Source organism: Pipistrellus kuhlii, unplaced genomic scaffold (genome assembly GCF_014108245.1).
Source record: "Pipistrellus kuhlii isolate mPipKuh1 unplaced genomic scaffold, mPipKuh1.p scaffold_m20_p_16, whole genome shotgun sequence".
NCBI classification, from domain to species: Eukaryota; Metazoa; Chordata; class Mammalia; order Chiroptera; family Vespertilionidae; genus Pipistrellus; species Pipistrellus kuhlii.
In genome coordinates, this window is record NW_023425471.1 from 1616756 (window position 1) to 1871744 (window position 254989).

The 254989-nt window shown below is 41.5% G+C and overlaps 4 protein-coding genes and 1 non-coding gene across 21 annotated transcripts; 2 read left to right on the plus strand and 3 right to left on the minus strand.

The window, feature by feature from the left end:
- The first annotated feature begins 16044 nt into the window (after window positions 1-16044).
- On the plus strand, window positions 16045-40115 carry RAB9A (RAB9A, member RAS oncogene family). 12 transcript variants are annotated; one of them, XM_045582280.1, is made up of 7 exons: window positions 16045-16202; window positions 28006-28106; window positions 34482-34576; window positions 35161-35191; window positions 37181-37385; window positions 38960-39619; window positions 39690-40115. In XM_045582280.1, the coding sequence occupies exon 6, from the start codon at window positions 38991-38993 to the stop codon at window positions 39594-39596; it is 606 nt and encodes a 201-aa protein (XP_045438236.1). In that variant the 5' UTR covers window positions 16045-16202; window positions 28006-28106; window positions 34482-34576; window positions 35161-35191; window positions 37181-37385; window positions 38960-38990; the 3' UTR covers window positions 39597-39619; window positions 39690-40115. The 12 variants fall into 12 exon arrangements, with proteins under 12 accessions (XP_045438236.1, XP_036295415.1, XP_045438238.1 ...); XM_036439522.2 differs by lacking the exon at window positions 37181-37385; XM_045582282.1 differs by lacking the exons at window positions 35161-35191; window positions 37181-37385.
- A 3788-nt stretch (window positions 40116-43903) lies between these two features.
- TRAPPC2 (trafficking protein particle complex subunit 2) lies at window positions 43904-55195 on the minus strand. The gene is made up of 5 exons (XM_036439528.2): window positions 55057-55195; window positions 48099-48210; window positions 47299-47443; window positions 46865-46950; window positions 43904-44982 (listed from the first exon to the last, which is right to left on the minus strand). The coding sequence occupies exons 2-5, from the start codon at window positions 48189-48191 to the stop codon at window positions 44884-44886; spliced, it is 423 nt and encodes a 140-aa protein (XP_036295421.1). The 5' UTR covers window positions 48192-48210; window positions 55057-55195; the 3' UTR covers window positions 43904-44883.
- A 93-nt stretch (window positions 55196-55288) lies between these two features.
- Window positions 55289-88596, plus strand: OFD1 (OFD1 centriole and centriolar satellite protein). 2 transcript variants are annotated; one of them, XM_045582274.1, is made up of 24 exons: window positions 55556-55574; window positions 56805-56903; window positions 60543-60743; window positions 62770-62838; window positions 62926-62956; window positions 64029-64136; window positions 65661-65797; window positions 66117-66290; window positions 68372-68478; window positions 70437-70491; window positions 70659-70780; window positions 72716-72789; window positions 74531-74622; window positions 75594-75783; window positions 76795-76925; window positions 77452-77563; window positions 79059-79628; window positions 80964-81090; window positions 82732-82844; window positions 83760-83873; window positions 85716-85867; window positions 86939-87094; window positions 88117-88184; window positions 88464-88596. In XM_045582274.1, exons 2-24 carry the CDS (start codon window positions 56811-56813, stop codon window positions 88504-88506), a joined length of 3039 nt encoding a protein of 1012 aa, XP_045438230.1. In that variant the 5' UTR covers window positions 55556-55574; window positions 56805-56810; the 3' UTR covers window positions 88507-88596. The 2 variants fall into 2 exon arrangements, with proteins under 2 accessions (XP_045438231.1, XP_045438230.1); XM_045582275.1 differs by lacking the exons at window positions 55556-55574; window positions 70437-70491 and adding an exon at window positions 55289-55396 and having other exon boundaries at window positions 70661-70780; window positions 82732-82832; window positions 83754-83873.
- A 2036-nt stretch (window positions 88597-90632) lies between these two features.
- On the minus strand, window positions 90633-90736 carry LOC118720301. The gene has a single exon (XR_004988396.1). It is a non-coding gene; the product is annotated as a U6 spliceosomal RNA (small nuclear RNA).
- A 4194-nt stretch (window positions 90737-94930) lies between these two features.
- GPM6B (glycoprotein M6B) lies at window positions 94931-231726 on the minus strand. 5 transcript variants are annotated; one of them, XM_036439694.2, is made up of 8 exons: window positions 132673-133100; window positions 123948-124067; window positions 107917-108103; window positions 106095-106251; window positions 103785-103956; window positions 101296-101369; window positions 100450-100515; window positions 94931-96947 (listed from the first exon to the last, which is right to left on the minus strand). In XM_036439694.2, exons 1-8 carry the CDS (start codon window positions 132731-132733, stop codon window positions 96798-96800), a joined length of 987 nt encoding a protein of 328 aa, XP_036295587.1. In that variant the 5' UTR covers window positions 132734-133100; the 3' UTR covers window positions 94931-96797. The 5 variants fall into 5 exon arrangements, with proteins under 5 accessions (XP_036295587.1, XP_045438241.1, XP_036295590.1 ...); XM_036439695.2 differs by lacking the exon at window positions 94931-96947 and adding an exon at window positions 97224-98687 and having other exon boundaries at window positions 132673-133097; XM_045582285.1 differs by lacking the exons at window positions 123948-124067; window positions 132673-133100 and adding an exon at window positions 231599-231726.
- Window positions 231727-254989: the final 23263 nt, after the last annotated feature.

Consider the following 254989-nt stretch of genomic DNA (forward strand, 5'->3'; position numbering starts at 1 on the left):
GGTTTAGTACTGACCCCATGAACCAGGAGGTCACGGTTTGATTCCTGGTCAGGGCATGTGTCCAGGTTGCAGGCTCGACCCCCCAGTGTGGGGCGTGCAGGAGGCAGCCGGTCTATGATTCTCATCACTAATGTTTCTCTTTCCCTCTCCCTTCCTCTCTCTCTGAAATCAATAAAACATACTTTATTTTTAAAATATACTTTATTGATTTTTTTTACAGAGAGGGAGGGAGAGGGATAGAGAGTTAGAAACATCGATGAGAAACATTGATCAGCTGCCAATTGCACACCCAAGATGCATGCCCTTGACCAGAATAGAACCTGGGACCTTTCATTTAAAAAAAAAAAAAAATATATATATATATATATATATATATATATATATATATATATATATATATATATATTTATTATTGGCTTTTTACAGAGAGGAAGAGAGAGAGATAGACAGAAACATCAATGAGAGAGAATCAATGATCAGCTGCCTCTTGCACACCCCCTACTGGGGATGTGCCCGCAACCATGGTACATGCCCTTGACCGGAATCGAACCCGGAACCTTTCAGTCCACAGGTCGACGCTCTATCCACTGAGCCAAACCAGTTACGGCAATAAAACATGCTTTAAAATAAATATACATAGAATGTTAATTGTAATAGCTTTCAACAAGTTTACTTCTGAAAAATAAAAGAGTACAAGTTTACTGCTGAGTTATCTGCCAACCAGATGACCTACACATTTTCTTAAGTTCTTTTTTCCTAACTTGTTTAGCTTGCTCTCCCAGACCCTGAAGGCCGCAGCCCACGTACAGTTTACCTGCCTCACAGAATTCCCCCAAAGGTGCTCAGCACTAAAATACCTTTGTGTTTCAAATGGTTTTGAAGAAATCGCTTGAAACCATCGAGTGTGAATTCTGTTTTGGTCCCTTTTTTCCCTGTGACTTCCCAGAATTGCTTATTGTGATGTGGCATATTAGGCTTTTAAAGAGAAACTTGCAAAGTCACCTCAAACTTCAAGTTTCACAAAGCGTGGTTTCATGTGACTTGGAATGGTCTTAAAGATTATTCAGTGGTATGAAAGAGCACAGGACGTGAAACCCAAGTGTGATTAGTTCGTGGCGCTCTGCTTTTTGGTTGGGGTTTGTTTTTAGTGTGTGTGTTTTGGGGGTTTGGGGATTTTTTTGTGGGTAGTTTTTATTTATACTGGAATTTTGCAACCTCAATTTGCAGACAAAAACACCTGAAATGGAAATTCCTTTACTCTCCAAGACATAAAAATCTGGCTAGTCTTCCCCATTTTGTATTAACTGTGTTAGTGACTTTTGCAACTAGAGTAGGGAAAATAGTAATCTGGGTTTTTGCTTTAAATAGCATTATGTTTTCTAAGCATAGGTTAGCATTTTTTCACATCCTATATCTTATTCCCTAAAAATAGAGGGTTTTTTTTTAATTTGTTTGTTTGTTTTGTTGATCCTCACCAGAGGCTATTTTCCCATTGATTTTTAGGGAGATTGGAAGAGAAAGAGAAAGAGAGAAGCATAGATGTAAGAAAAACATGTCAATTGGTTGCCTCCTGCATGAGTCCCGACCAGGATCAGAACTGGGGAGGAGCCTACAACCAAGGTATGTGCCCTTGACTGGAACCGAACCTGGGACCCTTTGGTCTGCAGGCTGACACTCTATCCACTGAGCCAAACTGGCCAGGGCAAAGGTGTTTTTTGTTTCTTTAAACAGCTTGTGGGGTAAAGGATCATTTATTTAAAGTCATTTTTATTGGAAAAGGACCTAAGACTGGAAGGTGCCTGTCAAAGATGAGGCACAGCAAGGGTCCACAGGCTGAGGCGTTGTCACAGGGAGAGGGGGAAAGGTACAGTTAAGGGCCATCGAATTCATGATAAGGACTCGGTCATGATAAGGACTTTGGGGGTTTTCCAAGCTTGAGGGGAAGCCATGGAAGCTAAGGAGTTGGTGGTGATAAGATGTGAATGACCTTTTGGAAGGATCCCTGTGGCTTCTGTGCTAAGTTAAATGGGGAGGAAAGCAAGGGTGGATGCAGGCACACCAGTTAAGTGGCCATACCAGTGGTCCACATTTCATATACCTGGCTTCAAACACAAGGACACAAAGACAGCTCTCCCTATATCCTTATGGTTGACAAAGTCCTTGATAATGGGGCTCAGGACATGCTAGCCCAAAATATTTTAAGCTGAAGGAATTTGAGAAATGGCTGGTGCAGGAAGGACTCTCTGATCTCCCCATTCTCCCCGGAGGCAGGTCATAGGACCCACAATTGAGAGGTGCCCACCCCACACCCAAGGAAAAGACCATCCTTATGTCTACAGATGGAAACATGATGAGACGAACCAGAATGAACAGGCCGCACTAGTTTCCCTCAGATTACTACCATTGACTCATAACCCTTGTTCTATCACATTTTCTCATGACTTTCCACTCTTCATCAAACCAAGTAGAAAAACACTCGTGTTGAACCGTTTATTTGAGTATTTATTTCCTTATAAAAGCTCCTGTGTCACGTAAAACTTATGCTCCATAAATGTGTATTCTTTCCTCTTGTTAATTTGTCTTTTGTTGTAGAGTCTCAACCAGGAATCTGGACGGGTAGAAGAAAAATGATTTTTTTCCTCCCATACATTGGCAATATTGCAAATGGATGCTTCATAAAATACAACCAACCCCAACTTCCCTACTTATGGCCCATAATAAGAAATAACAAACAGCCAAAACTGGTTTGGCTCAGTGGTAGAGCGTCAGTCTGCGGACTGAAAGGTCCCAGGTTCGATTCCGGTCAGGGGCATGTACATTGGTTGCGGGCACATCCCTGGTGGAGGGTGTGCAGGAGGCAGCTGGTCGATGTTTTTCATCGACGTTTCTAGCTCTCTATCTCTCTCCCTTCCTCTCTGTAAAATATCAATAAAATATATATTTTTTTAAAAAGAAGAAATAACAAACAGCACAGAAACTCTGCCCCGTGCAAGGATAGCCTGGGTCCTGGTTGCCATGGTTATGAGGAGTAGCTCTGCACTCGGCACAAACAGCGGTTGTTATACCTGAATGCAGAAAGGCTCTCTTCATGGATTTTCCCACATCACTCTCCTTTTGTCCATGTCACTTCTTTCAAATCAAAACGTGGTACAATGGCAGCTCTGTCTCTTCCCCAGCCCTTCCTGGGATCAGAGGCTCCTTTCATTCCCCATTTCCATTTCCAAGGACCAGCCAGGAAGCCCGCGGCTGGCAGCGCTCCACTGCCTCTGCCAGGCCCGGCCCTTCATCTCTCAGGTCAGATCGCTTTGTTATTTATAACTTACCAGTAAATGCAAAATATTTGACTCAAATATTTTTCTGTCTCTCAGAGCTGTTTACTGTAAGGGCCTCGATTATAGAAGGCACCTTCTTGCTTTCAGAAGAGCCCACAGCCTGAAGGGAGAACCCATGACCACTTTATATAATCTCATTTGCAATGTTGTTTAAAATTAGGTTTCCAGAGATGTCACTGTGTGTTACCGGAAAGGCTGTACAAAAACCATGGCACATTGTTTTACACCTCACCAGGTGCTGGGTGCAAGGAGATGACAAGACACCGTCCCAGGCCTCAGGACCCACGGATGCAGGTAGAGCGCCAATGCCATGCAGCTAGTAGTCATTTTCCATTTTAAGAGGCCAAAGAGGCAGGGGTACAGGCATCTAGGGCAGTGGTCGGCAAACTCATTAGTCAACAGAGCCAAATATCAACAGTACTACCATTGACATTTCTTTTGAGAGCCAGAAACCAACTTCTGCACATGGGCCACGAAGTTTCAATCTCACTGGCCTCTTGAATGTGGCTCTTCCACAAAATACCATGGCCTGGGAGAGTCTATGTTGAAGAAGTGGCGTTAGAAGAAGTTTAAGTTTAAAAAATTGGGCTCTCAAAAGAAATTTCAATTGTTGTACTGTTGATATTTGGCTCTGGTGACTAATGAGTTTGCCGACCACTGGTCTAGGGGAATCGAGGAGGGCTTCACAGAGGCTGTGACCCTTCAGGCAAATCTTGAGGTTAGCCATCCACTCAGAGGAAGCGCAAAGGATGTTCTATCACCATATGCACTAGATTCCTGGCACTTTACATATTGTACAGCATCTCATTTAATCTTCACCACCACCCTGCCAGCATTTTATTTTTAAAATATATATTTATTGATTTCAGAGAGGAAAGGAGAGAGAGAGAGAGAGAGAGAGAGAGAGAGAGAGAGAGAGAGAGAGAGAGACATCAATGATGAGAGAGAATCATTGATCGACTGCCTCCTGCACACTTCCTACTGGGGATTGAGCCAGCAACCTCGGCCTGCGTGCTGACGGGGGAATTGAACTGTGTCCTCCTGGTTCATAGGTTGATGCTCAACCTATGAACTGGCCTGGCATTTAAGTGGATTTTGATATTTAAAAATGAGACAGAGGCTAGAGGGTGTGGAGGTTTCTTTGGGGGTATGAAAATGTTCAGAAATTGATTGTGATAATGGTTGCACAACTCTGTGAATAAACACCACTGAATTGATTGCTTTGAGTGGGTGAATTGTATGGTCTGTAAAGCTATTATGAAAAAAATCAGCCTGGCCGGCATGGCTCAGTGGTTGAGCATCGACCTATGAACCAGGAGGTCACGGTTCCATTCGGTTCCATTCCCGGTCAGGGCACATGCCCAGGTTGCAGGCTTGATCCCCAGTGGGGCCGTATAAGAGGCAGCCGATTGTTCAATGATTCTCATCACTGATGTTTCTATCTCTCCCTCTTCTCCCCTTTCAATAAAAATATATGAAAAAAATCAAGTGAACTGAGAGAATTGGAGACAGAATCTCTATTGGATATTTATCTAGTGAGTCATTCTGAACCTTTCTGTACAATTCAGTGTCCAGCTTCCCTCATACCTATAACCGAGCACGACAGCAGCCTTCCTCAGAGGGGCTTCCAGCAGGTGCCCGCCAGATCCACTGACGGATGAAGAAGAGCCACTGGCGGCCAGGCAGCGTTCTGGGCTCTGGCCTTGGCGTTGCTGTGTAGAAAGCCCTTCCTCATTCAGTCACACATTCAACAGGGCCAAAGCTTCCATCCGCAATCATTGCTCCCCATTTCTCAAGCCACAGATTTGAGCTGTGCTGACAATGACATCAAGCCCCTGGAATGAAAAGCTTCTAGAATCAACCCAGAGCGGTTGCGACCTATGCCCCTGGTTAGATCTGTGCTCAGAAAGGAAACTGCAGCCGAAACCGGTTTGGCTCAGTGGTAGAGCGTCGGTCTGCGGACTGAAAGGTCCCGGGTTCGATTCCGGTCAAGGGCATGTACATTGGTTGCGGGCACATCCCTGGTGGGGGGTGTGCAGGAGGCAGCTGGTCGATGTTTCTCTCTCATCGACATTTCTAACTCTCTATCCCTCTCTCCTCCTCTCTGTAAAAAATCAATAAAAATATATTTAAAAAAAGAAAGGAAACTGCAGATCAAACCAGCCCTGCACTCTCACTATTCGCAGTGAGGCCCTGGGGAATCCGCAGTATCAGCATGACCAGGGAGCAAATACAGAAATACAGAAACCAGGGCCTCATCCCCAACTATTGACTCTGAATCGCCCTTGTCATGAAGCCCTCTGTGAGTCCTACCCATGTCCCGGTTTGCAAAATGCTGTCCTGTCCACAGCAGTTGGACCTGCGAACTCTGCCTCCCACTTACCCTGTAGATGCAATCCCGAATTCCCAGCCAGCGCATCTCTCTGCACTGGTTTGGGTCACAACCATCTCCGTCTTCCATGTTGCTAAATCCGTGGGAGACTTCCCAGCCCTGAAACCTATCAGCAGCATTTATACCCTTGCTTTCTTCTTGAAAACCTGTTTTCATGTGGCTTGCAGCAGGTCACTGGCCTCCTTGCTGGTCATTGACTGTGCCAGGCACACACCTGCCACAGGACCTTTGCACTGGCTGTTGCTTCTGCCTTGAATGCTCTTATCCCAGATTCCCAATGACTTCATTTAGCTCTTTCAAGCCCTAGCTCAGATGTCACCTTGGGCAGTGATGCCTTCCCTAAGTACCCTTTCTGATTTAAAAATATATATATTTTATTGATTTTTTACAGAGAGGAAGAGAGAGGGATAGAGAGTTAGAAACATCGATGAGAGAGAATCATCAATCAGCTGCCTCGTGCACCCCCCACACTGGGGATGGGCCCGCAACCAAGATACATGCCCTTGACTGGAATGGAACCTGGGACCTTTCAGTCTGCAGGCCAGCACTTTATTCATTGAGCCAAACCAGTTTTCGGCTGATTTTTTTTTTTTTTTATAGAGCTTATTCAGTATTTGGATACAATGCTTTACTTATTTTGTTACTTGTCCGTTTCCCACCCCCTCCCTTCACTAAATTGTAAACTCCATAGGGTTAGGGATTCTTGTCTTCTTAGTTCACAGCTTATCCCCAGCCCCTAGCACAGTTCCTGTCACATGGAAAGCCTTCAACAAATATTTGCTGAATGATGCACTTAAGAAAACCAGAATAGCCAGAAAGATGACATATCAATACAAACGCACATTTCTGTAAGAATTAAAAAGCAGTTTAGAGGGAGTCATCGTAGTTCACAACAGGCAAAACCATTTGAGAGTGGAAAGAATGGAGACTTGGAACAGAGAAAACATGTTTTCCCCAGAATATTTTCGAGCTTTTCTTTCCCATGTAGTCTCTAAGTGAGCATCAGATACAGAATCTCAGGCCACAAATGCTCAAATGCTAGGGTATAGACAAGCATCCTGTTGTCTTAGGGCAGTGGTCGGCAAACTCATTAGTCACCAGAGCCAAATATCAACAGTACACGATTGACATTTCTTTTGAGAGCCCAATTTTTTAAACTTAAACTTCTTCTACCACCACTTCTTCAACATAGACTCTCCCAGGCCGTGGTATTTTGTGGAAGAGCCACACTCAAGGGGCCAAAGAGCCGCATGTGGCTCTCGAGCAGCAGTTTGCCGACCACGGTCTTAGGACGTTTCCCTTTCTTTGCATGGTTTTTCACTTCAGTATTCCACACCATTTTCCCCAGAGACAAATAAGGAAAAGGAGTTCAGAATGAAATTCTATTTGCTCATTGTTTTATTTGCTGGAAGAGGCTGCAAGTATTTAATAAGGAACATAGCTGGAAGAATTGCCTGGTGATTTCTTTGTTGTTGTTCACTTACTTACCTGTGTATTACAGACTGTCCTAGAGTGTATGTTGGTGGTTCAAATACGCCTCTCTGAATTCGTTTCAATACAGGGTGTTTTAAGCTCATGTGCATTTATTTAGTTTTGTTACAATTCAGCAGTTTCTTTTTTAAGTGTAAATTCTACAATTCAGCAGTTTTCAGTGTAGTCACACCGTTGTGTAACCATCACCCTTATCTAATTTCAGAACACTTTCACCAGCCCCAGAAAGAAACCTGGTCCCCATTAGCATTCACTTCCCGTCCCTCGCTCCCCCCAGCCGCTGTCTCTATGGATTTGCCAGCTCCAGACATTTCATATACATTGAATCATACCATATGTGCTCTTTTGTGTCTGGCTTCTTTCACATGAGTTTTTTTTTTTTTTTTTTTTTTTTTTTTTTTTTTTTTTTTTTTTTTTTTTTAAGCTCAAGAAATAAACCTTGTTTTACTAACCAAAGGAACTGTGCTAACCTTTATTGAAAGTGCAGCTTTAACTGAATTTACGCAAATAACATTTATACCTGTTATAATCACACTTCTTCAAGCTTTTGTGTGAATGATTATTTTTGGTTAACCACATGCAAAACTTGACATATTGAATGCAGAAAAACTCAACTCTTATCTACAAGATAAAGGTCATGTGATTTTTTTTTCCTTAAGAAAAAGGAAATACGGATATTTCCCCTTGTTTCTTAATTTAGTTGGCAAAGATGAGTTTAATCGAATTTCATCACTCAGGACTTTGAGTGATTGTGCTTGGTGAGCACTCAAGTTCATAATTTTTAGCAACATGTGGGGTTCAGTTTTTCATCCCCTGCCTATCTCCTTCCACACACACACCCTCTGGCATAAAATTATTGTGCTTTTGAATTGTTTAGCTTGTTGTAAAGTAGTCTCTTCCTTACATAATTCCATTACATCATTAGGCTGAAGGATTTCACACTTAGCTCATCCGACGAATTTTCTGTATTTTCTCTCCCCTGTGGTATCAGTGTTTTACGTTACTTGTGGACATGTTTGTTTTTTTCCCCTCAAAGCCCCAAGGTTAACTGCTTGATGCAATTTTGTAAAGCTGATGTTTATTCAAGTGGGAGTGGGATTTCAATATGAGTTCATCCATGTTTCTGTTCTGCATATTTCACCCCACACTCTGGAAGCACTGCATAACAAACTGGATCAAGTGCTACTATTACGAATGTTTCAAACTCAAAATAATGCATTCCAAATAATTTTTTTATGTTTTTATTGATTTCAGAGAGGAAGGCAGAGGGAGAGAGAGCTAGAAACATCAATGATTGAAGAGAAACATGGATCAGCTGCTTCCTGCACGCCCCTAGGAATAGGGCCGGTAACCTGGGCATGCGCCCTTGACCGGAATTGAACCTAGGACCCTTCAGTCCACAGGCCGACACTCTATCCACTGAGCCAAACAGATGGGACCATTCCAAATAAATTTAATTCATGTTATGGGATTTGAAACTTACCAAATTAATAAAGCAAAGCCCTGAGTCATAAGAGCTGTGTTAGATGGTTTTATTGATCAAGTAGTTTAATGACCCTTCCAGTAGGGCAATTGTAGACCACCGCAGCATTCAGCTCAGCTTGCCCCTCCCTTTAGAAGGCTTGTACATCAAAATGTAGAACTTGCTTTGACCAATGACATATGGATGGACACTCTAAGAGCCAACAGGGATATTATTTTGGTCGGTTTCTCTCAGCCCATGAGATCTGCAATATGTCAGACAGGGTTTGTTCCATTCGGTTAAGTTCATCAGTCTGGGTCCAGTGGGAAGATGACATGGAATCGGAACAACAGCTGACCCATATGGACATTAAGGTGAGAAATAAATCTTGTGTTTGTTTTTTTTTTTAAACTACTGAGATTTGGGGGTTGGGTTTTTTGTTTGTTTTGTTTTGTTTTGTTTTGTTTTTTACCACAGCATGGCTTAGCCTAAGCTGACTGATATGAAGTGATAAGGGAGGTATAATGCCATTTGCCTGCATTTACATTATGAATCACAGTAAGCTTGCACTAGATCAGTGGTTGGCAAACTGCAGCTTTCCAGCCACATGCAGCTCTTTGGCCCCTTGAGTGTGGCTCTTCCACAAAATATTTACGGCCTGAGCAGGTCTATTCTGAAGAAGTGGTGTTAGAAGAAGTTTAAGTTTAAAAAATATGGCTCTCAAAAGAAATTTCAATCATTGTACTGTTGATATTTGGCTCTGTTGACTAATAAGTTTGCCAACCACTGCACTAGATAATCTATGAGCCATTTGAACTTCATACCATTCAGAGTCTGTAGTTTCAAATCAAAACAGCAACTCCTTATGACATTGAAAAGGGATTTCTTGGGGGAGATTATGGGTAGTTCTTAGAGGCAAGGCTGGTGAATTGAGTTGTTCAGTGGCGGGAACCACAGGAACCCAGAACATGCCTGGCCGTATTAAAATGCTGTCACTGCCGAAACTGGTTTGGCTCAATGGATAGAGCGTCGGCTTGGGGACTGAACGGTCCCAGGTTCGATTCCGGTCAAGGGCATGTACCTTGGTTGTGGGCATATCCCCAGTAGGGGGTGTGCAGGAGGCAGCTGATCGATGACTCTCTCATCAATGTTTCTAACTCTCTATCTCTCTCCCTTCCTCTCTGTACAAAATCAATAAAATATATTTATAAATAAATAAATAAATAAATAAATAAATAAATAAATAAAATGCTGTCACTGCTAGGTACTAATGTTGCCACTGGCATCATCACCACTGGTGCCATCCGTGGTCACCAGATACCAGAGGCCACCACTACCCATGCCAGAATGAACTCTAAGCTGTTCCAGCATCTCTTTGTTGCTTGCCCAAGACTTGGCTCTTCAAAGAGAATATCTGATTGGCCAACTGTAGGTTCCTTGCCTTACTGTCAGGGTTATGGAAGAGCAAATATCAAAATAATCTGGACTTTGGGGCTTTTATAATGAAAAGACTCACAAAATAGTTGGTTCTGTGTTAGAGGTGCCTTCAGATGCTAATCAAGACCCTCAAGCCCCCCAAAAGACAACCCCCAAAACTCTTAGAAGTTAAGAAAACTTTATGCCCTAGCTCTTTTGGCTCAGTGGATAAAGCATCGGCCTGTGGACTGAAAGGTCCCAGGTTCGATTCTGGTCAAGGCCACATGCCCAGGTTGTGGGCTTGATCTCCAGTAGGGGGTGTGCAGGAGGCAGCTGATCAATGATTCTCTCTCATCATTGATATTTCTAGCTCTCTCTCCCTCTCCCTTCCTCTCTGAAATCAATAAAAAATATTTTAAAAAGGAAAGAAAACTTTACAACTCCTAATTTGTATTTTTTACTAAGTCATGTAAGAAATACAAATTTATGGGGGTAGAACATAAGCCATGTTAAATGATCACATTCTAATTGAAAATTTATGAGATGGAGGGACATATTCTAGTCCAGTGCTGTCCAATAGGATTTTCTGTGATGGTGGAAATAATCTATATCTACCATCCAGTGGGGTAGCCACATATGGCTACTGAGTGCTGGAAATTGGGCTAATACAATTAAGGAACTGAATCCTGAATGCTGCTTAATTTTAATTGATTTATATTTCAATTGCAGTAAGCACATGTAGTTAGCAGCTACATTAGACAGCTCAGTCCTGGTCCTTTTAGTCACTACACTTAATTTCCCCCACAAAAGTCTTCACATTTTTTGTGTTGGGTTTGTTCCTAAATATTTTATAATTTTGTTATTGAAATTGGTATCTTTTTATTTATATTCCCCATGCTCATTGGTTGCCATTTATTTTTGTCAACCATTTTTTAATCTATCCACTGCTTAGTCTATTCTGGCTGCTGTAACAAAATACCATACACTGGGAGGCTTACAAACAAACAAGCACACAACTTATTTCTCACTGTTCAGGATGCTGGAAGTACAAGATCAAGGCGTCAGCAGATGCAGTGTCTGGTGAGGGCACACTTCCAGGCTTTTCGCTGTGTCCTCAGGTGATGGAAGGCGGGGAGTGGGGGGAGAGGGGGAGGAAGGAGGGGAGGAGAAGAGGGGAGTGAAGGAGCTCTGTGAGGTCTCTTTCATAAGGGCACTAACTCCAACATGAAGGCTCCACCCTCATGACTAATCAGCCGCAAAGGTTCCCACCCCCTGACACCATCACATTGTGGGTTAGGGTTTCAACATTATAATTTGGTGGGGACACAATCAGTCTACACAGCAAGCCACCTTGTTAAACAAGAAATATGTTTCCTATAGAGTCCTTTGACTTTTCCAAGCACAGTGTCTGTGTTTAATAGTCTTATTTCTCCCTTTGCAATCCTCATACTTGTTTTCTTCTTTTACTTCTGTGTGGTAGAACCTCCAATGTTGAAAAAGAGTGATCACAGCAGGCATTTTTTTTTCTTGTTTGAAAATGCATACTTATAGATTTTAACTATTAAGAATGATGTTTGGTAGATATTTGTAGTAGCTTAAAAAAAAGTTCAATTTTAAAATATATTTCTCTACTGATTTTAGAGAGGAAGGGAGAGCAAGAGAGAGAGAGAAACATCAGTGATGAGACAGAATCATTGATCGGCTGCCTCCTGCACGCCCCCTATTGGGGATCAAGCCCACAACCCAGGCATGTGCCCTGAGTGGAATCAAACCATGACCTCCTGGTTCATAGGTTGATGCTCACCCACTGAGCCACAGTGACAGGGCCTGCTTGGATTATTTATGCCTACATGGGTGGTGGTGTGGGAGGAGAGGACAGGATGAGAAATTGATTATGTGGGCACCATGGTTATGGGCACTGAGTGTTCAGACACATGGCAATCAGGAGGTGAGATGAGCAGTGCTTGAGCATTCCTGTCCTAAGTTCTAGCCCAGTGGTCGGCAAACTCATTAGTCACTAGAGCCAAATATCAACAGTACAATGATTGACATTTCTTTGGAGAGCCGAATTTTTTAAACTTGAACTTCTTCTAACACCACTGCTTCAAAATAGACTCGCCCAGGCCCTGGTATTTTGTGGAAGAGCCACACTCAAGGGGCCAAAGAGCCGCATGTGGCTGGAGAGCCGCAGTTAGCCAACCACGGTTCTAGGAGCAGCAGGAAATTTGGGATGAATCTGTGTGGGTTCAGGAGGGCTTCGTCTGCAGGAGAGAGTTGCTAAGATAAATGGATTTTAGTCTTGCCTTAACCTTTGCAGCTAAAGGCAAGGCTAACTACGTTTGGATGTCATGTAACATATTTCTAAAGATTGCTTAAAACTGCTTCATGACTGGGCACTTGAGATCTTGCTCCCCGGTATATGTTGTCAGTTTGACTCAAATAAATTAATAATTATCTAAACAAGTTGCTTCATTGAAAATCGCCACTTGTTGCCAGATGGGTATACTAGAAATAGCAATCTGGCTGGTGGAGGGTCTTACCTTCAATTTGTAAAACACGTGATATTTGTGAAGAGCAATAATGGGAAGCTCAATAAAATGAGGTACGCCTGTAATCATTTCAATTATAGGCATTTATCATACCTGAATCTGGGGCCTGATTGTAGCTCTGCATCAGAGATACCAGAGGTGATTTCTTTCAGACTCCAGCTGGAAATGGGTATTAACTCCCAGCGCTCATATACTAATGAGTAGGTGTCATTTAAGGAAGGGAATCATTAATGCCTAACAACCTTGATCTTTTTCCTCCTTGAGTGATGCATTAGATGTTTACAGGATATAAAGATGGAAAACACTACTTAGATGGAGTCAAACAAGGTCAGTTCTTAAGTGCTTTCCTTCAGTAAACAAGCTCATGGAGTGGGAGAGATAAAGACCATCTACTTACTTTATGTCTGCCGGCCAACCATACAAATTCCAGCACAAAAATCCCGCAAAGTTGTCCTCCAGGGAAAAGTCTTTGACCCGCCCTCTACTCTTGCATGGTTAGATCAATTAGCTCAAGAAATGAGTGGGTCCTGGCTGGTTTGGCTCAGTGGATAGAGCGTCGGCCTGCAGACTGGAGGGTCCTGGGTTCCATTGCAGTCAAGAGCACATGCCCGGGTTGCAGGCTCAGTGCCCAGCAAGGGGCGTGCAGGAGGCATCCTGTCAATGATTCTCATCATTGGTGTTTCTATCTCTCCCTCTACCTTTCTCCCTGAAATCAATTAAAAAAAAAAAAACACCTAAAAATGTTTAAAGAATTCCATTTTATTTTTCATGATAAATGATGCTACTGAAAACTTTACTTGGTAGACTTTTAGCTACTTTGATGATCTTCGCAATCTTACAAACAGGCAACACACATGTAACATATAAAATAATAGCTGAAACTGGTTTGGCTCAGTGGATAGAGCGTCAGCCTGCAGACTGAAAGGTCCCAGGTTCCATTCCCATCAACGGCATGTACCTTGATTACGGGCACATCCCCAGTAAGGGGTGTGCAAGAGGCAGCTGATGGATGATTCTCTCTCATCCATGTTTCTAACTCTCTGTCCCTCTTCCTTCATCTCCGTAAAAAATCAATAAAATATATTTGAAAAAAAATAATCTTGCATTGGAGGCCAGGCAGGTGCATTTCATTAAACCCAAGCTGAACAGAGTTGAATTTAGTTTAACACAGAGAAAGCAAGGCATGCTCTGGCTGTGTCGTACTTTGTATTTCCTGAGGCATCAGCAAAAAGCTCAAAGAGCTTCTTATTATTCTTGATTTTTTAAAATTTCTGGAGGATAACACTGAGCTTTCCTAGTGTTCGAAGATCAAGGTTAGGGGTTCGAAGCAGCACTGAGCAAATACAAAAATGTGTTGCTCCAGGCTTCCAGGAAAGGCTGCAAGGATTTAGATTCCACTGTCATCTGAAGCAGACTATCCATGACATTGGCTAAGAGTCCTTTACTGGATATTCTTAGATGATTTAATAGAACTGCCCCCCCACGGGGGGGAGGGCAGCGCAGGGCTCAGCCGAGGCCCCCTCAGAGTTGCTCTCCACCCGGGCTCTTGCCTCGCCCTTGGGCTCAGGGGTCTCGAGGCTGCCCCACTCCAGCCTGAGGTCCATAGTAGGTCTCCTCCTCACAGCCCTCCCCAGCAGAATTCAAATGACAGGGGGCAAGGGGAATCCCCCACACCAGATTTCTGATTCCCAACCCATCAAGAGGGCCATGGACGGTCAAGATGGTCAACCCAGCCTGGCTCCGGCCCTCCTCCACTGCCTGGTGTGAGCAAGAAGGCAAAGTCAGAAGCCAGGTGTCCCAAGCCAGGGGCCTAGTAAAAAATTAGTTTATATATATATATATATATATATATATATATATATATATATATATATATAGTTTATTTTATTGATTTTTTACAGAGAGGAAGAGAGAGGGATAGAGAGATAGAAACATTAATGAGAGAGAATCATCGATCAGCTGCCTCTTGAACACCCCCTACTGGGGATGTGCCCGCAACCAAGGTACATGCCCTTGACCAGAATAGAACCTGGGACCTTTCAGTCTGCAGGCCGATGCTCTATCCACTGAGCCAAACCGGTTTCGGCTATTTTAAATATATTTTTATTGTTTTCAGAGAGTAAGGGAGGAGAGAGAGAGAGACATCAATGATGAAAGAGAATCATTGATCAGCTGCCTCCTGCATGTCCCACACTGGGGACTGAGCATAAAACCCAGGCATGTGCCAGGGAATTGAACTATGACCATCTGGTTCATAGATCAAAGTTCAACCACTGAGCCATGCCAGCAGGGCAAATAAACAAACAAAAAATCCCCCCATAAAACAAAGCACCAAGTAATATTAAGTGTCAGTTGTCTAGTGTCCAAGTAATAGTTATTCCAGAAAAAGCAACTTTCCTTATTCTTTCTTCAGGTGCTAACTATAAATTACACTCAGATAATGTTGCATGCTTGACTTATTTTTGGAAAAGCCTAAAAATCACTTGTAGAACCTACTTAGGACCATTTTTTGAAAACTCTTGGGTATCTCAAGACGTACTTTAAGCCAAGATACAATAATTCTGTAAGAACACTTGTTAATAGCTGGTTGGTTTTAGCAACTGCAGAGCTAAACTCCTAATGCCATCTATGCCATCACTCCTTGGTTCTGTTTCTGACATACGACTTTCAGGTACCATTTCCCTAATGACCCTGTGCATTGCTTGCTGCAATTTAGTCCAAAGAACATGACATCTTTGTTTCTTTTGACAAAGGAACTGCAATGTTCTTTTCTGTTTTATTGTGTAGTTTTAATTATTATGTGCTTTAACATAAGGCAATATATCACCTGGCTGGCGACCAACTGCACCCCAACGGGCCCCTACTGGGGATCAAATCGCAATCTAGGCATGTGCCCTGACCAGAAATGGAACCCGCAACCTTTTGGTGTCCCGCCAACGCGCCCATCAACTGGGCGCAGCTGTTTTCATTTTTCATCTCCCCCGTTTGTACTTGGCCCATTCGCTTTCTCAACGAATTCACATCCTGTGGCGGGGATCTGTTTATTCCCACATGACGTAAACTTTCCGAGGAAACTGCGAGGTCGTGCCCTGTCCCGCCGGGACACAGCAGGGGGACGAGAGGAGCAGCGATCGGGAGAAGAAAAACCTTGATTTAACTGACAGCCCCAGAGTGGACGACGGGCGCAGCGGGGCGAAACGAGACTCAGAGGCCTTGGTTTTCAGGCCCCGCCCCTACTCCCCGAGGCGTGGCCCCGCCCTCATGGCTCCGCCCCTACTCCTGAGGCGTTCCCCGCCCTCCCCGGCCCCGCCCCTATTCCCCCAGGCGCGACTCAGAGGCCTTGGTTTTCAGGCCCCGCCCCTACTCCCGGGGCGTAGCCCCGCCCTCCCCTGGCCCCGCCCCCTGCCCGTCGCCATGTTGTTCCCTCGGCGCTGGGCGGGAGCAGCCTGAGGGAGTCGGGCTCGGGTAGCATCTCCGCGGCTGCGGCGGACTGTCTGGCTTTCCTCTGTGCCCCGGCCAGGCCCGGTCGGAGTTCCCCGCGTCCTGGGTGTGGCGGCGAGGTGAGCGAGGCGCGGACTCCCTCGGGGCTGGCGGGGGTCAGGGGCCGGGACCGGCTTTCGGTCAGGGTGGGAGCCCGCGGGCCGCCGGCCGTCTGGGTGTCCGGCGGCGGGAGTGGGCGCTCTGGGCCTGCGCGGGTCGCAGGCGCCTGGGGTGGGGGCCTGCGGGTCGCCCCTGCTTCCTCCGGACTGACACAGCAGGGGAGACGGGTTCCCCTTCCCACACCCCCGGGCGGGAGGGAGGCACACACACAGCCCGAGGGACACCCGCTCACCCCAGCCTTTCCCCCAACCCCTGGGGGCGCACCCCGCACCCCCAGCCCACCCAGTCCAGACCGTCCCCCCCCCCCCCCCCCCCATGGCTCGCGTGGAGAAAAGCCCCGGCGATCGCACGATCTGATGTTGGCGACGTGTGACGCGCTCCCTGGGCGAGAAATTGGGAATGTGAAGCCAGGGCCGGGGCTGGAGGCGGTTTGGGGTGTTATCTGATTCGGGCTGGCTACGGTTTCAGAGTGGGGCTCCTTATTTCTTCCAGCTCAGTAGGTAAAGAGGCAAGGTGAGAATGGTGGGTGCTGCCCGGACCGCGGTGGACGGAGTGGCTTTGTCGTTTGTAGTGATGACACATCCCGTGACCTAGGTTCTTTTGAGGAATGACTTTTTTTTTGTTGTTGTTGCTGGTTTCCACATTGTCACGTGGCCAGGCCTTTTACGGGCTTTCGGAACCCCGATGAAACCAATAGACAGAACTTGATTGCTTTTTGGAAATTAAACAAAACGTGTAACTTGTCCGTCCTTCAGTTTCGGCCACGGTGGAAATGGAAAATTCCTAAATTGCCTGTAATCTCAAAAAACCGGTTCTTGGGGCTAAACTTGTAGACGTGAAGGTAAACCCACAACCCCTCAATTTGGGACTTTGAAGAAGCCTGTTCTCTCAGGTCCTTGTCTAGAACTCTCAGCACCTTATTTATATTTGCAAATCTGAGCCAGTGGTGTGGCCATCCGGTGCCTGCAGTATGTCTGTGCGGAGATTTTAGGAAATTCCTCCTGCTTATACCAGAATGCTTCTGGCTTGGCGATTTATTATTTTCCAGAGTTTTGTGGTGTGGGGATATTTTTGGCTTAGCATTTGTGAGGTTCAAGTGGACCAATGGAACTCAGTGGAATAGAACATTTTTTGGCCTTGATTCCAAGCTGGGTTCTTGGAGATGAGGAAAATACTTGAGTGCGGCTCCCTCTTTTCCAACCTCTTTTTTGTCTTTCCATTTCTTTCCATTTCAGCAGCTTCTTCCATCCAGAACACACTACTCTGGAGGCCTGAGGATAAGTTCCTTTGGTTCTAGAAGTTACATTTTAACCTCCCCTCATTTCTTGGGCAGCGCTCTGGCCTTGGCTGTGTGTGTGTAAATCCTGTACATACATGATTTCATTTAATTTTCACAGCATTTCTGTGTTATGAGCTCCGTTTTACAGATGAGGAACGTGCTGGCTTATTGGGGGGTTAGCAAGCAGGCCCGTGCGAGTTCAGAGGGTAGTTCCAGGGGGGGTTTGATGATGTCTCCTGGCATTTTGGAGTCACTCCTGAGGAGGAGAGCTGCTGGCTGCTGGTGGGCAGAGGCCAGGGATGCTGCCCAGTTCTCTCCAGCGCCCAGGGTAGGCCCCGCAGCGGAGTTGTCTGGCCCAAAAATGTCCCTCGTGCAGGGGCCGAGAGGCCCCTTTGCAGCAGTCTGTGTTCGCTCGGAGCTCAGGTTTCAGCACGTCTGTAGTTTTTCAACTGCAATGGCCTTTTCCTATTTAGGAAAGCGCCTCATGGTTTTAGGCAGCGGGGAAATTTGAGAACTTGAAGAGATTTCCCTTGACGAGGAGGCATGTACACTGAGTGGCCAGATGATTATGATCACTGAATGCAGAAAAATCTGGCATCTGGCCACTCTGTGTGTGTGTGTGTGTGTGTGTGTGTGTGTGTGACACACACACACACACACACACACACTAGAGGCCCGGTGCATGAATTTGTGCATGGGTGGGGTCCGGCCAGCCTGGCCAGGGGGAGGGGACATGGGCAGTTGGCCCACCTGCCTGTTGGTCGAACTCCTGGTCGAGGGGACAATTTACATATTAGTCTTTTATTATATAGGATATACACTGAGTGGCCAGATTATTATGTATACAGAGACCATCATAATCTAGCCACTCAGTGTACATTCATTTGAAAGATGAAGGAGTGAATAATTTCTGATAATAGAATCCAATTTTTAAGGCAGAAGTGACAAAAGGAACTCGAGAGCCATTCAGCTCCATGGAAGTAGACTTGGGGAGTTTGGTTGCTGTATTATTCCAGTTGTCAACAAGTATTTTCTGAGTCGCCTGCCATGCACTGATAGGTGCTGCTGATATGAAGGGGAGCATACAGTCTAATCATAGTCATAAGATCAAGTTCTGATTTGTCCTAGAACCAAATTTATTCTGTGGGCTGCTCAAAGTCGGGGGCCAGATGTCATTAAAAACAAAGCAAAACACAAAGACACACACACACACACACCTCCCCTAGCCCGGCTAGGAGTGGCTCAGTGATTGAACACTGACCTATGAACCAGGAGGTCATCTTTTGATTCCTAGTCAGGGTACATGCCAGGGTTGTGGGCTGGATCCCTGGTGTGGGGTGTGCAGGAGGCTGCCAATCAATGATTTTGTCTCATCATTGATCTCTCTCCCTCCCTCTCTCCCTCTCTCCCTCTCCCTCTCCCTCTCTCCCTCTCCCTCCCTCCCTCCCTCCCTCCCTCCCTCCCTCCCTCCCTCCCTCCCTCTCCCTTTCCCTCTCCCTCTCCCTCTCCCTCTCCCTGTCCCTCTTCCTCTCCCTCTCCCTGTCCCTCTTCCTCTCCCTCTCCTTCTCCCTCTCCCTTTCTCTCTGAAATCTATAAAAATATATTAAAAACACACACACTCTAGCTGGGTGGCTCAACTGATAGGAGAGTCATCCTGTACAACCAAAAAAGTTGCTGGTTTGGTTCCTGGTCAGGGCGCATACCTAGGTTGCAGGTTCGATCCCCAGTTGGGGCATGTACTAGAGGCAACCAATTGATGTTTCTCTCTCTCAAAAAAAAAAAAAAAAATCAGTGAAAACATATCCTCTGGTGAGGATTTCAAAAAACATCAATGGGTGCATACCCACACATAAGTACCTGTATCATAGTATTTACCGTGCGAAGACTTAGGTGAAATGAGGAAAAGTAGATAGACTTTTGGTAGCTTTGTAGGTTGACCACATGTGAATATTGACAAGAAACAAATTGAGCGGCCATTGTAGTTGAGCATAAAACTTCTTAAATTTAGCCTCAGTAGACAATAGTCGTGCATGCATTTTATCATGGAAATCAAGAAATAAACGATGAACCTATTTTTAAATGACCTTTGCATCATTTTCTTGTGCATCTTCCAGCTGGTTCATCATGCCTGCCTAAGACGAGGCCCTTCAGTGTAGGTACCGCTTCATTCTGGCGGCAGGTGTCACTTTTAGGTGAACTCGGGGAGGGATTGATTGAGGAATCACTAAGGGCCGGCTCTTGCTTTAGGCATCTGTGGAAATGTTCCTCCTGCAGTGAACATGGCATCTTTGGTGGGTAGCTTTGCTCTTTGACTCATGCTCATGGACAGCGTGTTCTTTGTTAATGAGGAGATTTCTCATCAGGAATTGTCAGCTGTGGGGACGCTAAATTATACACCTGAAGTGATTGCTGTCTCCTGGGTCTGACAGAGGAGTGTGCGTTCTGTTCCTTCTGGAGGGGTTTTATTCTGGGAAGGGGAATTGGTGCAGGAAGAACCTCCTTTGGCCTCTGAGGAGTCTTGCTTGATCTGTAGTTGGCTCGTTGCTCTGGCCAAATTAGGTCACCACATTTTTTAAAATAAGTTTTCTTTCTTTTTTCTTTTTATTTCTTTTTAACATATTTTATTGATTTTTTACGGAGAGGAAGGGAGAGGGATAGAGAGTTAGAAACATCGATGAGAGAGAAACATCCATCAGCTGCCTCCTGCACACCCCCAACTGGGGATGTGCCCGCAATCAAGGTACATGCCCTTGATCAGAATCGAACCTGGGACCTTTCAGTCTGCAGGCTGATGCTCTATCCATTGAGCCAAACCAGTCAGGGCTAAAATAAGTTTTCATTGATTCTGAGAGAGGAAGGGAGAGGGAGAGAGAGAGAGAGAGAGAAACATGCACGTGAGAGAGAAACATCAGTGGGCTGCCTTCTACACACCCCCTCCTGGGGATGAAGCCTGAAACCTGGGCACAGAAACCCAGGCATGTGCTGACCGGGCATTGAACCTGCAGCTCCCTGGTGCACGGGACCATGCTCAATCACCTGAGCCACGCTGGAGGGCCTCATTTCTGTTTATGAGGTTACGTGACTCAGAAGAGACATCAGATGATTGGTTTCCAAGCAGTTCTTCCCCAGGCAATTTGTTGGTTAAATCAGCAGGAGGAAATGAGCCAAGTGGAATTGTGTGTGTGTGTGTGTGTGTGTGTGTGTGTGTGTGAGTGTGAGTGTGTGTTGGGGGGGGGGAGAAAAGGAGGGAGAAAGAGATTGATTGAAATGCGTCTCACTTGGAAGCTAGCTAGGTAATAAATTTGTCAAAACCAAGGACAAGAAATAGGGCTTGTGTTGAAGTAGGTCATCCACAGAGACTATTTATTAAGGGTTTTGAGGGGTGAGCGGTGAACTCACACAATGCCTCCCGGAGTGTGGAAAGCTGTGATGCAGAGGAAAGGCCAGAATACCTGCGGGAGGAGTCACGGGAGACTCAGGTGTGGCGGAGGAGGGAGCTGGCTGCCTTCCACTGGCTGCCTTCCACCGGCTGCCTTCCACTTTCTTCCACTATTCAGCAGGGAGCCTGGGCTGCCGGGCCCCCTCCACACCCGGGAGGAGAAATCTGTTTTCCCAAGTGCATCTTGACATTTTCCCTGTCAAGTTGAGCTCCGTGTACTTCCACGTTCTGGATTTCCCCATTACCTTTTTGTTTCTTTCTGGCCATGACGGGGCCAGGGTTTGAATGCCGCTGTTTATCATGAACGTGGAGAGGCTGTTCGTTGTCAATGAGTGTAAGTGAGGTGACAGATCGGCACGCTCTGGAGAGAGCCAGCTGTACGTTTTGGAAGCAATGTGAGAGTGAAGCAAACAGTGGAGGCTTCTCTGACCCTGGCTCATCTCATTGGGGGGAGTCTGGACACAGACTTCACTCTTGTCCCAGGCCTGACGCCTTCCAAATGTATAGGTTATTGTTTGGCAAGGGCTGGTGGGACAGTAGGGCACAACTCGGTTCATTCATTCCACGGCCACATTCATCATCCAGGTGTGAAGGGTGGCAGAGCAGTGTAAACTAAGAAATAGCTGCTCAGTATAAATTGAACTAACAGTTTAAGTTCCAAATTCTTATGCAATGTATTAGGCCAGCGGTCAGAAAACTCATTAGTCACCAGAGCCAAATACCAACAGGACAACGATTGACATTTCTTTTGAGAGCCAAGTTTTTTAAACTTAAACTTCTTCTAATGCCACTTCTTCAACATAGACTCGCTTAGGCCCTGGTATTTTGTGGAAGAGCCACACTCAAGGGGCCAAAGAGCCGCATGCGGCTCGCAAGCCGCAGTTTGCCGACCACGGTATTAGGCCTTTGGGTCCAGAGGCTAAGGTAGTTTTTAGAAGGTTAGTTTTCACAAGAGTGGTTGTGTTATCAGTGTGAGAGAAGCATGAAAATAACTTTAGCGAGTTCTGTTTCTAGAACTTTCTATGTGAAACTAATAGAAGAATGTGTAAATGATATAACAGGTGACTGCGCTAGTCTTTGCAGTTCGGGCTTGTGTCATCAGAGCAGAGATTAGATGAATATGCCTAAAAATACATGCATTGTTTAGATCCAAGTCAGAACAGAAGAACTGTTTGAGATCCACACGTTAGTAAATGCAAAGCATTCTCGAATGAGTTCCAGTCTTCTTAAATAAAGTTTCATAAATAGTTGTTTTGGAGCAAGCAGCTGCCACCCTCATATCCTGTTTCACATGCATGTGAGCAGTGCTTGAGTTTTGATCACACCACCCTGGCAGACCAGATTTGCCAAGATATGATGTCATCAAAAGGAATGTGCTATGATGTAATGCTGAAACTGGGAACTCCCTTGGGTGCCAGTTTGCATGGTGTCCTGCAGCTGTCCAGGCCCCCTGTGGTCCCCTCAGAGATGGAAAGCAGCCCGCCCTGCCCGTTTCCTATGAAGACTGCCCCTTGATCTGCTCTCCCTCATTGTCCGTGGTGTTCCAGTCCCATTTTCCGCTGCTCACACGTCTCTAGGAAATAGACCTTCTGGTGGAGAAAGGGGCCTCTGGTGCAGAGGGTGCTCAAGGGGTCTCCTGCTTTTCAGAGAATTCCTCGTGCCTCCGCCGGCCTGTCTGAAGAAGTGTCAACAAGTGGTTAGGTTTCCTCATCTCTCTCTTTCTCTCTTTTACAATATAATTTTGTTGATTTCAGAGAGGAAGGCAGAAGAGAGAAAGAGAAACATCAATGATGTGGCCTCCTGGGGATCGAGCACACAACCTGGGCATGTGCCCCTGACTGGAATTGGACCCAGGACCCCTCAGTCCCCAGGCCGACGCTCTGTCCACCGAGCCAAACCAGCCAGGGCTCATCTCTCTCTCTTTAAAAAATATATTATTGGTTTCAGAGAGGAAGGGAGAGGGAGAGAGAGATAGAAACATCAATGATGAGAGAGAATCATTATCAGCTGCCTCCTGCATGGCCCCCACTGGGGATTGAGCCTGCAACCCAGACATGTGGCCTGATCGGGAGTCGAACCTTGTCCTCCTGGTTCATAGGTCACCGCTCACTCACTGAGCCACACCGGCGGCTCCTCTTCTCTTTAGTTTGTCCCTGGTGAACCATCTGTTTTCCATCTTTTCAGTTTTGTTGCTGTCTCTCACCTGTGGTTCCCTCTTGTTATCCTTTGGGGTTTTGTACATTTTCAGTCCTTTCTGCAGTGGGTGGGAGTGAAGGTAACACACGCTTGACCTGCCTGTTTGATTAGGCTGGGGGAAGTTGTTTACTCTTCGTGAACTTGCACCTATTGAACTATAAAACCCGGGAGATAGTGTCCAACTTGCAGGTGATGTGAAGGTGCTATATGCCTGCCAGATACAGTGCAACCTCAGTTCTCAAACTAAATTTGTTTTGGAAGGCTGTTCAAGAGGCAATTTGTTTGAAAACCAAATCATTTTTTCCCCACTGGAAAGAATGCAAATGGAATTAATTCGTTCCAGATCCCCAAATAACCTTTCTTATATACAGTACATGTCTAATGTACTGCTTAATCTATAAACACACTTTCTTTTCTTAAACTTATTGAACCACCCCCCTACTGGCCTTAACCAAGTCACTTTTAGCACCAGCTCCAGAGGTATCTTCCAGGAGGTCAGTACACAGCATCTTCACTTTTTCACATGCTGCTGCCTCCAGAATGCTGTCCCCAGCTAACTGCTTTTCATTTATCTAAATCAGCAGCCGTTTCCTCCCTCTTCAGTTGCCTGTGATATTGTTTCTTTTATACCCTTAGCAACATTAGCACCCTTTATTTACAGTTATTTATTTATTTGTTCGTTTATTTATTTATTAAATGTATTGGGGTGACATTGGTGAACATGAACATGTAGGTTTCAGGTGTCAGTTTCTGTGTTAAAAGATCTGTATGTTGCACTGTGTGCCCACCACCCAAAGTCAAATCTCCTGCTGCCTTATATTGGGACCCTCATGTTTCCCCACCCCCTTCCCTCTGGCCACCATCACACTGCTGTTTGTGTTCAGTTTTATGTCCCACATACGAGTGAAATCATACGGTTCTTAGCTGTTTCTGAATTATTTCGCTTAGCGTAATGTTCTCAAGGTCCATCCATGTTGTTGCAAATGGCAGTATTTCATCCTTTCTTATGGCTGAGAGTGTTGCATTGTGTGTATGGACCACATCTTCTTTATCCAGGCCTCTATTGTGGGACTCTTGGGTTGCTTCCATGTCTTGGTCACTGTGAATAATGGGACATTAGCACTCTTTTTTTTAAAATATATTTTAATTGATTTTTTATAGTGAGGAAGGGAGAGAGATAGAGAGCTAGAAACGTCGATGAGAGAGAAACACCGACCAGCTGCCTCTTGCACCCCCCCCCCCCTACCGGGGATGTGCCTGCAACCAACGTACATGCCCCTGACCGGAATCGAACCTGGGACCTTTCAGTCCGCAGACCGATGCCCTACCACTGAGCCAAACCGGTTTTGGCCATTAGCACTCTTGATGGCCTCTTTAAGTTTTAAAATTATGCTAATCATCCATTTTGCCAACAAAAGCAAACACACACACACACACACACACACACACACACACGAAAATAGTCACCGCTCGATTTCCTGAGATGTTAACAAGGTAAACTGACTCATACTGGGACATTCTTTCCTTTGCTTGTGGCCTTTGTTTTGTCCTGCTGGTGTATCAGCATGAAAGAGTTGTCAGGTCCACAACCCAGACACTTTTTTCCATGAAAAACTTAGTAGAGAACCGAAATGTTGGTGATGGGGGACATTGGGGACCGAGGTTTGACTGTATTTGGTAAACAGTGGCAGCTAATGTTCCAGTCATAGCATTTGTTATTTGAGCAAACGACAATAGCAATAGGTAGAGAAGTGGACATGTTTCTTGTGTTGGGGAATGAAGTGGGTAAGACAGAGATTTTGGAAATGGGGTAAATAATTAGCTTGGTTTTAGTTACATTGAATTTGAACTGCCAGCAGGGTACTAGATGAATCTTCTTACCTAATAATAGACAAAGATGCTAATTGACCATACCTTTGTAAAACCTACAGCCAATCAGGAGTGAGTATGCAAATTAACCCAACATAGATGGCGGTTATTTTGCATTCACAGCCGCCAAGTGGCTGGGCGCAGGGGCAGGACGCAGGTGTCGGGCCTCACTGCGTGCAGCTCTGGGCCTCTGAGCAGTCTAGAAAGGTGGAGAGAGAAAGCAGTGCCCACAACCAGGGAAAGGAAGGCCCATTCTGGCCGGACTCTTTGTACATCGGGATTCTAGTATATTATAAAAGGGGTTGGAATTCTTGTCTGGCCCTAAAGGGGTGGGAGGGTGGAAGTGGACTTTAGTTTAGAAATCACTGGGTTTTATATCCCGGAAAGAGGTAAGGGCTTCAACCTTGCCATACACCAATGTTAAGAGCTTGTTAGAAAAGGGAGCCATCTAGGTTGCTGAAAGCTAAGGAAGTGGTGAAAGCCATAGAAGGTGGAAACTCTTGTCAAGAGTAGTTTTATGGACCATTAAGTAGGAAGCATTTTCAAGGTCATTGCAAGGCTGTGGCTGAGTCCTGGCTAAGACTGGAAGGCCTTCCTTCCGTCTCCAGCTAGAGATGTGCTACTTTGCAAGATTCTTTCCCAATTGAGCTTCCATTGCCTTATTTGTTTAAAAAATGCTTACTTGGGGGTTTAGGATGTGGTTGTTGGCAGTGCATTTTATGGTGGGGTCTTGAATTCAATGATAAAAGTTAAATTAAAACAAGCCAAAAATGATAGATTTCTCCCCCTCCCCACCCCCACTAAACAGGCAAATTGAAATACATGGTACAAAATAAGGTAAGATTATTGTAAAATGAAATGGACAGACTTAAGTATTCGATTTAATTTTCCATCTGTGATAATTCACAATAAAAACCAAAGTTTACTTTGTAAAAAACAAACAAGAAATGCCTGCGTACCCTTTCAAGATTTTATGTCATGTACATCCAGACACACGGCTACCTCTGAGAGAATTCACTGCTAGGTGGCCTCAGCTGGGGACACTGGTTAGCCATGAGGGTCTTTTCTATTATAGAAGCATACACTTTGAAGCCCTAAGAGAAGCACTTTTCCTTTTATTCGCTTTAGGAGTGCGTATGCAGTAGGCTGTTTAGATGAAGACCAGGGAAAAGCCTTTGGACTGGGAGTTGTCTGGCGACTTCTGCAACTCTGGAGTCGGGGATGAAGTTGGGAGCCTGTGTGTAGTGAGCAGAGTGGAGGGTTGATCAGGCATAATGGTGAAATGGGTAGTGATGGCACGGTAAGGTTAGGCGTGGAAAGGTTTTTGTAAGTAAAGTCAGCTTCATTACCTTGGTGAGGACAAGCAGGCATCATTGATGGAGCAGTAGGATGAAGTGAACTTTCTGGAAAGCTCCCTGCAGCACTCTTACATTCTTCTCATTTTCTTTTTTAAAAAAATATGTATTTTTATTGTTTTCAGAGAGGAAGGGAGAGGGAAAGAGAGATAGAAACATCAGTGATGAGAGAGAATCACTGATCGGCTGCCTCCCGCATGCCCCGCACCGGGGATCAGGCCCACAACCTGGGCATGTGTTCCAACCGGGAATGGAATGGTGACCTCCTGGTTCATAGGTCAGCGCTCAACCACTGAGCCAGCCTTCTCAGTTTGACCTGGTGACAACCTCACTGCAGACTGGGGCCTTTAGTCTAGCAGAGTCCTATGTGCCAGGCATAAAGCTGTCCTCTTGAAATACATCTGCTTGGGAAATTTCCACTTCCCTTACTTAATTTCTCTAACAGCCAAGAAGTTCCACTTTGTGGCTTCCTTCCTCGTGGACAGTGTTTGTATGTGAACTCTTCCCTTAGAACAGTAGTCAGCACTCATTAGTCAACAGTGCCAAATAGCAACAGTACAAAGATTGAAATTTCTTTAGAGAGCCAAGTTTTTTAAAATTAAATGTCTTCTAACACCACTTCTTCAAAACAGACTCGCCCAGGTCGTGGTATTTTGTAGAAGAGCCACACTCAAGGGGCCAAAGAGCCGCACGTGGCTCGAGAGCCACAGTTTGCCAAGCACAGCCTTAGTAGATTTGGAAGTCCTCCAGCCCTGACACTTTTCTGCTTCAAATTAAAGACATCTGGTTTCTTATCTAATTTGAGAGGAGTCAGAACCAACACTTCCTTAAGCTACAGCAGATGATTGCAAATCATGCTTAATTTGTGTTTAGCTGCTCTCCTGTATTGTTCTAAAATGCATATTCAAATTTATTTATTATACTGCATTCTTCCTGAAATAGCCAGTCTAATTCCCAGTGCTGTGTCTCTGTCTTTTGATCTGTATCTGTTCCTTTGCATTTTAATTCTGTCTCCCCAAATGAAACCTTAAACTCTTCCGCTCTTTCCTTTTTGTCAAGCACTGTAAGTGCCTTTTCCTGTAAGTGTCTTAATGCTGGGAGATATATTGGTGCTTGTTTTTCTTAAGAACTCATTAAGCACAACAAACATTATCTTCACTTCCAGGATTAGCAGTTTCCTGTAAGTCTGTTCACTGAGCCATCACAGTTCATGGTCATTAATAACATCTCATGAGTGAGGGAGAGAAGAATAGGAAATAGTGATGCCAAGTAAAGGCGAAAGTGAGTGTCATGAGCTACACAAATGGGTCACACATAATATATGAATGATGCAGACACGTATGGATCATTTCTTGAGGTCCAGAATCCTTTAAGAATCTGATGAGCCCTAGCTGGTTTGACTCAGTGGATAGAGCGTTGGCCTGTGGATTGAAGGGTCTTGGGTTCGATTCTGGTCAGGAGCACATGTTGAGATTGTGGGCTCGAACTTCAGCAGGGGGCATGCAAGAGGTAGCCAATCAATGATTCATTCTCATCATTGATGTTTCTCTCCCTCTCCCTTCTGAAATCAATAAATATATATTTAAAAAAAAGAATCTGATGAATCCTTTTTTGACTCTTTCCAGAGAAAAGCTCCAGCTCACATGCTTCCATCCCTGCCCTCATCCTTATTTCACATGTGATTCTAGGTGCATGTCCCCCCTGCAGCTCCGTCATGGACTCCCAGGTAAGCACACACTCTATGCAGACTGTCCAATGCAGTATTCATGTAGCAATTGAAATGTAAACCAAAATGAAAATGAAATTAAAAATTTAAGCCCTGCTGCTGTGAATCAGTGGTTGAGCATCGACCCATGAACCAGGAAGTCACGGTTTGATTCCCGGTCAGGGCAAATGCCTGGATTTTGGGCTCCATCCCCAGTGGGTAGTATGTACCATGTTTCCCCGAAAATAAGACATCCTCTGAAAATAAGACCTAGCGCATGGAAAGATAAGACATCCCCTGAAAATAAGACCTAGCGCAACTTTGGGAGAAAAAATTAATATAAGACACTATCTTATTTTCGGGGAAACAGCGTAGTAGGCAGCCATTTGATGATTCTCTCTCATCATCGATGTTTCTCTCCCTCCCTCCCTCCCCCTTCCTCTCTGAAATCAGTAAAAACATTTTTAAAAATTCAGTTCCTCAGCTGGATCAGCTACATTTCAAGTGCTCAGTAGCCATGCATGGTTAGTAACTACCGTATCGGACAGCGCAGATATACTAGAATGTTTCCACATTGCAGAAAAAGTTCTGTCAAATACTGCTGCCCTACACTTTCAGGATGGTTTAAGAAGATTTAGTTCCTTAACCAAATCTCTCCTTTCCTCTTCCCCTTTGCCACTCTCTCCACAATTGGTAATGATTAGTATACCAGCAGCCCTGCCTTGGTTTAAGCAAAAGTGTGGGTATGTATTTCCTAAAAGTTTAATTAGATGACTCATCTTCAGAAAAGAGACTTATTGAAATGAGTTCTTTAGACAGGTTGAGCTGCTCTGATGTGATAGTGTGGTTTGACTTCAGTGTTTTTCCTCTCTAGCTGTCTGGGAGGTAATGCTCAGTGATCCACTAGGATCATCTATTTCACCCGGCAAGTTGTGCCTCCATGTTGGTCTGTTCCTCTGGTATTTTTGCCTAATTCTTCCTTTTTTTTCTCCTGGCCGACCTCTTGCAGTAGAGATAGACTTAATTACTTCGTTGACTTGCTTCTTGCTTATACATTTCAACAAGGCAACCAGACCAGAAACAAAAAGTGGAATGGCTGGCACACACCTATATTAAGATACTATAAGGAAACAAAGACGGCTCCAGTAAAAATTGAAATAATTTAGAGATTATCCATGCCTTTATTTCCTTGGTTAGTTTCCTTGAGCCTCAATTTCTTAAGCTATGAAATGAAATAAGTGGTATGCCTCTAACTAGGACATTTAGGGTGAATGCAAAAGGTATGTGTGTTTTTTTTTTGGGAAAAATTGTTTCTAAATTTAAACCAAGAGTGATAAATTCAACTTGTGTTTTTTTAAAAAAAAATATATTTTATTGATTTTTTACAGAGAGGAAGGGAGAGAGATACAGAGTAGAGAGTTAGAAACATCGATGAGAGTCATTGATCAGCCGCCTCCTGCACGCCCCCCATTGGGGATGTGCCCGCAACCAAGGTACATGCTCCCGACCGGAATCGAACCCGGGACCCTTCAGTCCGCAGGCCGACACTCTATCCACTGAGCCAAACCAGTTTCGGTTCAAGTTGTGTTTGGAAATGAGAACTCAAGGGGTCACAGAGTATGTGTTTCAAACTCTGAAATGTGGAGAAAAGCAGTGTGCAGACCCGGCCTACTCTCCCTTTGTCTGCTTGTTAGAGGAATGCTGTTTTGTTGCAACCTTGTACTTTTTGCAGTCAGTAATACTAATTTTAAAGTGGTTTTCTCATTAGACTTGCAAGTAGAATCAATTTTTTTGTCCTTACCCATGCCTTTTAATAGACCTCAAGAGTAAAATGGGGGAAGAACTGATTGACTGGAGAAACAACTGTAAGTACAGAAAGTACAAATACAAAAAGAAGAATAGCCCTAGCCAGTTTGGGTCAGTGGATAGAGCGTCAGGCAGTGGACTACAGGGTTCTGGGTTCGATTCCAGTCAAAAGCGCATACTTTGGTTGCAGGCTCGTCCTGGTTGGGGCTTGTGTGAGAGGCAACCAATTGATGTGTCTTTCACATTGATGTTTCTCCGTCTCTCTTCTCCCTTCCACACTCTCTCAAAATCAGTGGGAAAATATCTGCTGGTGAGGATTAATAAAACGAAAGAAAAACAAGGATAGAATACTAACAAGAATAAAGGAGGAAGTAATTTACTTTGGTCTCAGTTTAAACCCTCTTTGGTACCTCACCATATGTCAAGTTTTGTATATGATGCTGCAGAAGAAAAAAAGGGCAAACGAATGATGGCATCAGGTGTTTTGTGTCCCTCCCAGGGAGTTGGACAGACTCAGATACAACAGACTGTGTAGAGCACATGTGTCAAACACAAGGCCCGCGGGCCAAATCCGTCCCACCAGGCCTTGCAATGTGGCCTGCACCGCGCTGTCATCACTGCACTCCTCTGCGTTTCCATCACAATGACAGTTTATGACTGTTCAGTAAACCATTCGGCCCGCGATTTAGGCTGGATTTTAGATTTTGGCCTCTTCTCTGATTGAGTTCGACACCCCTAGTGTAGAGCATACATGAGTGAGAGCTGTGCTGGAGGTGGGAAGGATTAGAGGGAAGAGAAGGACTAGGCAGGGGAGGCATAGAAGGCTTCTTGGATGAAGGATGTGAACTAGGCCATTGGATGACGGATATTCATAGCCATTCAGGTATAGGGAGGGGCCTCCCCGGCCAAGATAAGCATCTGAGCAAAGGCTGGACAGTAAATACCGGTGATAGGTTTGCGGATGGTGACTTGTAGGTTATAATAGGGACAGGCTTGTAAGCGAGGTTGGATAGCTCTTTGGATGCCATGTTCAAAATTCTGTATAATAAAAATAATAAGTGGGTTTAGTTTGGAGACAATTAGATCCACGAACAATAAAAATGTCCACCTTTAATTAAAATTCCTGTTAAGAGATTTAGATTCTCCAGGCCTGGGTCTGAAGCCCTCTTGGTCTATTGTGGTCTCTGGGTTGGAGGCCAGAGAAAAGGCTACTACTGATGAACTATCCATAGCAAGTGATGGTGCGAGATAAAAGTCCACAGTGGCAGCGTTGGAAAAATAGTATTATGAAAAGGAAATACAGTGCTGTCTTTTTATCTTTAGTTTTGAGGTATCTGCTTCCCATTGAGATCAGTGTGCCGTATACGTGTGTTGGGGCTGGCACATGGTATTATAATCCTAAAATAGTATCGATTGTGCTTATAACTGGTTTATTTAAAAGGACACTGCTGCAGGGATAAGGAGATTGTGGCTCTGTAAATCTAATTTTAGTGTCTTGTTGCTTGTGGGGCGTGGCTACAGAGTTTGCACAGGTTCAGTCGGACTGATGAGAGGGCACAGTCCTCTCATGGCCACGTGCAAGTCCCAGCTTGGAGGGCAGAGCCTCCCCCGGCACCATTATAGCCAACAGCTGTGGTTGTGAGCTTGAACCTGTGGTCTGAACACGGCCCCACGTGCCTGAGTGCTATAGGCTGCAAGTAAACAGAGCTTGATCAGGTGCATGTAATTGAGGAGGATCGAAGCCCACGAGAAGGTTGTTAACATGTGACCACGCCCTTCCTTTGCCTCCTGGCATCGGCTACAAAATAAAGGCATGGCTTGTAGTCCATGGTGCTCTCTCTCAGGGAAGCAGCTTTTGATTCATTTTTATATACTTTTGATATTTAAAAAAAAGTATGACTTTGCAACCAAATCACTACTTTCAAGATTGAACTCAGCATTGATTATTCTAGGTTTTCTTGCAGACTTCAATATAAATCTGTAAGCCTTTTCAGAGTGTGATCACCGTGTGCCTAGTATTTGGGTTTATCACTCGGCAGTATACTTCTACAGTTCTGTGTCTGCAGTTAGGCATTTAGGTCATTTCCAGAAATCTCTCCTTGGCAGCTAAGGCCCTGACTGCTCTGGGCCTCTCCCCCCAGTCCCATCCGCATAGAACTCTGCTCTCTCTGGGCTCCAGGTGCTCAGCCCTACCTTGGACTCGCCCAGTATATGCCAGTCTGTTGGCAGGATCTCGGCCTGGGCTGGTCCCTCTCCCTCATTCCCAACTCGCTCCTCTCTCCGTTTTCTCCTGCTGAGCTTAGCTTGTGGTCAAACCCACTTCCCCTGGGTCAAGTCCGCCTGCAGTGGAAGCTGATCTTGGGGAGGCTGTGTGCTCAGAGCAGTGCGGCTGGAGTGATCCCTGAGACATTGCTTTGGGACAGCCCACACCGGACACGGCGTACGGTCTGCCACTGGCACTGCTGGCACAGCCAGCTTTCCTCTGGTGCTGGGAGTTGCCACTTTTTCTTGAACGGAGTGGCAGGTGCAATAGCTGGCCGTGTTACAGAGTCACCGTGTCTGACATGGACATCCCCCTGACGGCTGGAATCACCCCCAGCTCCAAGCTGCTCCTGAGATGCTCACACAGGGGCCTGGGTCTGCCTGAGGGAGCCGCGGTTCACACATGGCATCTCTCACCAGGGCAGATGCTGCCCTGTCTGCTTCCTTGGTTTCCGGTTGAGTGCAGATAGTTGTATTCTCTACCAGGTGCAGACTCTCGTTTGCAGGACTTTCCACGGTTGGATTTGTGTGGATTGTCGCCTTCCCCAGCCTCCAGCTCCATGAGACTGGGTGTCGCCTCCATCCTCAGCATCAGACACACAGCAGGCAATCATTGTGTGCTTGGTGAAAAACTACTTGCCCACCCACGCCACCAAATTCTAGGCTTCTGGGGCGGTGCTTCAGTTCTGCAACACTTGCTTGACATTTCATGTAAGACCCGTTTAAGCTCCTGAAACTGATAAAACGCCGGCACACTCAGATGTGCGTTATACTACGTGGCAACGGCTTGCTACTGCTGGTTCTGTCAAGTGAACTTGGTTTTGAGCAGATCTTGAAAGAAAGCGAGCAGTTGAAAGACTCTTACCATTGCAACTGCGATTTTCCATCATGCCCACGGGAGCAACAGGAAAATCCGCAGACATAAATGCAAGGCAGCTGAGCCTCCCGGGATACGTGCTGGGGTTTAGAGCAGCCTGCCACATTCTTAGCTCATTTCTACCTTTTGCTAGCTGTGTGACCTTGACCAAGGTCTGGAAGCTCTCTGAGTCAGTGTCCTCATTGCAGACTAGGGATGAAGACTTGTGAGGAGTGAATGCAGTGAATGCAGAATCAGGGCTAATAGTGTTGGTATTGTTGTTGCTATTAGTCATACCCCACTCTATTGCACTTTGAAGATACTGCAGTTTTTTTGCAAATTGAAGGTTTGTGGCAATCACTAGTAAAAAGATTATGACTCACAGAAGGTTCAGAAAATAGTTAGCAATAAAGTATTTTTAAAAAATATTTTTAATTGATTTTTTACAGAGAGAGGAAGGGAGAGGGATAGAGAGTTAGAAACATTGATGAGAGATAAACATCGATCAGCTGCCTCCTGCACACCCCCTACTGGGCATGTGCCTACAACCGAGGTACATGCCCTTGACCGGAATCGAACCTGGGACCTTTCAGTCTGCAGGCCGATGCTCTATCCACTAAGCCAAACTGGTTTCGGCAGCAATAAAGTATTTTTAACTTAAGGTATAGACATTGTTTTTTATTTTATTTTATTTTTTAAATATTTTGATTGACTTCAGAGAGGAAGGGAGAGGGAGAGAGAAACATCAGTGATGAGAGGGAATCATTGATTGGCTGCCTCCTGCATGCCCCTATGGGGGATCAAGCCTGCAACCCAGTCAGGTATGCTTGACTGCAATTGAACCTGGGACCTTTCAGTCCGCAGGCTGATGCTCTATCCACTGAGCCAAACCAGTTAGGGCTGTGCATTGTTGTTGGTTTTTTTTTTTTTTTTTAAAGACAATGCTATTGCATGCTTAATAGACTATAGTATAGTGTAAACCTAACATATGTGCTGGGAAAACAAAAGAATTAATGTGGCTTGATTTATTGTGATATTTGCTTTATTGCTTGGTCTGGGACCAAACCCCCAGTATCTCTGAGGTATGCCTGTATTATACTATTGCATCCTTAACTCTGAAATGTCAAGGTTTTGAAGAGTCACTTTTTCATCGATTGAATTTATAAGTTGAGGACTACTATATGTAAGTCCCACAAAAATCCCTTCGCTTTAAGGGGGGTAGGGGGTTTGAAACGATTGGTTTAGGCAGAGAATGGCTAGTACCTTAGCACAGCTCCGCATTCGTCACTGATAAACCTTCACGTTGAATTTGATCCTTAGGGCTAGGATCCTCTGGCTTCCTACTGTGTCTGCCTGTGTAATTCTCTCACTCTTCCGCCCATAACTCTTACTGAAAGCGCACTGGAGAAATGGCCACCACGGAAGCCTTTCTGTGACACTGCCAGTAAAGACTTCTTGTGTTCATTCCGCAGACACTTCCTGCGTTCCCATGAGGAGCCTGCTGCAGTGGTGACTCGCTCTTCTCCTGTTGTCCTCGTCTGAGTGAATTTTCCCAAGAGTCTGCGAGGTAGGTACTGCTGTCACATTGTCCGGTGAGCTTCAGGGTGTCAAATAGCTTGTCAGTTGGTCTGAGTTGGCCTTTGACACTAGGAACCAGTTCTCCTTCGAGGTTTTCACCTTGGCCTTGGCTGCGCAGAAAGAAGCTTCACAGCACTCCTTGCTGCCTTAGACTGGCACTTCCTGTGTCCCATTGGGGCTTCTTCCTCGAGTGGCCCTTACTTTCTTGTTCTCTGGAATATGGTTATTCTAAGCTACTCTAAATTTGAGCAACTGTTGAAAAATGAATGGTATATTTTACATTTATTTCATTTTAACAGCATTTTATAGCTGCCCGGGTGTGTGAAACTTGAGAGAAGTGCGGTTGGCAGGTGAAGGACTTAAATGCTTAAGGTGTAGCATTTGATGCTAGAACTTTTTTAGGCTGAGGAAGGTCCTGGGCAGCTTTCAGGTGTGATTTTCCTTTTCAATTAAGAATTCAGCTGCCACTAGACGTCAGCTATTTCTTTCACATTTTAATTCTTGTGTTTACTCTTAAAATTATGAAAACAACTGTACATTCCTAAGCTGAGCTTTCTAATGTTTTCTTTGCAGATAATGGTGATGCATGAACTGAACAACTAAGGTGAGATTTAGGATCTAGGTAGTATGCTTTTCTTATGCAGATTTCCTTATAGAATTTAGCTGAATGGCTAACCTTTTCTTTTAACCTTGGTGAAGATTGTTGCCTTTGGGCAGTCATTCCAAACTGTGGATTATGAAAGACTTGATATTGCATTTTAAGGTAAATTCTGACAATAACGTGGCAGGATACCGTATTCATTCAGCTTAAACTAAAGAGGTTTAAAAGGATTTTACTGTTTATTTAGAAAAGGAAACATTTTTAATATCTGGTTATGTTAATGTATAGATTCCTTGAAGCTGCTTTTTGTTAGATGTCATTAGGAAATGAGATGGTTTATACAATTACCTGTATCACCATGTATGTTTATGTACAATGCTACAGTTAGAATTAGAGAGATGTGTATGTAATATTTGCTTTAGCAAATGCCAACATACTCCCAAATAGGATGTCTAGGAGGCCCCAAATTACGGATGGGAAGTATAAACATTGTACCCTCTTGCCTGGCTTGTGGGCCTCGCATTGCCCACATTTGTTTCATCAGAATAAGGGCACAATCTAGGATATCCCACAGTACTACGAAAAAAGAAAAGAACTGTCAACGTGTCTTGATAAAACTATAAATGACAAGTCCCAAGGAACTTCTAAGACTTAATTTGGTACATGTATACAGCCAGCCATCTGAGTGAGGTTGTTAGGTTGCATAATCTGGGTTATAATTTGATGTAGAGATTCTAACCATCAGTGCTGAACAATAAACCTTGGTGTCTGGGAAGGCAGGGAGAGACCTATTCAAATCCTGGGGTAAATGGTAGACTACAATGACGCCCATCTGTCCCACCCTCCAACACAACAGGCAACTTTGGTGTTCACATGGCTTACGCGTGTGAAAGGAGCAACCTCAGGATGGGAGCCGCTGGGGAAGGGCTTCAACGTTGATGACCATGCCAAGTGGTTCTGAGGGCCCAGCGGTTGGCCAGCAGTGGGGTGGGATCTCCATCAGAAGGAACAGTGTGTGCCAACCTGGGCGAGTGGCATTGAATTTCAGTTCCATCTGACTGCTCTTCCGAGGGACCGAAGCCGAGAGGGAACCGGGAGCAAGGCCAAGTATCTCGCCTTGAAGTTGGACCCAGACTTGACTCTGTGGAGCACTGCCGAAGAATGTTAAGGAGGGGCATTGGACAGATACTTGCCCTCAATCAGAATATTTGGTGTGCCTTTGAGGTTTTGTTTCTTCTTTTTCTGGAAGTTGAAGTTGTTTAAACAAGACTGCAAAGATTTAAACAAAGGAACCGATTTAGCCCATTTTTACATATGCCAGGAAATGAAGAGGCTTGAGAATGTTTGAATTTCCTCTTTAACATTCATTTAATCTGGGCAGTGGGCAGAGTGATCACTTGGCAGTCAAAAGTCTCCCAGAGGGCCCAGCTGGCATGGCTCAGTGGTTGAATGCTGACCTATGAACCAGGAGGTCACAGTTCAATTCCTAGTTGGGGCACATGTCTGGGTTGTAGGCTCTATCCCAAGTGTGGGGCATGCAGGAGGCAGCTGATCCATGATTCACTCTCATCATTGATGTGTCTTATCTCTCTTCCTCTCCCTTCCTCTCTGAAACCAATAAAAAAAGTTTCCAAGAGGTCTGTACTTTATTGCCTCAGACTTTTGTTGGCCAATTTAGATTGTATTAATTATAGAGGTAATTACTATAGGAGTAATTTAAAAGAGCCAGTTGGAATTAGAGAAGTTGCTTCAGCTTTTACCAGAATAGTATGTAGCTGGATATACAGAATTCTTGCACGTTATAGGAAGTGTTCAGTTACATTACCCTGGGTAACATTTGCATATAAATAGGAGTTAGCCAGATAACGTTTACTGCAGTGATTTTGCAAAATCATCCTAGTAATTTCGCAATTATTGTTTCTGTTTTAATTATCTTCCCACTGAGGGATTCACAATATCTCCTCTCATACTACATATCCATTTTTATTCTAGAGCTGTGCTGTCCATTATAGCTGTTGGCTCTCTAAATATGGTTATTCAAATTAGTTCAAAATAAATACAGTTTAAAATTCAGTTCCTCCCCCAACCATATGCTAAGTGCTCCGTAGCTTTCCTGGGGCAAGTAGCTGCCATATGGGACGCCACAGATGGAGACATCTCCACCGTTGGAGAAGGTTCTCTTACTGCCACTCTAAAGGTTGTCTTCTTTTACACATTTTAATATACTAACAGCCACGTAATAAAATACAGATGAGGTAGTATAGTGTGGTTCAAAGTAACTGGGGCGAAGGGAGAATGGGGAGTTACAGAGGAAGTAGGATTTCCCCTAAGTTGATAATTGGTGAAGCTAGGTTTTTAGGGTCCATGAGGTATCATTTTATTATTCTCACTTAGAAATTTTGTCTGTGTTTGAAATTTTCCATAATAAAGAATTAAAACAACCGAAACCGGTTTGGCTCAGTGGATAGAGTGTCGGCCTGCGGACTGAAAGGTCCCAGGTTTGATTCCGGTCAAGGGCACGTACTTTGGTTGCGGGCCCATCCCCAGTGGGGAGTGTGCAAGAGGCAGCTGATCCATGATTCTCATCGATGTTTCTAACTCTCTATCCCTCTCTCTTCCTCTCTGTAAAAAAATCAATAAAATATATATTTAAAAAAATAATTAAAACAGAAGCTTAAACAGGCACAGCACTTAGAAGCAGCCATCTATAAATAAGCACCTGAAATCCCACCCTACAAGCTGATGCCTTTGGTGTAGGGAGGTTTTTAATCCTGCCCCAGGGTTTCCCCTAAGGCAGGGGTCGGCAAACTCAGTCACCAGAGCCAAATACCAACAGGACAATGATTGAAATTTCTTTTGAGAGCCACATTTTTTAAACAAACTTCTTCTAATGCCACTTCTTCAAAATAGACTTGCCCAGGCCGTGGTGGTATTTTGTGGAAGAGCCACACTCAAGGGGCCAAAGAGCCGCAAGTGGCTCTCGAGCCGCAGTTTGCTGACCACAGCCCTAAGGAGGTACACATGGCACCTTGTTTTTATTTAAGGGTTACTTCATTCCCCCTCAAAACATGTGAGTAGCTGCACTAGTGGGCAGAATGAGTTCTGTGGGTAGAATGTGCTAGATTACATGATGTTTAAGATTCCGTTGCTGCTGATGTTAATCTTGGCAGACTCCAAGTGGTGTTCCCTGTGAAGAGAACAGAGTTCATTTACTCAGCGGTTGGCTTGTTTTTGTTCCCTGCCAGATCAGTGAGCTTCTGTGTCTGGTTTCCTGGTTACCAGCTCCTGTGGTGGTAGCACTGGAAGAAGTGGGTTGTCATGGAGAAAAGCCCTGGCAGGAGAGCAAAGCCGTTGGTGAACAGTGTCTGTCACGGTGTCACCAAAGGCTGTTTGAGGTTGTCACCCAGACGTGCCTACTCCAGTCTCTTTCTACATCTCTAACAAATGGTGGCCGGGCTTATTGTGAGTAGAGAGAAAAGGTCGAGAGCAAGGTGTCTGGGGTCAGACTTGACCTTGAGTGCCAGCTTCAGTCAGCTGAGACCCAAGGAAGGGCGAGACTGGCCCTGGCCAGCTGTCGCAGGGAGTACTGGCAGGGTAGTGCCTGGCGCATGGTTGAGTGCTTTGCAAATGACAGCTCTTCCTGTTCGGTATTCTCTGTGCAGAAAGCAACTGGGCCTCTGCGTTTATTTCCCTTAAATGCTGATGTTTCTAGAATCGCGTAGAGCAGGGCACAGGTCTGAAGGAATGTAATGGTACCTTCTTATTTTACAGGGTTCTGAAGTCAGAGATCTTGAGACTAATAATGGCAGGAAAGTCATCACTCTTTAAAGTCATCCTCCTGGGAGATGGCGGAGTTGGGAAGAGCTCTCTGATGAACAGATATGTGACTAATAAGTTCGATACCCAGCTCTTCCATACCATCGGTGTGGAGTTTCTAAATAAAGAGCTGGAGGTAGATGGACACTATGTGACCATGCAGATCTGGGACACGGCTGGCCAGGAGAGATTCCGAAGCCTGCGGACACCCTTTTACAGGGGTTCTGACTGTTGCCTGCTCACGTTCAGTGTCGATGATTCTCAAAGCTTCCAGAACTTGAATAACTGGAAGAAAGAATTCATATATTACGCCGATGTTAAAGAGCCCGAAAGCTTTCCTTTTGTCATCCTGGGTAACAAGATCGACATAAACGATCGGCAGGTGTCTGCGGAAGAAGCCCAAGCCTGGTGCAGGGACAACGGCGACTACCCTTACTTCGAGACAAGCGCGAAAGATGCCACCAACGTGGCAGCGGCCTTTGAGGAAGCGGTTCGGAGAGTGCTTGCCACCGAGGATAGGTCGGATCACCTGATTCAGACCGACACCGTCAGTCTGCACCGCAAGCCCAAAACCAGCTCCTCTTGCTGTTGATCCCGATGAGAGAGGTTTAATCATCTCTCTCTCTCTCTCTCTCTCTCTCTCTCTCTCTCTCTCTCTCTCTCTCTCTCTCTCTCACACACACACACACACACACACACACGAATAAACATGGGGAGAGGAGAACTAGCATTTGCAGCAATAGATCATATACTCCTAAAATGAAACTAACCATATTGCTGCTCCATATGTGGGTGGGAGAAGGGACACATTCATTCACTCGGAAGAATCTTATTTACTCAGCAATGGCATCTTACATTTACAAGTTGTAACGGTTGTCTAATAACATTTAATTTAAACATGTAAGTTACCGCGCTAATAAATGCGATGACCAAGACTCTGACTTTGTGATTAAAACAAAACACTTGAATATCCTAGAAATTGTTCTTTTCCTGGGAAAATGGAGAACAACTTTTTATATATGTATATTTTTATGTAATTAGCATCTATTCCTGGTTCGGGGGGGAAGTTTCCTACAGTAATGTTAGTTATTAAAAGTTAAAATTGAGTGCATCTGTGCCGCAGTGATTTATTTCTACATTCTCTTTCAAATTATCGAAGTGTTCACCTTTTCATTCTACATAATGGAATTGATCTCTTGGTCTCCCCAGTAACTGCTCGTCATTTGTGTGTCACATGTTCGCTGCCCCCTCACCCCCAGAAGCCAACCTGATCACTATTCTTAGAGAAAATGTGAAGGATTGTACCTTGTTTGAGGGTAAGGGAAGACATCTTTATTTGGCCGTGTATTTAGTGCCTTCTCCTTCACTGAACATTGTCTAGTGATTTGCTCTAGATTTCTCATCTTGCCGCAATGACCAGACTTCCTGATAAAACAAACTGTGGCCTTTTGTGGGTAAAGCTCATATGCTGCAGCTTCATGCAGATTCCATCCTCCAGAGACAAACCAGTGCCCAGACCCTATGTAAATGAAGATGGAACCCTGGCCGTGGACCAGCGGGTTATCAAAGGACATGCTTGGGGCAGGGGTATGTTTTGAGAAACTGAATGGCTATATTTCTTTCCCTGCCTCTACTCCTTCGAAACCACTGAAAATGAGTACCATTACAGCAAGCTAAGCTTTTGAAAGTCTTATTTCCTAACATAACAATTTGGCTGTAAGGAAAATGTTGTAACATTTTTAATTTGGGAAAATTAAATCTCTTCATATTCCCAGGTTGGCAGAAATTCTAGTTTTTATTATTTATAATCACTCCCCATTTCCTCCCGGAAAAAAAACACCACCACCAATCCTCCATCCAAAAAACATTTTTTTTTACTGGTTTCAGAGAGGAAAAGAGAGATCAAGAGAGGTAGAAACATCAATGATGAGAATCATGGATCAGCTGCCTCCTGCACGCCCCACACTGAGGATCGACCTTGCAACCTGGGCATGTGTCCTGACCAGGAATCAAACCCTGACCTCCAGGTTCATAGGTTGATGTTCAATCACTAAGCCACACCAGCTGGGCTTGCTTTTGTTTTTTAAAAGTGTACCCATTGTTTTGTGACTTGCCCTTTTTCTCTTAATGTCTGGGCATATTTACATTATAGTAGACCCCTCTCATTTATTTGCCATATGGATATCTAATACCTATTCAAATCCTTCTCTCTTGATAGATATGGAGCAGTAGTGCATGAAAGTGCTAGTTTCGCACACCTTGGTCAATTTTTCTGCATACATGAATCTCCCACACTTTGGTCAATTTCTCTGCATACTTGAAAAGTGGGGGCAACAGTGAAGCATTCTAGGAATCACACGGCTAAGATCCTAGGGACAAGGGACATATCTACCTTTCCACCTATTTCCTGTCCCTGGTGGCAGCCACATGTGTTTTTTGGTGTGTGTCCATCTAGATCAGGGATGGGGAACCTATTTTCTGTCAAGGGCCACTTAAATATTTATAGCATTATTCATGGGCCACACACAGCTATCAACTTAAAAATTAGCCCGCTGTATTTGGTCAAATATTTCATTAACTCACCCCTAATTCCTTAGTAAGGCCAGACCAAATGATTTTGCTATGGCCCACGGGCCAAGAGTTCCCCACTCCTGACCTAGACATTTAGTGCATAAGGAAAGCATATTGTATTAGTTTGCTAGGCTGTCATCATAAAATGCGGATTGTATGGCTTCCACAATGGGAATTTCTTTTCTCAGTGCTGGAGGCTAGAGTCCCAGGTCAGGGTGTGGGGAGGTTTAGTTCCTCCTGAGGTCTCCCCATGGCTTGCCAATGACCTTTCCCCATGTTGTCACCACCCCCCTTCCATCTCTATCCAAACTTCCTCTTCTAAGGACACCAGATTGGATCAGGCCCACCCAAACAGGCTCATTTTAACTTAAATCACCTCTCTGAAGGCCCCATCTCCAAATACAGCCACATTCTGAGGGGGTGTGTGGGGCCTAGGACTTTGACATGAATTTGGGGGGAAGGGGAACAATTTGGCCCATTTACAAAATGTGTAATTTTGATACTTGTACAGATTTAATACCCTAGTGTATTTTTAAGCTTTTAAGCATCTTTTCAAATACTGCATTTTCAGATAAATATTTAAGGATAAAATTAGTTGGCATTCTAGAGGTCTAGTGTTGAGCTAAAATGATCAAAGGAACAGGTCTTCATGTGAACAGGAGAGGAATCCTTCACACCACGACTTAAAGGGAATCTGGGGAACAAGGCTAATATGCCAAACATGGTACTGGAGTGTGATTAAGAACAAAACCTGACTACATAGCTTTGTCCTTCAGTTAACTACATACAGCTAACTGATGGAAAAGCTCTTGAACCAGCGGCAAAAGGTCGCTGAAATGAAAATCTGATTCTTTTGAAGAAGAAAAAAAGACGCTTTAATGGACTGGCCTTACCTATACAAAGATGAAAAATATGGGAAAAACAAGAATTGGGGATCAAAGCAGGTGATAAGGGAGTGGTGGCAATAGCTGCGGGCCCCCAAAGCGAGCAGAACTGGTTCGGGGAGGGGCCTGTTACAGCTCTGTGTTTGCCACTCAGCGTTCGGGCCATCTGAGACCGTTTCCACGCTGTGAACTGTGAACGTATAGACCAAGTTCAGTGTTAAAGACCAGCTAGTGACCTCAGAGAATGGACAAATGTACTTTTGACCAACGAGAACCATTTCAGGAAGCTGGAAAGGTACCTCATCAATGGGCTATAATTCCTCCAGTTTTATCACCTTCTTCACTCTGGTGAAAAATTCCCTAGTTGAAGTTAAAGAAAACCCTGCTTTGTGTTTCTATAACTGTCCTATGACCCTGACGCCAGTTCTCACACACCAGTGGCTTGTGGAACAGAGCTGTGTGAAGTAGGAAAATGGACCCGTGGGTTCTGATGTTTCTCCAGTCACAATGGCGAGGTCCTGTTGTGACTGGAGAAAAAGAACATGGGTGTATCGGGCAGAGCACGGATCAGTGGTCTCTGCATTCGTGGCCAGTGGGGCAACTGTGCAGCCTTTCAGGAAACAAAAGACAAAACCAGATTGGTGCATTTTATTTGGATCTCTTTGGAAGTAATGATTACACATTTAACACCAGTGCTCAGTGGAGCCTGACGCCCGTGGGGAAGCATGAGCCCTGGCAAATGCCCAGGGTGCTACTGATGTCCCTCCACTGCTCTGGTATTCCAGAACCTTCAGTAACATCACCTACTACCAGGTCTATGCTTGACCAACTCGCCAGTCCTGGTTCTGTCCGATCCCCGTGCCCAGGGCTGCTCCCCCCCCCCACACACATGTGTGCGCAGCATGCTTTCCTATGCAGCCCACCCACCAGCTCCTGTGCTCAGCACTGGACTCGCCTTAGAGCGCCTTCAAAGATGCAGGCCTACATGAAACTTGGTACTTAATCACAGTAAGGTACTCATGCAGGGCTCTTGCTACATATTCCTGTCCCTCCCTCCAGGACCAGAGAAAAGGGCCGCTGACTGCAGGGAACTGCTGTGGTGTGGCCCGGCCAGGACCCGCTGGTCTCTACCCTAGAACTCCCTGCTGCTGCTCCGGCCCCTGGTGTCACAGCCCTCTGTGCTACCTGGTCATCGAGGGCAGAGCAAACTACGTAAAACAATACGTGTTTGGGTCTCTCCGATGAGCATGGCTGAAATGCCTCCTAGATTTCTAGCCGAGTATCTTTTTCTGCTCCCAAAGCTCTGGCCCCTAACTTGAGACCATCCCGGTTCTGTAAAATGGGTTAGTAGATAAACTAGTTTGCAGACTTTCAAAATAAAACGAAAATGGTATTGGTGGCAGGGTGAGCAGCACTTAGAAAATTCAATATGAAATTCCCACAATCTTGGACAAACATCTTTATTTAGTAACTCAAATAAATAGGGTAAAAAATCATAGTAGCAACTTTACACACACATAAAAGATCACACTTCAAATTACTTGCTCAAGTTATTCAGAACGGAACAAAAGTCTTCAAGTGCGCCCAAGAAGCACGGAACAAGTGTCTTTATATTACTTGCTTTTCGATTGACATCTCGTTACAGTAAGGACTCCACCCCTTACAGTAAAACAGCCCCCTCCTGCCCCCTCCGGTGCACAGCCTCAAAGGCCAGGAGGGCACACGTTAACGTAATACAGGTTTTTCTGGGTTTACAACCCTAAAATCGTCTTCCAGCTTTTTATTAACAAGGCTATCAACAGGTTCATTCAATCTTAGTGTACTAAGGGAAAGGGAATAAAAGAACTAACACAACCTGGCACTTTGGGCCCCACTCCCCATTTTGCAGACATGGATCTGGATTTCGGAATGAATGACAGTAGGATCACCGGCCCGGATCGGACAGTGGGCAGGTACGTGGCACTGGGCACTGCAAACGCTGCCCACTTCAGCTTCTTGCGTCGGGCTATGCACAGTGCCTATACATTCGTATAGCATCTCTAGATGTATGGGGAAGCCCATGTATGTCCTACCAACTCCATTCCTCACTGCAGATGCTTTAGGTTTAAATCTGACTACCAAATCTTGACAATGACATTTGGTTATATGAACGAGGAAAGCCAAAAGCCTATTCTGAGATTTCCAAAGATATTTCAAGGCTATCGATACAGAAATCCTTATAAATAACTGTTCAGAAGCAAATATTAATCTATTGATAATTCTAAGAAACTGAATGCACTATTTGTAACTATAAGGAATTTTACTAAGTTTAGATAAATGGATACAAAAACTTTTCCAGGCTATTTAATCAAGTAACTTACAACGCCCACATTCCTGAGTATAATCCATTGCAGAGACACTGTTTATTTCCAAAGTTTTCTGTGTTTAGCTTAAGAGGTGTTTCTTCCCGAGAAACTGAACTTTCCTGTCAAATGCACTGGATCGAATAGGAGAATTGGGTTCGTAAAACGGATTCATTGCAAACTAGGAAAGAAGAAAACATTAGTGAGTTTGCCAGAGTAAAAAGGCTGACAGATCATGGGTCTCTAAATTATTTTGAGTTTTAAATTAAATCATCAAAGAGCCGAAACCGGTTTGGCTCAGCAGTAGAGCATCGGTCTGCGGACTGAAAGGTCCCGGGTTCGATTCCGGTCAAGGGCATGTACATTGGTTGTGGGCACATCCCTGGTGGGGGGTGTGCAAGAGGCAGCTGGTCAATGTTTCTCTCTCATCGACGTTTCTAGCTATCTCTCTCCCTTCCTCTATGTAAAAAATCAATAAAATATATTTAAAAAAATAAAATAAAAATAAATCATCAAAGACATTCAAAACAAGAGTCAGAAGATCACATTTTTAAGTTTCCATAAAAATGCTCTATGGTTAAATAGTAACTTCCCCGTAAGGACATTTCTTGGTGCTTTGGTTTTGAGCAGGACCTGTGGTGAAACTGATGGCAGTATGATAAGTGTTGCCTATGAAGCATCATTAACTCAGGAGTCACCGTGTGTGAATTACTAATCTCCTTACATTCCTTGTGAACATATGGATTAATCTGTAAGACTTACATAAAATATAAATGAAAAATGGGCCATATCATGGGTCTCTAAGTTAAGAAAAAGTTATACCACACTGACTAAAAATTATTCTTGTGTGGCAATTTTTAAATAATCAGATTTTAATACTCTCCTTTAACACAAGGCTAAGTGACCAGTTTCTCAGATAGTGCAACAAATGTATTATAACAGGTCAGAAAATATTATTTTTTAAATATATTTTATTGACTTTTTACAGAGAGGAAAGAGAGGGACAGAGTCAGAAACATCAATGAGAAACATTGATCAGCCGCCTCCTGCACATCCCCTACTGCAACCAAGGCACATGCCCTTGACTGGAATCGAACCTGGGACCTCCCCTCCCCCTCCAATCTGCAGGCCAACGCTCCATCCACTGAGCCAAAAAGGGCGTCAGAGAAAATTATTAATGACAAATGGAACCACTAATGAGTAGAGGAATTAGCAATTTTTACACCTTAATTACTTTGTCTACCTTTATAAAAGGACTAGATATTCTTGCTAGTGCTGACTAGGAATATTGTTTGCTGTGGCAATATGCAAAAATCTGTTCATTACAGAATATTTAAATTAGTAAGAAATACTGTTTTCAGTACTGCAGTTTAACTACCGATGTCCTATTTTATTTTTTCCAATTATGTGTCAGGAAATGCGGGTGGCACCAAGCTCCCTGGGTTAGTTGATGATATATGAATCACTTCCTGCTGGTTTATGATCGGTATTCACTGCACTGTAACTTATTTCTACAGTAGATGGAAAGCATTTTAGACTGAAATTATAAAGCAGTTTCTCTTATGGAGAATACTTCCTTCCCTCTCTTTAGGGTTCCCTAGTAAAATCAACTATATGCACCAAAGGGAGGAGAATGAAGATTTTAAAATAACCAAAAGCTCTGGCCGGTGTTTCTCAGAGCATCAGCCTATGGACTGAAGGGTCATGGGTTCGATTCCGGTCAAGGGTATGTGACTGAATTGCAGGCTCTATTCCCAGCCCTGGTGGGACTTGTGTGGGAGGCAACCAATTGATGTGTCTCTGTCTCTCCCCTCCCTTCCACTCTCTCTAAAAAAGAAAATCAATGGGAAAATATCTTTGGATTAGGATTAACAACAACAACAAAATAACCATGAGTTCTTTTCCTAAATAGTTAACCTGGTGAAGAGTTGCCTGATGAGGGACTGCCAGGGAGAGTCTGACTGAGGGAGAGCTGCTCTGAGACGAAAACTACTACAAGGACAGTTCCCTGCTAGGGTTTGGATCCCGTTTATCAGATTTAAGAAGTTCTAGAACATACATACCTTGATGTATAGTTCATAGACATCAGTAAAGAAGTTCTTTATCCCATCTTCTTGTCTTACGTCATGAAGCATAATAAATCTCATATGTGAAATAATTAAGGTGTAATCTTTCTTAGAAATGTAAAGCAGTCAGTTAAAAGTTAGCTTAGTTTTTATCTTAAAGAGAACATAATCTTTTAAAGTTAAAAAATAAAGTCAAACCACCCTTGACCCAGATAAACCTAAGTTTTATATACAAGACTTGGTTTTAAAATGATGCTAAACAAAATGTACTTCTTCCCTGAAAAAAAAAAAAAAATAGAAGTAGCTACATAAATGGCAATTTTCACCTGACCTTTAAAGTGCATCGACTTATCCGGCCATCTGTGTGTCCTCAGTTCTAGTTTGTGACCCCAAGCTTTAGTTAGGTGTCTTTATTAAGAAGGTAAGGATATGACCCGCAGTAACAAATGCTGAGACGAACCACTCATTGAACTTGTCCACAGTTTTCAAGTACATGTTGTTTGACAGCCACATATTCTCATCCACCAGGTCAAGGGCAGCATGAGCTATGAACTGGTTTAGATGACGATGGTCGTCCTAGATGACAGTGTGAGCACCAGGTTAACATTTCCATACAGCGTCAAGAAAGCCAACATTTCTCTCTATAATCCTACACATAGTTCTTCTTGAGGGGGGACACTTTCTTTTTCTAAAAAAATATATTTGTATTGATTTCAGAGAGAAAAGGAAAGAGAGAGAGAGAGAGAGAGAGATCAATGATGAGAATCATTGATTGGCTGCCACCGGGCATGTGCCCTGACCAGGAATCAAACCGTGACCTCATAGTTCATAGGTTGACGCTCAACCACTGAGCCATGCCAACTGAGATACTTTTAAATTTGGTATCTAAAACTCAATAAGTAGAAATAGCCGATTATAATATATTAATTATAATATATTAAAATGTGTTCAAGAAACTAAAATGATTTTGATTTTGCAAGCAGCAAGTTACCAATTTCTGTAACCTTTTAAGCACATGGGAAAAATACTGTTGGAAAACAAATAGATCCTCCTTTCAAGAAGCATGCATCCTTTTAGAGGAAGCCAGGAAAAAATACCGAAGAGGTTGTGGATCAAGGACAGCAACATAGGTAAGCTGGCGCTAAGGTGGCGGTGAGGGAGAGCTACATTGACTATTATCATTACAACAGCATGACAGTTCTCATGGGGTCTGTTAGGGTTCCATACGCACTTTGGATTCTGCTTTTCCGGGTGGCAGAAACTCCATTTCAAACACTGGGTTGTCATGGTGGCCGACAATCACGAAGTAGAAGCTTCCAGACATTGTCTCCAATATATGGCTCCTAATGGAATGAAAAGAAGACGCATTTTTAGTCCTCAATACTGACAACCCAAAATGGGTACCTGGGAGTGTACAGGCCTGGGGAGAGTACTACCGAGGTGTGCCAGAGCCCGGGATACGTCAAGCCTTACAGGGACTCCTGCTGATTCACTCAGAACATGCAGCCAAAACCGGTGTGGCTCAGTGGATAGAGCATCAGCCTGCGGACTGAAGGGTCCCGGGTTCAATTCTGGTCAAGGGCCATGTACCTTGGTTGCGGGCACATCTCCGGTGGGGAGTGTGCAGGAGGCGGCTGATTGATATTTCTCTCTCATCGATGTTTCTAACTTTCTCTTCCTCTTCCTTCCTCTCTGTAAACAATAAGATATATTTAAAAAACAAAAACAAAACATGCAACAAAAGCCAAAGAAATCCACAATGTATTTCCTAACAAATGCAATGCTTTTTGTAAAGGAAACCAGGCTACAGCTGGCACATGTACTCTTGGAACTGGAAGGCCATGTGTGGAAGAAAGTGCAGACAGGAGACTCGTGGCATGGTGAAGTAAGTCGGATTTAAAATATTATTCGGGGCAGGGGTTGTTCCACTACAGCCCACAGGCCAAATCTGGCCTCATCCGTCTCACTCTGCTCAAAGGCCGCTTCTGCCCGACATGGCAGAGTTCAGCAGTTGTGACAGAGGTCACCTGTGCTTTACAGAAAAAAAAGGTCCCTGTATTAGGGGAAATGAGGAGGAGGCCTAAATAGTAAAACTGAGCAGGAATGATATAAAAGCTGTGCAAAATAGGATTGGCCAGAATTCTCAAGAGAAAGGGAGGCGGAGAGGGATGGCAGCTTGAAATTTTAACCAAGTCCACAATGGCATTCTTCATTTTTGCTGGAGCAGGTTTCCTAGCTGGAGTTTGCCAAGGGAAGGGCTTACTGTCTTCAGCACAAATATTTAAGCAGCAGAGAGAGCAAAGGAGACAGACACCTCCCCCAATGCACATGTAAGCAGCAGCAGCAGAAGACAATCCTATACAGTAAAGAGGTAATATGCAAATGGTCATTACACCATGATGCTGATGCATAAAGACCAAACAGCAGGAGGGTGGGGCAGCAAGGCAGCAGGCTACCAGGGCAGGGCGGGGCAGTGGGTGGAGAGCTACAGGAGGGCGGGACAGTGGGTGGAGCTACAGGAGCATAGGGCAGTGAGCTGTGGGTGTCAGAGAGCTATGAGCTGCTGTGGGCCCTGAGGCTCCCTGAGGCACACAGCAAGCTACTCGTGCACAATTCGTGCGCAGGGCTACTAGTATACGTAGAATGGAAGATAACCACCTGCAGAATCCTTCCCCCCCATATGGATACCCATGACTGGGAGAGGAGCAGAGTGCTAAGTACCGAGTGAGGATAAACAAAAAGGAAACGGAAGGAAATACCGCAGAAAGGCTGTCTCACAAACTGCACAGCTGAGCAGAACTTGGGCTGCGGAGAATTCCATTTTACCAACACCTGGGAAGGGGAGTAACTGTCCAGTCCCGACAAGGAAAAACTGAACGGTGCGTGAATGGGAAGGAAAGAAGCCATACAACCACAGCCTCAGGAAGGGAATATCTACAGTCATTTACTATCAGAGGCCTTGCTGTGCTGGGGGAGTGGGCAAAGGGGAGACTCTAGAACTCTGTGCTGTCCTATATAGGGAACTTTCTGGAGAATGGACATGTTCTGTGCCTGTGCTGTGTGATGCAGTAGCCACTGGAGACTAAGGAGCATTTGAAATGTGGTTCGTGTCTGCAGAACTGAATTTGAAATTTTATTTAATTTTAATTGATTAAACAGTGACATGTGGTTCATGGCTACTGTATTGGATCAGTGTAGCTCTAGACCCACGGTCGGCAAACTGCGGCTGGCAAGCCACATGCGGCTCTTGGGCCCCTTGAATGTGGCTCTTCCACAAAATACCACGGCCTGGGCGAGTCTATTCTGAAGAAGAGGCGTTAGAAGAAGTTTAAGTTTAAAAAATGTGGCTCTCCAAAGAAATTTCAGTCGTTGTCCTGTTGATCTTTGGCTCTTGACTGATGAGTTTGCCGACCACTGCTCTAGATTAATGATTGCAAACTTTTTTTTTTTTTTTAAATTCCAGGATCTCTTCCACCTTCCCTGCACCCATGAAGTATGACTTAAACTCCAATGTGGAACACAAACAATACAAAGAAAGCAACAGCCGTGTCTGTGTGCGTTGTGTGTGCCTGCTCAGCTTTGCCACCACCTGAAATAGTGGCCCTTCGAGCTTGTGCCAGGGAGCCTAGGCCTCGGGCAGTGGGGGCGGGAGCTACACAGAACTTGGCAATGGACTCAGTGGGAGAACTGAGGCTGTCTCCAAAGGTTTGGCTGAGGCGAACAAGCAGAGGATCAGGATGGGATGCTATTCACCGAGAAAAAGGAGGGAAGGAAGACGGATGAAAACATGTCAATTCTGAGCATGGAGTGGTAGCCAGAATAGCCCTCCAACACTCCCTCCCATATGGCCACAACCTAATTTTGGGAACCGGTGAATGAATGCTCATTTACAGGGACAGGGGAAATAAGGCTCCAGATGGAACTGGGTTGCTCAGCAGGTGACCTTAAGCTAGGAGAGGATCCTGACTGCCCAGGTGGGCCCACTGCGGGCACAAGGGGCTATAAAAGGGAGGAGGCACGAGAGGAAGGTAGGGGGACACGTGACTACAGGCCTGGCTTTAGACGGAGGAAGAGGTCGCCAGTCACAGAATAGGGTGGCATCCAGAAGCTGGGAAGGGCAGAGGGACAGTCTCCCCAAGAGCCTCCGGAAGGAAATGCAGTATCTTGACACCTGGATTGCAGCCCAGCGAGACCCCTGTCCGTCTTCTATGCTGAGAGCTGTGATGTAATGTGTTTGTGTTGTTTCCAGCCACTGGATCTGTGGGAGTTTGTTTGTTAGGGCAGCAGTGGGAAACTAACACACATGTCAAAGAAAAAAGGAAATATTCAAGGAAGCGTCAGCGAAACGGTAAAAGTGCATTCTGTAAAGAGAGCTGGGACAGAGGGAGTTCATTTACCACGGCACCTGGGTAGCAAAGCATTGTTGGAAAGGTTCGTCTGGGGCCGTGGTCGGCAAACTGCGGCTCACGAGCCACATGCGGCTCTTGGGCCCCTTGAGTGTGGCTCTTTCACAAAATACCGCGGCCTGGGCGAGTCTGTTTTGAAGAAGTGGCGTTAGAAGAAGTTTAAGTTTAAAAAATGTGGCTCTCCAAAGAAATTTCAACCATTGTGCTGCTGATATTTGGCTCTGTGGACGAATGAGTTTGCCGACCATGGGTCTGGGGCAATGGTGCGTCAAGATGGAGCTACTTAGGGCACTATGGGGAGAGAGCGTGGAAAAGAACAGGGACTGTGTTTTTCCAGCCTGAATCCCAGACACCGAGCCTAGTATATGATAAGCACTCACTGTTTGCAGGATGGAGCTGCGAGGCAAGGGCGGGGGGCTACAGTTTACGGTGTGAGATGACCCTAAGAATAGGGGAGCGGGTGTGCTGGAGTGGGGGGCAGGGTGGTGTTAACTAGCCCAGCTGAGGCCTGTGGGGTGGGGAGGAAGGGGAGCCTCAGAGGCCTGAGAGTGGGAGCCTGAGTTCAGGCCATTAATTAACAGCACCTTTGTGAGAAGCTGTGCAGATCCTTCCCTAAAGCAATCCTCATGACAAGGGGCAGGGCCTGTGCCTGAAGGTAGGGGAGGCAGGACTGCGCTGTGGGGAGGACAGCAGCAGCCTGTGGTTGCTAGGGTGACGAGCTGCTTTTGGGAGACAGCTGTGGAAATCAAGGTGGTGCTCCTTACCTTATGTACACTCAAAAGGGGCGTGTACATAAGAAGTGGGCACTAACTACCGTGTTTCCCCGAAAATAAGACATCCTCCGAAAATAAGACCTACTTTCAGGTTTCCTTCTGAGTGAAATATAAGGCATCCCCCCCGAAAATAAGGCCCCCCTAGGCTAAACATGAGAGATTTGGTCCACTGATTCTGAAAGAAATGAGTCACAAGAAATTCACCAAGAAATTCAGGAATTGGATTGTTATAATGTTCCAGAAGATGATGACATGATTGTCATTGAATAAATGAGTAAATTCTTGACACTGTAGGATTCTCAGTTTGTCTGGTTTGTGTTGACTACTACCGTACTACTGTACCATATACAGGTAATAAATTTCCTTTATTTTCATTTAACAATAAATGTGTACCGTATTCTTCTTCATGGAAAAATAAGACATCCCCTGAAAATAAGACCTAGCGCATCTTTGGGAGCAAAAATTTATAGAAGACACTGTCTTATTTTCGGGGAAACAGGGTAGTAATGAACGCAGAAATGGGACCCGCGACCAGAAACCTTGAGGCTGGCATCAGAAAGGCAAAAGCCCACATGAGCAGAAATGTGTGGACTGCATTAAGAAAAACAAAGCCTTTTTAGGCTACAACCGGGGGAAAAAGCAGGGGAGAGAGGTCACCTGCTTCAAGCAACTGGCATACAAAGAGGATGCAGATCTGCTGAACTTCAATTTTCTCAAAAAGAATGGTTTTCAAACAGCAAGTGTGGGAGAATCAAGGTTAGGCACGCTATGAACCTCCAGATGGGAATATTAAACACTCTAGACATTTCAATAAATACAAGTATCCTGTTCTCCCATCTAACTACTAACCAGGCCCGACCCTGCTTAGCTTCCGAGATCAGATGAGATCGGGCGCGTTCAGGTTGGTATGGCCGTAGACAAGTATCCAGTTCTCAGCAAACTACATATCTTGGAATAACAAATGTGATTATATATCTAGTGATCAGGGACATTTGAGAAGTCACAGGAATAGGAAAGAGCCATACCATCAGACATAGGTAAGTGTTATTCCTATTTTCAAAAACAAAAAGGCTTATCTCCTAATCTATAAGTGGGTATTTTCAAAGTAGAAATATGTATTAAATGGCTGCCTTTGGTCAGACACTATACTAGATTTTATTGTACATTAGTTAATGTGGATCCCAACACAGAAAGAGTAGGCTATTATTCATTCATGTACTCCTGGTCATACTGAGAACAAGTCATGCCAAGCTTAAATTTTATGTTTTGGAAGGGAAATCAGGAGGCAGTAAATCATTTTGGGAAATAGTTTGGCATACACCTAAAAACAACTAGGCCTGTAGCTTGGATGATAACACGGTCTGGTCATAGTTTGGTATACACCTAAAAACAACTGTTTTAGCTCTATCCCCAGAGCTATAACAGTGCCGGGGCCCAGAAAACACTCCTTATATGTTGACTAAGGGTCACAACTCATAGCTGACTAGAATGTTAAAGTGCTCCCAGTCAGTACACAGCAAGGGGTCTCCGGCAGACCTTTGAAGTTGGCCTTAACCTCGTCCAGCTCAACATTCGAACAATAATTGTGAGATGAAGCCACCTTATCACATTCAAAGATGACATGTTAAGGGCAACGAACGTATTAGAAGGCCAAAGTCCAAATTCAAAAATATCTCCACAGCTAAGAGAACTAGGTGTGAAATAAACAAAGCAGAATTTAATAGGATGCAACATAAAGTCCTGTACTCGGGCTTGAAAAAATGAACTGTACAACAGGCTGAGGAAACCTAGCTTAAGAGCAGTGCATCTAGAAGAAGCCATTTTCATTTATCGCAAACTCAATAAGAGGCAGCAGTCTGAAACAGGGGTCACAAAAAGCTAATGCAATTCCAAGCTGCACTGAGAGAAGACAATGTCTTCATAAATAATATCATCTCTGGGGAAGTACTCAGTTCTGGGAATTGCATTTTAAGAGTCTCATGCTCTACCGACTGAGCTAGCCGGGCACTCACTGGGAATTGCATTTTAAATGAATCAATAACTGTGTGTAGGGGGGGTAGGGGGGATCTAGGCTAGGGAATGCTGGGGACAAAAGCTACTGAAGGAACTGAGGATGTTTAAACTGAGGAAGGGAAAATACTATTTTTTTTGGGGGGTGGGGGGGGAAGCAGTGTCCAAGCACGATCTCATCTGTAGAGAGGATGTGCTGTCAAATGGAAAAGGGAGCTGACTAGGATTGGCAACTGGCTTTCCTTTCCTGAGCCAGCTCCAATCACTGGTAGTGCCTGCCAGGAACTGGTCAGCGGGAAAGACTGCTGTGATTAATTATCCGCTGTCATGGGTGGTGGTAGGGGGAGGGCAGTTGTCTATGCGAGTGCCAAGTAGTTATTCTTTTTGCCACCATACAAATCATACCCATCAAAGCCCAGGTGAAGTCACATTTTTTGCACAGAGATGTCTCTGGGGCTTCCATCTTCCACTCTTTTTTTTTCTTTCCCTAAACTCTACTTAAGTCTATAGCACATCTTAGTCCACCTTCCTTTCTCACAGCATGCAAAATCAAAATTTAGCTCATTGATTTTCAACCAGTGACTTTGGCCTCCCCAAGGCCATCTGGCAATGCCTGAGACCTTCAGGATGGTCAGAACTGATGCGGAGGAGCTGCCCTTGTGGGCAGAGAGGCCAGGGATGTTGCTAACCACCCCGCGGTGCACAAGACAGCACCCTTACAAATACTTTTCGGGCTCCAAAGGGCAACCGTGCCGCGGTGACGAAGCCCTGGATTACTGAGTGACCTAGTAGAAGGCAAAGCCCCGAGCTGGCGGAGCTCGCCGGGTGCAAAGCCTGGGCTGCGACGGGACCAGCCGGCCGGGGGTAACCGGGTTGGGTCCGGCGCCCCAGGCCGCAACTAGACGGAGAGACAGGGTTAACAGCCAGATCGCGCGGGGCCCGGATGTCCCCCGGAGCGGCCGCCCCCGCCCCCGCCCCCGATCCTCGCTTTATCCCCTACCTGCGTCTAGACGCGGACTTCGTAAGAAAGTATCCACTGAGCTCCCGCCGGAGACCCGCGCTCCGAAGCTTCAGTAAGGAAGCCGGGCAGTCCTCGCGCGACTCGGAGGCTACGCTCTCGCGATAAGTGGGCGGGGCGTCTGGCGGTTGAGGCGCGGGCTCGCTGGCGCAGACGCAGTAACGCTCCTGAAGCTCCGGGACTCAGGTTGCTCGACCTGGCGGGGCTCCGGGAGAGGGCGGGACGCGCCCTGAGCGGCGCGGAGGATTCACGTGGTGCCCCGGCTTCCAGGGACGCGGCTTCCCCAGGCTCCTCGTCCGATGTCGCTACTCGTGGGCCACCGGTGAGTGTCGCGCTCGCGTTCCCCACCCTCCCATGGCAACCCGAGGGGGAGGAAGTGCCTTTATCCGCCGGGTTCTTAGTTCGGGAAGGGCGGGATGCGTTTATCCCCGGGGGTTCTTAGTTCGGAGAGGGCGGGAGAGCTTTGAGAGGTTGCCCCGCGCAGCGGCTGGGCTCCGAAGGTAGGGATCCCCTCGTCGCCACCCGGAGGCGGGACGGGCGGACCGGCTTGGTGGGAAGCGACGCCGGAGGCGGACCGGGCGCGCGTGTAAGGAGATTAAGCATCTTGTTTGTTTTTGGTTAAAGAGCTGATGGGTGCGTGTGTGAGTTGAAGCATCCCGTTTGTTTCCGTTAAAGCGCGCTTCGTGTTTGTTTCCGTTAAAGCGCCTACCGGGTGCGCACGAGGGGATGAAGCTTCGTGTTTGTTTTCGTTAAAGGTGCGGGTGAGGGGGCAAGGCTTCGGTTTGGTTAAAGCACAGACCGGGTGCGCGCGAGAGGACGAAGCTTCGTTTTTGTTTCCGTTAAAGTGCCACCCAACCCACCGACCGGTGCACTAAGGGGACGAGGCCTCGTGTTTCGTTAAAGCGACAACCGGGTGCGCTGATGGGATGAGGCCTCGTGTTTATTTTATTTTTATTTTTAATTTTATTTTTTATTATGTTTTTTATTAAATTATTATTTTTGTACATATACCCTTGCGCCCCCTCACTCCCGTACTTGTTTCTTTAAAGCGCCAACCGGGTGCGTGCGATGGGACGAGGCCTCGTATTTGTTTCTTTAAAATGCCAAATGGGTGCGCTGAGGGGACGAGGCTTCGTGCTTGTTTCGTTAAAGCGCCGATTGTTGCGCACTTGAGGGGACAAAACATGGTGTTTGTCTCTTTAAAGCGCCAACTGCGTGCGCACGTGAGGGGCCTACGCATCCTGTTTTAATTCAAACGCTAACCGCCAACCCCGCTAACCGCCAACCCCGTGTGCACGTGGGGGGATGACGCTTCCTGTCTGTCTGCATTCACGCGCCATCCGGGTCACGTGCATGGATGGCGCGACTTCGAAGCTTCCTGTCTGTTTCTTTAAAGCGCCAACCAGGTGCGCCGGTGCTTCCGGTTTGTTTTCATTTGAGCGCCAAGCGGCTGAGCACGTGATGGGACGGCGCTTCCATTTTCATTTTGGCGCCAACCTGGTGTGCACGTGAGGAGCTGGCGCTTCCGGTTCGCTTTCATTCGTGCTGGCGCTTCCGGTTCGCTTTCATTCGTGCTAACCGGGTGTGCTGGCGAGAGGACGAAGCTTCCTGTTTGTTTGCGTGAAAGCGCCATCCCCGCCGGGCTTTGGCGCTTTTCCGAAGGATAGCCCTGGTTCCATCGTCACCAATCCCTCTGCCTGCCCGGTAACCCCGAGCCTCTTCTCTTCCAGCCTACAATGCCCCCCAAATACGACGTGCTGACTCAAGACGAACTGCGCAGAAAGCTGTACCAGACCTTCAAGGAGCGAGGGATCCTGGACGCGCTCAAGGTACCGCTTTAGGCACATCTGTTCTACAACTTGCATGCGTGGCAGCTGTAACAGGCAGTCAACATTTAACCCCCGGGTCTAGGTTTTAAAATAAGGTGACCAGACATCCCGCTTTTCAATGTGTCCCGCATCCCGTGGCGTTTTAAAAAAGTCCTGATTTTTAAAATCGGGACTTTTTTAAAAGCCGCGGGACAAATTTGTTAAAATTCGGGACTGTCCCGCCAGAAGCGGGACGTCTGGTCACCTTATTTTAAAAAGAAGGTGATATGAAGACGGTATTGGTGGGTGCTATCTTTAAGGTTTGTGGTTACCCTGGGACAGGCGTCCCAAACGGCTTAGCGTTTGCCTGGTCCTCATGTTCAAATAGACAGATTGGCTGACATTCAGATAGGAGCGAGCAGCTTTATAAAGTGAACACATTTTAGTAAGGTTATACTCATTTTATGAAGCTGTTTGTAGGTTCCTGGATTAATAAGTGGTTTTGTAAGAGTCATGTTTGAATGAATGAACGACATTGACACCATATAGAAGATGTTAAGTGTGCTGCTTACCATAGCATAGTTTGGAGAATGAGAACTTTAAAAAAAATGCATTGAAAAGGTCTGAATATTTAATTTGGGCAGCAAATACTTATTAGTATGAATTAACAGCAAGAAGTAGGATTAATAGCAATGAATAGGATTACCTCAAACGTGTTTTCATTACTACATACATTTCTGAAGTCTTTTTACACTGAAAATGTGGCATTTAGGAAATGTGAGTTTGTTTTTCTTTCTCCCTTCTCCATTGTTTTTGTAACTCAAAAACACCACAGCGTCACTTCAGATTCACGTGAAAAACACAGGAAAACAAGGAGGAAAGTCATCTCTGATGATTCAGCCACTTATTGGCATAATGGTGTGTGTATGTGTGTATTCTTAGTTCAATATTATATGGTGAGCATTTTCCTGTGTCCTTAAACGTTCATTGAAATCCTCATTTTCATGGCACCAGGCCCATGTTTGGATATATGTTTAATCTATGTAGCAGTCCCCTGATTAATATTTAGCTTGAGCAGCAAATATTTATCAATACACTTTATATATAAATTAACAGCAAGGAGTAGGAATAGTTCTTTCATTACTATACATATTTCAGAAGTATATTTTACACTTAAAATGTTGAATTTTAACCTAGATCTATACATCTTTCAATTGCATTTTTCATTGTTGCCTAATTAAGTGGCTTTACTAATGTTCTTGTATGGCTCTTTATCCTGGAAAATCAAATTAAGGGCATGAGCATTTTTTTTAAGGCTTTTAGCTTCTTGTTCTAGAAAGATTGTAATAGTATGACACCAGCAGTTTGAGAATGCTTATCTCACTCCAATATTATTATTATTATTATTATTATTATTACATTTTAAAAGCCAATTTAAGATTGAAAAGCAGCTTTCATTTTAGTATTTATCTCTGTTAATGAGGTTGCACATAGTTTCCAGCCATTTGTCTGTTTTCCACCTATTGGCAGTTTGACTCATACTCATTTTTTTAGGATGTTAGTGTTTTCTTATTGTGTAAGAATTCTTTTAATAGAAACTATTAATCTTTTTTGTCATTTTTGTGGTGTTCAATTTTAAATTGGCTCTAAAATATTGATGTTATATTTCTATATGGTCAAATCTACTGATTTTTTTCCTGATTATTCTCAATAACTTTTTCTCTATGAATAGCATGAATATTCACTTTTTAAAGTTTTTAAAAAGGCTTCAGTTTTTATAGTTAGCACTTTAAGCCACCTGGAATTAGTTGTAGTGTATAATGCATTACTACACCTTCTAATGTAGGATGGTTATTGCATTCCTGAATGAGGAATTTTTTCCCCTGTTTTTCTGAATTAGATTTGGTCCTGTTTGGCTTCCTATCTGTAGTAAAAATTGACTAATCATGTCTTCGCTATTCTTTGGCTTTGGTATCAGGATTATGCTAATCTTGTTCACTCTATAGCGGCTGTATATCCTTGGGAGAAATGTTTCCTGTTTGCAGCTGGCTGCTGTTTCTGGAATTCCAGCTTGATCGATGTTAGGGCAAAGTTTTACTATCGCAGTCCGAGCTAATTTTTATTTTCTCAGTTCAAGGACTGTGGTTGGGGTGAGTTCACTTATTTAAATTTCTAGTGACCTAACTATTTGGATGTTTGAAAAGAATTTGTATCTATGACTAAGTATAAAGTCACAGATATCTATTAATGTTTATTAAGGCCTTTTCATATTTTGAATACTCAGTCTGAATTTCTGAGAGAGATGTGCAGAGGATTCCCAAGTTTCTTCTTTCCCACTTCCCCTCCCCCCACAATAATTGTATTTATTGTTACCTTCGGGACTATGCAAGGTTTAATTATGAATGGATATTTCTCTGCATTAGCTGCTGGAAAGCCCCAGCCAGTCTTGCCATTTCTTCTAGCAAGTGCTAGATGGCATGCTTTTTGTATTTATCAATATGGGAATTCATTTATAATGTCATTTCATTTTATTCTCTTATTTTTCTCTCAACCTGCTTATGTCACTCATTTAAATTTTATCCAGTATCAGTACTTGTTTGTAGGACACCTTGAATCACTTATCCATTAAGCTGGATCTAAACATAGTACTACTTTAGCCTGTTACAAATCTCATTAAACCATCTCTAAATTTTACTGATGTAGAATGCTGTAGTTTCTCTTTTATTATTTGCTGTTACTGAATGACATTAGATGAGGCAGAGCATGCATATTCTGCTCAATGTAAATATCTTTTGTACTATAGGATTTTTGATGTATGAGTCTTGTTCCATACTGGTAGTTATATACTTCTCTCTAGCTAAAGTATGGGAGATAGAGGTAGAGCAACTCCATTAGTTTTTTGCTGGTATTCTATTAATATGAATATATTAGATATTACTTAGTGTTGAACCCCATGGATTTAGGCAGCATACTCTTAAGCTCAGCCCAATTATATTTCCAGTTTATATGCACAATAGATTAGAAAAATATCCAGTAGTTCAGTTAATTTAGAGATTTTCTTAAAAAGAAAAACCCAAAGGAATAATAACACTAGTTATATAACCTTGAAAAAATTCACACATCTTGAACCTAAATTTCCTTATTTATGAAATGTGTTGAGATATAAATACTATATATGAAAGTGCATGTTAATAAGTCATCTTTAGGTTTACTGATTTCTCTCTTGAATATCTTACTTCCTCTTGGGGAATTTTATTTTTATCAATATGCTCAATAAACTGGTTTCACCCAATATTGTTTTCATAACCTCCAACAATCCACAGAATTTTGTTGAGGAAGCAGCAGAATTTTCTCTGATGATTGCTGTCTTGACCAAAGGCTGCTGAAATGGGCTCATAGGAAAGACAAGTAAGAGTCTACATGTGTTCTGACCACTAGGTCAGTTGGAAAGCTTTCACTGATGAAAGCAGACTTCTTTGGCCAGAACCCATGGCCTAAGTGTGCAACAAAGAAGTTGTAACTTTTGTCCATGGATCTAGAACCACTGTGGAAATAAAAGGTTTCTAAATCGTGTGGCAAATCTGTGTATCTTCAGTGCAGTAGTCCTGCTAAAAGTGTTTTCCCTCTTGTCTCTTTTCTCTTTTTTTGTTGTTTGACTAGACACAACTGAGAAAGCAGCTCATTCAAGAATTGATGCACCCTGTATTGAGCGGAGAAATGAGGCCCTCGTCCATTTCAGTGGAAGGGAGCGCCCTTCTAATAGGCGCTTCTAATTCCTTAGTGGCAGATCATTTACAGAAATGTGGCTATGAGTATTCACTTTCAGTTTTCTTCCCAGAAAGTGGCTTGGCAGAAGAAAAGGTAAAGTTTTTCCTCACTTACCAGATTTTCTATTAACAGCCTTTCCATCCCAGGTGATAATAAAGTGCTGCACAGTAGCCGAGTGCTCCTTGGCTGGCTTGGTCCATTTCTCAGTCATCTTTTATATAATGCACCAAAGAGAAGTACTCAATTTGATATATCAGTTCCTTGGAATCTTTGTTAATCTTCTGTTAAATTGTGATGTGTAGAATCACGAAATGTTTTGGAGTTAGAATTGATCTTATGTCCCATGTAGTTGATTCAGACTCAGAACTGCCATTTATGTTGACTGTTGTGAGCTTGGCACTGGGCTAGTCACACTGCAGGTGTACCTGTGACCCAGCTGATGAGGAACCAGTCTGGAGAGGTGAGTGATTTGCTCAAGGTCACAGGATTTTGAGGTGGTAACCTAAGGCAGTAAATCTAGATCTCTAAAATGTGCCCTTTATGATGCCACAGTCTCTGTTTCTAGATATTTCTCTTCATGATTATATAACAGAAGTAAGAAATAGATGAACTTTTTAAAAATATGTAGTCTCAAATATTAAAACACATTTTATCACTTTCCTAATTAACTTTTTCTCCACCATTACCATTGAACATACTAGTCACTTTATTAGTATTTTAAAGGCAGACATAGCAAACTTTCTGTATGTTTTTTAACTAGACTTAACTTTTTAGAGCAGTTTAGGTTCACTGCAAAATTGAGCAGAAAGGAAGAGTTCCCTTATGCCCTCTCCCCTCTTACATGCACAGTCTCCCTCATTATCAACATTTTTACAATGAGCCTACATTGTGGCATCATTATCACCTGAAATCCATAGTTGACATTAGGGTGTACTCTGTGTTGTCCCTGTGTTTTATCTTTATCTGAATCTGTAATTTGACCAAAAGTTTTATATTCAGAAGTTTTAAGAAATCATGAACAGCTCTAATATTTGAAAAACTTAAAATTTACATATGCTGCATTTATTCATTAGCAACCAAATTTTACTTATCAACATTAGGAATTCTTTTTTGGTCCATCAGTATCTTAAGTTTGTCATTACATTTCATAATTTTATTTTTGCATGAGCAATAATAGTCAATTATATAGTGATTGGAGCAGTAATTCATGTACCTCACATGCTTGAAGTTTTTTACTACTATAAAATGCTGTGCAGAATATTTTCTTTAAAGGAAAACCAATAGGAAATAAGTCATGACAACATTCTCAGCACTGGGAATATACACAGAGTGGCCAGATTATGATCTCTTGAGTGCATAATAATCTGTCCACTCAGTGTATATCCTATATAATGGACTAATATGCAAATTGTCCTCTCGGCCAGGAGTTTGACCAGCAGGCAGTTCAGAACTGCCCATGTCTCTTTCCCCTGGCCAGGCTGGCTGGACCCCACCCATGCACGAATTCATGCACCGGCACCACCCCTCACATGTGTGTGCGCGCGTGTACACACACACACACACACACACACACACACACACACACACTGAGTGGTCTGATTATTATGTGTTCAGAAATCAATAATCTGGGCACTTAGTGTATATTAAAAATAGCTACCCAGAATATTTGTTTAAAACTATTTGCAGTATACTTTAGTCATTCATAGTTGTAAAGATAGTAAAAATTTGGTTTCTTTACATTTTGAAGCAGTATTTTAAAAAAATTCATTGCAGTTGAAAGACCCTGGAATTCACTCATGACTCATATTCATTGGTTCATCAAATATTTGAGTTTATCATCTGTAAGGCACTAATCATTTCTGTCATTTGTTAGGCATATCATCTTCATTGTGAAATATTTGGAGAGTAATTACATGATCAAGAAATATTTTATCCATATGATCTCAATATGTTTATTGTAATTTATTTAGTAGTATAAGAAACAGCTTCAATTTTATATTAGCAGTTATAATTGTTATTTAATCTGAAGAAGATTTCTAGTCATATTCAGAAACACCTTAATTCATCTTTTAGACATTAATGTAAAAATGTCTATCTAATTAATATTTTTTCCCTTAAGGTATTTACTATGCAAGATCTGTTACAACTCATTAAAATCAAGCCTGAATCCAGTCTCTACAAATCACTGGTAGGATTATTTAGTTTTTATAACCTGCTTTGTTTTGTTAATTATATCTGAATAGTTGAATAAAAGTGAAATGTTTTATTTTAATAGGTCTCAGGATTTGATAAAGAAAACAAAAAAGGTAGGAACTTTCATCTTTACAGAGATTTAATACCATCTTTATCATGCACTTTTCCTATAAAAGTATGAAACATAATTTTTAGAGGGAAGAATAGGGAATCAAATTAGAATTAAATTATGGATTTTTTTTTGCTGACAATTCCTGACCTTTTTAATAAACAGTAGAATCCATCTATTGTTTTGACAGATGTAGATCATTTCCTCTAAACTTCAATTTTTTAAATAGCTCTTAGATACTGAAATAAGATACACTTTGAATAATTATAGAGGTAGTGTTTGTACTTCAACTGGGTTTTCAAACTTCCAGTAGCATTTTAGGATGAATTTCCTTTCTTCAAAGCTTAGTCTGGCTGAAAAGAAACATCAATTGAGCTTCCCAGCTTCTTCTAGCATCCTAGTAAAATTTCTGAAACTCAAAAACTATAAATAGCAGACATGTCAGGAATCCTAGTGGCAAAGATTATATAGAACTCTGAGCTAACTGTAAAATAGCCAGTGTTAAGACTAGGTTAAAGGGCATGTTCATTTTGAATACACAGATATTGACAAATTTCCCTCCTGAGTGATTGAGCCTGCCAGTTTCCTCACTCTTGTGAGCACTTCATATATGATCAGAATTTTAATCTTATCAGTCTTATTTGGAAAATAAGATTTCTCTGTTGTAGTATTTGCATTTGTTTATGGTTTTATTTATTTAACATTAATTTTTTCCCTCTAAACTCTTTGTCCATGCCCTTTTAAGAATTTTCTTACTGATTTGTAAGAGCTCTTTGATATATGAAAATTAGTGTTCTGTCTCCAAAATATAGTAACTATTTTTCCAGCTACCATTTGTCTTTTGACTTTATTATTTCATGCCACATATAAGTTCTTAATTTTTATATTGTCAAATATTTCTCTTTATCACTTCTAGATTTTTGTGTCATGCTTGGGAAGGACTTTCCTCAAAGTATTCTTTAAAAATATATAATGTAAAACAGGATAATGTGATAAACCCAAAATTTGTAAACTGACTGAGCAATGGTTGAATGAAAGTTGTAAGACCAAACTTAAATGTACATTGTGTTTTTTAGGTTTTCTTGTGGAGTTTCTAAATCAAATGGCACAATCTCTTCAGGCTAAAGATACTTGTGACGTGGATACTCAGACAAGTCCGATGTTGCCTAGCAAAGACACTCTTGGTAATTGCAGGATTCTTTCATAATTTCAGGGTTGTTTTTGTATTTTTTTTAATATATTTTATTGATTTTTCACAGAGAGGAAGAGAGAGGGATAGAGAGCTAGAAACGTCGATGAGAGAGAATCATCGACCAGCTGCCTCCTGCACACCCCCTACTGGGGATGTGCCCGTAACCAAGGTACATGCCCTTGACCGGAATCGAACCAGGGACCTTTCGGTCCGCAGGCCGACGCTCTATCCACTGAGCCAAACCAGTGCCAGCTGTTTTGTTTTGTTTTTTTTGAATGAAGGAAATGACCTCCTTTCCCATGTTGTCTGTGTTCCTAGACTGGGAGGGATGTAAACTGCGGGGGGCGGAGGGGATGCTTATTTCCTCTTGTGTCATTGCTGGAAGGGACCAGTTCTATCTTCAGTGCTGCCCCTCCCTCCATGATCACCAGGGGCATGCAGAGGCCCACATTCTTGTTTGTTGGGTTGAACCTCTCAACTGGGAGGCTCTTCCCTGTGTTTTGTCTAACTTTATTTATAGTCACTAATGTGAGAAGACCTAGATTATTTATATTGCAGAGAACTAGAGAAGTCAGTGGCCCATCACTTCATTTTATAGTTGAGGAAATCGAGGTCGCCAGACGAGGGAAAAACAACTTGGAAACACCCAGTTTGGGTCAGAACTGAAACTAGAGTCCCAAGTTTTCTGGTCCATGATCCAGATCCTTTTCCATGGTATAGCCTTTCTACATACAGTACCATCATGCCTTTAGTTGTATGCTCAGAAGGGAAACAGCTGGCTAAAATGCTGTGATTAATCCTGGCTCCTCCTTACTCACAAGGAGCAATAACTTGTTAGACAGTAAGATCAAATATCTTAATCTGCTTCTGCCAGCCTTTTTTTTCCTGTGCATACTTTTTGGTGGGCACTGGTGTTCACATAGTTGAGATTGCACTCTTGGTGTGGGTTTGCACTCTTGTTAACGTTTGATTCCGATCCACATTTGGTGTGAGGGCTGTGGGTATGCTGGGGAGAGCACTGGAATGAGAGAATCAGTAGACCTGGCTTTCGTCCCAGTTATGCCATTGTATAGTTGCTTAGCCCTCGATGAGAGTCACCTACACTGTATGGGCACCTGTGTCCTCTGTAAAATGGAAGATTGGAAATTCATGATCTTTGATTCATTTTAAGGTCAGTGTTTTGAACATGTGACTCGACTTTTACCGATAAAAGAACTCTCTGCTTTGGCACTTAGAGACTGGAAAGAGATGCCAGTGTTTTCTGACTTAAACTTTGCTTTCTTTTTCACTGACAGTGTATGAGAAAATTTTCAAACATTTAAAAAGTTGAATAGTTTTACAGTTCACCATTAAATTTGTGTTATACTTGCTTGATCACTTTCTGTCCATTCAGTAATCTATCTTAATTTTTTGAACAGACTCCCTGCTCACATCCCATGTATTCTTTGCTTTTGAACAGACTTCTTGCTCCCCTGGCCTCATTCCTCTATTCTAATTGCCTGTGTTTTTTTAATAGCTGAGAAGCTTCAGCATATTGACGATCAGTTTGCAGGTGCTTACTCTCAGCATCCAAAATTAGACTCTTTAGAACAGAAGTTAAGTGAATATAAGAGAGAAATAGAGCAACAGCTTCAGGCAGAAATGCATGAAAAGGTAAGTTTATCTTGTTGCTATTAACAAAAGTGATATTTTTGCTTGTTTTTTTCATTCTTAGGTATGTAGGAAAATATCTAGAATCTTTATTAATGAATGTGGTATTATACTGTTGTGCATGGTATTTTTCTTTCCACTTGATGCCATTTTTTTTTTGCCTTTTGAATGAATCCTGATAAGGTACAGTGAATGAGATGAAAGTAAAGGTGAATTAAACTAAGTATATTTAGAGTGTGAATGTTAAACCTAACCATGGAGAATTTGTTACTATTTTTAAGTACTTTACTGGTATTTACAATTATTTGTGATCAATTGACAGTTGCAGCATTTCAAAAACACTGAAATAATAAAAATTAAAATGGAAGAGAAAAGAAAGTCTGAACAGGAAATAGCAAAGTTCTGGAGTGAGGTTGAGAGAACTTGTCAAGCAAAATCCGAAGCCCTCCTTAATCGGGAAAAGATATCCCTGGAGAGAATTCAGAAACACCAGGAGGTAATATTTTAAAATTGTTTAATGGTTGGCTCTTTCTGCAGCTGTTAGATTGGCTCGAAGTTCAGGAGCGAGATGGGACATTTAATTGAACAATTGATGGCTCAGGCCCTAGAGGACCAGTAAGGACTGTGGTCAAGAGTGGACGTGGAAGAATCAGCCTTGAAAAGGAGATATAGACTTCTTTTTCTGAGACTGCTGGAAGGAAAAGTGGAAGTGAATGTTCATGTCAGAAGTGTGAGATACTCGCAGGAAATTAGCAGCAGACAGATGTGAGGATTAGGTAGTGACCTTGAGGAGAGGACTAGAGGTGTGGAATGGCTACTGGAGTGGGGGGGGGAGGAGCAGAGCAGCTCTCTGATGGGACTGCTTGAGCTGTTTTGGGGTTCCTGCTGAGGTGGGCAACCTGGACTAGAAGTAGAACTAACTAGGTACTTGTAGGTGATTGTTCTGTTGTTGCTCTTGGGAAGATTTGGAAGCTCAGTGAGAGCAGAAAGATGGTTGGGAGTGGAGCTTTATGGAGCTGAATTTATTTGATTTGAGAAAGAACCTGTTTAATTGAAGACATTGAGATTCAGCATGATGGTGAATGGAGCCAGAGCAGAGGGTGGATAGCTACTAACATGGGGGAGAAGGGAGAGCTACATGGCCATCTCAGACATCAAGGAGTAGGTCTGGGGAGACTGGCAGGTGGAAGCATAATGGTGGACCAAAGAGGACAAGAGTTACAATTGAGCTTCTAGGTGCAGTTGGAAACCAGATGCACTGTGCTTCCATCCAAGCAAAGGTGAAGGTTCCTGGATTAGAGGGGTCTGGGGCATCATTCATGTAGTCTTAGCACCCAGGAAAGGGACTGGACAGATTGTGGAGAGATTGAGGAGTGGTGGGAAGTGCATGTCAGCAGCAGATCCACTCCTTTAGGGAAAACTGTTCCTTTCCCAAGGGGGTCAGACATGATTAGATTGGGGGAATGGTTTCCTATGTGCAGCCAGAACTTAACTGATGCCAGGAGATGGTCGAGTAAAAGGCTTCGTCCAGGCATCAATCCTTACTTTGAGCTTCTCAGTAAGACCTAGTTATTAATGGTGATTGTACCCCCTCTATGATTTTGGGTAGCATTTCTGGGAATTGCACTCATTTTAGCTATAAAAATAAATGGAAGCACTGGTTTTCGAGATGATGGGTTGTGTTCAGACTAACACTTTCATCTTCAAGGTAATTGACTAGATTAAATCAACCAGTTAGTTGTTAGCCACTGTCTCCATTTAGTCACAGATTTCCCTGAAGGCTCTGCTCTGGAGAAGGTTGCCATTCTCAAAGACACTTTGCCTTTACTCTGCCACCCGAATGTCTGTCCCCTTCTCTCCCTGATAAAACTGTCATGTCCTTCAAACTCCAGCTTAAATGTTGCCTCCTGGTACACTTTCCTTGATTCCCATTGATGGACTCATTTAGGTGTCATTCCTGCTGTGGAGACTGGACTCTGGTTGTGAAATCATCACATTGTAGTATGATGGTTTCTCCCTTAGTAAATCGGGAATTTTGTAAAAGTTGAGGACTGTATTCCTCTTTTCATATTCAGCTCCCAGTGTGCTTTCTGACATAATATTTAGTAAATCCTTGCTCAGTGAACACGCAAATGGAAGTGTGGCCTGTTTTTTGGGGCTTCATACCAGCTTGCTCATGCTGACCAAGGCAGAACCTCCTGTGAATTGAAATGTTCAGGCAACAATTGCAGAACCATGGGGATTCTGCTTTGTTAAGTTTTATTGTTGAATGTATGTTTCATTTCTTTTTTTTAATTGAATTTATCAAAATTTTAAGTAACATGTTAATTAAATAGAATAATTACACAAGGGATGCTAGGAATACTAGGGTAATGTAGCTTAACAGTAATGGAAAGTAGTAAATTCTTGTGTAACTAGATCAGGCAAAATGCATACCTTGAGGTGGAACCTCTTAAAAGTGAAATTGTTCCTCTAAATGTCTACTTTGTTCTCTGGAATGTAAGAAGCAGTCCATTAGCTCAAATCTATTTTATTTCCTTCAGCTTGCTTGCTAAAAATTAATGCTTTACTTGACAGATGGAGACAAAAGAAATTTATGCTCAAAGGCAGCTTCTACTAAAAGATATTGATTTGCTAAGAGGCAGAGAAGCAGAGCTGAATCAAAGAATTGAAGCTTTTGACTTGTAAGTAATGTTTTCATGTTTAATACTCAGAGTTTGTGAGTTTAAAAAGAACTAAATACATATAATTATTCTAATGCTAATTGCCAAGTAGAGTTCTTGGTTATAAAGGTGCCATCACCTGGTTTTAAAAGGCACAAGTTGAGAGAAACAAAGACTAGGATTTTGCTTTTGAAATATTAGACATTGGGATGACTAGCAGAGTGAGACACCATCATTAGGCTACAATAAAACCAGACCAGTATGTGGAAGGAGCTAACAATTCTAAAAAATCATGTTGCACACTTACATTCAGTCATTCAGACCTAAGGTTGCATATGCATAAAGTAATTGAATTGCAAACATATTGAACTGCTTTGCTGTCAGAGGAAATGCGGTAGCTCTGACTTGACTTGTTCTGGGTGAAACTGTGATGTGTGTGTACTTTTTTAAAGTACTCACCAATATTTAATTATTCACATCTTACCTGTCATTAATGGCATGCTCATCAGTCTCATTTATGCAATAAGCTTTCTTTCCCATTAGGTTCTGCTATTAGTTGACACTCACAGATACTCTTATTTCATTAGAGGATTTGACCCTAGTCTTTATTAATGTTCTCTCATTTAATTTTTTTTTTATTGATTTCAGAGAGGAAGGGAGAGGGAGAGAGAGATAGAAGCATCAATGATAAGAATCATTGATTGGCTGCCTCCTACACGCCTCTCACTGGGGAATGAACCTGCAACCCAGGCCTGTGTCACTGACCGGAATGGAACCTAGGACCCTTCAGTCCGCAGGCCAACGCCCTATCCAGTGAGCCAGACCAGCTAGGGCACATGTGTCAAACACAAGGCCCGCGGGCCAAATCCGTCCCGCCAGGCCTTGCAATGTGGCCCGCACTGCGCTGTCATCACTGCACTCCGCTGCGTTTCCATCACAATGACAGTTTATGACTGTTCAGTAAACCATTCGGCCCACGATTTAGGCTGGATTTTAGATTTTGGCCCCTTCTCTGATTGAGTTCGACACCCCTAAGCTAGGGCATGTTCTCTCATTTATGTAGGCTTAATTCATTTGATTTCTCCTCTCTGCCTAACTTACTGTTTTTTGCAGTAGTGATAAATTGATCATGAGATCAAAGAAAAAGTGACAAAATTTGGATGGAGATGGCTCAAGATTACATCATCACTTTATCTTCACTTTCCCTAACACCCGTGGTCAGCAAACTGCGGCTTGTGAGCCACATGCAGCTCTTTGGCCCTTTGAGTGTGGCTCTTCCACAAAATATCACGGCCTGGGAGAGTCTGTTTTGAAGTGGCGTTAGAAGAAGCTTAAGTTTAAAAAATGTGGTTCTCAAAAGAAATTTCAATTGTTGTACTGTTGATAATTGGCTCTGTTGACTAATGAGTTTGCCGACCACTGCCCTAACCTTTCCTGGCTTCTAAGCATGCTGTATAAGTCAGTAAATGTAGTTTACTGCTCCATTGCTTTACAGATTAGCCAGCAGAGGGAGCTAACACAAAGAGTTTTTTTTTTTTTCTTGAAATGGTCAGCTTTCCCTAACACTTCCCATGGCTTGATCTGAGTACCTTATGAACCTGATTACCTGGATCTGGGATTGGTTTGTGGTTGATTTAAGGTCTCACTTGAAGGTCATTCCATTCTTCAGTATTTGGAAGTTCTCATTGATCCATCTACATTTTCTCTCGTTTGGCGCACTTTTCAATATTCAATCACTAGATTATTAAATTCCAAAAACAAATCTTTTATATGGGCTAATCAGTTAAATCTCACATAAACAATCTTATAGAAGAACAAGTACTAAAGTACACTGAAGTTTGGTATGTAGCTTTAATGTAATAGCATTGTTTTCACCTGGATTGATTTCGGCCATTTATCATCTGTAACTTTTTTAAGTTTGGGTTGTCTTTTGTGAAAAAGCACTTTGGTCTGGATGGACACTTGCCCACTCCCTGCAGCCTGGTGCCACCATGCTGCTCCGTCTGCTATTTCAGATCTGATATAACTTGGCCAGTTTATAGTATAGATGGAGGATTCTGGCTATTTTCATTTATTTCCTAGAAGTGACAGTCACATAACAGTTTTAGTCCATGGAGCTAAAAATCACGTTATTTTTTCTCTTAAAGTCTTTTTTTCAGATATTACAGCTTTTTATCTGCTTTTTTGTTTTTGCTAATTTCAGGGCCCAGAAGCTACAACAAGAAAAACATAAAACTGTGGCTGATGCACTTAAGAGACGGGAGCTGAATATAATGAGTATGGAAGAGAACTTTGACCAGAAGCTCAAGAATGAAGTTCTAAAGTAATGGTTTGGCATTCTTAAATAAGTAATATGTTTGAATTAACTTGATGGCAACACTAGTGAAGCAGATAAGACTAACATTTTTCTGGTGAAAGTTCATGTTTTCATTGATAGGCAAGCCTTTCCCATGAGTATTTAGCATAGTTTTACAGAGTTACAGTACAAGAGAATAACATCTCTGCTCGTTCTTACTTGTAGCTTCTCTAACATGTATTGAAGGCCTGTAATTTGCTTTTATCGTTAGGGCACCTTGTGACTTTTCTTAGCTCACACTGCTGATGAGCTGTAAAAGTGGAATTATAATCACCTTTAGTTCTGTTTTTCCATACTCCACTTGTACTGCCACTAAGATGGCGGTATCTAACACTTTATATATTATTCTACCTAGTGGTTATAGTGTTTGTCATGGGACATGTACCTTGTATTCCTTCAAGATTCTGCAAAGCCAGAATCAAAAGAAATAAACTTGCCGAAACCGGTTTGGCTCAGTGGATAGAGCATCGGCCTGCAGACTGAAAGGTCCCAGGTTCCATTCCGGTCAAGGGCATGTACCTTCGTTGCGGGCACATCCCCAGTTGGGGGTGTGCAAGAGGCAGCTGATCGATGATTCTCTCTCATCGATGTTTCTAACTCTCTATCCCTCTCTCTTTCTCTCTGTAAAAAATCAATAAAATATATATTTTTTAAAAAGAAACAAATTAATTATATGAAGGAAAAAAGTATACAGGGAAAGGAAAATATGGATAACTGGTTACTATGCTTTCCTATAGTCTGTGTTTTATTGTATTATAGTGACTATAATACCTTAATGCAAAGATGTTAAATCCATATGGTAACTTTTCTCACCAGTGCTCAGTATAATATCTAACACATAGTAAGTGTTTAGTTAATATTCGTTGAGTAAGTTCTTGTTGAAGAGATGACTCAACTGAGCTGCTCTGGTATTTCTTAATCATTGCCCCCTTTTTTTACTGCCTTGCCCATAATTTGTCATTAATATTCCATTACAGAGTACTTGCAAATATTTCTTTAGCTTATTCTTTTTGTAATCTTTATTATTGAAAGTATTGCGTATGTCCTTCCCCCTCCCCTATTTAATCCCTTCTAGCCTGCTACCACTCCTCCCCCCAAGGCCTTCACTATCTTGAAGCTTATTCTTTCAAAGAAGTCTGATAAAAAATATAGTACCTTTCCATATATTGAGTTTGAAATGATGGATGTTATCGTTATATACTTTTATGTGAGCTCCTTGAGTATAGTAGCAAACACTGACATACCTGTAGTTGTTAAACTTTAGGATTAAATGAGTAAGTGTGTATATTAACTTACATTGCTTTGGGTATCCTCTGTGACTTTAGCAAGGGTTGGAGTTCGCAGGATACTCAGCACAGGACTGCTTCCCCTGCCTCCTCCCATCTCTGAGCCAAAAAGTCTGCTAGTAGCAGTTGGTGGAGATAAGTAAAACTGCTTGAAAGTGTGCCTTTTAGTATTGCTAACCCAGATATGAAGGCGGTGGCAGTTGGCTCAGAACACTGTGCCTGGCCCCTGAGGCTAAAGTTTTTCTGGTGGGAGGCGGGGCAAGGCAGATGGATTGGATGTGACTGATTTCTTATCTTTTGGGATTTAGTCAGTTGTGTCAGTGTAAATTTAACTTAATTTACTTTTTCGTGTCAGTCCAGACCTTTGGAATAATTGTTCTCAGTAACCTCACAATAACATGAGTTCTTGGGACCCAGTTTATAGAATTGCAGCAGGCTCTTACTGGACCTTGTATATTCAGAATTTGGATCTCTGGCCTTAGTACTGAGAGACCTTGAAGTTATATATGGTCATGTTCATGCCTTTAAGCACCCGGGTGCCCCAGAAGCTCAACACATTGATAGGAATCTGTCCACAAAGTGACAAGAAACTCATTTTAGTCATTCTGATTCTCAGGTATCAACTTGAGCTAAAGGATGACTACATTGCCAAAACTAACAAACTTGTTGAAGAAGACAGAAAGAATAAAGGTGATGCATTATTACTACAAAATTACACATTTTTTTGCCCTTTCAATTTTTACAAAATTTAAAAAATAATCATTGTCTTTCACTTTGTTTTTGCAAACCTTCCTGTTTAACCTTTTGTATATTCACAGAGATCAGTTATTTACTGGCAGGATTTTAACCAACTTTATATACATATTACATTTTAAAAAATAGGTTTTTGATTTTAGAGAGGAAAGGAGGGGGTTAGAGAGAAACATCTATAAGAGAAACATTGATCCACTGACAATTAACTGAGCAACACAGTCAGGACAAAATATAAAATATATTTTTTAAATAAGAAAAGTATATAAAAAAATGACACTTAACCTGAGAGAAAGTAGGGTTTTCAGGATTTTTTTTAATCCCATCTCCCTCCCTCCCTTTTGGCAGTCATCAGCTTGTTAATTATATTTATGGGTCTGTTTTTGTTTTGTTAATTTTTTTTAGATTCCACATATAAGTTAAATCATAAGGTATTTGTTTTTCTCTGACAGAATTATTTCACTTACCATAATACCCTCTAGGTCCATCCATGTTGTTGCAAATGGCAAGATTACATTATTTTCTGTGGCTGAGTAATATTCCATTGTGTATATAAGCCACATATTCTTTATCCATTCATCTATCAGTGGTCGTCTAGGTTGCTTCCATATCTTGGCTGTTACTAGTAATGATGCAGTGAACATAGAGGTGCATACATATATCTTTCCAAATGAGTGGTTTTGGGGGATATATGCCAAGAAGTGGAATTGCTGGATCATATGACAGTTCTATTTTTAATTTTCTGAGGACCCTCCATACTGTTTTTCATTGTGGCTGCACCAATCTGCATCCCAACAACAGTGTATGAGGGTTTCCTTTTTCCACATCCCTGCCAGCACGCGTTGTTTGTTCATTTATTGGTGATAGCCATTCTGATAGGTTCAGAGTGATATCTCATTGTGGTTTTTACCATGAGAGACTCCATTTTTTTTACTTACGGGAAATTTTATTTTAACATCTCTGTCTCCTGTGACCCAGTTTCTTTAACTTACGTTTTTAGGCCTCATGTTATTTCCACTAGACTAAACCCCCCTGAACTGTTATATAATTAGCCCAGCACTATGAAGGAAAGTTGAATAATTTTTCAATCTCTAGGTATTTTACCTTTCAGTATATTTCTAGGAACTTGCCTGTGACAAGAAGTTGAACTTCAGTGGAAATTTCAAAGGACTTCTTGGAGTAAACCAGGGCTGGGTACTTGATGGAGACCTGCAAGGACACCCAGCGTGTGGCTGCTCCTCTGTGACTATCTTGTGGAGACTAATACTTCTTTAGGAATTAGTACCGTTATGTAGTCAGCTAATTATTTTTTGATGATAATACCTGCATAGACTTGTATTAGATGAAGTGAAAATGACAAAATAGTGACTAACATCGTAAGACAAATCTTCGTGTTTAAGGAAATTCAGATCTCTGGGCAGGAGGGCTCTAAGCACCTGGTGTAACTCTGGTTGGTGTGTGTAATAGGAAGCTCACCACATAGGGACCGTTAGGACTAACTTCCCATCACCAATTGGGAAAAAGGGCTTATTTCTTACTTGCCCTACTGATTTTGGACTCTGACACCTGCTATTTTAGATGATGAAATAACGATCATTAGTTCTGACATTGGCCACAAATTCTTAAATGAGTTCTGTATCCACTAAAAAAGTATGTTTAATTGGTTGGCTCTCTCTTTCAGAAAAAGCTATACAATTGCAAGAGCAGCTGTTGGCTCTTAATTCAAAGAAGGAAGAACTCTATCATTGTGCAACTCGTGTGAAAGAACTTGAGGTAATTGCTAAGCCTATTGTTTTTTTGAAATCGATGTTAGGCAGTATATGGAATTTTGATGTCAGTCATACATAATTTAGCTTGTTACTGTCTTAATGTATTTGGACTATTATATGACTAAGATGGTGATGGCCCAACTTAAATGAATTCAGTAGTTCTTCCTTTCAGTCTTAGTCTCCCAGGCAAGCACAGGAAGTACATCCTTTGGGGTCTGGAGTTCTGCTTAAATCCTGTGTCTCTCCCTTCCTGCTTGTGTACTCAGACAAGTTCCTTAAGCATTGGGGTGCTGCCCACATTCCTTGGTGGTTGAGGTTCCTTAGTGAGCTGACTTATGTGCCTAACCCATAGCAGGTGTCCTGCGCATTTTAGTTTCTGCCTCAGCCTCTTCCCTTCCCATCAGCAGAAGGTGAACATTACTGTCATTACATAGTATCTTACAGGTTAAAACAGAATGAAATGTGTTTTTCACATGCCACTTTATTTTCCTTCTGTTCATCACATGTTCTATCTGAAGGACGAGCTAGAACTTGACATAACGTGAATATATCCTGCACATAAAATGTATTTTTGCAGCTATAATGACTTATTTATTTGAAAACTTTGTAAGCGTTTATATGCAAACATGAAATGTACAAAGAAAAGGAAAGCACCCACAGCGTGTTTGTGACAGTTCACTTTTCATATTTAAAAACATTGCTACAGTCTGATTGCTATTGGAACCTTAGTTGCATCTGGAAAACAGGTGATAAACTTAAGCAGAAGCACTTGCTTTGTAGGCCAGGATTCTGCATAAGTATGAGGTTGGATGAACTTCCCCCGAAGTCAGGCTTTTCTTACTGCAGAGAATAAGACTTCTGTCCGGTGACCTTAATTGCATTGTGATGCCCAGCTTAAAGCAGCCTGCCAGCTTTTGAGTAAGCAGTACTTCAGTCACTGTTCATTGAAAAATGCAAATTTTTTTTCATTTCCAGCTTGAGCTTGAGTCTCTCAAGTCCCAGTCCTTGGCAATAACCAAGCAAAACCACCTGCTGAATGAAAAGATGAAAGAGATGAGTGACTATTCACGTCTAAAAGAAGAGAAACTAGAGTGTCAGGCTCAAAATAAATTACTTATGCAACAACTGGAAGAGAGCAGAAATGAAAAAGTGCATCTCTTAAACTGTATGTCTTTTTCCTGATATGCATGTCTTTGTAATTCATATTAGCTTAGTATTATGAAACTGCGTTGTACTACCTATAAAAGGATGCTTCAATCAGAAAAATTTTATGCACTTAAGACTCTGGATTTGAAGTTACTGCCTTTTTTGCTTGCTGTTGTATTAGTAGTGTGACTAAGAAGAAATGTTTTTAAACTGTACAAATCTGCCTCTCTGGATTGCACCAATTTCCCTTCGCCCTCTGCTGTTCAGGTTTGGCCAGTGGGGTCACCCTCTTTGCTGGGAAGGAGGGATGAGAATGAGGTGAGGTGGTGGTTATCCCCTCCCTGCCATTCTCCCCTCCCCCAGCTGAGTACATTGGCTGTGGGCTGGCCCTGTGCCTCTCAGCCAGGCAAGATCCCATTGCTTGTGGGATGGCCTCTCACAAGTGCCTGTGCCTATGCCAGCTTATTCTCTCTACCTCTGGGAATTCTTCCTTCCCTGACCCTTTAGGCCAAGGAGTGTTAACAGCATGGCCCCATTGGTAGCCCAGGGAACCACACCATCTTTTGTGGCTATCCTACATGAGTTACCCTTTATTAGAGGGTTCTTCAGTGACTGAAATGGGCGGACTCCATCTGCTGTCTGCCTGGACCCCAAGTGTTGCTGATAGATGCACAGATCAGATTGGACCCAGGGTAGTCATCACCAGATTCTGATGGAGGGCTCCTTCCGTGCCTTCTGTGTGTGGTAGAGGAAAGAGGTGGGCTTTCAAGTTAACTTGAGGATTTGAAAGAATTTTTTTTTTACTTGAAATGGGAGTAGGAAAAGTAGTGAAGTTTGCATTTATTTGCATGCATTAAATTCTGAAATTTGAGAGTCAGGATTGCTCTAAGTCCATTCCAAAGAATTAAGATACTATTAGCTACGTGTGTACAAAAAAAAAAAAAAAAAATTAAAATCTCCTTAGTTGCTTTTGCTAAGTGAAATGAGAAAACTTGCTGTTGATAATCACTAGGCTTTTTTACCTTCTTAGGCATAGCTCAGCCATCTCCTGAGCTGGTAAATTTGCAGAAACAGTTAAAGAAAGCAGAAGCTACTATCCTGTTAGGGCATAAGGAGTTTGAAAACCACAAGGAAGTTATGCACAGACAGCTGCAAAGTGAAGTGAGTACTATTCTTTGGTTGGCCAGGTGTTAGGCCAGTCCACTGTGTACACATGTAAACTTGGCATATGTCATGCCATTGTAAATCAGATTGATTTTAACATCAGAAATTACTCCCCCGCTATAATAAGGTATCCTTTCATCTGAGAAAATGCTCGAGTGATGATATGACTATGTTCATAACAGTAATAAAATCCCGAGGAAAGCAAGCTCGTATAAATACAAAATTGTCCAAGTCCCAATGGTGCCCACTGGTGTGTCTCTTGGTTCTTGCTCTGTGACTTAGAACTATTGACACTCTGGTGTCTGCCTCATGCTCTGTAGATCTGCTCTTTGAGATGAGTGAAAATGGAGGCGGGAAACTTGTGTGCTCTGCTGCTGTTTTCTAGGGACCTGTGGGATACAGGCATAAAGCTGCTCAGAATGGGCAAAGGGGAAAAGAAAAGCTGGATAAAAGACTTGTTCCTTTTGAAGTGAACTGGGATTTATTTTACATTGATTTCTTTCCCTTCTCTAAATCTTTTCAGATTGAGCATTCTGCAAAGCTGAAGGCCCAGATATTAGATTATGATGCCTCTGTAAACAATTTAAATATGCAAGTGGCTGACTTAAAATTGCAACTGAAACAAACTCAGACAGGTTAGAGACATTTTTAACCTATAAATGTGTATGTGTGTGTGTGTAAAACTTCTGATTTTTTTGGAAATATAATGATTATTACTTAAATTTTAGTAATTAGTAGGGGAAAAGACATAGAAATATGCCATCTTAGATGTAAAACTCCCTGTCTATTTCAGGGATACCAACTGGTTATCAGCTAATGTGACTTGCTTTTATAGGTGCCCTATGCCCTGGGAGAGCCACATATCCCAAACAAGAAAGGTGTGGTGGTGACGTACCTCAAATTTATTGTGGACCTAGGCTTTCCTTTTATACTTGTTACCCTGATAAGATCAGTCTGACTCTTTAGTGGTTTTACATGTTTCTTGAGAGATGAGTAAGCCAGTATGGGAGAAGCGGGTGGCTTTTGTCACATTGGCATACATAATACTGATTATATGTAATGTTTTTGTTTTTGCACCCTGATTTTGAGGTTAGTTGATTGACCTTGGGCACATTTAACTGGGACACATCAGACTCTTGGAAGGGTTACTGCTATCATGTTACTATTGTATGTTTTCCGTGAGGTTGCATGCTATCTGCCCCTTCCTACTTCATAACTGAAGCTGAGATACCTTTTGCTGCTTTGAAGCTCAAAAGAAGTTTCTGTGTGATTAGTAGTTGAACTAGTTTCCACACTTCCTGGTCCTGAGCCTTCCTCAGTTCCTGTTGGCACTCTTTCCTCCTCAGTTCTTATTCTCTTCTCCCACACTAGTTTTGTTTTTATCTCTACTCATTTCTACTCCTTCCTGTTAACTTATTTTCTCTCAATTTGTCAAACTGCCCATAGCTGAACTCACAGTGATCTCAAAGGATGAAAAATAGTTTGAGGATGGAACCTTTTCAAACACATGCATTACTCTGGAAGCATTGCTGGAGAGTAGCGGCCACAAGACTGGCTTGCATGTACTGGCTTTGCTTAGGGAGTCACTCACTGCCTGTGTGACCCAGCCTAAGCCCCCCACCTGTAATGTGGGAGGAGGAGAGTTGTTAGACTTATGGTTGCAGGTCCTCACACCCTTATCTGAAACTTGGGCCCTACAGTGGTTTGGCACAGCCCTGGGAGTTCCTGTAGTAAACCATGCTTGCAGTCAAATGTATGACTGTTCATGCTGGGTAGAATAAATAAAGAGTATGAATGGTTTATCAACCAGGTGAGTTCAGGTCCGCTTAGGCTTTGCAACCAAATAAATTATGAATAAGTTTTCAGTTCTCAGAGCTTTTTGGATATTAAGATTGTGTATTATGGATCATGAAATAATAATCATGTATTAAGAAAGAAGGCCTATGAAGCTGGTACATAAAAAAGCTCCCAATGAATGTTAATAAATAATTAGTATTACCATGGCTTCAGAAATTGTTCAGTATGCATGTTTGTTCTTATTACTACCTCCTTTCATTTTTCGAAAAATAACTCTCAAACATGTTTGAACTTTCTGTGCTCATTGGTCACGTATCTCTGTGTAACCTGCAGCCCTAGAGAATGAAGTGTACCGCAATCCAAAGACATCTTTGTTTCCTTGTGCTGTCAGCGGATTCATGGGGCCTCCTAAGGATGAAAGACACAGGACTATCTTGAAAAATCTTCTCGAACAGGAAAAGCTGAAGGCAGACACAATTGCTTCAAGGGTCTTAAGTTATACACATGCAAGCACGGATGGTAGCTCCCCAGATTCTGACATTGAGTTTGTAGCGAGCACCAAGGCAAGAATGAAAGAGCTAGAGCGTGAAGCTGAAAGCTTAGAAAAAGCTTTCCTAAATTACCGTGGTAGAGTTGATAGTGGTCAGTGCTCTGCCGCTAGAAGCCCAGGATCATCCAAGAGTCTGCCACCTTTGCACTTGCAAGAAACTCTCAAGAACATCATTTCAGGTTCCTCAGAAAGAAGTATTTTTGCGGAGGAAGCAGCTGTGCCCCCAAATCCTGCAGGCAACATGGCACAAGCGTTGGGCAATGCAGTCTCATGGCTCTGCAGAGGCCCCGACAGACGCCTTTCCTCCACTCCTCTTGCTAACCGAAGCCTAGATAGTGAAATGTATCTGGAAGGTAAGCTTTTGCAGAAAGGGTTGCAGGACTTGGATGATCCTCAGTAGACCCTTTATCTGAGTAAGAGAGAGCCCTAGATAGCAGGAAGGAGGGGAAAGTTCATGCTTAGTTGGGCCTGGGAAAGTCCTGGGCCTTAGAAATCTCTAGTTGTGTCCTCACTGCACCCGTGGTTGCCTATGTACCAGCGGCTTCTCGCCTATGGCACAACATTGGTGTGGGAGGCAATGGGATAGAGTGGCAAGTACCAGCATTTTGCTTGGCATGCAGGTGTGTTCAGAGAATGACAATGGCTTTTCACCTATTACTGATTAGTTTTATATATTTTACTAGAGGCCTGGTGCAAAAAATGCATGCACGGGCTGATGTCCCTCAGCCCAGCCTGCACCCTCTCCAACCTGGGACATCTCTCTCTCAGTCCAGGACTACTGGTTCCCAACTGCTTGCCTGCCTGCCTCCCTGATTGATGCCTAACTGCTCCCCTGCCAGCCTGTTTGCCACTAACTGCCCTTCCCTGCAGGCCCAGTCGCCCCCAACTTCCCTTCTCTGCTGGCTTAGTCACTCCTAACTGCCCTCCCCTGCAGGCTTGATCACTCCCAACTGCCCTCCCTTGCAGGTCTGGTCCCTCCCAACTGCCCTCCCCTACTGACCATCTTGTGGTGGTCATCTTATGTCCACATGGGGGAAGGATCTTTGACCACATGGGGGCAGCCATATTGTGTGAGAGTGATGGTCAATCTGCATATTACTCTTTTATTAGATTGGTTAGAGGTCTGGTGCACAGGTGGGGGCTGGCTGGTTTGCCCTGAAGGGTGTCCCGGATCAGGGTGGTGGTTCCCTTGGGGAATGGGGTGACCTGGGCGAGGAGCCTGTGGTGGTTTGCAGGATGGCCATCCCCCCCCCTCCCCCCCCCCCGTGACCCAAGCAGAGGCCCTGGTATCTGGAATTTACTTAAACTTTGTAGCCTTAAGCAGAGGCTAGGGCCGGCAAGGGCAGGAAGAAAGCTTGGCTTCCTCCATCGCTGGGGAAACCCAAGCCTCCTTCCTGCTTCTGATTGGCTGATGGGCATGGCTGGTTGGCATGTTTTGTTGGTGTAGCGGAGGTACAGTCAATTTGCATATTACTCTTATTCGATAGAATACTAGATAGGATAGATTAGTATTGTAATCACTGCAGTTTCATTTAGGTGCTTGAATTGTTAATGCTGTGGATCATTTATACATCATACTCAACTATTTGCAAGAATAACAATTTCATTTCAAACTAATAGAACTTAGAAACCACATTGCTTTTTCCTCCATGTAATTTATTCTTGCCCTGATATCTTCTGCCCCTTAGGTTTGTGCCAGTCCCAAGTTGCTTTTCCCAGTTCTTGTCCAGAAAGAATGCTCCAGCCTACATCAACTGAGTCTAGGCACAGCTATTCCTTCTATTCGTTCTTCAACCCTCTGGAGCAGAAAGCCGAGTAAGTCCTATGTTATGATTGGCCCAGCCAAGTTGGGTTAGCTGCATGTGGTCTCAGCCCTGACTTGTGTGGTGGTTTTATTTATTTAAAAAAACTGTATTTTTAGTGATTTCAGAGAGGAAGGGAGGAGAGGAGAGGAGAGAGAGAGGGGGGGGGGAGATTGAGAGAGAGGGGGTGGGAGAGATAGAGAGAGAGAAACATCAATGATGAGAGAGAATCATTGACCGGCTGCCTCCTGCATGCCCCCTACTGGGGATCGAGCCTGTAACCTGGGCATGTGCCCTTGACCAGAATCAAACATGGGACCCTTCAGTCAGCAGGCCAATGCTCTATCCACTGAGCCATACCAGCTAGGGCTTGTGTGGTGTGTTTTAAAGTGATGCTCAGGACCACGTGGAGTGTAGAATTTGCAGTTAGATTGCAAGATGGTGTGTGATCTTTAAGAATCATCTGAATTACCTGGGGAAAATTCCTTTTAGTAAATTTTTCTTTGTTTGTTAAACCTGATGTGTGCACTATGCACTATGGTAGCAATAAGCATCTTCATAGTTACACGAATAGACTCAGTGTATAGAGATAAATAAGCAATATAAAAAATCTGCAAAAGCAAATTTCAGTTTATTTTTAAACTTGAAGTAGTTTCACACATCATTAAAAAGTCATTTAAAAAACATTTTGGGCCTGGCTGGTGTGGCTTGAGCATTTACCCATGAACCAGGAGGTCACGGTTCCATTCCTGGTCAGAGCACATGCCTGGGTTGCGGGCTCGATCCCCAGTAGGGGTTGTGCAGGAAGCGCTGATCATTGATTCTCATCATTGATGTTTCTGTCCTCCTCTCCCTCTCCTTGCCTCTCTGAAGTCAATAAGAACATATTTTAAAAAACATTTTGGTACTTAAGTCCAAACAAACAAAATTCTAATCTGTCTATTGAGATAAATTCTGAATTGGTAGTGGGTTGTAAGGTCTGATTGTTGAAGCAGAATGGAGTAGACGTATGTAGAAGCTAGGCTGTGGGTCACCACACGTTGGGATTGTTGAGTCATATGTGGGACTCCTGTCTGTGCATGATCCTTATGGAGGGAGACTCTGGCTGCTTAGTTCTGGTCTCCAGGGTGAGCATCTATCTGCTATTGATTCAGTTTCAGTGTACAGTGTTGAAAACTGGCACATGTACCCATCATGATCCTAATGCATGTAATGTATATGTATTTATATTGCTCTCATAAAGCCAAGAGGAGAGACAGGACACATCCACTTGGGAGTTAGGGCTCATGGGGCTTGCAGTATTGCATCTTCAGCTGACTCATCCTGATTCTGTATAGAATTTGCTCTTTACAGGTAATGTTTTGTGGTTCTCGGAGAAATAAACAGCATTGAGAGTGCAGCATTATTCCTTGTCAACAATGTGTCTGCCTCACAGTGTAAGGTGGTTCGGCGGAGTGCCAGAGCTAATGTCTTGATTGCTTGGAATGATGCCTGGTGCATGGAGTGCGCCCAGTGCAGAGCAGCTCTCATTCTCACTGAGCACAGTTCATTCTCTAGAGCCTTTTCTTGAGTCACAAAGACTTTTCATAGTCCTGTGCTCTTGGTTTTACCCTATTATTGCTTCACACTCATGAATTTTATTTTTCCAACCTAGTCTTTATCCGAGACAAACTGAAGTTCAAGACAGAAATGAATCTTCAAAGGTGGATGAACTATCTTTTAAGGATAATGAGGAACTTGAATTATCTTTTGAATGTAAGTTCAAATATAAGTTTAAAATGTAGAAAGCTAAGTTTGGGTGAAACATCCATTGTTATAAAAATCAAAGTAGTTACAAATTACATTTGTATTTTTTGATAAAAACATAAAGATAGATTGCTTTGTTTTTGTATCACAAAGATGTTAAGAGGTACATTTGAGTTCCATTTTTTAAAAATATCAGGATAACCAATCATATCAAAGTTAGAGCTAAGACCATAAGTGAACCCTTCACTTAATTTGCCGAGTTTGGGATTACCTCAGATTTAAAATAAGCGATTTTAAAATTTATTTTATTCCTTTTTATGGGATATAAAGATGCCAAGTTAGTTCCTTTAAGTTATACAGATTCTGTCAACTGCCTCAGATGTAGAAAACTCATTCTTCATGAGAGAATGGAGGTGAAAGTATATTAGCTTCCATGTCTGGAAACTGGAGTCCTGGCTCTGGCCCTGCCTTAAAGTGTCCTCTAGGAAATCTTTATATTTGTATATAACCTATCATTTCGCCATTGAGCTTCATCACCCAGTTTGAAAGTATATTTTGAACAATTAAATGAAAGGCCTTAGTAAAACTTGCAAATTCTTTGCAGCTAACCTTAGCAATTGTGTTAATGCCTTGCTATTTAAATGAGTTCAAATAATTGTCGGCAAGCCAGGTGAATTCTCCTGTCACTTTCCTGTTGGGTTATGAACCTAGTTTTGAAAAAAAATTCTTTTTTAAGTGTAAGAACACTTAGAGAAGCGAATACGTTGGCAGGTGGTTATGCTGAAATGTCTTAAGATTAATTCTGTAGAGAAAGTTCTGGCATGGTCGCTTTGATTGAGACGAGCGTTCAGCGATCAGTTATCCCATGCTGCACCGCCTTCTCTTGCTGTTATTAAGGACTCATGGGACACTCCTTTGTACCTTTCATAGATGCAGCGGACATGTCAATGCAGTTTGAAGTGAGTGGCCTCCATCCAGCTGGTGACATGTCTCCCTTGGGCGCGGCTGCAGCCGCTCTTCCTGAGGAATCTCTCTCCTCTCATTATTCAAGTAAGTTTTCCTTGGTGGTAACTACAGGTAGTATGATGGCTACTGAACGCCAGTCTGTGAGTCTGTAAGTTATTTCATGTATTGTGGGAGTGTACTTATTGTAAGCTTAAGTTATTCAAAGTCTTAAGGTTGGGGTGTTAGCAATGTTAATGACATTTCTGAAGTAATTCCCAATCTGAACATATAAAGAGGAGAAAACTGTGACAGAAAGTCGTCTTATTTATTCTTCCCGGACCAATGACTTTTAATATGTTTTGCTTGTCCCAAGTCTGACAGAGCAGTTACCTTTCTGCTTAAGACATTTTCGCAAAAACCATTCCGTCTTGAGAAATTATAGTGTAACAATGAAATAAATGGTGGTTAATACCCATATACGTCTTCAGTGTGTTGCCTCTGTCCTGTTAGTAAAACTAACATTTCCTGCCAGGGACTTGGAACGGGGCAGAGCAAAAATCTTTGAAGTCCTCTGGTGAACCTGTGAGTTTGTCTCTTAGCATTGCCGGGGGGAAAGTTTAGCCAGAAGAGAAAGGCAAGCAATACGCTCTGTGGGGTTGACATTGAGTTAAACCAGTGACACGTGGGGACTTGTGCTTTGAGTACAGGGGTTGGACAAATAGTTAAAGCCCAGAACAATAGATGTAAGACAAATACACATGGTTGTGACAAGGCAGGTACAAAATACTGTGTGAATGTGGTGGTGGAGAGGTAACTGTCACTTTAGGAATAGGGAGGACCTCATTGAGGTGGAGGCACTTAAGTGTGGGCTTCCTCAGGGATACAGTTTTATGGGAGAGGTGGGAGGAAGGGAGTGTCAGTTTAGGGAGAGAGCGAAAGCAAAGCACAGAGCAAGGGAGGTGCATTTGGATTCAGCCAGCAGTGAGTCCGCTGCTTAAGGTGCATTGTTCCCAGTGCAGAAGTAGGGTGCTATAGCAAGTCAGGCCAGAAAGAAAAGGTAGATTTTCCTGAAAGATCCACCGGAGCACATACAGCAACAGAAATCCAGGTCTTCTCTTCAGGAAGTGACAGGCACTGATGAAGGTGGGTTGCTTGAAGGCAGAGACTGATGTTAGGGAGAGCACACTGACTAGGTTATTTTAGCCGCATCTGTCTAGGTAAATGGTGAGAGGGACTCTAATTGCAGCAAGGTGGGGAGTTAGAGCCTGTAAGCCCTGGTGGCTGAGTGAATGTAGTATAGAGAGGCATGATTAAAAGAACAGGAATGGTAACTTCAGGTATGAAGTTGATGCTGTGGGATTTCCAAGTGTTGATGGTAGGGAACTAGCTACAAACATGGATGAGGCTGGGGGGAGAGACTAGAGAAAGAGCCATAGGAAATTAGGGCAGAGCCGAAAGCTGAAACCCCAGGAAAGGATCAGCCCAGGGGAAGTGGGGAATGATGGCGAGCTGATAGGGGGTGAAGAGGTAGGGTGCTGGTTTTGTACTGGGTGGGAGAGGCTTGAATGCCCTTGTGGGAGTTGGGAAGAGTTATAAATTAGGGACTAATGGTTAATTCAGAATCCTAAATAGCGTTACAGAGATTACAACCCATTGTGGAGGTAGAAATGCAGGGCGGAGGAAGGAGAAGGGGTGAGGAGGATAAAGAAATGTGATATGGAGAGGAGGACAGTTGAAGTTCGTGATAAGGATGACTTGTATTCATCTCAGTAAAGCAAAAGGCGGGTGCCATGCCAGGAGTGGGGTTGGAGGCTGCCAAACCATGAAGTTGGATCAGCGGGCCAATGCAGTCAACAGAACCGAGCAGGTGCACCTGCACATCATTCCTGCATTTGTTGGAAAAACGGATGCTGGAAGCTACGTGTTCTTTATTTTCTGTCCCTGTAGGCGCAGATGAGAAAGAAGTTGGAAAACAGAGTGAAGAAGAAAGAATATGGAACCTGCTGAAAGAAGAAAAGCTGAAAGAAGAAAAAAGGCAGAGAGAACAGAAAGCTTTGGAAAAGGAACGAAGAGAACTAGAAAAACTGGAACAAGGAAGGGTAATAACTAGAGTTCAGTTCTCCATGTTAGTTTTTGCATGGTACATCTTAGTGTGAGTCCTTAGTGTCCCCTAAAGACATAGCAGTAGGTAACTTTCAAAAAGCCTGCTGCAGGCATCCTGATCCTCTTCTGTGCTTAAGCGCACTGAGAAGGGGAGCTTTGCAAGCCTGTGTGCATGCATATTCTCAACTGGTCCTGAAAACACCTGGACAGGGGGTGGACTCTGCTTTGCTGTAGGTCTTTCCTTGTAAGGGGGTTTCCAGGTCAGCTGGCTGGGACCAGAGGAAACTTGGAAGGTGGCTTCTTCAGGCTGCCTGCCCTCCTCCCTCCTGATTGTCTTTGCTCTTCTGTGTCCGGATTCTGTCCCTACTCTGCCACTTCGCACGCCTGCTGGACCTTACATGGATTAATCTCCCGTATCATGTTCCTTCAACTCCTGGTTCATTAGGTCTAGAGCACATGTGTCAAACACAAGGCCCGCGGGCCAAATCCGTCCCGCCAGGCCTTGCAATGTGGCCCGCACCGCGCTGTCATCACTGCACTCCGCTGCGTTTCCATCACAATGACAGTTTATGACTGTTCAGTAAACCATTCGGCCCACAATTTAGGCTGGATTTTAGATTTTGGCCCCTTCTCTGATTGAGTTCGACACCCCTAGTCTAGAGCCATGGTTGGCAAACTGCGGCTCTTTGGCCTCTTGAGTGTGGCTCTTCCACAAAATACCACAGCATGGGCGAGCCTATTTTGAAGAAGCAGCGTTACAAGAAGTTTAAGTTTAAAAAATTTGGCTCTCAAAAGAAATTTCAATCATCGTACTGATGATGTTTGGCTCTGTTGACTAATGAGTTTGCCTACCACTGGTCTAGAGCACAAGACCCTTTAGGCAAAGTAATCCCATCCTTCATTATATGATTTCCTGTCCCCCTTTGATGCTAACAATGATTTCAATGAAAAAAAAATGGAAATGGTTTTCTGGCGTGTACATTTTATGTAAAAGATCAGAGTTATAGTATTAAGTGTTTTTAAAATGTTTGAGTGTATTTCCTATTTTGTTGCCCAAAATTTGACAGAAGCTAATTGAAGAGTCTTTGATGGCTGAAATGGATAAAGAATTAGAAGAGAGTGAAGAAGAAATAAAAGACAAATCTGCTTGTGGTGAAAACGCTTTAGAGAAATACATGAAAATCATCCAGGAGGACCAAGACCCGAAGAAGGTGGATAATAAGGTACTGATGCTGTAAACCGGAGGTCTGTGGGTGGGGGCGCGAGGGCTTCTGTGGTTTGTTAGAAAACTTTGGGATTAGAGACTGCCTTCTCTATCCCATTGTACGCCCATAAGCGTCTGTAGACATAAGCGGTGAACCTTCCCCACATGCCATGCACATCTGTAAAAGATAAATGTTTTCCCTAAGTGATAGACAGCTTGGCCAACTTTAAAATCATTGTTTTGTGAGAATTTTCAGCTGAAAATATTCAAGAACACCTGAATTATAATATATTTATTTTATAGTATTCATTGCAAATTTACTTCTTAAATTCAAAATGTCATGGTGTTTGGGGATGATTTCCGTTTTGGACGTGTGGCAGTTAACTGGCTATTGGAGAGAAAAAGGCATAAGGCAGCCGAAACTGGTTTGGCTCAGCGGTAGAGCTTCGGTCTGCTGACTGAAAGGTCCCAGGTTCGATTCCGGTCAAGGGCATGTATGTTGGTTGCGGCCACATCCCCGGTAGGGGGTGTGCAAGAGGCAGCTGGTCGATGTTTCTCATCGACGTTTCTAGCTCTCTATCTCCCTCTCTGTAAAAAAATTAAATAATATATATATATTTTTTTAAAAAGGCATAAGGCAGAGAAAATCCAAAGTTCAAAAGTAGCCTCGAGTCTCTTATGGGCATTTTATTCTGGACAAAATTTTATCGCTTTTGCTTGGGTAAAAGATTGAACAGATCTTGGTTTGTCCAGCTTTGTAAAGGTTGAGATGTCTCATTATTTTCAGAACAAGAATGAAATTAATGAAACTGCTATCAGTGAATAACGAATACATTGGTACTAAGATAAGTCTGGAATACTATGGCTATTGAGAATGTAAATGGGATAGTTTGAGCTTGCTAAATTTTATGTCTAAAAGTCACCTTTTGAACCCTTAAATTATATTTCAGAAAGTTCTTACAGAGATATCAGAAGTGTTTAATAAAATTAATACATTAATACATACCTAATTTCAAAATTATTCTTCCCCCTCTTTATCAGAGCTCAACAAAGAGTGTTGGAGAAAGTTCACCAGTGGACATGCTGCCCTCTAGTGACAAAGATGAAAGGTATGCTTTCCTTACCATAGTGTTCTTACCCAAACCATTATCAGCCAGATTCTGGCTTTGTCAGCCAAGGGCACCATTCAGATGTAGTCTGCCTCTTAGAAATTATTGAGCTAATCAAATTACTAACTTCAGAACAAAACTGTTGTATTTTGAAGTTGTGATATTGCTAATGATACAAACTAAGTGAGGGCAGAAACCCCACAGGGAAGGAATAGGAACATTAGAAAGGTCCCCGAATGAACTGACAATTTAACAAATTTTTGTCTTTCCCTAATTTAGTTTCCCAGGCCTGTCTCACGAAGAACCAGATGACTTTTGGTAAACACATGTGTTGCCCAGCTTCTTTCTCATGTAACACAATAAAAGGCCTATGTTCTCTGTAATAAACAGAATTCTCAATAAAAATTGTTTGCATAATCCAGCGTGGTGGTTTTTTTTTCTTCTTTTTTTCCCCTTCATTTTATTTGGTACTCTAGTGTATAAACCAAAAATAATCTAGTCAGGAAATTCCTTTTCAGAATTTCTAATTCTTAGGCCTTTCATTACACTAGAATGAGCTGTTAAGGGGTTTTTCCCTGTTTTTGTGTTAGATTTTATTTCTTTGAAAACTTATTGGTCAAATTCTAATCTTGCATTTTGGAAGTTTCTTCTGTCTTTCCTGCTCTCCAGAGTTGGGTTACTACCTGTCAAACTAGAGGCCTTCCTCCCCAGCACTATCCTTTTGCTTTGTACCTGAAAATAAAGACACAGGTTTTCCATTCTAGCTCCAGAAATCGTATTGTGCACTGGGCTTTGCTCTGACATCTTTGTCTTGAGAATGAACCCAAACCCTGAGATGGTAAGAAGAGAAGATAACATTTACTGGCATTACTGTGTGCCAGGTACGCTGTAAACCTGTACCTATGTTAACTCAATGCTCATATCAGCCATATGAAGTGTCCACATTTTACAGATTAGGGAACGTGGTGCACAGAGGTTAGAGACTTTGACCAAGGTCTTGTGACCGTCCAGTTGTGTAGCCATGACCCAGGTGTTGAGACCGGCACTGCCTCTATTCTGGGCTGTGCTGGAGCTGCTCTCATAGAAGACATCCCAGGACCTAGGATGGCTCGGCCACTAGCTGCTCCTCTGCAGGATATCCTTTAGAAACTTCACCCAAATCAAGGTAAGTGCACTCAAACGCAGCACCAGCATAGCTTCCACACAGGTAAGAGGAGACCCATTTGCTGCTGCCCCTGTTTCTTCATCTTCGTACTCCTGCAGCTCTCAGTCCAGCAGCTTGCTGTGGGAGCGTCTGGAAAGTTCTTTAATGACACTGCCATTATCGTCACCTAAAGCGCATCCAGGAGTGCTCTGAGGATGAAAAACCATCCCAGCTTGCCTGGTTGAAAAGTCAGTAAGGAGGGTTCTCTGAAAGGTTGGAGGCCTCTAGGGGATTCTTGCCAAAGGCAGCAGACCCTGCCTTGACTTTCCAAATAAGTCCAAGCCCCTGGGTGTTTTATTGAAATCTTTATGCTTCAAAACATCCTTGTTTTATTTTTTTTTACTAAGGTATTACATGTGTACATTCCTTACCAATCCCCACCCCACCCCCACTCCCAAACATGCCCTCCCTCCCCATAGTTTTTCCTCCGTTGGTTATGCTCATATGCATGCATACAGGTCCTTCGGTTGATCTCTTATCTCCCCAATATCTCGCTACCCTCCCTGCAATAATTTGACAGTCTGTTTCTTTTACTGTCTCTGTATCTATCTTTTTGTTCATCAGTTTATAATGTTCCTTATTATCCATAAATGAGTGAGATCATGTGGTGTTTTTCTTTCATTGACTAGCTTATTTCACTCAGCATAATCTCCAATTCCATCCAGGTCGCTGCAAATGATAAGAATTCCTTTTTTATGGCAGCATAGTGTTCCATTGTGTAGATGTACCATAGTTTTTTGATACAATCATCTGCTGAGGGGCACGTAGGCTGTTTCCAAATCCTAGCTATTGTAGATTGTGCTGCTATGAACATAGGGGTGCATATATCCTTTCTGATTGATATTTCTAGTTTCTTAGGATATATTCCTAGGAGTGGGATTACGGGGTCAAATGGGAGTTCCATTTTCAGTTTTTTGAGGAAACTCCATACTGTTCTCCACAGTGGTTGCACCAGTCTGCATTCCCACCAGCAGTGCACAAGGGTTCCTTTTTCTCCGCATCCTCGCCAGCACTTGTCGTTTGCTGATTTGATGATAGCCATTCTGACAGGTGTGAGATGGTACCGCATTGTTGTTTTGATTTGCATCTCTTGGATAATTAGTGACTTTGAGCATGTTTTCATGTGCCTCTTGGCCTGCCTGCTGTCGTCTTTTTAAAATATTCTATTTAGGTCTATTGCCCATTTTTTAATTGGATCATTTATCTTCCTTTTATTAAGTTGTATAAGCTGTCTGTAAATGTTGAAAAATATGGAACGCTTCACGAATTTGGGTGTCATCCTTGCGCAGGGGCCATGCTAATCTCTATTGTTCCAATTTTAGTGTATGCGCTACCCCAATTTTAGTGTATGTGCTACCGAAGCGAGCACAAAACATCCTTGTTTTATTAAAGACACTACAAATACATATATTTTCTCAAAAATACCCTACTAACATCTAAGATTAATTTTAATTCAAACTATTGCTACAATAAAAGCCTAAGGAGGCAGGCGAACGAGGCTATCTGATTCCCTTAGCCCCCTCTTTCACAAAAACATGTCAAGAAATAATCATTTCTTTGTCACTCAGGATCTGCTGGTCAGTCCCGACAGGGCATTTCCCGGGACATGAGACTCAGTGCTAACTGCTGACCACCCAACTCTTAATACAGGAAGGATTCATCTGGTCAATTCTTCCAGGAAAATCCTAGAGCCGAACATTTTCCTTTACGAATACAAGCTGGGCTGAATTGTTAGTGCCAGTGATACTTGTCTGGCCCTTAAGTTCTATAAGATAGTGGTTGCCTTTCAAACTTTTGCAGTTGTCCATGCCTTCTTTGTTCCTGGTGCTGCCCAGTAGTTGAGGTTGTGTCTAGACTGTTGGTGCTCCAATGGGGACGATCAGTCAGCACCTAGGTACGGTCTGATTGGAAGCCAGACTGACAGTGCCTGGGAAGGTGTACAGTAGTTCCCTTTATCCAGTGTGTCCCTTTCGGCAGATTGTTACCCATGGTTTGAAAACAGTAAGATGGGAAATTCTAGAAATAATTCGTAAGTTTTAAATTGCACTTTGTTCTGATTAGTGTGTTGAAATCTCACACCATTCTACCTGGGATGTGATTCCTCCCTTTGTCCAGTGTCACCTTGCTGCATGTGCTACCTGCCCATCAGTCACTTAGTAGCCATCTCAGTTATTAAAAAGACCGCCCAGGTAGCACTGTGCATGTGTTTAAGTCACCCTTATTTTACTTAATGCCCTGAAGACATTTACATAACTTTTGTTACAGTATAGTGTTATAATTGTTCTACTTTATTATTAATCATTGTTAATCTCTTATTGTGCCTAATTTGTAGATAAAACCTTATCCTTGATATGTATAGAAAAAAAACATATAATGTTTGGTACTATCTGTGGTTTCAGGCATTCACCGAGGTTCTTGGAATGTATCACCTGCACAGAAGGTTGGACTTCTGTAGAACTCCTGGGACAAACTGGGAGATACATATTTTTGCCTGCTCCCTCTGCATTTGGCCTGGTTGTATAGCTGTGGGTGTGTGGTTTTACGCCTGGTAACTGCTTTGTTTGCTACAGTCTCATGGGACTTGTGAGTGTAATCCCTCTTGGCTGTCAGGCAGGCAGTCTGGGGACCTGACCCTTGAGTGGCTGCTGCTAACACTGGGCAGAGGTGTGTATATATAAGCTTTTTTTCTGGAAGATCCTGGTGATTTGGAGCTGGTGGGGGGGCATCTTGGCTTCTCTAGTCTCTAGGGAGGATGGCACTTGGACCCTAGATGTGAACTAAATTAGAAAGAAGCGGACTCTCGGGCAGCAACTTTTACTATCTTCAACTAGACCCGTTTCAAGGAAAGCAGGACTTGGTGAGTCCAGAGCTGGTTTGGAACTGTTTTCTTCATATGTTATATTGTGGGTTTTATGGCCATAAGCCCAGTTGGTCTTAAGAGTGAGGTGTTTGGGAGCCCATCTCAGGTGGGTCTTAAAAGCTGGGGCACTAGATATGGGGTGCAGATCCTTTGCTCTTCAGGAGAACCACGGGGTCAGGGGTCCCCTCCTGATTGTATGCTGGTGTGCTGGGGATGGGGTGTATGGTGAGACCATATCTCACAGTCCTGCCTATTTTCTTCACTGCATGTATAAGAGTTCAGCTATGTTTTTGGATTTCTTTGAGAAAAAAAAAACTTATGTGTATAGTGGTACATTCTGTGTATCCATGGGAGAGTGCATTTCAGGAATGTGCTTGTCACCATATTGGACCAGAACCTCCAGACAACTTCTTAATACTTTATATTATTCAGTTTTCTCCCTGTCTTATGTTTTCAAAGCCCTTATTTAAATAGCTCATTGTATACTTTGCTTTCTAGCTTGGGGGTTGATACCTTCATTTTTTCAGTCAATTTAAATTCTAAGCATTTTTAATACTCTATCTCAAGGCAGATTTAATTTAAAGAAAAGTAAGTCATTTCTCATGTAGCATTTCAGATGGCACATTACCTAGAAAGCCTAAGAATATAAAGTAGATTTCAAGATGCAAGACCCCCTGCAACTGCCCCTGCTGCCGCCTCCACTGCTTCTGCCTCCCCAGGACCCTGAGTCTCTGTTTAAATCTTCCCCAGGTGGGTACAATGATGTTTATTATATATACATATATATTTCATACATATTTAACATCCATGTGAGAGTGAAACCAGTCAACTGCCTCCTGCATGAATCCTGTCCAGGGGATCGTACCTGAGATCTTTTCGTGTATGGGACGATGCTCCAGTCAACAGCCTTATCAATCAGGGCGCAATAGTTTAAATATCAAAACAGTGAGGAAGATTAGTGGGGCAGTTTAGAAAAAGAAAGTTCTTTGTCAAACCTGACTTTCATTTGCATTTTTTAAAAAATATTTTTTTTTTATTGGTTTTGTATAGAGAGGAAGGGGGAGAGAGAGCTAGAAACATCGATGAGACAGTCATTGATCAGCTGCCTCTTGCACACCTCCTACTGGGGATGTGCCCGCAACCAAGGTACATGCCCTTGACCGGAATCGAACCCGGGTCCCTTCAGTCCCCAAGCTAACGCTCTATCCATTGAGCCAAACCAGTTTCGGCTCATTTGCATTTTTATTTCCTCAAAACTTTCTGTAGTTTTATTTATTCTAAATATTTATTTTGAAAAGTTATATCTTTAATTTGTATCTGGGAACAAATTAGCCTGTTTGTAAAAATATCTTTTTACAAGCATCTGGGAACAAATTAGCCTTGCGCTAGCTAGAGAAAGATGCCATTGTTTAGGAAAAGATATAGCCAAGTGGATTGTCTCTTAAATTTTCTAATATTGTGGCTAGCATAGCATTAAGTCCTAAAAGGAGGGTTTTTTCCCCAAAATTTTTATTGTGGGATTTTTCATCCTCATTTTTTAGTAGACAAAGTATTTTTGCTTGCTGACTTTTCTTTTTCATGATTCTTTTTTTTTTTTTTTTTAATCCACATCCAAAAATATTTTTTCCATTGCTTTTGTTTTAGAAGAGAGTGAGAAGAGTGGAGGGGGAGAAAGAAAAAGAAAACATTGATGTGAGAGAGATACATGGATTGGTTGCCTCCTGAACACACCCTGATCAGGACTGGGGATTGAACCTACAACCCAGGTACATACCCTTAACCAGGAATCAAACCTGCGACCCTCTGATGCACAGGCTGACACACTAACCATTGAGCCCTCTGGGAAGGCACTTGTTGGGTTTTTAAATGAGTGGGCCCCTCCCCTAAAATTTTGACTTCTTAAAAGTTATTTCACAAGCTATTGCTAGAGAAATGGAAACATCTCCGCTCCATCTGCTAAAGGTTTTCACATTTGTGGCAAGTAACAGTTTTAGCTCTGCTGCTTTAGAAAATACTGTTAGCTCTAGCCCTGGCTGGTGATTCTCTGTGGTTAGAGCATTGCCCTCGGACTGAAGGTTCACTGGTTCCATTCATGGCCAAGGGCACATACCTGGGTTGCATGCTCGATCCCTGGCCCCAGTCCGGGCAACCGATGTACCTGTTTCACATCAATGTTTCTCCTTCTCCCTCCCTCCCGTTCTTTGTAAAAATTAAAGGAAAAAATATCCTCAGGTGAGGATTAACAAAAAAAGAAAAAACACTAGATCTTTTGAAATATTCCCCAATAAATCTTTCAGTAGATTTTTATATTCCAGGTTTGTAAAATAGCCAATGACATATGGAATCTTATGCAGATGGTTCTTATACTTGCCCCTAACTTAAGTATTGTATTCATCCTATAGGTATATTGCTTTCATTTATTGAAGCCAGTCAGAAAATGTCTGTATTTCTCACAATGAACTGTAAAATGTTAATGGTACTTTATGTAAAATATACCCTAGTGGATGAGGTCATTTTCTCAAATTGATCCCCCCTTAAAAGAGATTTGTCAGAAATGAAACATAGCACTCTCTTATAAGCTGGATTTCATACGTATGTAAAATCTTGATCATGCATACTATTTAAAAATGACACCATACTGAAGACGGAGAAAGAGAATACTTAGGTATGTCAAAAGGCAACTGAATGAAGCTATAATTTTATTTCATTTCTCTTAGTACATCCACAACTATTTCCACCTAAATAGATCTTTAAAATAAGCATACACAAGTATTGACTATTATCTACAAATATTTATTATAACACTGGAATAGAACTACAGGAAGCCCTTGGCACTGATAGAAAATATTGATTCACTGTTAGGTTACAAAAATTTATACATAGCAAAATTTAATGCTCTTTACATAAAAAATATTAGACCACTTAAACAAAACTCTCAAACATTCTTGGTAGTAGTCACCAGAATTAGAAGAGTCAAATTAGGCTTTAGACACCGCTTCTATAGAACACTGGACTCTAATGGCACCTGCACTGCCGGAGGAAACATCGAAGTCTGCCATGCAACAGAAAGCACATCACCAAGCTAGTCCGGAACAACCGTTACACGGGGGAGAGCTGCTCCCACTGAAAAAATAGTCAAGGTCCAAATAGGCATATGTAGGCATTAACAACCACAACTGAAAGAATCCAAATGAAATATACTTGATGTTCAATTTTAATAGCATATTGATAAAGTTATGCTTCCTTTCATTGCAATACAGTTCTGCACATGTATATGCTTTAAAATCCAGGAAAACAGCCAAACCACAAGTTAATTCTTAACATGAATATACATAGTTAACCCTATATTATGCAGTCCCCTTTAAAAAGCACGGATGCACCCAACAGTTATATGTATCATTTAATAAAGAACAACACAAAGTTTACCATCACTAATATCCAATACCTATAGTCACTTAATGTTCTGGTACACAATGATTTAGAAGGCAAGTTTCTTCTGAAAATGGCTTAAACTCAAGCAGTTGATTTTTTGCTGAACATGGAACTTTGATTATTCCAGGAAACTAAGATTTAGATAAGAAAAAGTGAAATAAATACCTACCCTAAATTACGTACGTATTCAAGTCTATAAAAGTAGGAGGTCTGTGGTCTATTAGTAATTAGGTTTTAGATAGTTGGTATGAAACTGTAAACTCACTTTTCAGACCACATAGAAATGGTTTGGAATGGTGGTCATTTTAATAAGGTAACACTTCTTAATTAAGAAAAATGTTTGTGGAAAAAAATTCAGTGAAGGATTTTGGATCTCCCGTTGTGATGCAAGTTCTTAGAAATTTACAGCAAATACTCATTAAGGCTGAGCTGAAATTTACTTCCCAAGAAGAATGATGATAAATGGGTCATTTTATTAAAATGAAGTCTTTTATAAAATTGATTCTGGAAAGCTTGTCAAGAATTCAGTTTCTGTAATGGTAGCTCTAGCAGAATTATAGTAGCACATTTGAGCATTATTGAAAAAAGATTTCTGATTGGATCATAAAGTTAAGGTATCCTAATCAGTTGTAAGAATCATATTATCTTTGATGAAGCCACTGTTTAATAAATGTTGGCTTACAGAAATGGAACTTCATACCAATTCCATTTTATTCTCTATTAGGTACATCTGACATACGTGAATTTATGGTCCCATCCCTTGATGTTGGCACATCATGGGCTCCTATCAAGGTGTGTGCCATATTCTCAATTCCTATCTTGGTAGGATTGCTCTAGCAATAAATGTGAACATGCCACGAATTTCAAAAAGATGAACAATCATTTTGTCAGTGTTGCCTTTTAAAATGGCTAACCATGAAACCTCCTGTATCTGTTCTAAAGGAAAAGGTTTACCTATTACAGGGTTTTCCTAGAGATACATCCCAGCAGCTTGAGATAGTGAAGTGTTTGTAGTTCTACGTGAGTTTGTTTGGTGGGAAACATCTGTACTGCGGAGCAGCTGTCTGATGATTTGTCACAGCTGTCAATGTATCGGCGGAAGCACTCTGGCAAACGTTTATGTATAAGAATTGAGTTGTTCTTTTGAGCGGGACTGGATATCTTGCAGTTCCTGTTCTTCCTTTGCTTTGATATCCTGGTAAGCCTGCATTTTGCTGGCATCCTTTAAGTAAGCCCAGTTAGAAGACAGTATCATGAGGAAGTGGATCTGGAAAAGAAGGGTGAGCATGATGGCTAATGAGCATGTCAGAGGCAAAGCAAGCTGCTAGGCAGATTAGACGGACTTGACTGTAAGAAAGGGGGTGGGGGGAGGGTTATTCCATATTAATACTCATTCTGCAATCAGAGGCATCAGATACTGAGAGCATGTTCTATTAGAGTCAATATTAAAAGGCAGAAGAAAAGTTAGTATCCAGACATAATGCACTTAAAAAAATAGTCAAAGTTATTAAGAAAAGGCAAAAATAAAACACATAGAGGGTGCTTTTTACCATTTTGAGAGTAATTTTAAAAATTGATACAGAAGTTCAGAAATGTTATTTTCAAGTAAGTGTGGTGCAAAGATCTTTGCTATCGGACAAAAAAATCAATTACCCCAAAGGCCTAAAATTCTGAACAATGTTTATTTTTAGTAAGTAATAAAAAGCTACATATTTAACAGAAAAATTAAGTGAATATCAAAACCAGACTTAAGAACTATAAGCAAAGCATGCAGTCTCTGTTAACAAATTTTTAGTAGTAAAACTACATTTTTCATTTTATAACTGCCATTATTTCACTTCAAAAATGTAAAAATCCATATTGGCATTCTTGATAGTTGATGTGGTCAACACTCCCCCCACACACACTTATTTTCCTCACCTTTCCTGCAAAATCTACATCTCAAGTTCCTTATATTTCCTTCTCAACATACTTGAGACCTTCAGATCCAGGAACAGTTTCTCTTCCCATTAAAATCTTAGGTGTGCCTGGCTGGTGTGGCTCAATGGTTAAGTACTGACCCACGAACCAGGAGGTCACATTCCCTGCTTACGTGCTTGATCCCCAGTACAGGGGTTATGCAGGAAGCAACCAATAGATGATTCTCTCTCATCATTGATGTTTCTATTTCTTCCTTCCTTCCTCTCTAAAATTAAAAAAAAAAAAAAATCTTACGTGCAGTTTGAGAACTGGCTTTGAGGAATCAGTTACTACTTACCAAACAACAACTTAAGGTTATCAATTTTGTGGGCTTTGAAAAGAAGGATATTGTTATGTTAAAAAAAAAAAAAACCAAACACAAAAAACTCACATAAATCCTTTTTTCAGAGAAAACAAATGGGTGGCATTTATTTTACTTTAAATTTGCACCTGACTTATTTGAGGAGCATTTATTTGATAGTGAACCATGCAATCATAAAAAATTTAAATCAAATTTAAAATATATTTTTCAGAAGGTGTCTGACTAAACAAAATCCAGACTAAGTTTTCTTCCATTTCATCTTCGGCACTGTGTTCATTTTTGCCATTGAACTTGGTTACCAAGCCAGTAAAAATAATGGAAAATGCAGGTATTTTAGGGTTTTAATACTTTACTTAGCAATATTGTTTAAAGTTTTAGTTCAAGAAAATTAATTTTTAATGGGTGCTGAGCAATGTCAGTAAATAACTGAATCCTTTTCAAAATGTGGAAATAGATCTCATAATTTTGTAATTCACGTACAGTAAGTCATCTTATTAACCTCCCATGCAGAATGAGTCGACTAAAACTATTTACAAATTACTGGTGCGAAACTGCAGAAGCCTAGATTCTGCTTTAGTCTGGGTGTCAGTGATGTTCCTGCTACATCGTACAGCTCTCTAACGCTCCTTATGGGCCTCATGCAACTTAGAATTTAGTGCAGCAATCTTCCCGACTCTTAAACTTCAAAACCGCATAGTTATATGTAGTAGCCATCATGTAGATCAGCTGGTGGAAGAGAACAAAACAGGACAGTAAGATATAGGCAGTGAGGGCCAGTGCCACGACACTTCTAAACTTGGGCGGGGAGGGGTGCCAACTCAGCCCACGGTGTTTTCCCATTTATAATCTCCACAGGCGATTCTCACGTCTAGTGCACACAAACCTTTTCTCATTTCACTTACACCACATCAGTCTTCAGCTTGGCGCTCGGTACGTTTATTAAAAAGACTAGGGCGTGTTTAAAGAATGACAAGATACAGTTCTGGGTCAATAGCATCCGATGAAGCTTAATGCTCTGTTTCCCGTCATCTTTCTAAAAAAACACTACTCAGGAGCAATTGGTCCTTTCCTGTCTGTTAAGCTGAGAGAGCTGGCAGCAGCCCAGAAGATGGGTCACACTGTGACACACTGTGAGTTAACAGGCACTTTCTTTTCATGGGCTGTCATGGGAAGGGATGACTGTCATGGAAAACCTGGGAATGCTCATTTCTGAGCTGATGAGATGTCCCCCTTGCTTCACCAATCTTAGATTTCTTGAAATCACAAACCAAGCCCTCTCAAAGTACATATCAGTGTGCACATACATACACATACACCTGCTTGTGTTTATGCAGTTAATCATTATTCACAGATGCCCTATTTTCGAATTTGCCTACATACTAAAATGTCCTTGTAACCCTCACATCAGCACTCCTAGCACCTCCACCGTATTTGTGGACATGTGCAGAGGTGAAAAAGTCTCGCCTCCTAGTGGAGGTCAACCGAGGTGACACTGCCTTCTTTGTTCCAGCTCTGTCTGAGCACAAGTGTCCTTTTTGCAATGTTTAGTGCCATGTTTTTTGCATTCTGTGACTTCATTCTTTAAATGTTCCCTGATCCAGGTGCTGTGTAGTGTTTTTAAGTGAAGGAAGTTTGTGAGATGCCTTCTGAAGATGTATGTACTGAATGAGTTTCATTTGGGTATGAGGCATAGTGCTGTTGGCCTGGAGTTCAATGTTAATAAATCATGTCTTTGCCCTAACTGGTTTGGCTCAGTGGATAGAGCGTTGGCCTGTGGACCAAAGTGTCCCAGGTTCGATTCTGGTCAAGGGCATGTACCTTGGCTGTGGGCACATCCCTAGTTGGGGGTGTGTAGGAGGCAGCTGATCGATGTTTCTCTCTCATCGATGTTTCCAACTCTATCCTTCACCCTTCCTCTCTGTAAAAAAAATCAATAAAATATATATATTTTAAAATCATGTCTTAGAACAGAATCATACAAAGCAGGCTTCTGTATTAGATTGGTCTGACAAAAACTGTTGTGACCAGAGGCTGGCAGAAACCTAATCCTATATTCCCCCAAGGAGCAATGGCTCTGTGTTTGTTAATTGGGTGTTGAGAATACTTTATTAAGCATACCTTCTGTGCACAAAATCAAAGGTGCAAGTGTATATGTATATATGCACATTTCCTCATGTGACCATTTACCCATCCTTGAAGTCATGAAAGTAAGAGCTGAATAAACCACATTGCAGTGTTCCCATCCTAGTTAACAGGTGTTCCAGGATCAGTACCCTCTCTTCTTTCCACAAAATGCAATTTACATTACCTACAATTGGTGCCAGGATAGCCAACTAGTACACCCTGTGATCTAGACACGGGGTAGGTTTACACAGGTGATGTTTAACCCACCTTGAGTCTAGGAGTGTTTCCTGGAAGGGAAACCTGTTGTTACAGACACTGCTGGGAGGGGGAGCTAGACCAGGCCAGTCCTTGGGCCCTTACTCACCAGGGCAATGACGGTGGCACCAGCTCCGGCACAGGCCACAATGAACAGGTGATAAGACATGTAGAACTAGGAAAGAAGAGGGCACCAACATGAGCATTTTGTGTGTAACTTCCGTTCCGACATGCTGCATCCTCTGTTTTCCCAAGGCTGGAGATAAGTGTGCACTCGTGTCCAGCCCAGTTGGAATCACCTGGTGGATTTTTAAACTTTCTGATGCACACATGGGTAGTGGTTCTCAACCTTCCTAATGCTGCAACCCTTTAATACAGTTCCTCGTGTTGTGGTGACCCCCAACCATAAAATTATTTTTGTCGCTACTTCATAACTAATTTTGCTAGTTATGAATTGTAATGTAAATATCTGTTTTCTGATGGTCTTAGGTGACCCTGCTAGCAGCTCTCAACCTGTGGGCTGTGATCACTCTGGAAATGTAAATGACTAACTTGATTTACAAACTTTTGACTTACATACAAATACAGGGACACTTCCCCATGAACATTAATTTATACCTGTTCTGTGACAAACGTTCTAATTTGAAAAACTATCTGAAGATGAAAGAGAACGTATAGTTTCAGATTTGTAAGATTGGGGTCACTTCCAAATTGTTACAGAAAGAGAAAGCTTTCTGATTGCTATGATCCTCACTGAAAAGGTGAACCGAGTGGAAGAGCCATCTTTTAGGTCAAAAGTAGTTGGGTACTGATTACCCACAGTTCACTCCTTAAAAGTCTGCAAAAAGGTCTTTCTTGACAGCATTTGAGCCATCCCTCCTGCTTTTGCTCCCCAGGAGAATGGACTCTGTTTTGCTGTGATCATCTGTGAGCCTCTGACAGGAGAGCAGTTTACCTCGTTGGTGTTGCAGATGTTCTCGAGGGCAGAGCCGCATATTTTTCCTGGGAAAGCGTTCCAAGGAATGATACCTGTGAAGTGAGGCCCAATAGAGAGGGAGGCGTTAGGGCAGACTACGGTGCTTCCTGCTCCCCATCCTTACCGCTTTGGGAGCCAATCACAGTACAGTTGTAGGTCATATTCTTCATCAATAACGAGCACACCTGCCCTCTGCAAAACAGGCTTGTGGAATCATTAAGTCCCAATTGCACTATAGGGCATGAGTAAAGTCAACTAGTGTAAGAGACTTAACCTGATACTATTTTTCTACAATTATGCTTTGTTTAGTTGAGCTGATATCTGTAAAAGCTGATTTTCAAAGTGAAGTTTTCCCTCCTATGTATCTGAATTATAGTTGAGCAGCTCCAGGAGGACACCCACCCCCTAAATGTTCCCTTGGTCTGTGATCTTGTTACTCAGGCTCTTTGTCACTGGTTTGCCATGAGATACGTTCTGACATTGAGAGTCTGTGCTCAGAAAGTTTCATGGAAGTTTGACAGTAATTTGTTTTTGTTAAGTAATTTGGACTTGTATCTTCTATGTCTTTGCTTTTAAATTCATTTTATGTTTTTAAAAAATGTTTGTATTTCAGAGGGAGGATGGGAGAGGGAGAGAGAAACATAAATGATAAGAGAGAATCACTGATTGGCTGCCTCCTGTACACCCCCTAGTGGAGATCAAGCCTGCAACCCCAGGCATGTGCCCTGACCTGAAATGGATCAGGGACCTCCTGCTTTCATGAGTTGATTCTCAAGCACTGAACCATACTGTAGGCTGGGCCATTTTTATTGTGTTTTACAAATGTTTTGGAAATACTTTGGGATTGAAAACACTGACCTTTATTGCAGAGAGTGTGGCCAGGGCAGTCCGTGGTCTTTCTCACTAACCCAGACTCCTTCCCGCAGCGACACTGTGCACTGAGGCTGCTGCTCTTTTTTGCCATTAATAAGCAGGTGCCTGCTTAAATATTGAACTCAGCTCAATTTACACCTCCCCAGGAGGTAAGGAAGGAGGGTTTTAAAGCATTTCTTATTTCCTCCATCCTTGCTGTGGGCCAAGAATAAGCCTTCATGCTTCAGAAGAATGGTAAATGACAAGTCCCTAAATTGTCGGTGGAACCGGTGATTTCAGGTATAGACTAAAAAGATGATTACCAACGACCAAAAGTGTGTAGTGAAAATATTTAAGAATAAGGAAATGAGATCTACATTGAGACATTCATTTACAAATACTTTAAAAATCAACTTTAGGCTCTTTTTTTTTTAAAGCTCTGTTTTCAGCCCATCAAAAAGAACTGTGGTTGAGCCTTGGTCTTTATGAGAAGAGATTAGTAGGCTGACGGGCAATTTAAGACAAATTTCCTATTATATCATAAGGTAAGAGGCTGAGGATAAGTCACACGGGAAAAAACAAGCAACAAAAATGAAATGCTAGTCATCTCTCTCAAAGCTCTTGAAAGAACAGTTACTTCCTCTTCGGTGCTAATGAAAAGCTGTTTTCCCCTAGTTGTTTCTGCCAAGAACAGGATTTCTGCCATCCTGGCTAGAAACACTAATTAAACTCCATACATAGGGGATGTTGCCTTCTCTCACTCAGCAGGGAAATCAAGTCTCAAACTAATTGGCAGGCACAGCAATGGCCCCTTCTGTGGCGTGTCAAAATGAACCAACCGTGGCTGCTTATGGGATAATCCCATTCATTTGAAAACATGTTTGAACTTGCCGGCTGTTACAGAATATGTTCTCATGGCTTTAAAATACATTTGGATTTTATGTTGTGTTTTTCAGTATAGATGAAGTTTAAGCAATTGGTCATTTAAAAAAGACCTGCTCTGAAGAATCGGACATACAGATTAACTGCATTATATAGGGCATGCAATGTTTTGGATGGAAAGTAAGATGATAACAAAACTGAAAAATTGGAAAAAAAATATGTCAACTTTTTATAGTGGACAATATTTTTTGATTCAATTGCATTATGAAGTAGCTTCTTTTGAAAACATAACAAAATATTAAATTGCAGCCTAAGCCGGTTTGGCTCAGTGGTAGAGCGTCGGTCTGCGGACTGAAAGGTCGCAGGTTCGATTCCGGTCAAGGGCATGTACATTGGTTGCGGGCACATCCCCGGTGGGGGGTGTGCAAGAGGCAGCTGGCCGATGCTTCTCTCTCATTGACGTTTCTAGCTCTCTATCTCTCCCTTCCTCCTCTCTGTGAAATATCAATAAAATATATTTAAAAAAATAATAAAATAAATTGCACCCTTTATCAACTAAGACACTAATGATCTTTCCATTCAGAAAATGGGGCATAATGAGGGAAAAAGTATATATACCATTCCTAAGAAAAGATATGAAAGAGATCATGATGATTAAAAAGATGCCCATGCAATAAAAGGTGCAGACTTATGCATGAGAGCATAAACATTAACTGGGGATTCAAAGGAAGTACCGTATTGTCGGATATCCACGCAGATCTGCTCCACACCGGCTGTCCCGTTGGTCTGAGGTGACTTGATGACTTCACAAGTTGACCATATGTTGTAGAACATAAACACAGGCACCGCAGAGAAGCCAAACACACCGAGCCAGGCCACTCCCAGCACATAGGTGAGGAAGACAAACTAAGCCGAAAAAGGACAAAGAATCGTCAGTGAGCCGGCCAAGGCGTATTCCTTGGGAGGAATGATACTGCATTTCTGACTTGATACGGAACCTGTGCGATGCATTTAAGTTAGGACACTGGTCACAGTAGCAACAAGGCAAAGTGACAAGGGCAAGGAGAACCAAGGGCTGGCAGCTGGGGCAGGGTGGCCACGCCCTCCAGAGACAGAGTATGGAAAGTGTTTATTATCGAAGCCCAGTTAGCTAAAAATTTTAACTGACGAGGGCCTGCGATGATCTCCTTTGTCTAAGATCACAGAGCTAAGGAGTGACAGGGCCTCCATGTGGCATTCTTTGGAAACATCAGTTCTGTACTCACCATGGGACTGTCTGGGTGGTTTCACAGGCCACTTGAATTATAACTTGATATTAATTTTCCCCAAAGTAATGTCTTTTACATAATGGATGGAATAATAGTTATATAAGACATCCTTTCTCAAAAGGAACCTCACTAGTTTCATGATCCTGTGAAATTACTAAAAGCATTAGATCTTGAACCTGTATTAAAAGTTTAAAATAGCCTTGAACACAAATTGCACAGTGAATCTGATCAAATTCCCATTTCCCCTGAGTTGTTTTCATCTTTAAGATTTACAGCGCCTCTGCAAGCAAAGCCCTGGCTTAGGACAAAATTAGGGTGTTCACCCCCACATTGCCACACAGAATATCACGTCGCTGTAGTTACTTCCTAACCTACCTTGACTACCAATTTTCAGAGAACTTTGAAAGGCTGTTTCAAACACATTGGGGTATTTTTATTTTCCGAAGGTGCACCCACGGAGTGTGTGGGTGAAGGTTCGGAATCCTAGTTTGGCTTTTTAGTTTCTCAGGCTGCTGCTGAAGAGGTGAAGTTTCCGCCTAACTTGCCACACTGCTGGAAATACCTGGGTCGTGCCAGGCCGGCCTGGGGTCGGCTCAGACAGGTCACCTCCTGTCGGTCATCCCAGGAAACTGCAGGGACAAGGCGTTTTATCTCAAGGACATTTCCACTTGGGGAAGCATTTGCATTTCTAAAAGTATTCACAGCAGCAGAGTTCAGCAGTTTCACAGGCTCCCTCCCTAGTGCTTAGGGGTGGGCCACTCCAGACTAGGCTTTCTTTTCTTGCCCTGAAAAAGGAAACTTTCTAACACACCACAAAGACTTGAAAAGGGCTGGCGATTCTTTGCTTGGTGAGCCTAGCTTTCCCACAGCGTTCAAGGCTCTCAGGTTAACCGGTGCCCAGTGGAGAGGGCCTGTGGGGACATTCCTGTTTTGGTGGCCTCTAGCATTCAGAGTTCTGTCCTTAATGACAGATTGTGAGTCGCACACAGAGCCTGAAATGATCGCATTCTGGCCCTGGGCAGACGTGGTTTGTTGACATCTTATCTAGAGGAGAACAGAGCTTAGAAAGAGCTCATTAAAAGGCTGGGTTATAGGGCTGGTGTGGCTCAGTGGTTGAGCATCGACCCATAAGCCAGGGGTTCAGGGTTCTATTCCTGGTCAGCACATCTGCCCTGGTTGTAGGCTCGATCCCCAGTGGGGAGGTGTGCAGGAGGCAGCTGATAAGTGATATTTTTAAAAAGACTAGGTTATAAAGAGCTGTAACCCAGAGGGAAATTCTAAGGGGGTTGAGTGGCTAGTACATGTAAGGCTTCAGGATCATAATCCACATTCAAGACATGAAGAGAGCATTGATAAAATGTGCAAGTCCTCTCATTGTGGGAACTTCATATTTGAAAAATCTTCAATACCCTCATTACCTACCTTGGTAGAGAAATGTACGTAATACTACCCCTCATACATTTTAACTTATTATCAATAATATGTTGAAGGTATTTTCAAATTCCGAACTCTAAGAACACTACAGGCATACCTCGGCTTTATTGCACTTCAGAGATGTGTGTTTTACAAACTGAAAGCAAAGACCCTCCAGCAGCAGAAAGATTATGACTCGCTTCGTCATGATGGTCGGGAACCAAGCTTACTGTATCTCCGAGGTGTGCCTGTATGTGTGTCACGGGCTCTCGCTGCATCCTCAGCTCATAGCTTTTCTCAGCTGCACAGTACAGAGAGGTGTGGCTTTGGCTGTGCGCCAGACAATCTGAGATCCATACTCACCATTCCACTGATGCATCGGCCACAGGCGGTGGTTTTAAACTCCCCGTGAAGTTCTTTCACTGCGCTCGTGGTGTAAAAGCCTTCTGCCAGCAGGATGATCCCATACAGGAAGAAAAAGGATGCAATTCCGTAGATGACATACTGCATCAGTTGGATTCTGCAGAAAGGAAGAGGAAAGCCTGAGGATTTAAGTCCACTGCCTGGGAAACAGCGTTTTCAACCTCTGGAGGGGGGACATGGGGATGGTGTTCTGTGGCATCTCCTGCCACTTTCATGGTTGCAGTGGGCTTATGGGCATTTCGGACTGGCATCCCTGCCCACCCCACTGCCTCCTGGGCCTTTTCCCCAAGATGGGACCGCTGTTGAGGTGTACGGCCTTCCCAGACAGGGAGACTTTTCATTCAATCAAGGGCAGAGGCCCAGGTAATATCCAAGTCCTGTGCCGTGGGGGGTTAGAATCCTCATTTTGCAAATAAGTGAAGAAAGGCATTGAACATGTTCTTTCTGCCACATCAAATGCCTCCTAACCAGGCCTACTGGTTAATGTTATTCTGATAAGGAAGCCCGCCTTAAGAAATAACTTGGGCAGATTTTTTTTGTGTGTGTTGAGATTCTCGCTACACAAGAGATAATGTGTCAAGAGGTTTAAGATACAAAAATTAATTTACAACTAATTCTGTCCTGTGAAAGCTGACAGGGATCCAGATGACTGTTCCTCAACCTTTGGCTGCCCTTTGGAACTACCGGGGAGCTTTAGGAAATATGGGTACCTGGGCACTATCCCCAGAGATGATGACTTAATTGGTCTGGGGCAAATCATGGGCATGGGGAATTTTTAAGGATTCCTGGACATTTGAGAGCCACTCATCAAGTTCACTAGCTAATTAAAGCAGCACACGTTTCCCAGGGTCCGTTGCGGTACATATTCTTGGTCTTCTTTGCACACAGTTGTATTCATTAAGTCCTGTTTGATCTTCCTTATAAACTCCCCTACCCTTGGTCATTACTTTGGATGCCATTCATGAATAGATAAAAAAGAACATTCCCTAAGGACTCTTCCAACATGACTTCATTATTGAACCATAAAAATTCATTCGTGCATTTTTCAGTCTGGTGGAGAACTTTTTGTTTTTTTAATAGTCACAAGACACCTAAATACTGTGAGACTTTGGAAGTCAAGGAAGGAAAAAGAAAATACTGGAGGCAATAGGGAAAATATCAATATATGAAGTACATGAATGCACTGCTTTGGGGCTTGCACAGTGAGGAGAATTGGTGAGGCAGTTGTTGAAACTCCACTGAAAATGGTTTTAAAATGGGGAGGCAGAGATTTTGGGCTCAAACCCCACCCCAAATTTTCCCTTTTCTGCATTGGAAGGTGTTCTGGGATTTGTTCTGAATTAATGTCAAAAGTCCTGCTCCTGTAAAATTAGAGGGTAGTCCTCAACAGGGTTCCTATTATTCCAGGGATGGTCATTTCCTGTTAGACCACTGGAGGGCGCCTCTTACTTGGGAACCATGATAACTGGCGTGATGATCCACACGCATCACCTTGCCATGCCCCCCATGTTCAAGGCTACAGTGTGAGGAATGTCCTGTGTGTGCAGCTTGCCATTCCCAGGTGAGATCCCAAATGCCACTGCCTTCTTGGTTTGTTCTTTTTTCCTTCTCTGACTGAATGCAGATAAACTTTTTTCTATCTGCATACAGCGAGCTTTCATGAAAAGCATCAGCTTTCTGCCAGGAGAGCACACTAGTCTTGCTGAAAACATCATGGGGTTGTTGCGCTTTTAAACATTTTTAAAGGGTAGCAGGTACTTACACCTCACTCAGCACAGCATGGTCCCTGGTGTTGGTGGAGAAGTGTTGCTCAAGAATCGCCACAGTGCCTGCAAGAGCCACATGTCCACAGCCACAGAACAAAGCCACCCCGGAGAAGCAGAGGATGGTGGCCACCAGAGAGGCATAGGGGACTCCTCCCAGACACTTGATGCAGCATTCGAAGCAACCTGGACCCAAAGGAGAGAAAATGCATCTGTTATGGGCAAGGTGCTCTGGTCTTCATGAACACCACACATTAGCAAAGAAGGTTCTCTTTTCCATCTTCCTTCTCAGACTCTATGGCTAACAGTGCAACATCCCAAAGTAGTTGTCATGATCTCATTTTCTGTGGGTAAAGACTCTAGGGCTCCAAGAGGGAACGTAGCTTTATTTGCTCAGGGTGAGTGACAGAGCAGCTACTGATAATTGTGTACTAAGTCACAATTCTAGAATTTCTTTACTGACCCGGGTTGGTGGGGGGACATGCTTAAGTGACGATGTGGAGCAATCACTCCCCTAACAGTCAAAAGAGAGGACAGCAGGGAAGCCGCAGTTCTACAAAGAAAAGCCACCATCAAGTTCCCCTCAACCTCAACCTTCTGGGGTTCCAAGTACTTCTGTTTCTGTAGCAGCCGATGGCTTTGCCAAGCCCTTATGTCCTGGGAACCAGAAGAACAAATACAGTAATCGTACTGTTGCTGCATTCAGAAAAATATGAATGTGATCATTTTGGAAAGGTGATGAGTATTTTGGTCCCTAGAAGTACAGTCACCAAGGCACAGTTGAGTGGATCCCCTCAAGTTTCATTCTTGTCAATATCAGAAATTATCTTAACTTTGTAATAAAAATGTCCCCCAGCCCAGCAGCACAAGCAGTTTATTCATAGTCCTCCTCCTCCCCGGCTTCCATCTGTCCCCTTCCTCAACACACATGTTCAGAATAAGAACCCAGAACTGGTGGATGACATTTAAGTACTTGAAGAAGGAAAAGGAACAGAAGTGGGGGGGGGGGAGACAAAATGAGCATCCATGAAGTGAAATGAAGGAGAATGAGCCACAATTCACTCTTCATCTTGAGAAGTCTTCTATTCATTTTAAAAATAAACCTTTACTTGAGGTGGCCATGGAGACCCCCACAAGGGGCAAAGCCAGCTGCCATTTTCAGTTTGGAGACATTTATGTTTCAGTAGAGCAGTGCTGGCCTCAGGATAATGTCACTACCTCCCTGACCTCCTGTCCCTGTTTATATTATCCAGACCCCTAAGTAAATGGCTTGTCAGGGAAATCGAACTCTGAGTGCATTATGAGGTCTAACAGCAGTCAGGAGCAGTTCATTACTCCAAGGCAGCTCATGAAGCCAGCTACATTTCTTTTCCCCAAGTAGTCTTTACAGTAGACAGGAAGGGGATACCCAACCTAAAACACTGGAGACAGGCTTTTCCATTTCGATGAACATCCCATTTTAAACCAGCATTTGCTTAACCCCACCACATTACCAGATTTCTCCAGCCTCGATGTGTTCTAGTGCATAAAATAATAGACCTGTGTGTGTTGTATCACTCACAGTCTCCCCACTCCTAGTCTCTATTATACAGTATAAGTAATAGCATGCATGCCTGCTTCCCTGGCTAACAATGTCATATCTGGTCCATATTGCATAGAGGAGTGTGGCCTGGAGGCTGTTCTGTCTAACATGGTAGCCACTAGTTCATGTGGCTATTTAAAATAAAATAATAAATTCAGTTTCACTGGCCACATTTCACATGCTCAGTAGCCACACATGCTAGTAGCTGCCCTATTGGATAGAGCAGATAGAGAACATTCTGTCATTGCAGAACACTGCTTTGGAAGATACAGTTTCACCTGTCACATACTTGATTTTCTATAACATGACCTGGGTTCTAACTGAGTTTTACTTTGGGTTTCATTAATTCAATCTTTTTTTAAGACCTACTGGGTGCTAAGCACCGTGTTTGGCACTGGGGAAACAACTATGAAATCGGATGTCTTTTATGCCTTCAAGGAGATAGTCTACTAATGCTGAAGGCAGACATATAACGTTATAGTACAGCATGGTAAGATACAGACTACTGGAGAGCCAGTGGATGGCGGGTGGAAAAGGGGAGAGAGAAGGACAGGAAGGAATATAATTCATACTGGAGAGGGATTAGGAAAGGCTTTCTACAGAAAGACCTTGTATGCAGAATACAGTTGACATGGTGACATTGACTTATAATCTGATAAAAGGCTTATTCATTCCTGAATGTTTTTATTTTATATATGTATACTATATATTTAAATAAACCACATCCTTTCTCATCATTCGGAGTTAAGTTAGGTGTTATGGCATAGTACACTTGCTCTTTAACAATATAACTCATCCTTCACAATCCAGCTGCCACTTCAAAGGTCTTTCATCCAAAGGGTCATAGCATTCTGCTTCTTTCAGAGGAAATATCACAGCTGCTCCCTGACTCAGAAAGACAAGCGGGGTTAGAAGAATGATGCTGTTCAGTCCCAAATTCAACATTACATCAAGGTTAAAGTTTCCCTCCAATTTATATCTCTCAAGGACTCCATATACCCCATGCTGTGGGTCTAGTTTTATAACAGCAGGAAAAATCAGGGACTCAAGGATTTGGAGGATCACATAAATGAATCAGTCTCTCTGCAGATGGTTTTATTTGCAGCTATAGGAGCTGTTGCTCCTATAGAACAGAAGTCACCATATTGGTCATCATTCCATATTCACAGATAAAACTCTTACGGATCTTCTGGCCAATGTGAGTAGAAGCTTATGGTACGCAACATGGGAAAATTTATAGGAAATAATACAGCTGGATGCATAGCAGGTTCATCTAAAGGCACAGTTCAGCCCTCACTCAAGAGAAACTCTTCCCATAACCTTGCTGTTATCATCACTTTGGGTATTGTAGTATCTCCAAGGTCTTGTTTAATTGAAGCTGTCAGTTAAGCAGAGTAACAGATATGGGTGCAGATGACAGCATTAAAGAAGAGGGAGCAGCTGTCTACTCATTCTATTTCATTCAATTAATGACCATTCAGTGCTCACCAAATGTCTTCAATGTCCCAAGCATTTTTCTGGACACTGGGGACTCAATGGTAAACTAAGATCGGTGTGGTCTACACTCTAATGGAGCTTATAGTCTATAGGGAAATGAACATTAACCATATGGTTTTAAACTTAGAAGTCCTAGGAGAGCAAACTATGGGGACTCACTTAGGTTTCAGAGGGATGGCCATAGATGGCTTCCAGAGTTTAAATATGAAGGATGAATTTTAGTTACTTAGGCAACAGGAGAGCAGAATGGGTTAGGGAGGATGTTTCAGGAACAGAAGGAACAAAAACTCTGTGTTAGAAAAGAACAGGGTGCTTTCCTGGGCATGAAAAAAGCCAGAACACAGAGTGCACAGAGGGTGGGGCAAAGAAGTTAGGAGGGGTCTATTTCTGACAGACCACTTAGGGTCCCAGGCACCTTAAGGATTCTGGACTTATCCTCAGAATCATTTGAAGCCATTGAGCACTTGTAACCACAGAGAACAGACTGGGGTTGCAAAAGATCACTGAGGCTGATGTGATGGGAACAAAGTAGAAGTGGAGATGAGTTGGAACCCTGTATAAAAGTTCACACAAAAAGGTGACAGGAGCTTGGGCCAGGGCAAATGTGGTGGCAGTGGAGGAAATTAAGGGCTCTGAGAGATGATCAAGATGTCAAATGGGCACAACTTGGTGTGGATTTGATCATGGGGTTGGGAATGGGTTGGTGAGCACCAAAGATGACTCTTAAATGTCTGGCATGTATAACCAGATGGATATTGTATTGTACTCCTAGCTAGGTTGGCCAGAAGAGGACTAGGCTTTTAGGACAAAGATGTTGAGTTGCCTTTTAGGCATGTTGAGTGTTAGGTGACTGGAAGTCATCTTAAGGGAGGATTTCTCGTAGGTCTATGGCTCAGAAGAACTAAGGATGGATGCCATCATCTTCTACTGGACAGCAAAGAAAACTTTCAGATATCAACAAATCATAGGAGTGGACCATTTATCAGTTGAAAGCGCTTTACTAGTAGACCCTTGGTTTTGCAAAGTGTGGTCCTTGGACCAGCGGTATAAGCTTCAGCAGGGAGCTTGGGAGAAATGCAGAATCTTGGGCCCCACTCCAGACCTGCTGAATCAGAACCTTCATTTTAACCAGCCTCTGCATCAGGTGACTTGTGTGCACAATAAAGTTTTGAGAAGCCCATTTCTAGTCAACGGTCCCATCTTCCCAGTCTCAGGGGTGGTGTCCTGAGCACGTTTGAAGTGCCTGCGTTGTGTTCAACCATGCTTGGTGTTTTTCCCTTAAGAGTTGGCCTACTGAACTTGGCAAAACTCTAGAAAATCAAATGACAAGTTCCAGGGACTTCAATGAAGAAAACAAAATGTTTCAAGTTGTTCAGCTGTCTTGAAAAGAGTGCAACTAGAGTGGTTTTTTTCTGAGCCAAGTAAGTCCTCTTACCCTCAGAATTTCTGACAAAGATGCTTTAGAGCCACACCATAGATGAGGTCTGAGAAAACAGATTCATTCCCTCACCCTACCCCGCCATGGGGCTGAGAGTGCCCATAGAGACAAAGGAACTGGATTTGTGATTCAGGCTGTCCCCACTGTGAGAAGTCACAGGCAAGACTGGTGTTTTGAAATATGGAGGGGGTGCCAAGCATCAGCAGAGCACCGCACTGTTCAAGTTCATGCTAGCTAAGGAAGGTCAATGCTTTTCTTGGATACTCCATAAATCCACACTCCAGTTTTCCCAAGCTTCAAACCAGTAAGGACAACATTGGTTACCTTGAACCAAAAAAGGCAAGGAAAGCATTTTTTGTCATGACTATGATCAACTCAAGTAAAAATAAAAATTAACGCCAGGCCTTCAAGCACATTTTGCTACTAATTCTCAATGTCTGTCACCAAAGCCCCAGAATCTCTTAGGTTACTAATGCTGCAAGCCTTCACTTAGTCGGTCTCGGCGGCTAAAGAGAATTTTGAATTTTCGGTTTTGATTTACACAAAAAGTCCAGTGTGTGTTAGCCTAAGAGTTTAAATATAAACCACATAGTAGGGAGAAAGAAATCCACATCAATGCCTCTAACTCTCAATGGCCAGCTTGTCTCCGGTATCTCTAGAACCTTTTGTCCTCGGGCTTGTGGATGGCCGTTGCCATGGCTGTGGGTTCATGACAGCCCAGTGATTTGCCCCGAGTTGCCTGCAATCCTGGCTGCAGATTTCATTCTGGCTCAGAAGGAGGGCCAGCGGGAACAGGGCTCACATTCTTCCCCAGGGAATGAATGTCACACTCACACTCACACACACACCATGCTCTAAGCGCGGCCTCCCTTGCTCCTTTACTGATTCCTAATGAGCCACATTAAAAAGAAAAGGAGAAGGAGCCAAGGTTTGCAACTTTCAAACAAACAGCATCGGGAAAATGGAAGCGGTGAGAATCCTACTTAATACCATGTTTCCCCGAAAATAAGGCATCCTCCGAAAATAAGACCTACTTACAGGTTTCCTTCTGAGTGAAATATAAGGCATCCCTCTGAAAATAAGGCCCCCCTAGGCTAAACATGAGAGATTTGGTCCACTGATTCTGCAAGAAATGGAGTCACAAGAAATTCACCAGGAAATTCAGGAATTGGATTGTTATGATGGTGTTCCAGAAGATGATGACATGATTGTCATTGAATAAATGAGTAAATTCTTGATACTGTAGGATTCACAGTTTGTCTGGTTTGTGTTGACAACTACCGTACTACCGTACCGTATACAAGTAATAAATTTCCTTTATTTTCATTTAACAATAAATGTGTACCATATTCTTCTTCATGGAAAAATAAGACATCCCCTGAAAATAAAACCTAGCGCATCTTTGGGAGCAAAAATTAATATAAGACACTGTCTTATTTTTGGGGAAACAGGGTAGAAGCAAAAGTCAGCAGCGGTTCTCAACAGGGTGTGACTGTGCCCCCAGGGGACATGCTATAAAGTCTGGAGATATTTTGGGTCCCCACAATTGGGGAGAGGGGTGCTACTCGTTCCAGTGACTAAAGGCCTGGGATGCTACGCAGGACAGCTCCCCAAGTACCTGATCCCAAATGTCATTAGTGCTGAGTTGGGGAAATCCCTGAGACAGCATGAACAAAAATCTATACGAGTTTAGATCTGTGGTTTTCACCTGGGGATGGTTTTGGCTCCCCAGGACATTGGGCAGTGTGTAGGAAGACATTTGCGGTCATAACAACTATGAGAGCACTGCTGGCATCTAGTGGGTAGAGGCCAGGGATGCTGCTAAACATCCTACAGTGCATAGGATAGTCCCTCCCCCCCCAACAAAGAATGATGGGATGCAAAACGTTAGTAGTGCCACAGGTGAGAAACCCCGCTCTAAGGTTATAACGCGCAAACTTGGTCTGAGATACCTACAATTTTTTTAAGGAAGAGCCTAAATCCTGGCTAGTATGGCTCAATTGGCTGGCACATCCTCTCATGCACCAAAAGGTTGTGGGTTTGATCCCAGTTGGGATGCTTGTGGGAGGCAAATGACGGATGTTTTCACTCACATCATTGTTTCTCTCTCCCCTTCCCTTCCTGCTTCCCTCCATTAAAAAAAAAAAAATCAATGAATGTCCTCAGGTGAGGATAAAAAAAAATAATGACAAAAAATTTAAAAGAGCTTAATAAACTTTACTCGGCTTAAAAAATATCATAGGGCAGAAGCTTTCAAGTTTTGCTACATAGAATTATCTGGAGACCATTTGAAAGGCTTGATACGTTACCCCAGACCAAATAAATCAGAATTTCAGAGGGTGGGACTCAGATATGAGATGTTTTGTGATTTTAAAAACAAAGCTCCCCATGTGATTTTTAATGAGCACCTAGGTTGGAGAACAAGTGTTATAGAGCCATTCAATTTTGGAGATCTTGCACCTGCCATCGGGAAAGTACCAGATTCCCAATACTTACAAGGCTTCTTGATGAAACTGGTGGTAATATTAACAAATGTGGCTTTTTGATACAGTGAAAGATCTACACAGCTCAGAGAACCAATATTTTTCAAATGACCAATGTGTGATATGAAATCATTCTTGAAAACAGAGCTAAGGTAGCACAGCAGATTTTAATGGAACACAATATAAAAAGTGGGGATTTGCAAAAATGTAAAACAGTACTTACTATTCTTCTCAATGAAGTGTTATTTAGTTTTAGAAAATAGTTACTTTTCCTAAATTTTATTTAACATGTAATGGATTTATTATTGGTTTATTATTACAATAAGTTCATTATTTCACAGTTAATTTTTCATTTATAATTTCTAATACAGAAAATATTTATAGATATAACCCACATGAGCAAAAGTTTTTACTTTTAAGTGTGTAAAGGGAACTGCTTTTCAGCAGATCCTTTTATTTTTTTAAAAACTTTAAAAAAATATATTTTATTGATTTTTAACAGAGAGGAATGGAGTGGGATAGCTAGAAACATTGATGAGAGAGAAACATTGATCAGCTGCCTCCTGCTGGGGATGTGCCCACAACCAAGGTACATGCCCTTGATCGGAATCGAACTTGGGACCTTCAGTCTGTAAGCTGACAGTCTATCCACTGAGCCAAACAAGTTTCGGCCAGCAGATCCTTTTAAAAAGCTTGTCCTAAAAGCTACTAAATATATTAAAATCTTAAAATAGATTTACTTCTAACTTTTGCAATATGTCATGAGCAGTAGATGACAAGCAATTACATTAAAGCAAAGTTATATTCACATGGTGAGAATGAACAAATTCAAGAAACAGACACTTCCTGGCCTCTTCCTTTGCCTTTGTGGGAACTGGCCTTGGCTTTCCTAAATACTGTGTGTGTGTCTCAGCCTAGTAAAGTGTGGGAGCAAAAAATCAGGGAAACTAACGATGAGTAGGAGAAGCTAGCTAAAAGTCCAGTTATCACAGATTTTAAGAAAGATCTGTAGGGTATTCAAGAAATATGAGAACTGTCTGCATCATGTAGCTTTGGTAGCACTCAACCTCCTTGACCGTCTGGGAGACAGCACCTATGTTTTTCTGGATTCCAGTGAATCCAATCAATGTCGGCAGTGGTGCTATATGCCAGGCACTGTTTTGCTCTCTCAGCATCAACACTGGAGTGGGATGAGGGACAGAAACACAAAAGAAATCATTAAAGCAGAATAAAGGGAGAGATGACTCAGGGACATGGGTGGTGAGGTAGGGACAGATTTCCGTCTAGTATGAGAGCTAAGGAAAGGGTGTATGGTGGCAGCAGTGTGGACAGGCCTTGAAGAACAGAAAGTTAGGACAGATGGAAAGGAAAAGACAGGGGAAGGAGAGCAGGGCCGACCTAGTGATGGATGCATGGAGGGAATCCAGGGTGTGGCCAAGTTTATTAACCTGTTAACCGGGGAGTTCCCTTTTTAATGACGCAACCTGTAATGGGCCCATACTCTTTCACTAGGACTTGTCAGTACGTCACGCCTGGAGGACGTAATTTCATATTATTTTTTTAAATTTATACTTAATGAAAATAAATGAAATATATATATATATATATATATAGTTTATTTATATATATAAAGCACAAAGGAAAATACAAAATTACAAAAAAATAGAAAAGAATTCTGACAAAAAAAATGGACACGTCGAATTAAAAAGTTATAAATTTTACAAACAATGATAAAGATTACAAAAAATAGCCGAAACTGGTTTGGCTCAGTGGTACAGTATTGGCCTTCGGACCTAAAGGTCCTGGGTTCGATTCCGGTCAAGGGCATGTACCTTGGTTGCCGGCACATCCCCAGTGGGGGGTGTGCAAGAGGCAGCTGATCGATGTTTCTCTCTCATCTCATCGATATTTCTAACTCTCTATCCCTCCCCTTTCCTTCCTCTCTGTAAAAAATCAATAAAATATTTTTTAAAAAAGATTACAAAAAATATATACCATCCCTCTTGGGGCACAACATATATTTCAAGGACGTATTCATACGTCCTACCCGTTCCCGATAGTGCTTACGTTTGACATATTTATAGGTCCCGCTCGGTTAACGGGATGCCAGTATCAGGGTAGGAACCAGAAAGGCAGGTGGGGTTCTCCTGTGGCGGGGGCCTCCAAGCCAGCTTGCACCCTTGTGGGCTTCATTTTGCCAGCAGTGAGGAGAGAGAGCAGTTTTGTGAGCAGGAGCGTTGACAGGATCCAAGGTATGCTTTTAAGAGGTTAATCTGGGACTGGGGTGTAGGCTGGATTAGAGTGGGTGCAAACGAAACTCTTCCACTGTAGGTGGTAGCAGAATGGGCCTTTTTGGTCTTTTCCCCAAAGCGTTCAGGGTGTGTTCAATGGAGGCAGGAAGGATGAAAATCAGACAAAACTCGGAGCTACTAAGCACTCAACATCACACAACATTTTATGGGAATGGTTTGGCAAGAATCAGTTAGAGAACTTATATGAACAAGTCTTCATAAGGGTCATTCCAGAAAACAAACTAACCCAGAGAGACAGAAAGCAAATCAATGGCCGGCACCGGTTTGGCTCAGTGGTAGAACGTCGGTCTGGGGACTGAAAGGTCCGGGGTTCGAATCTGGTCAAGGGCATGTACCTTGGTTGCGGGCACATCCCCAGTAGGGGGTGTGCAAGAGGCAGCTGGTCGATGATTCTCTCTCATCGATGTTTCTAACTCTCTATCCCTCTCTCTTCCTCTCTGTGAAAAATCAATAAAATATATTTTTTTAAAAAGAAAAAAAAAAGAAAAAAAGCAAATCAATGGCTGCTTGGGGAGGGTAGGTGAGAGGAGGGCTTACAGAGGGAATCGAGGAAACTTTGGGATTCCTGAACACATCACCATCTTGCTTGGCACATACATATGTCAAAACTTATCAAGTAGGCCATTTAAAATATATGCAGTGTCAATCATACCTCAAAAAAGTTAGAAAAAAGCTACTTTTTAAGTTTCCTTTTTACAAAAGACACTAGTAATTTTAAAAGCTGTGAATCCCTTTTGGAAACTAAGGATTGGCTGCAGAAGGTAGGATCCACATTAACCTGGGTGGGATGGGGTGACATGGATCTGGATTCTGTAGCACCCCACTCAGTGACAGCTAAGAGAAGGGGCTATTGTCACTGAGGAGAGAAGACAGTGTCTACGGCACAAAGGATGCATTTCCAAGCACTGTTCTGAGACATCCCCAATGATCCCGCTTCCTGAGATTCACACCTTGATGTCATTCCTGGAGTCGGGGCTGGACCTAGTGACTTGCTTCTAGCATTCTCTTTCTGGTTGGCATACTCTCTTACCCACTCACCTGATCTCTGATGAAGCCAGTTGCCATGCCATGAGGGAGCTGTGGGAAAGCTCACATGGCAAAATATCAAGGGAGGGCTTGGGCCAGGAGCTAATGAGGAACTGAGACCTCAGTACAACGGACTGTGAGGAAATGAGCGCTGCCAACAACCGCAGGAGTGAGCTGGGAAGTGGGTGAGTCCCTGGTTGGGTTCTCAGATGAGACCGAGACATATAAGCTGAGCCCCGATTCCAACCTACAGAAACTTAGACAATATGTTGCTGTTACCAGTCACCAGGTTTAAGATTAATTTGTTAAATGACAATGGATTACTAAGACACTGGTGTTTGCCTACAGCTCTACAATACAACAGTTTTGCATTCTTTTTAGATACACAAAGATGCAATGATCATATAAAAACATTAAGAAGAATTTCCTTCAGATTCAATAGCACCAACCGTAGCTGGCATGGTTCAGTGGTTGAGCATCCACCTATGAACCAGGAGGTCACGGTTCAATTGTCAACCAGGGCACATACCTGGGTTGAGGGCTTGATCCCCAGGAGGGGTCGTGCAGGAGGCAGCTGATCAATGATTCTTTCTCATCACTGATATTTTTTCTCTCTCTCTCCCTTCTTCTCTGAAATCAATAAAAATATATTTTTAAAAAATCCAACAGCACCATCTGCTAAGGCTGTGGTGATTTGGCTTTGGACATCTTGAGAGTAACTATGTATACAAGTTGCCTGTGAATTTCAAGTTTCTGTTCTTCAGAAAATATTTTGAACTGAACCAAGGTTATGATCCTCTTCTTGGTGGCCAGATATTAGTGTGCATCTGAATTGCCCTGGGAACTTATTAAAAAGCAATTCCTGGGGCCCACCTCAAAGATGGTGGGTGGGGCCTGGGAATCTGAATGTTTAACCAGCATCCTTGGGTGATTCTGATTCAGAGTATTAGAAGCCCACATTTTGAAAAATCATTTAACAAAATGACCTCCAATATTACAGTTAATAAAATATAAATCATCCTTTACATATCACAGAAAATAAAACTTGCTAAAGTACACTGAATTGAGCAATAGATGAAAACAGCTCCATGACATCCATTGATTATGCACATCATAGGATTACATTAAAAAACATGATGAGGGACATTTACGAATGTCTCCCAAGGTCCCATCCACTATTTTCTCCTCACCCTCTCTTTGCCATAAGGAAACAAACCATTCCCACTTTCACCGCTCTTCCCCACTCTCCTTCACCAAAATTTTAAACAAAGGAATAAGAGGAGGCATAATTTCAGACAAGTAGACAAGAGAATCACTATCTTTCAAATTAACCAGGACTCAGTGCATTAATGACGGCGATCCTTACGCGTACCTCTCCACAAGCAGAGAGGGAAAGCAGAATGAATATCTTAAGCCAGTGTTCGGCAAACTCATTCATCCACAGAGCCAAATATCAACAGTACAATGATTGAAATTTCTTTTCAGAGTCACATTTTTTAAACTTAAACTTCTTCTAACGCCACTTCTTCAACATAGACTCGCCCAGGCCGTGGAAGAGCCACACTCAAGGGGCCAAAGAGCCGCAGTTTGCTGACCACTGCCTAGAACGATTCTGTCTTTTCCAATGCTAAAGAGAGGTCTAGATCTCGAGGGTAAGTTCACTTCAATTCATTCCTGGCTTCTCTCTTCTTGCTGTGGACCTTCCTCTAAATTAGTGCATCTCAAACTGAAATGTTCATAGGAACCATCTGGAAATCCTGCTAAAATGCAGATTCTGATTCTGCAGGATTGGGGCAGGGCCTGAGACTCTGCCTTTGTAGTAAGATTCCAGGTGATGCCAGTTCTGCTGGCCCAGAGACCACACTTGGAACAGAGGATTTAAATTCTCTGATGTTATACTCTGAAGCCTGTGTAACACAATCTACAGTAGCTTGACGTATTCCCCACAGGTGTGCATTAACATTCCTTTTTATTTTTATTTTTTTACCAATGCTACCATCTCAGATGGCCATCTCAGGCCTGGGCCCCTAAGGCAGCATCACACAGCAATGCCTATGTGGCCATCCATCCTTTGATTCCCGTAGGCCTAGAGAAGATGTATTACCTGGGTAACGAAGTAAAAAAAATGAAAAAATAAGAAAAAGGCAACAGATGGTGAAGGATTAACTATCCAAGTCCTAAAAATATAATTTTACTGGGAAGTGACACCAACCCCCCCCCCAAAAAAAAAACCACACAACAAAAAACAAAAAAAAAACAAGACAAAAACCCACACACATGAAAAGATCAAGGCAAAGGAAACTGGAGCTACTGGTCTTTTCCAATGGGGAATAAGGAAGTTGGGGGTTTGGGGGTAGGCGGTCTTGACTATAATAACCGCACAGGTGGGAGAGGCATTTTCCTTTGGCAAAGATCTGGTCAGCTGGTATCAAAACCTCTTCTTCCCCTCCCCCACTAGAAAGAAAGTGAGAACTCAAAAAACAAATAAACAAACAAACAAAAAAAACACACACAAGAGCCATATGGAATTCTCTCTATTTTTTCTCTCTCACACCATCTGGTTTGGAATCTAAGTACAGAATGGCAACTGCATTGATTTAGAAGCCAACAAAATCTCCAAGCAACTGGGAAGGCAAAGACATGGCTGGGTTCAGTGCCCTCACTCCGGAGCCTGCATTGTATTCTTTTGAAATTTTTGTTGTTGTTGTTAATCCTCCTCACCCAAGGGAATTTTCCCATTGATTTTAAGGGAAAGTGGAAGAGAGAGGGAAAGACAGAGAGAAACATTGATGTGAGAGAAACACATTAGTTGCCTCCTGCACAAGCCCCATCCAGGGCATGGGTGGGGGAAGAGCCTGCAACTAAGCTACATGCCCTGGATTGGAATCAACCTGGGACCCTTTGGTCTGCAGGCCAACGCTCTATCCACTGAGCCAAACCGGTTAGGGCTGCACTGTATTCTTTATACTCTCTCTCTCCTACATGCAAGGTCTCTGAGGCTGGCTTTAGACAAAAAATGATCCTGATTTCAGTCACTGTACAGAAAAAGTTAAAACTATGTGTGGGTAGAGATCGTTTCAGGATCTCAGAAGATGATTCTATAAATCAAGTTCAGTGATCTTATTTCTCCCCTTCAGACAAGAACCTGCTTGCTCTTGTAACTCTCACATGTAATGTCACCACCAACCTGATACTGAGTTTCTCAGCATACCATTCCAGAAGTCTAAAAACTCTAAAACCAAGGATTATTTCTTTCTATATTGGTATAGTTCAGCTGGCAACAAAAGCTGTTCTGATCTAAACTTATTTGAAGGCAAAACCCAATGTGACTGGACCAGGCACTGTTTACAAAGTTCTTCTATGCGACGTAAGCTCTTTACAAAGATTAATGTATTCAATTTGTGGGAGCACCCAAATCTCGCTGGTGATGTCATGGAGCACGTGATGTATGTGCTGTGTTACTTATCAAAAACCCAAACTCTTCTGAATTCTGGAATAAGTCTGAGCCCAAAGGTTTCAGAAAAGAAATCAGAGCCTTTTGTTTTTCTCCTCAGTGGCCACTGCTGCTTAGAATGTCCATGTTCTGGTGTTTGATTGTAGGATTGAAAGCATGTACTTTTCCAATGTTCTTACAGGAAACTGTTCAACCAGTGGACAAAACTTGTCAAGAGCAATCGCTAGAGGGCTTTCCTCTAATAAGATATTGATGTTTGCTTTTTACCACACAATCCAAGGAATATTTTTTTATTTTTATTTTTCTTGATTTCCAACTAGCCTGGTGTCTTCCAACACATTCTAAATATGAAGAACGTTCTGATAACTTAGGGAGATAACTTTTTTGTCATGTTAACTAATACCCTTCTCTCTTACTCTATGCTATTGAACTGTGCACATTTAATGGTGCTTTAGGGGAGGGTGGTTAAAACAGCTTTAATGAAATATAGCTTACATAAAAAATTCACCTGTTCTACATGTACAATTCAATGGTTTTGAGTAAATTTAAAGTTATGTAACCATCACCACAATCTAATTTTAAAGCATTTCCATCACTCTAAAAAGTACCCCTTGTACCCCTTAGTATTCACTCCCCATCACGCTTCCCTCAGCCTGTGGCAAACACTTTCTGTCTCTATAGTTTTGTCAATTCTAGAAATTTCATATAAATGGAATCATACAATATTTGGTTTCTTGAGACTGACTTTTTAAAATTAATTTCTTTATTGATTAAGGTATCACATATTTGTCCTCATCCCCCTATTCCATACCCCCACCCCCCACACCCATGCCCCCACCCCTCTATTGTCCTTGACCACTGGTTAGGCTCATATGTGTGCACATAAGTCCTTTGGTTGATCTCTCCCTTTTATCCCCACCCTCCCTATGAGGTGCAACAGTCTGACCCATAGCTCCTTGACTTCTTTTACTCAGCAAAATGATTTTTGAGATTCATCCATGTTGCAGTATGTGTTAGTAATTCATTTCTTTTAATTGCTGAAGAGTATTCTTTAATAGCATGGACATATCATGTATAATGGCAATTTAAAAAAAAATTAAGTCGATTCTTTAAAGAGAACAAATGTGTGATATTCCTTCTTGCTCACCTTTTCTAACCAGCACTGCTCAGGTACACAGAGAGCTGGCATCTAACAGCCCCATGTCAAATGAAGGAATCCTAGCCCCAAATATAGGGCTACCAGTAAATCCCAAGTCAGATTTCATGTTAATTAACCTGAAGCTACAATTTAGGTTTTAAAATAAAAAGTTTTATTAAAATAATTGCAGGTGTTGTGACTTTGTAATTCAATAGGTGTGTCACGTTGTATCTCAGGTACTTCTGAGGTATTCCTGAAAAAGTGATTCTGTGGGTTTATGCAAAATTATAGCAAAACTTCAAACCTATTGTGTTTATTTGACCCACCATCATCCCTTTATAGTCACATTTTAAGTAACTTGAAATCATTGAATTTTAGCTAACTAGGCTGAGTATTAAGACACGAGTAAACTTTGGGAATGTGGTGGGTGGATGTTCATATTACTCAGCATTTTCACCCTTTTTAGTCCCCCACACATTTCAGATTTTATCCAGGCCTGGTGCCTAGCGGTTCTGAGGGACCAGTGTTCCTCATGAGCAAGGAAACCAGAAACTGGACCTACCTGATGGGATCGGGTACAGCTATCCCATCCCCATTCCATGAGCTTTGACTTTCCCATCTCAAAGGCAATGGCTAATGTTAAATCAAAGTGGTACACAGCAGTGGGGGCAGGAATAAATTTGTGGATACTCACAGTACTCTTGGAGCCAAGGCTCATTGAGTGTCCTGGCCTAGTGTTTGGTCCTAAGATGGACATGGGTGACACCTCCCTCCCCCCCAATAATCAGTTCAGACATTTGAAATTTTGTGGTTAGCCCTAAGGTGTAGCTCATTGTATACTACTCCCTTTGAGAAGAAGAGGTGAGTGTGAGGAAAGGGGGATGAGGGAGAAGAAAGAGGTGAAAGATGGAGTGGAATGGAGAGAAGAGAAAAAGAAAGATGGTCAAAAATTTTAAAGGGTCAATTCCACCCATGCCCCTGTGAACAAATGAATGCATCAAGCAAAACATAAAATATCACCAATTTGAAAGAACCATTACAAATAATATTAACGATAACAGTTGACTTGCTATTAGAATTCACCCCAAGGCTGTATTTACCTGGACTGCTCAAGGGGCTAGCCCTGTCCCCCAGGGTTGGCACGGGACGGTACTGGTGGTTCTTTGAGCCTGGGTACATCCAGTGGTACCTGCCAATTTCCATTTCAGCTCTGCTGTTCACTGCCAATTTCAGGTGGCAAAGAGTCAGTGTCTCTATCTCCAGCAAAAATTCTATATCAGCATTTTTTAGTAATTCTTTTACCACATAGTTCAAGGAAAGGAGGAGTTTAAAAATATGCAATTGGAATGCACTCTTTCAATACCATCTTATCAACTCAGCATGATAAATTGAGAAGGTTGGAATCGGCTCCTCTGTTTTTAAATTTAAGTTTACAAAAATCACCAAAATTGTCTTTCCTTTCCTTATTTAATCCATTTCCCCCATCATACCCCTTAAAATATTCATTTTGGGCAGACACTATTTATAGTAAAAATCTGGCTTCTCACAATAATATTTTTCTATCTGTTTATTTCTCTTCCAGGCCCACAGACTATCATAGTTATTGCAGCTGCTCAAGCAGAGGTGCCTACAGGCTCATTTTCCATAATGGTACCCAGTCCCAGCCTTGAAAATCTGGCAAAGAACCCCATGCTCTGCTGAATCTTGGATGAAACTCCCGTCCTCCCACTGACATCTGCAACATTCTCTATCACCTCATCTTAAACTCAGTACTTCAGAGCCTAGAATGTTCTGGATTAAACCCCGATTCAATGATCTCCCAGTGTTTTATAGACCAAGGGCTGCTGAGTTTGGACTACTGTTTACTCACACACACGGTTACAATTGGTCTCCTGGAGATTCAGGTCCCTATTTGGTAATATAACTATAATTTCTACTTCTTAGGATTGGAGAGAAAAACATTTACTAATTTGCCTGACACAGAGTAGGCTGCTGGTAACTATTAGTTATTATAAATTACAATCTTGAAATCCCTAAGAAAACATAAGGTCAGTATGCCAGTTTATGTTTGAGAATCCCATAAAACCCAATAAGGGATTATGTCCTCTGGGGTGCCACAAATATTCCAGGATAAAAAAACATATATATAATTCTAACATTGACATAGATAATTATTCCATCAGAGGATCAGGCTATAAAGCCCCATTTGGCACCTAAGAACCAAGGTAACAACCACATTGCGAGACAACACAGCAAATGCCCTGACCAGGTGCACTTCAAACCTCACAAAGACTTTATAAAATCTCAACTTCACCCCTTCTGATCTCTGATAACTCTCAGGGAGTAGACACATACTTTTCTAGGTGATGTTTTAGAGAAAGTCTTTTTTTTTTTTTTTTTCTTCAAGGTAAAGTAAAATGTCTTCTAACGACTTTTAAAGACGTTGGAAGGAAAGGAAAGATGCTAGGACAACTAGAACTGCACATTGAAAGTGTTGGCTGGCCAAGACCGGTTTGGCTCAATGGATAGAGCGTCGGCTTGGGGACTGAAAAGTCCCAGGTTCGATTCCGGTCAAGGGCATGTACCTTGGTTGCGGGCATATCCCCAGTAGGGAGTATGCAAGAGGCAGCTGATCGATGACTCTCTCTCATTGGTGTTTCTAACTCTCTATCTCTCTCCCTTCCTCTCTGTACAAAATCAATAAATATATTAAAAAAAAGAAAGTGTTGGGCTGTTTCTGTTGTCTACAATGGAGCCAGCTGTGTCAGTTACAGAGTGCTTATGGTGTGCTGATCACCATGCAAAGCATATTACAGCCAGTACCTCATCTGTCACAAGCGCCCAATGAAACAGGTACTGTTATTCTTCCATCTTTACAAATGGAGAAACCAAGGGTCATGAGAAGGCAAGTCACTTGCCCACAACCATGCAGCAAGGTGGAGGGCCCCACGTCTGAACCTGGGCATTTTTTTTCTTTTACTCAATTTTCTACTCTTTTGCTGAAGCAGTGGTTAGCTTAACAAGAGTTTTTCTGAAGTCCCTCTGGAGGTGAGCTATGCTTCTGTGGCTCCTAAAGAAATGTCTCAGGTCTCAAGCTTCTGCTGTTATGTCAGGGTTCTTAAATCTTCTTAACTCTCAGCCTTCCCTAGATTTAGATTTTTGCTTTACTGTTCACAAGATTCTCTCTTAGACATGGGTTGTGCTATGGTTTATGAAAGCAAAATGATACAGTGTGGCCCTAACTGGTTTGGCTCAGTGGATAGAGCGTCGGCTTGCGGACTGAAGGGTCCCAGGTTTGATTCCGGTCAAGGGCATGTACCTTGGTTGCAGGCACATCCCCAGTAGGGGGTGTGCAGGAGGCAGCTGATCGATTTTTCTCTCTCATCGATGTTTCTGACTTTATCCCTCTCCCTTCCTCTGTGTAAAAATCAATAAAATATATATTTTTAAAAATGATTTAGTGGGGCTGGTGGAAGAAATCAGAAGAAGGCCCAGTCGCCTCATGCTATGACCTGATTTCCTCTTGGTAAAATGGCTGTGAGCTCTTCATACTGACCTCAAACAAGAGGATTCCATGCAGCTCTAACACATTTGATCTGAGAAATTTCATCCTCTTTTAAAAATATTTCTCTATGTCCAAATACACAGTAGGTGCCCCCCAAAAGTGTGCTGAATAAATATTTGGTTGAATGTAAAGGAGCTACTTGAGAGCCTGTGGACCAAGAATTGGACCTCCAGGTACCCCTGCACAATGATCTCACCCAGGCCAGACCATTCAATTCAGGGACTTTGCATAGGATACATCTATTCTCTGTCCTCATCCCCTCACAGCGTGGGGAAGTCTCCATATATTTGGGCACTCAGGCACAGTCTGCCAGGAAATGACAATGAAAAACATGGACTGCCCTACACTAATGTGTTTTCTGGGAACAACATGGCAGCCATGCCTGAGATGCTTAATTTAGCATAAAATACTACTACTCCAGCAGATGTGGGGGTGTGAGCGGCAAGTGGATGGAGGTTTTCCATTACTTCTAGGAAGGCCTTTTTATAATAGTGAATCTTAAGATATAAAAGAAAAGAAAATCACGTCTATTTCCTGTGTTTGAGCCAAATGTAAAGACATTCAATATAAAATTACTTATAAAATGTTAAAGAACCCTACATACATTTTGTTTAAAAGGATAGGGTCCCAACACTCAGAAGGGAATCACATAATTGCAAAGAAAAAGCCCCAGCTTGAATGGTATATTAATACGTTAATTCTGGGCAACTGGCAAGAAATGAGAAGACTTGTACACCTAGGATCCTGCCTTATAGAGAGAAGACTGCAAATGTTCCCCTAAGCGAGTAGAGGAGAGAGATGGAGAGGAGACTGATCTGTATTCTTGAAGAAGCACAAAAGGCTGTGACATCTGAGATACTATTTATGGTTGGGGCTCAGGTGAGTGGTGGTAATTGATAGCCATAGACACTACTGTACTTGGTCATCACCAAAGGTGGGTATGAAACGAACAATGGGTAATTGAGGAAAGTATAACAAAACGATGCCTTGTACACTTTTTAAAATGTACTTAATGTGAGTTAGTGACAAGGCTGAATAACTGCTGCAGACTGCTAAACTTTCTAGCATCTAGGCAATTACCACAGCAAGCAAATGCGTGACAAAGACTGAGCTTCCTAGAAAAACCACATTCACTGAGCAAGGTCTTTGAAAGCTATATCTATCATCCTTCATTTTTAGCTATTACTTAAAATAAGAAAGGAAAGCCATAATCACACTACAGAATATAGCGGAGGTTATGAACAATGGCCATCTGCTTTTGTAAATAAAGTTTTATTGGAACATGGCCACACCTATTTGTTTAGATACTATCTATGGCTACAGTGGTAGACTTGAGTAGTTACAACAGAGACTTTGTGGCTCACAAAGGCCAAAAATATTGACTCTCTGGCCCTTTAGAGATGAGGTGTGCTGATCCTTGGTTTGAATAGAGCTAGTAAGGCTGGAATATATAAAGAAGTTAATGCAATTAATCAAACCAGCCTACAAAATAGGAAATGATTTTCTCTTGTTACATGTTCTATGAAAAGATATACCACTGGGATGGCTAAGGATCAAAATGATCTCTGGCATTGCTGTCTGCTATTTACTCTGCCACCTATCAGCAAAATTATGATCAAACCCAAGATTAAACTACACATATTGGTCTCTAAAATGAGTTAGGGTCCTTCTACTCCTATGTCATGAGCTAAAAGGTCAAAGGAGGGATAATGGTTCAAAGTGGAACATTATTAAATGAATAAATAATCAAGCAAGTGAAGGAACAACATTTGTGAACTGGGACTGTAGCCTCCCTCTCTTCAAAGCCAGTGTGTGTCATCTTCTTCCTCTCTCCCACAGCCATCCTGTTCCTGGCCAACCATTTCCTGTGGATGTACATTTGGTGCCAAGGAGAGAAAAGCAAGAAAGTGTCTTTAGAATAATCCAATTCATTACCAGTCCCAGAGAGGGGAAATTTATGTCATGAGGATAACTGGCTATTTCACATGCTCTTGGATCCATGAAGGCTAGAAAGTCATGTTGTTAAGATTATTTACTCTAAATTGACCTCTACTTCCAAATTACAGAAAAATATAATTTTTAGTGTTACAGTTTAAATTCAAGATTTCCACTCAGTTTCAAGATAGGCGAATCTAAATTTGCAGAATTGGGTCAGAATTCTTTGTCTAATGAAGCAGCAAGTCCAAGCCTTGAAAAGTATGATAACGGCAATAATAATATAACAGTGGGAGATGCACCAAAAGGCTCATTGAGATCTCCACACTTAAGTTTTCTAAAAAAATAAGATGAAAGCAAGCTGTATCATACCTACCACATATGTCCAGCACCATCTGGCCGACCACGCTTTTCTCTACAGCCTATCCCCCAGACACCCTCTCTTCAAATGTCCTCCTTGGCAGATTCTTATAAGAAAAAATTGCATCTAAAACATTCTCTATACAATATTCATAAAATCAAGTTAGAGAACAATAAAAATCTTAAAATGAAATAATTCATAGAATACCAGAAATAGTATAACATGCTCAATGTGTCACAATGGGTTTTAAACATGCAGGTCATATATTCTAGATGAGTGATTTTCTTCCTAAACAAAAAAGAATATAGGGTCCAAAAGTGCACACATTTTTCAAAACAAACAAAAAAATAAAAAGAAAAGGAAAGAAACAGAATCTAATTTTTAAATTTTCCCCCATTTTTTATTAAGGTGTTTGTTATATGTGTACATATCTTACCATAGCCCCCCACCAGAATCTAATTTTTTTATCTACTTGATTAAAAGATTTAAATAGATGTGTTAAATTTTTAATCAAGTCAACAATTTCAATTCATTTCTTATTGTGACTATGTCCTGTAATTTATTTTAAATTATACATTATTTCCAATTTACTACATTTTCTTTCCTATGTGGTTAGGAACTTAAGTTGAAGCCTGGAATTCTGGAATTTATTTCAGCAATGATTCATAGGAGCTTAACTAGCCTGACTATAATTGCTTCAGGAGCTCACAATTTCCTACATGTAATAAAAATAATTTTCATCACAGATACTTAGATTTTTTCCCCCATGCAATAGAGCAATTGATTCAATTGTTTTTCTACCCTGTGATTCAGGACTCCCAGCCATTCCGGATGCATTGCTTTCCACAAATGAATTGCCATCAAGTAATGCTCTACAGAAATAAATAGAAACCTAACTCTCCATTTTTATTAAGTCTCATAATCTATTTCCTTTGATTCTCATTCATTTCCTTCACTTATTCCATTTGAGTGAATCTGCTTACTCAATGCTCACATTTTTATTTCATTTGATGCTTCTGATTTGAAAACTGCCATTTGTAATAATTTGGCGTGTCTTACATCTGAGAAAACCTGCTTGCTTTCCTTAAAGAATTCCTGAGTAACTACTAAATACTTATTGTGAATTTTGATGGTTCGGTGGTGTTCTCTGACAGAAGCTATGAGAATGCTTCCAAAACACATTTGCTTTTTCTTTGTAAAAGACTTGGCTTATTTTTGTTTAAAATAGGAGCAACTTCATTTTGATGTAGTTCAAAGAAACAGCTCTCTTTGTCCTGCCAAAACTCCCAGGAAGTGACACCAACTAGAAAAACAGAGGTCCGTTTATAAAGCTAAATTTAATTTACATTCTTAATAAACATCATAATAATTACCAAAGCCATTAATTCAGAAGCTACTGGGTAATAGCCACTGGGCAATAATACCCCAAATTAAAAGGAGATATCACCTCTAATACAGTTTAAAAAGGAGGAAGGAACAGAGGGGCAAAAATATATGTGCAGAAAAACCCGTGGGAAGTGAGAAAATATACAGGATTAAATTTGGTAAAAAATCCCTCGTTGAAAGTTTATTTATTTATTTATTTATTTATTTATTTATTTTTAGAACAGCTCCACCAGCTCAAGGATTATCTAATACATTCTCGAACTGTGTCAAGTTTGTAAATGTCCATTGCAATGCAGCAAACATTAATTTGAGAAGTTAAAAATGAAATCTGAAGAAATGCACATGCGTGTGGTTATCGTTTTGTGCCTGGAATGACAATGGCGAGCAAAAGGGGGACACTACACAGACGATACCTGTGTAGGTTTTGACTGGTGCCGTTATGAATTTGTCTAAATGAAGATGAGGAGGGAAGCCACCCTCCAGACCAACATTTACTGGTATGGTAGGTGGGTCACATTGCAAGCCATCGCAACTGCCATGGCTGCAGTGAAAATACACTCCATGTTCTTACTGCAGCATGTCTATATGTATGATCCGAGCTTGTGTTCACATGGCATTTTTTAATTCCTTAACAAATAGCTAGTGTGTATCAATTTTGGTAATTTTTAAAGTTCCTCCAGGAATTCTCTTTAGCTTCTCATTTTATCCCTAAAAGCATAGCTAATGAGATTTCCTACCCAGATAGTCAATGCATGTAGTGGCAGCCTGTGGATTTGGTATAAATCATGTTTAATTGACATAAAATAATAGCGGGCCACAGACTAAGTGGCGATGAGATACACAGTAGTGTGGTGAGGATTTCATATTGCTTCTATGCCCATTGCTTGCTTTTGGAGAGAAAAACGAAAGGTATGCTTTGGCAGAGACCGAAATGGTTTTTTTTATCTGGCAGACACCCTATTAATAAAAAGTGTGTGCTAACCAGAGTCATCTGTTTTAGGAAAAGCCTGCTATCCAATGTGATAGGCCTCCTCACAGCAATGCTGTATTACTTAGTACACCCCCAAATTTCATCTCTGAACATCCTGGTTATGAATCTTTAAACTGTCATCTCAGTTCCTCAGCTTCATAAATTCTCTTATTGCTATCTGCTCTTTCATGTTCATATAAAATCTGTGCAAACAAGAAAGGGCAGCGTTGTTGGAGACTTCTGGCTGTTGTGTTGTTGTTTTTTGAGGGGGGGGAATGGGTGAGAGGTTGTAGGTTTAATGCAAGAATTAAAGTAAACTACCAATTTTAAAATCGAAGTGCTATTGCCACTGAATGATACACTCAGAATGGCTCAATTTTTATGTATGGATATTTTATCACACGTTGGAAAGAATTAATTTCAAACATGCAATTGCTCTATGGAGGATGCAGTGTCATCCAAGCATTGCGCACAGAAGAAATCCCATGTAAGAACACTCAGCCTCAACCGCGGCGTGCTGTTGAGCCCAAGACATGGACCTGCCGCTCTTGTCATGTAACATGGTTTGCTATCAGTGATTTCCCAGTTCCACCTACACAGTCATAGCAAAACCTCCATCCCGGACTGTGATTACCGCTCAGTGGCTGAGCGGGCAGGGCCGTGGAAAAGGACCTTCCTTGGCAGCTGGCTTTGGATGCTGGAGCCGCTGCGGCTAAGGAATCGGTCCGGCCGTAACTTCGGGGCGGGAGACAAAGCACCGTGCAGGGAGAGGCTAGGACTGAGCAGCTGAGCTGACTCTACGGCTCTCCCAAACTTGCCATCAGTCCTTACTTAGGGAAGGATTCGTTTTAGCTTCTATTTTCTGCCACTTTCTACCACAAAACACTTCTCTTCTCCCCCCCGCCCCCCCCCCCGCCCCGTCCCCCCAGGAAACCCCACCATTCCATATGTCAAATCGTGATATGATCTAAGATTCCCTTTCAGGAACAGGACCGTTATCAATTTCCTCCCCCAAATCTCCAAGTCATAAATAACAGACCCCACCCCCCCGCCCCTGCCCCTTCTATCAGCGCTAGATAACAGAGCTGACATCGCCTCTCAGCTCCAACTTAAAGGGCTCTGGCATGTCAGAGCCACGGCCGCATACCTAGACACAGCGATCACTCAATAAGAAAAGGAGAGAATGTCCCCATCGGTACAGCGGATCCCAAATACATCTAAGATGCGTGCCCCTCCAGCTCCCTTTCGGCATGAGCAGCGAACAATGCATCCCATGTCCCTGGACGGTATCATGCAGAACACAGAACCCGAGTTAGGACATTCCGTTAATTAAAAAAGAGTTTCCCCCTGTCCAGCTCAAGGTGACCAGCTGCCGCCACCCTGCTATGAGACACCACGCTCGCTGGGAAGATTCGGAGCGGGGCAATGGGGTGCGGAAAAGGCTGCTCTATTCATCTCACATCAGGCAAAGCAAAACAAAACACCCCAAAGCAAGACCGTGCGGTAGGGATTGCTTCTGAGCTATTTTCCAAGAGACACAAGCCGGGCTACCCGCTTTGAAGCACCCCCAGGGAGAAGCTCTAAACAGGCTATTGTCAGCGCCGGTACCTTTTCTCTCTTGGCTTTGTTCGGGGTTTTCCTCCGCTGCAGTTTCCATGGCTGGCTTCATACCATCCACCAAAAATGCTGTGCCCCGCTCCCCCAACACACACTTTCCCCTCCTCTTCCTTGTCTCCGGACTCCCCTCCGACTCTTATTTACACTCGCGTGACTGAGCGGCTCTGTGCTTCACTCCAGTTGATCCCAGTCCCTTCCAAGATGCAGAAGTGTCCTCAGCGGCAATTCCCCTCTGTCTACTGGTCCGTCAAGACAGCTGCCAAGGAGCCGGCGGCCATACGTCACCAAGGATCCCAGTTATAAAACAGCTAGTCTATGTCCGCTTGTGCCTCCAATCTCAATGCGGCTCCGAGGGGGGAGGACCCGCTCCCCTCCGGGCCCCTTCCTCCCTGCTCTCCTACACGCCTTTCTCCTGCCAGCTGCGCCCAATGAATGCTAATGAGTTCTCCCAGGAGAGGAGAGGTTCGTGATTCCTGACATCAGAGGAGGGCATGTGGAGAAGAAAAGAGCCCCCTCCTGCCACGTGACTCAGCCGGCTGGCCCTGAAGTATGTGCTCTCAGGGGAATGCACATCTTCCAGAAGCAAATTCCTTCTTTTCCGTGGGACCCCTCTATGGGGCCTCGCGGTTGGTTTTATTTCATTTACTTCTGACCCTGGCAGGATAGAGTCCAGGGTCTCTATTTTATTTGATTTCTTTCAAATTTGGCTTTCACACAGTCTTCGCGTAGATATATATAGCCACCAAAAGCGCTTTCCCCAGCTCACCCATCCATATGCATATACGGAAAGCACATGAGGGAAGATAACCCAAACATCATGGACATAATAACAGCGGTGTGGCAATTCGGCATTACAACCTATTTTCTGGTCTCTAGCTCATGTACCTGATGGCAACAAAAACTTTAGCTCAAGCCCAACTAACAGAGATGCCTGTCTTTATTTTAAAATAATCCTCACATGCTGTGAGCAGACCTAGCTGACATTTTGGTGGCTTCTTGGAATGAAAATCAGAAGAGAGCATTTTTCTTAGTGCTCGTGGTTATTTCTATATGAAGCTTTCTTCATTGCAGCCCCTGGCTCAAAGGGAAAAGGGTAGTTTCAAGAGCATTCTAGACTAGGGGTGTCGAACTCAATCAGAGAAGGGGCCAAAACCTAAAATCCAGCCTAAATCGCGGGCCGAATGGTTTACTGAACAGTCATAAACTGTCATTGTGATGGAAACGCAGCGGAGTGCAGTGATGACAGCGCGGTGCGGGCCACATTGCAAGGCCTGGTGGGACGGATTTGGCCCGCGGGCCTTGTGTTTGACACATGTGTTCTAGACGGTCAGCGTAAAAGCTGTTGTACCAATCCTGGTTTGGATTGCTGCTTTCACAAGCCTCCTTGCATATCCGATACCAGCGCACCAGCGTTCTCCCATTCCCACCCAAGCACATAAGCCTTATTATAATGGATGAGCCATGTTTCCAAGCATCGCTGATTTCTTTCTGCACCATGTTTTAAACATTTGGTTGACCCACTTAATTTCATGTTCCCTATCAAAACAAGTTTATAGAAACTCAAGTCAAATACAGGGATGGATGCTGATAACCACATGACAACGGTTTCTCTGACCAAGAACAGAGGCTGGTAGTTGGTTGGGGTGAGCACCCATCTTAACAATAAACATAAAGACACATTAGAGACCACTCCAAAAAAAAATCTCTCCCAAATTATAAGGGTTTCATGATCAACACTTAAAAAATGGATAAGATCCTGAATCAAAATCCTCTAACAACCCGATCTTTGCATACATTAGATCTGGATAATCCCCAAAGCCCTCTGCATTCGATACCTAAGGACCCGTTAAGCCCCAAACGATTTTGAAAACCAGTTTAGCCTCTTGGAACATTTTCTTTTATTGTACATCTCCTTTTTCACTTTAGCCATTGTTTTAGCAGGCCACACCCACAACCAGTTATTTCCCATACAATGTCTCATGGCGAGGGGATTGACAAGCATGGCAGTCTAAAATTTCAGACTTTCAAAAGGATATTCATTGTGTGAACGTACCACAGCTTTTTTATCCAGTCACCTACTGATGGCCACTTGGGCTGCTTCCAAATGTTGGCTATTGTAAACAATGCTACATTGCACATAGGGGTGAACACACAGTACAGTATACAGATGATGTACTATAAAACTGTACACCTGAAACCTATGTAATTATGCTAACCAATGCCACCCCAATACATTCAATAAAATTTTTTAAGATGAAAAAATGAGAAGAGACAAATAAAAACAAACAAACAAACCAGATTCATTTGCGATGAACTAGCTCCATGGGAAAACCTGATGAGGATGGTGTGTCCAAACAAGATGGTCTTAAACATTTTTGCAAAGACCACATAGGTGCATTCAGACAGAGAGATGTTAATTGTTGCTTCGTGACAGGCTTATTCTCTCTTGGCAGTTCAAGCAAGAATTAAAACCAAAACAAAATTCAATTCAGCACAAGAGGGGACAATTGTGATTAGCTACATTATTGGTTTTTATATTTGAAGTATCTAGCAAAATTATTCCATTATAGAACTGCAGAATAGAATAATTCTTTGGCTATGATTTAAGAATATTGTTTTTAAATGGTAAAAGCGGGAAGACAGGATATGGAAAACATTCCAAATTTAAGGGCAACTCTAGTTCTGTAGCACAGTTATGGAAATCAAAGTCAGGGACAAAATGCTTACAAATTACCCAGTTGATGCCTTTATCTACTTTCACCCGGAAAAACTCCATGTGCCATTTTTGTATCATTTAATGTACCAAGCGCTTTTAAATGTATCAGTTTAACCTTATTCACAACTTCATCATTTTCTTTTCATTAGGTCAATAATGTATGACGATTCTAAAATAGTCAAAAACCTCCCAGATATTTAGAGTAAATCATTTGAATCCGGAAAATAATAATAGTGACATTGTTATTAGCAAGAAATAAGAATAGATAATTATAAAATTTCTTAGGTATGCATCCACTTGGGGGCAGAATAAATGGATACATAGAATGAGTAGGATGGGAAATGTCTCAGAGAACTGAAAATAACTTACTGAGCCCCATACATTAAGGCAATCTGACTGAAGGATACTTCTAAATTCCAAAATAGAAGTAACAAATATTAACATAAAATAGATGCATTACCCTGAACCATACAAAACTGCTAATACTAAAAACAGTAGTTTCATATGGTTCAACTTATACACTGAGTGGCCAGGTTATTATAATCTCTGAATCTGGCCACTCAGTGTATATCCTGTATAATAAAAGGCTAATATGCAAATTGTCCCCTTGATCAGGAGTTTGACCAGCAGGCAGGCTGGCCAACCACCCATATCTCCTCCCCCTGGCCAGGCTGGCTGGACCCCACCCATGCATGATTTCATACACCAGGCGTGTGTGTGTGTGTGTGTGTATATATATATATATATATATATATATATATATATATATATATACCAAGTGGCCAGATCATTATGCATTCAGAGATCATAATAAACTGGCCACTCAGTATATATTTGCATATATTCTGTAGAATTCCAGCCAATTTGGTAAATGTGCACAGAATAACCTTCCAAGTACTAATAACCTTTCAAGTACTAATATCTACAATAATCACAGACATGCACAAGAGACAGAGCTTGTCTTCATGTAACACACAGACTAAAGAGACCCTCCTAAACCAGGGTGGTCCTAACTGGTACAAGCACTGTGGTATCATAACAAAAAAGATGAGAGGAGGGGAAAGGGTGAAGTTGGGAAAACCCTCTAAGAGTGGAATTGGCTATTGCAGTTAGGTAGAAACCGAAGTAGGAAAAGGTAAAACAGGAAGGGATAGGAAGAATAGGAAAGGGCTTGGAAGGACAAGGAAGAACAGGGTGGGTAAGAGTAGGGTAGAGTAAAGAAGGGATATGTAGCAAAGGAAAAAATGTTCCAGGAGAAACTGAAAAACCAAATAAAAAGAAAAAAATATTCTCAACATAACAAAAGATAGCTTGTGCTCTCCACCACAGGAAATCACAAGGGTTTTGGTAGCTCTGTGTCAGAAATGTGATGAAGATTCTTAATATACATCACAATATCACAATCTCTAAGTATTGTAAATTTGCTTTATGTATCTATGTCCCTGTGATCTAAATAATTTATGGAACTGTTGAACCTAATAAAACCAAGGTGAGAGAAACCTGTGTATGCAGTATGGACATCATCCTGGTTGGCTGACTAGTTCTTTCTTTCTTTCTTTCTTTCTTTCTTTCTTTCTTTCTTTCTTTCTTCTTCTTCTTTTCTTTCTCTCTTCTCTCTCTCCCTCTCTCTCTCTCTCTCTCTCTCTCTTCTTTCTTTCGCTTCTTCTCTCTCTTTCTCTCCTCTCTCCTCTCTCTCTCTCTCTCTCTCTCTCTCCTCCTCTCTCTCTCTCTCTCTCTTTCTTTCTTTCAACCATAATTCATTAAGCACTGAATGCATCCTGAAAATCAAGTTACTATTTTACATTATGATTATGATTTCTCAGTCAACTAGGAATTCATTGAATTGCACAATCACCTACTTAATCATAGTCACATAGCTATCAATATAGTTTGTCAAATGTCTACTCCTTCCAAATTTCTAGAATTTTAGGCTTCTTTTGGCTTAAAATGACTCCTGAGTGGGGAGTCATTAATGACCAAGAAGGGATGTTTCCATATTCCTTCAAACTAATTCCTCTGAAATTTTCACATTTTACAGGACATTTCCCCTCAAAGTCCAGCCTCCTATTCAATACCCAGGGGCAGAGCCTCCTAGTGGTCCTACAGCTCCAGAAGACAGAGACTCATTCATCTTTCCATTTACATCGTTTATCATTCTTGGCATTGACTGCTTTCTTTCAGGATTTTTTCTTTCCTCCTGCTGATGGATATTCCCTCCTTTCCAATGAGCCAGCATTCCCTCCAGATTCGTTAAGCTCCTTTAACTCTCTCCTGAGTAAGGAGCTAAACCTGCATTTATGATGATGCTCTACCAACTGAACACTTCATGGTGACCACCTCCAACAAAGACAGACAACTCAGAGCCAGTGGGTTTCCTCGACACCTATCCCTTCCACAATGTTTCTGGGGCATAAAGGCATTCAAATGCCTTTGCATAATTCACATGTATGAAACAAGGCTGTAAAAAGGTAAGCTGCCTTGATGGAACCATAACTCAGAAAAGAAATACATTTTGACAACAGACCAAGGACAGGACAGCTCTGATTGGTTGCTGTATCCAGACCCTGACCCATTTTGGGAGTTTTCTCAGGAAGGATGACCAATCTCTGGTCCCAGGAAGCTGATTATAACATCATAGATTAGCCACCTTGTTATCGGACTTGGTGCTCCTACAGGCTGGACAGCAAACCCTATCCTCCCCTTTCCATGTTACACTTCAGCTCACAGCTCCACGTAGCTATCTTCTCCCTCATGTGTACATAATCAGCCCATTGGTGAGCAGGGTCAGAGCAGAATTTCCAGGGTGACGGACTGCTCTCCCCATAACCAGCAGTATTGGAATAAATGCGCATATATGATTCAACCTTGTCTCTGCTTAATTTGCCTCAAGTAGTGACAGGCAGTCTTGGACACATTGTATTCAGTTTCAATTCTAGTGTGAAAATCCCTCACCTACTTGAATGATTGAATTTGAAATAAACTGTGTTTTAAAAGAAATTATTAAGTGACTACTATTCTCACATTACTCAAAATCAAAGATGCCTTCTAGCAGCAAATATCTAAAAGTAACAATAATGTTCAAAATATTAAGACCCATGCTATATAAAAATGTTGTATAAATTAATACGGAAACTAGAAATATAGCATAGAGGCAGAAATTTAGAATGTAATTATCTAGAATTGGCTCCTTTCCATAATTAGATTTTTTTGAAGTTTTATCAATTTGGCAAAGCTTTGTTTCCAATTACCAATATGAAATTTCTTCTTTTTTAAATAGATGATGATGAGGAAGAGGAGGAGGAGAGAGAGAAAGAGAGAGAGAGAGAGAGAGAGAGAGAGAGAGAGAGAGAGAGAGAGAGAGAGAGAGAGAAAGAGAGAGGAGAGAGAGAGAGAGAGAGAGAGAGAGAGAGAGAGAGAGAGAGAGAGAGAGACATCAACTTGTTCCACTTATTTTTGCATTCATTGGTTGTTTATTGTACATACCCGGACTGGGGATCAAACCTATAAACTTGGTATTTTGGGCTGATGCTCTACCAACTGAGCTACCTGGCCAGGGCTGAAATTTCTAATTTTACATCCAATTTGTTTTTTTTAATGCTTTTTGATGCCTTATTCTTATTCTCTTTTCTGATGTATTTCCTCAATAATGCCTTTATATTTGTTATACTTTCCTTTCCAGGAAATGACACCACATAAAGCTAAAAGCTAAAATGACAAATCAAATTGGATGAGGTATATGAAAACTCTTAGAAATTGCAAAGCTGTAAGTATTGTATAAGCCATCATCATTAGTGTTTCTCTTTTAAAAAATATATATTTTTAAAGCCACTCAGTTTGTAGTCACAAAAAACAACAACAGCAACAAAAACTATTCTCTTAGTCAGGAAGAGTTGGTGGCTCCACCTCACAGCGGGGTGAACCTGGGGCGCAGGGGATTTGCCTTACCTCATCTGCCAAAAGTCAAACTCACACTGCCTCCCCAGCTCCCTTTTCCTTCTTAAAGGCACAGTCCAAAGCCTGCCTCCTTTAGAAGACCTCCTTGGGTAACTGTACCCATTTTCTTCTTTGCATTCTAACCACTCCTCAGCCACTCAGTTATAAAAGCAAGCATCTCCAAATGGCAGCTATCTACACTGATGGCTGTTCTGTATTTTAGTTGTAATTTTGATGTGTTTGTGAGAGGCAGTGGCTGGTGTTTTCCTATGCTGCCATCTTGTTCCTCCTCAAATGGTATATTTTATCTGCTCTAACTGACATTTGAATACCCTGGGATGGATGCCACTTTGCTCCTGGCATTCTTTAGAGAAAGATGCCAGCACCTCTTTCTCTGGAAGTATATGATGCAGTTGACTTTTTCTCAGCTTTGATCCTACTAATCTATATCTTTTAAGCTCTCAAAGCAGTTACACTAAACTTATTTTCATATTGCTAAGAGCACAAAGAAAATGGAAACCAGTAAAACCATTACAAATATTTTATAATAAAATTTAGACCCTGTTACCCACTTGGAAATACATTTTAGAAATGAAATGGATAAAACAGTGTTATTCAATAGAATATACAAAAATTGAGTTTTACACAGAAATCTGGTAAAAAGAGAGCTTTAGGATTGGTAAAGATCCCCTCGTGGATTGAGTAGTATAATTTTTAGTACAACTCTAATAATATATTTACGTACCTTTTATGATAAAAAAATAGGCTATTGATAGGTTAGGATAGAAGGACTATGATATTTGTCAGCCCTCAAACTGCCAGGGTAGATTGAGGTAATTCAGGTGAGTACGTGGCTATTGCCTTCTTTTTCCTCTACTCTAGATGTTACCTTCCTAAAACTACCTACTCAGATGAAGGACACTGCCATCCCAGACAAGCAATCTCACACCAAATGCTCTTGATAAACACACAAAAGTCTGAAAACCATCAATTTACAGAAGAGTATGATTATCCAACATTTAGCTTGACAGAATATCTGAGTCTCCGATACATAGCTTGACAGAGTATTTGAAATTTACTTTCTGACATTAGAACACCTGCTCTTGTTAGCTCAGGAAAACCCTCAGGATTTGTAGATACATAATTCAAAAGCCCTCAGATGAAAGTCTATAGAAAACGATTGCCTCATTGGGTCACTTGCTGTGTGGGCCAGGGTTGGTATAAAATATGAATTGCACAAAAATGTGAGCTATTTCACTTAATCTACTGATGATAAGAATTTACACTAAAAAAGGACACCCCCAATTCTTTTAAATACATTCACATTTATTCAAATGGAATATTTTATTCAATTTTCTCTTCTGTTTATATACTGAGATGGAAATTAGGGGAAGTGGGATGAAGTAATTTAGATCCTTTACTCCACTAAAACAGTCAGTGGGCTTTGAAAATTAAAACCATTAGGACAACTTGAAATAACCATCCCTGCCAGATCAGACACAAAATACCTTAGTACATAGAAAAGGCAAATCAATGAAGAATGAATCTTGGCAGTCTCACTGAAATATACCAATAATATTTTACATCCCTAATTTGCATATTATATCTTCATTGGGGAATCTACAGATTCAGAGCATCTCAAAGGAAAAGGTAAAAACTGAGGGACAACTTTTGTCCTCATCAATGGACGGGAATGAAGCCAACCACCTATAGGTATACACAACCATATCTGTGACTTAATCTGTGTTTGTCACGATTAAATGGGAAAGTTGACACATTTGCTGGATGTAAGCTTCTCTCTAGGCCCAAATAATGGACAGCAGGATCCTGGGGTGACTGCACACCTGCTACAGATAATCACTGTGAAGGTGGAGAGATGCTGGGAACTGAGACCAAACCTGTTCTGGCCCTAGCTGGTTTGGCTCAGTAGTAGAGCGTCAACCTGTGGACTGGAGGTTTCCTGGGTTTAATTCCAGTCAAGGGCACATACCCAGGTTGCAGGATCAATACTCAGTTGGGAGCGTGCAGGAGGCAGCGGATCAGTGATGTTTCCTCTCTCTCCATCTTCTTTCCTCTCTGAAATCAATAAAAATATATTTAAAAAACAAACAAACCTGTTCTAAATTTCTAGAAGAGATTTTTCAACAGATCACTTATGATTACCACTAACAGGAAACTGATATCTAGAAACCAACCTAGGTTCTTGAGGAAGAAGTAACACCAAACTAGATTTTTTTCTATTTAAATGTTTAATTTATGAACTTATCATACTTAAATAACAGTGAATTAGAAAAAATAGCTTTGTACCCACATTTTATGAATCAATTTTTTTGGATTAAGATAATGTAAGGTTGGCAATGTGCTAGTACACTTTAAAACATTGCATTCATTCTGTGCTTTCAACCTACCAACAACTTAAGGTCACTTACACACTCAAGTGGAATCAGAATGGCCTAATGTGCTTTCAAAGTGGTTATTAAATGGTGGGTGTCAAAGCAGAGGTTTTTAGTGTTATGCCATTGGGCTTTGTACTTGGTCTGTGCCATGGAGATGGCAATGTCACACAGTGTATTAAGAGGGCAGGCCACTTACACTCATTTTAATACCTAGGCATTTAAGGTGAAATCCCTGGACTCAAGTCACCTAGAATTTTGTTTCACAGAAATGATGAGAAGAATTTTGTTCAATTCTTCCCCAATTTTTGGCTCTCCTTAAAATAAATGTTATGTGCACACAGCATTCTAAAAGAAGGAAGAAAAATTTTAAGTCACCTAGCTCTTCTTTCCTTTTCCAGTCAGTAACCAGGGAAGACAGGACTAGAGATTCAGATTTCTTGACTCACAGCCAAATGTGCTCTTGTCTTCGCCCGATGTATAGTTATCAAAGTACATATTCTGTTAGGATATGGCCCAAATGCCAAATCTGCAATGCGCACACTAGACACAAAATATACATCATATCTTGGCAAAAACACATTACAAAAAATACCTTTTAAAAGTTCAATCGTATTGGGCCAAGACAGAGTATAATAGAGAAGACAACATAAATCGTTGGAAATCAATGCTTGTTAACGTCAATTTATCTTTTTAATGAAAAGCCTCTGATAAGCCATGCCATTGGATTAAGTGAGCTAATGCATGCCATGGGCTTTGCACAAGATCTAGGAACACTCAATAAAAAGTAGCTGTTATGATTAATAGGTGAGGCTGGAGTGGGAATGGAAAGGCTTTTTCACAAAGGCAATAAAGCTCCAGGATGGAGCTTGTCAACCAGCCCTGGCCAGAGCTTAATGGATGGAAAGTGGTCAACTGATCCATCCACTCTCAGGGGCAACCTAGGATTACTAGCAATGGGCTCTCAAACTGAGTTCCCACTCATTCTTGCCCACTCAGGAAAGCAGATCAAACTGCAAGGGAGAGACATTTATAAAAGCAAAAAGGAAATTAGTGCACATCTCCTTGCTTCCTTCTTAGTAAGAGATTCTAAGTTCTCACTAATTGTACCACATCCAGCTGAGAATGGATGCTTTGGGGGAATAGAAAATGCCTCTAAGCACTTAAAATATAAAGCATTAAAAGAATCCAAGCTGCTGTTGTTATATTGCCAAAGAAGAAATGCAGTAACAGAGAAAAACGAGGAAATTCCTGATTTGAGTTAATTCTTCAATTTCTGAAACTAAATATGTGTGTACCTTTTTAAAAAAGTGCCTGCCTGACCATAGCGGTCGCCTATAAAGGATACATTGAATAAGGCATGGTGATATAAAAATGAAACGCAAATGTATTTAGAAAATCTAAATATGTTTATTTTTAATTGGCCATCCTGACAATTAGCTTGTTTAAAATGTCAAAAATCTTGTTTCGAGGGATTTGTAACCTTTTCTTCTGCTCTGTCAGTTTCATATGGCTGAAAGTGGCAGGTCATTTGTCATGTTCACACCAAATAGTTGATCCGTCAATATGTTAATCATCCAGTATATTTACTTCTTTTTAGAAAGTAATTTGATTATTTTCACTAATTACTGCCAACCTTAGTGGAAGATTGAAAAGAAATGAGATACACATTTCAAGCATGTTAACCCCATACTTATTTTAATATATGCAATGGGGAAAAAGATAAATTATCACTTAGTTTAATCTGCCCATGATTACTTTTATCATTGTGAATTAAAAGCAATTAGTTTATTTGCTGTGATGCATCACAGTTAGACTGCTCTAAACATTCTCTAAAAGCTCTGCCTGAAAGTGTAACTGTTGAGCTTTCAGCCAGAACAGTTCTATTCCATTATTTTTTGCTCGCTTCTTCCTCACTCATCACAAATTCAGAACTCATTATTTCTAGATTCAAAACACATTAAGGCTAACAGTTGGAAACACACAGAAGGTGACAAAGGCCAATTCTCTCCTTTTTAAATATCTGTAGTTTACTGTTAGCAACACTTAAGACAAGTTCAAAATCTTTCAAATCCTAATAATTTCATTATTTACTTGACACTTGTGTATCTAGTGCCAGCCGTGTGGGAGGGATGGTGCCAGGCACTAGGAATCTAAAAAGGAAGTGGAGATGATTTCTCATTCGAGGAGCCAAGGTGCTCTTGAGAGCAGAGGGACACCAACATTCACTTCTGCTCCAGCAAACCGTTATCTGTCCCCTTGTGTAGGGGGCACTGTCGTGGCAGCTGAAACCACAGAGAATCGATCTCACCAGAATGGACAGTCCCTGAGTGTAACTCTACATCTGACTCAATGCTGGCCTAGCACCTGGCACAGGGCAAGTATTATGGGTTTTGTTGACTGGCCACCAGCAAGGACCTGGTCCTCAGTCTCCCCGAACTCATACAACCCATGGAGGATGGGAGAGCCATGGGGACAGGGATGGAGCAAAGCTGAAGTTGGGGGGAGAATGGCAGGTAAGGGCTGGGGCTGCAGATGGCAAGGAAGGTTCTAGGAGAACCATTCTCTGAATAGGGATCTGAGGAATAAGGAGCAGACTGGACTTCCTGTGATACTTTAAGACATTTCACAGTTTCTTGGAGAGTATTAGAGTACACTGCAAAAACTAGGAGTTTAAGATCTGACCCAGCTTTTCTAGGAAAGCAAGTCACTAAACAACTCCGTGTCCGATCCTCACATTTATTGCTGGATAGTATTTAGTCCATCCATTTTGAAGTGACAGGGAAGATTAATTGAGAATTAATTAATTAATAGCAAAGTGCGAGAATAGTTCCTGGCCACTATAGTAAGTGTTAAATATCATGGTAATGCAGATAAGGGCTAGCCATTTTTAGACAAGACTGTTTCCAAGTTGTAGTGTCATCATCGGCAGTCAGCCTGAACCATCAAGAACTGAGAGTTTTGCACATCACTGAGTTTCAAATCAGGGGCAAGAAGTCTCGCTTTTGGGATTTGCTTAACTCCTAGATTCATTCAACTCTTACATTTTGAAAGTGAAACGTGTAAGTGCATGCTCACTGCTACATGTGAAAAATGCTCCACAAAAGTAAAGCGCTAGCTTTCAGCTCCTAGAGATAAGAGCAGGGCAACAGCTCACAGGTCTGACAAAGCTGACTCAGAAACACATTCAAGACCTAACTCAGAATGACGCGGCTCTTAAACGTTGGCTGATGCCATCAGTTGAGGTTAAATAAGTGAACAAACAAAATGTGTTAAACCATTGCTTTGTGATCTCTGCAAGTTTGCATGAGACAAGTCTTGGGCTTGCCACCGGAAGCAGTTGGCACTTAAAGTCACTAAAATAGATAGCTGATTGTTTCTTCACTATGAGACCCTTGGCCGGCTATGATGTCAATTAGAAAAATAGATTAATGGTAGCTGTTTATAATCTGTGATTTTTTAACGCTAAAGCATGCTTACTATGTTAGTGAACAGAACCTAGATCTTAATTTAAGGTAGAAACAAATACACAATCTCAGTCAGTACCTGCATGCATCCATCATGTGAGCTACTTCTTTGTCCAGAAGAAGGAACCAGCTATAACCCTAGTTTCTATCCAATGAAGTTCTAGGACTTCCATTTTTACTGTGCAAAGACTTACCATGTTTTCACTTTTGTAAGTTTATCAGAAAGAGAAACAAGTATGCAATGTTTAACTTTGTTTTAAATAAGCACATAAGAGACTATTGCAATAAAGATATCCTATATTTTTGTTTCACACCTAAAGCATACTGCAGTCCGCCCTCTGTATCTGTGGGTTTTGCATCTCTAGGATTTGTAACAGCAGATGCAACCAACTGCAGATAAAATATATATATTGGGGGGAAAATCTCAGAAAATTCCAGAAAGCAGAACTTGAAAAAATTTGCCACGTGCTGAGCACTACAATGAATCCATGGGAATGAAGTGATCTGTAGGCATATCCTGCTGTAGCCCATACCTAAATACAGTCTATCCTCAGGGCATTGGTTCCAGAACCCTCTCCCCAAACAAAATTTGAGGATCTCAACAAGGCTATACACTAGCTTTCAGTATAGTATTTATATAGAACCTATGTCACACATCCTCCTGTATACTTTAAATCATTTCTAGGTGACCTATAATACCTAATAAAATGTCAGTTCTATGTAAATGGGTATTGTTTAGGGATCAATTTTCTGGAATTTTCTTTCTTGAATATGTTCGAACCATGGTTGTTTGAATCCCAAAATGCAGAACTCAGGAATACAGAGGGCCAACTGTATAGGTTCTATGCAAATACTTGAGCATTGTCAGATTTTGGCATCCCCAAAGAGGGTCCCGGAACCAATTCTCCAAGGACACCGAGGAACTGTTGTACCATTATTATTTACTAAGTACTCAACACAAACCTAGAATTCAATGAACATTCATTTTATAGCTTCACACGGTGGCATACAATTCACTTTCATGAGCTATAGAGAATACACTACAAATATGCATGACAAATATACAAATTTCCTCCAATGAATCAGGTGAAATTTCAATTTGGAAGTACTTTTGCAGGTCTTAATGGCTCTTTGGTAATACACGCATTATTCTTCAGTTATAAAATTCACACATTTAAAAGACTAACGGAGCTAAAATGTGCCCACAAGGAATTAAATCAATGCACTTCCCTGCATAAAAATCAGCCAGTCAGAGCAGGAAGGAGAATGTGTTTTTCCTATGGTTGACTGTAGGATTCCATGCCCAATACTGTCATCTGGTATTGAAATCCTGACTACATTTGCCACATAAAAATTCAAGCTTAACGCATAAAAATCTAGCTACACATCTAGTTATCCAAGGACAGAGCCAATGGAATAAGCTGAAGATTTGAGAAAAATAAACACAACCCGCATTGTATTAAATTGTGATAAGACGGGGCTTTGAGAGCATAAGTACGCAGATAACTGTTCAGTCGTGGCTTAGGCATAATCCAGTTTGTGCTGCCATTTCGAAACACCGATTTCTTTTTCCTTGGCTGTGCCTTGTCTAGGAGGAAGGCCCCAACCTCCACCCTCAGTCCCTGCATAATTTCCCTACCCTGACACATTTAGTAATTTTCAGCACACAGCCTTCCTGTGAGAGGGGGCAGAACGGGCCTGTCTAGCACAGATGACAAGAGCTGGTGCGTGGAGGGAGGGCAGAGCAAACCCATGAGATGCCACTCAGCTCTAGGCGGCCCTACAGACTCAAGGGGCTTCACTGGGTGACTGCAGTTGTCACCCTATTCATCTCCTTTCTCCCTGCACAATAGGGAGCCCGGAGCCTGCAAAAAGCCGTCTTCTCTCTTTATCATCTTTCATATCTCAACTATGACAGGCCGGAAAGAAAAAAAAAGACCGAGAGGGGAAATGTGCCTCAAATTAGCATATTTCTCCCCTCCACACAATGAAGGCTTTTGAGCTTCAGCTTTTTAGAAGCAGGGGAGAGAGAGGAGGAGGGAAAGGCGAGGCTGCACTTAGCAACAGTGTCTGAATGTAATGATCTGCCTCCCTCAGAGCGGCTTGTGTTTTTCCATTTTCTTACAGCAAGCCTCCTCTCACACGGACTCAACGTTTATTAGAAAATATTTATGGGGCTACTGTCTAATAAACAGCCTCCGTCTTGTCATTAAACTGCAATTAAACTCTCTGATTAAAAAAGTAATTACAAACCCTAAACTCTTCCTCCAGTCTTGTGAGGGAGCGTGACAGCTGCCTTCCTCCTGGAGAAATTGACAAAATGAAGAAATCCAGTTATTGTAACTACTTATTCAGAGAAGTTCGCAGAGGGAACACATTTGCCATGTTTGTTTATACATTTTCAATCTTTAGAAAAAAAAAGGGGGGGGGGGTAACATGCATGCTTCCATTACTCAGAGAACGACTGTGCGGTGCAATCCTTCACTTGTGCGGTGCAATCCTTCACTTGACGTCACCTTTCCTCAGAAGATGTCCCTGTCACCATCGTCTTTGCTCAAGGAGAGTCCCAAAGCTGCAACAGGCACAGGCTGACGAACCAGACTGGAACATTGAAAAGGTCATAAAAACATCCAGCTAGTAAATACATAAGGGGTCAGCAGAAGGGATGATGTGTGTTCCATGCCACTAAATATTAATTCTCCAAAAGATTGAGTCTCAATGTGAGGGGGGAAAATTCAGATTTCTGTCACTCAATTGAATTCTTTGAAAGGGCTCTGTCCTTGAACAGTAACTCAAGACCATCATGGGAGCCTAGAATGACTCCCTTCTTCACCCGGCTCCAGTATCTCAATCATGATCCAGGCACATTGGTTTTCAAGGCCTCCAGGAAAGACAGGCCTGAAAGATGAAACAGAGAAGGCTGGAGACTGGGATGCCAGGACACAGGCTTTACTGGAGAGAAGAGTACCACTGGCTGTTTCCAGAGAGAGAGAGTGGAAGAGAGTGAGGGCCTGGATCCATGTACTTTTAAGGAGAAGATAGGGGATGGGGCTTAGGGCACTTGGCACATGCTGATTGGTGGTTTCATGTAAGCCCTGTGATTAGGGACCCAGGGGCCTAGGGTATTTGGCAGGTGCTGATTGGTGATCCAGTGCTCAGGAATGTCCGGCTGCAGGTGGAGTTTATGTCTGTCCATCAACTGGAGGAATGGAGGATCTATCAAGGCTCAGGAGATTCTGAATGTCAGAACTCTCCCAAGGGCCATGATGGAGTCAGAGGCCAGCTCAGCTCAACTTGGTTCTGGAAGTCAACCATGCTAGAAGGCACCTGAAAAGGATGTTGGGGTCATCTGCTTTGCTTCCCAACTATGCCTCTGCAGAGCCAGTCTCCTGCCTTTATTAAATGCCTAGACGCAGCCCCCTCTCCCAGGCTCAGGTCCCCCTGACAGGGGTCAACGTTCATCATTATGTGTGTGATCTAACTTCTACCTCTCTGGACATCCATGTCTACATCTGTATAATGGTCATAATAGATTCCCACAACACCATATTGTTTGGAACAGTCATTCAAATTCTATAAAACCCCTCTACTAGCATATATCATATACATTATCTCTCTCTAAAAACATATTAGTTGGTTATGACTTCTCCACATTGGATTATTTGGATTACTTACCAGTTGTGTGTGTGTGTGTGTGTGTGTGTGTGTGTAAGTCCAAATTTATCCTTGGACCTTTATCCAATCTCTCTTTACCTCAGACTTGGATGGTAGCAACAGCTGTCTAACTGGTTATTAATCTCCACAATCTCCCATCTCAAATTCCAGATCAAGGTGTATCTGCCCCAAATTAACATTTTCACTGAGATGTTCCCAAAATCTACAATGCAATCCCTATCTACTAGCTTAGATTGACTCTCAGACTCATGTGGATCACCTTCCTCCAAACAGAGTCATCCATGCTCACCTGTCCATCTTGGTTACTCACTAGTACTGCACCACTTGCCTCTGCCTCTTGGACCAGTTTCCTTCTCCCTCTTCCCTCTTCCCTTCCATTTGTGCTAATTCTATTCATTTTCAAGGCATAATTCAAGGGCTACAGCTTATGAGAATCCCCACCCCCCTACAATGATTCAGTTCTGACCATGTCTCAGGTCTATGTCCCCAATTTATCACATTATGACATTCTATCTTTTTCTACAAAGCATCCATGCATTTATTTATGTCTTACATTCCAAAAACACGCTGGCCTCTGATGGGACAGGGACTCTATATGTTACTTCTCTGGTGCCATGCCAAAACACCTAGCCTAACTTTAGGAAAATGTTGTTACATTCAATGAGAACTCACTGATTTTTCAAATAATCGTTATCAGATTATTTGCAATGCTTATGTCCTGTGGCTTTTAAAGTAAGAGTATACGTTTTCTAACTGAAACAAATAAAAAATGGATCACATAGTACCACCTCTTTAAAGAAATAGGTAAGTAAATAGCACTTCACTGTCAGAGATGGAAAATTTGGCAAAGTATATTATAAAGTGTAAATTTGCAAATTTAACATATTACATTGATAGGGCTCAATATGTAGAATACTTAGTGGTTTTAATTTTCCACCTACAGCTTGTGAAGCCCAGGGGCTCAAAATGACCTTGATGTTGAATGGGAGGCACATCTATCTGCCAGCACTAATTGTTTTATTGACCTGATTAAAGAACAACTATTTCCGTGGTCAAGAAGACCTAACCAAACCCATCAGCCTTAGGCACACAATAGCAGTAATTAGAGATGCATATTTATATAATTAAAATATGAGTCAATAGGCAGAACATAAAATAATGTATTATTAATATTTATTCAACATATTTCTTTCACTGGTTATGATGCATGATTAAGCTTTTTAAAAAAGGTACCCTATAATTGTGTATAATTCAATGGTTTTTAGATTATTCCTCCCTTTCCACTTATTCAAATTCTATGATTGCAACTGTCACCACAATCTAATTTGAAATATTTTGGTCATCCCTAAAAGAAATTCTGATCACATTAGCAGTCAATCCCCACTCCTCCCTATCTTACCCAACACCCAGCTCAGGTTCTAAGCAGCCACTAATCTACTTTCTCTATATGCCTGCCTATTCTGGACATATGTTTTCAGGGGTCATCCATGTAGTAGCATGCATCAGAATTTTATTTTATTTTATTTTATTTTATTTTATTTTATTTTATTTTATTTTATTTTATTTTATTTTATTTTTCTCATACTGTTTTCCCCCACCATATCCCCTTCCACCTCTTTCCATCCCTCCCCTTGGTGTGGACAATCACCACACCATTGTCTATGTCCATGAGCTCTTTCTTTTTTTTCTCTTTTTTTGCTCAATCCCTCCTCCACTATCACCCCCACAACATCCCTCAATTGATGAATAAGTTTCTATGGGATGATATAACACATTTCATTTATCCATTCATGGCTTATGGACATTTGCGTTGTTTTTACTTTTTGGCTATTATGAATAATGCTTCTATGAACATTGGTGTACCAGTTTTTTGCATGGACAGACTACTTTCCAAAGCAGCTGCACCATTTTACATTGCCACCTGCAATGCGTGAAGGTTTCCTTCTTTCTCGCATCTTCACCAACATGTTTTATCTATCTTTTTTATTATAGTCATTCTAGTGGTGTGAGTGGTATTTCACTGTGGTTTTGATCTTCATTTCCTTAATAACTAATAATGTTGAACATCTTTTCATGTGCTTATTGTTCATTTTTGCATCTTCTTTTTGAGAATTTACTATGAAATTCTTTGTATATTTTTATTTAGGTTATCTTTTTATTATTGAATTGTTAAGATTTTATTAAAAATATACTCTGTATACAAGTCCCTCAGATATATGATTTTAAAATATTGTCTTCCATTCTGTTAGTTGTTTTTCACTTCTTGATGGTATCCTTTGTGGTACAAAAGTTTTTCATTTTGATATAGTTCAATTTATCTACTTTTTCTTTTCTTTTGTTGTTTGTACTTTAGATGTTGCATCTAAGAAACCATTGTAGGTATTGTCAATGAGCATTTTTTTCTTTTATTAGTGCCATTTTCTTTCTCACAGAATTTGTATTCATTTGTATGAAATGGCCTTCCATCCAACCTATTCCAATAGCCTATTTAAAAAACAAAAGGCTTCTTATATACATAGAAGATATATTTTATTTTTCCATACTAGAGTAAGTTAAGAGTAAAAGTCCCCTCTCCTCTGATATATTTGTATTTGTATCCTATTAAAAGTTGTTTAGCTTTCAGCTTGACACTATATATCTATAAATTAATTTGTAAGGGTTTTGTTTAAATCTTTAGCATTTTCCACTTCTGTGGATGTTTTAGCTTCACAAGACCAAGGACAGTCAGCAACTTTGCAAGAAAACTTTTTATTAGCAGGTATTGAATTTTCAGTTCCATATTCTCTAAGTGCTGTATACCCACACATAACCTGGAACAACCTCTAAATTACTGAACCTCATTATGCATTTTCTCTGTAACTTCACCTTTTCCATGAAGGAAGCTATGTCCTGAGGATTCTTCCCAAGCCACGAAGGGGCACTGTACACAAAGTGGTGAGTTCTTTGTCTCAGAGAGAATGAATGGGGAGACCTATTCCAGAAAAGAGAGCCAAAAATCCTGATCTCCACCCTCCATGTCTTTCTCCCTTTCTCATTTTCCATCTTTCCCTTCCTCTGCCATTTGGCTGCCTCCTTATAACATTTAAACCTCTGATTTTTACACCTGAACAATGTTTCTTTCCACACTTGCATTTTCTCTATGGAATTATGAGTTTCCAAACATCTATCAATCGCATTTCTCAGTCACCCCCAGAATGCCTAGATTCATATGATCTGTGTTCCTGGACTCTTACTATCTGTGTTCCCAGGCCCTCTTTGAACCAAAACACAGGCTCTTATAAAATCTACTACTCATGAAAAGGCTGTCTTACATGCAATTTCTGTTTTCTTGTTCCACGTAGTCAAGTGTAAAGAAACCAATTCTGATCTACCAGAGCAATATAGACTTCTCTCTCCTACCCATTATTTTATTTTATTTTTTTAAAGAAATATTTGATATTTATTTATTTATTTATTAATATATTTTATTGATTTTGTACAGAGAGGAAGGGAGAGAGATAGAGAGTTAGAAACATCGATGAGAGAGAGTCATTGATCAGCTGCCTCTTGCACACCCCCTACTGGGGATATGCCCGCAACCAAGGTACATGCCCTTGACCGGAATTGAACCCGGGACCTTTCAGTCCCCAAGCTGACACTCTATCCATTGAGCCAAACCGGTTTCGGCTCCTACCCATTTTTTAAAACTAACTTTTCCTTCTTTTACTAATCATCTTTCCTAGTACTGAGTTGCACTTTTTAGGTAATTGTCAGTACTGATGGACTACCAACAATTGCTCATTTCTTGCCCTCATCAGATGCATGTATGATAAAGGTCAGTGCTTTCTACGAACTATACCAATGAGACTTCTACTAATAAACAGATGGTTTGGTTGTCCTGTCAATATGTCTATTTGTATTGAGCTTTCCACCTAGTTTTTGTCATATTTCCATATATAAAGTATATACACATCGTACTATAAATCTCCAATCCCCGAATCAGTAATGATATACGTACAGATAAGACTTTATGAAACTGTGTGTTATGAAGAAAAATACCATCTTATACATCTCTATCTTTACACATGAGTTGCTGCCACAGCTCTGGTTGAATAGAAGAATTTGGTAGTAAATCAGTTAAGAGAACAACAGCATTTTTAAAAATCCAAACTAGTCAAAACCGGTGTGGCTCAGTGGATAGAGTGTCAGTCTGCGGACTGAAAGGTCCCAGGTTCGATTCCAGACAAGGACATGTACCTTGGTTGTGGGCACATCCCCAGTGGGAGGTGTGCAGAAGGCAGTTGATCGATGTTTCTCTCTTATCGATATTTCTAACTCTCTATTCCTCTCTCTTCCTCTCTGTGAAAAATCAATAAAAATATATTTTAAAAAATAAAATAAAAATCCAAACTATTTTTAATATAATATTCACAGACTACCTTTTAATATTTACCAAATGTGTTTCTCTCTCAAAGTTTACTTAAACAAATAAGGTTTCATGTTCTTTATGGATTTCAGTATACCATTTCTAAATACTGCATCTAAACTTTAATGCAATAATACTCCACCTGTGTTTTTGCATAGTTTGAATACATAAATTATGATTCCATTCAACCTCCTCAACATCACTCAAGCACTCATAATATCCATTTCGTTATAGAAAATGGAAGTGTTTGCCAATCTGTTAGCCCCTCAGCTTTAAGTGGATTAATGCCGGTGCATTAGAAAATGGCTCCTACATATTACAGCTAATGAGTAATTCCAATATTGGACTTTATAATAGAGCCAAAAAAAGCCCTTCAAATTAGAGCTTTTACAAAAGCTGAATAGCAGGGTTCTTTTCCAAGCAACTTTACAAATGCTGTGATTTAAAAATTAATTGATTTTTAAATTATCTGTTATTTCTTTAATCCTGTTTGTTTCAAGATAGAAAGGGTGAACTACAGAGTAAACACCTATATGTTCTTTTCACAGCCTAAGTCTGAAACTACATGAATTTTCAGTGGCCATTATAAAGATATGAAGGGAGCTATAAAAAACATGAACTAAGGATTTCAAACACTTGTCTGGTGTACTCAGACAACTGCCCCCCATCATAAATATTCTTCACTGGAAAAACTGCATATGAGAATGAGATGCCACTCACCCAAACTGGAGTGGCCATAATAACAAACATTGATAAGGATATGAAAACACTGGAACACTCATAGATTGCCTGCTGGCAGGAATGTAAAATGGTGCAGCCACTTTGGAAACAACCCGAAAGTTTCTCAGAGTTAAACACAGAGTTATCATATAACAATTCCACTCCTAGGTATATACCCAAAAGAAATGAAAACATATGTCCACATAAAAACATACATGAAAGTTCATAGCAGCATAAATCATAATGGTCAAAAAGGGTAAACACCTCAAGCATCTTTCAACTGGTTAATGGATAAACAAAATCTGGTTCATTCAGATAGTGGAATATTACTTGGCAATATAAACAAAGTACAGATACATGCTTCAACATGCAAGAACCTAAAAAAATCTTATGCTGAGTGAAAAAACAGACATAAAAGAATATATATTAGTCCATTTATATATAAAAAATGTTCAGAAAAGGCAAGCAGAGACAAAGTCAATTAGTGTTTCCTGGTGAACCGGGTATTGAGAATGGGAATAGGCAATAGCTATAAATAAGCTTAAGGGATCTTACTGGGCATAGCAACGTTCTGAAATTGGATTGTAGTGATAGATATATAACTCAGTAAATTTACTAAAAATAATGTAATTGTCTTTAAAACTGGTGCACTTTATAGTGTGCAAATTATACCTTAACACAGTTGTTTTAAAAAATAGAGGTGGCTGAAATAGCCAGAAAGCAGGTATAGTCATTCAAGTCAGAGGTGATGGTGGCCTGAATCAGGTAGGAAAGAAATTAGAAAAAGCTGGACTGATTCAAAAGAAGCTGGGAAGCCAGAACTATCAGGATTTCATGATTATTTACTCACTTTAGCATTCTGTGAACTCTTACAGCACCAACACTCTGTCCCATTCATTTGGACATAATCACACACTGCCTTACATTATCAGTTGATTGTGTTGTGCATACTGTCATTGCTTGAGGCTGGATTGTACATGAGTATACCATAAATACTCGTGAACAAATGAATAGTGGGACAATTGGACATAATCAGCCCCATGCTGAATATCATTGATTATTCAGGATTATATTAGCAGTCATCATAAGTTCAGACAATAAAACTAGCAATTACCTTCACAAAGGAGTTGCTAAAGTCATGCACACAATAGTAGAGTAAAAAAATCAATTTGTTAGAAAATAACCACCAAAATTGATATAAAAAGGTAACAGAAGACAGAATCAGAAAGTCAGCCAAAAGCAACATTTGCAACACACACACACACACACACACTAGAGGCCCATTGCAGGAAGATTCGTACAATAGGCCTTCCTTCCCCTGGCTGCCGCCACTGGTTTTACTCTGGCACCCCAGCCTAGGCCTTCACTCCGGCCGCAGTGGAGTAGCCAAGCCTCTTCATTCTTCAGTCTTTGCTCTGTGCCTGTGTTTGCAAATTATCCCAACATCTTTTTTTGGTTAATTTGCATACTCACTCCTGATTGGCTGGTGGGTGTCACAGAGATGTGATCAATTTGCATATTTCTCTTTTATTAGTGTGTGTGTGTGTGTGTGTGTGTGTGTGTGTGTATCTGTATATATATTTTTTGGGGGAATAAAATATAGGAATACTTTGAAGAATATGTTTGTTGGTGTCTGTCCATTTACTAATTCAAGACTTAAACCCATGCAGTGGACAGAAGTGGGTCCAGGATATAGGAGTCTGGACCTTGTTTGAACCACTCATGTGCGTTTGGGCAGCTACCTTGGGAAAAGAAAAGAGAACACTAAACATCTTTCACAAACTCTATGGAAGATGTCAATGAAATTATGTGTAGCCTTTAGGACATGCAATGAATTAAAGTATTACTGTTTTTATTGCAATCACTTAAAATATTTGTAGTAATCTATTCTACAAATAAATTAAAGCTATATTAAACTCATTTCTTTTTTTAAAATTCTCACCTGAGAATATTTTTCTCATTATTATTATTATTATTGTTTATTTATTTATTTATTTATTTTTTAGAGAGTAGAGGGGAGGAAAGAGGACGAAAGAGAAGCATTGATATGAGAAAGACACATCAATTGGTTGCCTCCTGAACAGGCCCTGACCAGGTCTGGAGATCAAGCCTGCAACTGAGGTACCTGCCCTTGAGCATGAATCAAACCTGAAACCCTTTGGTCCACAGGCTGACACTCTCATCATGGAGCAAAACTGACCAGGGCTTAAATTCACTTCTTGGAAAAAACTTTGAAGCTCATTTGAAAAGAGTTCTACCTAATAACTAATTTCTGTTCCAAGTCATTGAAGTACAAGGAGCGAAATAGATATTTTGAGTCAGAGCTGGGTTTTAATTGGAACTCTGCAACTTACAAGTTGGATGGCCTTGGGCAAAACTTTAAATCTCTTATGCCTTGGTTTTTGCATTTGAGGATGATAACCTCTTCAGACTGATGGGAGGGTTAATTAGATCTAACACACGTGAAGCACCTTATATACTGCCAGGGTCACAGTAGGTCCTTGATGAACAATAGCTACTGTCATTATTATTCATATAAAATCATGATTATTTAAAACATGACTTGCTTACGGTTCTACACAGTTTTTGCTAATCACCAGATGTCTCAAGGAACAACACATTTTGTTCTGGAAGGATGGATGAAGTAATCTCAGACATGCAATGAAAAAAAAAAACACAAGTTGAAATGGAGAGAAAATGACCCTATTCTAAACACCACAGGACTCCATTTCCCCTAGAGAAGCCTAGTTTCCATAATTTTTACCGACATGAACTTTTAAAGACATCTATCCAGTGTATCATTGCCAGAAAGGTGGACTCTCCCTTGTATCTGACACACACATATTTTTAGAAAAGTGATCACTCATTACTTTGCTTCCTAATATTTTACCAATGAACTAATAATGCGCCTTTGTAGAAAAAAACTAGCCGCCACCAACTGACCCTAAACAATCATGCAGCCCACATAGCACATACCAAATTCCATCGAGATTTGTTCAAAGTTTATTTAAAAAATGGCCTCTTTGAAATGATTGCCACTTGCCTTGCCTATTACAAATAAATGGCCAAATCAAATTAAAATGCATCCCAATATCCTTAGGTAAGGTATCAACTTTGATCAAGAAATAAAGACCACTTTTAAGTTATCATGGAAAATTCCCTTTTTACAGCCTAATATATTTTGGTCTATGGAATGCTTAGTTTTTCTAGAAAAATAAATAAGTACATAGAAAATCCTCTGGTGTGTTCATTTATGAAACACAGAAAGAATAAGAACATTCTAAATATTTCATATGTGAACCTAAAGGTAACAAGAAAGATGCTTCATGAGGATCCTATTTTAGTTTGAATCTTCCTAGGAACTGAACCTGAAACAGGGCTTGGTTGCAAGTGGTTCATTTGGAAGTTGATCCCAGTAAATATGGGTAGGAGAATGGGAGGTAAGAAAAGGGAAGAGAAGGTAGCCAATAAAGATAGAGTAACAAGCAAGTTATTGCTATGGGTGACTGAGTCTTAGTCCCGCTGGAGAATTCTAAGAGACCGCATAGAGCATGGGCTGCAGAGTCATCCTACTAAGGGGTGGGGATGGGGCAGGGATATTTATACACCAATCTCCATCAGCCATTGGTTGAGGGCTTCTCCTGGAGGGTGTTCATTCTCTGGAACTTCTGACCTGCCAATAGATGAGCAGGCCAGATGCCCTCGGGTGATGAAATGCAAGTGCTGGCACTTGGAATTCCAACCAGGGTTCATTGAAATGGTAAAGGGAGGTGATGTGGGCATGGCACCACAGCATCTGCTACAGATATATTACTTAGACTATGAAAAGGAAGCCCCCCCCCAAACATACGTCAACATGAAGACTAGAACCATCAAGATTGCTAATTCCTGCTCAGGAGTGAGCCATACTACTGGAAAATAAATCTGATATGAATCCACAGAGTAGTGAAGAGATTTTTTTATCTTGTCATCATAAGCTTTTCATATCAATTCAGTATTTACTGGATAAAAAGCAAGTACGTTTAAAAAAGGAAATAAGTTACTTATGCTGTAAGCCATAACTAATCAATACAAGTTATGATTTACATCATAATTAACTTATTTTGGTACAGGGTTGTCAAACTTTTTCTATAAAGGACCAGATAGTAAATATTTTAGGCTTTGTCCATCATATGGGCCCTGTCCCACCTACTCAACCCTGCAGTTGTAGCAGCCATAGACAATACATAGGAGAATTGGTTTGGCTGTGTTGTAAAATGTTTATTTCTAAAATCAAGGGGCTCCTAATTGATATAGGCAAAGAGAAAAGTAAGTTCAAAGAATGTAAAATTTTTCTTACTTTTACTACCCTGTTTCCCCAAAAACAAGACAGTGTCTTATATTAATTTTTTTCTCCCAAAGTTGCACTAGGTCTTATTTTCAGGGGATGTCTTATCTTTCCATGTGCTAGGTCTTATTTTCGGAGAAACACGGTATTGACTTCAATACATCTCATCTATACTGCCTCCCCACAGCCCCTTTTATTATTTATTTTAAAAGATTTAATATGTAGTAGAGTGACATGATTTTAAAAAAGCAAAACATGTAAGAAACTATACAATGAGAATTTTCACTTCTCTGACCTCTAGTCACTGCCTTACCTTCCCCTCCCAAGTCACCACTTTTAATTAAAGTAGAAACACACACTTTCCACCCTTCCTAAACAAAAATAGCATAGTATATCTGTCATTCTGCAGTTCGTTTTTTACTTAATGCACACAAAAAATCCTCCTATAGATCAATGTATACCTTTCTCATCCTTTTTTCCAGCTGCATGGTATGACTGTACCCTGGGAGATATAGCTGGCCCCTACAGGCAGACACTGGTTTCTGGTCTTTTGCTATTATAAGTAAGTGCAGAGGGGAGAGTAGAATGAACAACTTTCATGTGCATATTTTGTATAGGTATCGTTCAGCTATAAGATACATTCCCAGAAGCGGTATTCCTGGATCAAGGCACTGATGAATTTAGGATTTTGAGAGAGACTGACAAGATGTCCCCAACAAGTGTCGCTCCACGTTTAAACTCCCACCAGCAGCACATGGGAGTGTCTTTTAAAACCATTTTCAATGGGAATAAAATAGAAAAACTACTTTAAATATTCACTTAGGTATCTGTGTCTCCAAGACGATCCTTGTGTTCAGAGATTCACTAGAAAGACTAATGGGACTCAGCATATATTTGTACTGACGGCTAATACTTATTAGAGCAACACAGGATCCAAGGGGAAATAACACACTTGGAGTCTGCAGAAATCCACACACAGGCTTCCTTTGCTCTCTCCTTCCCATTAAGAATCACGTAGGGCACACTCGGTCCTCCGCAGGGAAAGCACAACAACACATTTGAGATGTTTCTGTCCAGGGACGCAATTAGAAAGACTCCTGCTGGTCAGGTAGGCACCCTCTGCCCAGACATATCAAAATTCCAGACTTCAGGAAGGAAAGCAGGTGTTCAGCATAAAGCATATTGTTTGTACAGCTTAGGCATCCTGAACCAACCTTATTGGTTAGGGAAAGTTTCATATCCGAGAAGGTACCTGTGTACCAGTCCATTTCCCAGCAGCCAGCCAAGGGCCAATCTTGCAAGCAGGCCTTATTAAGGAGAGCAGCCTCAGGCCTGCTATGCCAACTCTTTTCTGAGCAATCTCATATGACACAATTATTTCAAGTTCAAAACTAGATGGCCAGCGGCAGGAAGTGGATGTCACTTTTGGTGAACTCTGGCTCAGAGACAGGAGCTCTGGTTGGTCAGCTACTTCACTTCACACCATTTGAATCCAACTGTAGCATCCAGGCGCTGCCGCCGCAAAAGGTGCTTGGCATAACAAAATGGTCTCCTAACAAGATTACTGTTTATTTCAAGCTGCTTCTTTTCAAAACTGACCCCATTTTTCATTCTACAGAACTATCGAGAGCCAAAAAGGAACTGAGGTCTGGTGCTGCCTTCATAGATTTTCATGAAAGAAAGACTGTGCTAGCTCAGTGAGAAAGCAGACTATAAAATAAGTATCTTTTGGTTTACAACTGAGATTTAAATATAGACATTTCCTTAAAAGGAGATTTTTCTCTGTAGCATGCATTTTCTAATGATTCTACGAAAGCACACATAATTTCTAATGCAATCAAACTGAACAGCTTTAAAAAAAACTAAATTCTTCAGAGCTGAATAGTAGAAAGGCTTGAGGGAGGTTCTTCTATAAATCTTCTAATAGTGCCATTTTAATTTTAATTGAAATATCTATAATAATAAAAGCATAATATGCTAATTAGACCAGACAGTTGAATGACTTCTGTACGTCATTCCAGACATCTTTATGAATGAAGCTGTGGCGGTGGGGGCTGAGGCAGAGGCAGTTAGGGGCAATCAGGCTGGCAGGCAGAGTGGTTAGGGGCGATCAGGCAGATAGGCAGGCCAGTAGTTAGGAGCCAGCAGTCTCAGATTGTGAGAGGGATGTCCAACTTCTGGTTTAAGCCTGATCCATTGGGCCTAAACCAGCAATCGGGCATCCCCTGAGGCATCTCGTATTGCGAGAGGGTGCAGGCTGGACTGAGTCCCCCACCCCCCCATGCAAGGATTTTGTGCACTGGGCCTCTAGTGTATTCATAAAATGCACAAACAAGAAATGTATACCTCACTTCATTAAAAAAAAATGAATATACTCATGTAGGCAGATCTCAGATTTTAGAAAAGATCACTAGCACCCAAGATCCTCCTCCCCTCCCTCTTGTGCCCCTACCACCTCCTCATAGTTAGCCACTAGCCTGACTTTTAACACCGCTGATATCTTTACTCAGTTTTGACTTTTATATAAATGGAATCCTGTGGAATATTCTCTTTCACATCTGGTTTCTTTCGTTCAACAACTTGCTGGTAAGATTCAGCTACATTACTGTATGTTACAGTGGTTTATTTACTCTTGCTGCTGTAGAGAAATCCACTGTATGAACATGCCACAGTTTATTTGTCATCTACTTGAAAGGCATTTGGATTGTTTCCAGTGTGGGCTATTATGAAGAGTTCAGCATGTTCACTTTCAAAATGCTAGCAATTTTTTAAAAAATTAATGAATAGGCATATGGTCATGTACACAAACCCTAAGTATACAACTTGATGAACCACACACGAGCACGTGCGTGCACACACACACACACACACAATGTCACCAACCCCAAAAACATGATACAGAATATTCAATCACCCCAGAAGACTCCCTGAGACTCCATTTTCAATCACATTAAAAAGATGAGCAACTGGCAATCTTTAAACCCACTGTGCATTCTTCACTGAGGTCATCAAGTGAACATGGCCAAGCCACATGCTCTGTCGTTTGCTTGTGACCTTACAAAGGTCACTCAGCATCTGTATCATCATCTGTAAGTAAAGGGGTGGAGCTGTATGGATCCCAGGGGCCCCTTGCAGCAGCACCACATGGTAAACTCTCTATGCCAGTTTCTCATGCCTAAACCCAAATTCTTTTTGCTGCTATTTTATCCTCAAGCCAGCCCAGTAAAGAGGAGGAGCCGTTAATCACCATTTCCCATTTATTAACTTTCCTGTTTCTTACATATCATTATTAAGTCAGCCCTCAGCCTTGTCTTCCTCCGGCTGAATAATTGCAGTTCTTCTTCCCCAGCTGGCTCTACTCCAAGTCTTTGTGGCTCACCTCGAAACATTTTCTAATTCTCTACATGCCTCTAGAAACTAAGGAGCCCCAACGGGATATAAGATTTTAGTAATGTTGACCAAAGGAGATTAAGGAGAGAGAAGACCAGTCAACAAATACCGCCCTCCGGAGCCCGCAGCATCATCAGGCATCTCAGTACAAAGACAAATGTTCCCACTTCGCCCCAGGCTCCTTGAACCAGAATCTGCATTTCCACAAGGTACCCAGTGATTCAAAGTTCACTGAAGTTTGGTAAGCAGAGGATGCTATATTCAAAGTAAATCTTGAAAAGGAAGGACGTACTGGTTTCTAACCAGTGGCCATGGATTTAATGGCTTAAAACAGCAATTTCAAAACCTTTTCATTGCATGGCACACATAAACTAATTATTAAAATTCTGCAGCACACTAAAATATATATATATTTTTTGCTAATCTGACAAAAATAGGTATAATTTTGATTGAATTACAAAAAAATAGTAATTACCTACCCTTTTTGCTCCAAAGTGACTTTAAAAAAAAGAAAAGAAAAATCAGGTGCCAATACTTGTATATAAGGATTTCTAGTACCTAGAATGAACCAATCAGATACAACCATATTATGTGACATGACCAGTAAGACACAACTTTATTAAATGACCTATATATTTAGGGCTCAAGACAGGGCATTCACAGAGGATGACTATTGTTACGTTGGCTGTTGTCATTTTTTAAATTTGACAATCTAAGAGAAAAGAGGTCAGTGCCCCTGACTAAACAGTCTGATATTGCATGTTTTAAAAATTCTTGTGGGGAAAAAAAATTCTTATGGCACACCATTTGAAAAATCACTGGTTTAAAACAATACAAAATTATTCTCCTACAGTTCTGGAGGCCCAAAGTGCAGAATCAGTGTTACTGGGCTGAAGTCAAGGTGTAGGAAGAGCTGCTTCCTTCTGGAGGCTCTAGCAGAGAATGTCTTGGCCTTTCCAGTTTCTAGTGGCCACCCGCATTCTGTGGGTTGTGGCCCCTTCTTTCATCTTTAAGGCCAATAACAACATCTTTAAATCTGTTCCTCTCATCTCGGCTTCCATCCTCACATCTTCTGACTTCCCTCCCTTCTTCTTATAAGGACCATTGTGATTAAATTGGGCCCACTTGGATAATCTTCTCATCTCAAGATTCTTATGTCTAAGATAATTTTGCCATATAAGGTAACTTATTCACAGTTTCATGAGATTATGACTTGGACAGGGTGGTGAAGATGAACATTTTTCAGCCTACCATAGGTGAGGAAGAATAATAGGATAGAATGGGGCAATAATTATTAGCCAACATCACTTATCAATGAACACTTATATAGGTAGAATCAAAGAAGTCAAACAAAACTATAGAAAATTTCTATGAGCCTTAACCTGCAGCAATAAAGAATCCATGGCTCCAAGTTCACAAAGTCTGAGCTTTGCTCCCTCTTAGAATCACACCATTTTAGACTTGGAAGAAAACTTGATAGTACATTGCTTCAATTTCCATATTGTACAAAGACACTAACATGTTGACAAACTTGTTTCCCCTGATAATACAGACCAGGATTTGAGCCCATGTTTTACCCAACTCAATGCTTCTTCTTTGTAATGTTTTAATAAAAGCTTGGGTTTCTTTTGTTGGACAGAATGCTAATTGATCTTTTGATAACTACGTGTTATCTAAAATGGAAATTGCCTAAATCCATTCATTATTACAATAAGTATTAATTGAGCATCTACTGTGTGATGATAGGTGCCAGGATACACAGAGATACAAAATTACTGACGGACACACACAAACAAGATTTTGTGCTGTAAGCATACAATATGAGCAATACTGCTATAGGATTAGTTCATGATTTCATTCATTCCACTGCTATGACTGCCTTCCATGTGACAGAAACCTAAAGAATGCCAGGAAGCACAGTGAAGAGAAGACCTGATTTGGCATTGCATGAAAATCCAAGTGTTGCATATAGCTCAAAAGAGTTGAGGCAAGAAGGAACCCCATTTATTAATGATCTGAAAATATCCCATTTTGCATAAGAGGTGCTAATTATATCTGTGCTTGGGATAAGGCATGCTACTGTTTCAGTTCTCTCAAAAACTACACAAAAAGCATCCTATTTGTCTTTCAGCATTAAATATTTGTGCTTTTTTGTTACCCTTCAGAGTAGTATTCTTTCTCTCTCAATACCTCCTTAGCAATTTCTAGATCATCTGTTTGCTACCATCTCTCAAGTTCATAATTATTTAGGATTACAATCAATGGTACGCTGGTAAATGGTTAACAACTGGCTCTCTGATGGGGTGGGAATGGGGATGGGGGCACTAGATCTGTAATCTTTGTCCTTTTCCATGGTGTAAACACTACCATCATGGCCAACCTTAAGCGGCCAATTTTATGTCACTGAACCTGGAGATGGGAGGAGACACTCATAATCAGGGCAAGAACCAGTATGTACCAGCTGCAGCACAGCACTATATAATCATATACTTTTGATTGGGCATTTTACCCAATAAGAAAAGTATATGAACCCTCTGCAACTGTATCTGTGAAGTTTGTCAACTATGCAATCTCAGTCTTCCCAAGATGCTCTGGTCAGTTTCAAGTATAAATTATGACCTTCACTGACTGCTCCAATTATTTCCAGGACAGCCTATTACACCCTTTCAAGTCTTATCTTTGCCAAGGGCCTTCCCTAGCTACACCTGCCCCCACTAAATTATCTCTCTTGCTGATCTATCCTAATACTTATCTGCACCACACACCTTGAATTCTATTTGCTCATGGGATTTCTTGGTGGTTTAGTGTACATGACCTGTTAGTAACCTCCCTACAATTTCTGTAAAGATAAAGACTAGCATAGATATCTTTGGCATCATTCTTTGTATCTATAGCCACAGACAGTATGGTGAGAGCTCAGTACCCCCTGCATTAATTCTCTTTTGAAATAATTTAAATAGTACCAACAACAGGATCTGTGGAAAACCATTCACCCTTGTTCTAAAATACAAGAAAATCTAACATCAAACAGCCTTAAAATTTGCAGCAGTGTATTTTTCTTTAGTTTTGAGGTAAAATTTACAGGCATTAAACCTCATCCATTTTTAAGTGTACAGTCTTGTGAAATTTAGTAATTATACACAATTGTGCAATCACCATAATCAAGACAGAACAGTTCCCTCACTTTCTGTGGCTGATCCCTGGCAACCACTGATTGACTTTTTGTTGATACACTTTGGATTTTTGAGAATGTCATATAAATGAAATCATACAGTATGTTTGTATTTGTCTTTTTACACTTAGCATAATATTTGAAAGTCTTCCATATTGTTTTGGATGCATATATCTATACTTTTAATTGTTGAGTAGTATTTCATAGTATGAATATATCACAGGGTGTGTGTGTGTGTGTGTTTAATCCATTTACCAGTTTAAGGATATTTGAGTTGTTTCTAGTTTGGGGTTATTCTGAATAATGCTGCTATGATTACTCACTTTAAGTCTTTGTGTAAGCAGATTTTCTTTTTATTGCTAATTTTTATAGCAATTTTTTGTTTGTTTGTTTTTTACTATGTCAGGCACAATTGTAAATATATTATACTTATTATCTCATTTAATGTCAACTTCAACTCCAAGGGATGGGTACTTTTAGTTCATCTGGAAAAATGAAGTTGTACATATATTCACAGCTAGGAACTTGAGAAGTCAGAATTGGAACCCTGCTATCCCATATGATTATCATAGGAATTAAATCAGCTAATAATTATAAAATGCTTAAAATAGTAAGCGTTCAATACATGTTAGATATTATAACTTATGCGCTCTCTCCCACACACAATCTTACCACCCACAGACTATTCAATAATATTTGAAAGTGAGGCTGTACAGGCACTGAAATAAAATAAATGAACAATGTGCCTCACCAATGTATGACTGTTCCTTTTTTCTTGGCTCACCTCTCTTTTCTTCCCCATTCTCAATTCCCATCCCAGATCAGAGAAGAAATCCATGTTTTATCATCTCAGCAACTGATACCACATTATACAACAAATGAAATACCACTCAGTGCTAACACATGCCCTAGGACAAATACTTCACAGTGTGTTGAAAGAAAAACTTCATTAGTTGGCCAGATGGTTTTTATACAGGAAGGAATTTTAGAAGACAAGAGAATCCTCACTAAAGATTTTTTCATCATCCACTTCTTTTTCCTCCCTTCAGTTATTTCATTTTTATGGATTTTTAAGGAGAGCACAAAAATGTCACATGAACCTTGTTGAAAAGTAAAATATGACTCATTTAAAATATACAGGAATAATAAAATAAAATTAACACTCTGGTACAGTGAAATATCATATTTAGTATAAATATGAGTCCTTTGTGGAGCCCAACCAAGGCAAAGCACTCACTACAATTCCAAAAAATTCTTTTTAAATATAAAAAAAACCCACTCACTGAAGTCAACACTGGTTAGAACAATGTAGGGAGAGGTGTCCCAGTATCTCTGTTCCTGATACACTTGTTATCCATTCTTACCTTTGTGATGCTATTGGCTAGCCATTTTGTCAACTGTAATTTTCCCCATACAAATGAGATCATTAGCATACTCAAACCTTGGACATGTTTATATCTGATTTTTTTCACCCTAGCCGGGTTGACTAAGTGGATAGAGCACCAGCCTACCGACCAAAGGGTCCTAGGTTCAATTCCAAAGCCATGTACCTCAGTTGCAGGCTTGATTCCTGGCCCTGGTCTGCGATGTGCAGGAGGCAACCAATCGATATGTTTCTCTCTGTCTGTCCCTCTCTTTTCCATTCTCTCTAAAAATCAATGGAAAAATATCCTTAGCTGAGGAATTATGTGTGTGTATGTATGTATATATATGCTTTTTTCATATTCTTTGTTAAAAATAATTTAGTAGACTAGGCAAAAATGCCACAAAGTTAAAAACACCAAGTCTACCAAGTAGATCCTGGACCTTGGAAGCTCAAAAGCCAATGAAGAAATTTCTGTTTGCTCTCAGCTGTGGCCTCACCTTCCTGGAGACAGAGTTGTCAGGATCCAGGTGGAAAAGGGGTAAAGACAATGGGGAAACACTGGTGGGTCTCTCTTTTGCTGAGGTTACATGCCTGAGCTTGTGACTGGAGTTAGTATTTCTTCTGAAGACAGAGGTCTAAGCAGTCTTAGCTACTGTGGCTTTTTAAAAAATGTTTTTACTTATTTCAGAGAGGAAGGGAAAGGTAGATAGAGTTAGAAAAATTGATGAGAGAGCATCATTGATGGGATGCCTCCTGCACACCCCATCCTGGGGATTGAATCTGCAACCCAGGCATGTGCCCTGACCAGGAATCGAACTGTGACTTCCTGGTTCATGGGTCAATGCTCAGTCACTGACCTACACCAGCCAGGTGACTTCTGAGACTTCTTAGAAAGAATCCCATGTTCCTGTTTTGAATCCCAAATACCAATTTTGTAACATATATAAGTGTAACATGGCAGATAGGTACACTATAAGTAATATGAAGCAGTAGTAATAAATAAAAGTACATTTTAGAGCTTTTAGAAAATGCCCAATAAGAAAAGTATATGACTTCCCCACCCTCAAAGAACTATCTCTTTCTGTGGAAATATAATTTAAAATTTGGTATAATATAACCACAGAAAGCCGAGAGCCTAAAAGGAATCTCTCCTCTTCCCCACCCTCAACTCCGTCAATGCTTTGCATCTTGGATAGGCAGCAAGCAGAATCTTCAGGAACAATATCTTTCTCCGTTCTGCTCGGATGATAGGGATCTTTTGCATTTTTATATATTATATAATTTCACCAAACCGTCCTTTAGGAACTGTTTGAAAAATGAACAGCCAAAGATATAATTTCACACTGTCTTAATACATCTCATTTCTGGATGAGAACAAATGTCATACGCACATGCAACATCCATTTGATATAAAAATCTACCCCATTTTGTTCACTCATGCCATCTCCCATGAAAATGGTAGATTATAATGCAACAATGCAGAGCGGTTTAAAAGAAGACTGTCAGGCTCAGTGGAAACTTTGTTTGAAGACACCAGGGATTCTGCCCCAGAAAAAAACCACAAAAGCTATAACACTCAAGCAAAAATAAGCTAGTAGTAGTTATTCAGACGCCAAGCTGTCAATTGTGTGACCTTTCCACGCTGGCCGCTTCCCAGAGCTCATTATGAGAAAGGTTGTTCTTTCTCCCGAATGAATGCAGCTTTTGAACACACTTTTCTAGTTACATTTGGTCCCAGCGCCGATGGATTATTTTAACCATGATCTCCTAATGGGAAAGTCACTCACTCTCTTTCTAGAGAAAGAGCTGCCTTGTGATAATTATAGTGGTGGTGTTTTAAAAGGAAAGAAATGAAGTCTTTGGCATAACAACAGAGAAATAATTTCTCTTTGGTCGCTCCATTTTGGTCCCTTTTCTTAAATTTTCAGTGAAATGGTAAAAGAAACCAGAAAGAAATACTAATGTTGCAGTTTCATATTGGGTATCATGTGATAACAGTATTTTTCCTAAAGCAATTCTTTATGGTATCTTGTTTTATTGAATCCAAAATTGATAAGCAATGACTGTAGGATGTGGCCCATTTATTTCTGGAAAGCAGTGAAAGGTTAATGAAGGCAAGAAAAAATGTTGCCATAAATTGTATCAATAACAGTTATATTAAAAGGTCATCTGTTTGATCCCCCCACATCCCTCCCGTGTAGTACAAAGAAACATGGAAAACCAGAAAGACACTTGACAAATCTGAAAGTAATTGATGCTAACCCTCAACCTTCTGCCCATCTCTCCAAGGACATGCATGGTAATGTACCCAAATCACTGAAGCAGGTTCATGGAGCATCTTATTCAGCAAAAACACAGAGCCGCTGATAAATTCTGAATTGCCTTGCCCTGTACTGTTGCCAATCCCCTCCTATGGAAAGAGCAGACCGGAGGCTGCTATACTAGACCAAATGCTGACATCCCCCCGGGGGAAGAGGATGGTGATGTGAGGAAATCTTGGGAGGAAGTGGCTATGTCTTTTCACATTGGATGGTGGTTCAAGGTTCCTACACCAGGGCTCAAGGCACATGAAGGGAGTAGTTCGGTCTTCAGGGCTTTTCAAAGGTTCACAGGATGGCAATTTTGAGTTCACGGTCAACTGAAAGGAAGACAGCTTTAGAGGATTGGGATGATATCAGAAATGATATTCTAGCAATATACTCTTTAGCCCTTAAAAGAAGTGGAAAAAATAAGAGGTTGCATGGTTAATAGGAATTGCCCTTCCCATACAGTGTAAATGAAAGAGAGAGAAAGGGGATATATTAAAGGACAAACAAGAATTTCAGCGGATAACATCAGACAGGTGATCTTCCAGAGTCTTCAGTGTGTGTGGTAAATGCAGCCAAAGGTAAGGAGTTGCCCAGCTCTTCTAGAACCAGGCTTCGTGAAGACTTGGAAAAGTCACTCCACTCTATATCACAAAAGGTAAGTGCCATTCTGTTTCCCCACTTTTATTTATTTTTATTTTTTATTTTTTAATTTTTTTTAAATGATTAATGCTGGATGAAGCCCCCAAGTATTTTTTAAGATATATTTTGATTTTTTACAGAGAGGAAGGGAGAGAGATAGAGAGCTAGAAACGTCCACCGTACATGCCCTTGACCGGAATCAAACCTGGAACCTTTCAGTCTGCAGGCCGATGCTCTACCGCTGAGCCAAACCGGTTTCGGCTGTTTCCCCACTTTTAAATGTAGGTGGTAAAGTCACTGACTTACAGGGCAGTTGCAAAGATCAAATGCATGTGAGAGCACTTTGGAAACTGTAAGGCAGTCCATGACATCACGATAAAAAAGAGCATAGAGGTCATGGGCTCAATCGTGTTTAGATTCCAATAGATAAAAGAAAACTCGATTATCTCCTCAACTTCGTTTTGTTTGTGACTTCTTGGGTAAGAACAATGACCTTCAGCCAGGAAAGAGTAAAAAAAAAAAAAAATAGTAGGAAGGGAGAACTGAGGCCCCAAATTGATTAGAAGATATTTTAAAGGAATTTAAGCATTCCAGTGATGACAAATTACACCCTCGGTACTTGGAGAACTGGAAGATAAAACAGCCAAATCTTCCCCTGAAATACAAAATGAGTAGGATAAGTGCATTTGTAATTTTCAAAAAACCAAAACCAAAAAAGGAAGATATAATATATGCCTCAAAACTATGGATTGCTGAATTTGATAGACATCCTTGTCGAGAGCCTAGAAGAGATAATTAAGGAATGTTTTGTAAGTGCTTTAGAAGAGGATGCAGTGGTTATTAAATGTGAGATTAGCCTCTCGTGTGTGGTTTTTTGTTTTTTTTCTGAGAAGATAATTAGATTGTTAGCTGAGGGAAGTTACTAGACATGAACTATCTGGATGTGGCAAAGTACTTGTAAAGGCCTTTCAAACTGCCATGTTCACAAGGGAATGTGGAAGAGACGGCCTTTAGTGATGTTGAGGCTCATCAATAGCTCAGGGAGTTACTGACTCCTTCTTGATTAAGTCTGTAGGGGTTATGAAACCAGGAAGTGAGGCCAACCCACTTGATGTCCACATAATCAGATGCCAAAAGGAACTTGACAAAATGAGGAGAATCTGAAAAGAATAAATGTAATGGGGACAAATGCCATATCTTACATTTAGGTCTTAGGAACCAAATGCATGCTTTTAAGATGGGGGCAACATATAGAACAGGACTAACGGGATTAGTTGATACAAACATCAATGTGAGCCCAATGATATGTTCAGCCAAAGAGGCCAATTAAAGCTTACACTGAGTGACCAAAAACGTGGAACCAAGATGATCTCTGTTGTTTGGTGTTTGGTTCTGGATGCCACACTTCTCGAATAACCACAGGAGTCAAGGGACTGAGTGGAAGGATTAAAATTATGCATGCAAGTACCTCATTCTGAACTTAGATTCTGTGAAATGTCTCTATTTTGCATTCAGGTCTGGCATCAGAATACAGAAGAAGATTGGAGTTGGGTAAAGAATTTTCTAGAAAGTGAAAGGTTCTTCATAGACATTAAAATTGTGTGTGTGTGTGTGTGTGTGTGTGTGTGTGTGTGTGAAGGTACTTCTAGAAAACATATTTAAATGATGGGAAGAAATATTTGTATTAAAAAAAACTTTCAGAGGGCATTAATTGACAATTGATAAGATTTCAAAAATAAAATGTCAATACTTCAGCAAAGAGTAGGTTGACAGTTTACTTAGTTTCTGAATTTTTAATATAACTACAGGATTTTACAATCAGATCCAAACACAGCCTTGTGTTTTTCTTGCATTTCCTATTTCCCACAACTTTTGCTAATAGAACATGAATTACATATGTAAATCATCTCTCACTAAAAGTGAAATACTGGATCTGAGCCATTTTTTTTAAGATAAAATTGTTGGTTATTAACCAGCCTACATATAACAGAATAACTTCTAAAATGTGATGGTTGCATAAGAGTTTTCCTTTACCCCTTGGGTCAAATGAGGGGAAATTCCATGGCACAGAATAAAATGTCCGCTGTTTCCACAGAAAAGATTGTTTCCACAAAGTTTGGCAATAGCATTCTTGGACAACTAATATCTTTTCTTTCTCACACTTATTCAATAAAGCGATTCATTGCACAGCTCCCTGAAATGGTGATTATTGATTTGGACATAATATAACCCACATTTTTCCCCTTTCTGGGACTCTCGGATCATTTTGTGCCTTAATTCTAATGACATTCCAAAGTAGTTACTCGTGTACATAAGTAAACAATACTTTATGGGATGCTTGGAAATAGCATAGATACTTTATCTCAAGAGTTTATCTTCTAGAGCAACAGATGCATAGAACATGGGAGATTGAGGGAGTATTCTATCCTAGAATTTAACCAAAAGCCATCAGAGTAAAGCCCAAAGGTATTAGATGTCCATCAACTGAAGAATGGATAAACTAAATGTGGTATATATCTATACAATGCAGTATTATTGGGCCATGAAAAAAAATGGAGTATTGATATATGATACAACATGGCTGAATCTCAAAAACATTATGCTAAGCAAAATAAGCCAGACCTAAAAGCTCACACACGATTCCATTAAAGAGACCACAATAGGACATGAAAAGAAAATAACCTATAGAGACAGAAAGTAGATTAACAGTTGCTTAGAGCTGGGACAATGAGTTAGGGGGAAATGTCCAGTGATAGCTAATGGGTATAAATGTTTTTTTGTTTTTTAAAGTGGGACAAAATGTTTTAAAATTAGATTGTGGTGATAGCCGCACAACCCTGTGAATGTTCTAACAGTGAATTGTATACTTTAAGTGGGTGAACTGTGTGGTATGTGAATTATTTATCAATAAAGCTGTTTAAAAACATTAGGGAATCATGATGAAAATGTAGGCCATCAATTTGTAATCTGTGCTTATCCTCCCTTAGAGTTTCATGTTGAAATTGTCTCCCCTTGGACTTTTTTTTTTTAAAATATATTTTTATTAACTTCAGAGAGGAAGGGAGAAGGAGAGAGAGATAGAAATGTCAGTGATGAGAATCACTGATTGACTGCCTCCTGCACACACCCCATGGAGATTGAGCCCACTACCCAGGCATGTGCCCTTGGCCAGAATCAAACTCTGGACCCTTCAGTCCACAGGCCTATGTGCTCTATCCACTGAGCCAAACTGGCTAGGGCCCCTTGGACTTATTTACTTTCCTGCAAGAATACCTTATTCAGTCACATTTAAATTATTCTCCATTCCTTTATTTTTAATATATCTACCTGGATCACTATTGCGGTCATATTTAATTGCCATTGTTACTTTCGTGCGATGCCACCACTTTCTCTCAGCTTTAGAATGTCAACAAAAACAACCAAATTCACGATCGACAATGAAAAATCAAAACACACACATATTGGCAACAGCGAGAGCTTTATATGTATTGTGCATTCACAAATCAAGTTGGCCTTGGGTAGATATAGAACAAACCTGCTTAATTAGATCTGCTTTCTGATTTAGCTAAACCTTTTCCAGCCCAGTGAAGCATCCCAACTTCTCTTTCAGGTAATTGTTAGCAACACAGCAGTAAATATCAACACGAAGCACATTATTATTGTAGATCATGCAGGGAGAACAAAGGGTAAAATATTTAACTATATTCTGCCCAGTGAGAAAACCTGAAGTAATTTTCAAGGTCCACCATTTCTTACTTCTTTTCAGTTGGGTCAACTTTCTAAAATTTCTAAATCTCCATTTTCCAGCTAATGAAAAGACAATAGGATTCCACCGAAAATTAATTAGAAGAAATATTTTAATATCACTATTCCTATCTACCTACTTTAGGACTTCTGTGAGGATCAAATGAGATGAGGCATGAGAAACATTTCATAGACATTTGGTTACAGTGTGGTATTTCCACCTAAGACTAGTCCTTGCTAGGGAGAGGAAGCCAGGTATTGCTATTTGATGTCATTATCCAGACTGACTGTCAACACTTAGTATATTAGCCTTTTATATAATTAGAAGATTTTTAAATACTCAAGATAATTTTTTTTTATTTCATCCCGAACCCCCCCCCCCCTCCCGTTGTCCGTGACCACTGGTTAAGCTTATATGCATGCACACAAGTCCTTTGGTTGATCTCTCCCCCTTACCCCCACCCTCCCCTACCTTCCCTCTGATAATTTTAGGCTTTCAGAAGTGTCACAAAAATATTGTAGGGTTTCCTGTATCCTTTACCAGATTCTCCTTATGTTAACACCTTACATAACTACAGAAAATATATCAAAACTAAAAAAATCATCTTGATATAATGTTATTAACTGACATACAGATCTTATTTTGAATTTTTCCAATTTTCCTACTAATGTTCTTTTTCTGGTTCCGATTCAATACAGGATCTCACAGTGAATTTAGTTGTCACATCTCCTTAGTCTCTTTCAATCTGTGACAGTTCCCCAGTCATTGTATGACCTTGACTCTTGAAAAGTTCTAGTCATGTGTTTTGTAGACTCCTTAATTTTGAACTTATCTGATGCTTCCTCATGATTTGGTTGCGATTATGCATTATTGGGAAGGAAACCAGAGAAATGATGCTGTGTCCCTTGCAATGCATCATATCAGGGAGGGAACAGTGTTAATATATATTACTTGTGATGTTAACCTTGATCCCTTGGCTAGGGTGTGGTCTTCCAAGATTCTCCACTGACATTTAACATTTATTTCCACACAGTCAAAATATTTATTCAATGTCATATGTCAGAGAATACATTAGCTCTAGGGCTGTGGTGCTCATTGCTGTCTGCAAATCAAGATGGTCTGTGAAAACTTGTAAACACACATTCCTGGGCTCAGGCTCTCAGGATTCAGAATGAGTAGGTCTGAGAAAGGTTTCCCAGGAGATCTGGACAATGGCCTGGGTGGAGAGTCAGAGAAAAATAGGACAGTTGCCCTACTTTGGAGGAGCTCTCAGTCCAGAAGAGAGAACACAGAGACAGATAAATCAAAGGCGATGATAGCCATTCCAATGAGTTAAGAACTGAGGGCTGTGTGAGCGCAGAAACAGAGCCCCTAACACTACTTCAAAGGGGAGTCTGATGCCCTGGACCCCACGTCTTTGGAGGTACTTGGCTGCTAAACAGGTCTGTTCTCTGTATTTACTTTAAGTACTTCTTTGTACGGTGAATGCATGTGTGCAAAGTCTAAAGTAATGCACGGGGTCTGCAAGCATTTTGTCAGGAAAGTCACATGGTCTAGAACAGTCCTTTGTAAAAAGGGAAATCCTTTACAACTGTGAGGTCAAGTCTGTCTGGCAGCTTCCAAATCTGATTAAAGAAATTAGAGCTGTTCCAACCTCTGGCAGTGTCAAGAGAGGAGTAGGCACATAGGTGGAGTATCAAAACAGAGGGAATTTCCACCTGGTGTGTTCGCTCTGCAGAACTAGGGTTTGGAAGTTTGACAAAGAAAGAAAGGTTTGGCCTGATTCCTAAGGGGAACTGTGTAGGAAATTTTGAGTAGCCCTGAAATCTCGGCAACCTACAAGCATCTCACACCTGTCTTTCATATGAAGATCATGAAGTTAAAGAGGCTAAGTGTTTTGCCCCACAGTGCCCAGGGAGGAAGGTGGAGCCCAGACTCAAGCACAGACCTTCCAACAATGACACAGAGTAGCCTTGAAGCCCAGTGCTCAGGTTCAAATATAGGTTCCATCTCTTACAAGTCAGGTAACAGGAAAGGGGCTTATTGTCTCCATGCCTCTGTTTTCTGGCTCTTAAAAAAGAGATGACAGGGTTTCCTTTTGTGATGATGAAAATGTTTCTACACTAGATAGAGAGGGTGGTTGAACAACATTGTGAATGTACTAAATGTCATTGAATTGTTCAATTTAAAATGGCTATTTTGCTATATGAATTTTGTCTCAATAAAAAAGAGGGATGACTGTATCTACTTCATAAAATGGTCATGGGATTAAATGGGTCAATCCACATTAAGCAATTAAAACAAAGACTGACACTCAGTAAGCCCTCTAATGATACTGATTATGATTATATCATAGTCCAGCTGCTTCATTCCGTGTAAGTGCCATTAAAATGTGCTCAAGGGATCCAGGCCATACAAGTGTCTCAATTTTTGCCTAATGAATAATTAAAACCAAACATTTTTATTTTAAAATGTATTTCATTTTAGAATGTATCTGAAGTATCCCAGCCTGCACATTTTCCATCATTAAAATATGAAGTTCCAATTTTTATTAAGCTGTACTTTACCTTCTAAAAATTAAATACAGCATTAAAGAGTGGTTTTTTTTTTTTTTAATGACAAAAAACATTCTGTCATCTTTTTTTACCCCGAGCAACAACACGGGGGAATACTTAACAGTACATATTGTGCAAAAAGACACATTTCAAATCGAACTGCCAGCGATTTACAATGGGTATATTAATACCATTTTATCCAAAAGAATGGGATTAAGAAAGACATTATGAGGCATTCAAAAGCTTTGTTTCAATAGTTTGTAAACAGATGCCAATAAAGATTGAAGCTCCTGCCTAGGAATAAGTCAGAACAATTTCATAAAGAAAAGCCTACACTTTTCTGGGGCTTTAGGAGAAAACTGGACAAAAAAGAATGGATGTTAGGGAAAATGAACACAATCAATGGCATAGTCCTTGATAATTAGATTCAACAGATATTTATTGAGCAATGAGCATACCCAAAACATCTGTAAGGTGCTGGGGAATACAGAATCGGTGAGTCACTTACAAAGTGGAGGCTCATCAGTAATACCTGAAATGCTGGTACATGGAAGTGATGTCAGCAGTCCATCCTCAAAATAACAAAAGTGTGGCAGCAGCCAAGGCCTTGTGCACTGTTGAAAACTAATATATATATTGTTGAGGGTTGAATTGTGTTCCCACAAAAAATTTATGTTCAGGTTCTAACCTCCAGTACCTATGAATGTGATCTTATTTGGAAATAGGGTTTTTGCAGATGAAATCAAGTCAAATTAGGTCATATTATCAATAGATTGTATTCAAATAAGTATATTCAAATTTCTTGAGAAGGTCACTGATAAACTGCTATTGATTGGCTATTTGTCAAGGGAAATACAGATTAACATACAAGATGTCTACATCTTTGTCTTTAAAATTTTAAGTCTCACTTGTTCAAAATTTCTGCATGCAAATGTTCTCTGATGAATGTCCATAGGTCCTGCATTCCAGAATGACTGGACACCCAGAAGTCATACCAAAAGCCCTGCCTAAATAGATAATGGCACATGGAACTTTAAGTTGTTCACCAGAAATGTCAGGGAATGAGATGCCAGCGTGCAAGGCAGATGATGGGATGAATCCAGCCAGATGGTCAAGGGTGTTCTGGAACAATCTATTGCTTGTGAAGATGGCCTGCTGATGACTCTGAAGGCAAAAGGAAGCATTTGCAAGGCTGTGCAAGCTCTGGCACAGCACATCCACCTATAAACACTGAGAACAGTGGACAAGAGAGTGGTTGTTTCCCAGCGGAACCTAACCTCCATTATAGAGTGCCATATGTCCGACTTGAGTAGGCTTGTTGTCTGGCAAAGTTGGAGTTGACATCATGCACATACCATGATGCTATGTCACGCCCTGCCCAGTTCCAGGAATAATGGACAAGCCACTGGGTTAATTTGGGAGCACTAGCTCAACTCCCATGTTGGGTAGTAGGGCGGGAGAATCTGGGGTTCATATGAGGACACAGACAAGGACATTTGTTGGGGTCACACAATTTCCAGCTGTGTGTCTTGGTATCATTTCAAGGTCTGGGTCATGGGGCAAGAGAGGATACTTCCCCAACCATAGCCTCCCACACACAGACACTTGCTATGTTCACACAGCTGAAGATCAAGAGGCAAATGCATACCAGCTAGATTGGTCAATGGTTATATGAGTTTTCTGTCCTGATAAGTAATGCTCTTCATTTAGAAGTGGGATGTGTCCTTTGTTTTTATTTTACTGATTTTTTGATAATCCTCACCCAAGGCTATGTTTTCCATTGATTTTTAGAGAGCATGGATGGGAAAGAAGAAGGGATGGGGGAAAACAGGGAGGAAGGAGGGAAGGAGGGAAGAAGAGAGGAAAGAAGGGAGGGAGGGAAGGAAGGAGAGAGAGGGATATATAAGGAGAGAGAGAGGGGGAGAGAGAGAGAGAGAGAGAGAGAGAGAGAGAGAGAGAGAGAGAGAGAGAGAGAGAGAGAGAGAGGTGAGAGAGACACATTGATTGGCTGCCTCCCACATGCACATGAGCCCAACCAGGGTGGGGAACAAACCTATAACTCAGGTATGTGCCCTTGACCGGGAATTGAACCTGAAACCCTTTGGTGCACAGCCCGACACTCTAACCACTGAGTACACTGGCCAGGGTGGGATGTATCCTCTAACAGGTGAAGAGTAAATTGTGATACGGGACCAAACAAATGTACCAAGATGTCAGCATTCTCTAAAATGTAAATTATGTTCCACCAAAGAGCGCTGGAAGCATGTGACCTTGACAGGGATGCAGAGGTACAGAGTTCTCTTAGGGTGCCTGGTAAAGCATGAGTTATGCAAACAGAGAAGAGTTTGGGAGCCAGTGGACTGTAATCCGTAAAGCTCCTAGGATCCAACATACTTCTCCAGTGCAGTATCAAGACAAAATTAATGGTTTCAGAAACTATTTCTGGCCATGTGGGTCCTTTGATTCACTTGGTTGTATATAATATTTTTTAAAAAATAATCCCACTATATTTACTTCTAAAGATATTTCACAACTATTTCAGTATGTATTTTCAAAAGCATATTTTCCTACATAGCCAAAATATTATTATCATTCTTATAAAAGTTAACAACTGCTTAAGGTCACCCGTCTATATTCAAATGTTGCTAATCCCTCCCGCCCGCCCCAAAGTCATTGACAGTTGGTTTGATTGATGAGGATTTGATAAGGCCCTGGATATGAAACAATCAGAAGCAAATCTAGACAGCAGAGAAATAAAAATAAAAAAGTATGCTGTAGCAAAGCTGATTTTTTTTTAAATCATGTAAAGCATCCATACTTTTGTGTGTGTGGGGGTTTCTTCCCTAGTCAGGGTTCTAAAGGAGGGGGTAAATAGGAACAAGTAATTTGGGGCAAGAAGTGTCCCGACCCTTCCATTTACAAATGCTCTGATTACCTTCGAACATCCCTATCAGCACGGGGCAGGGAAGTCACCTGAGAAAGTCACCAGCAGAGGAGTCTGTGAGGGAGGACCCATTTAAGTAATTTTAAAAGGAGACTTTGGGAACACATAAAAAGTGCTGGAAGATTTCAGACTCTCACAAAAGGCCACCAGCATGTACTGAAGAACAGCTCCCTGCCAGATATTTTCACATATATCTCATTTAATCTCCAAGGAGAACCTTTAAGAACTTTTTACTATCCCCATTATACAGATAAAGAAACTGAGGCAGTAAGGAAGTTCAGTGGCCTGCTGTGTAGGTGGAATCTTGTAATACATCTATGTTGTTTAAAGACGCTAAATTTGTGGTAATCTGTTACAGCAGCCCTGTGAGATTACACACCAGAAATAAGCACAGCCTTTGCTTTTACAGTAGTATTTGGAACATTCTTTTCCTTACTCTCCCCAGTAGGTGGGTATAGTTTTTATTATGTATTTAAGCTAAAAATCAGTCTGCTTTCCTTACGTGGTGCTATGATCTGAATGTTTTTGCCTGCCCCCCCCCCCAACTCATGTAATGAAATCTAACCCCCAATATGATGGTATTAGAAGGTGGGGCTGTTGGAGGGTGCTTATGTCTTGAGGGTGGAGCCCTTGTGAATGGGATTAGTGCCCTAGAAAAGAGGCTGCAGAGAGATCCTGCACCCCTGCCACCATGTGGGGACACAGAAAGGACAGCAGTCTATGAGCCAGGCAGCCGGCCCTCACTACACATCGAATCTGCAGGCACCTTGACTTTGGATTCCCAGGTTCCAGAATAAAACTTCTGTTCTCCATAGCACTCCAGTGTGCAGCATGTTTTTATATAGCCTGAAAGACTATGAAAATCAGATGATCACCGAAACTGATTTGGCTCAGTGGTAGAGCGTCAGTCTGCGGATTGAAAGGTCCCAGGTTCGATTCTGGTCAAGGGCATGTACCTTGGTTGTGGGCACATCCCCAGTAGGGGGTGTGCAAGAGGCAGCTGGTCGATGTTTCTCTCTCATCGACGTTTCTAGCTCTCTATCTCTCTCCCTTCCTCTCTGTAAAATATCAAAATATATTTTTTTAAAAAACTAAAAAAAAATCAGATAATTTATAACTAAGGAGAAGATCTACACACAAACAGGTTGGTTGGTGGTATGAGCTACCCAGGGATTAAAATCTCACTGAGGGAAGCTGCAGTGTAGACAGTCCGTCTGTGGGCAACTGAGAATACAGTTTTAAAATTCAAATACAACACTGCCGGTTGCTCTCAGTAGGAACCTTTTATCAGGACTGCCAGAAGCTTCTTCCAATGCAGACTGTTAAATTGGACTCAGAAAAGACATAATTACATCAGTTCTACAACTCTGAGAATTCTGCTAAGGAGGCAGCCCAGAAACCCTACAGTTGCACCCAATAGGAAGAACCTAAATAACACATGAATAGCTAGTGGCAACTTTCAGCTTTTGTGCGGGATTCTTTTCCGTTGCTTTGCAAAGAACACAAAAGGCCTTTTACTTACACACCCATAGGTCCTCATGTGTGAGCACACACATGATTATGTTAGTTTGAAGTAGCCGACCACATTTGGGTAAGGGCCACATGAAACATCTGTCCAGCAGAAAATGATGCTTTTTGGACACTAGGACTGACATATGAGCTGATTGGTGGGAGGTGGGTGTTTGTCAGTGATGCTCAAGGCAAGGAATGGAGAGTGTGCCCAATCTCACATTCTCATGGAACACCAGTAGGGATGGCCCTCCCCCCCCACGCCTATAAAATCCCCCAAAGCCAGAGTGTCATTGTCAAAGGCAATTCAGATCCTGTCACTTCCCTTCCCTACACCTTTTATTGATCTTAGAATAACATTCCAGGCTCTGCAAGGTCATCAAGGGTCCAGCCCCTGCCTGCTTCTTCACTTCATCTCCCTGCTGTCTTCACCCCAAACACCCAAGTCAGCTTTTAGTACTTCAAATGCATCAGTTTCTCCATGGGGCCTTTACAACCTGTAGTTCCCCGGCCTGTTGCTATGCCCTGATATGCAGCAGCTGGCAGCGTTTGCTCGTGCAGGTCTTAGATCTACTGTCACCTCCACTGGGAGGTTCTCCTTGATTGCTTATCTAACCCTACCCCAGCTTCTCATGGTCATGCTAACCTGTTACAAACACATCTAAGCACTGCTCACAGTCTGAAATGCTCTTGTTCATGTATGTGCTTGCTTGTTTATTGCCCATGGCCCTTCACTAACATAAGATTAGCATTCTTGTTTGCCTCCTCCACCACTATGGCCCCAGCAATCAAAATGCTAACTGGAATACAGAAAACAATGGGTAAGTAGTTATCAAATGAATAAGCCAGTCAAAAGTGAGACATAGAGCAAAAAAAACCCCCACAACTTTTCAATGAGGATGATGCTCATTTAAGAGCTAATGCTATTATGCAGGATGGGGCAAAAGTTGGTTTACAGTTGTTCATATGGAAAATAATAATAAATAATACAGGAATAACTGTTTCATGTACTCACAACTGTAAACCTACTTTTGTCTCACCCTGTACAGAAGCTCACTGCTTCTTATGCATTAGCTCATTTGATCCTCTTAACCCTAGGAGATAGTTACTATTACTAGCCTGAGCTTTCAGCTAAAGAAACTTCAGCATGAAGAGGAATTTGTCCAAGATCACAAAGTCAGTGAGTAGTCAAGGTGGGACTCAAACCCGGATGCTGTAGCTACAGAGATCTGCACTAAACCATTGGAGTACAATGCAGTCACCTTCCAATGTCACCAGGATCTGGTCTTTGACAAGTACAGACAAAAAAAGGATGCTCTTCCAATTCACAAGGCAACATTTGTAGAGAATGGCCCTCAAACCAAAACAAAGATTTTCTATGCAAACTTGTTTAATTCCTAATACCAACTGTGACATATTTCTATCACATTGCTTTTCAAAGAGTTTCTTTTCTCAGTGTTCAAGTAATCTTTCTAAATCAGGGCATGAAGCGTGATTAGTTACCAATCTCTCAGTACGTGGATGTAGGAATGAAGAGCTCGAGTTGTGTTGTCCAACACAGTAGCCACTGGCCACATGTCACCATTGAGCACTTTATTGGGGCTATTCCTGTTGAAAAGTGTTGGAATTAGAAAGTTCACCCTGGACTTCAAGAAGACCTGGCATGAAAAATAAGGCAAATACCTCAATTTTTATATCGGTCATATTTGAAATAACATTTTGGATATATTGAGTTAAAGAAAATATTACTAAATTAATTTCACCTGGTTTTTAACCTCTTAAATAATTTGTAATAGCCATTTAATAATTACTAAGTGGCTTACATTATTGTACAGTGCTGATCTAGAGTACTCTACTATAGTTCACAGTGTATAAAATGTTTAGGATAGTTTTTCATGTTGGAAATGCATATTTTTAATCAGGTTTTTATATAGAAACAAATGATCAGTTCCCTATAGATTCTAAATGGCAAATGAATTCATCAGGCCTCTTCAAAAGTACAAGACTTTTACATTAGTTAGTCCTTCACTTTATCTACTTTAAGAGCAAATGCATTTAGTAGCCATAAAGCAATTTTGCATTGTTCTGAAAGAGAGGGAAAACGTTTTAAGGACCCATCAGTCAATAATGCAAACTCCCTAATCTAAAGATTCTGCAGATCTTACCTCATCTTTATTTACTCCCTTTAAAAGGTTTTGGAACCATAGTGTAAGAAGAAATAATAAGCAGTCTCCATTTTCTCAGCACATTTTTCCCCTGAGAACTACAAAATAATGTAGCATGTCATTAAGTGGGCTGAGTTTTCCCATAGACTTTAGAAAATTGAGCCTGGGGTCCTGACCAAGGACTTCAGATCAAAGAGACAAAGATATAAACAAATGTGACAGAAGGAAATACACAACCTCCAGCCTGTATAAGTATTCCAAATACTGACAGTAGTGGATAGGCCTAGAGGAGGTGGCCCACAGAGCATTTGGCCTATCTGGGAATTTATATGAGGGGAAACTGAAACTGGGAGGAAGGAACAGAAAAATAACACTTGTTGATCATCTACATATATTTGCATATGTCATCTTAGTAAAAGAGAAATCCAGTAACTTGTTAGTGCTAGAGTCTTGTTCTCAACTCTACATTCCCAGAACAGGGTGTTTTTTTGTTTTGTTTTGTTTTTTAAATCATTCTGTACCACTTTTCTTACAAAGTCTAAAAACTGTGCATGGACAACCTATAATTATACATGGAAGGCTGGGTTACTATAAAGTATATAGGCACTGAATAAAAGAAGAAATTTCTCTGTGACTTTATTTCATCCTAACATTCCATTAATTATCTTGCTTGCCACCTTAGAAAGAGGAATTCCTAGCTACTGAAATAGCAAGGAATGCCCAGGAAATGTAAGCTAAATACCATCCCCCAATAAATCCTCCCCAATTCACTGGCAAATAGAGGCAATCTCCAAAAATATCCCCTATAGTTCCACAATAGTGGAGCCACCATGAAGGTTTGGTTGGGAAGTTAGCGGGCAAGAGCCTTTAGAGGTAGACTTGTCCCCCATACTGTCCTTCATTATTTCTATTCCTCCTGAGTACAGTCTTCAGAGGCAAATCAAGTGCATGAATGGGTCAGGATTTAGTCATCCCCCTTAGAAGGACACAAAAGTGCTTATAACCCTACATCTGTGTGTAAAAAGACCCAAGTGTCAGGACTACCTCTTGAGGTCCTTCCTCCCCCCACCTTCAGCCACCACCACAGACAAGAGTGATGGATGGAGTGAGTGACATGCTGTTGAGGTAGAACATTTGACAGCAATGAAGGAACAGAGAAGAAAAGTGTGAATGGCAGAGAAAGGGCTGTCTTATACAGAAAAGCCATATACTATTTTATGCTTGGATTTTGAGAAGTTTGCATTATTTTTTAACCCCCATAATAGCTCCAAGTGAAAAACTGACATATCTTTTGGAAAGTTAAAACATGCAGAACAAAAAGATCAAATAACTGACAGGCATGAAAACACTGTATGCTTTTGTGATACACTTGTAATTTGTTAAATAAGCAATAGAATTGCAATTCTGACCTTGCTATCTACACCCTTCTCCTGATTCTACAACTCATAAGCATAAAACGCTTATTGTTTTTTGGTTATGTGCTGCAAAAAGATTCCACCAAATTAGTATTCTACATATGCATATATGCAAATATATTCAAATTTAAGCAATGACTTAGAAAGCAAAATCTCATCCGAAGTTGCACTTTTAATCAATGATTAATTTAACCCAATGCCTTTAGGAACTCAATAACTTGCAAGCTACTACAGTTTTCTCCAGTGATATCTTAAAACATTCCCCTTAAATGTCAGATCTCTTCATGTTTATGTTTATAGTCCTGTATGTTTCAGGATACAGATATTTCATTTGAGCATGTGAAAAATGCTTTCACATATACACAGTATTTATAAACTCCCAACACTACTGATATTACAGGGCATGGAAGGGATAGAGTCCCTATATAATCCAGTCCTCTCTACTTAAATTTCAAGATACATTCCCTCTCTTAGCCTATAGGAAGAGAGGCCATGAAGCCCTAAGCAGTCATTGTCCTGCTGACATCATCATTTCCCCAGCTCTCAACATGACTGGCCATCAACAGTGAACCTCTTCTAGGTCTCACATCTCTCTAGCTTAAGTCACTGCTGAATCGAAGAGAATAATAACAAAAATATAGTAATCCTTATTCCCAGTGGTTGATGCATGAACTTGGATACTAAGCTACAAATGCCCCTTCTCATAGGCACCCTTGTCTTCCAATGACATTAACTGCAGGCCCGTCCATGCCTACTGTGTCCATGGACAAATTCTGTGTGTCTACACATCTAGTAACAAGTGAGTCAAGAGATGATGATCCAAGTGGAAAGAGTAAATTAAGCTCATCACCTTGGGTTTCTCCTTCAGGAGGGTGTTGGGGCCATTTTGGGGGAAGATAAGGGTGCTGAAACGAATGACATGAACTTCCTCATACAAGCCTGACTACACCAGAACTGTAGCAAGAGGACAGTAGCAAGAGGACACCACCTCTCTCCACAGGAAAGCCTCAGAGGCCCCCTGGTGGGTTTCAATCACAGACCTGCCATCTACAGGATCCCCTAGCATCACTTTCCTCCTTGTTGAAGCCTGGGGTGAAAGCAATGATTGCCATTGTTGGAGAGAAGAACAGTGAGCTAAGGCAGTGAATTTCCACGTTGGCTGCACTGGGGAGATTTCCACAGTCCCCCACCAGGCTACATCCCAGAACAAAGAAATTCGAATCTGGGGAGGGGGAAACCAGAGAGCAGTAGCTTGCACAGATGCCCAGCTGATTGTAACAGACAGCAATTGTAACCAGCGGTAGATGGAGCATATCAAAACTGCTGAGCACTTTTTGGTTCCAAAATGGCCTCTTTGCCCTCCAAATCCATGCATTACAAAGCCCAGGCTTCTAATTGCTGGCTTTTATATTTTATGTTGGGCGGGGACAGAAAAACAGATGGAGAACCACTGAATTAGATAGTGCCTAAGGCCCCTTGCAGTACCCAAGGCCTATTTTTCTGTAATCCTAGTAGGTTCACCCATCACGTACGGAACACGATAAACACTAATGGAAAGTGTCAACGTTTTGAAACATTTCTGCATGCAGCCATGGATTACTGTAAAGTTCACTTTCTTGTGGAAAGCCACTTAGTTACAAGCTTGCTCCTGGAAAAAAAAAAAAAAAAAAAAAGCTAAGCTTTCCATCATAACGGATCTTCCAATGCACACACTCAAGTCTGGAAGGCAAAATTAATTACCTTCAATTGTCTCTCCTGCAAAGCCTCAGAGGAGAAAGAAAAACATACACATTGCTTTCTCTTCCGCCTTGGCAAATGAAAATCAGCAGTGGCATTTGTCACAGGGTTTCTAACCCAGCCAACACTTGGCAGTTCAAACTCTGTCCTTTCAGCCATTTCTATATTCTTTGTTCAGCAGCCGCACACACACTGGAGCATTCTGCTTGGGCTGCCAGGGAGGGCAAACAGGAAACACATTCTTTTCTCTGGAAGAGAAAGATGTCGCTTTTTGCTTTTCATTTTTCTTCTACATGGGGCAGTATTTTATTCCATCCATTTAGTTCCCGCAACTCCCACTTCCCCACCTTTTTTTTTTTTTCTTGTTTTGCTTGGTGATGGTTTTAAAAATGGCTATGAGAAATGAAGTAAAATAAAAAATGAGTTTTGCCTTTTGCCCCCCAAGCTAATTATCTAAAATAAAATCGCAACTGATTCTGGTGGTAACAATCTCTCTCTCTCCAGCCTGCAGAAATAGATAGCACTTTCCTTCACGGCGGGGTCAACAGGTCTAGAGGCCAACTAGAATAATGGTACATTAATTAGAAAGAAACCTACAGTTTTCATAGACTTGAGTATGCAAATTACCTGGGGGCTTTGCTAAGAATGCAGATTGATCCCACAGGTCTGGGGTGGGGACTATGATGCTGAGTCTCCAACAAGCTCTGGGGAATGCTGATGCTGCTGCTGGTATTGGGACTGCATTTCATAAGCAAGGACAACAGATATGGTGGCTCTCAACCTTGGTGCTCATAAAGAGCTTTAAAAGTATTTAAATGCCCATTCTATAGCAGTTCAACAGAATCCATGGGGAGGGGCTGTGGCATTAATAAAATACTCTAGGTGATTCAGATCCAAGCCAATTTGCAGAGAGTAACATCAGAAAAATAGTGCTTAGCCACAAACACTCCCCCTTACAATTCCTATGGTAGAAAACAAAAGATAGTAAATCTAAATGTGTGGATAAAAGTCCAATGTCCATTCCCAGAGGTGAACATATATACATTACTAGTAGTTGATCCAACCATCCAACAGATATTTCTGGCATACTGACTAGATCCCAGTAAAACTGGGCTGGACATTGGGGATAGCATGGGAGGAAAAATAGAGTGCTCTTTTCCCCTCAGAAAGCTGATAGTTCAGGGCAGAAAGGCATTCTCAAACAATCACACAAATCCCTATGATTTCAAGCTGATGGGTTGACATTAGAAACAAGCAAACATATGGTTTATTGTTCAATCAATGATCACAGAAGGTTTTTTTTTTAATTGTGGTAAAATATGCATAACACAAACTTTAATTCCGTAGCATTAAATACATCCACAATGTTGTATAACCATCACCACCATCCATTTCCAGAATTTTCCATCACCAGAAACTCTATAAGCACTGAATAGTAATTCCCTCTCCCTCTCCCAATTACAGAATATTTGAACTGAGAGAGACTTTGAGAGCTTGTACTTCTATAGCCTGGTTTTACAGAGAAGGAAACTACAGCATGTTGTCAAATAGAATTAGATAAAGCTATTAAGTACATGCTATTACTGAATTACTCTCAGTAATCACAGAAGAGAGAGAGAAAGAAGCATTGAACTTCCCAGTTCATTGAGGGCAGTAGTCAAATGTCAAACCGGGTTACCCTATCTGGTCATCATCAACATTAGGGCTGGATCATTCTTTGATGTAGGGGGCTATTCTGTGAGATGTAGGATATGTAGCAGCACCCCACTCCAGCTGTGAAGCAAACATGTCTCTAGACATCCACTGATGTCCCCTTGGGAACACAATGTCCTCGGTAGAGAACCAGTGAGTTAGGATTATTTCTTCAAGCTCCACTTCTTCAAAGGCTGAAGAACTTGGCTCAGTCTAATTCAGGACCATAAAGAAAGATATATCCTCCATTCCCTGCAGAAAAATCCACTTCTTCCCGATGTGAAGCTGTTATATATCCACCATCGTGCATACTAAAACCACCTGGGGAGATTTTAACAATCTCTATGCCCAGGCCAAACCCTGACCAGTTAAACCAGAATTTGGGGGGGTGGGGCTTGGGCATCAGTATTTTTTTTTAATTTTTTCCCCTTCCCTTCCCCTTCTCCCCTTGGTCATCAGAATTTTTTGAAAGCTCTCCATGTGAGCCCAAGGCACAGCCAACGTTGAGATCCACTGATCTAACACTTGCTACTCAAGTGTGGTGGTCCATTGATCAGCATCATTTCAAGGTCATTAGAAACAGAGTGAGGCTCAGGCTCCACTCTAGACCTACTGAATCAGATCCCCAGGAGATTCATATGCACATTAAAGTTTGAGAAACTCTGCTCTGGAGTTCATAATAAATAGTACCTTAACTTGTGAGTAGTCATGCTAATTTTTCCCCCCAGCTGCATGAAGCAATTCAGTTAAAATCCAAAATAAACTTGCAAATGGTAATTTTGAAAGAGCTGCTTCTCAATTTCCTTCCTCTAAGCCCAGGAGGCCACGCTTTTGGGGCTGGAAACACCAAGGGAGAAATGTGGCTTGTTTGCCATTGTGGACATTTGTCTGAGCTTGCAGTCCCCAAAAGGGGGCCGGACACACTGCTCTGTGCTCCATGGGTGCTTCATAAATATTTGTTGGCTGGATGACCAGCCCAGATGTGAAAACAATGTGTGTTTTTCTCCGAGTTGGGGGAAATTTATCCACCTAACCATTTCATAGGATTTAAGGCGAGAAGCCACAAGTCTGCTTGTCTCGGCTTTGGAAAGCAGTGGGGCTGGAGGAACGGAAGGCGAGGGAAGAGTAGAACAGTCAGAGGCAAAGCAAGAGGCTGCAGGAGCACAGAATGCATCACTGTACTGGAGTCATGAAATAAACAGAAGCAAAGGATGCCAATCACTGCATAATGAATTTGCTGCTGGCTGCCAAAGTAGGAGCCAAAGAACAATGAACAATGTGAGTGGCTTCTGTTTCCACAATGCAGCCTTGTGAATGTCCACGGGCAGAAAATTTTGCCTACCATGCACTGTGCGTTTTCCTTTCTGGGCGGGGCTCCAGACCTGGGCAGCAAATTGTGAATTTAAGAACCATTTCATTTCAGGGCTAGGAAAGTGAACATTTGAACCTCCTGTCCTAAATCATCCTGGGTATGACAGGGTTTCCTTTTCTGGAAACCATTTTATTAGTAAAAGCAAGTGTTCAAAAGAGCAGTGGTATTGGCATACCAAAAGAGTTTCTAGAAGCTCCTTGCCAACTAGACCATCTCATAGGCACAGCTTGGGAATAGTCATGCTGCTTTTGAGTACTTGGTAATTATTTGTCAAGGAACTTGACAGGCCATGTATTCTCTATAATTCTTTTTTGTTGTTGTTCATTCTCACCCAAGGATATTTTTCAATAGGTTTTTAGAGAGGGGAAGGAACGGGAAAGACACACAGAGAGAAACATTGATGTGAGAGAGACATATGGATTGTTTGCCTCCTGTATGCTCCCTGAAGGGGCTGGGGATAAAGCCTGCAACCAAGGTACATGCCCCTAACAGGAATCCAACCTGGAACCCTTCAGTCTGCGGGCTGAGGCTCTATCCACTGAGCCAAACCAGATAGGGCCCAAAATAAGTACTAAAGCAGGCTATAATAATACAATCCACCCCATCAATTTATGTATATGATTGTGTCCCAGGTGGCCTACCCAAATTGTCCACAAATTGGCATTTGAGAAGTCCATTTGTCATTTATTCAGACAAAAACTAGGTGTTGATTCATGTTGACCTGGTAAACATAGGATGGATTTCCATTTTAGTTTTTCCTCTGTAAAACTCCTTTCAAACAACAAAAATCTCTACTTCATCAATCACCGGTCCACACGTATCTGAATCAAAGACTGGGTGCATTGCTTTATCTCTCCATAACTCAGTTTCCTCGTGTTTACATGCTGGTGGGCTATCCTATGTGATTTTGGGGGGACAACAAGCTCAAAAGATACCTGTGATGCTGCAACTATACTGAGAAACTAAAGACAAAGGAGAAAAACCTGGCTGCTACCTCTGCAGCCACTTGCTGCACACCTCGTCCCGCCCTGCCTGGTACACGCTGCCAGTGCTTTCCCTCCAGCAGCCGCAGCTTCCTTGCTTTCCCTCCCTCTTCTTTCTATGCTGTCGTCAGTCTTCACTCCTCCCTTCCTCCATGTATGCAAATTAACCACCATCTTTGTTGGGTTAATTTCATATTCACTCTGATTGGCTGGTGGGCATGGCTGGTGTAGTGGAGTGATGGTTAATTTGCATATTACTCTATTATTAGGTTAGATAAAGCTGCTATAAATATTGATATACAAAGTCTATGGACATATGCTTTACCTTTTTTTGGGTTAATACTCAGAAATAGAATTGCTGGCTGGATGCATCACACTGTAGGTACCTATTTAACTTTGAAAGAAACTGCCATTTTTTCCCCCCAAAGTGATAGGACTATTTTACATTCCTACCCAGGGCATGACAGTTTCAATTTCTTCACATTCTTTCCAACATTTTTAAAAACTTTCAGTCATTCTAACAGATATATAATGTTCTCATGGTTTTGTCTTTCCACAATAACTAGTAATGTTGAGCATCTTTTCATGTACTTATTTTCCAAATGTATATCTTTTGTGAAATATCTGTTCAAATCTTTTACCCATGTTTTTCAAAATTAAGCTGCTTGTTTTTTATAGTCCTTTATTCTGAATGCAAGTCATTAATTGGATATATGATTTGCATACTATTCCTTTCAGTTTGTGACTTATCCTTTCATTCTCTTAACGGTGTCTTCAGAAGGCAGAAGTTATTAATTTTATTAAAATCAAATTTATTTTTGATGGACTGTGCTTTTTTGATAGACATATACTTAATGTTTTATTCATATTTTATCTTTTTTTTTTGTCTTCTTCTTAAAGAAGACCCTTTAACATTTTTTGTAATACTGGTTTGGCGGTGATGAACTCTAGCTTTTTCTTGTCTGGGAAGCTCTTTATCTGTCCTTCAATTCTAAATGATAGCTTTCCCTTCGTTTTATTGAGTTTCTTGGGGTGACACTGGTTAACAAAATTATACAAGTTTCAGGTGCACAATTCCACAACACACCACCTGAACACTGTATTGTGTGTTAGTCACTCTAAGTCAAGTCTCCATCCATCACCATCTATCCCCTAGACCCTCTTCCACCTGATGCACAGTGAGTACTTTGGCATAACTTGAGGGTTTCACTTATAGGAGAGAGGCTTTAAACAACTCAAGCAACAATCATGCCTTCATGTAGCCTTGTGCTGAGCAGGCATGTCAGCAAATTCTCAGGGGTTTACCGGTCCTCCACAAGCAATTTTAACTATTGGTATTTCATTTGGAATGCCATCTAACAAAACTTCAAACAAACACAATAAGGATCATTTAAGCCAGAGGCCAGTAAACTCTTGGAGAAAGAGCCAGATAGTAAATATTTTAAGTTTTGAGGGCCACATACAATCTGTTGCAATGACTCTACTTTCTCAGACTAGTGCAAAAACAGCTTAGATAATATGAAAACAAATGGGCATGGCTGTGTTGTAATACAATTTTATTTATGGACACTGAACTCTGAATTTCATTTAATTTGTGCCTATTGTAAGATATTCTTCGTTTGATTTCTCTTTTACCATTTAAATACATAAAAACCACTTTTAACCTGTGAGCCATTCCGAAACAGGTGGCAGGCCAAACTTGGTCCATGGGTCATAGTTTACTTACTGCTCATCTAGGTGGTAATTTTGTAACCAGGTTTGATGCCCAAAGTATATACCCGAGTTAGCAGTTGTGTTTATTATAATGTCTATCAAGCTATAGATTTTCACCTTAAATGTAGTATTTCTTACACATGGTCTCAGGAATCCTCAAGACCTCACATCTGAGAATTTTGTTTTAAAGGAATATCATTACCTTAGTTTTTCAAATGACCAGATTTTCCTCCCAACTTAGATTGAGTTACCTGCAAAGACATCATGGTGGCCACACTGAATGTACTACAAACAACATTCTTTCTGTCATATATTGGCTTCCACCTTCTCTCTGATCACATTACTGGAGTTGAAGACAATTGGTGTAATGTACAACAGTAGCCTACATTTTATTTCTTTTCCCTGCTGTATCTGAGGGCCAGTACCAATAAAGTAATGGTCATATTTGACGGACTGGACAAAGAGGCAGGCAGAGGGGGAAGGAAATCAGGACCACAAAGTGCTGTGTCCTGGGTTACTGAGCCCTGGAGAACCAACGGTTTTTAATACTCCACCAGTGAGGTCTCATACCCCAGAAGCCATCTACTAGCTCTTTATTTTCACTCATGAACTGGAGATCCCCAAGTCAGTGAAGAGAAGCTTCCGCAGAGCTGGTTTGTTTCATTCGCTGATGGTAGTGGTAACTAAATACAGTGCACATCTGCTTTTGTCATTAGGGTGCTGTGCAGGGAGAAGAGTTTGCCTTCTGTGCAGGGACATTGAACCGCTGATGGAGGTCTCTCGCCTCTTCTCCCAGAGGGCCTTAAACATGCCTGGAGATTTAGTGTAACAGGTTGCAACTCCATCTCTGCGGCCTCAGAGACCTCATGGGGAGAACTGCTGTCACTAGGCTTGAATCCTCCCCACAGTTAAGCAAAGCTGGTTCCAAGACTGAAGCTCCCTGTTGCTTGGGGAAGGCTTCTCTCTCCAGGACACTCACTGTTTCCACAGGGCAGAGAAGGGGAGACAAAGGAGAAAAGCCTGGCCACTCCGATCCCTTCCAGGTGACCTCAAAACATCTCGACCCACAAGCAAGCCTACAGATTAAATGGATGTGCATCTCAACCACCGTATGAATGACACAGAACTCTTTTTCTCCCAACCAACCCCCCACCTCTTATAGGAAAAGAGTTGCAAAAATCCTATGCTGTGTTATTGACGTAAATCTAGACATAGTACTGTGAAATCTATTGAAATAGCTAATCATGCAAGCTAGGCAGTAAAAGTTAATCTTGCAATTGCCACCCAAATCTGATCTCCCTATGTGCATTTTTTAAAAAATATATGTATTTTATTGATTTTTTTACAGAGAGGAAGGGAGAGGGATAAAGAGTTAGAAACACCGACGAAAGAGAAGTATCGACCAGCTGCTTCCTACACGCCCCCCCTCTGGGGATGTGCCTGCAACCAAGGAACATGCCCTTGACTAGAACTGAACCTGGGACCTTCAGTCCCCAGGCTGATGCTCTATCCACAGAGCTGAACCGGTCAGGGAACCCTGTGTGCATTTGTATAGGGCAGTTCTTTTCTCCATGAATCTTTGAGTATATTTCTTTCATTTTATAGTTAGAAAGAAATATTCCTGTTTAGCATAGTCATCCTAAATTAGCTAATCATATACTGAGGTTTATTTTATTGTAACTTTTTGTTTCAAACTAAATCATAGTCTTAGACATTCATCTGTCACCAATTACTTATGTTGCGTGAAAATTTGTAAATCCATGAGAAGAAATCATAGAGCATATCAAAATTGGTTTAGAAACACAATGTTGTGTTCTTTTCTGGACAGTGATTTGCCATGGAAACACTGTATATTTTATATGTTGCATCTGTTACAAAAGGGACTGATTTTAACCTACTTCGAGGAAGTATATAAATTGACTAATATGTGGAGATTTATATAAGCAGAGAAACAAAGCAGGCCTCCCATATACTCCCTCTCTCCTCTCCTCTCTGAGGATTACTCAGCCCTGGGAGATATAAATGACAATAATAAATAAGTTGTAGCCACTGTTTTCCCTGAAATGTTACAACATCATTTTGGTGAGAAAATAGCTCTTCATTCCTTGCCATGCAAATATTTTATTTGGGGGATTTTTCTTGTAATGGGAGAGATCTTAATTTGAGAGTGTCTATTGGGGCACCTTGGCTGATGCTTTGCTTTTATTACAGCTTCTAAATATACCCACATAATCACAACAGCCCAGAGGGGTCAATAAGCTCCTTAGCATCTCCCTGCTATGATCCTGCCCCACAGTAAGCCACTGACAATGGCCACAATTAAACCTGAGAATCTAATTTCTACAGAGCATAATAAGAATAATAATCTGGTATTTTTTTCATTTTTAGTTTTTTTAAGATTTCCAAACTTGTGTTGAAACATGCTGCTTTCATTTCCCTAGAGAGGAATAATATTCCTTTAGCAAAATTCTTAGGTCAAGCCCATGTATGTTTTGGAATGGACCAAAAGCTGGAAAAAATAACAGATATCATCTGGGGAGGAGAAATCATAGCCAACTTGTAACAAACCCTTCTAGAAAAGGACTAGCATGAAGAGAACTTTTCAGACTGTATATTGAGGATTGCTAGTGCCATGAGATTATTCATAGGTAGGTATTCCAGTTAAACATCTTTAGAAAATGATACAAATAATAATGCCATCATGGACTTAAGATTAGTAAGCAAGCAGCTATTTTTAAAAATCTCAGGGTTCCAGATATTTCTATTGCCTCAAAATCCCTATTCTCCCCCAAAGAATGTCTGTCAATATCTTCTGATATTGGCGTCCAGTTGATAGGACAGAAATGCTGGAATGTAATTCTTTGTTAAGAATCTTTAATATGGTGCTTATTAACAAGAATTGAAAAGCATCGATAGCTAGAACATAGGCAGTTCATCATTTTAAAAAATTAAGAGAAATAAGACCTCTGTATGGTGGGGAAATAACAGAATGAACCACTATGACTCACAATTGTGAAGTTTCAGGTACCATTTCCAGGTGTGAAACCATATCCTCTAGAGATGAAAACCCCAACAGTCAGAGCCAGTTACCCAGAAAACACACAGTATAATTAGCTATTACTCCTCAGTGCCTATAAAAGCTATTTTAAACAAAAGAATTAAAATGTGTTAGGCTGAACCATATCAAATTGCCTATTTTATAGGAAAGAAATGGTCATATGTTGGTAATTTCACATGGTTCACTCCAGGAGAGGAATTACATAGAGCTAGGTAGAAGATAGGATAGTCAAACATTCTTTAAAAGTTAAATAAGAGACTTTGGAATGGTTCATCTAATTTACTTGATTTTATCAGTGGGAACAAAAAATAAGGAATATTTATTCCAGATGACAGAGTCAATTTTTCAGCAAACATGTGTTTTATTTGTAGGTAATCTGGATATTATTGTCTTAAGTATATGTAACTCACAGGCTCAACAATTGTTGCCCAACAGCTGAGCTTAGTCAATAAAATGCCACTGGCTGTAGGATGTTAGAATTGTGTATTTTAGATGCTTCTCTCCTTCAGGGTCAACAACTTTTAAAATCATCTTAAATGAGCCCATAAATCTCCCCCCCCCCTTGGATGAATGGATCAGCATTATTCAGTTGGCATTAGTTGACTAACATACTTTCTACAAAAAAGACTAGTTAGTATAAACTTACAAATATCTCTCAGGAGTAAATTGCATATTAAAATTTTCTTTTAACCCAAGTGGAAAATTACATTTGACAGAAAAAAAAAAAAACTTTAAAACAATCCATCCTCAGATGAGCTATTTTTTAAAATATATATTTTATTGATTATTTTTTACAGAGAGGAAGGGAGAGGGATAGAAAGTCAGAAACATCAATGAGAGAAACAGCCGCCTCCTGCACACCCCCTACCAGTACATGTCCTTGACCGGAATCAAACCTGGGACCCTTGAGTCTGCAGGCCAACACTCTATCCACTGAGCCAAACCAGTTTCAGCAGATGAGCTATTTTTATCTCGTGCTATAGTTGTTTAAAATGACTCAAATACAAACTGATTATATGACTACATTGAAAAATACAAATCCTGCCACTTGTCCAGCCCATGATACAAGGCTGGTTTGTTCATTGAGACCTAGCTATCAATCTGTATCCCTATGGTTAAAAAAAAAAAAAAAAGCTCATTCTGTGGGTCATAATATTGCACCACTTCCCTACCCAGCTGCAAGTCATATTCAAGAATCCAAAGGAATGTCCCAAGTTTGTTCCAAAACAGTCCAGATGGGCTCACTCGCATACCACTCCAATAAACAGTGCCGGCCAAGCGTGCACACTGGTCAGCCCACCACATTCACACTCCAGGAGGTGCAGGCATTCCCATCCTTCTATGAGCATTGTCTCCTGCTCCAGGCACGTATACATCTCCCTGTAAACTTCATGATTTCCCTAGTGTTTTCCTTTTAATCTACTTATATTAGCATGGCTTCCTGTTCCCATTCAATTGTTTAGAGATATTTATTCATGTAAATTGCAAAGCTTGGCCTCTGAAAACTGTTTGGAGCTACCATACTGAATTAATATCACTGTCCAGGAGGAGAATGGGTATTTGGATTAGTCTGTGCTGCCTTACTGGGAGCGAATGCCTCATTTCCTCTAGGTGAGGTTTCCAATTTCAGCATTAGCTACATTTGGGACCAGATCATTCTTTGTGGAGGTGCTGTCCCACGCATGGTAGGGTATTCAACTGCATCCTGGTCTCTACCCACTAGATGCCAGTGGCAGCCCCAGATGTGACAACTAAAAATGTCTGCACACATTGCCAAATGGCCCTCAGGGAACGAATCGCCCCTGGTTCAGAACCACTGCTTTAGACTTTCTGAAATTCTGAAAGTAGTTTGAGGACCTCTTACAACTGCCTTCATGCTCTCAGGATATTGCTGCTCAAAGTGGGGTCCTTGGACCAGCAGCATCTGGGAACTTGTCAGAAATGCAGACTTTCAGGCCCTACCTCACACCACACCAGCTGCATCAATGTCTGCATTCTAGCAAGACCCACGGGTTATTTTGCTGCACGTTAAAGTTTGAGAAGCACTAATCTATAATGCCCTAGAGGTTGGAATCTATCATTTAGTATTTTATAAAGATGATGATTCAAAACAAAAGGTGTTAAATATAGGCTGACAAGCCAGAGTCATTTATTATTCAACAGCTGGTTTCTTTCCATTTGTTTTGGTCTACATGTGTGCTTGTTCAGGGTTTGTAGTGCGGAGGCGCAGGGAGAGGAGATGGAGCGGACGGGAGAGCGGGACGAGTGTAGTGATAGTGGCGATGGAGACGGCGCGGAGTAGCGGAGAGGAGAAGGAAGCGAAGAGAAGTTCGAAGCTAAGAGATGAGCACGAGAGAGAGACGAGATAGGAGACGAGACGGAGAGAAGCAGAAGGAAAGACGAGAAGCGAAGACCAGCGAAGAGCATAAAAGAACAGCAGAAAGAAACTCGCAAGACAAGTAACCGAACCAACGGCGACATACCACCTCCCCATACAATCCGTCACGTCCGCTCATAAGCCTCTACTACCACCACTTCACTCTCCTTCCTGCTCCTCTACTATCGCTCTCTCCTCTCTCCCTCCTCTCCTCTCTCCTCTTCTCTTCTCTTCTCTTCTCTTCTCTTCTCTTCTCTTCTCTTCTCTCTCTCTTTCAGCTAGATGTGTTTCCTCCTTTTCTCCCTCCCTTCCTTCCTCTTTTTCTTTCCTATAGAGAGAAACTGAGGGGAGCAGGAATCACAGCTTGCTTATGTTCCACTTTCTCTTAGGGACTGGCTCAATGACAGTCACCTAGCTATACTTCCCTGCCAGGTTTACCCAGAAGATGATAGGAAATCACCCAACAGTAGTTCTTATGCCCCCAAACTCATCTATCATCCTAAGGTAGCCCAACATTAATTTAAAAAGCAGATGTATTTATTTAAAGTAATCAAAGATATAGAATATTCATTTTCAACAGGGGCAAATCACCATCAGTTGGATAAAAAAGGGTTCTTGAGGGGAAATATCAAACCTTCCTCTTTTTATGTATAAAGCACAAATATATATACAGTACATAAACATATGTACAGTGCATCTGTTGTATTAAGATTTCATAGGGAGGCAATTAGGGAAAATGTTTAAAAAGTCTCCTTGTGAGGGAGATAAGTAATAAATAAAAAGGTTGAAAAACACTGATTTAAAAAGTGACCTCTTAAAAGACAGTCTTCTAAAACTTCAATATAGTCTTGGGTAACAACCCACAGGCACTCACTACTACAGTCTTTGCTTCAGAAAACAGAAACAAACAAGTTGGGACAAGAAAAATGATGAAGAACAGGGACAGAGAGCAGGCTGGGGACCATGCTGCTGTGGAGAGAGAGGCTGCTTCTCAGATGTGAATTCTGGTCCCTCACTTCCCAGCTGTAGGGACCTTGGCCAATTTACTTTCTCCCTCCAAGCCTCAATTTCCCACCACCTAAGCAGGTTCACTTGAGGATGAAAAGCAGTTATTATTAGAAGGCGTCCAACATGACCTGGCATAAAGTAAGTTTGCATGAAATATTAGCTCTTTCTCTTCCTGTTAATCATCCTCTCCAGTTGTAATATTTTAAAATGACATTAATTTGGGGGTTTTGGACAAATGATTCTATTCCTTCTTGTTTGGATTCTGAATGAATCATAAGCAGAAAGTTAGTATACTAAAAAAAAAATATAAAAATCTGTAAACAGAAGAGTCTCTTATCTCATCCCCATAATAACTTAGTCAATAGGTTGAAGTCAGGTGGAAGGTTTAGTGCAAAAGCTGAACAGTCACTTATGCTATAATGCTACACAGGTGGTCCTAAAAATCATCATTCTTTGCAAAAATAATACCATAAAAAACATAGGGCTTATGGAAAACAAATGGGATTAGGGACACAACACTCAAAAACTTCATCAGTGACATATTAAAAAAAAACACACACACACACGAAACATGGCCCTGACTGGGTTGGCTCAGTGGATAGAACATCAGCCTATGGAATCAATACAACTATAAATATTTCACTTCACCTTGCATAAAAACCTGAAGTTTGCTTGTGGAGTGAGCATCAGAGGGGTTGCAGCTTATGAGTTACTGGGAAGGGGTGGAAGGAGGGTATTCTGAAATTGAAGGGTAGGTTGCAACTCCAGGTGTGGATGAGTGTGGGTCCTAACACTCGGGTGAACTGAGAAGGCTTGGAGTTATGTGAATTGTGTGTATGTATGACTTTTGTGTATTCTGACTCTGCTCAGGCCAGTTGGGAACACTTTTCTGCTTTCACTTAATGTTCTACCTGGAAAAAAATGGCATATGGCATATAAGCAGATGTGAAATTCTGATTATGCTTATATTATTTCCTGATATATCGACTGCATTGGAACACATTTGGGATTTCAAAACAAGAGTTCTAGAGAAACTGACTACTGCATTTCCAACACTGCTTGAATTTTCAATCTTGCATGTTCTGTAAAAAGAATGGATCCTTTCTCTGAAGGACATTTTTAATTCAAAATCAGATCCATCAACTACAGTCTGAAGCCTACAGGGACATCTAGCTCATTTGCACCCATGACAATGCTTCCAATAGCATCTTACATCATTCCTGAGTTTCCATAGAGTTCAAGAATTTCCAAAAGGTACACAATGTGCTGAACATGAGAGGCAGCTAAAGGGAGGGCTCTATCCTTAGAGAGTAGAGTCTACTAGTATATCCAAACCCCTGTATGACTTACATCATCCCTTCACCTTGCCGAGCCACATTATCAAATCTCTAAACTAAGGCTACTTTGAGGATCAGATGAGATAACATATGTTGAAATTACCTGGACCAGTGCTTAAAAAGATCAGTTGAATGTAAATCTGGACACAGATTGACTCATAATCATAAAGAAAGCATCATCTTTGTCCTCCTAAGAGGTAATATATCAAAAACATGCTTATTTTACTGCCTTGGCATGAAATTGTCATTGAGGTGGCTATAAAAATTCAGAAAAAATAGAAAATAAACATCCCAAACACTAAAGTAGTTTATAGACACAGGAAGACATGGGGGAAAACAACCACTTCCATCAGCCCAGAGAGAATTTCCTTTCCTCCTTCAAGGTTTTATTTGCTTTCATCTCCCTGGTTTCTTGTGTTACATTCTGAAATGTCCTACTTCCTTGTTTCAAAAAGAATATTCAAAGTCCTGAGTCTACAAAATTATTCTTGCTCAATAGATCCCTCCTGCCATGGCATCTGAAGGAACTTTAGAGTCATCTGATTTGGTTTCATTCTTTCTCTAATCCTGCCAGGAGTGAGGACCTCTTGTTCCCAAAGTGTAGCTAGGCAGACAAAGTCACGCTGCAAATGCAAAGACTTTTACTTGCCCATTTTGGGGACTCCGGGTTTAAATCCTCTTCTGAAGCAAAGAGCACACACTTGTACCTGAAGACAGACACAAATTACAAGAACTCGGCTGTGAACTCAGTGGATTCTCTTCATTATTACTCTTTGTTCAACCTGGAACTGATATTTAAACCCTAGGGAGCTTTCCAAACCAAGAAAGAGATACTTTCAAGACATAAGTCTGTCAGCTGGTTTTATTTCCTGTTAAAAAATAATTAAATGACCTCTGATTTTAAGATTTATTTTTTAAAAAGAATTACTAAGTGCCATATAAAAGCAAAGGGTGACAATACGAGGTTACACTAGAAGGGCACACTTCTAGAATAAAAAGCCATGATTTGCTGGTCTGAGTTCGGAGTTCCTACATGATTATGAGGCTACTAGTGGATGCAGAAAATGAGTTGATTGCAACAGGAGTCCAAGTGTGGTTTCCCATGTAGACTCAGTCCACTACAGTAGAATCTTCCTCAACACATAGCCTTCACAGTAGAAATACAAAAAGAATACTATTGAATAAGGTATTTTCTGACAATGGTTACCTTCAAGAACAAGTGGGAAATAGGCCAAGCCTAAATACATGAAAGTTTCCCCTCAATTTGTTATTGAAGGCGATTCCATAAACATGGATTCAATGCATTATAGCATTGGCGTTGATGATCTCACTTGACCATTTTAGCCACCCTGAGCTAGAGACAGTATGCTTCTCCATTGTGTTAATAAAAATGGCTTACCCATAAAATGATTTCTCAACATTGCCTCATTCACTCTGGTTTTTGACAAGGTCACTTAAGCACACAGAGGTTAAGTGGCTTGTCTGAGATCGTGCGATAGTTGGTGGAAGTCACAGCACTAACACCCAGATCTCTGACCTTTTGTTCAGCACTACTACTTGGCCACAAGAAGGCCCCACCTGAAGGCTCTGCCCAAAAGCCAACACAAAATCAATAAGGAACCCGGAAGAACCTCAGGCTTTGGTCTCCCCTCTAGTCAGGGCTCATGATCCATACTCACAACTAAATGTCAATCCAATCACAGAGAAGCCTGTCTCTTTTTATTCCGATCGCCATGACAATTCCAACAACAGTGACTGGTGTCTCCCACCCCAAGCACATGAGCTGCAGCAGCACAGACTAAACCACAGGAGGCCCATATGATCTGTCCCATAGAGAAGGTACTAAAAATCAGGCTCCATCAAGATGGAAGAAGGTTTGAGTAAGGGTACCTAGTTAGATATTAATGGGTGTGTCCATAGTTTGGCTCCACTGGGTGATCCTAGAAAGATCTCAGTCCCTCAGGGCAGGGCCAGCCTCCAGGCAGGGAGATGTTAGGACAGCACAAAGCCACCATCACGGTCACCATCATCTGATACCAACACGTTTCTCTGACTGTGAAGGGTTCTCTAAGGGCTGGGAGAAGTGGCTCTTCCTCTAGGAATCACAGACACATTGGAATTTGGAACTGACTGTCTCACTAGGGCCACAACATAAATTTAAACAAACATTGACATGACCGCAAGGTGGGGCCAGGCGTGAGTGTCTGTGACTGGCACAGGGTGGCAGAGCTGGAGACGAATGTTCATCAGTGGTTGGGAGAAGGACAGTATCACCCGAGGAAGTGGATTTCTTCCCAAGGCATTGCAGCGGTTGGACAGGGTTTCTTCCCCTTGGCCATCTGCAGAGCCCCCTGGGCTCCCAACTCACAATAATGTGTTCAATACATGAAATAAAACTCATAGGAATAGGGAGAAAACTAATTAAACTAAAATGTGACTATCAAAATAAATTTGAAATAGATATCTTAACTATATGTAATCATATCATGTAATTATACGTCATGTATAATATATATGTTCTTCATTGATGCTGGTAAGGGTATAATATACAGTGTGCAAATAGTGATGAGTATAATGATATTTTGAAATGTCTGCAACAGCTGTAATGAGATAGGAAAATACTTGTGATTTCTATTACTGGCAGCGTTACACATACTACTAAAGTGAGGTTGGTTGCCCGTGTTCATAAGAGAACAAATGCTAAGTTTCTGTTAGAGGTTAGTGAAAACACAGATGTATTTTTCCTATCCCAATTCCTCCTGAGTTCCATCTCCATGGACCCCTTGAAGGTGTGTGCAGCCCTTCAGAAGCCCTTGCTCTAGAACAGAGGGCAGCAGGCTATGGCAGAAAAAGCCAAATCCAGCCTGCTGTCTGTTCTGGTTAATAAAGTTTTATTGGCATACCTATTCATTGACATATTGTCTAGTGCTGCTTCTGTGCTACAATGGCACAGTTGAGAACTTGTGACAGATATTTACTATTTAGCTCTTTACAGAAACAGTTTGATAAGCCCTGTGTTCATCACTCAGTGAGCTTGATATTAGAGGTGGCAGAAGGGTCTAAGACTCCAAGAAGATCTTTAAGGCTTATCCAGGCAAGCACCTAATAGCTTACCACCCTCAGGGCCTCCTGAATTCTAAAACTTCAGAAGACAGGAGCTCACTGCACAAGCAGTTTGTCTCTGGCCTGAGATAGATTGAGGCCAGTGTAGGCTTCCTGAAACCAAGCCTGCTTCTACCTTTGAGGAAAGTCAAACTAAATGATGCTCTAAGGATGTGCTATGGTATATAGCAGACAACATAATCCGTACTCAAATATGGCTCTTCTATTAAGAGTTCTTTTTAGTTCTTTAGTTTCTTAGACTCAGTGTCTGACATGGAATACTTCCTAAGTACTATGAAAACTTTGCCTTTCAGAGCGGGCTCCCTGGTATAATGCAGAACTCACTCATGGTATAAAATGATACCAATGGCAAAGGGGGTTGGGGGAGATAGAAGAGGGTAAAAGGGGGAATAAATAGTGATGGAAGGAGATGACTTGGGGTGGGAAATGCACAATACAATATACAGAAGATATATTACAGAATTGTATACCTGAAACATACAATTTTATTAACCAATGTCAACCCAATAAATTCAATAAAAAGAAAAGCAAAAAATAGAATAATATAGATATGGCATGTGCATAAGCCATCTGTATAATATGGAGATGAGCATCTCCAAAAAAGAGTTTTCCAGTTCAGCTAGCCACTCTATCTCTTTCATGTTGCCCTGGGTCAGTGGTCAGCAAACTCATTAGTCAACAGAGCCGAATAGTAACAGTAGAAACCATTAAAATTTCCTTTGAGAGCCAACTTTTTAAAACTTAAACTTCTTCTAACGCCACTTCTTCAACATAGATTCGCCCAGGCCGTGGTATTTTGTGGAAGGGCCACACTCAAGGGGCCAAAGAGCCGCATGTGGCTCGCAAGCCTAAGTTTGCTGACCACAGCCCTGGGTGATTCCCAGGTTTCAGAACAGCCATATATGCAATCTGCTATAACAAGAATATCCCACGAAAGGGTTAGGGTTCTACCACACTTCCTGCCTTTCAAGTTGGTCCAGCTTTATATCACATGTATTTGTTTTTCTGTGGTTATCAAGCTAAAACCCCCATTTGATCTTGGATGTGAGATTCAGCCTGAAACAGCTCTGTCCTCCATTCATGAAACAATGGGATACAACCAAACCAAACAAACCTCCAACTTCATGTGGAAGCTGAATATTAACCAAAAGTTCAGAATTTTAAAATGAAGCAAAGGCTATGTTGATTCAAAGAGTCACTGGTCTCATACCAACTTCATTTACGCATTAATCTACCAGCTTCATACACACGCATCATTTCTTTTGTCCCCAAATAAAGAACATTTATAAGCCTTCAAAAACTTTAGAGTAATCAAATGCAATGTGGGGGCTTCCTCTTTTGATAATTTGAGCAGCTGCTGTGGCAGAATTGTTTTTCTTCACTCCCTTTCACTGGGTTTTCTCTCTCGCAGCTGCTTTTGTTTTTTGTTCATGTGCCTCCTCCCACTTCCCCTCCTCTAACCAGTTACAAAGTTGGGGGCTGGGGGTGCTGAAAGACAAAGCAGTGCTTGTGAAAAATTTGAGTAAATCTGGGCTAATAGCCAGATTTAATTCTAAAGACCCATTTTGGAAGCTCAGGCCTAAAATGGAACCTAGCAAAGGTCTGGCTGTTTCTAGGACATCATGTCCCTATTTCAGGGAAAGGCGGGGAGAGGGGCAAGAGATTAATTTGAGTCTATTGGCCACCATGTTTTGAAGATTTAATACATATTAAAAATAAATCATTTATCATAGAGCTAAGCTATAAAGAGATTTTTAGTTTGAAATAATTTATGATTAGATAAAATTTTAAACTTAGTGGATGTACAGCACATCAATCATTGAGTTCTATATTTTCTAAACCACAACCTTACTAGACCTTACCTTCCTAGAAATAGAGCAAACCTAGCATTTTTATGTGTGTGTTTCTTACTTTTAAGAAATGTCCAACCTAATTACCTTTACATTTTAGGATTAAATCCATTAGAAATATCTTGTGCTTCAAAGAATAGAATAGCTATTGGAAATGAAATTCACCACCCAACTTCATAAACTCTTTTCAATGATTATATTATTCCCAAAACTGAGTAAAAAAAAAACCAATTTTAAGATGATATCTCAATATATATCAATGTTACCCCAATAAATTTAATATAAAAATTTAAAAATTGAGGGAGAGGGAGAGAAAGATAGAAACATCAATGATAAGAAAGAATCATTGATCGGCTGCCTGCTACACATTCCCTTCTGGGGATTGAGTCTGCAACCCAGGCATGTGCCCTTGACTGGAATTAAACCCGGGACCTTTCAGTCCACAGGCCAACACTCTACCCACTGAGCCAAACCAGTTAGGGCTCAATATATCATTCTTTTATTAGTAAGTTATGTGGTAGTTATGGGAAACAATGCTCTTTTGTGTTTTACAGTCATCCCCAGAAAGATTATGGAATGATGATCATGAAAGCAAGACCACGAACTTGAGAATGATCTAACTGCACTTAAATTTGAAGGAATAAATGTACAAAAGAGTCTATGTTTTTTTCTGTTTCTTTGCATCCTGTTAACTCTATAACCCAGTTGCAGAACAATTAGTACATAAACCTAATAGTTTATCCATTCCTGATTTGTCAAATCTCAAGAATCCACAAGAATGGAGTTTCCTCAAAAAATAAAAAATGGAACTCCCATTTGACCTAGTGATCCCACTTCTAGAAATATATCCTTAAAAAAAACACCAGTCAGAAAGAATATATGCACCCCTATGTTCATAGCAGCACAATTAACCATAGCTAAGACTTGGTAACAGCCCAAGTGCCCATCAGCAGATAAGTGGATTAGAAAGTTGTGATACATTTACACAATGGAATACTATGCAGGTGAAAAAAAATAACTCTTATCATTTTCAACAGCATGGATGGACCTGAAGAGTATTATATTAAGCAAAGTAAGCCAGCCAGAGAAAGATAAGTATCATATTTCTTACTTATATGTTCAATCTAGTGAACAAAATAAACTATGAATAAAATAGATCCAGAGACATAGAAGCATGAACAGACTGATGAATTTCAGGGTGGAGGTGGTGGTGGGGGTGGTGGTGGGAGAGGAGTGATTAACCAGGAAACTTATATGCATATATGTATAACCCATGGTCACAGACAATAGGGTGGTGAAGGCCTGGAAGGGGCGGGTATGGGCTGGAGAGGGTCAGTGGGGGGAAAAACAACACAGAAATAAAAGGGGATATCTGTAATACTTTAAACAATAAAGATATACACACACACACACACACACACACACACACACACACACCCATATTTTCCGGCGTATAAGACGTCACCCCAATTTTACAGTTAAAACATAGGTTTAGGCCTATATTCGCTGTATAAGACTACCCCCACTTCCGAGGCAACACCAGTTCTTTTTTTAATAGACCGCCTCTCTGACTCTGGCCAATCTGAGCAGGCTTTTTATGCATGCAAATTATACATGTTCTGTACCCGAAGCTACACTGTGTTCTAGTAAAAAGCCTGCTCAGATTGGCCAGTCAGAGAGGCGGTCTATTAAAAAAAGAACTGGTGTTGCCTCGAAAGTGGGGGGTAGTCTTATACAGTGAATATAGGCCTAAACCTATGTTTTAACTGTAAAATTAGGGGGTCATCTTATATGCCGGAAAATATGGTATATTAAAGCTGGAGATACAAAAATGAGAAAAAAAGACTTGGAAACAGCCCAAGTGCTCATCAGCATGGGTTATGTATGTGGGAAGGGAAGAAGATCTGACTTTGAATGGTAAACACAATGCAATATACAGATGATGTGTCATAGACTTGTACACTTGAAACCTTATAGTTTTATGAACCAAAGTTACTCAATAAATGTAATATAAAAATTAAAAATAAAACAAAAGCAAACAATATTTTTTAAAAAAAGAATCCACAAGATCCATGTGAGGGATAATGTCACAGACAGCAGCTGACATCCACTGGATATGTGTCATGTACAGAGACAGTGCCTGGCACATCCCTACATCTTCCCCTTTACATGATAACCCAGGGTTTTGGAGTGGAGACTGTCTGGGAGCAACTAGATAACTTGTTAGTAAGGGGTAATACCAAGATTTAATCAAGATTTGTCTGACTTTCAACATTATACTTAAACTTTTACATTTAAAGTTATTCAAATCCAGGTTTGTCTAACTTTAAAATGAACTTCAATATTATACTTCATTTTTAAAGTTAGCAGAAAAAACTATTGAAGTTCATGTACTACATTACCAGAGGACTGTCTGAAATCTTAATTGATAGCTTATCAATTTTTACTTTACACACAATTATAACAGCTTGATTACCCCTTTATCATCCACTATCTGTGGCCGAACTCTGCAAATGGTGAGAAGGCATCATTGAGAGGACAAATGAGATTAAAGAGAGAAAATTATGAAGATGGCGCATAAAACATCAAAAGCACAGCTATTTTGAAACTAATGCTTGGGCATAATTCCTCCCATCTGATCCTTCTATTGTAACAGGGCACATGAGTGGTATCCATTATCAAAGATACTTATGAAAAAGTGGAGGTCATGAAAAGACAAGAAAAAACTGAGAATTTGTCACAGCTCAGAGGAGACTAAGGATATGCGACAACTAAATCCCATGTAGGGCCCTGAACTGGATCCTGTAACAGAAAAATGATCTTCGATAATGTGGTGAAATTCAAGTGAACACTTTAGTTTTGTTAACAGTATTGTACCACTGTTAACATCCTGCTTTTGATAACTGTATTATGGTTTTGGGGAAGACTTGGTGGAGGGTATATAGAGATTTTATACTATTTTTAAAACTTTTATTTATCTGAAATTATTTCAAACTAAACAAAAACTTTAATTATATCTTATTTGGTTCCACATACATATATAAGTATATATTTTAAAAATATGTGTCCTAGAAATCTTTAAAACAAAAACATTTTAGTTCTTTATGAAAGGGGTAAACTTCCTATTTAGTGAGTACACAATTGGCACACATGTATTTATTGAAAAATGAATAAATATCTCATTCCCATTGAAAGCAGTATTACCTGACAACTTTTTAAAAATAAACTTATTTTTTGGAATAGTTTTTGATTTACAGAATTATTGCAAAGATAGTACAGAGAATTCCCATAGACCCCACTTCCAGTGTCCCCCATTATTAATATCTTACATTAGTATGGGGTGTTTGTCATAATAGCAAGCCCCATCCTGGGTACTTCTGTTCATACAGAGGCTGATCCCACTGGCCCTTTGGGCAGCTTATTACGTGGATGACAATGATCAAATTGACATATTTCCTGAGCACTTACTCTAGGCCTAGCGTTGTACTCAGTTTGCATAAATCGTCAGATTTAATTCTCACAATAACAGAATTAGGTAGGTGCTTTTCGTTACTCCCACTAAATGGAGAAAAAAACCGAAGCCCAGTGAAATGAAGGGACATGCTCCAGATCACCCAGGAGGAAACAATGGAGCCAGGGTTCACACTTGGGACTGGTTTCTAAGTACATCTATCATTCAACTGAACCCTCTCCACAGCTCTTTATCTATGTTTCCTATGTCCTATGTATGTTCACCTTGTGCTATGTAAAGTCAGTAGAAGTGTGCTACTCCTTCCAGCTTAACTTCATCATCCAGGAGTGTCTGATGAGTGTGCTTTGTCCTGATTCAGATCACTGAGAAAAATGAGGAACTGGACAGGCCCCTGTAAAAATTCACCAGCTACCTCCATCCAGGGCGAGGTGCTCTACTAGTGAACAGCAATGCTTGGGCCACACTTCAAAAAGTGTCCACTTGTCCAGCCAGCATGGCTCAATGGCTAAGTGCCAACCTATGAACAAGGAGATCACAGTTTGATTCCCGTCAGAGCTCATGCCTGGGTTGTGGGCTGGATCCCAAGTGTGGGGCGTACAGGAGGCATTCAATCAATGATTCTCTCTCATCATTGATGTTTCGCTCATTCCCTCTCCCTTCTTCTCTGAAATATATATATATAATTTTTTTAAGTGTCCACTCTATCTCACCAGGTAGAAGTTGTCCCAATGATTCTCAGCCCTGGCTGCACATTAGAATCACCAGTGGAACTTTAAAAAGTCCCTGTGTCCAGGCAACACCCCAGAAAATTACATCACAATCTCTGAGGGTGGACCCAGGCATCAGCAGTTCTAAAGCTCCCCAGGTGATTCTAGCATGTAGCTGGGATGAGAGCCACTAGGCCAGCACATATTTCCTTTTATCCACAAAAAGACTAGGGATAAGACTCCCAGGTCTGGATCTGGGCAGTACGCTCCTCTTTCAGTCAAGTTGCCCACTGACAAAATATGCCAGCCTCCTGTGGGGTGTGACCGAACCTTTACGAACAGAATACTGGCCTTGGTGAAGTATCCAATCCACGATCTACGGAATTGGAGAAATTGGAACATAAATATCACCCAAGGAGAGGTTTCTCTTGGAATTTCTCAGCATTGATATCAAGCTCTTTAATTTCCATTGGGAAGAACTAATTATACAGCTGAAATACCGAAGAACAAAACTTGAGTATGCCGTTGTAAATAATTTATCCTCCAAAGGGGCTGGATTTATACAGGACAACATAAGCATGAAGAAGTTAAAATGTGGCATGTTTATATTCGTGTAGAGCAACACGTTGCAAAGAGGTTAGGGAAAACACCAGCAAACTGAAGTCATCGTTTGTAACAAAAAATATTGATAGCACCTTATATTTTTCAATGGATGAAATTAGTAATGGTGATGATGATGATGATAGTAATAATAGCTTAAACAGTGAGTATTTTCCATGGCCTGGGCATTGTTTTGTGCACTTTACATACACGAAACCATTTACCACTCAACCATGTAAAGTAGAAGTGCTCTTGTAGGTAACTGGTATTTAAATCTACCAGTCTAGCCCTGAAGCCCACCCTCAAGCATAAAATGATGCTGTTTTATCTGATCCTCATGTTAGCTTTATAATCCACACTAGCACACAAAAGCAGCAGCTGCACTATTGCCATGTCCGCTTAGGCCTAGGCTCACAGATAGGATCACAGAGCTTTTAATGACTCAAACGTGTTGACTTCCATTCCAAGCCTCCTTCTTGCTATGCCTCCAACAGCTCTTTCTTAGATGCCTATCTATAGATACCGATATGCAACAGAACCTTCTGCCGGTAGAAATATAGCAGCTTCCAGCCACGTGGGACTGCTGAGCATTTTCAATGTGGCTGATGTGTCTAAAGTATTGAATTGAATTTAATTTAAACTAATTCAAGTTGAAATAGCGAGTGACTATCATACTGGAAACACAGCTACAGAGGCCATGAAAGGTCTATCATTTTCGCCTTTTATAATTACTTTTCCAGCTAAACTTACTTCCAGCCTGTTTTCACGCTCATTTAACAGCTCCTCAGTCCATCTCAAGCTCTACAGAAAATAAAAGACCACCAAGGGGTTTTTACAAGCTTGAGCTCTGTGATCTCATTGGGAATTTGCCTGGCAAATCTGCCACAGCAGGCTCAGCTATAAATTGGAATATGTGACTCATAAAATGTAGTCAAGAAAAATATTTCTTGAGGAAAAGCCAGCACACATTTCCTCGCACAAGGAGGATGTGGTTTGTTTTCAAAGAGCTGAAAAAGGGCTCAAGATTGGGTGAATGTGAACTCCACTGACCAGTGGCCAATCACCTGGTCTGCCTAAAATACTACCCCAGACTGAAATGGAAGGCATTACTACTCCAAGTCTTTCCCCTGGTTGCCAGGCACACAGGGCGTCCATTATTCCTTTGTCCTTTCACCATTTTCTCTTCTTAGCTGAAAAAAAACAGATGCCAAGATGAATGTGAAAAATCTTACCAAATAGCCGTAGGCTTACAGATACTAAATCCAAGTATAAAATCCAAAATATTGGCTTCAGTGGGGATTCAGAACAAGCCACCTCAAGAGAAGGCTTGTCCAACCTTTTCTTTTTTATATTAGATGGAATGTGTAAGGGATGGCAGGAGCTGTAGCAGCCATATTGGACCATGAAATGGAAGCCAAGTCTTGAGAATGATAGAACAAGACAGACAGAGCCTAGGTCTCTGACTCCTTTCTTGGATTAGGCAAATGGGAGGTCACAGAGGGCCTTGTGAGCCAAGGTAAAGAATTTAAACATGCCCTAACTTTGACTCAGTGGATAGAGCATCGGCCTACGGACTCCAGGTTCAATTCCAATCCAGAGCATGTACCTTGGTTGTGGGCACATCCCCAGTAGGAGGTGTGCAGGAGGCAGATGATTGATGTCTCTCTCTCATCAATGTTTCTAACTCTCTATCACTCTCCCTTCTTCTCTGTAAAAAATCAATAAAATATATATATATATATATTTTTTAAAAAGAGGACGCGAGGAACACAGAAACACAGTGTACTGGGGTTCAAATAACAGCCTTACCACTTTCTAGCTCTGTGATATCAGTACTTGTATTTGTAAAATGGTGGGGGTTACATTGGTTGATGCAGGTAAAGCACTTAGAATAGCACCTACATATAGTAATGACTCAATAAATGTTTTATATGTGTGTATCATACTTCTATGTATACATATTTGTTATACAAACAACTTATATATGCACACATATCTGTCTGCAAACCTGTATGTTATATATAATATATATACTACCCCACACTAGGGATTGAGCCCACAACCCAGGCATGTGCCTGACTAGACATTGAACCCTGACCTCCTGGTTCATAGGTTGACACTTGACCACTGAACCACACTGGTCAGGCTGTGTCTCTATTTCTGGACTGATTTGCACAAATATTCTAAGTTCTGAGAAAACCAAGATGATTCATAAAAGCAAAGTGCCCTTCTGTCCCAAGCTCAAAACCTATGAAAGCTTATTCTCCTGCATCTGTAAGATACCTAATAATTAAGTGCATCTGCCACCTAAACATCCCTCAAGGAGCTCTGAAAGGCCCAGCAGGATTTTCAGCTGCTCTGACCCAACCCCAGGAGGGGGATGTGGCATGTGAGTAAAAGCAGGAAGGCCACCCAATGCAACAGTATCTGGACCTGCCTCGCAAGGCTTGGAACTTTCATTTTATTTTCTCAGTGACCAAGGGAGCTTGTTTGAGCCATGGAAAAAGGATGCTAACATAGAAATATACACACAATGCCAAGGAAAGATTTCCAGAAATGTAGAAATAAAGCAAAGAGAAGCTCATGATAGAAGTAGTGCTCTTCCCTACATCGCCCGCCCCTCCCCCCCTCCCCCCAGCTTTTGGAATGGATCTGTTTAAAAAGGCAGCGTTGTTGTTGCCTAGGTCCCAAAGCAGGACAGATTTCCATCACCGATGTGGATACAGAATGCAGTTTATCCACAGAGACGTCTACATCGACTGCTCTTCCCCATTTACCTAGAAGTTGAAATATTTCAGAAGCGTCAGTCATTTGTGAAATAATCAAGTATGAAGAGATTTGAGCTGGTTAACAGTTGCCACAAAGCCCATCCACAAAGGAACTACAAAGCTCCTGGGCACCCACTCCAGGCTACTGATTGGAAATTAATGCAGCACTCAGCACTCCTTAAGTTAGCTTACCAAGAGTGTTTATTTGCTTATTAATTCATATGTGTGTGTTTTAAGGTGGTTCCATCTTAAAAATAAATGAAACAAGGCAACAGATGGGCTATGATGGGAGCTCTGGGACAGCACAGGGGAGAGAGAAACACACTGAAATATTCAAGTCCAGTGTTACAGTAGAACACAAGTGAAAAGTGGCCACTTCTGCCTCAACACCTGCTACTAACTGAAGATCCACATATGGAGCCCAAGCATGATTCACCCCGAATCCCTCAGTTACCAGGATTAATTGATAACCAAGCTCTGAAGGTTGTTTCACTCCATTAATCATGGCAAGAACACATGTAAGCTATTTTTAAAATATTCAAGTTTTTAAATGGTGGACATTTTAAATATCTTTAGTGCTGTATAGCAATAACCTTTGGCATTTCTCAAAACAACTTATGTGATCATGTCATTAGCTAAAATGCCAGTTAAATAAGGAATCACTCACTGAACGTGAGAAAGTTATGTGTAAAGATTTTTATAGGAATTTAGATATTTTTAAAACAAGTAAGCGCAGCCTGACATTTTAAGTACAATTACCATGGCAACAGAACATACGCCATCCCTTCTACCCTAAAGTATTCACAGGTAATAAAATTGGAGCAATAAAGCATTCCATTTAAGTCTAAACTACAGGGTGCCCCCCCAAAAAAATGTATACATACTTGCCCAGCCAGCATAGCTCAGTGGTTAAACACTGACCTATGAACCAGGAGGTTCAATTCCCTGTCAAGGCACATGCCTGGGTTATGGGCTTGATACCCATTGTCGGGTGTTTAGGAGGTAGCTGATCAATGATTCTCTCTCATCACTGATATTTCTATCTCTCCCTCTCCCTTCCTCTCTGAAATCAATAAAAATATATTTTTAAAAAATGTATGCACACTTTAACAGCTGATAGATCAATTTTGAAAATGAAATGTATTTAAATAAACACGGCCTTTATAATTATTCAAAGTGTGTGTATATACTTTTTTTTTTTTTACACCCTATATGTAAGAGACTGGGCTTAGGTATTCAAGCAACAGCTTTATTGGTTTTCAAGCTCATGCAATGGTGTCTTCAGACTTCTAAAGAAGGAAGCATCATGTAATTATGATGCTTCATTATGTGATTATAGTTACAGACATCATGGTTTTTTTATGACACAACTTGTTTTGATCAGTTTTATTACCAACCCTATTTTCCTAATTGCATTCAAGTATCAATGATAATTTGCTGCACTCAAAGAAATGCCCTTTTGCAAAGTTCTGATTTTTCTCAAGTGAATACGTTTCAGTAGGATGTTCACTTGCTGAAAGGTTCAGATAAAATAAAGTCTGAAACCTGTTAATAATTTCATTAAAATAGTCACTATTATATAAAAGAAAGGAAAAATGTCTCCTCTATGGTAATACATGTGGCAGGAATGTAGACCAGTATTAGTACCATTCCTTTACCAGAAAACAATGCTTTTTTGAACATATTTCTTTTATTTTGTTTTTGAAAAAGTTATCTTTATTGTTGAAAGTATTACATATGGCCCCTTCTTTCTCTATTGACCCCCTTCACCCCACACCCTCCCAGGCCTTCACCACACTATTATCTGTGTCCATGGTTATGCATATATACATATAATTTCTTCAATTTCTCCCTATCCACCCTCCCCTGCCTTCCTTCTGAGATTCATCAGTCTGTTCCATGCTTCTGTGTCTCTGGATTTATTTTGTTCATCAGTTTATTTTGTTCATTAAGGTTCCACATATGAGTGAGATCATGTGATACTTGTCTTTCTCTATCTGGCTTATTTTGCTTAGCATACTGTCCAAGTCCCTCCATGCTGTCTCAAAGGGTGAGAGCCTTCTTTTTTACAGCTGCCAATCTTTATCATGGTTTCTCTGCTCAGAGGTGCATCCTACCAGACTGTGGGCTCTCCATCAAAACCAAGAACTCTTTTATTCACCACTATAGTTCTTGCATTTCCAACTGCATTTGGGTAATGGATGTGCACAATTAAAGTTTGGAAGCTGGCTAGTAAAACAAGCTGTCTCTAATAATACGTTGGATTATGTTAATAAAAGCATCAATAGCACAGCAAATCACCACCATGGGTATTCAGAGCTTGGGCTTCAGCTGTTCACAGTCTTCTTTCTCCTCAGGCATCTCTGTAGGTGACTGTGACAATGACAAAGCGTTAGACATCTGTAGCTTCAGGAAGGCATTTCCTCATGGGAATGAAAGCAGAAACGACTCCCTTAACTTCTACACTTCCTTTATTTGCTTATTTGGAGAAGCTATTTAAACTTTCTTCAATTTCAGGAAATGGTCAAGAGAGACAAAACATTTTATCCTACAGACTTCACATAATAGTATACCAGTATGGCAGACATCACAAAGAGGGACTAGGCAAAAGGATTGGAGGTGAGGGTAAGAGGTGGAAGCAGAGAGTTTCCTGACTGGCCAATATGTGGCTATGTGACTTTGGGTTGATGATATTTTCATCAATAAACAACTATTTTCAAATGTAAGGATAAGTACTGTACTGAATAAGGTTCTGATTACTTGATGTTTCATATTAGGATGAATTCTTAATTCTAGGAAACCAAGGTGTAGGTTTCCCCATTCTTTTTTTTTTCCTTTTACACTTTAAATGTGCAGTTTACAGTACATAGGTCATAACCCTGGATTTTAAGATACAAACTAAGATAATATGAATGGGAAAACAATTTTTGAATTCTTATAAATCAAATGCTTTTGGTTTCCTGATTCATGCCAATATCTATTTTTTCCTGTTCTCTAGAGAAATTATATTACATTTTCAAGTAAAACTTGTTAATGGGCAAGAATTAAAACATTGAAATATTTTTTAAAAATACAGTGAAGGGACTGGATAAGGAAGATGTGGTACATATACACAATGGAATGCTACTCAGCCATAAGAAAGGATGAAATACTGCCATTTGCAACAACATGGATGGACCTTGAAAACATTGTGTTAAGTGAAAGAAGTCAGTCAGAAACAGCTAAAAACCATATGATTTCACTCGTATGTGGGACATAAAACTGAAACTTATGAACACAAACCGCAGTGTGGTGGTGGCCAAAGGGAGGGGGTGGGGGTGAACGGGGTCCTAATATAAGGCGACAGGAGAGGATTTGACTTTGGGTGGTGGGCACAGGGTGCAATGTACAGATCTTGTAACATAGAAACTGACACCTGAAACCTACATGTTCATGTTCACCAATGTCACCCCAATACATTTAATTAAGAAATAATAAATAAAAATACACTGAAGGTTTTCCCATTCTTAATGTTACCCTCAAAGAGCAATTTTATATTCCTAGTAAGGCCCATGACTGTTTAGCAGTTTTACATATATAATACTATATAAAGAATAAGACTTTCGAACAACCTATGTAGAAATCTCAGTAGGTGAATTTATATTGGAGTTTTTTTTCCTCCCATAAAGTTATTAAAGTAAGATGTACCAATTGAAAATAGTAACATATTCATATATGTTTAGGAATCATTAAACTGTATGGATATAAAAACTTGACCCTTACCTGAAAATGACCATATTTTTACCAATTTCAACTAAACTATGGGGAGGGGAGACTTTCCTGGAAATATAAACAAACAGTTAATTTTCTATACCAATATTAAGCCACCAAAACACATTCATTAAATGTAAGTAAAATGGCAGACTGAACATAACTAGAGAACTTCCTCCATCTCATACCTAACAATTACCAAGACAGGAATACCACACACCAGAAGAGAACATAACACACACAAACCCACACTTACAGAGGATATACATTGGGGGGTGATTCCTTGCTTCACCAAAGGAAATGAACGGCAGTCTTTGGTTCTTAAGTATTTGTGAGCAGAACCCCAGGTTTTGGGACAATGGAACTTAAATCCTTTGAAGACTTATTAGAATGAGGCTGTTGCCTCATCTGCAGTTTCAGGAAAAAAAGAAAAAAAAAGAAAAAGAATGGGCACTTCTTTTGTTTCATTGCAATACCAGGCTGGAATGGTCCCTGGAAGAGAATATTTATTCTGTATTATACTGTCTTACACTGAACCACATGAAAATGCCATATCATATGCCAAAAATGGTCTATTGTGGTATATTTCCCATGTCTCAACTTAAAAATTTCACCAAGGATTGGGAAAGTCAGGGAAATATTATACTTAAATCACTCCTTGTACTATTCATCAAACAAAAAGGTTAAACCTATTGCTTGAAATTAAATGCTAAATGAATAAATAATTGGCTCACTTCATTATATGCTATTTTCTTTTGTTACATGAATATTTGAGAGTCTGCAAAAAAGAGGCTGAAATAATAAATAAATAAAACCCTCAGGTAGCCCTAGCTGGTTTGTCTCAATGGATAGAGTGTCAGCTTGTGGATTGAAGGGTCCCAAGTTCAATTCTGGTCAAGGGCACATGCCCGGGTTGTGGGCTCGGTCCCCAGTGGGGGGGGGGTGCAGTAGGCAGCTGAATAATGATTCTCTCTCATCATTGATGTTACTGTTTCTCTCTCCTTCTCTCTTCCTCTCTGAAATCAATAAAAATATATTAAAAACAAACTTTTAGAAAAAAGAATTTTATAATTCGCTTTTCTATCGTACATGGTATTATCATTTGTTTCATTATTAACATAAAGAATGCCTTGCTTGTGGTAAGATTTTAATGGATATCAATTGAATTAAACAAGTAGGTCCATATCAGCACCGGTAATTAGCAATATCCAAGGCTGGGTTCTGTCTGTATTGAGAGAGGCTTGTCCTAATGGCACCTTCTGAACGGGGCAACCCCTTCTACATCTGAATCCTTTTATTTGGTGTCTAGAATCTCTTGCCCTATTTCAGCCCAAACACCAAACTTTCCCATGCGCTATATGTCATTAAGGTTTGCAAAGACCATCTTTACAATGTCAAAGTTCAGTTTAAACCAATGTATGCCAACCTTGGGCTCTTGACATTTGGGGGCCAGATGACTTTGTTTGGGGAGGGGCTTGTCCTGTTCCCTGTAGGATGTTTAGCAGCATCTCTGCCTTCTACCCGCTAGATGCCAATAGCACCCTCCCCTGACTCCAGTTGTAACAATTATAACTATTTCCGTTAGGCGCAAAATCAACTGCAGTGAAGAACCATGAGTATGAAAAAATTCTTCAAACACAAAATAGCACTGTTGCTTTTTAAAGAATAAGAGGCCTCCATTGGTCACCAGTCCCTGAAAGAATGAGTACTTGACTCCAAATACTGCCTCCACACATGGAGTCTCAACCTTGGAACTCTTGACATTTGGGGCCGGATGACTGAGGAAAGAGCCTGCCCAGGCAGCAAGTCTAACATCTTTAGTGGTGCTTTCTAATCAACAACCCACTCTGTCACAGTTAGGTTGGTCAGAAGTTTCCTTTTCTCTTCAGTAATACCTCACTTGTCATGTTAGGCTGAGGACACTGCCTGGCTATCAAAAAGTAGAAGTAGCGCCATATTTGCTCAAATCACTAAATGCTAAAATAAGATGATAAAAAGTAAAAAGGACTTAACTTTTATGTCTGAATTTAGACTTCAGTTTTAAATTCTAGCCCTAACAGTTTTGGCTCTAGCAGTGGACTGAAGGGTCCCGAGTTCGATTTTGGTCAAGGGCACATGCCCAGGTTGTGTGCTTGATCCCCAGTAGGGTGGCTGATAAACGATTCTCTCTCATCATTGATGTTTCTATCTCCCTCTCCCTCTCTGAAATTAATAAAATATATTTAAATTCTAAAGTTTCCACATTGAGAGACCCTTCTAAGACAAAAACAGGACCAAAAAAGTGAATTTCAAGAATAGATTTTTATGACTGGGGCCTTTCGGGATTACTCAAATCTAAACATATAGAAGTGTGTGCATGCGTGCGTGCCTGCGTCTGTGTGAGTTGACTGGAGAGGAGACAGCAGGCAGTGGGTAGACACTGTCTAGCAGTCCTGTCTTGTTCTGGTCATCATCATCAACAGTAAGGGGGGACTAGCACTCTATTAAAAACTGCATTTCCAAAGATATGTTTCAGGACAATTTACATTTGTGATTTCTGTTGCCTCCAAGTAAATAAAAGTTTGAGGCATTGTGCAGGCATATTTTTGTGACGTGATGGATAACAGTCATGCACATAATCTCATTTGACAGGTGAATAAACCACTTTCTGGAATAAATCAAGCTGGCCGTTCCGGCCCAAATGCTGGCCGCCTCCCCTCCTCCTCCTCCTTCTTCTTCTTCTTCTTTTTTAAAGAGATTATAATTCTTTATTTTCCCATTTTTTTATTCAATTATTATCTGAGTACATAATTTAACATTGCCCCCCCCTCATAAATACCCCCTCTCCCCAGAGTTTTGTGTCCATTGGTTGTACTTATATGCATGTATTATATACAAGTCCTTTGGTTGATCTATTATCTCCCCCAGATCTCCCTACCCTACCTGCTGTAATTTGACAGTCTACTTGTTGCTTTACTGTCTCTATATCTATCTTTTGGTTCATCAGTTTATAATGTTCTTTATTATCCATAAATGAGTACAATCTACAATAGCTAGAATTTGGAAACAGCCTAGGTGCCCGTCAGCAGATGATTGGATCAAAAAACTATGGTACATCTACACAATGGAATATTATGTTGCCATAAAAAAGAAGGAATTCTCATCATTTGCAGCAACCTGGATGGAATTGGAGAACATCGTGCTGAGTAAAATAAGCCAGTCAATGAAAAAGAAACACCAAATGCTGGCCTCTTCTTTGCAGGGTGAGCAGCTATGTAAAACTATTCCAAGAAGAAAATTTCCATGTAACTACTTAGGCAAAACAGGTAACCTTGAAACTACCAAGAAAAGGTCATTTTCACAAGTAACATCACCAAACATGGAAATAACACTCCAAGAAGAGCCATCTTTAAATCATCCTAGGGTTACCTTAGCCTCATTGCACTAAAGTATTCATGAAAAATGGGTTCCTTACCCCCGCCCCGTACTCCTTCAACTAAGAATGTGCACCTTGAAGGTAAATGTGTTCTTTGTAGTGGAGCAAATTGGGCCATATTTTTCTTTTAGAAGAAATCCACATTTAGAAACTGGTTTGACTCAGTGGATAGAGCATCGGCCTGAGAACTGAAAGATCCCATGTTCAATTCCGGTCAAGGGCATGTATCTTGGTTGCAGGCACATCCCCAGTAGAGGGTGTGCAGGAGGCAGCTGATCAATGTTTCTCTCATTGATGTTTCTAGCTCTTCGTCCCTCTCCCTTTCTCTCTGTAAAAAAATCAATAAAATGTATATAAAAAAAAGAAATCCACATTTATTTTTTAAATCATAATCAGAGTCTTATTTTCTTATCTTACTATATGTCAAGGGTTGGTTTAAATAAAAATACTTCACTTTGCTGCAGGTCTTATGTCCAGGCTGCTACATGATAACTCAGAATCAGCCTTCCCCATAGCTTCTATGTTCATCTAAACAAGTCTGTCCATTCAGCTGCGCTTTCAGAAGTTATAGATCTAAGGAACGAAACATGACATCTCGTGGCATTAGATTTAACCCCGATTGACTTTTTCTTTTTAAAAAAGCCACAGAAACTATGAGAGACCTCTAATGAAATTTCAAAAGGTATACTTTTAAAAACATTATTAGGGTGTGTAAAAGAAGATCTAATTATATGAAGAGCTACACCACATAAACAATTGGTAGGTTCAATATAGTAAACCCAGTGACTATCACGAAAAATATTCTGTAAATTCAGTGTAATCCCACCCCAAATCCTAGTACAAATGTGTGTGGAACATGAAAAGCTGATTCCAAAAGCAAAAAATGAAGAGTGTCTCATACACTTTTAATTAAGAACAAGAAGAGAAAAGTTCTATAAATGGACCAACAAAACAAATCCCGAGGCATGGAATAGACTGACATATTGGGGGTGGGGGTGGGAAAGGGGTGAGAAGAAATAAACCAAAGAACTTATATACTTGTATGCATAGCCTATGGACACACTGTGATGAAGGCCTGGGGGAGTATGATGGGAGGAGGGGGAAATACAGGAAGTAATACATCTGTATTACTGCCAACAATAAAATAATATTTTTTTAAAAAAGAGAGAAAAGTTTTCCTGGGAGATAGCCAGGCATAGTATAAATCTACAGGAATTAGGACAGGGTAATATTAGTACATGGATGGCAAAATAGACCAAAGAACAGAATGGAGTCCAGAGATGTACACACATATACAGTAGGAAAACTTAATACTTGAGAGATGGTATTAGATAAAGATCAGTGAGGAAAATATAAACTATTAAGTCCCTGGTGGTATATGTATAGGAAATATAAAATAAAAATAGATTTCTAACTCATACTATTCCAAAAAACTAAAATCCCAATGGAATAAGAACTGAAAAATGAAAAGCATACATTAAAAAAAAAATCTTTAAGAGAAAATACATTGGAATAGAACATCTTTATCACTTTTGAGTTAGAAACAATTATAAAACAAGGCAAAAATTAAAAGCACAAATCATAAAAGACTAACAAAAATATTGATAATTAGGGCTTTATTACAATAAAAATGTTTTGTACAATAAAAGATGTGTTCCACAAAGTTAAAAGATAAACCACCGAGAGGAAGATGATGTTGAAAATCACATTTAACTAAGAGTTAGAATTCAGAATGTATAAAGAATTGCTACAAATAAATAAGAAAAAAAAGGATATCAATGAAAGAGAAAACACAAACGGCCTAATAACTTACCTAGAAGTTTCAACCTCTAGGAAAACTCAACATAAAAAACAATGAAATACTACCTCAAACCTATAGAATTTTTAAAAAATTATATGCTATATGACAAATACCAAATGTTGGTGAAGATACAGAGAAACTAGAATGCTTACACACTACTGGTGAGAGAATAAAGTGATACCACTATGTGGCAAGCAGTAGTGAACAGTTTAAAGCCAACTTTATGTGATGATAAAGCATTTCTTTTGCTAACTACAATAGTACATCATTACTTCAGTCAACAAGATGACACAATTTTTTATTGAAGAAAAACACATTGTTATGGTCTATGCCCAAACAGCACAAGAAGAAAAGTTATTTTGGCAAAAACAGTTTTATATCTATTTATATCTATTTCTAAAAATTTTCAGGATGAGAATCAGAATCAGATCTTCAACCCTTTTTTTGCAAACTTGGACTCCACTTTGACTACCCACTAGCCAATAGTTGACTAACTACCGTAAATTGAGACATTTTCTAAAACTCCATCTTCTTCAGGAAATGAATTCATGGGTGGTCTCAAAAGTATTCATACTGATCATATCCTGAATAAATATGCAACATCTCCACTTTCTCTTTATTCATAATCCATCATGATCTACTTTCCATCGTGAGGTAGAAAATGGGATGCTTTATCTTTGTAATCTCTTCCTCACTATACATGTTTTTCATGTACCATTCTCATCTCTCATCAAGTATTTTCAAAGTCCTGCTGTATTTATGTTTTCCCCCTTAAAATGGGAGGTAGGAATCAGTGGTTTATGCACTCCCTAACACAGCTCTATGCACATAGGCATTTAATAAATGCTTTTCACCACAATAATGTAGAAGCAGGTCTATTTTCTAAACAGAAATCATCACCAAGTTTTGAAATAATGCTATTAATGTTGATTAAAAGTTCATACTGTACGATTCCACTTATATAAAATACAAGACCAGGCAAAACTATGTTGGCTGAAATTAGGAGTGAGTACCCCTGGTCAGAGGAGCTGAAAAGAGAGTTTGCTGGGGATTTCTGAGGGGCTAATCATATTCTGCTTCTTAGTCTGTGTATTGACTAAAGTTTGTAAAAAATTGTCAAGCTGTATGCTTGTGATTTTCCCACTTTCTGTATACATATTATCTTCCAATAATCAATTTTAAAATGACTTTCTAATATCCGTGCCCATTACAAAACTTCTAAAAATATTTGTGACAACGTATCATCATATGTTATAGAGCTCAAACCAGTTTTTGGTAACCCAGGACAGTGGCTTTACAACATGGTAATAACACTTGGAATAGAAATTCATCACTTTAGTGTTCTTCACTCTGTTGTACTTACCATGGACATTATCAGAATAAGCCACGTGTGAAACCTAAAAGGAAAATATTTAAAAATGGCTGTGGAAAATAAAGTCCTCTTAAGGGTTTGACTTTCTCTCCTAATTACACGTCTCCTTGTGTGAAAGAACAGATGCCTGCATTTGAGCTGCCATTTTAAATTCCCCATTTAAGCTTTCTTTTCAGGAAGCCAATGTGAAAGAGCACAGTCCTAAACCTAAAAGAGTGGCCTGATGCTCATACAAAATAGCAGATTTCCCAGGCTCCTCCTACTCTTTGCTTCCAAAGTTCCTGTTTCTTTTTCTACACGCGTGTTCAGATCTCTCCGAAAACACCAACTTAAGGTCTCTACTAGGAGGTAGGAATTGAGGACACGGGGGAAGCAAGAAGATTACAGACTGTCCTTAAAGGCTCTCTGTTATAAAGAAGGGGAAAACCAGTCTTTCCTCTTACAACTCCCATGTCTCTCAAACACATGGAAAACAAAATGATGTGACGAGCACAGACCCTAAGGCTGAAATGGACTGTGCAGGAAGGTTGCCTGAAAGGCTTAATCTGGGTAGATTTCATTATACTTAAGGAGATGAATTCTAAATTTGGAAAGGCCATCAAAGTAATTAAGGATATTAAGAAATGGGACTAGATCCTCGATGTCTTTCCACTTAATGAAGAGAACAAAAGATGATGGAAATGATTTTAATAAGCAAAATGAGCTTCATATTGATTTAGTCCTTTTAAAGACAAAGTGCCCTGAACATCAGAACAAGTTGCCAAGGAAAGCCAGGCACTCTATTCGCAGGGGCCTTTGGTTTAATTATCGAGATGGTTTAGCTGTCATTTTACTGCAAAGGAAGAGTGAATTAGGTGGTCCAAAAAGCTCTCTGTTCTAGCTCCAGATTCTCTGGTAATATTAAAAAGTAAAAAACAACAAACAAAAAACTTCCTTCAGATAGAAAAACCCAGCATCCCTTTATGAAGAATAACACCTTTTAAACCAGAGATCTGCCCATTTTGCAGATGTGTTCAACCAAGTCCTCAATGATGCCACTACTCAGATTTTATAATATTTTGAAGCACAAAAGGTTTTCAATCCCATTACTCTAACGCAGTGATTCTCAAAATGGGGCGATTTTGCCCCCCCCCCCCCCCGCCCCCAAAGTTGTTATTTGGCAATGTCTGGAAACATTTTTGGTTGTCACAGTTGGAGAGGGAGTGGCTAAAGACCAGGGCTGCTGTTCAACATCCTACAGTGCACAGGGAAGCCTCTCAGGACAAAGGATCATCCAGGCCAAAATGTCAATAGTGCTGAGGTTGAGACATCATGCTTTAAAAGTACATTTGAAAGAGAAGGGAAGGAGACTTCTTTTAATTCAGTATCTGCCTCCATATGCTCCAAAGAAGAAAGAAGAATTGAGCAGTCATCCGAAAACAAACAAATATACAAGCAAATACTATGCAATAACTGCAACTCAAGATTATTTACAACACTAGTAGATTTGCCATACCAAGTTCAAATGTATTGAGTTATATACAGCAATTAAAAGTAAAATTAAAAAGATTAGGTTTAAACTTTTTCCCTTGGCAGATTTTTGCCAAGTAAGCAATTTTTACTTTTAGACATTAAAATCCTATTTTCTGATTACTAGAAAAGCACTCCTTTTTAATTAAGTAATCAGCTCACCTATCAGATGTAATTATCAACCTACAAAAACAAAATTTAAAATAAATGGCCAAAATTGATGAAGAAAAATAAAGAGCTGAAACCGGTTTGGCTCAGTGGATAGAGTGTGGACCTGCGGACTGAAGGGTCCCAGGTTCGATTCCAGTCAAGGACATGCACTTTGGTTCCCGGTAGGGGGTGTGCAAGAGGTAGCTGATCGATGATTCTCTCTCATCGATATTTCTAACTCTCTATCCCTCTCTCTTCCTCTCTGTAAAAAATCAATAAAATATATCTTTAAAAAAATAAAAATAAAGAGAATACAAATTACCTACATCACTAGGGATGAACATCACTACTGATCCTACAGACAAGAGTATTAAACACATAATACAAGAAGGTTATGCGCAACTTTATGCCGATAAAGTTAGTAACATAAAATGTGGAAAAGTCCTTGAAAAACACAACTCATAAAAACTGAAACAATGAGGGAGAGGAAATCTGAATAGTACTCTCTTTGTTAAAGAAATATAATTCAGAAAATTTCCACAAAGAAAACTCTGGGCCCACACAGCTTCCATGGTAAATTCTTTCAAATATTTAAGGAAGAAATAATGTCACTTTTAAAATTAATAATGAAATAAATATACAGACAGGGACCAGGTTCCATTTCGCCAGCCCTTCTGGAATCACACCAAAGAACCTATCACCCCTTCTGTCCCAGAAAGGCTTACACTTCCTTCCTTCTCTAATTTATCTTCCTTCCTTCTTTAATTTATCTTCTGAAAGGAAGGAAGCAATAGACAAGATGAACAACATTTTTGCAAGATTCATTTATTTGTGTCCATTTGCAATCAGTTAAAATTTGTCACTCCCCATTTGGCTTTCTGTGCTCCTCTACCATCTGATGTTCTACTTTCCCCCTCTTCCACTTACTTATGGCCAGGCCAGTTTCTTCAGAACCCCACAGCAAACCTTGCTCACTAATGTCTCCCACGTGGACCCAAATCTTTTCCACCCTTCTCAACATGCCTACAATCCAAGTCTCCACCAGAAATGTCATGTAAGCCAGCCGGTCTTAGCCTTCTCAGAACTCCTTATTTGGAATTTCACAGTTAGACACTAATGATTCTATCTCACTGGGCTTCTTTCATCTCCTCCAGGAGAATGTTATCTCCTTCCAGCTGTTGCTTCCCTGCTTAAAATCCCTTCATGATCCTCTAACATTGTGGTTGGCAAACTGCGGCTCTCGAGCCACATGCGGCTCTTGGGCCCCTTGAGTGTGGCTCTTCCACAAAATACCACGGCCTGGGCGAGTCTATGTTGAAGAAGTGGCATTAGAAGAAGTTAAAGTTTAAAAAATGTGGCTCTCAAAAGAAATTTAAATCGCTGTCCTGTTGATATTTGGCTCTGTTGACTAACGAGTTTGCCGATCACTGCTCTAACACAAAAAGGTAACTATTAAGTCCATTGCTGGCCTGACTTCTCTTCAAGCCTCAGTTCTCCCCACTTCCCCCACACTCAGGCTATGCCCAGCTCCTCCAAGTGCCCAAGCTACAGTCTCTGCCATGCCTCCTGCTTTCGCATATCTCTACCCAGGGCCTGGGATGTCCTCTCCTGCCACCCTGCTGATCCTTCCAGAGTCAGATCAAAGGTAACTGCCTCCCTGAGGAACCCCTCTCTGAAACACCATCCCCTTTTTTTCCTCAGACAGAGGAAATCATTCTATAGGATATTGTACTTATTTCTCTTATCATTCTTTATCTGCCTCTATGCAGTGAGCATGGGGATCTGAGGACAGGGCTGGGTCTTGTTTATTTGTTTATTTTTTGCTTCAAGACTTAGCACTGTACCTGTTTCATCTAAGGCGGGTTCTGAACGCTCATGGTGTGATCACCTACCAAATTTGAGAGCCTTCACGGTGATGGGCATATAACAGGAACTCAGAGGCTTACAGATTGGCACTTGCTGGTTGCATAGTATTGCAATGGGTACTCATTTAACCTGATTGTATAAGGTGAGAATGGAGACACAAGACTGTTATTATCTTTTAATCCTCAGGGCAATAATGAATTTCATTGAAACAGCGTTTCTCTCCAAGCTTCCCTGAACTTCAAAATTCTGACAAGAAGGAACTGTTTTTCACCAGAGAGAGGGAAAATATTTCATAACATCAAAAGAAAAAAGCTGAAGGCAAAAAAAAAAGAAATGAAATAACACTCAAACTGCTCTTTAAATTTTTTTTGTGTCTGTGTATGCCTGCAGCAATCAAATCACTTCTAAAGTGACTTCAAGCTGTGAATTCTGTTATTCTGTGAATATTTATGCTAAAAGTATTATTATTAAAGAATAATAATATCCTTTACCTATTTAATTTAGTATAATCAATCATAGTTTAAAATACATAAGTAAATATTTTACATACCTTGAAGTCTATATATCCTATATAATAAAAGGCTAATATGCAAATTGACTGAGTGGTGGAACGACCGGTCACTATGATGCAGGAGCTGCCCCGTGGTGGTCAGTGCACTCCCACAGGGGGAGTGCTACTCAGCCAGAAGCTGGGCTCGCTGCTCCTTAGAGCTGTCTCAGAGGCAGGAGAGGCTCCTGCCACCGCCTTTTGGTGCAGAGGTGATTGCTGAAGCCTCTCGCCTCCATGGCAGAGCTAAGGCCCCTTGGGGATGTCCACCTGCTTGCTTAGGCCCCCTCCAAAGCCGGCAGGCAGACATCCCCGAGGGCCTCCGGATTATGAAAGGGTGCAGGCCAGGCTGAGGGAACCCCTCCTGCCCCCAGTGCACGAATTTTGTGCACCAGGCCTCTAGTATATACAGTGGTGCCTCACACAACGAACTTAATTCGTTCCAGGAGCAAGTTTGTTATGCGAAAAGTTTGTTATGTGAAACGCGTTTTCCCATAACAATACATGTTAAAAAAAATAATTCGTTCTGTAGCATAAAATATGCTGACATAAAAAAAGATAAATTTTTTGTTATTATTTTTATTTAGATACATCATGATATAAAAAAAATATTGAGTTTAACTTAAAAGGACGACTGCCGTGATATGTGCATGATTTAATTCGTAATGAAGAACGATTGCCGCGATACGTGCTTAAGTTAAGCGCAGTGACTAACGACTGCCTGCAGTGCCTGCGCGGAAGGATGCAATACTTCGGCAGCGATAGTGGAAGCTCGGGTGAAGCAGTCGTGGAAGCTCGGGCAAAGCGGTCGTGGAAGCTCGGGCGACTTCGTTGTGTGAAACGAAGTTCATTGTATGAATCATGAAATGAAGTTCGTTGTGTGCAGCGTTCGCTGTGCGAGGCGTTCTTTATGCGAGGCACCACTGTATATAAAAGCATAAGCAACCCTTAAGATTGTAACGACCAGTTGTTATGATGTGCACTGAGCACCAGGGAGCAGACACTCAATGTAGGAGCTGCCTCCAGCCTACGGGCCCTGGGTTGGGATAGGGAACCACTGGGGGTGGGTGGCGGAAGATACTGGCAACGAGGGAAGGAGGAGGCAGGGAGGCTGGGAACCTGATCTGTCCTGATCGCCTACCAGACCTAGGGACCCCACCCATGCACAAATTCCGTGCACTGGGCCTCTAGAATATTTATAATGTTGATAGACAATAAAGTACATTTTATGTGGTAAAATCTTAACCTTTCAACAAATATTTGTGGAGCACCTACAATAGGCCGATCATTTGAATGAAAATTGGGATACAACAATGAATAAAATAATCTTTTCCTTGACAAATTTGGCATTTGAACAGAAAAGAAGGCATATGTAAAATCCCTAATAAGCCAGCTAATAGTAACCTGAAAAATTAGGTTAAAATTCTTAGGATGACATTGGTTTAAAAATACAGTATAAGCCCTCTTACCAACATTCACCTAGTGAGCCTTTATTTTCTATTCTTGTTAACCACAGTGACCATTGTCCACAGATCTTGACCTCAAAGCTACTCTCAAGACACCTCTGAACTACTTCTCCCACCGGCTGAATCGTCTGCCTCAGAGGAGCCAGTTGTTTGCTACTTTAATTATGGAATTCAATTCAATATTACACAAACTAATAAAATATTGATATAAGTGCTAAAAAGGTTTTTATTTCTTGAAAACAAGGCCGATTGCTTTGGAAAGTCTTAACAAAGAGGACTCACTTGGAAAAATGATTGCAAAAAAAAGGGCAGGCAAAATAGCATGAAAGCCACCTCACTGCTTGACCCTGATACAGCAGATAAGGATCCTCTCTCAGAAACCCTTGAAAGGGTCAAGTGGTTTGGACAACAGCTTTTTCTGGAGCTAAGATACACTAAATAATTACTTCCTGTTTGTCACTAACTGTACTTGGTGCTCTGCGCTCCAGGGTGTTTTTTTCCCCCCCAAAATATCAGCCTGCATGGGAAATTGGAAGGGCAGACAAGGTAACATGAAAACCACCTAATTGCTCTCCGAGGAGGAGGAGGGTGGGCTGTTCCTAGATCTTGACACTCAGAGGGAGGGAGGCTACCATATTCTGGGATACTTCCTGCCCAGCTCTTCATCAGGATCCTACTCCTTTGTCTCCACTGCATCTGAATTCCTGAGCAAACTCTGTCTGCTAGAGACCTCAGAGTCTGGCCTCTGAAGGTGGCCTGGGCCCTGGATGGGGAGTGAGGAGAAGTTCTCAGGAACAGCCAGCTCTAAGGAGAAGAGGGCAGAAGCCCAAACTAGAAGCATTCCTCTCCCAGTCTCCTTGGAGAAAGCCAGTTGTTCTGTTGGCAGGCATGTCAAGATGCCAGCATTCAGTGAGCCTACAAAGGATGCTGGCTTCCTGGAAATAAACAGTATTCAATGAGGGAGCTGTTTGTCCATGTTTTTCAAGCATAACATTACCCTCTGGTTTTGTTTTTTTATTCTAAATTACATTCATTTCGCTCTTAGAGTCCCCCAAAATAATTTCATCAGATCTTTTATTGTGTAGTCAACTGAAATTAAGAAGAGAAGATTATTTGTCCAAGGTCACACTGTCAGTTAGTGAGATTCCTGTGGTGGGCACCTGGGCCTCGGGCTTGCCCTGCTTTTCCTGTTTCTTAGTCCCAGGAACAACAGCGCCAGCAGCCCGGGAACTTGCTAGAAACACAGAAACTCAGGCCCCATCCAGACCCGCTGAATGAGAAGCTGCTTTTTTAATAAGGTCACGGTTGACCTGTATGCACGTTATAGTTAAAGAACTGCTCTAAACCAGGTATTCTAAATGCTATTTTTGTGAAGTGACACATTCATAATCTTCACATACATTTCCTTGCAACAAGATGGATCAAAACAAAGACCATTTTACATACAATTTTCATTTAAGATGGTAGCCAGCTAATGAAACAAAATCAGCCTTTCTCTCTGGATGCATGATCCATATTACAGCAGGATGGATATCCTACACATGCTTTACGAGGGGTTACTGCATGGAATCCATTCGGTTGTTATGCCTTCAGGCCCGTAAATAAGATAACGGAATCAAAATTCTGTTAAGCAATGTGAGTTCCTAGCTAATAATAGCAGAGTGACCCTGAGAATGTGTGTGTGCGCGCACTCACAATGGGCAAATGTGGAACTCTTCAGCCAGTGAAATAATTAGTTTCATCACACTCATTTAGTGGGTATACTGCATACATCTTCCCACTGTGCAAAACCACCAAAGTTACTGAACAGTCAAACACACCACAAACATCAATTGGCTCATTGCATTTACATGACCCATCCACAACAGGCAAACCCAAAGAGAGTAGATTATTGGTTGCTCTGGCTCAGGCTGCGGAGAGGGAAGGCCAGGGAGTGACTTCTAATGGGTCCGGGGCTTCTTTGGGGGGCGGTGACAATGTTAGGTAGTGGTGGTGGCTACACAACTTTAGATACACTAAAAATCACAGACTCCGTGCACTTAAACATGCCAGTTGTAATGGTATGTGAATTACATTTGACCAAAGCTGTAAAAATAAAATCAATGGGCTCAACAATGTGTTTTAAGATGCATTGAAACATACAATTGTACACACCATCATTGCTCAATACTTTATTTTTCCACTTGAAGATTTTGAGAACCTTAGCATTTGAATCTAAAGGGGCTATTTCCATGAACTTCCCCTTTTTTACCAGGAAATTACCTGAGAACAGTTGAAGGAAGTGACGTGCATGAGAACCAAAGTCCCAACTCAATGGACCAATGGTCAGTATTTTCCCAGAATTGCATCATTTCAATGAAAACATTCATGGGGAATGTTCGGTAATTGAATCCAACTGGAAAAATCAAACCAGTTCATGGCCTTGTGGTGTATTTACTAAGAACCTCCCAAAGAAAATCAGCGTGTTTTCTTTTTAGCATGAAGGAAACGTTCTTTCTTTTATATAAAAACTAAAAACTAAAACCAAGGATACTGGCAGAACCGGGGAGGTATGTCCCAATTAACACAAGTTGGCAACTGAAGCGTAGAACCAACAATTGCCCGAGACACAAAGTACTTCCTTGAGAACAGGCCTCTGCTTTGGGCATTGGCTTCATGAGAACTTCCACATCTACTGAAAAATAAAACCCTCGCTTAAGCCCGGGCTATTGTGAAAAGTAGTTCTCAAGAAGGTGCCCACATCATGATCAAAGGCTCAGAGTTTAACCTGTACAAATCCCAAGGCTTGGCATTCAAAAACCAGAAACTTTATTTCAGGAAAGTCAGTGAGTGCTTTTGCTCAATGCTGCACTTGATGGAACTTCCACATTGTCCCAAGCATTGCCAGGCTGAGCAGGAAGGAGCCCGATTTTTGTGTATGAACCTCTTTTAAAAGGGAACACAGAGTGATGGGTCTACTCAGCTGGGGGCACTTGGAGAAGTAGGAACCAGAGTCACCTGTCCCGCAATTCGGCCCTTTCTAGAAGGATTTTGTCCTAGCTTTCCCCTAGCTCAGTGGTGGGCAAACTGCAGCTCGAGAGCCACCTGCGGCTCTTTGGCCCCTTGAGTGTGGCTCTTCCACAAAATACCACGGCCTGGGCGAGTCTATGTTGAAGAGGTGGTGTTAGAAGAAGTTTAAGTTAAAAAATGTGGCTCTCAAAAGAAATTTCAATCTCTGCACTGTTGATATTTGGCTCTGGTGACTGCTGAGTTTGCCGACCACTGCCCTAGCTCTTTGGTGAGGAAATTTCCTGCTGGGTTCAGGGGCCTTAGTTCCTTTCTGATTTTGATCCCCTAGTAAATTTTTAAAAAATTAACTACGAAATTCGCACTTCCTTTAAAATGCAAAATATGGAACCTTCCTTACCTTAGCCTCACCAAGAACTTAATCTGCACAAGATTACCTCCCCCCCCACACACACACCAACCCAGACTCAATGGCAGGGGGGTGTAGGATGGGATAAGGGGCTAGGGATCGCGGCGGGGGAGGGGGGGTGGGGGGGCTGGCAGGAAATACATTCCTCAGCCCTCAGCATTAACCCCGGTGGTTAAGCCCGCTGGCTGCCTCATTAGGAATGCTCTGGAAGGGTCTGCAGTGTGTGGTTGTGTGGCCCTGGTCTCGGAAGTCTAGGGACGCCTTTAAAGACATGTTGCTGACCACAGCGTTTAGGGGTCTTAGGAGGTGACAGAATCTCCCAGCCACCTAGCACCGCCCCGGCCCGATTGCGGATTTTCCCTCTCCGGAGCTGGTCTCGCCTTCACCAGGCAGTCCGTCCCCAACGGCACGGAACCCGCTGGCACCTCTCCCGCGCTCAGCCCCGCATTCGGAAGTGGGAACCGGTGACAAAGCAATGAAACCCTTGTCCCATGCGGCCCCTGCCCCTCCCACCTTCCGTGTTTCAGGGGTCCTGGTTCTCAAAGGGGGTCTCCCCGGAGCCCTGGGGACTCGGGCGTCACTTTCACGTGGGTTTCAGGCCAGCGGAGCCCGGGCGGGACGGGACCGAACTCCGCGCCGGAGCCCGAGTGACGGGGAGGGAGAGCGTCCCAGGAAACGGGCCCGGAGCTAGCGACTCCCCAGCACCCCAAAAATAAGGCAGGAACTGCCTCCCCCAGGGACGCTCCGTCCGAATCAGCTCTCTTCGCACCCCTCCCGGGAGCCCAGCTCTCTCCCGGATCAGCCCAAAGCCGGGGTGCAGCCCCAGGGCCTGGGGGCGGGGCGCCCTCCGATGGGGCAGGGACGCACCTGGACATGAGGGACACCTGCGCAGCCCCTCCCACCGCCAGCCTCCGCCCCCCGCGCCCCGATCCCGGTGGAGGTGCCCGGAGGCCCCCTGGGCGGGGGGCCGGGCCCTGGCCTTACCCATGGCTGAGCGGCTGGAGGGCGCTGGCTGGGGCGCTGAGCAGGTGGGGACTCTGCAGGCAGGCGGGCACACGTGCGGCTCCTGCGGGCCGGGCTGCGGCTGGCGGAGGCTGGCTCCTGGCTGGGGTGGGAGAGCACTGGGCTCCGCCTGCACCGGGGCGGCCGCGAAAGGGGCCCTGACGTCAGCGCCGGGGGCTTTGTGAGCAGCAGCGGGGCCCGAACCCGCAGCAGGCGTGCCCCAGCGATCAGCCAAGCAGGAGGCTCCCCCTAGGACCCCCCAGCGAGCACCCGGAAGCCGGAAAAGCCAGCTTGGTGGGGGGGGGGGGGGATGGAGAGAGAGGGGAGTGGGCTTTTAGGATCTGGGCAAAAAGGAACTCGCACAGCTGGGGAGGCTTTGCGGTCTTAGTCACCACCCATTGTGCAGATAAGGAAACTGAGGCCCAAGGCACTGCGCCAAGGGCACCCCGGGTTTGACAGCGCTGCTCCCAGCCCCGGTCCCCCATCCTTTTGTTCACACGTGGGCTGCGGGGCGGGTTACTGGATTCAGCAGGTCTAACCCGGGGTGCGCGTTAGGATGGGCCGGGCAGTTTTGGGGAGACCAAGTCCAGAGCTCCCCAGGTGATTCCAACGGGCACCCCAGTTGCCCGAACTGGCCGCAGTTCCTTGTGGGTAACCAATGACTTCGAAGGCACAGGCTGCGCTTTGCAGGCTGGGGTGCTGACAGGTTTGGGGTGTCAGCCCACTTGCTCCCGGAAGCCCAGCCCTGACATGTGCCCGGAGACCTTGCAGACACCCCAATCGCCGCTTCTCCCGCTCAGGCCTGTGCTGGAGCCTGTGAGTGGATTCATGGTCTCACAGTGTCCGGGGTTCAATTCCTTCTGTCTCCTTAGAGGAGAAGTTCCCTGTTCCCAAAGGTTTTAGAAAAGCGCTGCGACCCTCCCTGGCAGTTTTTTTATGGTCCCTGCGTTCTCAGACATCTCTGCGCCCCTGACAGTTTATGCTGTGCTTCTTCATTGTTTTGAAAATCCATCGGGTTATTTGAACCCAGGGTTACATAAACAGGAACAATAGACAGTGCACGGAGGGACATGGAAGCCAGGACTAAGGAAGGGTGGAGGCGGCATACATCTCATCTATTGGAATTTATTGGATTAGAACAGATTTTATCAAGACAGAGCTCTAGAAAGCCTGATAATATTTTGCATAAAAGGACAGAGATTTGTGTGGGGCGGATCACTGCCAGCCAATCTCATGTAGTAAAACAGCAGGGAGCACAGAGGTTTAATTGTCCCGGTACAGAAAGCAAGCCATTTGAAGGAGGCCCCAATGCACGTGTTTGCAGAAACCCAACTGCAGGTGACAGTGATGAGGATGGCCTGCAAAGGGAAAGACTCTGGGGGAAGGGGGTGAGCAAGGAGGAATTGATTCTACCTCCAGGCTTAGGGAAGAGCATTTTGTTGGTTCCTACACCCATCGTGGGTGAGAGGCCCCCAGGAGACAGTGAAAACAACAAAATGGGCTCTCAAATAGTTCGTGAGCATGCTCTGACCTCACTCAGCCACCATGGAGGCAAGGACGCTAAGGTTTTGTGCCCTGGGATGAAAGTAAATCCTTTCATCCACTTTCTGTCATTCCCTAGAAGTCTCAGACTTTTTTTTTTTTTTAACCAAAGAAAAGAAAGAACAGCTGTCTAAATATTGAAGCTAGTCACATGGGATGCTGTGATTAAAAACCAAGTTAGAGCGAGTGTGTACACAGTGTCAAAGGAAAGCCACATTTTAATAGAAAATGGTACTTACTCTGTAAATGTCACGGACTGATTTCAACAAGCAATTGTCCTGAAAACCCTTAAGAAAAACAACACAGCAGTTGGGAATTAACAAGGCTACTGCAGACAGGGTGCAGAGACATCTAATATGTATACTTGACTATTAGTCAAATAAATGCTATTTGATAGTAAGAAACCATTCCCCCACTCATATTAAGTAACTAAAACCTTTTTAAAAAAGTATATTTTATTAATTTTTTTTACAGAGAGACAGGGAGAGGGAGAGGGAGAGGGAGTTAGCAACATCGATGAGAGAGAAACATTGATCAGCTGCCTCCTGCACACCACCTACCGGGGATGTGCCCACAACCAAGGTACATGCCCTTGACCGGAATCGAACCCGAGACCCTTCAGTACGCAGGCCGACGCTCTATCCACTGAGCCAAACTGATTTCGGCTTTTTTATTCTTTTCTTAATAAAACCTTTTAAAAATCAAGCAAGTCTACCTTGCAGGTGGGTGACTAAATTGGTAGAGCCTTTCTGGAAAGTTACTAGGCAGTATGAATCAAGAGACTTAAAAATATGCATAGCCTCTGACTTAATAATCTCTTGCTTCTGGGACTCTCTCCTAATTAAATAATGACTGATTCAGTAAAAATTAATGTAAAAAGATGGTTATCACAGAGAAAGATGTAATAGCAAACAAAACAATAAAACAAAAATAAGAAAGCAACAACTGTTCAATAAAAGGGAAGAAGTTATATAACTAGTGACCCAGTGCACGGATTCATGCACATTGAAAGAAAATTAATTAGAAAGTGGCTGGCGGGGTGGGACTGGGCGAGATGGGCCAGACATGCCCTGGAGCCAACCTCCCATGGTCTCTCCCCAGCTGGCCACACCTAGGCTCAAAAGGCATCTGCTGAGTGAGCAGGGTCTTTCTGGCAGGTGGGGGTCCCTGGCCTGGCCTGCAGGGATAAGGAATAAACCTGAAGTCCAACATCCCTCAAGGGGTCCCAGATTGTGAGAAGACACTCTGCAAAGTTGCTGTCCTATAGGGTGTGGAACCAAATGCAAGTGTGCAGTAAACCAGATTCGGGGCTGACAGTGCCCCAGCAACAACATAACCCATGGCTGAAGGTGGAATCATGCGGCCCCTTGAGGAACTGGGCTCCCTCCTCTCTGGTTTGGGGGTGTGTCACCTGAGAACTGCTGCTGCCAAGTCACTGCAGCTCAGCAGCTCCTGTGTTGAGTGTCTGCCCCCTGGTGGTCAGTGTGGATCATAGTGACCTGTCAGGTGGTTGGACACTTAGCATATTAGCCTTTTATATATATATAGATTATTGACTTAGCTCAGTGGTGGTTCTCAGCTGTGGATGATTCCCTCCTCACCCTTCTACCCCCAGGCCATGAGACATTTGGCCATGTCTGGAGATGGTTTTAGTTGCCACATAATCATCTTGGCCTTCTACATTTTTCTGCGTTCAACTTGGGGATGGAAGAGAAGATACGATTTTTTGCTGTCAAATTTTTTTAAAATATATTTTTTATTGATTTTTTACAGAAAGGAAGAGAGAGTGATAGAGAGTTAGAAACATCAATGGGAGAGAATCATCGATTAGCTGCCTCTTGCACACCCCCTACTGGGAGTGTGCCTGCAACTAAGGTACATGCCCTTACCAGAATCGAACCTGGGACCTTTCAGTCCACAGGCTGACGCTCTGTCCACTGAGCCAAACCGGTTTTGGCTGCTGTCAGATTTTTAAGGAGCTAATTGTCCCCTGGAGTCTTTATGACTTTTTATTTTTATTTTTAAAATATATTTTATTGACTTTTTACAGAGAGGGAGGGAGAGTGAGAGAAAGCTAGAAACATTGATGAGAAACATCGACCAGCTGCCCCCTGCACACCTTCTACTGGGGATGTGCCTGCAACCAAGGTACATGCCCTTGACCAGAATCGAACCTGGGACCTTTCAGTCTGCAGGCCAATGCTCTATCCACTGAGCCAAACCGGTTTCGGCTTTATGACTTTTTAATTGGCTTTTCCAGTCACCTGCAGGAGACAGATGGAGGTCCCCTGCTCTCTGCTGCCCTGGTCTTCTCCTGAGGCCCTTTCTGAGCATCTAGGGCGAGGGCCCCAGATTCCCTTCCATACTTTACTGGTTATCGTATGACACCCTGACCTTGTGTTTCTTTTAATGAGGAAACTGAGTCTTAGATAGTCAGTCATGTGTCACAAGTCGCACACTGAGTACACGGCAAATCTAGATTTAGATTGGAACCCTGCTCTATCCGAATTCCCGATGTATGATAGTAGGATATATTTCCCGGTAGTATGATTCCTGATCTGGGCTATAAGGAACAAGTGCCAAAGCCTCAGCCAGGGGTCTGTTTTAGGGCTCCCTTTCAGAATCAGTCTACAGTTCAGCCATGCAGTGTTTCCCAAACTTTTGACATATGCTTACCCCTTCTATAATTTTAGTAACGCTGAGTACCCCTCGTACTCATGAGAATGTAGAATTAGGTGCAGCTAAGCACGGTGCAGTGCATATCCCCATAAAACTCCGGTGCAATGCGTACCCCCATCAAACTCTTCCCGTACCCCTGGGGGTACGCGTACCACACTTTGGGAAACACTGGCTTAGAGGATGGGGAGCATGGCTATATCCTGTCGTGGGTCTTAGAGAGTCACCAGCTAGAAGGGAGCAGGATGCAGGCAAAATAGAGCACAGTTGCATCGGGGGAGGGGAGGGAGATCCAGGATGCAAAGCTGGCTGAAAACAGATCCTGCCTTTAAACACAGATCATTTCACGCCATCCTTTTGTGAAACAGCAATTGGCGATGATGTTTCTTTGGTTTGTACTGAGGCTTTCACTCTGCAAGTCTGTGTTATGGCCACTCTAACACTCATGGTCTTTCACACGACTAGCTACTTTTGGACTGTGGCTGAGTTACCCACATCCAGGAATCCAGATCAGAATTCTCAGCAGGGCATCAGGAACTCACAACAAACACCAAAGAATGTAGCTCATCTGATAGTGTGTACTTCTTTTTGCAGATGAAATTTTTAAATGAAACCATGTGCAAAGCTCAAAATTATTTATGAGCCCATCGTTTTTATTAGCTGACAATTATCTCTTTTACTCCTCCTCCCACACTTCCTGTTTGGCTAGTAACAATGAATTTTGTAGCCTCTTGGAAAAAAATGTTACTCTGGGCTAGGATTTTCTTATCGTTTTTCTCAAGGAAGCCCTTTCTGACTGACCTCCCTATCAAGGTTGAACGTCCCAATGATAGTCTCATGGCACCATTCACCTCCCCTTCCTGGGTCCTGCTATAGTTGCAATTTTACTTCAGATTATGTGAACATATAATGTGTGTTTTTCTCCTCAGCTGGGCCATGGCTATAGTGAGAGGAAATTAAAATATCTTGATTAATTTAAAATGTTTTGAGGAATCTTGGGAGACTTCATGTCCTATCTCCTCCCTCCCAGGACTCTGTTTCTATAATAATAGCTTTCTGTTTTTTTCCTGCCTCAATCAATATCTCCCTTTTGACTTAAGCATTCCTACTGGTTCACACACATGTCACAGCCATTGCCTTATTTTCTTGCTCCCTTTCTTAGCAAAACCGTTTGGAAAAATAATCCATACTTGCCTGAATGTCCTCACCTCTCTGAAGTCCACTCCCATAAGCCTTGTGTCCCCATCATTTTGCTGAAACTGCTCTTGTCAAGAACACAAATGATGGCATGTGGCAAGATGGGACTCTTGCAGTAAAGGCCTCCATTTTTCCAGAAACATCCTCTTATCTAAGCTTTCATGAACCCACACATTTCTGGTTTTCCTTCTACCTCATCAGATGAAACTTCTCAGTCTTCTTTGCTACTATCTAAATTTATTTTGCCATGTTTACTTTTTATTGTTAGTTTCACCCCGTGGATTGGATGGTCCATGTGGGAAGAGAGCTTGCTTATCTTGATCACTGTTGTAACCTCGATGCACAGAACATATCAGATGCTCAAGTTTTCATTGAATGAATATTTTCTCCATTTGAACTTATATAATTTTGAACCCAACAATCTTTAAAATTCTAGTTTGTATAAAAAATATCATGCCCAGCCAGCATGGCTCAGTGGTTGAGCATTGACCTATGAACTAGGAGGTCAGGGTTTGATTCCAGTCAAGGGCACATGCCCAGGTTGTGGGCTCGATCCCCAGTGTGGGGCTGTGCAGGAGGCCACCAGACAATGATTCTCTCTCATCATTGATGTTTCTATATCCCTCTCCCTCTCCCTTCTTCTCTGAAATCAATAAAACATTTTTTTAAATATCATGACATAAATATTATTCTGAGTTTTATTCTTTTACCTAACATATTAGCTACCTCTTGTGAAAATGAAGGAAAATCACATTCAAAATGGAGTCAGGGAGCCATAAAGGAAGGGCTTTCATGCATATACCACATGTTGCAGTTTACTTTATATACCTTAGCTGGAAAAAGCTTACTTTCCATACTTCAGCAGGATAAGATTGTTCTGCCTTCTTTCTATCACTTGATCTGCTCCAAACTAGTCTTTATCCCTCCTTTGTCTAGTCATGAGTTTAAAAGTATGATTTGTGTTTTTGTGGGTCACAGATAAATGTACAGCACACACAAGGATAAAAAATTAGCAAATCAGTCCACCTACATAATGTCTTTTTAATAAGGCAATCAAAAACATAATTCTAATTTTAGAAACTGTTACATTTCTTTTGATTTCTTAAAATGCAATTGAATTTGAGATAATAAATCAACATCCTTTAAGAGAATTATATTGAAGTCACTTTCTATCACCAAATAGGTCATATTTTGGGGAGCAACTTCCCAATCTGTTATATGAATAATGATTGCTGTAGAATAATCATGATTATATCCCCAAAAGGCAATTTTATCTTGGTTAATTTTTTTTTCTTTGTGCTGTCAAATGACTGATTCTGGAGCTATTATAATATAAGGCCCAGTATTATTTTTCATCACTGAATAGCATACCCGTTACCCTTCACAGTTCCCTGTGTTTGATAATTTACCTTTGCCTGTGTGTCTTTGTACCACAGCAAAGGGCCAGGGGAAAATATGTAGGTGTGTGGCTATGGAGGTAGGATCAATCCTCTCTCTGCATTTGGTTTCTGCTTCCTTAAGGAGTTCTGTGTGGGTGGTAGGAGCAGATTGGCCATCTGAAAAAGCCAGGCTCTCTCTGCCTCCCCTGTATATGGCTGCATTTGTGTCTGTCTTTAGGGCCATGTCATTTGGGGATGCAATGTGTCTCCCCATTTCTTCCTGATGCCTGCGGTACTGCGTCTTACCTTTCCACAGGTACACTAAAGCTGGGTTTCCTCTTTGGAGAAATTAATGATCACATTCTGATAAGAAAGAAAAAGGGGCCAGTGAGGAGCACTTTATATGCCTCGGTTAAATACACACAGCTGATAGGTGTGGCCTGGCAATTCACCTAAGAGCATGGGCTTTGAAGTGAAGTGGACTGTGTTCAAATCCTGCCAAGAAGCTTCCAGGGACTCCAGACCAGTGGCTTGAATCTCTATGAGCAGCCTTCCTCCCATGCAGAATGGGCGCAGAATGATAGCTTTCTTGCAAGGATGGATATGGAGAGGCAATGAGTTGATGCACTTAAAGAGTGTGGTGCAGAGCCTGGCTTTCAGGAAGTGCTCCGTATACAGGAACTAGTTATGGAGCAGCCAAAGCGGCCCTGGGAAGATCAAGGTTGGGTGAATCTGGCCTTATCTTCACTCCCTACCCTTGGCTTTTTTAGAAGGCTTTGTTGATTGATTCATTTTAGTTTGGCATGTGGGCACGTGCTTGTGTGGCCCAAGAAGACTTTCCAAGTGGACAGTGATCTACATTCTTTCACTGTACATGAGTGGAGACATACATTTGGTAGCATTCCATGCTGTTTTTCTTGGTTGTATCCTTGCATTAAGGTTTTATCACAAGAAAAAGGGTTTTACTCCTGGAGTGGAGTTCTGAACCCAGCATTAATTTACGTTTTCTTTAGGGGAGCTCTGTCTCCCCCAAACCATCTTTGACAGAAGCCACCGGCTGCACAGACGGTTGTCCCGCCCACACTCTGTCCTTGGCTCTGACCACACAGCAGTTGTCTCACTTGCAGCTCCCACATCTTACTCATAGTCACTGACTGTTCTCAATCTGTCTTTTTTCTGATTTCCTTTTCCTTATTCTTCCACCTCCTCAATTTCTTCCCCCCCCCCCGCCCCCCGCCCTTGGCTTCCATTTCCTCCTCGAAGTCCCACGAGCCCAGCTTGGCAGGTTTTCTTCTTTTATGCCATTCCCCGTGTTGACCAGGTTTCCCAATTCTGCTTTTTGTGAGGCCAAAACTGAGTGATTGCGTCTACTGGTTCCTAGGACAGTGGTCTGTGCTCTCTGTGAACATCTCAGTGTAGCCAGTGGGCAAAGCCCTAGTGGCCCCAGGGACCTATTTCATTCAGGTCAACTTGTTCAGAGGCACGGTGACTGACCCCTCTGTGTGGTAATGAACAAAGCCTGAGTCCACCACTGGCCTGCCAGACGGCAAGGAGTTCCTACTCTTGGTGCCGCTCAGGCTATGTTTGTGTCTCTGAATGTGGCTTCCAGGCACTTGATCTAGTTCACTGGGGAAGCACACGAAATGGGAGGCTCCTGACCTCCTGAACCAGACCCTCTGCAGGTGGGGCCTGGGACTCTGGGTGGTTCTGATGGCTGCTCATGTTGGACTTGAGGAAGGCACTGTGTTAGTTTCCTCTTTCTGCTGTAACAAATTACTGCAAACTTGGAGCTTGAAACAACGCATTTATTCTCTTCTGACTGTGGAGCTTAGAAGTTTAAACTCAGTTTCACTGAGATAAAGTCAAGGAGTTGGCAGGGCTGTGTTCCTTCTAGAGCAGTGGTTCTTAACCTTCCTAAGGCCTTGACCCTTTAAAACAATTCCCCATGTTGTGGTGACTCCCAACCATAAAGTTATTTTCATTGCTACTTCATAATTGACATTTTGCTACTGTTATGAATCATGATGTAAATATCTGTGTTTTCTGATGGTCTTAGGCGACCCTGTTAGCGGTTCTCAACCTGTGGGTCCAAAGGAATCTGTTTCCTTGCCCTTTTCAGCTTCTTATAACCTGTATTTCTTGGTTTATTGCCCCTTCCTCCATCTTCAAAGCGTATCACTCCACTGTCTGCTTCCCATTTCCCATTGTCTTTTCTCTCATTGCTGACTTTAAAAAGGGACATTATATAGGTAGTCTAATTTAACATCAGCCCTTAAAAGCAAATAGCAATACTAACAACAGTGGGCAAACATACCACCTCTCTATGGTTGAGAACTTTGACTATGGCTAACTCTGGGTGTCAATCAAGCTATTAATAGAAAGAAAAAAATAAACTCAACAAGGGGCAAGAATCTATAGGCTATGAATAGATGACTGTAATAAGAGAATAATGTTGAACCAGATAAAGATACCACAAAAAAAGAGAACTACAGGCCAATATCATTGATGAACATAGATGCTAAAATCCTCAAGAAAATTCTAGCAAATTGGATTCAGCATTACATTAGAAAGGTCATACACCACGACCAAGTGGGATTCATTCCAGGGATGCAAGGATGGTACAATATCCACAAATCAATAAGTGTGATACATCATATAAATTGAGAGAAAAAAATCACATAACCATATCAATCAATGCAGAAAAAGCATTTGACAAATTCTAACACACTTTCTTGATAAAAACTCTCAGCAAAGCAGGAATAGAGGGATCATACATCAACATAATAAAATCCTTATATGACAATCCTACAGCCAACATCATACTCAATGGGCAAAAACTAAACTCATTTCTCCTAAGAATAGGGACAAGACAGGGATACCCACTTTCACCACTCCTGTTTGATATAGTACTGGAAGTGCTAGCCATAGTGATCAGAAAAGAAGAAATAAAAGCATCCACATTGGAAAAGAAGACGTAAAACTGTCTTTATTCGCAGATGACATGATACTATACACAGAAAACCTTCAAAGACTCCATCAAAAAAACTACCAGACCTAATAAATGAATTTGGCAATGTAGCAGGATACAAAATGAACACCCAGAAGTCAATGGCATTTTTATATACCAATAATGAACTCACAAAAAGAGAAACTATAAAAACAATCCCACCAAAAATATTAAGATACCTAGGAATAAACCTTACTAAGGAGGTAAAAAGACCTGTACTCAGATAATTACAGGACATTGAAAAAAAAGAGATAGAGGAAGACATAAACAAATGGAAGAACATACCCTGTTCATGAATTGGTAGAATCAACATCATTAAAATGTCCATACTACCCAAAGTTATCTACAGATTCAATGCAATCCCCATTAAAATACCAATGGCATATTTCAAAGATCTAGAACAAATTCTCCAAAAAATCATCTAGGATAAAAAAGACCGTGAACAGCCACAGCAATCCTGAGAAAGAACGAAGTTGGAAGGATCACAATACCAGATATCAAGCTATATTACCTAACCACAATTCTCAAAACTGCCTGGTACTGGCACAAGAACAGACATATAGATCAATGGAACAGAACAGAGAACCCAGAAATCAACCCAAGCCATTATGCTCAAGTGATATTTGACAAAGGAGACAAGAACATACAATGAAGTCAAGACAGTCTCTTCAATAAATGGTGCTGGGAAATTTGGTCAGATACATGAAAACAACAACAACAACAACAACAACAAAAAACTAGATCATCAACTTACACCATACACAAAAACAAAGTCAAAATGGCTAAAGGATTTAAATATAAGTGAGGAAATAATAAAAATCTTAGAAGACTCCATAGGCAGCAAAAGAACAGACATATGTCGTAACAATATCTTTACATCACAGCTCCTAGGGCAATGAAGACTAAGGAAAAAATAAACAAATGAGACTACCTTAAAATAAAAAGCTTCTGTACAACAAAAGAAACCATTAACAAAACAACAAGAAAGCCCACTGCATGGGAGACCATATTTGCCAATGCTATTTCAGATAAGAGTTTAGTCTCCAAAATGCACAGAGAACTCATACAACTTAACAAAAGGAAGATAAAAAATCCAATAAAAAATGGACAAAGGACCTAAATAAACACTTCGAAAGAGGACATATAGAAGGCCAAGAGACATATGAAAACATGTTCAAAGTCACTAATCATCCAAGAGAAGCAAATCAAAACCACAATGAGATACCATCTCACACCTGTCACAATGGTTATCATCAACAAATCAACAAACGACAAGTGCTGGCCAGGATGAGGAGAAAAAGGAACCCTTGTGCACTGCTGGTGGGAATGCAAATTGGTGCAGCCTCTGTGGAAGACAGTATGGACTTTCCTCAAAAAACTAAAAATGGAACTCCCATTTGACCCTGTAATCCCACTTCTAGGACTAAATCCCAAGAAACCAGAGACACCAGTAAGAAAGGATCTATGCACCCCTATGTTAACAGCAACACAATTTACAATAGTTAAGATTTGGAAACAACCTAAGTGCCCATCAGCAGATGAGTGAATTAGAAAACGATGGCCATCTACACAATGGAATACTATGCTGCTATAAAAAAGAAGGAACTTTTACCATTTGCAACAGCATGGATGGAACTGGAGAGCATTATGCTAAATGAAATAAGCCAGTTGGAGAAAGATAAATATTCTATGATCTCACTCATATGTGGGATATAATGATCAACATAATTTGATGAACAAAAATAGATCCAGAGACAAATGGCAGAGAAGGAAGGTGGTGGGGTAGAGAGCAACCAAAGGACTTGTATGCATGCATATTAGCATAACTAAGGGACACAGATACTGTGCTGTGGGGGCTTGCCTGGGGTGGGAATGGCTGGGGGGGTCAATTGGGGGGAAAGGAGACATATGTAAAACTTTAGACGATAAAAAAATACACAAAAAGGTCCCCCCCCAAAAAGAATAATGTCCATGCCCCCCCCAAAGATATCCATATCATAATTCTAGAACCTGTGACTATGTTAGCTTATATAGTAAAAGGGTCTTTGCAGGTGGGATTAAGTTAAGGCTCTTGAGATGGAACATGATTCTGAATTATCTTGGTGGGCCCAATGTAATCACCAGGGTTATTGTAAGAGGGTAGCGGGGGAGGTCAGATTTAGACAAAGGAGGTGTGAGGACAAAAAGAGGTTGGAGTAACGTGCCCCTCTGGCCACCGGAAGGAATGCAGCCTTGACAACACCTTGATTTTAGACTTCTGACCTCCAGAACCTTAAGGGAACAATCTTGTGCTGTTTTTGGCCACTGCAATGTGGTAATGTGCTGTGTCAGGAAATGAATACAACCTTTCACTGAACAGTGTGGCATGAGCAGCAGCATATAAAGGCCACGAGCCACCTTGGGTCAGGTGGGCGGGGGGGTGGGGGGGAGAAACAGAGCAGAAAAGCTTCTTCAGGCTTTATTTTAGGAGTCAGACTGGAGAAGGTTCAGTTGAGTTATCACACAGTGAAAGCCCTCAGGGGAGTGGGAACAAGGATCATACATTTCACAGAATAGGGCTCCTGAGTCTTGATTGCTTTATTCTGCGGAGGCCTATAACTGAGTGGCCATTTGCAGAAAGGGAAGGAATCGTGGATTGGTTCCAGGGACATCTGAACTGAACTCAAGTCACTTAAAGGGAACAAAGATACCCTTTCTGTTCACGGTGAATATTCTTACCACGATTAAAAAGAATTAAATGTAATGAAATGGAAAACTAACACTTCCTCAAGTTTATGTACATGAACAAAAGCATCTTTTTTTGGGGGGGAAATTAAACCAAAGTTTGGCTCCCTGGCACGCCATGGTACCAATTTATAGAAACCTCCTCCTGACTTTAACAACCCTCCAGTGGCATTCTTGTTTGTTTGTTTTAGGTTTTGATTTATAGACAATTTGTCTCAAGAAACTTTTAGACCCTTTGCTACCCAAAGTGTGGCACATGGACCAGCAGCAGCATATAATGTGAGCTCATTAGAAATGCAATCTTAGTTCCCCTGGACCTGCTGAATCAGAACCCACATTTTTTCCGAAACCAGTTTGGCTCAGTGGACAGAGCATTGGCCTGTGGACTGAAGAGTCCCAGGTTCGATTCCGGTCAAGGGCATGTACCTTGGTTGTGGCCACATCCCCAGTGGGGGGTGTGCAGGAGGCAGCTGATCGATGTTTCTTTCTCATCGATGTTTCTCTATCCCTCTCTCTTTCTCTCTGTAAAAAATCAATATATTTTAAAAAAAGAACCCACATTTTAACAAGATCCTGAAGTGATTTGCATGTACAGTATAGTTTGAAAACTACTGCTCCATACAAGCAGAAAACACAGGCAGCAGTTTGCAGTCATGATTCTTTTCTATAAGGAAAGTGTACCATTTTAACTCTCATAATGATTTTTTTTTAAATGTAAATTATTTTATCCTAAAAGCAATAAAAGCTCCTTCTAGAAAAATGGTGAAAAATACCACCTGCGCTCCCAACACTCTAATGTACCCCTACTTTTATATGTGTACATTTCCACATATTTACTTTGCGTACCGACATCACACTGTCAGTACTTCAATGGCTTCCTGATAGTGGAATGGCTTATTTCTACCATTCCCCATGATTTAGGCAATTTTTCACCAATCTAAGCAATTCTATGATGATACATGTCTTTGTGCACATAGCTTTTTTTTTTTTCTAAATTGAAGATTATTTCTTTAGAATGGCTTTTGAAAAGTAAAATTACTGACCGGGTCATTGGTAATACACACTGAAAAAAGCTTATTTTAAGAAATTGGTGGTATACAGAGAGATGGAAGCATGGAATAGACTGACGAATCTCAGAGGGAAGAGGGGGAAGGGGCAGGAAGAGATTAACCAAAGAATATATATGCATATGTGCATAATCCATGGATGCAGTCAACAGTGGGGAGACAGCCTGGGGAAGGTGGGAGCAGGGTGGAGGGGGTCAATGAGAAAAAAAAGGAGACATCTGTAAGATCTGTAAGTTTCAACAATAAATATTTTTTTAAAAAGAAATTGGGCGCAGCCAGTGTGGTTCAGTGGTTTGAACATACACCTATGAATCAGGAGGTCACGGTTTGATTCCTGGTCAGGGCACGAGCTCAGGTTGCAGGCTTGATCCCCAGTGTGGGGTGTGCAGGAGGTAGCTGATCAATGATTCTCATCATTGATGTTTCTCTCTCTCCTCCCTTCCTCTCTGAAATCAATTAAAAATATTTTTTAAAGATTTTAAAATAATAAATCGGTGGTACAGTGTGTGTGTGTGTGTGTGTGTGTGTGTGTGTGTGTGTGTGTGTGTTAGCGCATGCATGTGTTGGGGTCATAGAAATCTAATCTTTCATCTAGATTCCACTATAGAACAATAATGTGTCACCCCTATCTTTTGAACAATTTGGCCTGGGTTCAGACTATGAAAATGATTCCGCCTCGAGGAGATTCCCTGGGACATTGCTGTGAGGGAAGACCTGTTCCCAACTCAGGGTTCTTATCTTCTAAGACACTCTCCTCGGTCATCAGCGTTATCCCAGGAGAAATTGGGTTATGGAACTCGCTCGCCCCATGATCATTTATGATTCATGGAAATAGATGGGTGCCAATTTTAACTGTTTTGATGGAACACACTAGTGGCAGCAGTTGAGTCACTGTCATTTGATTTCTGTCCCTTCATTTTTCACATCTGTCAGTGAAAGTGGAACAAAGCTTGTGATTTTTTTTGTCTGGTGTACCTATTTAAGTGTTCAGTTTCAGTGTTTTTAAATAGCAACCATCACAATAATCAATTTTATAACATTTCATCACTTCTGAAATACCCTAGACCAAACAGCAATCACTTGCAATTGTCCCCCAAGACTCCCCCACCCAAGGCAACCACAAATCTACTTTCTGTCTCCAGTGATTCACCTATCCTGAATATTTCATATACACTGAGAGGCCAGATTATTATGACCACCCCATCAGTACTTTGTTGGGCCACCTTTTGCCTTCAATACTGCGGCGATTCTTCTTGGCATTGACTTCACGAGATGCTGAAAGGTGATGCAAGGAATCTGATGAATAGCATGTCCAGTTCTGTGAGATTTGATGGTTGTGGAACCAGCTGCCTGATGGCTCTTTTAACTTTGTCCCACAAATGCTCAATTGGATTGAGATCTGGTGATTGTGGGGGCCACCCAAGCAAGATAAAGTCTCCCTCATGTTCTTGAAACCACTCCTGCACAATACGAGCACCGTGGCATGGAGTATTGTCTTGTTGGAAGAAGCCACCTCCATTGAGATCCGCCATCAACATGATAGGATGAACTTGATCAGCAATGATACTTAGGTATGTTGTGCTATTCGGAGGTTGTTCCACATGAATTAAAGGGCCCAAATCATGCCAGGAGAACATGCCCCAAACCGTAACACTGCCCCCACCAGCTTGAAGGGTTGTACTCAGGCATGTGGGGGGCATGCTTTCATGATGTTCCTGACAAATTCTCACTCTGCCATCTGCATGATGCAACTGGAAACATGATTCATTGAATCACATGACTTTTTTCCAGTGCTTGACTGTCCAATCCTTGTGTTCCTGTGCAAATTGGAGACGTTTTATCTTGGTAACTGCAGACAGCAAAGGTGTTCAAACAGGCCTTTGGCTTCCATATCCCATACGATGCAGTGTATGGCTAATTTGCCTACAAACATCAGGTGGTCATAGTCATCTGGCCACTCAGTGTATAGTTGAGCCTTGAACAACATGGAGTTTAGGGGCACCAACTCCTTTCCCCCATGTAAAAATCCACATATAACTTTTCACTCCCTAAATATCAATACTTAAGTACTAATAGCTTACTGTTGGCAGGAAGCCTTACTGATAACATAGTTAACACATATTTTATACATTATATATATTATATTCTGTATTCTTACAATAGAGTAAGCTAGAGAAAAGAAAATATTAAGAAAATTATAAGGAAGAGAAAATTCATTTATAGCACTGTACTGTATCAATACCATAAATATACATCATATATCTATAAGATGAATCATCAGTCAGTCTGTCAGTACCTACATCAATATTGTTGTATATTATACAAAACACTGTAGATGTTATATGTATTACTAACACTGGACATAAAATATAAAAAGATAATGTGAAAAAGTTTCATATTTATTTACAGGTATAATATGCATTGAAAACTAAGTGGTAGCAATATGACCACTTTATAGTAGCTGAGTTTAATCTATATGATTGCTTCATTTTATTAATGAAATCTCCAAAATATTTTCCAATACATTTATTGAAAAATCCACATATAAGTGGACTTGCACATTCAAACTCATGTTAAGGGTCAAATATATATTGAATCAATGTATGTGACCAGCTTCTCTCATCCAGCATAATATTTTAAGGTACAACCCTATTGTAGCATATGTAAGTATTCTTTTTATGGCTGAATGATTTTCTATTGCATGGATAGATCCCATTTTGTTTATCCATTTATCAGTTGATGGACATTTGGGTTATTTCCATTTTTTGGCTATTATGAATAATGCTGCTATGAACATTCATGTACAAGTTTATGTGTGGAAATATTTGCATTTCTCTTGGCTATATACCTAGAAGTAGAATTGCTGGGTGGTATGGTAACTCTGTATTTAAATACTTCCAGACTGTTTTCCAAAGTGGCTGCACAATTTTACATTTCCAAGTTCTATTTTCTCCACATTTTCACAAACACTTGTCATTGTCTATCTTTTTTTATTATAGCCATGCTAGTGAGAATGAAGTGGCATCTAATTATGGTTGTGATTTGTATTTCCTTCACAGCTAATGGTGTTGAACATCTTTCATTGTTTACTGGCCATTTGTGTATCTTCATTGAAGAAATGACTATTCAAATCTTTTGCCCATTTTTTTTAGGTGGACTATTTGTCTTATTATTATTGAGTAGTAAGAAGTCTTTATATATTCTGGATCCACTTCTCTTATCAGATAAATAATTTGCAAATATTACCTCCTATTCTGTGGATCGTCTTAACCGGTAGCCTTTTTTAGTCTACACATAAAAGAAGCTATATAGCATCTAGAAATTTGATTTTGGTCTTTATCTTGCCACAATTTTCCGGTGTGTGTGCACATGTATATACATATTAAGTCTAGACATTAAGCAGCTTTAAAACAAGGTTCTCAAAGCAGGAGGCAGATCATTTGCTGATCATGGTTTGATTATGACGGCCTGATTCTTACAGTGAGTGAAACTGAACCAACAACAAAAATGTGTTTAATTTCTCTCTTCTGTGCCCCCTAGCCTTCCTACCTAAACATGGTCTCCAGAGATGGAGGAATGGAAAAGAGGTAATAAATCACCCACATTTTAGTAGGGATCACCTTACAAGTAACAATGTAATACTCCAAAGGAGAGCATGAGTCCATATATTGACCCTGGTGAAATTCACTGCAAAATAAAGTCTTCATGGAAAAGGTTAATAAAAATTTTAATGAAATTAACTTCACATTGACAGGAAATAGGACTGTTCAATGTGTTGGACAAACGGTCCTTTCTGAAGAAAGTTGCTGATTCGTTCACTAATAACACATGCATGAAGGCTGATTGAAAATGATAGCTGAGCATTTGAAGAAAAGTAGGGATACTGTGCCCCAAAGGCCCCTGACACATACTGGAGCAGTGTCAGGAAAAAGGATGGATCTAAAAGGTGCTCCCCTTCTTTGCTGTCTGCACCCATCGCTGCCACCCAACCCTCAAGTTTAATCAAGTCCCACCTCTCCTCTGGATCCTCCTAACTCCCACCACCCCACACAGGTCCCCTGACACTCTGACTGCCAGGGCCTGTTGCCCTCCCACACAATTTTGTACTTAATTGTCTGCTTCCTGAGATTACTAGTATTTTCTCTGTGAACATCTTGTCTGCCCCCTCCCCCTCCCTTCTAGTTCCTAGGGCTGAGGACACATAAAAGAAGGGATCTGTGAGTGTTTGTTGAAGTGAGTGACGTTATGGCTTCTAAGAGTGGGAAATGCTGCTGGGTCGGCTCCCACCATCTCAGTGGCTGCGCTTTGCCATGGTTCACAAAGGCTACTGGCAGAAGAGGGTGACAGCAGGCCCGGGGGCGAGGGAATGCTTCTGTCACCACACTGTTTGGCTCTTCATCTCTGCCTCTTTCCTTCCTGTGCCTTTGCTTTCCATGTGTCTTTTTTTTTTTTTTCATCTTCTATCCTTCTCACCAAATGATGCGAGAAAAAAAATAATGGTCATAGAACTCAAAGAATAGCAAGGGGAAGGAAGCCTGCATTATTATTTTTGGTTCTTTTACATCTTTATTTTTCTTTCTATCATCTTTTTAGTTTTAAATTGTTTATTGGGGCGAAATTGGTTACTAAGATTATTGTTCATTTGTTAATTTCAGTTTTTATATTCCATATGTGAGTGAAATCATGATTCTTAACTTTATCTGACTTATTTCACTTAGCATGATGTTTTCAAGGTCCATATATGTTGTCACAAATGGTAGTATTTCATTGTATATATGTATCACATCTTTATCCAATAATAGAGCAAAGGTCCTTTTGATAGTTTCCATGTCTTGACCACTATGATTAAGGCTGCCACGAACATAGGTGTGCATAAATCTTTGCGAATAAACGTTTTTAAAAAAAATTAGGTAGATACTCAGACTCTTTCATCTTTTCTGGACATTTGTATCTATTTAGAATTGCAGATGGTGGCAGGGACTTGAGATAGATCCTGCATCCCATAATTTTACAATAAAGAAAAGGAGGTCCCAAGAATGTTTAAAAAAAAAAAAGAAAGAAAGAAAAGAAATGAAAGAAAGAAAGAAAGAAAGAAAGAAAGAAAGAAAGAAAGGGAAAAAGAATAAAAGGCCCTGGATTCTGCAGCTCAGTTCCTTGAACATCGTCCCATGTACCTAGAGGTCACCAGTTCCATTCCCTTTCAGGGCACATGCCTGAGATATGAGCTCCTTCTCCAGTGGGGGGGTGTGCAGGAAGCAGCCAATCAGTATTTCTCCCTCTCTCCCTCCCACTTCCTCTCTCTCTCTCTCTCTCTCTCTCTCTCTCTCTCTCTCTCTCTCTCTTTCTCTCTCTCACTCTCTCTCTCTCTCTCTCTCTCTCTCTCTCTCTCTCTCTCTCTCTCTCAACAAAAACATATTTAAAAAGAAAAAAGGAGGTTCAGAAAAATGTGTGCCCCAAGTAGCCCAGCAGTGAGTGGTAGGTCAAGGCTAGAACCTGGGTGTCTTGACTTCCTGTCCAGAGCTCTTGGCCTTGCCCCTGGGTGAGATTTTTATGCATATGAATGCGTGATTCATAAGAAAAGGATGTTTGGTAAATGTCCTCCTGCCACAACTAGCAATATCTGCAAACCTATATGGGTCTCTGTTTAATTTAGGGCAGGCTGATTCAACAGTCTAAAACCTGGGAATTCAGAATCAGACAAAAAATAAACAATGCATTGCTCTGACAGTTTTCCTGAAACTCACCATGGCAGAGCTTCCTAAAACTCTATAGCCTTCTATCCTGCAGAAATGCTGGCTTTTTTTTCCTGGCAGATGATTAAAAACTAAATCCAGCCCCGAAACAGGAATTGGTAGGTGAAAAGCTATTGCAATATCAAATTCAGAAATGAGTGTGGATGCCAAGAGGCGTCTACTGGTGCTCTCAGGGATCAGCCCTAGCACACGTGGCTTTGAGGCAGGCTGTCCACTATAATTAAAAGCCCTGTTACCAGTATCTGTCAGGGGAATGGCATGTTCCAGAACTTGCAAGAAATGGTGCTGTAGGAAAAGGTTCCATAAAATGTATCTGTTTCAAGAAACTACATGAAATATAATATATCTGTGTGAGACTCAGCTGATTTTATGGAGGGCAAGCAGGCGAACATCATGACCCTGAGAAATCCTCATTATCTTGCTTTGAGAAACTTCCAGTGAAAATAGAAACAGAGCTTCGTTCCAGCAGAAGCCTTAGGATTAACTCCTTGTACTTTCAGTCAGTAGAAACAGCATTCTTTTGTAACCCTTTCTTTTAGCATAAAGATCTTGGTTATATCATGTCACAAATAATATAAGAAATGGGGAAAATATGGAAACAAGACTGATATAAAAGGCATAGCACAATTTTTTTCTGTTTGATGTTCTCTGAAAAGTATGATCTGACTGGATGTTCACTTCTTTCATCTCATGATGGTTGAGGCCCTGATTGCAGCAATCAAAGTTGAGTGAAGTACCAGTTGAATCCACTTCCAGGATAATGCAACTCTGGGCGAATTGTTGAGCTCAGAGCTTTAGAGGTAATGTTCATCATAATCCTGCTGACATGCTGGTTGTCAGGAAGATGATCAGCATAAGAATTTAGGGTCAGCAGCCCAAAATCTTCTGTGACCCTTGGCTCATCAATATATCACAGGAGATCACAGTCCCTCCCCAGAGCAACATGGTACCAGGGAGGGGCCCATGTTATTTCAGCTCTAACAGGGACAATGGAAGAAACCTTAGGGCTTATATGTCTCTAGAATAACCATTTCTGATGTGAATAAGCAAATCATGGGGCTTCAGTGGTTTTTTGAAATATAGAGGAGCTGGGGGCACTTGTTTTATGAACACACATTGAGCATCTGCTTGGGGACCATCTCTCTATGAGGGGCAGTGAAAGCTGGGACACAGGAACCCAAGCCTTTGGGAACTTGTAGTCAGAGGTTGACTTTTGAAGGAGGACTGCGATCAACTCACCTCTTGCAAATATGATTATTTATATAGAGAGCTTCTGTGTCACTGATACTGAGACACCTCAGCCATACTCCACCCCAACCCAAGAGTATGGCTCCTTAGGATTCTGTGACTCATATTAAAAAAGCAGGAACTTTCTGGTTCACAGAATCTTAGGACAGTTACTTGCCATGTGGCATCCATTATGTGGGAGTCAGACGGAATCCCACCTGGTTTATGCCTGATTCCAAGAGTGAAATTTGAAGGTCTGGCCAATTCCACTATATCAGTATTTTATCTAGGCTTCTTCTGTCCCGTCCCATCAACAACTGTACCCACATAACACAAGCTGAAATAGAAAAGGGAATCCATTGGCTCTGTTTCATCCTTTCATAGTCCCTGATTTGCACCACTGTCCTGGGCTTTAAAGATCCCAGATCACTTTAATTTTGAACCATCAGGATCAGTGTTTTTGTCTGATAAGTTAGAAAGTAGAAGAATCATTGCAAAGAAAAAGTGAGAAAGCAAGGAAACAAGGGAGTGAGAGTGGGAAAGAACAAGACTTTCTGCAGATGTATCTGGCCTTGAGGTTTAATTAGCTAGATCAGTCATCTCAACCCCAGACACTTCAGAGCAGTGGTTCTCAGCCTGGCTGCACATTAGAATCCCCTGGGCAGCTTTTGAAATGTATAATCAAGTCTTACCACAGATGAATTAAATCCGGGTATCTGGGGGTAGTTCACAGGCATCAGCATTTCTTAGAGTTTCCTATAGAATCATCAGATTATTGACAGCTGCTGAGTTAGATTTCTGGTAGAGGATTTAGGGGAACCAGATTTAAAAATCCCCTGCTCTTTCTGAATATACTTCAATTTTATTGAAATACTAGAGGCCCAATGCATGAAATTTGCACCCAGGGCCAGGGGCGGGGAGCGTGGAGAGTGGGGGGGTGAGCCTCAGTCCAGCCTGCAGCCTCTCCAATCTGGGATCCCTCTCACAATCCAGGACTGCTGGCTCCCAACTGCTCACCTGTCTGCCTTCCTGATTGCCCCTAACCACTTCTGCCTGCCAACCTGATCGCCCCCTAAACTGCCATGCCAGCCTGATTGATGTCTAACTGCTCCCCTGCCAGCCTGTTTGCCCCAACTTCCCTCCTCTTCTGGCCTGGTCACCCCTAACTGCCTCCCCTGCAGGGTTGATTGCCTCCAACTACCTTCCTTGCAGGCCTGGTCCCTCTAAACTGCCATCCCTTGCAGGCCTGGTGCCTCCCAACTGCCCTCCCCTGCTTATTACTCTTTTATTAGATATGATAGAGGCCTGGTGCATGGGTGGGGGCCATCTGGTTTGCCCTGAAGGGTATTCTGGATCAGGGTGGGGGTTCCCTTGGGGCATGGAGCAGCCTGAGCGAGGGGCCTGTGGTGGTTTGCAGGTCAGCCACACCCCCTGGAGACCCAAGCGGAGGCCCTGGTATCTGAAATTTATTTACCTTCTACAATTGAAACTTTGTAGCCTGGAGCGAAGCCAAGTCTCCTGCTCACTCTGTGGCTGGCAGCCATTTCTGTTTGGAATTTTTTTACCTTCTATAATTAAAACTTTGTAGCCTTGAGTGGAGGCGTAGGCCAGCAAGGGCAGGCAGAAAGCTTGGCTTCTTCCATCGCCTGGGAAACCCAAGCCTCCCTCCTGCTCTCTGTGGCTGTAGCCATCTTGGTTGGGTTTATTTGCATACTCGCTCTGATTGGCTGGTGGACTTGGCTTGTGGGTGTAGCAGAGTGATGGTTAATTTGCATATTACTCTTTGATTAGGTAGAATAGGACCTTGCATGTTAGTATCAGGCCTCACTAACCTCAACTTCTCAACATTTTGTCTAACCAAGAGAATACTGGTGATATGTATGCACAAGCATGTTTAAGTATAGAGTAATGTATCTATGCAGAGAGATTCATTTATCATTATGTTTCTGGAACCAAAGTACATAGGCTTCATTTTTTTGTTAAAATAATAGTTTATTGATTATTTTTGAGAGAGAGAGAGGGAAGAAGAGGGAGAGAGAAACATCAATGGCTGCCTCCTGCACGCCCCCTGCTGGGGATCAAGCCCCCAACCCAAGCATGTGTCCTAACTGGGAATTGAACAAGCAATTTTTTAATGCACAGGATAACGTTCAACCAACTGAGCCACATAAGCCAGGGCAATAAACTTCATTTTTATCAAAAAGGCATTTGTCTCCTTTTGTGACATGGGCCCTTGAAAACACATCCATTCTTCTAGACCACATGTGTCAAACACAAGGCCCGCGGGCCAAATCCATCCCGCCAGGCCTTGCAATGTGGCCCGCACCGCGCTGTCATCACTGCACTCCGCTGCGTTTCCATCACAATGACAGTTTATGACTGTTCAGTAAACCATTCGGCCCGCGATTTAGGCTGGATTTTAGATTTTGGCCCCTTCTCTGATTGAGTTCGACACCCCTATTCTAGACAAAGAACATGTGTTAAGCCTGTGCCGGGTGCCAAAGCAGGTACAAAAGACATATGACAGCAGGGCAAGTCTGTGGACCTGCCCAGTCTGTGGTGAGAGAGCATGGTAGCATCCAATGAGACACTGTTGCTAATGGAGGTTTGGGACTAGATGTGGCTTTAGGGAAAGAGCTGGAAGGGATGGATTTCCTGAGACTTGAGGGAGTATCTTACTTGGCAGCTCAGGATAGAGATGGAATAGCAAGACGGGGATAGGGTAGACTCAGAGGCAGGCAAGAAAGAAATTCCTAGTTGGGCCTCCATCTTGCCCTCATCAACAATACACCATTAAGAAA

Bases quoted from the DNA above. Each gene is read 5' to 3' on its own strand.
- GPM6B (XM_036439694.2), bottom strand. From the start codon at position 132,733: ATGAAGCCAGCCATGGAAACTGCAGCGGAGGAAAACCCCGAACAAAGC. The intron at 124,068-132,672 runs GTACCGGCGCTG...TGAAATTGGCAG, and splicing joins ACAAAGCCAAGAGAGAAAAG to TGAACAGCAGAGCTGAAATG. The intron at 103,957-106,094 runs GTGAGTATGGAT...TTTTCGGCTTAG, and splicing joins GCCGATGCATCAGTGGAATG to TTTGTCTTCCTCACCTATGT.
- RAB9A (XM_045582280.1), top strand. From the start codon at position 38,991: ATGGCAGGAAAGTCATCACTCTTTAAAGTCATCCTCCTGGGAGATGGC.
- OFD1 (XM_045582274.1), top strand. From the start codon at position 56,811: ATGCCCCCCAAATACGACGTGCTGACTCAAGACGAACTGCGCAGAAAG. The intron at 72,790-74,530 runs GTGATGCATTAT...TCTCTCTTTCAG, and splicing joins AGAAGACAGAAAGAATAAAG to AAAAAGCTATACAATTGCAA. The intron at 76,926-77,451 runs GTGAGTACTATT...AAATCTTTTCAG, and splicing joins ACAGACAGCTGCAAAGTGAA to ATTGAGCATTCTGCAAAGCT.
- TRAPPC2 (XM_036439528.2), bottom strand. From the start codon at position 48,191: ATGTCTGGAAGCTTCTACTTCGTGATTGTCGGCCACCATGACAACCCA. The intron at 46,951-47,298 runs ATATCCTTACCT...TAATTATTTCAC, and splicing joins AGCATTTGTTACTGCGGGTC to ATATGAGATTTATTATGCTT. The intron at 44,983-46,864 runs GTATGTATGTTC...CTTCTTTCCTAG, and splicing joins TCTATGAACTATACATCAAG to TTTGCAATGAATCCGTTTTA.